The sequence below is a fragment of the Hemitrygon akajei genome, chromosome 29 (genome assembly GCF_048418815.1).
Source record: "Hemitrygon akajei chromosome 29, sHemAka1.3, whole genome shotgun sequence".
Classification (NCBI taxonomy): domain Eukaryota; kingdom Metazoa; phylum Chordata; class Chondrichthyes; order Myliobatiformes; family Dasyatidae; genus Hemitrygon; species Hemitrygon akajei.
In genome coordinates this window covers 17,809,602-18,097,959 of record NC_133152.1, presented here as the reverse complement: position 1 = coordinate 18,097,959, position 288,358 = coordinate 17,809,602, and the positions used below count along the sequence as shown (strand labels likewise).

The following is a 288,358-nucleotide window of genomic DNA, read 5'->3' as shown; positions in this document are numbered from 1 at the left end:
AAGACCAGGGACTTTGGTAGTTTGGCCAATGTTCATCCCTCATTTAATTGATCTGCCTGTATCAGAAAATCAACACATGCTGATTCTCTTAATGTTTATTTTCTAATGATTTGCAGTGAATGAACTAGAGCAGGGTGACTTTGATTTAAGCAGATTGCTCACAGACAAAATAAGTCAGTCACTAATGTCAATTAAACCACTTAAACAGCATTGTTGGAAATTGTATGATTTTGCAAAAGCAAATGATATAATTCTTACACAAATGCAATACACTTCAAGTGGTTAAAACCTGAAATCAGAACTGAATGTGCTGATTGGACAGGACCCACAGAAAAGTGATAGTGGCCTGGAGCTGCTGGCTGTGTCAAAGACCTATCGATTGTAACAACAGGACCTCAGTAAGATTTTAATCTCTTGTGGACCTGCAGGCTGCCAGATTGACGGCTCCTGGACGAATGATGGGTGGATAAATCTGTGCAATAGAATGGAATCCAGTCCCAAAGATTAAAGGGATCAAGAATCATTAGGGATCATAATAAATTACTTTGCAAGATCAGATTCTCCGATAAAGAGAACTATTCCCAGAATATATTTTTTGAACGTTGCAGATTTGGTCTCACAGACGAATCTTCTACAAGCCAAATGTCTAATTAATAAACTACAATATCTATTGTCAAATTCCTTTTGCTTTCTAAAAAAACGCTGATGAAATGATCTCTGTAAAATGGCTTTGTATATTTTTATCTTCCTTGGCCCCCTTTTACTGCAACATCCTTGCAAACCTACATACATCTCCAAAATTCTGACTGTACATAAAAGTTCAATTGACAAGATAAACTGCTGTACAAGTCTCTCTCAAGAAATACTTGTTCTGTCACTTGCTTATTGATCCAGCTTCTGCTCACGTCAGTTATACAGGGTCAGGGAGTAATTTTTGTAATCTGTGGAGAATTCAAACTCAAGTTTGTGGCCAAGATGTTTCCAGCCAGTCGAATGTGCTCTTCCTCAGTTACAAATCATGCTGTAAATTTCAAAAGGTTATTATGTTTAATTTATATATTTCTAAGCACTCCGGTATTGGTTTAACTTTGAGGTTATTGCTCAGCCTGTCTTCAATTTTCAACAGGAATAATTTTCTATTAACTTGACAGATATTACCCAATAAATTACTCTGAAGTCTCTATCTCTCCTTTAGTTGTCCATGGTTTCTGAAGTAAATTGTGTTATAAGCACTGTCCTAGAGTTATCAAGTAATCCCCAGAGTAGCTTTTAGTGTTCCATTAAGCATCGTAACTTTCCTCAGCCACCCAGCAATAGGGTGTTTGATCACTTGTTCAGTGTTACACAGCCAGACCAAAGTCGACAGCTGTGGGAGGTGACAGAGGACTAAGGAGAAATTAGAAGGACAGGGAATGGTGGGTAAATAAAGTAAATACGGGGGGAGAAATGGCAAGGGGAGAGACCCTGCAGCAAGGAAAGAGGTCATGACTTAAGGGTAGTTGGTTACTACACCACTGCCATTCAGGGCAGCGATGAAAGTTTTCTTCATTGCTGTGCCTGTAACATTTTTTTTTGATCAGACAGGGTTATTAGCCCTGAGCTGAGCTCCCGAAGCTGGGGGAAAGGTGAACCACTCTTCGCCTGGCCTCTACCCTTTGACCTGTTCGGCATGGGCGACAAGGCCCTGACTCCAGCCAGCATAACTCTCCGGGGTCATTGAGACACACAAGCCTCCAAAACCCTGCACAAGGCTGTGGTCCTCTTGGAGGATGATATGGCATTGCAGGGAGCAATTACACCACACGAGAGCTCGCAGCAGAAGCCGAGACTACAGGGGCTTGGGACAGCATGAGGGCTGGGTGGATTGGATAATGGCAAGTCATGGAAAGAACATAATAATGGTATTTGAGTAGGCTGGAATGGGTAGAATAGCACTCTTTCTTTCTCTCCTCTTGGATCACCAGCAGAGTGCTGAACTGCCATTTACTGGTTTCATTGGTAAGTCCAATCCTATTTAAGCTGTTGTTTTCCTCAAGCACTGAGAACCCTATCCTTAAAAATCAAAATACACCTTCAGAAGCTTCCCTTCTTAACATTGGATATACCCCAAACACAGTGAAGACCCTGTATCTTTTATCTGCGGATTCAAAAAGGCAGCAATCATTCCAGTCCCCAACAAGAGCAGAGCGATCCGGCTCAGTGTCCTTTTGCACTCATGTCTATTATGATGAAGTAGGTCGGTCATGGCCAGCATCCACTCCTGCCTAAGCAAGGACTTGGACCCACTGCAATTTGCCTGTCGCCACAGCAGGCCTTCAGCAGATGCAACCTCAATGACTCTCCACACGGCCTTGGATCACCTGGACAACAGTAATGTTTATTGATTACAGTTCAGCTTTCCACACAATCATGCCCTCAGTTCTAATCAACAAACTCCAAACCCTAGGCCACTGTGCCTCCCTCTGCATTAGATCATGAACATCTTCATCGGGAGACCACAGCCAGCGCAGATCGGATATAACATCACCTCCTCACTGACAATCAACACTGGTAAACCTCAAGGATGCGTGCTCAGACCACTGCTCTGCTCTCTCTACACCCACGACTGTGTGGCCAGGCCCAGCTCAAACTCCATCTACATACTTGCTGGCAACACAGCTGTTGGCGGAAATGCAGATAGAGATGAGGAGCACACAGGGCGTGAGATCAGCTGATTGCATGGCGTCACAACGACAACTTGCACGCAGCTTCAGTAAGACCAAGGATTGGATTGTGGGCTTCAAGAAGGGGATGTCAAGGCCACACACACACCAGTCCTCATCGAGGGATCAGCAGTGGAAAGGGCGAGCAGTTTCAAGTTCCTGGGTGTCAACATCGCTCTAGATCTATCCTGGGCCCAGTGTATCAATGCAATTACAAAGAAGGCATGACGGTGGCTATACTTCATTAGGAGTTTGAGGAGATTTGGTATGTCACCAAAGAGTCCTGCATGTTTCTACAGATGTAACGTGAAGAGCATTCTAACTGGTCACATCACCATCTGGTATGGAGGGGACCGCTGCACAGTATCAGAAAAAGCTGCAGAAAGGTATAAACTCAGCCCGCTCCATTATGGTCACTAGCCTCCCAGCATTGAGGACACCTTCAAAAGATGATGCCTCAAAAAGGCAGAATCCATCATCAAGGACCCCCATCACCCAGGACATGCTCTCCTCTCATTGCTACAATCAAGGAGTACACCAGCCTAAGGACACATACTCAACTTTTCAGAAACAGCTTCTTCCTCTCCACTGTCAGATTTTTCACTGGACACTGAATCCATGCACACTACCTATTTTTGCACTCTTTTTTCACTAATTATTTAATTTTATTTATATTTCCTATTGTAATTTATAGTTTATTTATCATACCTCTGATGCAAGACAACAGATTTCATGGTATATGTCAGTGATATTAAACCTGATTCTGAATCAGTCTGTAGTCAGTGGAAGCACTTATAAAGGGTTTAGTGGCACTGGGGTAAGTCTGAACTGTAGGCAGGAAATGCTGTAGAGATTGGGGTCAGCAGGATTTATGCTGAAGAGGTTATGTGGTTTGAGGCTCACCTTAACTCAAGGGTAAATAGGGGAATACTAATATTAGCAAAAGTTTATTGGCAGAGGGAAAAAAGCTGATCAACATTTTTGGTAAATTATGGGCATGCATCGGAATTTTTTTTACAGGCTTGTATATAGGCATCCGTTAGTCTCGAGAGACCATGGATTTGCGCCTTGGAAAGTTTCCAGGGCGCAGGCCTAGGCAGGGTTGTTGCCCATGCTGCAAGTCTCCCCTCTCCACGCCACCGATGTTGTCCAAGGGAAGGGCAAGGGCTGGTACAGCTTGGACCGGTGTCGTCGCAGAGCGATGTGTGGTTAAGTGCCTTGCTCAAGGACACAACACGCTGCCTTAGCTGAGGCTCAAACTAGTGACCTTCAGATCACTAGACCAACGCCTTAACCACACGGCCACGTGCAAACAGGCTTGTATATACAGTTCATACAAACCCACCATACTCCAGAACCACTCATGGTGTATTATACTGACATACTTCATGTCATGAGTTTTTTTGTATTGTGGCAACGTTGCAGTGCAAGACACACAAACTCCTATAAGTTGCAACAAGAAATATAATACATGAGTAGCACAAAAGAGTTCTAGCGGGGTAGTGTTCATGAGTTCCCGGACAGTTCAGAAATCTGACGGCGTAGGGGAAGAAACTGTTCTTCAAACTCCTCTGAAAGGTAAATCTGTAACATTACCTGTAGATACATTTTCTCTCTACAGAAAGAAAAATCCCCAATTTCTATCTGCTGTCTCCCCCTCAAACAAGGATCAAAGTTCAAAGTAAATTTATAATCATACTACATGTACATTACCGTATACTACCTTGAGATTCATTCTCGTGCAGGCCTTTACAGAACAAAAATACAATAGAAAGAGTGAGCAGTTTTAAGTTCCTGGGTGTCAAGATCACTGAGGATCTAACCTAGTCCCAACATATTGATGCAATTATAAAGAAGGCAAGACAGCAACTATACTTTATTTGGAGTTTGAATAGATTTGATACGTCAACAAATACACTCAAAAACTTCTATAGATGTACTGTGGAGAGCATTCTGACAGGCTGCATCACTGTCTGGTATGGGGGGGGGGGGTGTGGAGCTACTGCACAGGACTGAAAGAAGCTGCAGAAGGTTGTAAATTTAGTCAGCTCCATTTTGGGTACTAGCCTACAAAGTACCCAGGACGTCTTCAAAGAGTGGTGTCTCAGAAAGGCCGCGTCCATTATTAAGGACCTCCAGCACCCAGGACATGCCCTTTTCTCACTGTTACCATCAGGTAGGAGGTACAGAAGCCTGAAGGCACACACTCAGTGATTCAGGAACAGCTTCTTCCCCTCTGCCATCCGATTCCTAAATGGACATTGAACCCTTGAACACTAACTCACTTTTTTTTTAATATATAGTACTTCTGTTTTTTTTGCACGATTTTTAAAGGTATACAGAATAAGCTTTATTTATTTATTTAGTTGTTTGTTCATTCCTATATTATGTATTGCATATTATTGTACTGCAGCTGCTAAGTTAACAAATTTCACTCCACATGCTGGTGATAATAAACCTGATTCTGATTCTGAGAATTTCAACCCGAACTATCGACTATTACTTTCCTCCCACAGATGATAACTCAACCCACTAAGGTCCTCCAACAGGTTATTGCTCAAGGATCGGAACTTAGTGGTTGTGAATTGCGACTGTAGACACACAGGTATCTCTGAGCATTTGAATAATTTTTGTTTCCTTAAACATTATATGACCGACTGGACCTTTTTGTTGCTTCACTTGTTCTATTGTTTCAGTTCTACAGAATGTTGAAACCTGTTAGAGAAGTCACAATTGTTCTTGGTCTATACAAAATCAATGCTTTCTGCAGAGTTTGCTAATTGGGACGGCATCACTGTGAAGCTGTTGTCCTGCCTGCCACTCACACAAAGCCAAACGACGCAATTAATGTCAAATTCTTATGCTGCAATGGCTTTGTGTTCAGCAGCTCTGTGCCTGACAGCTTCTTTCTGAGTTTTCCCTCATATCTCGCTACGATATCTGTCAGCTCCAATCTACACTCTTTAGCTTGCAGAGTGTGCTACAGGCGCTGATAATGTGAATTCTAAAATGCAGCTCCACTAGTTATAGGTTCAGGAAAGTGTTATTACCCCTCAGTCCTCAGGCTCTTAAGCCAAAGGGGATAACTTCAGTCAATTTCACTTGCTCTGTCACTGAAATGATCCCCCCAGACCATGGACTCACTTCCAAGGACACTTCATCTCATTTTCTCAATATTTATTACTATTATTTCTTTCTTTTTGTACATGCACAGTTTGTCTTTTGCGCACTGGTGGGTACAGTCTTTCATTGATTTTATTATGATTATTATTCTATTATGGATTATTGAGTATGCCTGCAAGAAAATGTGTGGCGCATGGCCAAGCGGTTAAGGCGTTGGACTAGCGATCTGAAGGTCGTGAGTTCGAGCCCTAGCCGAGGCAGCGTGTTGTGGCCTTGAGCAAGGCACTTAAGCACACACTGCTCCAGTCCACCCAGCTGAAAATGGGTACCGGCAAAATGCTGGGGGTTAGCCTTGAGTTAGCCTGGCGTCCTATCTGGGGGGGTAGTCTCATACTCTCAGTTGCTTCACGCCACGGAAACTGGCGTAAGACCAGCTTGATGAGCCTATAAGGCTTGGGACAGACTTTAATTTTAACTTAACTGCAAGAAAATGGATCTCAGGTTTATATATGGTGATATGTATGTACTTTGATAATAAGTATACTTGGAACTTTGAACTTTAGAACCACCACCCACCAAGTTTACAATGGATTAAGGATTAATCTCCTAGACATAGTAGCAAGCAAACTGGGTAAAAATTATTGGATTTATGTATATCTTTAAATTGTGCATCCAGTTCCATTACTTTGAATTAACCGTAGCTCCAATGTTGCCTTTGTAGCACTAAAGCTGCCTGCACCTACAGATATTAAACCCTGAAACCAAGTTCAACTTTTAAATGCAAAAAAACTCTTAAATGCTCCTCAGACAGGATGAAGAGATCATTACTCCCCAATGCCATTCGGCTTTACAATTCAACCGCCAGGGGTAAGATATGTTAAAGTGCCGGGGTTAGGACTGAGCTTAAGTTACCATTCAATGTATTTTAGTAAACTATTTAAGAACTTTTTAAAAGCTATTTATTAATGCTTTTTGAGAGGGTGTTTTTAGATGCATATCATATTTATACTGAGTTAAGTATTGTATGTAATTAGTTTTGCTACAATAAGTGTATGGGACATTGGAAAAAATGTTGAATTTCCCCATGGGGATGAATAAAGTATCTATCTATCTATCTATCTAAATGCAGGATGAAATGTCACACCTTCCATAGAGAGTTGCTTCTTCAGTGTATGGTGAGAAATCAAGAGGCCAACAATCCCTCTAATATTCTTTTATAGTTGCGTGGACCAGCCATTACTCTGAGCAAGAAATGTTCACATGGCCTGAAAACTGCATAGTATCTTAAATGAATATTTAGAATGAAAATTGAAAACCACATTCTTTTGATTTTATTAATTAATCGAAGGGTATAATGAAATACAGTACAACAAAGAAAATCTTTCAGGTTTCTAGTTGCATCCAAAGGCTACATTCACGGGAGCATTTCAGTTTCTGTGCAGCCATGCACCCACACAGCTTGGAGGGAATAGTGTCAGTGACCTAATAGGAACGTCAAATATTAACAAACTGTCAACAATGTAAAACCCACTGAAAATGTTACGAGGTGTGAGATTTTACTGGTTACTTCTTTGCAACCTCTCGGTCCCTAAGCAATTGAGAATGCTATCACACGCTAAATCCTTGGGAGTCTATACAACTAGATTTGCCAATCTTAATTAGTCATCAATTGGACTTCTTAGAAACTGGGCCATTAAGCACCCTAATTTCATAAATAAAATCAGTCAAAAAAATTAAGGCAAAGTAGGTCACGCTAGAGATCGTTTCCAGGTGAAATTGCATCATACTTCCTCGCTCCGTATGTTTTTTCAAGTTAATGCCTGATATACTTATGGTGTTAAGTGCACACTTAAAGACATTCACAAAATGCGGTAGAACACAGCGGGCTAGGCAGCATCTATAGGGACATCGTCCCTAAAAGACATTGTTACTTCTACCCTTCCCAATATCAATTGGAACTTTTGGGTAAAGTCTCCAACTGCCATAGAATAGTCGCGGATTAACTATGAAAACACTTATCATTGTTATTTATTGACATTAAGAGGCCCAATCAGGTAGTTTGAAAACTTACTGCTAGTTACTCTTACGCTTTTCAAAGTTCAGTCAGTGTGTTACCGCTTACCGTGGTACTGGAGCATTTAGTTGCTGGGATATTAATCCCAGGTTACCTCAGTGGTAACACTGATAACCGTATTCCATTACTAGAGGTGCCTTTATGGCAATCACAGGCCAACCAGAGTGTGTATGGGATTATCGGATAGGAGACAAAACATGCCCATTGGTCAAGAGCCAACTCCCAGAATGTCTTCAGAGACATCCTACACAGACATCTCCGATCAGAAACATATTCACAGATTTTACAAGCCTGCCATGTAGAGATGCGTCCCTCAACTCCTTCCTCAAAGGATCCTTAAAAGCACCTATAGCAGATGGAGGGGGGGGGGGGGGGGTGGGGAGAACAACGGCAGCTCCAGATAGCAGAATCCAGCTGGGACACGGGGACACCTGGACTGGTGATGCCGCAGTTCTACAGGCTCCTTATATCATCTCTGCCCGTCGGTCTCACAGATGTCATCCTGGCATGTCTTCAGTAAGAAATGATTTGATCTCCAATTATTTCAGTGAAGATCTCAAATTTACAGGCATTGTTGGCATTCATTAGCGTTTTGCAACACACATTCAATTTTCCCATTGTAAACCCCTCACATTCCAGTTATTAAATGGAACATTACAGCACCAGACAGGACTTTGGGCCCACAATGTTATGCCAACCTTTGAACTTACTCCAAGATCAATATAACCCTTTCCTCCCACATCTGCCTCTGCCACTGCTCCCGGCAGTGTGTTATATGCACACACCACCCTGTGTAAAAATCCTATCTCTGACATACGCTTTCCTCCAATCACCTTAAAAGTATGTCCTCTTGAATTAGCCATTGCTTCCCTAGGGGTGGGGGGGGGGGGGGGTAAGCACTGGCTGTCCACTCTATCTATACCTCCTATCATCTTATATGCCTTTATCAAGTTACTGACCATCTTCTATCACTCCAAAGAGAAAAGCCCTTGCTTGTTCAACCTAACCTCATAAGACATGCTCTCTAATCCAGACAGCAGCCTGGTAAATCACCTCTCCATCCTCTCTAAAGCTTCCATATTCCTCCTATAATGTGGCAGCCAGAACCAGGAGAGGCCAGACAATTCACGAGCTCTCCACTCATCCCTCTGAACAACAGTTGACGCCTGACACGAGGAAGGAGGCAAAATGTGTTCGAAACAGTTCAGAGAAGGTTTTCTCGGATAGAATGGGTGGGAGAACAGGCATGAATTCCTTCGGTTTAAGACAGTGAGAGGCAGCCTGTTTGAAACCATTATATACTGTAAATGGATGTTAAAGAGGATGTTTCCTCTTGTGGAAGAAACTGGAACGAAGGTCACAGTTTATAACCAGGACATCACACACATAAAGTATAGATGGATTGAATTTTATTCTCGCTAAGGCTCAATGGAGAATGCTGGAAATGTTCAACTGGTCAGATAATATCTGAGGAGAGAATAAAAAAACTGTATTAATGATGTAAGTAGATGCCGTTACACCGGAGGTGGTCAGTTCTGACACAAACTGGAAAGGCTAATTATCTGAAATTGGGGAAGTGCCTAGTCAGAAGGTGAAGCATTGTTCCTTGAATTGACCTTGAGTTTTGCTGGAACTATGTAGAAGATAGAACACAAAGGTCAGAGCGGGAGTGGATCGGAGAATTAAAGTAATAGGACAACTAGAAGTTCACAGCCTTTTTATCTCATGGTGGATCTGGTCGGGTAGTGACAGAGCTGATGTATCCCCTGGCATATTATCTCTTGCCTGGGTTTGCATGTCCCATTAAGAGAATATGAGAAATTGGTCGAGGCCTGTCATCAATAGTGCAAAATCGTTTTAGCTCCTTTTCGCAGTTGAAAATCACTTCAATACTGGAGTGTCTAACTACTTTTACCCAGGACACTCAAATGGACGCAACTACTAAGCACAACGTTTCACGGTACCTCAAAAGGTCCAGTTTCCAGCCCCGCTTCCTTAATTATTCAATTTAAAATTGTAAAACATAAAGAGAAGAAACAGAATTTACAGAGCAACTTGCTGCAAGTAAGTCTGCCCATCCCTGCAGACCATTTCAGCTTGCTGTGATCGAGGTACTCTGCTACTGCCTTGCTGCCTCGTGTGGCTCAGGTCTGGGCACTGAAGTAGATGAAAACCCTCATTTGCAAGAAACACTCATCACAAAGTTGATGGTCTATTTCTTCCAGTTGCTATTAGAACAAATCAGAATCAAAATCACTGACATTAGTCATTCTGTGGCTGCAGCACAATGCAAGACTTAAGATTATTACATGTTACAATAAAAAAAACTTGAAGATCAATAGTGCGGGAATAGTGAAGTAGTGTTCATGAACTGTTCAGAAATCTGATAGTTGTGGGGAAGAAGTTTTTTCTCAAATGCTGAGTGTACATCTTTATGCACCTCTGCCCCCTCCTTGATGGTAGCAACAAGAAGAGGGCATGTCCTGCCTGGTGAGGGTGCCACATTCTTGAGGCACTGGCTTTTGAATCTGTCCTGGACGGTGGGGAGGCTTGGAGCTAGTTGAGTCTCTGCAGCCAGTGCATCCGAGCAGTGACGCAACTGGTCAGAATGCTCTCCATGCAACGTCTGTAGAAAGTTGCTACAGCGTCTGTGTTGACATACCAAATCCAGTCAAACTCCTAATGAAGTATAGCCGCTGGCATGCCTTCTTTGGGATTGGATCAAGCCTAGTGTCGAGTCCTGGCCTTTATGCAGCTGGTGGCAGGTTGCATGCTTTAGCTCCGTTGCTGTTTCACAGGTCCACAGGGTGTAAGTGCATCATATTAAGTTATTACTTTGTCTTTATCCCGTAAGAACCTTCCAACACTCCTGAAAAGTCCATTGTAGAACGGAACTGGGATTAAAGGCAAACAATTCAGTTCCATGCAGAAGACTGTCCCCTTCCATCAACAGCACGGTGGAGACAGCAGAGAAGATCAGCAGCCAAGAGAAAGAAGTTCCAAACACACTTTGCTTCTGTGTGCATGACTGCAATACAAATAGGGTGTGTTTAGGATGGAGACAGCTGTTGTACAAATGAGCACAAACACTTCCAGACAGGACAATTATCTGAGATTGGGACAAAAAAAAAATTGATGTGATGTTTGGCACATCCAGATGTTTGTGCTTCATTTGAAAGTAAAACCACATGACTCATTTTCTCTCTGCTGATAATCAAAATATTTGTTGGTTGTTTAATAAGGTTCTGTCGGGTAATTGGCATTCTTTAATGATGAAGAAATATGTGTTTACAAGTAGTTTAATTTAATATCTTTGCATTTCTCATCATAAACCATAATGAGAATAAAAGTTAATCTCTTTAAGCAGTTAGTTGTTGCATTAATGAACAACATCTCATTAAAGATATTAATTAAAGATATATATGTTTTACAGCAATAAGTGCAGCCTCTGTTTTATCCTGCAGGGGGCAGCAGAGTAGCCCAAGTAAACAGAGTCAATAATCACCTAGGACAATTGATGGATAACCCAGGTCAAGGAATGATCAGATCTGTATCATCAGCCACTGTACTAAGTGACTTCTACATTGCCAAAGGCCCTACTTTTGAAATTCAGTTGTTTCTGTTCCTAAGGCTATAGAGGACAGTAAGGATCCAATGGAACTATACATATATGTTTATTTTCTTGCAACTTAGTAGGAGCTCTAGACCCTCTCAAAGTCAACTCTCAAAGCAATTTTCAGTCCCATTCTCCCACTGACTTCCATCAAGTTATTCTCTCTTATCATCACCTTCTGGGACATGCCCTCTTCCCAGTACTACCATCGGGGAGGAGGTACAGGAGGCTCAAGGCCCACTCTCAATGTTTTATGAACAGCTTCATCCCATCTGCCATCAGATTTCTGACTGGTCCATGAACCCATGAAGACAGCCTTGCTATCCCTCTCTTGTATTATTTATTATTTACTGTAAAATACAGTAATTTTTATGCCTTGCACTGTACTGTTACCACAGCTGTGTGCATACATCTACTGATGCTTCTGGACACATCATCAGTGATATTCCTGGAATCATTGGATGTTTCAGGTCTTCCAACATCATACACCCTTCTCCAGGTGACCCAGCCGGGGCTGATCAGACCCCAGCCTGTGTCCAGATGGCTAGCTACATATGACTCCATGGCTCCCCTCTCTTGAGCCACAACCACCTTGAGGCTCTCTCTGCCGCATCGGTGGTACTGCGGATGGCTCTCCTCTTCCTCTCTCCCTCGATGCCCAAATTGCTGAAGGCTCTGGCTAAGGAACAGGCTGCAAATCCCCCACAACCAACTTCCTCTGGGAGACACCTCGCTCTCCATCCAGCCTGCTGGCAGATGCTGACCAGTCCTGCGTACTTCGATAGCTTCCTTTCAAAGGCCTCTTCCAAGCGATCTTCCCGTGGGACTGTCAGCTCCAGCATCACCACCTGCTTCGTAGACTCAGACACAAGGACAATGTCTGGTCGCACAAAACAATTTACCACAAAACAACTTCAGGACATATGTCAGCAATAATAAACCTGATTCTGAAGCCCCTCCTGTCAACTGCGGATGTTATGGATATTTTACAGTGGCCAGTTGACCGACCAGCCTACGAACCTTTGAGGCATGGGGGGATATCTGAGCTCCCAGGTGAAACCCATGTAAGCTTTACGCAAATAGCAGGATCAAACCAAATCTCTGAACTATGTGGCAGCAGATGTAGCTGCCCCATTACCATGCCAACCAGCACTCTGGCCATCATTTCCACTTTTCCAATACTGTATAGGAAGAAGCTTCACTGGCACCTTTCTGTGTGTAAGATAGTCACAACATATAGACATCTCAATATAGATGAAGAACTTTGGGTAGTATTCTAGATATATGATGGGAAAATAAAAGAGCAAAGAAATGGGTCTTTCTTTAAATCTGTGCAATAATTTGGTGACTTTATATACAACTGCCTATGAAAACTATTCACACCCCACCCACCCCCCCCCCCCGACTTGGAAGTTTTCATATTTTATTGTTTTACAACATTGAATCATAGTGGATTTAATTTGGCTTTTTTCACACTGATCAACAGAGAAGGTTCTTTCATGTCAAAGTGAAAACAAATATCTATAATTTGGTCTAAATTTATTACAACTATTAAACACAAAATAATTGATGGCATAATTACTCACCCTCTTGAATTCAGTATTTAGTAGATGTACCTTTGGCAGTATTTACAGACTTGAGTCTGTGTGGAGAGGTCTCGATCAGCTTGGCACATCTGGAGACTGTAATTTTACCCCCTTTCTTCTTTAAAAACTGCTCAAGCTCTGTCAGATTGCATAGGGATCGTGAATGAACAGCACTTTTCAAGTCCAGCCACAAATTTTCAATTGGATTGATGTCTGGACTCTGACTTGGCCACTCCAGGACATGAACTTTTTTGTTTTAAAGTTATTCCTGTTTAGTTTTGGCTTGATAAGTAGGTGGAAGGTCTTGCTGGAAAACCAATCTTCTCCCAGGACACAGTTCTCTTGCAGACTGCATCAGATTTTCCTCCAGGATTTCCCTGTATTTTGCTGCATCTATTTTACTCTCTACCTTCACAAGCTTTCCAGGGGCTGCTGCAGCGAAGCATCCCCACAGCATGATGCAGACACCTCTATGCTTCATGGTAGGGATGGTGTATTTTTGATGATGTGCTGTGTTTGGCCTACGCCAAACATTGCATTTAGTCTGATGGCCAAAAAGCTCAGTTTTAGTTTCATCAGACCATACAACCTTCTTCCAGCTGACTTCAGAATCTCCAGCATGTCTTCCAGCAAACTCTAGCCAAGATGTCATGTGAGTTTCTTTCTCTTTGCCACTCTCCCATAAAGCTGCGATTGGTGAAGGACTCGGGCAACAGTTGTTGTATGCACAGTCTCTCCCATCTTAGCCACTGAAGCTTGTAACTCCTCCAGAGTTGTCATAGGTCTCTTGGTGGCCTCACTTACTAGTCCCCTTTGTGCATGCTCACTCAGTTTTTGAGGACAGTCTGTTCTAGGCAGATTTACAGCTGTGCCATATTCTTTCCATTTCTTAATGATTGACTTAACTGTACTCCAAGGGATATTAAGTGACTTAGAAATTTTCTTGTATCCATCTCCTGACTTGTGCTTTTCAATAACCGTTTCACAGTATTGCTTGGAGTGTTCTTTTGCCTTCATGGTGTTGTTTTTGCCAGGATACTGACCCACCAGCAGTTGGACCTTCCAGATACAGGCATATTTTTACTAGAATCATTGGAAAGACCTTGACTGTACACAGGTGATCACCATTTAACTAATTACGTGACTTCTAAAACCGATTGACTGCATCAGTGATGATTTGGCATGTCCTATTGAAGGGGGTGAATATTTATGCAATCAATAATTTTGTGTTTTATATTTATAATTAATATAGATCACTTTGTAGAGATCTGTTTTCACTTTGACGTGAGTTTTTTTCTGTTGATCTGTGTCATTAAAGCAAACAAAATCCACTATGATTCATTGTTGCAAAACAATAAAACATTAAAAATTCCAAGAAGGGTGAATACCTTTTGTAGACACTGCAAATATCATGATTCTTGGCAGTACAGGTCAGTGTTCCTGACTCAAGAGAATCCCCCCATCATGGGTGGCCCAAACCTCCTGCCTTTGGCAACATACTTTCTGCCAGCACACGGAGATGTCCGTGGGGGAATGCTGCCGACTGGCACATTCTCGGCTGCAGGAGTACGTGCTGAGGGACGCACTCAAACTCGGTGCAGCCACCGCAGGGGCCCGGTGGGGAAGGACAACAGTCTAGGGTTCTTCTCCCGCGGGAGTTGAGGGGTAGGGGGGTGGGGTGTATACCCTTCAACAAGGGAATGTAAATATAGAATAACAGTGCCACGTGGGTGGCAAAAAGTGTGGAAATGTGAAGACTGTAACGGAAACATTTGTAAAGGATTGAGAGTCATTGAATGGTTTATTGCATATAATTTTATTTTTTTGAATAAAGTATATTTTGTTTAATAAAAAAAATACTGTGTCCATTGGTTGAACTGAAAGACTGGCGGAGGACAGCTCTCTTAGTCAGTAGAAGCAAGTTTTAATGACAATGGGTTACTGAACTGCCTAGATAAAAGCAATTTTACATACAGAAGAAAAATACATTTGTCCAACACCCTTCACAACTGCAGGAGATCTCAATGTACTTCACTTTAATGAATCACATCTGTTGTAAAGTATATGGCAGTAGATTTGTGCTCCCACAAACAGTGGACAAGGGAAGATAATGGGATGGCTGCCGAATCGCATGTATGAGATTGGTTGAAATTGAATCGAACTGTCTCTGACACAAGTCAAAGTGAACAGTGAAGTACGTTGAAACCCTGGTGATTGCTGGCACGTTCACTCAGTGGCCACTTTATTAGGTGCACATAATTGTGAGAAATTGGATTGTGTTGACTCTCCAGAGAGTTTAAAAGAGTGGAGCAGGGGCAGTCGGCACATTTTACACACCACATTTCCTGAGAATACATTGGATTGCACATAATTGAAACTTGACAAGATTCAATAAAAAGAAGATAGGTTTAAGCATAGTGGCCACTGCGGGAGTGGACCAGTGTTAGAGTGGGGAGTTGAGAATTTGGCTTATCAAGGCTTGGGTGAGGAGAAGCATAGATCTTAGGTAGACTTTTTTTTCGTTATTGCACATTTAGAGCAGTGGGGATGCCAAGGAGGATGGTGGAATACTCCTCTTGCAGAATATGGGAAGGCAGGGAGACCTCCAGCATCCCTGAAGACTACTCTTGTAAGAGGTGCATCCAGCTGCAACTTCTAACAGACCATGTTAAGGAGTTGGGGCTGGAATTGGATAAACTCCAAATCATTTGGGAGGCTGAGAGGTTCACAGACATGCCATATAGGGGGGTAGTTTGGGGGGGATGGTGGTGGGAGGATAACCTTGCAAAGAAAAGCCACAGTGGTCAGGTCTCTGGCATGGAGTCTGGCTCTGTGGCTCAGAAGAGAAGGAGGAAGAAGAGGTGAGCTGTAGTGATGGGGGATTTGTTGGTCAGGGAAACAGAAAAGAGGTCAGTGGATGTGAACGAGATTCCTGGTTGACATGTTGCCTCCTGGGTACCAGGGTCAGGAACATCCCAGATCGAGTCCACAGCATTTTTAAGTGGGAGGATGAATAGCTAGATGTCATGGTTCACATCAGTAGCAATGACGTGGGTAGGAAGGGGGATGAGGTAGGAAGGGAGGGGGGGGGAGTGAGTTCAGGGAGTTGGGTACTGCTAAAGGATAGGACCTCCAGGGTTGTGATCTCAGGATTGCTACCCATGCTACATGCCAGAAATAGGAAAATCATACAATTTAGCATGTGGCTAAGGAGATGATGCTGGAGGAAGGTCTTTAGATTTTTGGATCATCCAGGGAAGGTGGAGCTTGTACAGAAGGGATGGTTTGCACCTGAACAGGAGAAGCATTAATATCCTAGTAGGAAGCTTTTCTAATATTGCATAGAAGGGGCGGGGGGAGGGGTGTTAAACTAGAGTTGCAGGAGGATGGGAACCACAGGGCCAGAACAGATAGTGGAGTGGCTGTGGTGAATGATGTTGTTAAGCGGACAGTACATACAAAGACAGGAATCAAAAGATTAAATATGGTGGGATTTAACTACCTATTTTTCAATGCAAGGAGTATTGTAGGAAAAATGAATGAGCACTGATCAACATGGGGAATTAAGGCATTATGGCTATTAGTGAGACATGGTTGCAGGAGGGGCAGGACTAGCAGCTCAATGCTCCAGGGTTCCATTGTTTTAGACATGATAAAACGAGAAGGATGAAAGGGAGAGGGGTGAAATTACTCGTCAGGGAAAATGTCACGGCAGCGCTCAGTCAGGACAGACTGGAGGCTTTATGGGCAGAACTGAGGAAAAGGAAAGGTATGACCACCTTAATGGGTTTATACTATATACCACGTAACAATGTGCGGGATGCAGAGGAGCAAATTTATAGAGAGATCACAGGCTGTTGCAAGAAACACAAAGTTGTGGTAGTACGTGATTTTACTTTTTCACATATTGACCGGGACTCTCATACTGTAGAAGTACTGGATGGGGAAGAATCTGTCAAATGTGTTCAGGTCTGTTTCCTTAATCAGTCCATGGAAGGCCCAGATAGAGAAAGTGTGACGCTAGATCTATTAGGGAATGAGAAAAGGCGGGTGAGAGACGTTTGTGTAGGGGAACACTTTGCACCTACTGATCATAATGCCATTAGTTTCAATGTAATTAGGGAAAAGGATAGGTCTGCTCCTCGGGTTGAGATTCTAAATTGCAGAAAGGCCAATTTTGATGATGTCAGAAATGGTCAGGGACGGGTTGTTTACTGTGTTACGTACCCCGTAACTGGGTCACTTACCAGCAAAGATAGAGAGGTCCATTGAAGGTACTATTTTTAACAGTATTTATTGATAAAAATACACAAAAATAATATTAGTGCAAACATACAGATAATATACGTCATCAATACTAAATCTAAAAGCGCGGGTATAATAATAATCAATAAGAAATAGCTCTATCGTTGTCTAGGGGATAATGTATTGTCCGATGGAAATATAAAAGTCACTTTAGTTCATTCAGGCTGCAGCCTTTGGTTGGAGTCAAGAGAGAGAGATTTTGGGAACTTGCCCGTTTTTCCTCTTTTATGATGTCGATCTTTTAAAATGTCGTTGGTGTCCTTTTTCCTTTTAGCTAAGCCGTCTTCCGTGGTGAGTCCCGCCAATCCCAGGCAACGGGAAAGGATGCACGCGGGCCCCACCGGCTGTCGCTATTAAACACTGTCACGGGATTTCTAGCGTTTCTCCTGGTGCGTCTAAAGGGGTTGTTCCCCAGACCTTCTTTTATCCTTACTCACGGGGTCTCAGATGTCAATCAGATTGGAATGATGCCACCCCTCAACCAGCCCACTTTGTTCATTCCCTGAGGGCTTCAAATAAATAGTACAGTACTCAATACACAATTCCGTCTCCAAGAGACAATGGCCGTTTTCCATGGCTTTGTATCGCTGAGGGGCCAGGACATTCCAAACCCCTTGTGGATTCTGTGTGTCTCTCTCTCATTTCCTGGGTCCCAGACCCGCATTAATAGCGATCTTGCGATTCTCAAAAAGGAGGGGGCTACTTTGTACCCTTCGGCCCCTCAGAGTTGGGGCACAGTCGTAACAACTGGCAAAGGCATTCTTGGTAAGTGGGAGGCCTTCAAAAGTGGAATTTTGAGAGTTCAGAGAATAAAAGACAAGGATAACAGGTTTAGGGAATCTTGACCTTTATGTGATGTTGAGGCCCTGGTTAAGAAAGAGGAGGTGCATAGCAGGTATAGGCAGGTAGGAACAAATGGGGTAATTGAGTGTAAGAAATGCAGGAGAATGCTTAAGAAGGAAATCAGGAGAGCTAACAGAAGGCATGAGGTTGCTTTAGCAGACAAAGAAAATCCCAAGGGCTTCTTCTGAAAAACTAAGAGCAAAAGGATAGCAAGGGGCAAAATTGGTCATCCGGAAGATCAGAATGGTAATCTATGCATTGAACCAGAAGAGATGGGGGAAGGTCTTAAATGGATTATTTTTTTCCATCTGTATTCACTCAGCGGCAGACTCAGGGTCAATAAAGTGAGGCAATGTAACAGCATAGTCATGGACCCTATACAGATTACGGAGGAGGATGTGTTTGCTGTCCTGTGCCAGGTTCGGGCAGATAAATCCCCAGGGCCTGACCAGGTATTCCCAGTGGGAGGTTAGTGCAGAAATTGCAGGGGCCCTAGCAGAGACATTTAAAAGATCCTTAACCATGGGTGAGGTGCTGGAGGATTGGAAGATAGCTAGTGTTGTTCTGTTGTTTAAGAAAGGATTTAAGAATAAGCCACGAAATGATAGGCCAGCGAGTCTGGCATTAGTTATGGGAAAGTTATTGGAAGGTATTTAAAGGGTTTAGAAAGATAAGTATTTGGATAGACAGTAACTGATTAGGGATAGTCAAGATGACTTTGTGCATGGTAAGTCGTGTCGAACCAATCTTATAGTTTTTCAAGGAAGTTATGAGGAAAGTTGATGAAGGTATGGCAGTGGATGTTAGCTACAGCAAGGACTTTAGCAAGGCCTTTGACAGGGGTCCACATGGGAGGTTGGTCAGGAAGGTTCCATCACTTGGCGTTCAGGATGAGGTAGTAAGTTGGATTATATATTTGCTTTGCTGGGGAATTGAGAGAGTGGTGGCAGATGGTTGCCTCTCTGCCTAGAGGCCTGGTGTGCCACAGGATTGATGCTGGGCCCATTGTTGTTTGACATCTATATCGCTCATCTGGACGATAATGTGATAAACTGGATCAGAAAATTTCAAAGTTCGAAGTACATTTATTATCAAAGTATGCATACATTATACAACCTTGACATTCATCCCCTGACAGCCACGAAACAAAGAACCCATTAAAAAAAAGACCGTCGAACACCCAGTGTGCAGAGGGAAAACAACAAATCATGCAATCAATAACCACAAGCAAACAGCATTCAGAACTGCAGTCCACAAAGAGAGTCCGAGACCCATGGCTCAGCACAGAGTCGAGTTAATGTCATGGAGCAGTGAGCTGAAGCAGCCCATCCCTTAACTCGGGCCCTGGCAACCTGACCTTTTCAATCTGGCTCGACGTCTAAATCGATGTCCAAGCATCGGGTTCAATCGGCTTGATATGCTTTGGGGCCTGGATGCTGCCACTCGATTCAGCCCGGCACTTAAATCAATTAAACCTCTGGTTTTCCTCAGTCTCAGCAATGGGCCTACTGCCTTGCCTCGGTTCCACCACATTGAATCGCCTCAAAGTCCAAAGGGAAATTACAGACTATTACTTGCAATGATCATTTGCCAGGATAAACGTGATTAAGTACGTATTTAGTTGTTTTCCTTGTTTCGTTAGCCACCGGCCAGAAGCCGCTGAGATTCACCAGGGTCGTCTTAAACCGGATGACACCAAGACTGGGGGTGTAGCAGACGGAGAGGAAGACTGTCACAGCTTGCAATGGGACCGGGACCGGATGGAAAAATGGGCTGTAAAAGGCAGATGGAATTTAACGCAGACAAGCGGGAGGTGTTGCACTTCGGGAGGACCAACCAGAGAAGGTCTTACGCTGTGAGCCGTAGGCACTGAGGAGTGTATTAGAACAGAGGGATCTGGGAATACAGATCCATAATTTCTTTAAAGTGGCGTGACAGGTAGATAAGGTCGTAGAGAAAGCTCTTGGCACTAAGTCAATGTGTTGAGCACAGGAGTTGAAATTGTATAAGACATTAGTGAGGCCTACTATGGAGTATCAAGTACAGTTTTGGACACCTACCTATAGGAACGATGTCAACAAGATTGAGAGAGCGCAGGGAAAATTTACAGCAGAGATCACTCAGCTGTCCGGTCGGCCGGGATCCAGCAGAGACTTGCTGCCAGTGCAACGGCCAACTAATCAGAACAACGAGACAGACCAATACAAGCACGAGCACTCAGCGGAAACAACGCTCAATTGTGCACTGATGATATCACCTCAACTGGTGACGAAACACTTGCGGTCAAACCTCCAGGCTGGGCAAACGGTCTTACAACCAAGCGGCCAACCCAAGCTACCAATCTTTTCTTTATTTCAGTGGGAGCAGTATTATGAAACCGTGTGCAAGTGAGAGCAATAATTCGAGCGGCAGCGAGCAAGTAAGTTACTCGGCAACAGCTGGATATCTTGTTCATCAGTAGCTGTTTGGTCAGCTCTCTTAGTGACAGGATTACAATTAAGTACAGGATTTATTTTGTTTTCAGCACTCATTGGATGTAAACTGCAAATGTTTCTGAAATGCAGAATCTGTTCCAGTTCTACAGGATGCACATGTGTGTATACATGCCTGGACATACAGTGTGTGCTTGCATGTGTGTTATCATGTGTACACATGCTTGTATTCATGTATGTGTACATGTGTATGAATTTGCATGTTCGAGTCTAACAGCCTATATGCTTATGCAGGTATGAACACATGTATGTATCTGTGCACACATCTATTTGGATTTATCTAAGTGCAAGTGCAGGGTGGGTGTGCACGTGCACACCCATGTACACTTTGTCTGTCTAAATAATCTGTTTCCAGCTCCACTCTCCAGCAGCGTGCCAATATTTACCAGCTGCGCTCTCACATACCTCGGGGAATATTTACTGACAGTTCTTGAAACAACTGCTAGATATTTATGAAACTTGGAAGGGTAGGCAAAATTTGACTCCAGAGCTTCCCATGAAATCATAAATAAAGCAAAGGAAACCAGTCCCAAACAAGTAAGATTGGAGATCAATAGAAATGGCCGCCTCCGGGATACCCCATGGTTTCATCGAAGTCTGGCTCTGCTCCAGTTGCTTGGTCAGGAAAAGGTCACTTCGCTGGCAGGGGGTAGTGGGAGGTGGTTGCTGGGACGGAGAGTAGGGATAAGACTGACACTTGCCTTTAACCTTCCTTGTGATAGGGGACTCCGGAACTTTTCCGTAATTACCAGGTTTGGGATCTTCACCATTAGCCCATTCAGCAAAATTGTTGGTCCAAAACATCAGGATTAAGGTTTTGGGGGCGACCTACTGAGGCACAAATTTGGGGAGGCTGACATGCAGCTGTCATTGTGTCAGCTGGCGGGTGAATAATATCAGGAACTTCCTTCTTCATGGTTTGCTTGTCAGGTTCAAGCTGAAGGTTGATCCCTTCACGTTAGTGAAAAAATTGCGGAGGAATGGCAGGGATTTGGTGCCACTGGTTTGATGCGATGTTGCCATAGAATATATCAGAGTCGTGTTAGGATGCTGTCTATACACACACATGCATGCAATTCCATAAGCATTGTCTCCTTCCAGTTATTTCTGTTTTTCAAGTGAATGGAAGAAGCTTGTGAAGTCAAAGCACATGTTGCGCCTCTGAGAGCTCCATTTGTCATCTCTTCACTGTAGTTGAGATATAATTGTCCCTAAAGATGGCATAAATTAATTACACAGCAGCTAGAACAGAAGGAAGCAGCTAACTGACAATATGGTCAAAGTCAACAGGTGAGGAGAAGCAATTGCATCAAGCAGACAGCAACAGATTTAAGGTAACGCTAATCTTATAAAGTCAAGTACAGGAAAATATTACTCTTTGTTTCCTGATTTTCATTTGAGTCCAAGGCTGTTGGCATGGTATTTAAAGATAAATAATTCTTAATTTTTAATAACTTCCTGTAAAAGATATGTTTCTCAATGAGATTATCCCATGGGTTTGTGGACATCTTTACCGGCAGAATTAGCTGATTCTGGATGGGAATGGATCCGAGTGGGCTCATTCCTACACAGATCAGTTTGGAGCTATGCCACAACAGACACCACCTTATCCTGGGTCACCAAAGTAGGTAACAATGGGCATGTAGAGCAGTGGAAAAATTCCTTCAAGGATAAGGGCTCCTTGAGTTCCTTTTCATTTCTAGTAGCTTATCCGTATAAATTCAATCTCCTGTGTGCTGAGTGAGACTGAGGTCCTTTAACATCTGCCGGATGATTCTGAGGATGTTTCATGAATCTGTAGTGGCCAGTGCTATCATGTTTGCTGTTGTGTGCTGGGGCAGCAAGCTGAGGGTAGCAGACACCAACAGAATCAACAAACTCATTCGTAAGGCCAGTGATGTTGTGGGGGTGGAACTGGACTCTCTGACGGTGGTGTCTGAAAAGAGGATGCTGTCCAAGTTGCATGCCATCTTGGACAATGACTCCCATCCACTCCATAATGTGCTGGTTAGGCACAGGAGTACATTCAGCCAGAGACTCATTCCACCGAGATGTAACACTGAGCGACATAGGAAGTCATTCTTGCTTGTGGCCATCAAACTTTACAACTCCTCCCTCGGAGTGTCAGACACCCTGAGCCAATAGGCTGGTCCCGGACTTATTTCCACTTGGCATGATCAGCTTATTATTATTTAATTATTTATGGTTTTATATTGCTATATTTCTACACTATTCTTGGTTGGTGCGGCTGTAACAAAACCCAATTTCCCTCGAGATCAATAAAGTATGTCTGTCTGTCTGTAAAGATATTCTTAAGGTCCCTACCTCTGTGCCAGACATGAGATTTTAAACACAAGAGTACTTGCCATCACTTCGAATTATACCCTCCACTGTTACTTCTGTTATTCCTATATTTCTTACCCCTTTCTCCTAGCTGGATGGGGTACTCATTAGTTGAATTATTCTGAAATCTGTCTCTTGGTATCAGGAGGAACATGATTCCATAACTTCCACTCAGATCAGAGATTGTCTACTTAAAGAAGCCAGGACCACCAGAAGATTATAGCATCTGAATCTCAAAAATGGAGTCCACCAAGTCAACATAGACCATCAACTTCCCATCTACACTAATTCGGCATTAATCAGTTTTAAAAAAAAAACATTCCTGTCATATTCCCATTGCTCACCTACACATTAGCAACCGATTGACCTATCAAACCACACACATCTTCGAAGCATTGAAGAAACAGGCGCACCCAGCTGAAACCCACTGGGTCACATACAAATGCCACACAGATAGCGCCAGAGGTCAGGATGGAACTTGGGTCTCTGGCACAGCGAGACAACAGTTCTATCGGCCACACTACTTGTATGGAGACTAGGACGCCAGTCCTTCAGCTTGTTTCACAATCAGTGGATGCTAGCCACTTGGGTACTTTCCTGAAAATGACTTTTAATTGTAATAAAATCTGAATGAAATACCATACATCACACAGAGAATGAAAGCAAGGATGTGATTCCACCACTGCACAGACAGATACCAACACACTTTCACCGACATCCGTGAACAAGCATTGCCCAGGTAGGTAATCAAGTAAGTAAGTACACAAGCCAGAGATTATCATAGATTTACTTAAAGGGAGTCATTAAGACCATCATACCTACACACCGTTTTGGATGGGCTATCTGTTTACGTTTCTTATTTTCCCCTCAAAATCCCAGGAGCACTTGGGCCAATTGAAGGACCCAAAGAAAGATCAAGGTTGTCATATGGCTGCAACTCAGGGTCAAATCAAGCGAGCCACAGAAAGCTTATAGCTCCACGCTCTGAACAATATGGAAGGGCTAACTGACACCAGAAACTACAGACTGTGTGCCCCTATGAAATGTAAATCTCAGGGCCATACAGCTATTGAAGAGAGCAGGTATCAGCTTTAAGCAAGTTGTCAGAGCTGATGTATAAATAATAGTGAGATAAATATCAGTACTTATGAAAATGTACTTGTGTAAACATAAAATAATATTCATTATAAATATCATGCTTTAGACCTATTGCCTTAAAAAATGATTCATTACCCAGCCATTAAACTGACAAGCATACTTATTTTTTAAACCCTCATAAAAATCTATCCTCCAACAGTGACTGCTGATGTTGTCAGTTTTCACTTCAAAACAATACCCCTTGGTACTCTCTATCTGCTTATGCATTCCGCATGCATTACCAGTAAAACCTTCCTGTTGCAGAGGGTTTTTTAAATGTGATTGTCTGAGTCTTGTACTCAAGAGAAATCTGACAACTTCTCTCCTCCTCTCTGGGTCTCCGCACTATTCCATTACACACCTCCACCCGCCCCCAACTCCTTGCCAGAACTTGGGAGTGTGGTATTTATCCTGTTATGAATACTCACTACTCTTATGAGAGTTGTGATAAGATTATGCCTTATGATGCAGATACAAAGATTGGAAGCAATTAGCAAGCAACTCCTTTTCTGATACCTTAACAACATCTGTTGTGAACTAAGCAGAACCATGGATTATTTAAAGTGCATATTCAAATGCGATACATTTCTTGTCTTTTCTTCCAAGTGAAAAAAACATTTTCTTCCCATCTAATTGATGGAATATGGTCCAGCAGTGAAAATTCAGCCGAAACATTGGCGACAATTACAGGCCCTTTCAACAGAATAGTGACTAACGGAATAGACCAGCCAGTTCTCTGTCACTAATTGGAAAGTTAGCCTAATTTTGTGAAGACAATATCATTTTACAAGAGATTTCTGGCAGTGAACCAACTCATTTCTGTGGCAAAGTCTGCATAGCAAATGTTTTCTTTTTCAACTATCTGTGCTATTCTTTCGGGGCACATGCTGAGATAAACACATAGAATATAGCACAGCACAGGAACAGGCAATTCAGCTTACAATGCTTGTGCCAACCTTGATGACAATTTAAACTAATCCCACCTGCCTGCACGCCGTTCTTATCCTTCATCTCCTGCCTGTTCAATGTGTGTTTTATCTGTTTCCACCTTTGCAGTGTCCCAAGCACCTACCACTCTCTGCGTAAAAATACTTGCTCGCAAGTCTCCTTTAAACTTCGCCCCTCTCGTCTTAAATCTATGTCTTTAGTACCTGATATTTCCAGCTATGATCATTTGCTCTATCTGTGAATCACTTAAAGATCCTCAATTACGCATTTAGGAATTATTCCACCCATGGAAGTCTAGGAAAGCACCACACGTAATCATCAAGGAGAACACATGAGCATAATCTTAATTTCATGTAATGTTACATGAACATGAACTTTCCTTCAGGAACCTCTTAATTATATAGGTGTGAGAAACCTGGCTGATTTTAACAGCCATGGGCAAGTGAAACCAAGTGTACTGGGTGTATTGGGAGCTTCACTAGTGTACTGGGAGAAACTTGATAACTTGGCAGAGCAGTGAATGGAATTATGACCACAGTTCTCAGATCCACATATAAAATCAGAAACATTAAAGAAGTCCAATTCAAAGATTCAAAATACATTTACTATCAAAGAATGCATACAGTGTACAACCCTGAGATTTGTCTTCCCACAGACAGCCACGAAACGAAGCATTGTGGAATCTGTTCAAAGAAAACATCAAACACCCAACTTGCAAAAAAAAAGAGTAAATCATGCAAACTGCACAGAATATAAAGCATCAAACCACAGAGTCATTGAAAGAGTCTAGGAATGTTTAGTTCAGTTCAGTTCCAATTAGCGTCATGTTGTTCATTGCCTGCAGGGCCAATCCACCCCAATCAAAATTGTACAAAGTAGCAATTTAAAGAAAAGGAGTAACCAGAAAAACCAGAAACCAGATACACATCATAAAATGTTCAATCCATAAATTGCATTGATTAAACCTTGCCCAAGGTCCAAGACTCTGGCACCATTCTCCGGCAGCAAGAAACGAGAGGGAGAGAGAGGTTGGTATACGCAGGCACCTCCCTCATTTCCACTGATCCTCCCCGAGATACCTTAGCAATCTAAACTGGACTCTTTGACGGAGTCTTCTAACAGAAGATTACTAAATTATTGAGCTCATTAAATCCACACCAACCAGTCATCACAACCAGCCCATTTTTAATTCTTTTCATCGACTCCCCCTAGAACGTACCACTCACCCGAACAGTAACCATGACGGATTATCTGTCAAACCTTCCAATTAACCTAATGGCCAATTATGGAACTACTTGAAAAATATATGTTTCAAACCTTCCAATTAACCTAACGGCCAATTATGGAACTACTTGGCATCAAAGATTTATTTTCCAAGAGTACCAGCAAATGCAGGAAATTGGATGCAAGGACAAGAATGAGTCAGGTAATGTTTATAGATTTTTGCAGTGTTACTGTGGGGAAAACCACACAGGAGAGAAGAATGGAGGATCCGCTGGTGTTGGAATGGTGGAAATGAAGTGGACATTTATTCATAGAGTCAGAGTTGTACAGCACAAACACAGCCCTTCTCACTGTGTCCACGTTGAGCTTTTTCACCCTCCTATATTAATCCTTTTCGCCTGCATTTGGACAGTATTCTAGCTTGTATGTTGTTCCTTGAAAGCTTTTTCTCCCCCAAGATAAATCTTCCAGCTGAACATCCCCAAGACCTCACCAATACTCCTTTAAAAAAATACATAACGACAGTCGCAGATACAATGCTGCAAATACTGAGTGGGTCAAGCCCCATCCTGGGGAGAGAAAGAGAGTTATTGTTTTACTCAGCTCTGATGACCTGGAATATTAACACCATTTTTCTTCCCATGGATGCTGCCTATCCAGCAATTTCTGTTTGACTTACAGACTTCCTGCAACCGCAGGGTGTTGTCTCTTTACTTGTGTAACAGAAACCTGGGCTGGTTCACTCTCTGATTGTCATTCATTGCGTGTAGGAAATGGTTGGAACATATCTCGAGACAGAGAAAAAACATACGTTGTGAATACAGCACTACAGGGACTCATGAAGGCATGGCTGACATTTTCAGCAGCCAGTTTGTCCTTATTTAGACAAACAGTTGATGAAAAACAGCAAAGTTGTAGATGGAAGCCAATCCACTGGGTTTCAGGGAATGACCATCTGTCTACTGCGCTATAGAGCTATGAAAAGAACTCAGTGTTCAGTTGGGTAGCAGTCAAAAACCTTGTAGATAAATGAGACTCTCATTGGGTTCCGTAGGTTGATACACAGTACCTCTGTAACAAGCACAATCCATATTTTCCCAGATTTTATTCCAAGGAATCTCACCATGAATTCCCTAAGGGTGTCTGTGAGCCTGACCATCCATTCCAAGGTCACCAGCATCTCTGTTGTTTAAAAGCAAATTACTGCCAAGAGCAAGAGCAGCATCACAGTGATCTGGTCTCCAGAAGTAAACCTCTTTCCTGTCGCCATGGTAGCATAGCGGTTAGTGCAATGCTATTACAACTTGGGATGTCGGAGTTCGATCCCAGCGTCCCCTGTAAGGGGCTTGTACGTCTACACTGTGGAATGCGTGGGTTTTCTCTAGGAGTTCCTATAGTTAAAGGACGTACTCATTAGTAGGCTAATTGGTCATTGCAAATTGTCCCGTGATTAGGCTGTGGTTCAATTGGCGGTTGCTAGGCGCACAGCTCGAAAGGCTGGGAGGATCGATTCCTCGCTATATCTCAGAATGAAATAAATAAATCACTAGCATCAGGTGTAGGTTACTGAGATCAGAAGCACATCATCCTATCCAGACACCATCCTCCCTAAGCAATGAACTCAGACCTCTACACGCTCACCATATCTCCACATCCACACACAACTTACACATATTGAGCATAAAAACAAAAAATAGCTTATATTTATGTAGAAGGATTTCAAAGGACTTTGAATTATGGAGGAGGAAGAATAATGTTGGATGGGAAATATACTTTCAATCTCAGTACAGCTCCATCATCCATTTTTATGAACCTGCCTCTGTCACAGAGTGAGTTGCTAAAGTTCCATTGTGATTTCACAACCAGGAACGAGCATTCTTTTCTTTTGTATGTGGAGGCTGTCAGAGGTGTGACAGTGATTGCATTGAGGATATACTGGCATCTTTCCTAGTTCTGGGAGTTTATCATTGCACACAGTATAACACAATTCAATCTGGTCCAAGCTCAAGGGCAAGACAATAACAATCATTATTTGTTTAGGACATAGCTTTATGGGACAGGACTGAGAAAAATAAAATAATCAGTATGACACAATGACTCCAGCATACTGCAGCAGGACAGGGTTTGACTTGTGGGGACCCGATTAAATTATGAAAATGAATAAATAGTTGATAACCAGGATGAAATATGGATTTTTTTTGTTTTGTTCCTTCTCAAGATTACAGGAAAATCTGGTATTTATTACCTATCTTAGTTTGTGCTTTTTCTAGCTGTACCATTATTTTTAAAAAATATTATTGGTATTAATGAGTAACAAGCCAACATTTTGGTACACATGAATGGGATTTCTGTGTCCATTCTATACAAGTATATTCAATGGTCAAGTCACAAACAAGAGAAAATCTGTAGATTCTGGAAATCAGATTATATGCACAAAATGCTGGAGGAACTCAGCAGGCCAGGCAGCAACTATGGAAATGAGTAAACAATCGATGTTTTGGGGTGAGACCCTTCCTCAGGACTGGAAAAAAGAGATGAGAATTCAGAGGTCCTTTTTATTATTCAATGGTCTTTTTTTTTTTAAGAACATAGAATGTAGAACAGTACACACAGCAACGGGCCTTTCAGCCCACAATGTCTATGCTGATCATGACACCAATCCATAATAATCTGCCTGTACAGAGGTACAGGAGCCTGAAGGCACACACTCAGCAATTCAGCAATAGTTTCTTCCCCTCTGCCATCCAATTTCTGAATGGACATTGAACCTATGAACACTACCTCACTACTTTTTTGACACTACTTATTTAACATATATAATATTTACTGTAATTCAGTTTTTATCTATATTATCATGTATTGTATTGTACAGCTGCCGCAAAGTAAATAAATTTTACGACAGCAGTACAATGCAATACATGATAATATTTGTGCCGGTGATATTAAACCTGACTCTGATTCTGTAGATAGTGTGCATTCGTCCACTGTGTGCCTGTTCACGTTGCCGTCTAAACATTGCTATTGTAACTGCTTTCTCTGCCTTCCCTTTCAGTGCATTCCATATGACCATAAGATATAGGAGCAGAATTAGGCCACTTGGCACGTTGAGCCTGCTCCACCATTTCATCGTGGCTGATCCATTTTCCCTCTCAGCCCCGATCTCCTGCCTTCGCCCTGTATCCCTTCACGTGGTCAGGACAAGAATCTGGTATCCTCTGCCTTAAGTATACATATTCCAGGCATCTACCACTCACTTTCTGTGAATGTCTTGAAAATAAGCTGTAAACTTTCCTCCTCTCACCTCAAAACTAAGCCCTTGACCATTTGACATTTTCACCATGGGGAGAAGACAAACAATAATTTTGAGATTTAAGTAAGAGTAAACTTCCTAAAATTAGAATAAATTGGTATAAAGAGCAGCAGACAATATCTGAACCAACACAAAGATACATGAAATGATTAATGTATGAAAGGGTGTTTGAGTAGCAGTAATAAAGGCAACTGTGGTGTTGTTCAAAAGCAGTGATGGCAAGGTTTGTTGATGCCTGGGGTTCCCTCATTAGTGCTGATCTTTATGAAAACTCCTTCCTGTCGTATATTACATTGCTTGTTTTGTGACCCAAAGCTATTGGAACCCATCACCACACTCCACATGGGATCCTGAACAAACTTTGGTATTAATCTCTGTTATTCAGTGTCTCGTTCATGGGATGTTGATTGAGCTGGAAGCTTGTGCTATTCCCTCCTATTGTTACCTACTGAGAACATGTCACCTTTTTCCAATTACCAATAGAGCAAGTGAAATAATAAACTGAGTATTGCTTAATAATCTACAAAGGTGATTGGGAAGGAGGAACTGCAGAAGATTTGATGTACATTTTTTAAAAACGTGGCCGAGTTGGTCATTCTTTTTTTCTCCAGTCCTGCTGAAGGGTCTCGGCCGGAAATGTCAACTATGCCCTTTTCCATAGATGCTGCCCGGCCTGCTGAGTTCCTCTAGCATTTTGTATGAGTCGCTTGGATTTCCAGCAGATGTTCTCCTGTCTGTGTTGGCCATTCTGACAAGTTCGCAAATGTTTCTTCTCTTTGTGCTGAACTGAGGCTGTGGCCTGCTCCTGATTTGGCTGCAGTAATGCCTGGCTTCGTGTCTGTGGACTCACTTTCTTAAACTTCCATTCTGAATGCTATATACTTATTTTTACTGTTTGCATGATTTATTATTTTTTCTCTGCACATTGGGTGTTTTTTTAATGGGTTCTATTGGATTTCTTTGTTTTGTGGCTGTCTGCAAGGAAGGCATACGTACGTTGATTTATGTACTTTGAACTTTCATCTATCTCCATCTTTCAGGACAGCACAAAGGGTCAGCTGGTGGAGCTGCTGTTCCACAGCTCCATGGTCCAGGGTTCAATTCTGACCTCAGGTGCTACCTCTGTAGAACATGCACATTCTTTCTGTGAATGTGTGGGCTTCATCTGGGTGCTCCAATTTCCTCCCATGTCCAAAGGTATGCCAATTAGTAGATAAATTGTCCACTGTAAGTTGTCCCTAGAGTATAGGTGAGTGGTCGGATCTGAAGAGAGTTGATGGGAATTTGGGAAGAACAAAACAGGATTAGCATAAAATTAATGTATACGGGTTCTTGATGGTCAGCACAAATTCAGTGGGTTGAAGGGTCTGTTTTCATATGGTACGATTCCATGACTGTATGATCTGATTGTAACTTCAACAATACAGCCCTGCCTACCCTAATTGTTTAACAAGAATCTATCAAACTAGTCCTTAAAGATACTAATGGGTTCTGCTTCCTCTGCCCTTCGAAGCAGTGATTTCTAAACATTCATAACCTCAAGAGAAAAAAATTGTCTCATCTTTATCCGAAATGGATGGCACTTACTTTTAACCAGTGCTAGATTAGATTCTAACACAAAGCAAAACATTCCTCTCTACATTTTAGAACAACATTACAGAGAACACAAATTAACCAGATCCCAATGGAAGATATTTGGGCATAAGTATAAGCATAAACAATAGCCCAAATGAGAAGCACAAAAGGCACTCTCCTTTAAGATGGCCCAGTGGCATTGCTAGTAATAATTATTATAGTAATATATTATAAAGCACTTACCATTATAAAGCTCAAGCGTTTTTTTATAATGGGATAAAGTGCAAACATGAAAATAAAAGATAAAAAGCAGTTAATTAAAAGCAAGTTTAAATAAATAGGTATAGAACTCATTTTTAAAAGCGTTCACTGCATCTGCATCCCTTATAGTTTTAGGTTTTGAGTTCCACTGTGTAGGAGCCTAGTTCAAAAAAGCTGACTTGTTAATTATCTTTTGTGGGGGATTGTTTAAATTTAAGACACCAGCAGAAGACCTGAGAGGTCGAGTAGGATTGTGAAACAAATATGATTTTATCAAGTGCTCAGGTCCCAGACCACTAAGAACTTTAAAAACAGGCAAAAGAACTTTAAAATCAATTCTAAAAGATACAGGAAGCCAACGCAGAGTAGCTAGGAGGGGAGTGATATACTCCTTTATCCTGGTTTTAGTTAAAAGACTCGCAGCAGCATCTTGAATGAGTTGAAGTTTGTCAATAGATTGCTTTGGAGGGCCAGTAAAAAATGCATTGCAGTAATCTAGTCTATTTGATATAAAGGTGTGAATTGGTTTGTCAGTGACTTTACATGAAAAAAACGGATGTAGCTTTGCAATATTTCTTAAGTGTAGAAATGATGCTCTGGTCACTTCCTTTATGTGGGATTTAAAACTCAAATCTGAATCAAAGATAACACACAGACTTGTTAATTCTAATTTTACAAGGGGAGCCAAGTTCCCAAGTTTATCAAGAAGTTCATCTCATTTGGCTTTGGGAGCAACTAAAGGTATTTCAATTTCATCTTCATTTAGTTTTAGGAAATTATTGCTCATTCATTTGTTTATTGCAGCCATATCAAAAGTCAGAAGAAAGGGTGTTATCATCAGCAGGGTCAACCAAGATATACAATTGTGTGTCATATGCAGTGTTAGGATGCATTCTGGAGATACAGCAAATAATAATTTCAACCACAACCAGTCTTCAGATCTGAATAAAACTGTAGATTTAATTTAAGATGCAACTCAGAACAATTGTCTTCCTCAAGCTGCATTTTAGAGTAGATTGCAGACCAGGAAACATCGAATTGACCTGAGATGTCTGCATATGCATGAATGCAATCAACACCCCACTGACCTGAGATATCTGCACTGGCATGAATATGACTCCAAGACCACAGTAATAAACACATATTATGGGTGTGTTGGTGGGAAGATCCAGGTATTTAAAAAATTACATGTAACATAAAAGAAGCATTATGAAGGCACTGTAACCAGAGAAAATGCCCTAGTACCTTTGTGCTTTAACATATAAAAATGTACTGTAATGTTGGGTCAGAGAGCCTCTTTCTCTATCTCTTGAGTCATTCTAAAGGCTGTTAGCTTGCGTGTATACCGAACATATATATAATTTAAAATACGAGCACTTGGAAATATAGAATGTAGAATTCTACATTTCCAAGTGCTAGTATTTCAAATAGCATTTCCAGGCCATCTGAATGCAGAGTTAGAGTTACCTTTAAAAAAAAGCAGCCATTATTAATAATTCTATAAATTCCAAATAAGGATGGAACTCACAGGCAGACAGCTTTAAAAAAAACATGAAGCTCTCATTTTACACGGATTGTATGCACAGTAGAGTACTTGAGGAATTGGCTAATAAAGTTGCTTCCAGGCAGGCAATTTTGGAGATTTGTTGGAACCAAGTAAAGTGCCTGTGGACTGGAGAATTGCAAAGCCAATTAACAAAAAGTTGCATTTAAATAATCCTGAGGACCTCAGGCTTACAAGACTCTTAGGCCAAAGATCAGAGAACTCCATGAATCAGAGAATACTTAATCAGTATAGGCTTTGCAGAGGGAATTTATACCTGATAGATTTGCTGGACTGACTTGAGAATTTGTTGCCAGCAAATGTGGTAAAGCAAAGTAAACATGTTTTATTAAGATACCAGTAAAGCTTTAGACACAGTGCCAACTGGAAGGTGATGAGTAAGATCCAAAGGTACAGAATTGAAAGAACTGGCATTAAAAGATGGTGTATGCATCAGAGGGGCAGCAGAGTAGCATAGCAGATATTGTAATGTTATTACAGAACCAGTGATCTGGGTTCAATTCTTGGCACTGCCTGTACGACATTTGTATGTTCTCCCCATGACCATGTGGGTTTCCTCCAAGTGCTCCAGTTTCCTCCCAGTCCAAAAACACAAGGGTCAGTAAGTTAAATGGATGCATAGATATAACTGGGCAGCATAGGTTCTTTTTTGCAATTCTAAATTAATTTTTTTTTTAATTAACTCGGTATGAGGAAGCAAGTGACTATTATTTGTAGAATAGTATCAGAAATTAGCATTTATTTATATAAACACAAGAAATTCTGCAGATGTGTGAAATCCAGAGCAACACACACAATATGCTGGAGGAACTCAGCAGGTCCATGGAAATGCATAGATAGTCGACGTTTTAGGCCAAGGCCCTTCTTCAGGACTGAGAAGGAAGGGGGAAAATGTTGAATAAAAAGATGGCGGGAGGGGGAAGGAGGATAACTAGAAGGTGATAGGTGAAGACAGGTGGGTAGGAAAAGATAAAGAGAGAGGAAGGAATCTGATGGGAGAGTGGACCACAGGAGAAATGGAAGGAGGAGGGGACCCAAAGTGAAGTGATAGGCCGGTGAGACCGGGTGAGAGGCTGGAGTAGGGAAAAGTAGAAGAGGGGAGGGGAGGAATTTTTTTCCTGGAAGGAGAAATCAATACACATGCCGTCAGGTTGGAGGGTACCCAGACAGAATGTAAGGTGTTACTCCTCCATTCTGAGGTGGCCTCAACTTAGCACAAGAGGAGGCCATGGACTGACATGTCAGAAAGGGAATGGGAATGGGAATTAAAATGCTTATAAAATATTTGTTCATATAATTCACATCGAAGGACATGAGAAATAGAACCAGGGGAGGCATTTCAGCTCTCCATGCATTCAATTAGCAGATGACGTCAAAATTGGGGGTGTAGTGGGCATTGTGCAGCTGGATCTGGACCAGAGAGAAAATGGGCTGACAAACTGTGTATGATAATCAAAATGGCTTCTTTGTTTGTTAAAATTAAAAATGCTTCTTTGTTATGCTAACTGGTGAGAGGGTGTTTTCTCTCGAAGCTTGTTTGGGTTATGAATGCTATAATGGGTATTGTATTCATTTGTTAACCAACTAGGATAGATGTTATTCTCTCTTCTGGGTCTGTAAACTGTTGTTGGCGGGCTTTTGGGGAGTCAGCGTGAGGGGGTGAGAGAGAGAGAGGACGCAATACTGTAAGCTGGGCGATGGAACGGACCCCGAGTGGGGGTCCGAGGCCAGGATTTTCGGCGAGGAGAGGAGACGAAGACAGATGTGCCGGGGGTACTTGGTTGATCACTTCGGGTGGTCCTGAGCTACGAGTCGAGGAGTTCAGAGGGGAGCGAATGGTGGCCAGAAGACTTCAGTAATTGAGCTCCAACGGTTGTGCATGAAGTGGTTGGACTTTGATAAATTTGGCACCTTTTACTTTTCCTTTTATATTGTATCTCTATTAAGTACATAGTTCCAGTAAGATCGATAAAGTGAACTCATTTAATTGCATATGGTGTACTGCCTGTTATTTGGCGTGTTGGGGACATCACACAGCATCCACACCAGCTGATTACCCAGTATGACGGGGCCAAAGGCTGCTCCCCCTAGATGGAAGCGAGCTGAGCGAGCCTGAGGATTACCAGGGGGTTACAGGTGTTACTTTCCTGCATAACCCATCAATATCCAAATCTCTGTCGACCTCAGACTTAAACATGCTCAGCATGTAGGCCTCCACAGCCTCCTTGAGCAAAAATAAATTTCAAAGATTCACCCTCATCTGGGTGAAGAAAATTCTTCTCATTGCAACCCCAAATGGCCAATCTCTTATTTTGAGTCTGTGACCCTTGGATGTAGAGACCACAAGCTGTGAAAATACCATCTCCATATTTACCCTAGCAAACCCTGTAACTTCTTTTTTTAATTCATCCTTTAATTTTTGCCAACTGAAAATAAAGGCCCACTCTACTTACTCTTCACTTGACAAACTCACCATCCAAGGAATCAATTTAGCGAATCTCATTGCATTCTCTCTGTTGCAGGTATAGTTTTCCTTGAGTGGGGGAGAACAAACCTGTACACAATATTCCAGAGGTTATCTCACCAAGACACCATATGAATGGAGAAAAAAAATCTCAATTCTTGTACTTAAATTGTCTACCAACAAAGGTCAGCAGGAACTTTGACATTCACTCTGTTTCTATTTCCACAGATACTGCCTGACCTGCTGAGTATTTGCAGCATTTTCTATTTTTATGTCAACATAACTCTTGCATTCTCAATTATCTGCTGTAACTTCATACTAATTTATGGTGATTCTTACACAAGGAAAAATGGGGGAAACTACAGATAGTGGAGTGGGGTCAAATGTCCCTTACAATTGTAATCAGATCATTTTACAAAATAATCTGCATATGGGAACAACATGAGGTTTCTAAAGATACCAAACTGCCGAGAGTGGATTGTAAATAATGGACTAACCCTAAACAGATAATTATGCATGATAGCTGGTGGAATGTCTGAAAGTATTTGGTGCTTTTTAACAACACATACAAAATGCTGGAGGAACTCACCAGGTCAGGCAGCATCTATGGAGGGAAATAAACTGTCGATGATTCGGGCTCAGCCCCTTCATCAGAACTGGAATGGAAGGGGAGCAGAAGTCAGAATAGAGTAGGGGTGGGAGAGTAGGTATCCCTTGATGTACTCATACACCATTATTTTTGCAAAAGGACTTACTCTAGGATTTGCATTGAACTTTAAAAGCAGCAAGAGGTAGTTACAGTGCAAATTGGCTAAATCTTTTAAATTTCTTCATCAACTAATTAACGGTTACATTGTCTTGTCTATCAATAAACGCTAAACAGCAAAGGGGTTGCACAGGAATTAAAAATGTTAAGGCATTTGGAAGGATAAGTAAGTGCCAATCACTAATATTATAAAGATAAGTTCATCTACATAAGTTCCCATTACATCGATTCTTTATGGATAAATATTGGAAGGGGAGGGGGCAATGTCCTTGCTTTCTTCCAAAATGTTGCCCTCCATTCCCACCAACTGCATTGTGGATGATTTTTTTTGTTTTTGACTGGGACTACCAGAGATCAAAAAAAGATAAAAAATGAAAGATTGTTTGAAAAGGGGTTTTTTTAAACAGGAAGATGTGAAAGCAGTCAAGATTAATAAAGAAAATTAAGGGGAATTTTTACATCAGTAGAGAGGCTGAAATTACCAGTGGACAGATGGAAGACATCTCTGTTTGATGTTCTGTCACATGACCATAATTTTATTCAGGAGAAACTAATTGATCCTCCATAGATTTGTGCACAACGTGCGAGGATGTTTCCCGAGAGGCAAGGTAGAGCAAAATAGAACCTAGCTTCTTAAGTTTAGAGAAGTGGCCTCATTTACATATTTAAAATGCCCACCGGTCTTGATAATGTTGATGATGAGAGATTGGGTGGGAGAGTCAAGAACTAGTGAGCAGAACCTTAGAATAAATGTTGGTTTTTTTAGGAATGATGTTTGGAGGGTTAGAGAGCTGTTAAGCTTTGGGGTTTTCAACTCCAGAAGATCACCAGTGTTTAATTGATGAGAGCATTCAACATGGACACCAAGGGAATCAAGAGGTGCAGGAAAAGAGCAGGTTGGTTGAACAGAAGGCAAGAAGGAGCCATGTTCTGAAGGAATTGCAGATCAGGTTCAAGGCTTCCTGTGGTCTACCCCTGAAACTATTTCCTACAATTCTTCTGCTCTTTCATGAGCTGAGCTGGTTATAATGCAGGCAGATCAACGACAGCATAGAAGAACTGGGGCAGGAGTGAGGGAGGCAGGTAGAAGTGGGTAAGACAAAGGGTAGAGAGCTAGGGGAGGTAAGACAAGAGGGAATGCAGCATTAGTTTTTCAGCACCCATCCTCCCTAAAAAAACACAGGATTAAATTTTTGGAGCAAAAGTTCAGCAGTCATCAGATGTAACAGAAAATAAACAATATATTGCACAGATTGAATCAGATAATGTATCAGTATAACAACTGAATTTTCATACTGCATTGCCAAGAAGATGTATAAAGGAACATTACTGCTTTTGGCTCACCACCTCCGCTCATCTGTCTTCAGGGATGTGAAAAATACATTTGAGGGAAAATAGAATTGATTTCCATTTTCTCTATTTACAGATTACACTGCCTATTAACTACATTGCAGAATAAGATCTCTCAGGCGGCTTTTCATCATGGCTAACACCATTCAACAAGAAATTCTTTGCAACAGGCCCAAACTTGGAACATCAACGCAAGGCTTCAAGTGCGGCAAATTATTAAAAATAACCAGGATGAGAACAAAATGGATCAGCCACTGTGATTCAACTAAAACAATGATTTGGATAAGATGTACACTGTCCTGATGACAGTGGAAAATCTGTACTGCAGCCAGAACCACAGACAAACCAGACAATAACCTTCCTCGGTTCTAGTGGCAGAATCACATGCAAAAATCAAAGTCCCATTATCATACCTGACAAAACTTACCAGCAGATCAAAGCTGGTGAACAATGGTTCTCATTTGGGAGGGAAAATCTCTTAATCCTCAACCATGCATGAACATGAGCATCCTTCCAACGTACAATCCCACATAAATAAAAGCAGGAAATGCAAGAAATCTTCAGCAGGTGCGGCAATACTTCTGGAAAGAGAAACACTTATGAAAGCAAACACGAGGAAATCTGCAGATGCTGGAAATTCAAACAACAACACACAAAATGCAGGTGGAACACAGCAGGCCAGGCAGCATCTATAGGGAGAAGCACTGTTGACGTTTCAGGCCGAGACCCTTTGTCAGGACCTCGGCCCAAAACGTCGACAGTGCTTCTCCTTATAGATGCTGCCTGACCTGCTGTGTTCCACCAGCATTTTGTGTGTGTCACTTATGAAAGCACAGTGCAGCCTTCTAGACTCAATACTAAATTTAGCTGCTTCCAGTAATTTGCTTTTTCTGTTAGTAACAGAATTAGTCAGATCTGCTGAAGATTGTCATCTGTAATACTGATAGAGTCATAGAACACTACAGCATAGAAACAAGCCATTTGGCCCATCTGGTCTGTGCCAAACTACTATTCTGCCTAGTCCCATCTGATCTGACCTGCTGGGCATTTCCAGCAGCCTGGCATTTCACACTTTTTACATGTTCATTTATTTTTATTCTTTCTCTCTAAAATTCCCCTCATTAATCTAACTAGATACATGATTCCATCAACAGCTTATCAATGAGGCAACCCAGACCTTAGCCCCATATCATGGATGGTCCCATTTGCCTGATCCTTTTGTTGCCCCACCCTCTCTAAAACAGACAACATGAGTGAATCTGCAGATGCTGGAAATAAATAAAAAGCACAAAATGCTGGCAGAACTCAGCAGGCCAGACGGCATCTATGGGAGGAGGTCACTACCTCCTCCCATAGATGCTGTCTGGCCTGCTGAGTTCTGCCAGCATTTTGTGTTTTTTATTCTCTCTAAAACAGACATTATTTTCTTGCCCTCTTCTGTCGAGGAGTCTTCAACCTAAAACATTAATGTTTTCTTCCTCCACAGATGCTGTCTGATCTGCATTTTCAGCACATTCTGTTTTTATTCAGTTTTTAAAAAATATTTATACATTCAGACACGTTCAACACCTTTTGGACAAAGTGGTCATGATGATGAAGGAATTGCTTCAGTAAACAGTGTTTAACAGTCATCTCTTGGAGCGGTTTATGGAACTGTTACTGTCAGAGGTGGACAAACATTGAAGGCCATTGCTACTAAAGTGCTATGGAGAGAAACAGCCCCACCCAAGCTCTTCCGAATAAATCAGCCTCTCTTATTACTTCCTTTATGACTGATTCAGCAATTTTCAAAATTTGGCATTTTTTTACACCCCAATGACAAAGAGTTTTCATACTTTTCTCATGTTTATCATAATTATTCAAGAATTGATTACTTTTTCATTGATCACCATTTACTTACAGATGTTATCGATTGTAAATATGACTCTATTACCATTTCTGACCATGCACCTTTGAAGCTATCTATTAAGATAATGGATTCATCTATTAATGCTAAATCTTGGAGGTTCAACTCTATTTTATTGCGGGACTTAGACTTTGTTAATTTTATTAAACAACAAATTGATTTGTTTTTCTCAGCAAATTCTACAGCAGAGATCTCTAGTGGAATTTTATGGGACACTTTTAAAGCATTTATTCATGGACAGATTATTTCATACTCTGCTGGAATTAGGAAACAAACTAATTCTAAAATATTAACATTGGTTGATAAAGTCAAAGCAATTGATAAGATTTATTCAGTGACCCCCAGCAAAGAACTTTATAAAGAAAGAGTGGAACTTCAAATGGAGCATAGTTTGTTATTATCCTCTTTGATTGAAAATCAGTTAATTAAATCTAGAACCCAGTTTTATGTACATGGAGTTAAGTCTGGCAAATTATTGGCTAATCAATTGAAAACTGCTTCAGTTAAACGACAGATTACTAGGATTTGTAAACAAGATGGCACTCTGACGATCGACCATAAAGAGATAAATAAAGCCTTTCAAGATTTTTATAATTCCTTATATCAATCAGAATTTGTTGAGGATTCTTCTATAATAGGTGAATTTTTAAGGAAATTGAATATTCCAAAATTAACAGTAGAGGATAGTGTATTCCTAGATACACCTATTATGGAAACTGAAATAAAGAAGGCTATTTTTTCAATGAATTCCGGTAAAGCTTCTGGTCCAGATGGTTATACTGCAGAATTTTTAAAATCCTTTTCCTCTATACTTTCTCCTTGGCTTTGTAAAATTTTTAAAGATGCGTTAATTATAGGCAAATTGCCACAATCTTTTTATGAAGCCTCTATTTCTTTAATTCTTAAAAAAGATAAAGACACTATTGAATGTGCATCCTATCGGCCTATATCCTTGCTGAATACGGATTTTAAGATTTTTAGTAAAATTTTGGCTACTAGATTAGAAAATATATTACCTCGAATTATTTCTGAAGATCAGTCTGGATTTATTAAAAACCGCTATTCATCTTTTAACATTAGAAAATTAATTAATATTATTTATACTGCTTCACCCAAAATACCAGAATGTGTCATTTCCTTAGATGCTGAAAAAGCATTTGATAGAGTTGAATGGCCATATTTATTTAATACGTTGCAGCATTTTAATTTTAGTTCAAAATTTATATCATGGATTAAATTAATATACCGGTACTATAAACCCTTGGCTTCGGTCTTTACCAATAATCAAAGATCTCCTTTTTTTCAGTTATTCCGTGGTACAAGGCAAGGCTGTCCTTTAAGTCCTTTACTATTTGACATTGCTTTAGAACCTATGGCTATAGCCATTCGTGAATCACCTAATATTTTGGGTATTACTCGTGGGGAGGGGACGTATAAGTTATCATTATATGCTGATGATTTGTTACTATACATATCCGACCCTGAGAGATCTATTCCTGCTATTTCGTCCTTGCTTGCTCAGTTTAGTAACTTTTCGGGTTATAAATTGAATTTTAATAAGAGCGAATTATTTCCATTAAATATGCAAGTTCCAATTTATAAACATTTACCATTTAAAGTTGTTAGATTATTTTACTTATTTGGGTATTAAAATTACTAAAAAACATAAAGATTTATTTAAAGTTAATTTTTTACTTTTAATTGACCAAATTAAGCAACTTGCTACCAGGTGGCCTCCATTATCTTTGTCATTGGTTGGTCGAATTAATGCTATTAAGATGATGGTATTACCCAAATTCTTATATTTATTTCAAGCATTACCAATTTTTATTCCTAAATCTTTTTTTGATATTATTGACTCCAAAATATTTTCCTATCTGTGGCAGAATAAAAATCCTAGACTAGGCAAAAAATATTTACAGAAGCCTAAGAAGGAGGGCGGTTTGGCTTTGCCAAACTTGAGATTTTACTATTGGGCAGTTAATATACGATATTTAATATTTTGGACACAAGAATCGACTATAGCAGCTTGCCCACAATGGGTAAATTTGGAATGTAAATCTGTACAAGACTTTTCATTGTTTTCAATTTTAGGATTTTCACTTCCTTTTTCTTTATCTAGATTGAATAAACAAACAACTAATCCTATAGTCAAATATACATTGCGAATTTGGTTTCAATTTCGTAAATTTTTTGGTTTGAATAAGTTCATTTTATCAAGCCCTATAATATCTAACTTTTTTTTTCGGCCCTCTTTTATGGATCAAGCTTTTCTTTTATGGAAAATAAAAGGTATAACATGTTTTTGTGATTTGTTTTTGGATGATAGCTTTATGTCCTTTGAACAGCTATCTAATAAATATAATTTACCTAAAACTCATTTTTTTAGATATTTACAAGTCAGAAATTTTTTGTATAATGAATTACAGTCTTTTCCGAAACTATCTCCATCGGACATTACGGAAAGAATTTTAGCTCTGAATCCTTGTCAAAAGGGTTTAGTAGCTGTCATTTATAATATGATCATGAAAATACAGCCAGAAGTATCAGAAAAAATTAAGGAATGGGAAAAAGAACTTCATTGTCTTATATCTACTGAGCAGTGGGAGAAAATTTTACTATTAGTCAATTCATCTTCTATTTGTGCTAAACATGCCCTAATACAATTTAAGGTTGTACATAGAGCTCATATGCCTAAGGATAAACTTGCTCGATTTAATTCTTATGTTAATCCAACCTGTGACAGATGTCATTCTGATGTTGCTTCATTGACCCATATGTTTTGGTCTTGCCCTTGTTTGCAAAATTATTGGAAAGATATTTTCAGTATTATTTCAATAGTTCTGAATATCAATTTCCAACCACATCCTATTACTGCATTTTTCGGTTTACCAATGGTGGATAATAGTCGTTTATCCTCCTCATCTCGATGAATGATTGCATTTGTTACATTAATGGCTAGAAGATCTATTTTATTGAATTGGAAAGAAATTCATCCTCCAACTATATTTCAGTGGTTTTCTCAAACTATCTCTTGTTTGAGCTTAGAAAAAATTAGAAGTGTTGTTTTTGATCCTTCAGTTAAATTTGAAGAAACTTGGAGACCATTTATTCAACATTTTCATACGAGTTAAATTGTCTTTTCCTAAACCTCACTTTTATTATCCTTAATTATTTGGATGGAAGTTCGGAGTTATTGGCACTACTGTATATATCTGACATTATGCAATGGCCCATGTTGGTGAGTGTTTTTTTTTTCTTCTCTTTTTTTTGTTTCTTTTGTTCATAAATACTGTTTGGGAGGTTATATATATTGATTATTATATATTTGAATGCCTACTTAAACTAGTAACTATGTACTCTCAAACTCTTTGTATTCATGTTTCATTTATGTTTGCTCAAAAATTAATAAGATTTAAAAAGAAAAAGAGAGAAACAGCAGAAGAGAAGTCAACTGGCCTCACTGTCATTTCCATATTAAACAAGACAAACAGTGAATAGACATAACTGAAAACTGGCACTCCCCATTTCATCCAGCGAATGCAATTTGGCCAACTGCAGTTCTTCAGCTTACTCCATTTCAGTAGTAAAGTAACGAAAAGTGTCACTGGCACTGATAAATGCTGCACTTGTGTGCCGATGATCCCTTTATCAGAGTTTCTTTTCTGAAGAGATACCACAGTTTCACCAGAGACACAGCACAGAGTACAGCATCTATAGAAAGAAAGGAGACTTGGTAGTCAATAGCAAGGAGACAAAGGCCAGAGTCTATGAAGAAATTCTAGAAATTCACCATCTTCTGAGTGCAGAGATTTCTGAAAATCCCAGTCCTGAACAGTTAACTTTAATTTGGAGTGTTTGCAGCAGATGTCTTTTCTCAAGCCTGGGTTTTCTGAGCTTGAGGGTCAGCCAAAATCATTGTGGAGTGTCAGGGAAGCCAAGAGTTTCCTGGATCATCTCTCCAGGGCTGGTCACCCAGTGGTCAGTGAGAGTTCAGAAAAGCACAGAGGTGATCATTTGAAAATGGAAGAAGAAATAAGAAGAATCTAAATCTTCAAGATACATATCGATTTCAACTTATTACTTAACCATTAAGACTAGCAGAGGAGATGACACCTTGAAAGAGTGAAGTCCAGTACATTGTTCCACAGTGCACAGAACGGCATGAAACCCAAATGGTGCATTGCCTGCCAGGTGGCAAGGAAAAGACATCACTGAAGGTATGCAAATTATTTTTAAGAGTGCAAAAGGAGAAAGACAGTCAGAAAGGAAGGCAGTACAAACAGAAATTGGACGGCCAGTCTTTCAGGAGCTGGGAAGGAAAATAAAAAGCAGAATCACAAATATTTTGTCTCCAGATTACTCCCACTGCCACACTAAGGAGAGGAGAAATTAATAATTAAAATTAAGAAATTAAGGATCTGGAGGGTGAACTTTAGATCATTAGGATTTTTTCAAGTTGGACATATTGTACCTTAACAGGACTGAGATCAATATTCTAACAGAGAAGTTCACTAGTGCATTTGGGAAGAGCTAGAGCTAAGTCGACAGAGAGATGGAATATCAGCAGATAGTAAAAGAACAAAGGAACAAGGTGCACAAAGGAATTGAGTTGAATTGAATTGACTTTATTTCTTACATCTTTCACATACATGAGTAAAAATCTTTATATTACATCTCCATCTAAATGTGCCATGTGCAGTCATAGTAATTTATAATAAATAGAACAGTCAATGTAATATAGAGTACACTCAAATTAGCGTGAGTTCATCAGTCTGATGGCTTGCTGGAAGAAACTGTCCCAGAACCTATTGGTCCTGGCTTTTATGCTGCAGTACCACTTCCCGGATGGTAGCAGCTTGAATAGATTGCGGCTGGGATGACTCGGGTCCTCAATGATCCTACGGGCCCTTTTCACACACTTGTCCTTGTAAATGTCCTGAATTATGGGAAGTTCACAACTACAGATGCGCTGGGCTGTCCACACCACTCTCTGCAGAGTCCTGCGATTAAGGGAGGTACAGTTCCCATACCAGGCAGTAATGCAGCCAACACACACAAAATGCTGGTGGAACACAGCAGGCCAGGCAGCATCTATAAGGAGAAGCACTGTTGACGTTTCGGGCCGAGACCCTGTGATGCAGCCAGTCAGGATGCTCTCAATTGTGCCCCTGTAGAAAGTTCTTAGGATCTGAGGGCCCATACCAAACTTCTTCAACTGTTTGAGGTGAAAGAGGCACTGTTGTGTCTTTTTCACTACACAGGTGAAAAATAGGAGTGTAAATTAGAAATAGAGAAGGAAGTGGTGCATTGTTAGATGAAAGTAGGCAAAAAGAGACTTCGTGATATACAAAAATAAGTTGACACCAAATGTATGGAAACTCGCCTGTAGGGTTAATCAGAAGTACAAATAATCACATAGGATTATGATGGCTGCAAGAACTGAAACATGTCTTAATAAAGGGCAAAACTAGGTATTTGATATTCTGGGGAACAAGAAGTTTGGAAAAGATAAGGAAGGTATAAATGGAGGTCGGGTGACAATACTGATTGAGGAAGACAATATGGTGTCAGATAATGACACCAGATAGACAAGGTAATGTCAGAAACTGAACAGGTTTGTTGGTGTAAAAAGGGAGCTATCCTACTACTGGAGATACTCTATAGAGTATTAGCAAGAGAGATAGAGGTGAAAATCTGAAGGATAATTACAGGATGTTCAAGAGATGGCTTTCTGGAGATTGTACCTGGACCACTTTTAATGTTCCTTATCACTTGAATGACTCTCACCTGACCCTCAGCTGATGGCAGATCTCGTGGTTCATCCAGGGTTTCTGGTTGCGGAAGACTGAATAATTTTGTGGGGGCACACTCATCTACAACTAATAAACTGGCTGGGAGAACAAGAGTTCGACAAAACCATCACATCAGAGCACTTCCGAGAGTTTGTCATGATACACGCCCCTCCAACAATTGCCTTTCTGAGTCAGCAGTTCAGTCCATCATGTGAATCCAAAAAGCCTTTGGGTCTGATCACCATATCTGCTGTGCTGGGAGCAAGTCATGTCTTGGTTACACATAGAACACAACAATCTCTCATTTCTGTCCAATATAGCAATCTTGCCCTCAGGTCCTCAATTTTGTTCTCCAGCGACTGCACATTTGCCAACAAGATGCTGAGTAGAGGAAGTCTCATTCCTCTGTGTTTCAGCCTGCCTTGGAGTAACCCCTGCCCCCCCCCCCCCCCACTGTTCTGCTTCATTTCTGGCCATGGTGATGAATATTCATCTGCTTAAAGTTGGAGATGGTGCCTGGATAGAACTCATGGGACTGATAGCCTTCAAAGGGCAGAAGCTTCTGCTATTGGTCAGGTGCATCCCCACAAGGAAGGAAGACAAATAGATCAAGTCCGTATTTCCTAAAGGAGGTACAGAAGGTGATGAAAGAGAAAAAGACAGTGCACAATACATGAACAAGTGTGAAAATTATGTAACTGCAGGAGGCTGAAATAGGAAATGAAAATGAAAATAAGGTGAGTAAAAGAAAAGTCAACTACGATAAAAGGGAAGCCTATAGGCGTATGAATAGTAATTGAGCAATAAGAGATGAGAAGGGGCCAATTTGGGTGAAAGAAGGAGCTCTCTGTGTAGAGGCAGAGGATCCAGCTGGAATACTACAAAGATGCAGCAATTCAACTTGAAACGCTGTCAACCCCTCAACCACTGAGTTCCTCCAGCAGATTCTGGCATTCAGCATCCAGGATGCTGCTAAAATTCCAGTGAAAAGTATGGTCTTGGAGATAATGGAGAGGTGAAACTGGTAAGGAGGTACTGGGAAGTCTGGCTGTGCTTAAACAAGTCACCAGATCTGGGCAGGATACATGCCAGGTTTCTTTGTGTGGAGGAGGCGAAGTTCCAGCTTGGTTTACCATAATCAGAATCAGGTTTAATACCATCCACTTATGTTGTGAAAGTTGTCAACTTTACAGCAACAGTACAACGAAATACATAATAAATAAATAAATATGGAGAAAAAAGTTACATTAATTGTGTGTATATATATGTCTATTCAGTAGTTAAGTTAAAATAAGCAGTGCAAATAAACAGAAATAAAAAGTAGTGAGGTGGTGCTCATGGATTCAGTGTCCATTTAGGAATCGGATGGCAGAGGGGAAGGAGCTGTTCCTGAATTGCTGAGTGTGCGCCTTCAGGCTTCTGTATCTCCTTCCCGATAGTAACAATGTGAAGAGGGCATGCTTTCATACTTCCAGGGCGCCATGAGGTGATCTCGTTCCAGCGCAGCCAGATAGATACAATTAAGTATTCTCATCTCAGTCAGATGCAACTGAGAACCACAACTGTTTCCGAGGTCTAAACAATTAATGCGATTGAACAATCCATCCCTGCTTAAAACCAACACAAGGAATGCCAACCGTAGCCGTACTTCTCGTCGGACTCCTCAAAGGAAATGCAGCTGCCCTTCTGGGGCATAGTGTGTTTAAGAAATTGGGGTTGTTGACTCCCGATACTAGCTATCTTGCTGGCAAACGTACAGTCTCTAGTAAATAAAACCGAAAATCTCAGAGCTAGGGTGCCGTATCAGGGGGACATAAGACCACTTGTGTCCTTTGCTTCATAGAATCCTGGTTAACCCTTTCTATACTGGACGCAGCGATTCAGACTGACGGATTCACTATACACCATCAGGATAGGAGTGTCAACCCTCTCAAAAGCCGAGGTGATAGTGGTGGTGTACACCTCATGATCAACTCCTCTTGGTGCACAAAGGTATCAGTGATGTTCCAATTCTGCTCACCAGACCTGGAATATTTTGCAATTAAGTGCCGTCCATTTGACCTGCTGCGTGAGATTTCTGCGATCATTTTGGTAGCGGTACACATTCCACCTCAGGTCTAGGTCAAACAGGCTCTAGATGATCTGAGCAATGTGATTAACATGTACGAAACAGCACACCCCGACACCGTCACTATAATTTTGGGGGATTTTATCAGGCCAGATTGAAAAAGTCACTGAATAATTACCACCAACAAATCACTTGTGGGACCAGAGGAAACACACTGGACGACTGTCACACCACCATTAAGAGGGTTTACCATGCTATTCTATGCCTTCACTTTGGAAAGTATGATCGCCAGTCTGTACTACCACTCCCTGAACATAGGCAGGGACAGAAGACTGCAGATCAGTAGTGAGGCCCATATGGTCAAGGGAAGCACAGCAGCGTTTACAGGACTGCTTTGAATCGTGGACTGAACTGTGTTTAGAGATTCAACTTCATCTGGATGAGTATGCTGCAGTTGTTACTGACTTCATTAAAACCAGTGTGGATGAGTGTGGGCTTATGAAAACTTGCTGTATATTCCCAAACCAAATGCCATGGATCAACCAGGAGGTTTGTTGTCTGCTGAGGGCTCAATCTACGGCATTTAAGTCTGGCGACTCAGGTTTGTACAAGAAAACCAGGTATGACTTGCAGAGAGCTATTTCAAGAGCGAAGAAACAGTTCCAAGTGAGGTTGGAGGCAACATCGGATGCACAGTGTTTGCGCGATATTACTTCCTACAAAGTGAAACCCAACAGCATGAATGGCAGCAATCCTTTACAATCAGATGACTTCAATACCTTTCATGCCCACTTTGAAAGGGAGAATATAACTACAGCTGTGAAGATCCCTGCTGCACCCGGTGACCCTGTGATCTCTGTCTTGGAGGCCGATATCAGGCTGTCTTTCAGGAGGGTGAACCCTCATGAGGCAGCGGACCCTGATAGAGTACCTAGTGAGGTTCTAAAAACTTGTGCCAACAAACTGGCAGGAGTATTCAAGAGCATTTTCAACCTCTCTCTGCTCTGGTTTGGAAATTCCCACCTGCTTCAGAAAGACAACAATTATACCAGTGCCCAAGATGAGTAGGGTGAGCTGCCTTAACAACTATCATCTAGTAGCCCTCACATCTACGATGATGAAATGCTTTGAGAGGTTGAACATCACTAGAATCAACTCCTGCCTCAACAAGGATCTGGACCCACTGCAATTTGCCTATCACCACAATAGATCTACAGCAGACATGATCTCTTCACACAGCCTTAGATCACCTGGACAATACAAACACCTATATCAGGATGCTGTTTAATGACTATAACTCAGCATTTAACATCATCATTCCCACAGCCCTGATCGATAAACTACAGAACCAGGGCCTCTGTAGCTCCCTCAAAATTGGATCCTTGACTTCCTAACCAAAAGTCCACAATCTGTACAGATTGGTAATAATATCTCCTCTTTGCTGACAATCAAAATTGGCACACCTCAGGATGTGTGTGCTTAGCCCACTGCTCTACCCTTTCTATACCCATGACTGTGTGGCTTGGCATAGCTCAAGTGCCATCCATAAATTTGCAGATGATACAACCTTGGTTGGTAGAATCTCAGATGGTGTTGAGAGGGTGAGATATGCCAGTTAGTTGAGTGGTGCCATGGCAACAAATTTGGACTCAACATCAGCAAACCGAAGAGCTGGTTGTGGACTTCAGAACATGTAATTCAAGGGAACACAAACTAATCCTGATAGAGAGACTGAGCAATTTTATGTTCCTGGGTGTCAATAACTTTGATGGTCTAACCTGGTCCCAACATGTCGATGCAGCTATAAAGAAGGCAAGACAGCGGCTAAATTTCATTAGGAGTTTGAAAAGATTTGGTTTGTCACCTAAAACACTCAAGAGCTTCTATAGATGTACTGTGGAGAGTATTCTGACCAGCTGCATCACAGTCTGGTATGGTGGGGGGAGGAGGTACTGCACAGGACCAAAAGAAGCTGCAGAAAGTTGTAAAATTTGCCAACTCCATCTAGAGTACTAGACTCCGTAGTATCCAAGACATCTCCAAGGAGCAGTACCTCAGAAAGGTGATGTCCATTTTTGAGGACCCCATCACCCAGGATGTGCCCTCTTCCATCAGGAAGGAAGCAATTCAGGAACAGCTTCTTCCCCTCTGCCATCCAATTCCTAACTGGGCATTGAACCCATAAACACTACCTCACTTTTTAATATTATTTGTTTTACACTATTTTTAATATATATACACACACACATATACACATATATATATATATATACATACACACACGAATATACTTACTACATAATTAATTTACTTATTTATGTTTCTTTCTATATTACCGTGTCTCGTACTGTACTGCTGTTGCTAAGTTAAAAAATTTCACGACACATGCCGGTGATAATTCTGACTCTGATGCGCTGGGTGGTGGGGATCCTTAATGATGGACGTCACCTTCCGAAGACACGAATCCTTGATGTCCTGGACACTATGGAGGCTAGTACCCATGAAGGAGCTGATTGATTTTACAAGTTTCTGCAACTTACTTCGATCTTGTGCAGTAGCCCCCCCCCACCCCCATACCAGATGTGATGCAGCCAGTCAGAGTGCTCTGCACAGTATATTTGTAGAAGTTTAAGTGTTTTAGTTGACAAACTAAATATCCCCAAACTCCTAATGAAACATAGCTGTTGTCTTGCCTTCTTTATAGCTGCATCAATATGTTGTGTCTAGGTTAGGTCCTCAGAGATATTTACACCCAGGAACATGAAATTGCTCGCTCTCTCCACTTCTGATTCCTTTAGGAGGATTGGTTTGTGTCCGTCGAGTTACGCTTTCTGAAGTCCACAATCAGCTCTTTGGTTTTGCTGACGTTGAGCGCAATGCTGTTGCTGTGACACCACTCAACTAACCGGCATATCTCACTCCTGTACGCCCTGTCATCAACATCTTCCAATCCTCCCCAAATACAGGGAGAAGCAATTGAGAATTGTGAAGTGGCAATTTGTATATTCTTATTCAAAAATGGCTGTCTTAGACTATTGCAGGTTATTGTAATAGGTACCAGTATAGTTATTTATTATATTAAATCACTCACTAATGCATCACATTCATTGTAGAAATTGCACTTCTTGGCAGCATTTGTCTATAGTCAGAATATAAATTCAATGTAAAATACAGATTTGAGTCGAAGTGTAATTAAGAACCATAGCTCTGGAAACAACAAGATGTATACAGCATTCTAGTGAGTAATATTCCATAGAACATGAACAATGTGAATACTAAGTTTCACAGGTTTAGAATGCAAGAACCAAAACCTGTGGTATTTGCATTTATTGAATGAGTTAAGGAAAGCTCTGATGACTACAAGTTCCTGTCCAGGATGAAATATAAGGCCGCTGACGCTATGGAAATATTTTTTTTAAATGTAAACATAACTGTAACCACACTCAACTTTTTTTCCCCTGAAAGGCACAAATGAAGTGAAAATCATTTGTATAATTTTGTGGCCAGGAGGGAAAGGGTTGGACACTTGCAGCAGCTGCAAAAGGAATGGATCTAAAAGTAAAAATCCCAACGAGATCTTTAAAAACTCCAGTTCACAGCTTGAACTGAAATTGAATTATCAGATCCACAGACCAAAGTACCAGAGCCTGTTGACAAATTCATTACAAGGCAGGGAAACAAACAAGTAAATGCAAATTCCAGTAAAATGGATGAGAGGCTCATGGGCAAACTCACAGGGGGCTCAGCAATATAGCCTTGAATGGGATAAAGGAGTGCCCAGCAGTACAGGCTCCAGATCAGGCAAAATGCAGAAGATCATCTCTGAAAAAGCCCCACAGACAGATAAATGAAGACAGGGATGATGCAAGCAACCGACCTCAAGGCAAGGAAGTAGGATTGGCGCAGATAGACATCAGAACAAAAAGACTGTTAGCTGAAATAAAGCATTGCCAAGGTCTGGACTGCCACATGAGTTCACAGTGCCTGCATACTTATCAAACTCCAGATTACGTGACTCAACCTGTGAGAGGAAATGTACAGATCAAAAGGAGGAAATGACAAGGGAGATGTAAAAGGATCAAACAATAAGAAACCAAATCAGAACATCCATACGTGATAGATTGTCCAAACGTCCTCAGAAAATGTTGTTGAAACAACTGGATGCCTTCAGGGTTTTGAATCATTTCAATTTCTGAGTGAGAATAATGCCCCAGTCCCATGTAAGCTTCCAGCTGAGTTAAAGAGGACACTTGGAAAGGATCTTGGAGAGATTGACCCAAAGTGGACACAGTCTGAACTGTTTAATCTACCAACTGGGTCAACTCAATCATTGCGAGTGCTGCCTAATGGAAGGTTAAGTATTGGATCAGTCTTGGAGCTATGTGAAGCTATAGCTATAGCCCTGTATCTAGTGTAGCTATGGAAGGAATCACACCAGAATTGACAAAGACAAAAGTTTCACAAAACTTTCTGCCGAAAATGTCGCTGAGATATGATGGTAACTGAGGTATATTTTGATGAGATATCTTCACTATCAACAACCCTTAACATGCCAATTAACTCATTCTAGTTCCAACATCTACCTTCTGGCTTTATTGTAAATTGGGATGCGCTTCCACAGAAGGTGTTTGAAAGTTACACAGGATGAAAGGCACAGTAAGAACAGTAAAAGACAAGCAACTTATAGTGATGACAACGCCCATGAGGTAATCCCCATGAGACAATAGAAAACCTCAGAAAGACCACAGACCATAAAATATAGGAATTAGGCCATGTGTTCCATTGAGTCTGCTCCACAAAGGAACAATGCCAGTTGTTCAGAATGTCACACGCAGCAGGGAATTAAGCCAAGTGCAGAAAAAGACTACAGCCAATACTGAGATAACACAGGACTAGCAAAAACCAAGTAACTGTCTAGATTTAACCTTGACATGAATTCCTTTACCCTTTATACATCAGAATGTATGACAAACATGAGAAATTAAGAGACCTCAATGAAAGCCAAGCAGAGAAGGTTTATAAACAGGTAGCTGGATGGGTCACTGTCTGGGTAATCTAGGTTTTTATCTAGTTTAGGAACGGCTTGATGGAAGCATACAAAACCCTAAGAGGTCTTGACAGGTTAAGACTGTAAGACATAGGAGTAGTAGTAGGCTACTCAGCCCATCGAGTCTGTTTCACCAATCCAACATGACTGATTTATTTATTTATTTATTTTATTTAGCGATACCGTGCAGAATCGACCCTTCTGGCCCTTTCAACCACACCATCCCAGCAATCCTCAACAAACCTGATTAACCTTGACCTAATTACAGGACAATTTATAATGACCAATTAACCTACCTGGTATGTCTTTCGACTGGGAGGAAACCAGAGGACCGGAAGAAAACCCACACATTCTACGGAGAAGACGTACACTCATTTCAGAATGGCACCCGAACTAAACTCCAATCTCCGGAATGCCCAGAGCTATAAGTGTTGCATGAACCGTGGCTCCCTCTCAATCCCATTCTCCTGCCCTCTCCCCTGACAATTCAAGAACCTATCAACCTCCACTGTAAATATACAATGAGATGGCCCCCACAGCTGTCTGTAGCAATAAATTCCACAGATTCAATGCCCTCTAGCTAAAGAAATTCCTCCTTATCTCTGATCTAAATGGACATCCCTCTACTCTGAGGCTGTGCCCTCTGGTCCTAAACTTTCCTACAATAGCAAATACCCCTACAGATCCACTCTAGCTAGGCCTTTCAGTATTTGGTAGGTTTTAATGAGATCCCTCCTCATTTTTCTAAATCCCAGCAAGTGTAGGCCCAGAACCATCAAATGCTCCTCATACATTAACCTTTTCATCCCTGGAATCATTCTCATGAAGCTCCACTGAGCCATCTCCAACACCAGCACATCTTTTCTTAGATAAGATGCCCAAAACTACTCACAATACTCCATGTGATGTCTGACCAATGCCTTATAAAGCCTCAGCATTACATCCTTGATTTTACATTCTAGTCCTCTCGAAATGAATGGTAACATTGCATTTACCTTCCTTACCACTGACTCAACCTGCAAGTTAATCTTTAGGGAATACTGCACAAAGAATCCTAAATCCCCTTGCGCCTCTGAGTTTTGAATTTTTGCCACATTTAGAAACTAATCTACACCTTTATTCCTTCCACCAAAGAGCGCGACCATACATTTTCCTATACTATATTCCATCTGTCACTTCTTTGACCATTCTCTTAATCTGCCCAAGTCCTTCTGCAGACTCCCTGCTTCCTTAACACTACCAGCCCCTCCACCTATCATTGTATCTCCAATATACTTGGCCACAAAGCCATCAATCTGTCATCCAAATTATTAACATATAATGTGAAAAGCAGCAGCTCAAACCAACCCCTGCAGAACATCACTAGTCACTGGCAGTCAACCAAGAGACCCTTTATTCCCACCCTTTGATTCCTGTCAGTCAGACACACTTCTATCCATGTTAGTAGCTTTCCTGTAATGCTGTGGGCTCTTGTCTTGTTAAGCAGCCTCATGTGTGGCAGCGTGTCAAAGGCCTTCTGAAAATCTAAGTGAATAGCATCCACTAACTGTCCTTTATCTATCCTGATTGTTACTTCTTCAAAAAATTCCTCCAAATTTGTCAGGCAAGATTTTCTCTTCAGGAAACCATGCTGTTTTTGTCCTATTTTATCATGTGCCTCCAAGTTACCCTGAAACCTCATCCTTAATATGTAATGAACTCCAACATCTTCCCAACCACTGAAGTCAGATTAATTGGCCTATAATTTCCTTTATTTCTGCCTTCCTCCCTTCTTAGAGTGGAATGACATTTACAATTTTCCAATCTTCCATAATCTAGTGATTCTAGAAAGATCATTACTAATGCCTCCACAATCCCTTTAGCTATTTCTTTCAGCATCCTGGGGTGCAAGCCATTTGGTCCAGGTGACTTATCTACCCTCAAATTGTTTAGCTTCCCAAACTTCTTCTCCTCAGGTAAACAACTGCACTCACTTCTGCTCCCTGACACCTGAATTTCTGACATATTGCTAGAGTCTTCCACGGTGAAGACTGATACAAAATACTTATTAAGTTTGTCCACCATTTTTTGTCCCCCATTATTACCTCTCCAGCATCATTTTGCAATGGTCCAATACCTACTCTAGCTTTTTTACTCTTATACAGTATATCTTGAAAAAAACCTTTTTATATCCTCTTTTATATTATTGGCCAGCTTATCTTCATGTTTTATCATTTCTCTCCTTATGACTTATTAGATATTTTTGGTTGAATGGAGTGAGCATTTTTGCTCTTGTAAGTGAATCTAATACGAGGGGTCATTGTTTAAAAATAAACTGGTGCCCATTTAAGACAGAGATGAGGTGACGTTCTGGTCTCTTGGGGGGGAGTCATGTATCTTTGGAACTCTCTTCCTCAACAAGTGGTAGAAACAGAGTCCACAAATATTTTTAATGAGGGTCCAGATAGTTTGTTGATAAGCAAGGAGGTGGTAGACAGAAATTTGGAGGTACAGTTATAATTAGATCAATTATAACTTGGATAGGTTAGGTGACTGGGCAAATTCATGGCAAATGCAATTTAATGTGGATAAATGTGAGGTTATCCACTTTGGTTGCAAGAACAGGAAAACAGATTATTATCTGAATGGTGGCCAATTAGGAAAAGGGGAGATGCAACGAGACCTGGGTGTCATTGTACACCAGTCATTGAAGGTGGGCATGCAGGTACAGCAGGCGGTGAAAAAGGCAAATGGTATGTTGGCATTCATAGCAAAAGGATGTGAGTACAGGAGCAGGGAGGTTCTACTGCAGTTGTACAAGGCCTTGGTGAGACCACACCTAGAATATTGTGTGCAGTTTTGGTCCCCTAATCTAAGGAAAGACATTCTTGCCATAGAGGGAGTACAGAGAAGGTTCACTAGATTGATTCCTGGGATGGCAGGACTTTCATATGAAGGAAGACTGGATCGACTAGTCTTATACTCACTGGAATTTAGAAGATTGAGGGGGGATCTTATTGAAACATATAAAATTCTAAAGGGATTGGGCAGGCTAGATGCAGGAAGATTGTTTCCGATGTTGGGGAAGTCCAGAACGAGGGGTCACAGTTTAAGGATAAAGGGGAAGCCTTTTAGGACCAAGATAAGGAAAAACTTCTTCACACAGAGAGTGGTGAATCTGTGGAATTCTCTGCTACAGGAAACAGTTGAGGCCGGTTCATTGGCTATATTTAAGAGGAAGTTAGATATGGCCCTTGTGGCTAAAGGGATCAGGGAGTATGGAGAGAAAGCAGGTACAGGGTTCTGAGTTGGATGATCAGCCATGAACATACTGAATGGCGGTGCAGGCTTGAAGGGCCGAATGGCCTACTCCTGCACCTATTTTCTATGTTTCTATGTTAATTATGACCTTACTGATTATTGGAGCAACTTCAACATTCTAAAGAAAACATATCCCACTCCTATTTATGCATACATTTTTATGCCAAATACAAATGGCCACAATCCTATGAAATCAGTTTTAACAAACTTAAAGAACTGGTTACTTCTTAAAAAGCCTAACATTGAATGATAGGGAGTTACCATTTTACCATCAGATGTGCCTATTAAAGATCTGGACTCTCATCACCCACCTTTTTTTCCAAATTACCATTGTGTGCATCATCTACAAGCTGCCCTGTACCAACTGATCAAAAATGCTTGAGTACAACCTACTAAGTCCACACCCCCAGGACACAAATCAGTCAGGCACACAAGGATCACCAAATCTCTCTGCAAGACGCTACACAATCCTGCCCTGGACATAAAGAACCCCTAGTGCTGGTTCAGAATCCTGCAACTCACGACCTAGACATGCTGCTGAGAACACGTTCATCACAGGGACTGCTACCTTCAAGGGAGAATCAAAATCAGATTTATTTTCACTGACATAAATTGTGAAATCTGTTGTTTCACAGCAGGAATACAGTGCAATAAATAAATAGTAGAAAAGTGGAATAGTGATGTGATGTACATGGAGCATGCTTAAATCTGTTGGTAGAGGGGAAGAAGCCCTAAAACACTGAGTGTGTGTCTTCAGGCTTCTGTACCTCCTCCCTGATGGTAATAATGAGGAGAGGAATAATTCAGATGGTAAGGGCCCTTAATGATGGAGGCACTGCCTTTTAAAGATGTCCACGGTGGTGATGAGGGGCCTGCAGATGAGAGAGCCAGCCGAGTCTACAACCCTCAGCAGCCTCCTTCAATCCTGCTCATTGGAGCTTGCATATCAGGTGGTGATACAGCCGGTCAGAACGCACTCTACCATACATCTGCAGAAATTTGCTAGTCTTTGGTGACATACCAAATCTCTTCTAATATCTCATCTAATGGAGTGAAACAGCTATCATGCCTTCTTTGTGATGCATCAATGTGTTGGGTCTGGGATAGATCCCCAGCAATGTTGGCACCCAGGAATCTGAATCTTCTTCAGCACTGACCCCTCAGTGAGGATTAATGGGTGTTTTCAGAACATCCCTTTCCTGAAGTCCACAAACAATTCCTTGACCTTGCTGACATTGACTGCAAGGTTTTTGTTGCAAATCCACTCAACCAGCCAATCTATCTCAACCCTGTGCACCTTGTCGCCATCTGAAATTCTGCCATCACCAGTGATTTTGTAGTGTTTGTAGTGGTGTTTGAGCTGTGGCCAAGCCAAAACCTCATGAAGGTAGAGAGAGTAGAGCAGTAGGCTAAGCACGCATTCTTGAGGTGTGCGTGTGTTGATTATCAGTGAGGAGAAGGTTATTACCAATCCACACTAACTGTGGTCTCCCAAAAAGGAAGTCAAGGATCCAGTTGCAGAGAGAGTACAGGGGCCCTGGATTTGAAGTGCATTGATTAGTATTGAGAGGATGTTGGTGTTGAATGCCGAGTTGTAATTGATAAAAGGCAGGCTGATTACTGTTTCCCAGAGGCTCCAAAGCCATGCGTAGAACCAATGAGATAGTGTCCACTGTAGACCTGTTGTGGTGGTAGGCAAATTGCAGGCAGGCCCAGGTGCTTGTTCAGGCAGGAGTAAATTCTAACCATGACCAAACTCTCCAAGCACTTCATCACAGTAGCTCACCACCACCTTCTCAATAGCAAACAGAGATAGGTCATAAAACCTGACAATGTCACGTTAGTACATCACATAAATGTTTAAGTTTATATATAAGTAATGCAACTAATGCAGTCTCAGTAGAACAACCATTGAAAGGCGACCTCGCTCTACTATTCTGCAAATCCTCCTTTTATGTTTTATCCATTTTTATCTCCACAGTTGCTATTGGTTCTTCTTCCACCAACTTCTCATGCAGTGAATTCCGGACAACAATTAAAAGCAGAATACTTAAAAGGGAAAGAGAATACTTCTAGAGAAAGCCGGCATGGGAGTGCAGCGTTTAGCTTAATGTTATTACAGCACCAGTGACCTGGGTTCGATTCCCGCCACTGTCTGTAAGGAGTTGGTATGTACTCCCCATGACTGTGTGGGTTTCCTCACATATTCCAAGGACATAGGGCTTAGTAGGTTAATTAGTCATGTGGGTGTAATGGGGCAGCATGGGCTCGTTGGGCCAAAAGGGCCTGTTACCCTGCTGTATCGCTAAATAAATAAAAATGAGAAAGTGGACAAATCAGCTTTAAATTATTTACAATGAAGCTGGAAATAAGCAATACCAGAGGAGTTGTTCATTTTTAAGCTTGGTGCAAGACTTCGAAAGGTCCCTTACCACCCTCTTCATAATTCTGAGAAACTGGAGAGATATTTAATTATTCACTTTAAGGTGCGCCGCCGGCAGCAGTAGACAGAGGCTTGCAAACATTGGGGAAAGAGGACCTGCACAAGAAAATTAGTGGTAATGCTGCTATAATCCAAATAAAACCAAATGATATACAATGCACTATCTGGGGAATGGTCCAAGGATATGGAATATAAATTGGGTATTAAGTCTTTTTGATTCACTGTAACACATTTTTAATGAGGGCACGAAGTATATTAATACACATATATCATTAAGAAATAGAACATGTTGATATATTATCATAAGAATTTGTGCTTGGATGTGGAATTTTACAAACAGCAGGTAAAAAAAGGTAAATTGCAAATCTTCACCTGGAGGCTGTTTAATTATTTAGTTGGATATTTAATCAGAACAAAAGAGAAGTGGCTGAAACAAAAAGACAGATTGTCCACTGAAGGAGCAATTGTCTTCATAATTCAAGTGAAGATTGTTCTATGTGTACACACGGTTAGTGATTTGAAGCCAGTTGTAAATGCCTAAGGGAGTAGTGTGAAAGATGCTTTCCTATCTGAGAGGATAAGCATTCATGTGATGTGATCTTTCAATTTCCCAACTCCTTTATCATGCCAGTCTCCCCTCAAACTTTGTTCTTTCTCTGATAATGATCACTTAAGGGTATCTCATAATCAGACTTTCATATTTTTTCTTCTTCCTCTCCTGACCTCTTACTTTCTCTCTCCTCGCTTTCCTGAAGCAATGATATCCTCAGGTATTACTCTATAGCCACTTCTGTCCACTCATACAACTGACCATTCTTTATACATAAAGCTCAACATCAAGAACAGACCAATTCCAATCTCTTGTGCATTATTTATTTTACTTACAGCATCAGTGACAGCCTTACTGGAGTTCCCTTGCTACACCTCTCTATCTTCTTTTCTTCCTTTAAGACACTCTATGAAACATAACCTCTCCATTTTCCCTGATGTCTCCACTCATAACCCCAAGTGAAATACTGTTTGATTGCTCAAGTGTGAAGTGCTTTCTCATGGTATCGCTTTGTTAAGGTCCTTATGTAGAAAGTTGACATTGTACTTAACTGCAAAAGAAACTGCAGCCATGCTGTCCTCATCCTTGGCACAGTGTGGACACATCTACTCTTAACAGCAAAAATCAGTATGGACATTAGGGACACAGACCTCAGTCGACCTTCTCCATGTCCCAAGAGCTTTGAGAAGACCAGAGTAAGATGCTGAGATCTTATGTGTTGCTTGCTACACAATTGCATAAGGAAATGCAGTTATATTGAAAGTATTTGTGGAATAGAACATTGCCTTCTAACTATATCAGATGCACTTTTCAGGTATTCCTCTCCAAAATGAGCTTCCTTTTTCTCCTCAGAGTTTAATGAGCTCCTTGTATTTTTCTTCCGCTATTTTAGCATCGTATGCTGTGGGCCCCTGCCTTAGGGCAGACTATTCATAGCTTCATGTGGCTAAATCATATGCATTATAATGTAATTTGCCACAATTCAATCTCATGTGCATTTGTCAATTGCAAAAAAATAGTCTCATCAAGAGCACTGACCCAGGTAATGGATCACAGATACATCACGACTTGCCTGCATGTTGGCACAATTGAAAGGAATAGAATTGTGGCCTCAGTCTTGATAATAGTCCAGTTAATTCACAAGGTTCATCAGCTCCCGAGGGCCTCTGCATTTGCTACTGTTTCAAGTGCAATTCATTTAATTAAATGCAGATTCAAACTCATTGGGAAATCAATTTCTCATTTAGACCCAGTTAAACTCTTTTTTTTGCTCATTTTCTAAAAAATGTTTTCACAGCCTGAGAGGAAAAAAAATGGATAGGCATTGTGAACACTGATCCTAGCCTGTATTTTTACTTTGATTTATCTGCCTTGGCTTCAAAAGCGCGTTGACTCAGATGTTCTTGACGTGGGTAAGTCACGACCTTGACAGCCCACTATTGATCCCAACCACATCCCAGCTACTTATCTGAGTTCACTGGCTGAGTTTCCTGTTATGGATGAGAAACCCCACCACGGGCTCAGAAAATTCTCCAGCAATGCAGTGAGATTTAAATTGCCACACCTAGAAGGAGCAAAGGCGTTTCATGAGGGACAAACAGCCCACACTGGTGATGTCTATGATTATAGGAATCTAAGAAAATAGAGTAAAATAGTAGATATTTCCACACTTTCTGCTGACTTTTTTTCTGTACCCTATCAATATCTTGTAATCAGCGTCACTGAAACAGATACCTCGCATTGGAGGACCTGAGTTACATGGAAAGATTGAATAGGTTCGATCTTTATTCCTTGGAATGTAGAAGACTGAGGGAAGACTTAATGGAGGTGTACAGGATTATGAAGGTTACTGATAGGGTAAATGCAAGTGGGCTTTTCCACTGAGATTGGGTGGGACTACAACTAGACATCATGGGTTAAGGGTGCAAGGTGAAAAGTTTAACATGAGGGGAAACTTCTTCACTCAGAGGGTCCTGAGAGTGCGGAGCGAGCTGCCAGCACAAGTGGTGCATGCGAGCTTGATTTCAATATTTAAGAGGTTTGGGTAGGTGCATGGATGGTAGGGGTATGGAGGGCTATGGTCCTGGTGCAGGTTGATGGGAGGAAGCAGCTTAAATAATTTGGCACAGAGAAGATGAGCCGATTGGCCTCTTTCTGTGTTGCACTTTTCTAACTCCATAACGTAGCTTGCCATAAACCAATCACAGAGTAAAACAGGATGGAAGGAAACCTTTTGACTCAATTTCTCCATGCCTAACATATTGCCCAAGTCTCTCCACTCCCATCTACCTGACCAGGTGTCTCTTAAAAGTTATAATTGCACCTCTCTCAACCACTTCTGCTAGCAGTTCATTCCATATACTTGACACCTTCTATTTGAGTAAGTTGTCCCTCAGGTCTCTTTTAAATCCTTTCTCTCTCACTTTAAATCTTTGCCCTCTAGTTTTTGATTCCCCTTCCCTGGGGGTGGGGGGGGGGGGGAGCGGGGAACTATGCTTTCACCCTATATATGCCCCACATAATTTTATTTAGTTCTATATTTATCCATCACAAAAAAAGTCTCACCTGTTGCACATCTATTACAGCAAAACAGAGAAGGCATTGCAAAGGAATGTCATTGGCTGAGAAGCATTTTGGGTACATCCTTGAATTAACGATATGCATTATATGCATCCTTATACACTAAAGGAAAATCGAACCCACTGTGCCTACAAAAAGCTTTTTGACATAGACTGGATTATTTTTAGTTCTGAGTTGAACAGTTCTTCAACTGACACCATGATTGACAAACTGGATGCAAGCAGTTGATCATCTAATAGGTTTTCTTTTTCCCTCTCTCTGGTCTCCAGCCAACTTCACTTCCTCACAACTATTTTTTTTCCCTACTGTATTTCTTTAATTCTTTCATATTTATTGCTTCTGTGATGGGGAGGCATGGTAGTGTACTGGTTAGCACAATGCTCGACAGTACCAACGACCCGGGTTCAATTCCTGCCACTGTCTGTTCTCCCTATGACAGCATGGGTTTCCTCCAGGTGCTCTGGTTTCCTCCCACAGTCCAAAGATGCATTGGTTGGTAGGTTAATTGGTCATTGTAAATTGTCCCGTGATTAGGCTAGGGTTAAAATGGGGGTTGTTGGGTGGCAAGGCTTGAAGGGCTGGAAGGGCCTATTCCACTCTGTATCACAATAAATAATTAAAAAAAACAATATCTTGCCTTATTTTCTTTAAGCCCCTTTTACCTTTGATGTGTTGAAATCAAATCTTAATATATCGTTATCTCTTATTCTCCATTTCAGAACACAACGAGTATCTACAGCTTTTTAAATCCAAAACTGTGCTTCTAATGCTTGACTTTGAACAACCACAAGTCGCCTCCTGCAACATCCTAAAAGTCCTGGAGGAGTCAGACAACATCTATGGAATGGAATAAACATTTTGAGCCATCACCCCTCATCAAGACTGGAAAGGAAGGGGAAGAAGCCAGAATAAGGTGGGTGAGGTTTGGAAAGGTTTACAGGCTAGAAGGTGATAAGTGTGATCAAGTGAGGAGAAAAGTGGGTGGGTGGGTGGGGGAGGAAGCAAGAAACTAGGAGGGGACCAGTGGAAGAGGTAAAGGGATGAAGAATGAGGAACCTAAAAGAAGAGGACACCGGACTATGGAAAAAAGGGAAGGAGGAGGGAAACCAGAGGAGGTGATAGGCAGGTGAGGAGAAGAAAAGGAGTGAGAACATAAGCAGAATAGGGAATGGAAAAAGAGAAGGGTGGGGGAGAAATGACTGGAAGTTAGAGAAATCAATATTCATGCTATCGGGTTGGAGGCTACTCAGATGGAATATGATGTGTTGTTCCTTCAAGCTGAGTTTGTTCTAATTATGGCAGTAGAGGAGGCGATGGACAAGCATGTGCCCTGACCAGTAGACTTCAATACCGTCCTTGAGTCATAAGTCTTCTCAGTACAATAAAGCAGCATGACAGAATCACATTAGGAAATCTGTACTCTTTAATTACTTTACCTAGCACTCTCTAGCAAATTTCACATTTCATGAATTACTGCCTTGGATTGGAAAATTACAAATGCCACTCCACTATTTAATAAGAGTGAAACAGATAAACTAGGAAATTATAGGCCTGTTAGTCTAACATCTGTTGCAGAGAAGTAACTGGAATGTATCATTAGGGAATGAGTGAAGAAGCATGTTGATGAAGTTGAACTGATTTGAGATCCTGTGTGGATTTCTAAGGTTGTGTCCAAACTAGCTGATTTTTTTTTTGTTGGTGATGTAACCACTATAATAAATAAGAGGGGGTCTATGGTTGAGTCTTCGTGGTTTCCAGAGGACATTCAATATGATTCCCCATTAGAGACTGGTAACTAAAATTAAATCTTGTTGACCCGGTGTTCGGATCTGATAAGGAGGTACAAGTTGAGCAGCAGGTATAATGGGTCTGTACACTAGAAGATGCCAGCCAATGGTGTATTGGCATCCACACCGGACTTCAAGGCAAGCAGTCTCAGGTTCGAATCTGGCCAGCTCCCTGCACGCTCTCCATCTCTGCTGGGTTGAGCATTGAGCTAGCAACTCAGCCTTGTAAAAACCAGATAAATTCTGAAGAAACGTCAAGGTTGCCACCTGATGCGCCACAAGGCGTGGAGAGGAACGACAACAACTATACTAGATGGTAGTATTTGACTCCAGCGATCATGATGCTTAACACAAGCTAGGTGAAACAGAAGGCTGGAGATTGGGGCTGAAAGGAATAATGGATCAACCATGATGAAATGGCAGAGCAGACTCGATGGGCCAAATGGCCTAATTCTATATTTTATGATCTTCTCACATGGTTTTGTACATAGAAGAAATGTTAATTTAGCACCAAAGGAAAAACATCAGGCTCTTATCTAAATGGAAAGAAGCTAGAATTAAGGAGAGGTATAGATCGTGTCCACTCTCAGCTACACGGGTGCATGGCCATGCAGTAACTGAAAGGCTCCTGCGCACATAGCCTTTGTTGCTCTGCAGCTGAAATTTTCTTAATATTTAAATATTCACCAAGGTGTGCAGTTTTCAGGCCATGTAAACGTGTCCTGTTCAGAACAATGTTTGGTCTGCACAGCTGAAAAAAAGATTAGAGGAAGGTCTGGGCAAAGATATTTACACAAGTTAGTGGAATGGTACAATAATTAAACAGACTCGGATTAAGTAGAGTTTCAACTAAGTCATTAATGCTGAATAAAACAATTGAGCAGGCAGAAACCATCTCCTCTGTTGGAGTAGCCAAAACAAAAGGACACAAGTTTAAAACTAGAGCTAGGACATTGAAGAACTGATTAAGGATATCACGGGTCACAAAATAATAGCACATAATGTGCGTATTATACAGATTAGCTATGATTTGATTGAATGAATGGCAAAATTGGCTCCAAGGACATCCACTCTTTCCTTTGTTGCAATCCCAGCAATAATGTGCTCCACTACTAAATCTACCAGAGCTCAAATGGAACCTTCAAATATCCATGTGGACCATGGAATATGAACAGATAGGGAGAATTGAAGGAATGTATTCAGCAGTTTATTAACTTTATGAAAGCTTCTTCCCCAAGGCTCTGACATTAGAAATTATGACCATCAGGTCTGATACTGATTCATTCTAAATTTCAGCATTCAATGCCTTCCTAGAATATTCAAAGTCAAATCACATTCAAGCCAAAAGCTAATTTTGTCCTATAATCAGAAACACACACGGGATCATTATATGCATCAATTTATTCATTTTTCATTCAATAAGCATTAAAGGGAAGCAAATGGCATATCTGTAACCCAGTCGGTATGAAATGACTTAAATTCATGTCTGGGACTGGTTTGTTACGTTCGTCCGTAGAGTTGATTGAAAACTTGTTAGTGGGCTGATACTGCCAGTGCTTGGGTTGCTTTGAACATGTTATAACTTAAACTTGCCAATAATAACAGCATGGTAGTGTAGAGATTAGCACAACACTTTACAGTACCAACAACAGGGGCTTAATTCCTGCTGTTGCCTATAAGGAATTTGCACTTCTCCCTGTGACTGCGTGGGTTTCCTCCAGGTGCTCCGGTTTTCTCCCATAGCCCAAAAATGTACCAATTGGTAGGTTAATTGGTCATTGTAAATTATTCCATGATCAGGCTAGGGTTAAATTGAGTCGAAGGGTCAGAAAGGGCTACTTTGCGCTGAATCTCAATAAATAAATAAAAAACAGAGACCCTGAGCTGATACCCAAATAGGAGGAGAGAACTGAAACAAGGGGATGGAAAATTCAGTAGGTTTTAAGGTTTCTTATGCGTGTGTCTGTGTGTGCCTGTTTACCAGCACAAGAGAGGCTCACAGGTTCCTCCCAAAACACCACCACTGACAATGAAGCCAGTCAGAAGAATCAAAGTGTACTGGCTACAGAAGAGAGTTGGCAGTTTGAAGTAACACTTCAAAACACATACTGAGCATGGCTAATTGGCATTACTTATCTCAAATCTTCACAGGCAGGGACAATACATTTTCTGGAGCATTCCGAAATTTTCTGGGCACAGAGTCATTAAACAGACATCTAGTGCTCAGACAGTGGCAATTGAAAAGGTACCAGTGGGAGGCATTGCTATCAGAGATACACTGATAACAGAAGAAATAAACACAGGATAACTGGACATTGTGTGCAGCCTTGAATGCAGCAGCATCCTTCCTCAATCTACGTATCATGTCTCAGCTCTCCCCCTCCATTTTGTACTGGCTACCCTCCCTCTCCATTCTCAGTCTTGATGCAGGGTCTCGACCCAAAATGTCGACAGTATCCTTGTCCCTCACTGACGCTGTTCAACCCACCGAGCTCCCCCAGCCTGTTTGTTTTCTGTTCCAGTGTCACTGGTTAGATGGGAAACGTGACAAACTGGCTGCTTAAATTTGGGGGGGGGGGGGGGGGGGGGGAGGGGCATAAATAGTCTGAGATTTCATTTGAGCACGTGAGGCATTTACAGCATGAAATAATGAAATGCTCCTCACTGTTAGCAATAACTTGGAATCAAAATATTGCTTTGAAAATGCACAGGGCCAGAATGCCAACAGTTAAAAAGAGATCAGCTTGGATCCCTACCACATGCCTATTAATCTGATAGGCCAACGAAATACCAAAGATGTTTCACTCAAATCGTGCAGAAATTGAAGGATTATGTTAATCCAGAACCATTCAAAACAGCAGAAAGTTACAAGTTGCACACAAAGAAATCAAAAAGCAGCAGCAGCTACTAAAGGATTTATCCTGTTATTGCAATTTTGATGAATTCTTAAACCATACATTGCAGGACAGATTTGTAAATTGTATATTGTTTGTAGGTGAAGGGATTAAGTCCAAATTATTAAGCATGTGGAGTCTTATGGCTGACCCTGCTTGCAAAATTGCATACTCTAAAAATTGCTGCAAAAGTGTCAAGGGATTTCATCCATTACCTGACACAAACATGATAGTAATTTACAGTCAGAAGACAGCAGCTCTTGAAACAAAGCCAGCATCACATCACTGCGTAGACTCTTGGTTCAGATGCAAAGGGAGTTATGTACAGTAGACAGTTTTTTTTAAAGAGTGTTGACATATTAGATATGTGAGAAGGTGAAATGTGTGTTCTGGCATGCTAATTCAACCCCAAAGCAATTAACTACCAGTAAGTTAAGGATGTGACCAAGGAAATTTACACAACAGGGAATGAGTCCAATAGAAATGGAGTCTACTGTAGTCAATTTGGAGTAGTTAGAATTAGACTCTTATGCCTCAAGTGGAAATGTTATTTCAAAATAAAACCGCAGATCAATAACCAGCCAATAAAAATCAACATTGTTACAGCAGCAAATAGACCTGTTAGAGATAGCTGCAGGTAACTTGGCCACTTTCATTTAAGTTCCAAGATACAACCAAAAGTACCAAAGGAACTAGATCACAGAAGTCATGTACTACAGTGGGCGACAATTAGAAATGCTGTTGGTTGCAGATGACAGTACAAAATAACCGATATTATCAAAGAAAGATTTGCTAATACGACAAATCCAGTAGGCAAGTTTTGTTTGGTTCCCACTGTAAAATTATACTCAAAACCACATGTACAAATACGAAAAAAATCTTTAATTTGCTTATACTGGTAATACAGACTGCAAGTAGCCTGTAGACAATATAAGCAAATTAAAGATGTCAAACCAGTACAGGTTCTCCCCAGAGTATGAGAACCTACTTGTGTACTGTCCATACATACAAACCATCACTTGGAGACCATTGGGACAGATCTGCCGACTGCTGTTGGGCTGCAAGAATCTTCTGCTACGTGGGAGCATCATGGCCACTACATTTCTGACTTGCAAACTGTTAAGATTATGAACAGTTATGGACAGTGTTACAGCTGTGCCTGCGAGAATAAATTGAAAGGTATGATGGTGGTTAAATAAAAGGCTAAATCTAAAAGAAAACTTTGCCAGAAATAACAGTAGATTTGAGGAATAGGAGCTTTTAGTACTTGGCAAAGAAAAGTAAAGTAATTGATAAAGAAAGGTGGAGTATGAGAATAGACTAGAGAAACTTAAAAATTAAGAGCTTTTATACATAAATAAAAAGGAAAAGGCAAAAAAGGAACTATTACAAATAGACACAGGAGAATTTATAGTGAGGGATAAGAAAAATAACAGACTATATACTTTTACAGAAGACACACAAAACTTGCAATTTTCAGAGAACCAAGAGTCCAGCAAGACAGAGAACTGGAAGAAAATAAGCATGTCAGAAATAGGCTGGAGAAGTTAGTGAGCTGATAACTCCCAAGGACCCAATGATATAAATCCTTGGGTTTTGAAACAAAACAAACTGTGACCTTAAGGACAATGGATGATCTGGTTATCACTTTCCAAAATTTTATTGATTCTGGAATTGATCCTGTGGAATGGAAAGTAGCAAATGAAGTCCCACTCTTTAAGGAAGGAGAGAGAAACCTGTTAGCCTCATAAATCTGTTATGAAGGATATAATAACAGAACATCTTGAAAACAACAGTCAATTGACCAGAGGCAATATGGATTTGTGGAAGGAAAGTCACATTTGACTGATCTACTGGAGATCATTGAGGATGTGACTTGTAGAATTGATAAGGGGGGAAACCAGTGGATGTGGTGTATCTGGATTTTCAGAAGGTTTTCGTAATCATCCTGACACAAATCAAAAACTAGATATTGTATGGGAAACGAAGAGAGGTAATAAGTGGACTGCTTTCAGGTCAGCGGACTGTGTCCAATAGGAACGACAACATTAGTGGCTGGGCTTCAACTTTCCACAATTTATATCAACGTATAGATGAAGGATTCAAGGATCATATTTCCTAGTTGTCTGACAAAACTAAACTAGGTGAGATTGTGCATATGGAATTGTACTTGATTAATTATTGCCCATGTACTGAGGTACAGTGAAAACCTTGCATGCTATTTATCCCAATCCATTTATTTCACAGAGCATTAAGGCAGTACAAGGTAAACTATAACAGAATAAAGTGTAGCCATTACAGAGAAAGAGCAGTGAACTCAGACAATGAAGTGGAATCTACTTCATAATGAGGTAGATTGTGAGGTCAAGAGTCCATTTTATCAGATTACAAAGCATTCAACACTCCTATAACAGCATGGTATAAGCTGTCCTTGAACCAGTGTTATCTTCTCCACAATGGAGGAAGGAAGGACAAGAAGAAAAAAGAATGCCCGCAAGAAGTACAGGAAGACGCCATGTATTTTTGTCATGAGTTGTGTCCACGACTCAGCAATTTCTTGTGGTCACAGGTAGAGCAGGTGCACTACCCAGGTGTAATGCATTCAGAAAGGAGGCTTTATATATGCACTGAAAAAAATCTGGCAAATTTCTTTAACCTCATGAGGGAAGAGGGGGCATTGGTGAGCTTTCTGGGCCTGGAGAGACTATTGGTGATGTTCACTCCTGTGAATTTGGCTGAGAATATAAGTAAGAAACAATGGAATAGATTGAGCAAGTGGGCAAGAATATAGCAAATGCAACACGTAAAAATATGAGGTTGTTCAAGCAACAGAAGGAACATATTATTAAATAGCGAGAGATTGGGTTGTGTTGATATTCACAGGCACCTGGGTGTCCTTGTACTGAAATTATTTAAGACCGAGACACATGTACAGCAAGCAAATACGAGGTCAAATAGTATGTTAGCCTTTATTATGACAGGATTTGAATGTAGGAGTAAGGAAGTTATATTGCAATTGCATAGGCTGTTGATGAGAACCCCATCTGGGGCACGTATGATTTTGTTCTCCTTAACAAAGACATTGCCACCAATAGGGCGCAGCAAAGATGCTCTGATTCCTGAGCTGGTAGGATTGCAGATGAGCGATAGACAGACAGGGACTACATTCTCAACTCCAGAAAAAGAAATCTCATTGAAACAGACAAAATTCTTAAAGGCTTGATAGTCTAAATGCAGGGAAGTTATTTCCCCTTGTTGAGGAGTTGAAGGCAAGTGAGTATATAATCTGAATGAGCAAGCTGTTTAGGACTGAAATGAGGAGGATTTTTTCCCTTCAGAATGCTTTACCCCAGAGGACTGTGGTACAGGGCATTTGTATACAAAAAAAAAAGAGGCTGGGGAAGTTCTGGGCATTTGGGGAATCGAACAACATGGGGATAGAGCTGGAAAGTGGCACTGAGATAAAAGATCAGCCCAGACTTGATGAATGACACAGCAGACTTGAGGAAATGCACGGCCAACTCTTGCTATTATTGTTTTATGTTCTTAGTGTAAACATTCACCAGTGCCATTAATTGCTAAACTGTCAAGTAGAAAAAGAACGAGACAAGCTGAAGTGGAGTTATTAAAAATGACTCTAAGAGAATGTGCAACCCCATTAGTAGTGTTTCCCATGGCAGGTAAAACAATTAGATTACACAAACTGATCTTCAAATCAGGCAGTCAATGATGAACAATACCCATTACTCGTCTCTCAAGACTTCTGTCTAGAACTGACAGAAGTCTTGCTGTTCACACACTTAGATATACACAGATGCTCAATTAAACTGTAGAGTCAACATTACCTCACTATAAATATGAGGGACTTTGTGTGTTAAACAAAATTGCAAATCAGAATTAAGTTGTCATTAAATATGTTCCAGTCAGTAATTAACATGTCCCTGCTCATCATAAACCACTGCCTAGGTAAACAGGAGGAACTCCTCCCTGCCCTTTCTATTGGAGACAATCAAGATTTTCATACAATTATACCACCATAATATGAAAGTGAAATGGAATAAAAAGGAGTAATATGAAACTGGCCACCTCCGATTAAACGTGTTTTACAACTAATTAGTGATGAAAATTGAGCCACTGTGAAAGTGAAAATGCCAGGGAAAGAGGCAAATCTCAGATCCTTTTTGATGATGTTCAATATTATCAGATTTAGCAAGGGCACACACACACACACACCAGCTGCTGTAACAGAATGAAAAGTAGAGATGGAATGAAGATCCAGCAGAGAATATAAACTTATACAAACAGAGCTTAAGCAACAAATCCCTGCTAATAGATTTTGTCATTTCTGGGACATTTAAGATTGCATTATGGACGATGGCCAAGAGAAGTCAACAATGTTCATGCGTTATACTTAAAATACAAGCAAATAGAATTGTGTGCAGATGGGAAAAACAAGCATCATTTCAGTAATGAAATGGTTTACCCAGTTCTTTTCGAGAAACTCATAAATGCCTGCTAGTCATTATAGATCCAGAATTAGCAATTACAACCATGATCCCTACTCGAATGCAAAGATGGGTGATTCTGTTATCAAGATGACTATACAACTGTGTATTTGACTTCCAGAATCAAAACTGCTTATTTTTTTAATATAATCATACTAGATTAAAAAAAATTTACCACAGCAGACTCTGACAAGGCGACCTGACTTACAACTACTGGATCAACACACAAAGCACGGGAAGAACTCAGCTAATCAAGCTTTGAAGTCAACTGGTCAGGCAGCATCTATGGAGGGAAATGGACAATTGTTATTTTGGGTCTTCCATCATATAAACCTGACAGATTTTGGATCGGGCATTTGAAACTCTTGAATTTGCATATTGCCTTCGAGAACTTCAGGACTTTACAATCAATGAAGTGTATTTTGTTCAATCCAGAGAACTCATGCACTGAAAGTTCCTACAAATGGTAAAGGTATTCTAATGTATGGACAAGATGGATTGTAAGGAAGATTAGGAATGATGTGTGCGAAAAAAATAGACAAGAGTTGCAAAGCTAGCCAAGTTTGAAATGGGTCAAAATATAATGTTAAACCCTCATCATGGGGATAGAGAGCACAATGACAAATTCACACAATACTAAATGGAGGTTCCAATGATGCAAAATAGCAATTGAGCAATTTTTGAATTGCTTTGATTCTTTCACGAGATATGAAAAAGAATTTTCTTCTATTGAATAACCATCAATAGGAATGTGACAAGCTGTGATGACTGCTGAATACACTCTGATAGGACTAGGCCTAACTTGTTTGTAAAGGAAATGGTGCAAGCAATCAAGAATATACTGGATTCACAGATAGAGTGATTCAAATGTTTATCCAGATGGCAGAAAAAATATTTCCGTTTTCACAGAAGTCTTTCAAGGCTCCGTCATGGTATTTGCAACTGATAGAAGCAATCAAATGAAGCCAACTTTCATGTATCAGCATCGAGCTGAGAATCAATGGCTAGGAGATGCTCAAGGGATTACATTTAATCATACGCTGAATTTAGCCTTACTTTATATACATCTCAAAAGCTTTCCTTATGAGTATTAACTTGTAATAATCATTCTTCAATTTCTACTTGCCTCAAAAAATGCTTCTAAAAATTAGTGCCTCTTATGTTTCTTAATTCTTCCAAACTCTTGGGTAATGCTCGGTCTGCCATTCTGAAACATACTGGTAATGTGTTTGTAATATGAAGGTCAACATTTTTGTCAGGAAAAAAAAAGTAATGTGGAAGAGCTCTGAGTTGGGCAGTATCTGTAGAGGGAAACGGACAGTGTACATTTCAGGTCAAAACCATTTAAAGGGTCTCCAGCAGAAATGATGCCTGCCCAATTTCCTCCACAGGTGCTGCCTGACCCACTAAGTTCTCCAGTATTTTCGCTTTTGTTCCAGATTCCAGTACCTGCTCTCATGACCTCAACTATTCTCTCTGTTTCAGCTAGAAGAACAAATGGTGTGAAACAAAAGTTGATTCCAAGAAAGTGAGAGGCTGTTTAGCACCCACTGTCACGTTGGATCTTCACCCAGATCAATATAAATTCCACTTTTATATTCGCATCGTCCAATAACTTTGGTGCCGTGCCACAACCATCTTATTTTCTGCCTTAGGGAGGAAGCTGGGGAAGGAGAATAGTGCCCCTTCTAGGTGACATAATAATTCCTTTTACTTCAATTTCCAAAACGTATTACTAACCAATGAGCAACAATGGTTGGCCAACCCACCTCACATGACTGAAGCAAACCTGGAGCCAATCTGGGGTGGAAGGTTGATTGATGTTGCAGTTGAAGTTTAAACTCAACTCCCTTGAAGAGCTGAGACCACAGAGACTGCTGGAATTGAGAAAGATAATAAGGAATCTGGAGGAAGTTGGGAGAGCTCAGCAGGTCAGCAGTTCAGGCAGGTCTGTGGAGTGAAATGGACAATCAAATTTTTGGGTTGAGGCCCTTTATTGGGACTGAATGTAAAGATTCCATAACCTGTAGTTCCGTATCTCCAACCAGCACCATTGACTCCAGCTACTTTCTCCACAGATGTTGCGTGAACTGCCAAGTATCTCCAGCCTTTTGTTCTACTTAGATTTCCAGTAAGTACAGAGCTTTATCCCAGTTCCAGCATTATATTGTTTTGTTTTCTCTTCTCTTCTCAACCATTTCCCTCCATTAACATCTTCTCCAGTCAGATAAGCCGCGATTAACAAATATTCACCTTAACCTCCCTTAGTCAGCACACCAATTTACATCAGGTAACCTCCCATCTATCTCAGACATTCCTTACAAGTCTTTCCCCCACCCACCTCATTTCTACTAAACTTACATCTTTTCCTGGTTTTGTTGTAAAAGGAGTTCCACCCGAAACACGAATGCTACATCTCTCTGCACATTTGCTGCACAACCTGCTTGGCATTCCCCGCATTTTTAAAAAAATTTGTGTAAGTTACATTTGGGAATCCTGATCATCCAAACTCATCAGCTCAAAACAAATCTGCAAATACATGCTACAATCCCCATCTGAGCTTTCTTGGCTTTTGCTCAGATCTAAACAGCCAACATTATGTATGGACATGTAGATCATTGAATGAATAATGGAGATGGATGAATCAGTATAATGAAATAAAACACGTCCTAATGAAAGCTCCTGGACTGTTCATTTTAGAGTCAGAAGAGTAACAAAGTACTTCTGTCAAACAAGCTTGACATTCAAACTCTAACTTTGTGTTTTTAACTGGGCACCAGTTAAGACAGGAATCTCTTTCAAAGCTATATATATATATACACACACACACACACACACACATATAGTTTGTATGAATTACCTTATTAAAGATTAGTTTCATTGGCTTTATTTATCACATGTACATCAAAATATACAGTGAAATGCTTCATTTATATCAGATCAAAATCAGTGAGAATTGAACTGAGAGCAGCCCAGCAAATGTCAGCCTGTTTCCAGCGCCAGCATAGCATGGCCACAACTTACTAACCCTAATTGTACATTTTTGGAATGTGGAAGGAGATCGGAGCACCTGGAGGAAACCCACGTGGTCACGGGGAGAACTTGCTGACTCCTTACAGACAGCAGCAGGAATTGAACCCTGATTACAGATCACTGGCTCTGTAAAGTGTTTATGTTAACCTCTACGCTACAACCTCACCCATTATTTCCGGTGAAAATTTCAGCCAGGTATCATGAATATTTGTAATCTAAAATTCGCTCGTCCTTTGATGGACTCTTAAGCTGTGTAAATAGTGTAAATGCCAAGGCACTGAAGTACAAACAGTTTAGGATTTTGCCTAAAGAGCCAATTGACTAAAGACTGCATTTTATTCTTCTTAATGACTCTTATATTGCACATAGGCAGTTACTTTGAAAGGGAAATTAGGTTAGTTCTACAGCATACCTCCATCCCTTCTTATTGAAGTTAATGGTCAATGGTGAATGATCCCATGGTTTGGACAGCTCTGAAGATCAGTTCTATAGTCCCTGACCAGTAAATGATACAGTAGTAGACGTAAGTGAACATACACATCTTGAAAGGTTGTGTATCATAGACTGACACCTTTGTAGACATTTTCTTGTGTCATCCTAAACAACTTGGCTAAGTAATTTTTGTTAAGGATCACACAATTCATTGTTTTCTTTCCAACCCTCAGAGCTAGTTTATCGGTAGGCAACAGAACAAAGTAGTGACTCAACAAAGGGCACTGATGATTGGAACTCTCTACAAACACAGGGCGCCTTGCAAGTAATTTATTAAATCAATTCCATTGATAGAACGAACAAGCAGGTTCGGGCAAGGGGCTCCATTTCCCAGCAAAAACCCTTAATGCCTCAATTTCCCAAAAGATTTGAGCTCTGCTGTAGCTCAGTAAATCAGTTGATTGAAATATTGGATCACAATCAGATTTTTACAATTATTTTAAACAAAACTATTGTTCTGGGTAGAAGGGAGGTTTTGAAAAGCCTACCTTCTATCAGATAGATGTGAACATGAACAAGATTAGGCCATGCTCAGTCGGTTACTGCATGATGGTGTAATATTGCCCTTGAATATTTTCAGCATGCGATGACATCCTTTTTGGAGATCTCAAACCCTGAGTAAATACTACAAATACAGTCAATATTTACATATCATAGCAATATGTCAGTAGCAAAGAGCAGGAACAGATACAATGATAAAATAACTTCTGTGCTATACATTATTCTAAAATGAGACCACAAACTCCCAAATTGTGATATCAATTATCATGCAGCATTATAAATGTTGCCCTTCATGGAGATTACTGTTTTCAAGGACTGGTTATTTACAGCATAAATAAAAGCATTCTCTCCGATCTTGGTTCAAAGTCAATATTAAAGTGCTTGCCCACGTTGTCAAAATCTTGGAGGTTACAATAAACTTGGCACTCTTGCCATTCACACAATAAGAGAGATGAGATTTTCTATTTGGAGAAAAAATATGATAGGACCAACCTTTGCATTCTTGCTCATTTTGCATTCATAAAACATCTCTTTTTATTTTGGTCAGCTGAACAGCCATCTATTCATTTTGTACAGCTAAGTCAGATGCGTGCAAGCATTTGGCCATACGTTTTTTGAAAAGTAGGCTGGAACTTGCAATATCCTGCCCGATGCATTTATTGTCTCAACCACATTGACGTAGGGACCAGCTGAATAGAATCTAGATAAGCACCAAAGAACAGCATGAAAGAATGGGGTTCTTCATGTTAAGGGTAAGGATGGGGGTAAGGTTGGGAGATGGAGGTGCAGGTCTCTTCATTGGGGGAAGAGAGGATGGGTCCCGGTGTTAAGGAAGCTCATACGTAGAGGTGAGGCCCGGGTTAATGTTTATGTGGAGCTTGGGTTTATGCAGTGTGCGGGGGGCGGGGGTGTAGGTGTAAGAGTTTTTTGCATTCTTCAAAACCAACAGTGCAAAATACTGCAAAGGCCTGAAATTGGTTGTGTTCCCTAGGTGGTTAAAGACTTGGTCAGATATTGGGAAGGGGTTGCAACCTCAACAATAACTGGAGTACAAGAGTCACAATTGCTGCAGCACGGTATATAGTAATATTTTTTGTGATTTGGTAAGTGTGCAGTAAGATGGAATATTCCACATGTTTTATAAACTGGCTGTTTGCATCCATCCTTCAATCAGAGCAGGAAAATTGACAGCAGCTATCAAACTGCAGACCATATATTCAGAGGCTGTAAAGCAAAAATCGCTGAGTTATCAACCAACATAGAGCTTTATTTTCACAAACCCACTACTCCAAATCATCTTTCCATACGAGTGTAAAGTTGTTCCACCACTGCCACTTGTAAGTCAGTTATTTAGAATGCAAGAGTGATGCACACCGCTCCTTGCTGGAAAGAAGGCAGTTAAATGGTGACAAAGAGAAAATATATTTAACCACCAGTATTCCCACTCTGGACTGTAATCCAGTGACCCAGCTTGAAAGTGCATGCATATAAATACCAGCTCAAGTTCAGCTTCAATGCCCTCTATAGTCATTAGCCGACAGACATTCAATGCCCAAGCTCTCGCATGAAGGCAGGCAATTTAGGTGCAGTATTAAAGGGCTGCCAGCGCCCATGGGATCATTACCCAGTTTGGCTGCATCTTGAGAGCATGTGTAGGGGGGTGGGAAGAGGAAGGGTGGGTGGAGAAGTGTGGAACCAAGAGGAAATAACTTCAGCAGTCCATTTTCTTCAAAGCATGGACTTCCAGACAGAAAAAAGAAGAGAGGGAAGGAGAGAGAAAACTAACACATGGCACAAGATATTCTCCCCACTTCCTTTCGCTACTATGCCCAGTTCCTGGACCCTTAGAAAATAAAGGGCAAAAAGAGTAATGGATTTGAATCCTCCTTCAAAAGGGAGGTGCCAATGTGAAAGAGGTTACCCTAGAATGCCTAATGCTGAGCATATTAGGGAAGTACAACATCCCGATTATTGAGTGCTTAACTCTGTTAAAGAGATACTTCCCTTTAAAACCCTTAGCGTTCTGGGCAGCTAACCATGGCACAATCCTAATTTTCCAGTGGTCACGTTCTACAAATGTGCACAATGTAGCAACACTACAGAGTCAATGGAATCTGCCAGATCAGCAACATGTTCTCGCTGCTGTGCACGGTTGGCTTAAAGTCTCTGTTAAAGTTCTGATATCCCCTGCCTCCAGAGGCTATAGACACTGAACTGACTTTCTCCTTTTTGGCAACCTCTCGGGTTGAAGACCTGCTTCGAACCCACACGTCCGGGTCATCCACTATCTCGTAGATGGAACCATCCTCGATGCTGTGCTCTGGAAACTTTCCACTGGCCTGGACCTCATCGTCGTACGCAGACAGTAACTGACCGGGCAGGTGAGAGGTTGAGTGTAAGTTGTAACACAGCGAAATCCCCTGTTTCTTATCCTGATGCAGATCCTGAATGGATTCCTGGGAGGAAGAATTTTCTTTGCCATCTGTCTCTTGGCATTCATGCACATTCTCGGAGGATTCGCTTTTCAATAATTCCAAATCCAGAGAGCCGATGGTTGGGATTAGAAACTCCACAGGTCCACAGTGGGCGTTTAACGAGATCATACCCTTTCCTGTGAAATGATGAAAAGCATTGTAATTGATTGGGGGAAATGAACTAATATGCAATACAAAACAGCCTTAGTCTCAGTTCCTTCAATGTCCACATTCCATGAGTTCATGTTGTTTAGACATCAAGGCAAAAGGATAGCATATCATTTAAAATAACACTTTAACAGGGGGATAGATCATCTGCAGCAAATCTCCCTGCATCCTCTGTTGTAGTGCAAGTATGACACAGATTAGCTGGGAGATAAAGATGCTCTAGTTAGGCAATGTTAAAACCGATTTTAGCCATTTCTACTGCCCCAAGATGGACCCTAGGCTTCATTTAGCTCTCAAACCAGACACCATTCTTTGCTGGAACTAAAAGAACATTGCCATTCTCCCAGAAACTGTATCTGCAAAGTATTAAGTAATGTCATGTGTGATGTTGGATCTATCTTCTATCTAAATTCTATCTTCTCCATTTTGTAAAAAGGCCACTGGACTATAATGTTAACTCAGTTTCTTTCTCCAGATGTACCTCACCTGCTGAGACCAGCGACAGCACATTCCATTTGATCTCCTGTGCTGTTGTTCACAAGATTTACTCTCCTATTTTTTTGGTGTTGAGTCACCACATTGCTCCTTCTTTGTTCTATCTACCACTCCAACAAGGTTTGTCTTGCATGAAGTAGTACAAAATTATGAGGTCTATTGGAAAGAAGCTTTTACCTGTTACTTTTGGGATTCCCTCAAGTTTTGGTACAGGTAAAATAATTAAAATGCCTTGATTAGTTCCAACCCAGAGCATTCCTTGGCAAACCAACAAACACGACACCAAAACGTTCCTTTGGCCTAGACAAGAGAAACAGAAAGATGCACGATCAATGTAGACCAATTCAGTAGAAGGAAGATTTAGTAGTTCTCTCTTGTTTGTTCTCAATACTTAAATACATCTACTGAACATAATGTTCTCCCAATGGACTTGTTCAGTCCTTGATCCAATTACAGATTTTTCAAGAAGTAATGAAATTTTGTTATAGAACAGTAATCAGAAGACATTCTGACTCGAGAGCTTTGAAAGCATAGTCAGTTAAGTAAATCTGGTCCTGTTTTCCAAAATGATGTCTCATGACCTTTGGTAATTGATCTTTCTGAACTACTACAAACCATGGTTGTTTAGAATCATCAGAGACATATGATTAAGCAGTCAATGCAAAAATAGAATAAACTACAAGTTAATGAGAATGTTGCTTACCTTCGGATTGTATTGGGATTTGCATTCAGTGAGAGATTGTAATTGCTTTCTCATGACATGGTAGCCATTAAGCCCACTGAGTTTATGCTATCTGTATTAGTCCCATTCCCATCCTATTCCATCTACCACTATCTACGTTTTACAGTGGATGAGTAACCTACCAAGTAACATGTCATTAGGACATGAGAGGAAAGAGGAGGACCCCGGTGAAACCCACATACACAGGGAGAACATGCAAACTACAAAGACGACAGCAGAGAACAGAATCAAATACAGATGACTGGAGTCATCAAGTAGTTATGCCAGTGTACTACCCTATAACACTTCATCTGTCCTACTCATTCATTTTCTATTCCCTAACAACATTGGAGGCCATCATTCAACCCCGAATCTATGCTGATTCTCAAAGCAAATTGCATCAGTCCCTTCTGAACGATTCCTGTTCCGCTACATTTTTCCAAATCCATCACACTGCTCAGTGACTAGTGCGGTCACACTCCACATAGAGTACATCTGTAACTACAGTATGATGTGGCTTAGCAAGTGACAGGGAGAACAGTTTCCACCCAAAACTGTTTGAGCAATTCTTCTGCTTTGGATGAAACAACACAAATGCAGTTCCTAAACTCCTAAATTGCAAAGGGTTTTTTTAAAAAAAACTAGGAACATTAAATTATGTTTTAATGCAATAACTTTGACAATCTTTTACAATATTGTAAATATTTTTAGTTTTTGGTATGATTACAGCAAGCTAGACTGAATTAATTTTTCTTAATTTTTTTTATATTTCCTTATGACTTTAGGCTCATCAAGTCTTTGCTAACCCTCACAGCAATCTCAATCCCCCACAAATCATGTTCCCTCACATGCCTATTATACCTCATACAATACTTCCCTCAATTTATACCAATGTAGTTTTGTATATTTTGTCATGTGCATATAATACGTGTTAAGTTTACTTTGTCATCTACAGTGCCGCTACCACTGCAGAAAAAAACAATTTTCATGCCATTTACACCCCGGATATTTAGCTCCCTGACAAGAATTTGGGCAGCACAGTCACGCAGCGGTTAGCACAATGCTTTACAGCACCAGCAATCTTCAACCAATTCCCCTCACGATCTGTAAAGAGTTTGCATGTTCTCCCTGTGACCGCGTGGGTTTCCTCTGGATGCTCCAGTTTCCTCCCATATTCCAAAGACCTACGGTTAAGGTTAGTGACTTGCGGACATGCTGCGTTGGCACTGGAAGCATGGCAACACCTGTGGGCTGTCCCCAGAACAATCCTCGCATTGTGTGCTTTGCTGACACAAATAAAAACACATTTTGCTGTATGATTTGATGTACTGTACGTCTGACAAAGCTAACCTTTCTTCTTTTTCCCTCAGTAATCACCCAACTGATTCCCCTGCTACCCCATGACACTAGGGGTAACTAACAGTAGACAATTAACTTACCAACGTGGAACATGGAAGGAAACCAGAGCATTTGGGGAAACCTGTGCTGTCACAGGGAGAACATTTGTACACAATGTCCAAAAAAAAAAACGGCCAATGTACAACAACCAATCTCAGATAGCACAACGATAATCTTTTTACCTGGATTGAAGAGAGCATTGCGTGGAATAACATTGATTTCCTGCAAATGCTCCAGGGTTTCTGTGTGAAATAATCGAATTGAGGATCCTGCAGAAAAGGCCATCCACACTCCACCACCAGCTTTCATCATATGGGTCACTTTCACCTCTTCATTGGGATGTGCATCCAGGCACTGGCAAAACAGGAAGGTCAGCTTTCACTAAAAAGAAACTGTGTGTACAGAAATCGGTCATTTGTTGCAAGCACTAAACACACACTTATGGGAATGTTGGTGCACTGGACTCTGCTTCCAAAGTTTGAATCCTTCAGTAACAAAGGAGGAACTCAGAAACTGAGTTCCCATTACAGTATGGTGCACTCAGTGCACACAGCTGAGGAAAAGCATCCTTTACTTTAAAAGCAACTTGCAGAAAAACTAAAAACCAGAAAGAGGACTCTCCATTGCTATTCATTCCAATGTATCATCCGAATTTGTATCTACCTCAGATAGGACAGAATGCCACCCTTGGCTACTAATGCTCAACAGGAGCTAAAGTATCAGACGACGCTACACTCCCCTCTGCCACTGTTCAGTTCCACTGAAGTCAACAGAGGACACGCTATGCCCAGTTGATGTTCCACCAGGTTTTTTAAAAAAAGCAGCAGCAAGCAAATACAACTAAGATGCCTTTGTACTCCAGGCACAGTTTGGACAGTAGGCAGCAAGATCCCCAGCGAGATGTTCCTGTTGCCATCCAGCACTGATCACACAAAGTTTCACCTTAACCAGCTATTCTCAGGTGGAATTGTCTCATTCTGCAGGTTGGGCATTTATATAGCTGTTGCTTGGCTACTATTGTAACCACGGACCACCAAGCACGGACTGGACAAATTTATACTTCTGAGGCTGAGAGTGCTGGAGGGCCTTTCTGAGATGAAGGGGAAAGCTAGCTCTCCGTATAGATGGTTTTCAGTCACAGGCAGTGCGCCTGTGGGAAAAATATCGCTCCTGGCTGCAGCTCTTTCCGAATGGGTTTGCCGAGCCTACAGAGCTATGCCCTGACAGGGAAATTCAACTGGTAAGCTAAGGACAGTTCACTGCTTACCTTAGTTATGTTGCAGACAGACAGGGTTGTTATTTTAGTGTTGCAGCGTATTTTATTTCCTCTTTAAATCTGTATAAAGTTCAAAGGATGCCCAGTATCTTAGGTGAGGCAATAAAGAAAATCACTGTTACAGCATGTTGAGCAACATGTCTATATACTCAAATCACAGTTGAATTGTTATGGTTAAAATGTCCAGATTGCATCTTACTAAGCATTCAGAAGTGGTGTCGGAATCTCCTGGGTTAGATGCAACCCAATTACACGGTGTGAATCCCAATCAAAAAGAGGATGCTCCTGGGCACATTCTCCTTTTTCCAGCTGTATCACTCACATCTCTCCGGGAGTGAGATTGCTCAAATCACAGTTTTGCTGTGAAACTTCAGGGATTGGAATAAGACAAGCCAGGTGAATAGTATGCGACATACTCATAAAGAGGGGAGGGGAAATTAAAGGAATGTATACTCCTACTGGATCAGATTTAAATAGTGAAACTGAAAGCCATCAGCTCCATCTGAAGATAAATATTTCAACTGAGCACCTACAAGTTGAATGGGCTAATCACACACAACTGGAGATCAAAGTCCAAGTGCAGACAGAAGACAAGTGGGCAAACAGTGAGATATCCCATTAGCTTGCTCTACACGAACCAATTACCAGCACAATACAATGCAGAGGACAAAAATACCAATTCCCAAGTTCCTGGCAGAAAAAAATGGAAAACTTGTCCAATCAATAGAAAGGCAGTTCATTGCAGAATCTTCATTAATATGCTTCATGAGTGATTGAGTTAGCACAGCTTTGCAATGGCAAACTCAGAACCGATTAATATCCTCAAACATTATCTGCCAATTTAAATCAGGCTATCTTACTTTTATTCTAACACACAGTCTATTCAATCAAATGCACACCACAACCCAATTCTTTTTGTGAAACAAGCAGATTGACCATCGACTACAAAATAAAATAGCAAAGCATTCATTGACTTCAGAAGTAACATGGACATTACTGTAATTGGCAGCAATGCTTCATGGATAAAGCTTTTATAATTTAAAAGGAAATCAATGACAATAATTACTGAATGCCAAACAAACTCCATTTAACACAAGCATATTTGAGATACCCCAATAGATCAGAGACACTGGCACTGCTCGATGTATTTCCTGAAGGTTCTTCTTGCATGTCTACACAAATATAGAGCTTTCTCTACTTAATTGTGGTACCTCCAAGGATACAAGATTGCCCACAGCGTCCTTGGGTCTGAAATTGAGACAGCCATCATTCCCACATTCTATTGGTGACCCACAGCAGGAAATGACTACTAAAGGGATAGGATTAAGGTTGGCTGTGATGCACTTAACATTAGAATATTTTTCTTGCCTTTCATTTAGATTTGAAAAACGTACTCATATGAGTAACACAAAAGCAATCAGTTCTGTTGGAAGCCTCCTTAATAGGTACCAAACCCAGTTAGAATCAGTGTTCAAATGAGCAGCTCAGAATGAACACAGACACAAATAAGAATTTACAACACACATATTTAGGATTTATAGCCAAGACTGTCAGATCTTGCCAACTGAATGAAAAACTATTTTCTGAATTTTTAAAAAATTTATACAAAGATGACAGAAAAGCAGAGTCAGCCTTGCAAGCATAACTAATTTTTTTGGTTCACTGCTGACAGATGCTTCCACCGATACGGTACATTCAGTTCCCGGAGAATAAGAGGCACACTGAATGAACCAGCTGAGATCAAGAATATCCTTTCTCTCCCTTATCCCCAGCTTCACATACAGAGGCAAATTGCTCTCGGTGTTAACCAAACTTAAGTAATCCTAAACTAGATTATTTTAAGCCTAAACGAATGGAAAATCAGGTTAAAAATCAAATACAAATTTCAGAGTCAAAAATTAACTCTATAAATCAGCTAACTTGTGGCTTGAATGGAGAATGCAAGGTAATGCTGGCAACTGCATTCACCAAATATCTGTTGCAGATTAGCTGTTATCACCCAGTGATGGTACTCCAATCCTGGAAGAAGATTAAGAGTTCAAAGCCCATTCCAGAAACTTGCATGCAACCTGAAGTAACAACGGATTACATCATCCTCAAAAGAGGGATGAATTTTCACAGCGAGGCCCTCATCTCCTCACACAGGTGCATGAAAAGAGGCACGTCACTAACACACAATCAAAGCCATTTTCCCTCAGTTTCCTAGCCAGAATTTATCCTTCCACTGACCCCCGAAGACACCAGTCATTTATATTATAGCTATTTGTGGGAGTTGCAGCACATTCCATAGAACCATAGAACCACAGAACACTACGGCCCAGTACAGGCCCTTCAGCCCTCCATGTTGTGCCAACCCATATAATCCTTTTAAAAAAGTACTAAACCCACACTACCCTATAACCCTCCATTTTTCTTTCATCATTGTCTTTCTTTCATTTTTCTTACATTATATTTGTACATTCTGGGCAATTAACTAATTTAGAATGCCCCAAGGTTGTTAAAAGACAAATGCTGTCTTTCTATCTGCTTTCTACACAGAACTGCATGCAGCAAGGGACAATAACACTACTCTTCCTCTCCTTTATCCTCAGCTTCACATACAGAGGCAAATTGCTCTTGGTGTTACCCTGCCCGAACAGGAGAAGTGGTAACTTTCACTTGCATTGACTTATTGGGTAATTATTGCATGCAGTCTTTTCTGGGACAAACAGTTTGGCAGCAAGTAAAAAAGTGAGGTTGTCGGTGGCATAGCACACTTGACAGCAGTTTCCTGGGGGAGAGAGCACAGGGACGAATATAAACAATTCTTAGAGAGAGTTTCATAATGCCATGGGGAGAAATGCAGAAAGAGAAAAAAAAAATCCTGGACTTCTCTATATAAAACTGTATGAGCAGAGATCAGTTTATTGCACTATATGTTATTCAAATCCCAGTAGATGTAAATCAAAAATTTAAGAAAAGTCTTGCAGAATTTATTTCTCCTCAAAGGCAAAAGAATTGTGTATGGGAGGTCACTGAGGCATAAGAATGAATTCAAAGGGTAAAGTGGGGCATTGCTGGAAAATGAAGGAATTGAAGAAAAAGGCAAAAAGACGAAGGTTTAATGGATTTTTCTAATAAAGAAATTGCTGTTGTTGCGAAGTCCCAGGCACTGAAGAACTGTGTTGCATATCAAAGTCTTCCAAGTAAGACAACAGTGCCCCTTTAAGGTCGAATGAATAAGAGCATGCTTTGTGTTGAGAGGAGCTGCCTCGATACTCTGTTGCTAGAACAGAAAGCAACATCTGCTAGTTAATTCTATTGCTGCTTGTGGGAGCATCTAAATCCACTTTTGCTTCATGTGGCTTTCATAAAATATTCTCACAGAAATTAATCAAAGATCATTTTCTGCAGCACACTCTCCTGCCCACTTTGTAATGCAAATGGTCCAAGCTTCTCACAGCTAATATGAATTTTTAATGTATTTTTTGCAATGTCTTAAGAGATTACATCATTTTAAATTGTCCTATATCGTCAAGGAGATGAATTTACAGCTCCAGCTGTGCAAAGATTTTACTGGGTGTCAGGGAAGTCAGCTACTGAGCAGGCCAGCAAAAGGTTTTTGGTAGACACATATTTTTGTTTCAAGGTGGGAGAGACTGCAGGCGACTGATATTTAAGTAAGAGATTAATCAAATAAAATAATGTGCACAATCTGTTCTCTTTTTCCCACTTCTATTCTTTGTTCTCATACCAGTCTGTACTGAATTCTTCCCTTGTGTTCCAATTTGCCAACATCATCCTACAGGATCTGCCACCTCCTCACGACCTTCACTCATCATTTTCCAACACTCCTATTAAGCCCTTAAGACATTCTTCCTTTGTTATTGCCATTTTATCGATTAAATCTTCTTTCCCTTTCTCACCAGTCTTAAGGACATTATCTCAAGCATTTGCGTCAACCTCAACAGCATACTTTTCCTCGGAACGTGTTGATAAATCTCTAAACATCCTGGTTTGAGTTAGCATACATTAAAGCATCATCAGCATGCTGAATTTTGATGATTACACAGTCCTGATGAAGGGTCTCATCCCGAAACGTCAACCGTATTTCTCCCTATAGATGCTGCCTGGCCTGCTGCGTTCCATCAGCATTTTGTGTGTGTTGCTTGAAGTTTGATGATTGGTGGTTTTGAGACTAGAATGGAGAATGGAGATAGTTCATTGTAAATTGGCAACTCCAAACTACCACAGCAGAGGAAAGGCTTCTGTTTAAATCTGTTTCTCTTTAACTCTGTTTCTCTTTCCACAGATACTGCCTGACTCACTGAAATTCCTAAATTTTCTATTTTTATTTCAGATTTCCCGTGACTGCAGATTAAAAAAAAATTAAACTACAGCTCACAATTATTTAGATACTCAACAAGGGTCAACATCGTCCCCATGCTGAAGTCTTCAGTGTCTTGCCTCAGTGCCTACCGTCCCGTTGCACCCACATCCATCATCATGAAGTGTTTCGAGAGGCTCGTCATGAGGCACATCAAGACCCTGCTGCCCCCTCACTGGGCCCCCTGCAGTTCACGTACCGTCCCAACTGTTCAACAGATGACGCCATTGCCATTACCCTCCACCTGGCCCTAACCCACCTGGACAAAAAAGACACGTACGTTCGAATGCTGTTCATAGACTTCAGTTCAGTATTCAACACAATCATTCTTCAGAAACTGATTGGAAAGCTGAGCCTACTGGCTACCTCTGAAACTGGATACTAGACTTCCTGACTGGGAGATCTCAGTCAGTCCAGATTGGAGGCAGCTTCTCCAACACCATCACACTGAGCATGGGGGCCCCCCAGGGCTGCGTGCTCAGTCCACTGCTGTTCACTCTGCAGACCCACGACTGTGCTGCAACACACAGCTCGAACTATATCATCAAGTTCGCCAATGACACGACCGTGGTGGGTCTCATCAGCAAGAATGATGAGTCAGCTTACAGAGAGGAGGTGCAGCGGCTAACGGACTGATGCAGAGCCAACAACCTGTCTCTGAATGTGAACAAAACAAAGGAGATGGTTGTTGACTTCAGGAGGGCACGGAGCAACGACTCTCTGCTGAACATCGACGGTTCCTCAGTAGAGATTGTTAAGAGCACCAAATTCCTTGGTGATCACCTGGCGGAGAATCTCACCTGGTCCCTCAAAACCAGCTCCATAGCAAAGAAAGCCCAGCAGCATCTCTACTTTCTGCGAAGGCTGAAGAAAGTCCATCTCTCACCCCCATCCTCACCCCATTCTACAGAGGTTGTACTAAGAGCATCCTGAGCAGCTGCATCACTGCCTGTTTCAGAAATTGCACCATCTCGGATCGCAAGACCCTGCAGCGGATAGTAAGGTCAGCTGAGAAGATCATCAGCGTCTCTCTTCCCACAATTACAGACATTTACACCAAACGCCGCATCTGCAAAGCAAACAGCATTGTGAAAGACCCCAAACACCCCTCATACAAACTCTTCTACTTTCTGCCATCTGGGAAAAGGCACCGAAGCATTCGGGCTCTCACAACCAGACTATGTAACAGTTTCTTCTCCCAAGCCATCAGACTCCTCAATACCCAGAGCCTGGACTGACACCTTACTGCCCTATTGTCTTGTTTATTATTTATTGCAATGCCTGCACTGTTTTGTGCACTTTATGCAGTCCTGGGGAGGTCAGTAGTCTAGTGTAATTTTTTTTCTGTGTTGGTTTTACGTAGTTCAGTGTAGTTTTTGTACTGTTTTATGTAGCACCATGGTCCTGAAAAATGCTGTCTCATTTCTACTGTGTACTGTACCAGCTTTTATGGTCGAAATGACAATAAAAAGTGACTTGACTTGACTTTATAACTGTTCACTCTGATTATGAACTGCGACAATACAATTAATGCAGCAACATCCACTAATTGCAAGTTCTTCTTGTTTTTATTCTACTTGAGGCCAAAGGAGAACTGCTGTTGACCCATTTGTTAAACAGAGCATTGATTTAACCAATGATTCCTTACCTTTTAGGCTGCCCTGGAAAAGGGTGAACAAAAACAGTTCTACCTAATCATCATCATCCTCGTAACCTGCCGTGTCATATTGACCTGGGCTATCATGGTCTATGATCGTGATTGTTCTTGGCAAATTCTACTGAAGTGGTTTTTTGCACCTGCCTTCTTCTGTTCGGTGTCTTTACAAGACAGGTGGCCCCAGCCATTATCAACACTCTTCAGACACTGTCTGCCTGGAATCAACGGTCACATACCCAGGACTTGTGGTATGCACCAGCTGCTCATACGACCGTCCTCCACCTCCTCCCATGGCTTCACGCGACCTGATTGGGGGGGGCGGAGCTAGGCAGTTGCCACACCTTGCCCAAGGGCAACCGAAGGCTAGCGAGGGGAAGGGGTGTCTCACACTTCCTTTGATAGACACACATCTCCAACCCGCCACCCACTCCCTACCGTAACATTTGTAAAAAAAAAACATACAGATTTTAGGCCTGTTCCTTGTTAATACTACAAATCACAAACAACTCAAGCTAATTAATTAACATCTTATAGCAAGTTCCAAGATGTAGCCTTGTACAATGATGGCTAGATATCTTCACCCATAAATTATATATATTATTTGTGTTTACTACCAGACTGTACCTTTGCTAATGAAGGCCTGCACATGCCTGATGAAGTTCAAGGTATCAGGACTAACCAGATTTCCTCAGGTGACTGAGGAAAAAACAATAACATGGCCATAAAAATTAATTGTTATTGTGAATCGTGCACAGCACAATGCCAAGATACAGCAGAGCTCCAGTGACCAGGTTTGATACCGGCCTCAGAGTTGTCAAGCTCTTTCTGTGACCTTGTGGGTTTCCTCTAAGTTTCCTCCCACATCCCAAAGATGTACTGGTAGATTAAATGCCGACGGTAAATTGCCATTGTGCAGGTTAAAAGAACCAAGGGAGAGGTGACAAACATAAGTGAAGAAGAATAAATTGCAAGGGTAAAAAATTAAAGAGATTGAGACTAATTGTTTCCCCATGAGCCTAATGTGGTGAATGGCTGTATTATATGTACAAATTTAGCTTTTTCTTAAAGTTGGTCTTTAAAGAAACTTATTTTAGATCAAACATCTACAATAGAGAGAATGAATCTAAGTCTCACTAACTCGATCAAGAGCTTCCTTTGATGTTGTAGCTAAAAGCCTCAAGGGGAAGAAGCCTCACGGTCTGGCAGCAATAGCAGTGCTCATACCCGAGTAGTGAAGGAACTGACATCGATCAGAGTGACCCGATTCCCACAGCCAGCCCACATTGTGTCGTCCACAGCCAGGAGTGAAAGGACCGGAGCTGATCCAACCTTAACAGATCGGGGAGAATCCCATTTCCAGCTTCCTTCTGAAAAATGGAGATAAGGAAAATGAAGGAAGAATTAGAGCAGGATGTACTGGAACTCACACTGCAATTTCAACAACACAAACCATTAGACCTCAAAAACAAATATTCTCTAATCCAGTATCAAAGCCACCATTTCATCAACCTTCAGTGTGCCAACGATGTTCTAATGTTAATTGGTTCATGCAAAGATCTTCAGAGATTTAACAGCACATTTGCAAATGTAAGTAGGACTATTGTTTGAAATTAAGGAGACCAATATCCTCTATCAAGCTAGTGACTTAGATCCAGGTCTGGTAACTGAGATTCACGGAGAGAGCCAGTGATAATGTCTTTCATTTCCTATCTCTCTTAAAAACAGTGGTTATAAAGTGGACCCAATTCAGAGCTAACCCAAAATAAAGTTTACCTTCATTATAACTTAGAAAATCACAATGATACAGGAGAGAGAAACCTACAGCATATTAAAAAGGTAAACTTCATTGGCCTTGTAGACATCCAATTAAAACCCACCATCTCTTATATAGGTGAACTATTCAGGAATTGCCTTTAGAATAGAGTCACTCCCTGCAAGGATCTAAGAGTAGCCAAGTACATGTGCAATGAATCCATACATTTCCAATTCCATACGAATTCCAAATGCAGTTACAGAAGGTACAAAAAAAAACCTATCTTGGCACACCTGAACGAGTCAAGAGTAAAGGGGTCTCTGTTTGTACAGTTCCCGTCATAAAGCCCATCCCAACTCTCCATCCACAATTTTACTCAAACTTGATATCTATTAAAGTTCAACGTAAATGTTATCATCTAAGTACATACATGCCACCATATACAACCCTCAGATTCATTTTCTTGTGTCTACACTCAACAATTTTATAGAACAGCAATTATTACAAGATCAATGAAAGATCAACCAGAGTGCAAAAGACAACAAACTGTGCAAATGCAAATAAATAGCAATAAATAATGAAAACATGTGATAAAGAGTTCTTAAAAGTGACATCGCTGGTTTTGGGAACATTTCAATGATGGGGCAAGTGCAGTTATCCCTTTTTGTTCAAGAGCCTGATGGTTGAAGGGTAGCAACTGTTCATGAAGCTGCTGGTGCAAGTCCTGAGGCTCTTATACCTTCTGCCTGATGGCAGCAGTGGGAAGAGAGCATGACCTGGTTATTAAGTTATTAGAGACACAACAGTCAGGAGAATGCTTGGCCAAAAATCAAAAACAAATATCAGTAAAGCATTTCACAAGGTCCCTCATGGCATGCTGGTCCAAAAGATGAAGTCAAGTGGGATCCAAAGTGAGTTGGCAAGCAGGTTTGGTCACAGAAGACAGAGTGTTACTCTGACCAGGGACCTATGACCAGTGATGGTCCACACAGATCAGGGCTGGGACCTCCATTGTTTGTGATGAAGACAAATCATCTGCTTGAACATTTTGGTGGTCCAATTAGTAAGTCTGCAGAAAGCAAAAATCTGTGGAGTTGATGACAGTGAAGAAGATTGTCAAAGGATACAGTACGTGTACATCAACTGAAAATGGCAGATGGCGCGTAATCCAGACAAGTATGAAGTTTAACACATGCTGAAGAAACTCAGCAGGTCAGGCAATATCAATGGAGGGGAATAAGCAGTCGCCGTTTCAGGTCAAAATACTTCATCAGGAACTAACCGGACCTTGGCCTGAAAAGGTAACTGCTTAATCCCCTCCATTAAAGCTGCCTGACATATGGACTGTGCGTGTTTCTTGGAATTTCCAGCATCTGTAAGTTTCCTTTTGTCAAATTCAAAGTAACAGTTAAAAGTAAAATTTATTATCAGAGTACAAACATGTCAACACATACAACCCTGAGATTCTATTACTGCGGGCATGCTTAGCAAATCTATAGAACACTAACTGTAAACAGGATCAATGGACAACAAACTGTGCAAATACAAATATAAATAATTAGCAAAAAATAATAAGCAAGAGATAACTAGATAAAGAGTCCTTAAAATGAGACCATCAGTTGTGGGAACACCAGAAGTAGAATGTGTAGTTAACTCCTTTTGTTCAAGAGCCTGATGGTCGAGGGGTAGAAACTGTTACTGAACCTGATGGTGCAAGTCCTGAGGCTCTTATACCTTCCACCTGATGGCAGCAGTGAGAAAAGAGCATGTCCTGGGTGGTGAGGATCTTTGATGATCAATGCCGCTCTCCTATGGCAGTGTTTCATGTAGATGTGCTCGATGGTTGAGAAGGTGTTACCCATTATATACTGGGCAAATCCACTATCTTTTGTAGGATTATCCACTCAAAGGCATTGGTGTTCCCATACCAGGCTGTAAAATCACACTTTACACCACACATCTATAGAGGTTTGCCAAGGTTTTTTGATGACATGCCAAATCTCTGTAGACTCCTAAGGAAGTAATGGCGTTGTTGCGCTTTCTTGGCAATTATATTTATATGATGGGTTCAGGACAGGTCCTCTGAGAGAGTGACACCCAAGAATTTAAAGTTACTGACCTCTCAATCTCTGATTACTGGCTCATGGACCTCTGGTTTCACTCTCCAGAAATCTACAATCAGTCAAGTGTAAAATGTGGCATTTTGGGAGGTCCAATGCAAGAAACGTACAGTAAATGGCAGGAACCTTTGAAGCACTGGTGTGCAGAAGGATTTTAGGGTGCAAGGAGGCGCAGTAGCATAGCAATTAGGGCAACACTATTACAGTGCCAGTAATCTGGGTTCATTACCCACCACTGTTTGTAAGGAACACACACAAAATGCTGGTGGAACGCAACAGGCCAGGCAGCATCTATAGGAAGAAGCACTGTTGACGTATCAGGTCAAAACCCTTCGTCAGGAGTAACTGAAAGAAAAGATAGTAAGAGATTTGAAAGTAGGAGGGGGAGGGGGAAATGTGAAATGATAGGAGAAGACCGGAGAGGGTGGGGTGAAGCTAAGAGCTGGAAAGGTGATTGGCAAAAGGGATATGGAGCTGGAGAAGGGGAAGGATCGTGGTTTCCTCTTGTTTATTGCTTGTAAGGAGTTTGTATCTTCTCCCGATGACCACATGTTGCCTCCCACATTCTGAAGACGTGTTAGTAGGCTAATTGGTCATGTGGGAGGTGTGGGCTTGTGGGACCAGAAGGGTCTGTTACTATGCTGCATTTCTTGAAAGTGCATAACTCCTGAGAGTAGCAACACGTAGATAGGGTGACAAATGTGTACAAAATGCTTGCATTCATCAGTTGAGGTACTGAGTATCAAAGTAGGGAAATCATGTTGCAGCTGTCTAAAAGATTAGTCCAGCCATATTTAGAGTATCATGTGCAGTTCTGGTCACCAGACTACAAGGACTATGTGGAGAGGATGCAGCAGAGGTCCATCAGGATGAATAGTATTAGTTATAAGGAGTGGGTGAACAAACTCAGACTGCATTCTCAGGAGTTTTGGAGGCTGAGAGGTGATCCAACAGAATGTACTAAATTAAGAGAAGTACATTTCCCAAGGTTGTTATAGCTGGGAGTGGAAGTAGGGACAAGCTCCCACTACCTATTAAATGCTCCCAATGGCATGCGTCTCAGATAGCCTCTGACAACCAAGTCAAGCTCCTAGCCTTCATGTGTGGCTTAGATACTAAGCTTGACAGAACCATTTCTACTGACAGGAGAAGCAGCAAAGGTAGGTTACTGGTAACCTAATATCAGTCCACTTCAGGTATATGGGGCTCATCAGCCAAGGTTGGCAGTTCATCCAGGAGAAGGATAACTCTGATCTCAAACCTCCGCTTCCTTGCAGCTATACCAATTCATGGGGAAGGCTTCAGGACTTAACCCAGTGGGAAAAATCCTAAGGCAGTCCTATGTTGGGTTCAATGCTGACTGGCAACTCTTGCGATACTGCTGGTGCCAAACTCTGCCATTCCTTTGGGCTCATTGGATGCGTGGTGATGGGGAACTTGCTACATGTGCACAGCTTGCTCTCCATACTGTAATATCCAGGCGTGCGTATCTAGACAGCTAGAAGGCAACATCCATTATCGACCCTGACTGATGGAGGCCTCATGAGAGATATATGCAGCGTGTGCAGTCAAGAGTTCAAGACCCCTTCCCCACCCATCCCATGTTCATCATCGTCATGTGCCGTGTCATATGACATAGGTGATCATGGTCTTTCCATGACCATGATCGTCTTTGGCAAATTTTTCTACAGAAGTGGTTTGCCATTGGCTTCTTCTGGGCAGTGTCTTCACGAGATGGGTGACCCCAGCCATTATCAATACTCATCAGAGGTTGCTAGCCTGGCATCAGTGGTTGCATTACCAGGACTTGCAATATGCACCATCTGCTCATCCGACCGTCCACCACCTGCTCCCATGATATTACGTGACCCTGCTCCGGGGGGAGGGGGCGCTAAGACGCATCCCTACCCTGCCACCCAACATCCCAAGTTGGAAATGTCAAATACTGAAGCTGATAGGGTTAAGGTGAGAGAGGGCAAGTTTAAAGGAAACTTGCAAGGCAAGTTATTTTTAAAAACACAGGGGCAGGTGCCTGGAATTCAATAGTGGCAAATTTGATATCAACATTTAAGAGGCATTTAGAAAGACACATGAACAGGCAGAGGAAAGAGGGATGCAGACCACATGCAAGTAGATGGGACTAGCTAGACTGGCATCATAGTCAGTGCAAACTTGCTGGGCCAATGGACCTTTTCCTGTGCTGAACTGTTCGAGGACTGTAGTCAGGAAGCAATATTGTATTTGATCCTTACCAGCTGTCCTGGTGTACACTGCGACGGTCCCATCCTGCAGCCCAGCAAACAAAACATCCTGCAAATGCTTGAGACACACAACAGGCATCTCCGCGGGGCTTTTAAATGTAAACAAACACTGGCTTGCCATGTCAATACCACCGTATCCCACCACACTGGAAAGAAAAAAAAAAGATTGATTAATGACTGCTTCACCTGAGGATAAGTCAAAATTAGTCAAGTTACAGATGGGGAAAGAGAGGAAATTTTGCACCAAAAAAAGTTAATGTGCAACATGGTCTGACATAAATCTAAAGAAACTCAATTTTTCTTTGCTTTTCTCATAGGAATATATTGCACTTTGATAAATTCCCTTCATTCACAGGGGAGCACTTGAGTGATGAATTTATTCACAGTAAATAGCATTAAGATGCAGGTTTATTTGTACCTGGCCTTCATTGAAAAGCAATGCCAAACTTCGGGCAATTGTAATGTCTGACTTAGTACTCGATTTATTTTGAAATTTTCCTCATCCTTTCAGACCCTCACAAGAAAGCTTCGGCTCAGCCACTCTCTTCAAAGTACCTTATTGCAGTGCGCCAAACACCATGGGGGAGATGATTGCTTATGTTGAAATTGTTCTGGAGCTTTGATTGTAGCTACACTCAGTGACCACTTTATTTGATAGTCTTGAATGCCTGCTCTTAATGCAAATATCTAATCAGCCAATCATTTGGCAGAAAATCAATGCATAAAAGTATGCAGAAACGGTCAAAAGATTCAGTTGCTGTTCAGACCAAACTTCAGAATGGGGGAGAAATGTGATCTAAGTGACTTTGACTGTGGAATGATTGTCCGTACCAGATGCAGTGGTTTTAGCATCTCAGTAAGTGCTGATCTCCTGGGAGACGTGCAGCAGTCTCCAGAGACTACAATGGATGGTGCAGAAAACAAAAATTTTTAAAAATCATCTAGTGAGCAGCAGTTCTGTGGGCAAAAATGCCTTATTAATGAGAGAGGCTGGAAGAGAATGACCAGACTGGTTCAAGCTGACAGGAAGGCAGCAGTAACTCAAATAAACGTGCGTTTCAACCGTGGTGGCAGAATAGCATCTCTGACCATACAACATGTTGAACTTTGTAGTGGGTGGACCATATCAGCAGAAGACCACATCAGGTTCTAATCCTGTTCCTAATAAAGTGGCCACTGTGTATATGATCTTGTTCTTACTAAATATCCAACCCTAGTCCATTGTCCTCAGGTGTGTTCCAATCTCATGGTGGAGAATGAAGACCTTGCTCCCTCTCAGGATGTCAGCATCGACTCTCAGGTAATGCTGTTGTAATAATGGGCCCAACAGCTAGCTACGCCAGACCACAGCACTCATCCTGAGATGCTGCTGTCACTAACAAGGTCAAGTTTAGTGTCATCTGCACAAGTGCATGTATAGACAGGTAGAATGAAAATCTCACTTTCAGCAGCATCACAGGCACATACCACAAAACACCATCTGTTTGTTGAAAACAGACAAACCCAGTCGGTAGCCCATAAGTACTTCCTAAAGATGGTCTTTCTCTTGGCATCTTGCTGCTTCCAGGAGATGGAGACATGAAGGGGCAGTCGATTGCCCCTTGTGATTGTGATAGAGTCGTCAGTATAAGGGAGCTTTAACATTGCCAGGTCAGCAAATCCTGCACCTCATACTTGGACCACATCACAAACGAGCAGGTCCACAAGACCATCCAGCACCACACTGGCCCCCATGAAGACCTCACAACGGTGAAGGAAAGCAAGCTGAGATGGTACGGCCACGTAACAAGATCCAGTGGCCTTGCAAAGACCGTTCTGCAAGGAACTGTGGAGGGGAAAAGAAGGAGAGGCAGACAGAGGAAAAGATGGACGGACAACATTAAAGAACGGACAGGGAAAACACTTGCGGTGACCCAGGCTCTGCCTCAACCGCGACAGATGGAACAGACTGGTGCAAAGCTTGTCATGACGGAGCCCCAATGACTCCACCAGGAGTTAAGGGAGCATGGCAAGGCAAGGCAAATCCTGCAGGGTTTTTTCCTCTTTAACATTCTGCTGGAGTTCAGTACAAGCCATGGTCACAGAGATAGAGCAATGAAACCACACAGAATCCATTGTGTCTATCAAGCATCCAATTTTACACTAAAACAATCTTAACCCATTACTTTCTCCACACATGGGCTTAATGGTCTACTAAAGCTCCCTTGTATTGATTGCTTATCATACAAAATCAAATAATCTACATTGCCCCTTCACATTTCCAGATTCTAACACTCACCTACACACTGAAGACAACTTACACACACACACACACAACCTGCACATTTTTGGGATGTAAGATTCCATCAGCTCAATCAGAAGCAGCTCTCATTATCTACCTCTGTTCATACCAACTCATTACCATGGCCTCCATTACAAATCAAATACAGTTACTGTTCACGTGGAGGGAACAAGGTAATCGAAAGGTTTCTTGCACAGCCATGCCTCCGAGCACACAATTAAGCCCTTTGGACAGGTTGGAAGTTCTGTTTACTTATGTAACCTGAGACACAAGTCAAAGATCAACAAAGTCGAGATTCTCATCTGGATTTCTCAAACGAGAGATGAAATACTCAAGTGGAAAGGGGTGACTTTCTCATTTTCTTCAACCTGATACACTGATAAGTTCATGATGAGGTCTCAGGCACTTCCCTTCAAACATCAAGGCCATAAAGTTTGCGTGAGTGCATGCATTGACTTGTGTCACTCATTAGCAGCGTTGCTTACACTGCTGATGGTCAATAGTTTGACTACCTCTTTGGAACTGTGCTCTACTTGACAGAATTGATTGCTCAAAGTCACAGATCACTACACAATTTTGATTCTTGTTGATTAATGAGATAACAGACACCCTTGGCCTCAAACATTTGCCCTTTCTCTTAGGCTTGGACAGTCTGCAGGCTGATCCATGCTCCTGTTGAACACTGATATTCAACCTGACAGGCTGAAATTGCTTATGCAAACAGAGGCACAGTTCGTCAAGCTCACAGTGCCAGCAGCGGAAGCTGAAACCTATTTTACCAGGTCCCCTGCCAAAGAGGTGGAGGAAACAGATATGGTAGTGATGTTTAAGAGGCACATAGACAGCCACATGAACTGAAAGAGAATGGAGTGATCTATATTGCACCTGCAAACAGATGGGATTAGTTTTAGACTGATGTCATTGTTGTGCTGAGCTGAAGGGCTTCTTCCTGCACTATATAACCATATAACAATTACAGCACAGAAACAGGCCATCTCAGCCCTTCTAGTCCGTGCCGAACACTTACTCTCACCTAGTCCCACCGACCTGCACTCAGCCCATAACCCTCCATTCTCTTCCTGTCCATATACCTATCCAATTTTTTTTTAATGACAATATCGAACCTGACGCTACCACTTCTACTGGAAGCTCGTTCCACACAGCTACCACTCTCTGAGTAAAGAAGTGCCCCCTCATGTTACCCCTAAACTTTTGCCCCCTAACTCTCAACTCATGTTCTCTTGTTTGAATCTCCCCTACTCTCAATGGAAAAAGCCTATCCACGTCAACTCTATCTATCCCCCTCATAATTTTAAATACCTCTATCAAGTCCCCCCTCAACCTTCTATGCTCCAAAGAATAAAGACCTAAACTTGTTCAACCTTTCTCTGTGCTGAAACCTAGGTAACATTCTATCATTCTGCACTGTACCATTCTATGCTCTACAACAGAATGGGTTACTGTGAAGGATTGGTCTAAAGTGGAGTTGGAATATTCAGCAGAGGCTTGAACCTATTACAGTGCTGTCTGACTCTACAGCAGCAACAGCCAATTATCTTTGCATTATTGATTTTGCAGCTCTGCCAACCAAGGCACAGTATTTCCTTGTAAGGATGATTAATGTTTCCATTTGATTGGAATGAATGATCCCTCTTTGTATTTCTATAAATCCTCATCAGCACACCAGATGAGACAATATGCACTCAATTGTTTTGAAACTATGAAGAACACGGACTGACGGGCTACACGAGACAGGGAACCATCTTGAGGGAAAGCAAGCCGCTATTAAATCCTCACTGATTTGGTGCAACATAGATTACTGATAAATGTTCCTTCTGTTGCTCAAAAACGACGACATGATCAACGTTGTGCAGGCTCTTTATGGAGACCAGTTTAAGCATTTTCATAAGCAGGTGAAGTGAAAGATGAGAAAAGTCAGCCAGAATACCCATGGGGACCTTGGGAAATGGAAGGCCAGAGATCTATGAAATGGGTGTGGTCCATGTGAAACATTGATTCTAGCCTGAACTTCCCTTTTTTTCCCCCCTTCAAAATAGTGCTATATGACCCTATGCACCTCTGGGGCTAACTAGGCATTGGCGTATCTACTCATGCAAAGGCCAGAAACCTCCCATGCAGCTTCAAAGTAGTGCCTCAGTGTTGCAGTGATGGCCTAGACTTGTGTGCAGCTATAAGAGACTGCAGATGCCAGAATCTAAAGCAAAACACAAATTGCTGGAGGAATTCCATTCAGGCAGCATTTGGGGAAGGAATTGTGTACTCTGGTTTGTGGAATACAGTGGAGTTGCAACCTTCTAATGCAGGAGTGAGCATTATATCAACTAACCCACAACTGATGATCAATGTAATGAATGCCAACTCTGAACTGATTAACTAATCAAATGCTTTGGGAATATGACTGCTAGAATTGTCTATACTCCTGAAACACCATTTTGAGTTAACAAAAAATAAATTAAAATTTGAAGGGTCTCCTCTGTTCTGACTTGGTATTACAAGAAAGTTATCCAAGTGAAAGTTCAGCTTCCGTTTTTTATAGCATCCAGACCATGAAAATTTCACATTCCAATGGATTATTGCAAGTGACAGTGAAAGACAAAACCAATAAACTTGACAAATGGCTACAATAGACATTCATATAAATCACAATCATTCTCCGTTATCAGGTTTGCAAATTTCCTAAGCATTCAGAATATGAAATGAATTTAGAAAGTTGCTAAAATCCTGCATTTATTTTATGAGACGACATACTTAAAATGTCGCAAGTATCTTGACCTTCCTATCTACAGGGTTAAGCTCCTGCTGCAGCACCACTCTTTGAATGGCAACGAACGTTACTCCATTTTCACTCATACACTTTTAGCAAAGGCAAACATCAGTGGGATCCCAACCTAATTCCCTTCTCCATTCCAAACCTGGGATCTAAAATATTGCTACTGAGAGTACAAATTTGGCACAGATTAGCATCTTGGCTCAATGACATACCTGAATTTAAACAGCTTCAACAGCTGTGTGGAAGCTCAATACACAATTAGAAGTGTTAAGCAGAGCTTTAGGCAAGAGACTTTAAAATGGAGGTTATTGAACGTTACATTTTGTGTCATCCACGCTGACTTTTATTGGATGTTCCACTTGGTACTTCGATGCCAGAAAATGGAAAAAAAAAGTTCTGCAACTTTTACACCAGATGCCAGCAGAACAAGGAAGCTTATTTGTTTGCCCATTGAAAAGGAACCAGAAAGACAAGGCTTTCGTGTGTGCACGGACCCAGCAACTGGTGACACCAACTTAGTAATTCACCATACAAATACTGGCATCTTTGACCTTCAAACTATGCTTATAGCAAGGCGTTTAAGAATTTTATCCAGCAAACACGAGGAAATCTGCAGATGCTGGAAATTCAAACAACAACACACACAATATTTAGAATGATTTTAACAGTTGATGTCCCGTTGGCAATTAGCAATAAAGAGATCCAATAAATACCATTAAAGAGATGTGTGTGTTGTTGTAAGAATTTTATCCATTCTTCTTTTGTACTTTATGTTAACCAGGGAGAATGTTATTAGTAGTGAATAGAATTCACTCAAATTACTGCAAAATGGAGATAAAATACTTCCCAAACTACCCTCAAGTATTTAAGAAAATTTCACCAAATCAGCTTGTCATCTTTTCCCATTCCCATCATTTCTCAGAGTGAGACTGATAATTTAGTGCCTATATTTTTGAAAAAGAAACTTCCACACAGGGTTTGAGAAATGTAGCATGGATTAACAGCAAAATAAATATGATAATCAGTAACAGGATCAGATCTCAGTGAGTACACTTAACATTGCCAAGCTGTGACAGGGTAAACTAATCAGATCAGGGAAGTCCCAAAATGCCAAAGATTTGAAACTGCTTCATGCAAAATTAATGCCTCTGATGCAATTGCTCAGCCTGAAGTTTCAAAGGAAGGGATCAAACTATTTAAAACAAACCTTTGTTAAAAAAAGCCAAGAAATTTCACTCAAAAATCAGGCAACTTCAAGGCTGGAGAGCAAAGGCTTACAGTGTTTCTCTGTTGCTATAACAAGATATAGATATTTGAGGACTCAATTATATTTATTTTTCTGCACCTCCCAACAATCCACCAAATTAATCCTAGCCTAATCAGCTGACAATTTATAATAACCAATTAACCTACCAACCATAGGTTAGCCAGTCTTTGCATTGTGGGAGGAAACCAGAGCACCTGGAGGAAACTCATGTGGTTACTGGAAGGATGCACAAATTTCTTACAGGCAGCAATGGGAATGAACACGTCGCTGATACTGCTAAAGTGTTGTCCTAACCATTACGCTACAGTGCTGTCCCTACGAAATGATACAGTACTGCATCTGAGAAACAATAAGTGCTGTGGCATGCTCCTTGTTTATAATGCAAGCTGGACTGTATGGGACAGCAACAATGTGATTTTGTGCATGTCTCCACTTGATAATCATAGATTGCAATATTAGTTTGCAGAATGGAACTTCTGTTTAAGTCTAAGCCTGAATTACCTCAGCCACACTTGGTAATTTACAGGTTTCAACGTGGTTAACATTGCTACAGTGTAACCAGAAGATGCAAGCCTGAATAATCCTCCTAAGGCCTGAAGAAACAATCCCTTAGCTGTTCAACTTAAGTGCAAACCCTCACATCACCATAATGTAGGTGAGAATTCACTTCCCATTCCAAGACTTGAGCACAAAGTTCTAAGCTGACGTAATACAGCAGCAAGGAAGAGTATACACTGACAAAGGGGCACTCAAAATTTAAAATGGCAAAGATCAGGCAAACGCTAAATACCCCTGTGACTCACTGGTAGTGACGTAGATCCAACCTGAGCCTATGGGGCTGCCTTTCTATATTTTACACTTGTGCTCTCTCCCCCCCCGTGAATGCATGTGCTTCTTCCAGGTTCTATGGCCGCCTGCCACATCCCAAGAAGACGGGGGCTTGATAGGTTAATTAGCTGTCCTAAGTTGCCTCTAGTATGTGCTAGAATGAATGGGAAAAGTTGATAGCAATAGAAGAATGAAATAGGATCAGTGTAAGTGGTGTTTGATGCTTATTTAGTCTTAATCTTCAATGTGTTGATATTTACATTACATTGAAGACATGTTATCTTCAAAGTGATGGAAATATTCCCTTCCGAATGAAGATGCGAATTTATTTTTAAGTGCTAATTTTAATCTATCTGAAAATCAAGAGCAACACAAAAAGTCATCTTACTTTGAAAATAAAACGGCTGACAGGCACCCCTTCCAAACACAAGCAGATTTCAACTCAAAGCTAATTCACTTTGAACTGCTACAAGACTACCCAAGATCCATGTTACAACAGAACATGGCTGCTAGCTCCTTCTTCATTTGTGACAGTAGTGATTTATTACACAAGCTATACCCCACACCACCCTACCCCCCCAACAAGATGTGTTGTGAGATTGGAGGGTGTGGGATGGTTGGCAAGGGGTGTATGAAAAACAGTCCCATCTGTCCTCCTGCCTCTTGTTTATGACCCTATAGTGATGAGAGATGAACTGACAGCCACATAACAGCGGGCAACTCTGAAGACAATGTTATCAGAACACCAGCAAATATTCAAGAGACTCTGCAGAGGCTAAAATTCTTGAGCAGCCATTCAGCTCCTAGTGCCTGCTTTGTCATTCAGGAGAATTAGAGGTAAGCATCTCTTTCCTGCTAAACACATATCCTCTTAATCTAATATCTAAAACGTATCATTCTGTCTCAAATACAGTACTATGCAAAAGTCTTAGGCACCCTACACATATGCCTAAGGCTTTTGAACATGGACTTGTCAACATGGAGCTGAGAGCCAGTTTGTAAATCTGGTGGGAGCAAAGGATGTTGGGAGTGGCGAGAGTAGAGCACCACTGGACAGGTGGCAGAGAAGGAGTGCCAGGGACAGAGGGTGGCGCAGGTGCAGACACACCATGCAAGGTCAGTTGATTCGAAACAATTAGTTTATAGAATGCCTCACTGGTGCTTCCCTCTCCCTTTCCCCAACCATGATTCCCCTCTCCCTTCCAACTCTCAGTCCACAATAGAGACCCATATCAGAATCAGATTTATCATCACTCACATGTCATGAAATCTGCTTTTTTGTGGCAGCAGTACAGTGCAATACATAAAATTACTACAGTACTGTGCAAAAGTCTGAGGTACCCTAGCTATATACGAATATGTGCCTAAGACTTTTGCACAGAACCATACAGAGACTCAGTGTCTTCAGCACAATTGGCTAGAAATTACAAACAATCCCTACATAAATGAATTTCTTCATTACTGAATCCTTATTTTGAAACCATGCACACTGGCTTCACCTGAGAAACCAACTTCACGATCATCCTGTCAAGTCCCATCAGTTTTGTACATTTCAATGAAGTCACCTTCCATTTTCCTAAACCAAGGGACGCCAAGTCTGCTTAACTTCCTCCCGACAACAAACTGACCAACGTAAGGTGGGTGCTTACCTTCCATCCTGAAGTCCTATAATGATAACTGGACTGTCTGCAGACCTCACCAATGGACCGTCAATATTCTCTTCACTCCTGGCCTTTTGAGGGATATACTCCATGCACAAGACCCGGGAGCTGACCTGGAAAGACTTGACATGCCTGGGGGTGGATCTGTTTAATGAGAAGAGATCAACCTGCCCTTGGCCCTGTTCTCGCCCACTGCCAACCTGTGGAGGGCAACAAAGAATGGATAGAAATACAAGTTATCACTAAGCTGCCCAAAAAGCAACCATTCAGAAGCTTTGCAATTAAGTTTAGAAGTTCTCACACAGAAAGTTTAATTACTGCTTCTTACCTCCTTTAAAGTAACTTACCCAAAGGTATCCCTGTGCTAGACAGGTACTGGCAGTGGAAATCCCAAGTAAGGAAGATTGCACTGGAGTGTGAAGAGCTGTTTCAGGCTGGACGGAGAAAAAACAAGTTGAATGAGTGATTAATACTTGCACATCCTTTGACAACCACCTGTGGAATTCGTTCTGATAAAGCTCCTGAGACCGGAGTAATCCATGCTCTCCGACTGAACATTTCCTTCCATTAGTGTAGGAACAACAGTCGTGTGCACTTTTCAGCAGGAACACAGCGAGTCAAAATCAGCAACAGCTTCCAGAATACAAAAAGTCCTCAGAAACATCCATCCCAAATAGTGGAGGAATTCAGCAAGCCTGGCAGCATCTAAAGAGAATACGCTTCTTTGGAGCGTAGAAGGTTGAGGGGGGACTTGATAGAGGTAATTAAAATTATGAGGGGGATAGAGTTGACATGGATAGGCTTTTTCCATTGAGAGTAGGGGAGATTCAAACAACAGGACATGAGTTGAGAGTTAGGGGGCAAAAGTTTAAGGGTAACACAAGGGGGAATTTCTTTACTCAGAGACTGGTAGCTGTGTGGAACGAGCTTCCAGTAGAAGTGGTAGAGGCAGGTTCAGTATTGTCATTTAAAGTAAAATTGGATAGGTATATGGACAGGAAAGGAATGGAGGGTTATGGGCTGTGTGCGGGCCAGTGGTACTAGGTGAGAGTAAGCGTTCGGCAAGGACTAGAAGAGCCAAGATGGCCTGTTTCCGTGCTGTAATTGTTACATGGTTATAATAAACAGTCAACGTTTTGGGCTAACACCAATCATGAGGACTGGAAAGTAAGTGCGCTGTAGCCAGAATAAGAAGCTGAGGCATGGGGAAGGAATACAAGCAGATGGGTGATAGGTGAGACCAGGTGAGGGGGAAGGATGGGGGCTGGAAAGAAGAAAGAGGTAGGGTGGTGATAGATGGAAGAGTTAAAAAGGGCCAAAGCTGGAGCAATCTCATAGGAGAGGACGGAGGACATTGGAAGATGGGAAAAGAGGGGAACCAGAGGGTGGTGGTGAGCAAGTGAAGAGAAGGGGTGAGAGGGTAACCAGAATGGAGAATGGCAAAACAAAAGGAGAGAGAAAGTGGGGGTAATTACCTGCAGTTAGAGAAATCAACGTTTTTGCCATCGGGTTGGAGGCTGCCCAGGTGGAATGTGACATGTTGCCTCTCCAACCAGTGACTGGCCTCACTGTGGCAGTAGAAGAGGCTATAGCAAGACATTTCAGAATGGGAATGGAAAGTCAAACTCAAATAGGGAGCCACTAGGAGGTCCAGCCTTGTGACAGACAGAGTGAAGGTGCTCAAAAAAATGATCCCCAATCTGGGTTAGTTCTCACTGGCGAGTCTCGGTTCAATGGCATAATGAGGCCATTGTCTGCATTGCATGAGGTTTCCAGTATTTGCAGAATCTCATGTGCTTTATGTATTCACCCCAATTGGAATTTTACTTTCAAAATCTAGCTTTCAGGAAAAAATGGACTTGAATTTTGGAATAAAAGCAGTATCTTCATGTTAACATAAGTTTTTACTTCAATAGCTTTGTGAATTTTCATTTTACAAGAGCAAAGGAAATGAAAGGAGTAACCCTTCAGCCTGTCCCACCATTGAAAGCAAACATGACTGGCCTACTCCAGGCATCCACTCCTCCTGTGCCTGAGCCCATAACCTTCAATTCTCAATCTTCTAAAAACTAAAGTACCTCCACCTTAAAACTTCTAATTAGCTAGCCTCTACAACTCTCTCGAGTGAAGAATTCCAGAAAATCTCTTTCATTTGTGAGCAGAAATGTCTGCTTCCCCGGCTTTAAATTAGATTTACCTGCTATTATGGTAGTCAACAGTTCTGTACTTGAAAAGAAACTTGGCACCAAATACTAAAATCTAAACAACTTTCTTGTAGCCTGAGGGGGAGTGGTAGAGGATAGAGGAGCCGGTAATCTCCGACCATACCAAATACCATATACAGCACCATTAAAGAAGTGAGCTGGGATGAACCTTGCAGTTTAGGGGAAAACACAGAAGCCTTGAACTACATGATGCCCAAGATTACTTCTGTGAAGTCAATCCATAGCTGGTAGGCCAGAAGCTCAAGTTTCTTAATTTTTGTTGTTATTACTGCAAGCTTATCAACTAGAGATGCTTCCTTCACTGTAGTCCTACAAGTCAAACTCCAACTAGACTTAGTTTATGCCAGTCTCCCATGTTGGGGTGGTATCTGTCCTTCATGGTAGGGTCACCCAATGTCAGAACCATCCAAGGACTAGCCTCCAGAAATTTTTGGTACAGAGGAGAAGACCACAGAAAGGCTGGAGATCAGGTGTTCAAGAATCACTGCTTTGCTTGCAAAGCCTTCCACCATTCAGCAGAGTGGATGAACCAAGCCATAGTTAGAACTCCGTCTACTTTCAGTAACAGGTCCATCTTTTGACCCGAGAACCAGGTAGTACTCTTGGCCATTGAGCTCTATGGAGAACTTAATTGTACAAGGAGATTCTTGTGCAGCGAGCCTGGGAAACAGTTAGATGCCTACTTGACGGCATTAGTAGCTATCCATACACTTGCCCATTAAGATTTAAGCATTGGCAGGCATAGATATGGCTGTTAGTGGGTCTTTGGAAGATCACACGAATGGGAAATGGCATGCCTCTTTCCTCCTTCCAGTACTTCTCGGAGGTACATGATTGCCATCATGTAAAGGTGGAAAATTAGCACACACTACAGCTGGGAGTTCTCCAGGATGCAAGCAAAGATACTGGCCATTAAAACAAGCTCCAAGATCCAATATTCCAGATCTCTACCGTCAAGTACTTTGCAGATAAACCAAGAAGAGCCATGTGCAATTCAAACTCTAATCTTACAAGACATTAGACATGCATCTCACTTCAGAGTGACAGGGACTAATCATTCTTCAGAACATAGCACTCTCTTCTCCCAATTGAAGGTCACAGAACTAGACAATCATCCCAATAGAATACTGTTTGCTGCATTGTAAATATTGCATTAACATTTCAGAAGGTTAGCAGATAAGCCTAGCCAAGTCTTCAGAGGATGTATTTTTAGAAGAGCAAGGGTTGGTGCATTTTAATTGTGCAGGCAATTCAAAGTAATTCTTTGGGATTACAGTTCTCCTATCTGTTGATAACTATTGATGGGCAGCATTGTAGCGTAGTGGTTAGCACAATGGTGCACAGTACCGGCGACCCTGGATCAATTCCCTCCACTGCCTGTAAGGAGTTTGTAAGTTCTCTGTGTGACTATGTGGGCTTCCTTCGGGTGTTCTGGTTTCCTCTCACAGGCCAAAGATGTACTGATTGGTAGATTAATTGGTCATTGTAAATTGTCCTGTGATTAGGCTAGGATTAAATTCAACAGTGGCTAGGTGGCAGATGCCAGAGAGTAGTGGTGGATAACTGTTTGTCAGATTGGAGGCCGGTGACGAGTGGTGTGCCTCAGGGATCTGTATTGGGTCCAATGTTGTTTGTCATATACATTAATGATCTGGATGATGGGGTGGTAAATTGGATTAGTAAGTATGCAGATGATACTAAGGTAGGTGGCATTGTGGATAACGAAGTAGGTTTTCAAAGCTTGCAGAGAGATTTAGGCCAGTTAGAAGAGTGGGCTGAATGATGGCAGATGGAGTTTAATGCTAATAAGTGTGAGGTGCTACATATTGGTAGGAATAATCCAAATAGGACATACATCGTAAATGGTAGGGCATTGAAGAATGCAGTAGAACAGAGTGATCTAGGAATAATGGTGCATAGTTCCCCGAAGGTGGAATCTCATGTGGATAGGGTGGTGAAGAAAGCTTTTGGTATGCTGGCCTTTATAAATCAGAGCATTGAGTGTAGGAGTTGGGATGTAATGTTAAAATTGTACAAGGCATTGGTAAGGCCGAATTTGGAGTATTGTGTACAATTCTGGTCACCGAATTATAGGAAAGATATCAACAAAATAGAGAGAGTACAGAGAAGATTTACTAGAATGTTACCTGGGTTTCAGCACCTAAGTTACAGGGAAAGGCTGAACAAGTTAGGTCTTTATTCTTTGGAGTGTAGAAGGTTGAGGGGGGACTTGATAAGAGGTATTTAAAATAATGAGGGGGATAGTTTGAGTTGACGTGGATAGGCTTTTTCCATTGAGAGTAGGGGAGATTCAAACAAGAGGACATGAGTTGAGAGTTAGGGGGCAAAAGTTTAAGGGCAACTTGCGGGGGAATTTCTTTACTCAGAGACTGGTAGCTGAGTGGAATGAGCTTCCAGTAAAAGTGGTAGAGGCAGGTTCAGTATTGTCATTTAAAGTAAAATTGGATAGGTATATGGACAGGAAAGGAATGGAGGGTTATGGGCTGAGTGCAGGTCGGTGGGACTAGGTAAGAGTAAGTGTCGGCACAGACTAGAAGGGCCGAGATGGCCTGTTTCTGTGCTGTAATTGTTATATGGTTTTATGGTTAAATTGAAGGATTACTGAATGGTATGGCTTGAAGGGCTATGCTGTATCTCAATAATAAAAATGCTTTAAACAAATTATAATAAATCAAGTTTAAGAATAACAGACATTTTCCACAACTGGATTTATTCTGCTAGACTAAGGAAAATTAACATTTTTCTGTATGTTGGCGTCAATGGTAAGAACATTTATTGTCCCTCCTCGATTGCCACCAAGAAGTTTGCCACGAGCTGACTTGAAACTTTCCCACATCTTCTAGTAAATAATTCCATACAGACAGATGAACTCAACAGCATCTATGAAGGGAAATGGAAAGCTGACATTTTAGAGACATGAAGTCTCCAGATGCTGAAAATCCAAAGCAGCACACACAAAATGCTGGAGGAACTCAGCAAGTCAGGCAACATCTATGGAAGTGAATTAACAGTTGGCATTTCAGGCCAAAACCCTTCTTCAGGACATTTCAGGTCAAGATGCTTCATCTGAACTTATCAGATGAAGCTCCATTTCCTTCTATAGATGCTGCCTGATCTGCTGAGTTCCTTCAATGCTTTGTGCATTGCTTCGGATCCCACCATCTGCAATCCACATGTATCTACTTCCACACAGCCTACAACAATGGAGCTCTTCAGCCAATATAGTAGAATTTGCCTCAAGGACAAAAAGAATGAGCAAGTCAATAGACAATAGGTGCAGGAGTAGGCCATTCGGCCCTTCGAGCCAGCACCGCCATTCAATGTGATCATGGCTGATCATCCATAATCAGTACCCCGTTCCTGCCTTCTCCCCATATCCCTTGACTCTGCTATCTTTAAGAGCTCTATCTAACTCTTTCTTGAAAGTATCCAGAGAATTGGCCTCCACTGCCTTCTGAGGCAGAGCATTCCATAGATCCACAACTCTCTGGGTGAAAAAGTTTTTCCTCAACTCCGTTCTAAATGGCCTACCCCTTATTCTTAAATTGTGGCCTCTGGTTCTGGACTCCCCCAACATCGGGAACATGTTTCCTGCCTCTAACATGTCCAATCCCTTAAAAATCTTATATGTTTCAATCGGATCCCCTCTCATCCTTCTAAATTCCAGTGTATACAAGCCCAGTCGCTCCAATCATTCAACATATGACAGTCCTGCTATCCTGGGAATTAACCTTGTGAACCTACGCTGCACTCCCTCAATAGCAAGAATGCCCTTCCTCAAATTTGGAGACCAAAACTGAACACAATACTCCAGGTGTGGTCTCAACAGGGCCCTGCACAACTGCAGAAGGACCTCTTTGCTCCTATACTCAACTCCCCTTGTTATGAAGGCCAACATGCCATTAGCTTTCTTCACTGCCTGCTGTACCTGCATGCTTACTTTCAGTGTCTGATGTACAAGAACACCTAGATCTCACTGTACTTCCCATTTTCCTAACTTGACACCATTCAGGTAGTAATCTGCCTTCCTGTTCTTGCCACCAAAGTGGATAACCTCACATTTATCCACATTAAACTGCATTTGCCATGTGTCTGCCCACTTACCCAACCTGTCCAAGTCACCCTGCACCCTCCTAACATCCTCCTCATATTTCACACTGCCACCCAACTTTGTGTCATCTGTCACCTGATAAAGTATTGACATGCGGAAGATAGCCATCAACTAGATACTGAACAATTGTAACAAGGTAAGCTTTGCTAATTCAAGGTTGACAAAGAGTATTCGCTTCAGAGGAGCACAACAAAAGAAACATGAATTCCTCCAACAAAGCAAATCATATCCCTTTATCTGATTCTCGGTCTCCACCGCACACTATCCATTAAGAGAACCTCCTCACATGATTGAAAGGCAGAACCAAATTAAAATAACTGGCCTTGGAGTAATCATTGAAAATTGCTGAGCCCAATACCAGGAAGAGTTGGCTGGTATAGCACAGATCATATGACAACTCACAGCATGGCAATGTTGAGAAATACACCCAAATTTGATCACTTTGATGCAAAACAGTGTGAAGAATTGATTATCACCTTCAATGCACACTCCTCTCAAACAAAATTAAGGTATATTAAGGGAGAAGCAGAGTTTAGATTTTAACTCAATAAAGATTGAGCCAGTTTTGATAGAAAATCATTGATCTGAATTGATAACTCTTACTCTCCTTCTCTTCCAAGATGTCGCCTTGAACATTTCCAGCAATTCTGGTTTTAATTTCAGGTTTTCAGCATCCAGCTTATTTTTGTAGAGATTCATTTATTTAAACTGCAGTGAACACAATAGGTCTAACAGCCTCTTTCTGTGGCCTGTATTCCAACAGTTCAATGATTTTAGGTGCTACTTGGACTCAGTTCCACAGTGCAGGAACTGAAATTGACCAAGAAAAGAAAAACTAAAAATATTTCCTGTACCGTGAAGAAACAAAAAGGTTGAGAAACAAGATACTGTTATACAATGAAGGCAGTCATCAGTTTCCATCATATTTGATTAAAGTATTTAGAAAATAAATGCAGTGTAATAGTTAACAGATGGTTTGAATTTTCTCTGCACGAGGGACACAGGTAGAAGTCACTCATGCAAATTGATGTTATTTATGCTGCAAGATAATTAAAAGCCGTAATTATCCATTTCCATCAGTCACTACAGAAAGTCCAGACAGCTGCAGTTTGCTTCTGCGTGGGCTTTGTAATTAGAAAAATATCATAAGCCCATCAGCCGGTCCTCTTCCGGGAAAGATCGGTGCACCTTCAGTGCAGTCCTAGCCCTGCTCACAACCATCAGCTACAGGACAGGACTAACACACAACTTGACTTGCAAGCTGCTGGCTGTTTTGCTCAGTGCAGAATTGAGCTTCGCAATCAGAAAAGCCCAGTTATCAATGACTCAGTTACATTCCACAAGAAGCACTGGAATTCCAGTGCTTCATACTCCTAATTTTAACTCAAGTCACTTAACTGTTTATGGCATTCCTGTAAAAAGGTGGCATAGACAAATCAGAACAAATTGGTTAAATCAGTAACATTAGCAATATGACTGTACTGATAAGGAATTTAAATAGGTTCTTCCCCTGTAGCCTTTCCTGATGAAATTACCTACTGAAGGATACCCTCTACTCAGGCTACAAGCAAAGAGCCCACTGCTTTTTAAGAGATAGCATTTGGACTGTTTGTGATTATTAGTTATAATTACATCACCAATAAACCCATTTTTGTATAATCTTAAAAAGGACAAACTAATCTATAGAAAAGAATTGGAATGGCAATAATCATAGGAAAACCAAGTGTAAAACCATAGACTTCCACTTGACAGGATGCCAACAGTACAGAAATACATCTCTGATCTCCATCTATCTTATTTTTAAAACTATTAGCTGCTTGCTTTCAGCACCAAGATGTTGTTGGGCAGTAGGCGGCACTGTTGTGTCCATGTGCTCAGCTTTCTGCGTGTGGTTTCCCCATCCCTCATTGTTCATGACCAAGTGTGTCCAAGCCATCAAGTGCCTGGAGATAGTAATGGTCTGAATAAATGTACAACTCTCCATCCTGTTGAGGAACATCTTTAATTGGCGGTGCCTCGCGAAGGCAGCATCCACCATTAAGGACCTTCATCAATCGGACATACCATCTTCTCCATCAGGGAGGAGGTACAAATGCTGGAAGATGCATACCCAATCTCTTAGGAATAGCTTATTTCCCTTTGCCATCAGGAAGGAGTACAGGAGCCTGAAGATGCACACAATGTGTTAGGAACAGCTTCTTCCCCTTTGCTACCAGATTTCTGAACGGTCCATGAACCCTACCTCACTATTCCTTTCCTGCACTATTTAGAACATACTGCATTGCACCCAGTTCAGTCCCTTGGGGCCCATGATGATGTGCCAACAGTTTAAACTACTCTAAGATTAATTTAACCCTTCCCTCCCACATAGCCCTCCATTTTGCTTTCATCCATGTGCCTATCTAAGATTCCCTTTAAAGTCCCTCATGTAACTACCTCTACCACCACCCCGGCAGTGTATTCCAAACACCTAACACACTTTAATCAAAAAAACGTCTGACAATCTGTGGTGAACTAGATATACCTGTCTGACTGCTCCTGTGGCTCCTCCCACAGACCCTGCTGACTGCTCCTGTGGCTCCTCCCACAGACCCCTGTATAAAGGCGACTGTGGGCTGCTGCTCTCCCTCATTTTCCCCAGGATGTAGTGCTGTTTATTCTTCCAGTCAATAAAAGCCGATATCTCACTTCCTAAGTCTCAGCGTGAGTTATTGATGGCGCATCACAATCCCCCTGTAATTTCCTCCAATCACCATAAGACTATAGCCCCTTTTATAAGCCATTTCTGCCCTGGGAAAATGTCTCTGGCCGTCCACCCTATCTATGCCTATTATCATACATCCATTTATTGTTTTGTTGTAAATTATAGTATTTTTTAATGTCTTGCACTGTACTGCTGCCACAAAACAACACATTTCATGACATATGTCTGTGATAATAAACCTGATTCTGATTATGAATGCAGGGCTCACCAATGTGGACAATGAATCATGTTCAGCAATATATCCATCATTTTAGAAGCTAATGGAGAAGTAGAGTCTATGAAATCCACTGTCATTATCCCCAGCCACCCAACAAAACCTTTCTGGGAAGTAACTGGTAGGAAATTGTATCCGTAGAACAAACAAGAGAAAATCTGCAGAAGCTGGAAATCTAAGCAACACACACAAAATGCTGGAGGCCACACTCAGTTTGAAGGAACTACACTTTATATTCTGTCTGGGTAGCCTCAACCCTTTTCTCTCTTTTGCCTGCCCATCTCTAGTGCTGCTCCCCCCTTTTCTTTCTTCCAGGGCCTTCTGCCCTCTCCTATCAGATTCCCCCTTCTCCAGCCCTATACCTGTTCCACCAAATTTACAGATGGCTTTTGAGCTGTGCCCAGCTACACAGTCATGGGTGTGGAGGGAGTAGAGTGGTGGGCTAAGCGTACATCCCTGAGGTGTGCCAGTTTTGATTGCCAGCGAGGTGGAGATGTTGTTTCTGATCCACACAGATTGTGGTCTACAGTCAAGGATCCAGTTGCAGAAGGAAGTACAGAGGCCCAGGCTCTGGGATTTTTTGATCAGAACTGTAGGATTGATGGTGTTAAACACTGAGCTGTAATCAATAAAATGCTTCCTGACATAGATCTTTGGATTGTTCAGGTGATCCAAGGCCGCATGAAGAGCCAAAGAGAGTGGAGAAGCAAAGAGAATTCAGTATGTACATTCACTGAAGTTTAAATACAGTAGATCTCAATGAGGTGGTTGAGAAGTCATAAAAGGATGCTTTCTTTCATCAGCAGAAGCATAGAATACAAAATCAGGGAGGTTATGTCAGAATCAAATTCACTACCAATTAGAATACAGCCTGGGGACCGTCTGCTGTTCCCATCACTATAGGAAAGAGGTGAACATACTGAAGAGGATTTGGAGATTCATCAGTGTATTACCAGGAGAACTCAGCAATGAGGAATGGTCGGAAATTGTGTGGTTGTTTCTTTTTGGAATGGAGGCAAAAGGAGACAACTGAGTTGCATCCGATGTTAAGGATCTAGTTAGAAAAAATAGCAAGGAGCCTACTCCCTAGGCAAAGGAGTCAAAAACAAGTAGTCTAGATTTAAAGTAATTGGCAAATGGATTGGAGGGGCAATGAAGAAAATTTTCTTGAAGATGATTGTGCTCTGGAACTCACTGACTGAAAGGATTCCAGAAGCTCTGACCGTATTTAAACAATGCTTGGATGTGTATTTAAAGAGTTGTTATCTACACACAGTTACAGGCCCAATGCTAGAAGTTGAGACTCAGCTAGGTAACTTATTGTTTTGATCAATACAACTATGATGAGCCAAATTTTCTGATTATCATTTAAAATAAACACTTCAGCTTTGTCACCAGATCTTTTTACTTCCTACTCAAACACCAGAAGATTATCAACAATGCAGGTGTAATTCAATGCAGCAATTCCACTTGCATCATATAGTTACGAAACAGTAACATATCCTGCAGACTTTTCCCAAGCAACTAATCTCAGAGTATATTGGCTTACTCCACAGGTGTTGCATCAACAACTGAGCAATCAGTCCCGGCTCAGTGGGAACACTCCCGAGTTGAAAAGGCAAAGTTTGAATCCACATTCCAGGAAGTGAAGTACAACTCTAGGCTGATTCTTTAATACTGTACCGAGAGGGTGCTATGCCAGAAATGTTTTCAGTTGGGGAAAACATAAAGCTTAAGGCCCTATCAGTCTCCTTTGGTGATATTATTTGAAACAACAATGTGACTTTATTATTTTTCCCATCAACCAACAGCTGACATAGTCAATAATTTATTTACTGCTTTTATGTCCTTTAGTATCTCAGTAGAAGATCTTCAAGGTTGGAACATACCCATGCCGCAGTATGAAGTATGAGCTGAAGAGTGAAAAAAATGTTGTACTTGGTTTACAGAGAAAATAACACTCAAATCAAAAAAGCTCACAGAAACCCATTTGTTTAGTCACCTTAACCAGTGGACCGAAAGGCGCAAATTCTTAAATGACTCATACTGTTAAGGCAATGTACATAGATATGACAGCAACATCAATTATCCATGTGTAATTTGTTAATATTGGACAGCAGGAATAAGCAGAGAAGTCTAACTTTAAACAACATATTTTGGGACATATCGGAAAGTGCACAGAAAAAAATTCAACATATGGAGGATCATTCCTCAACCTCATCTTCAAATATTATACCTAATCACCTCATATACCTTAAATGCCCTGATAATTGAGAGAAAGGGGTCATAGAAGAGCTTGAATTCATTCCTAGGAGAAACAGGTGGATTTATCAATCCTTTAACTAGAGCTGAGGTCAGTTACCAAATAAACTAGATTCTTGCAAGCTCAAAACACCAATTTGCCCATCATGGCTACAAAACAGTAATAATTTTTTTAAAAAAAGACCTATCCCAAAAAATAAGGAAAGATAGAAAATGCTGGAGCTGGACTAGGATGGTGGAATCTTTGTGAAAAAGGAAGCTGATACTTTGGGTTTATACCCTACATCAGAAGATCAGGTAGAACATTAATCTAAAGTCTAAAGTGTCCATTCTCGCTAAGGTCCGCTTTGCTCATTGAGTGCATGGGGATTAGGTATTATCCGACCTGCAGACTGAAAACACTGCATCAGCCAAGCCAACACAACAAAAGAGACCAGATCTAAAACTGGGATCTTGGAATGTTTGGACAATGATGACTGGCCTCTATGATTACTTCCAAGACATTGGTGATGTCAGCAAGACAACTGTTATAAACTGTCAAGAGACTTCATGTGGACATAGCCACTCTCCAGGAGATGAATCTGGATGACTTGGGCACACTAAACAAGAAAGACTATGCCTTTTCCTGGCAAGGAAAAGGCCCTGACTAACCCGGAGAGCAAGGAGTAGGCTTTGCAGTGAGGAACACATTGTGGAAGATGGTGGAACCAGGCAGCAATGGATCTGAATGACAGTTTACTCTTTGCCTCAACACCACACTCTTGTCAGTGTGTACGCTCCCAAGTTAGGCTCCACATCTGAGGCAAAACACAAGTTTTATAAGAACTTTGCAGCCACCCTCAGGAATACCCCCAGTAAGGAACATCTTGTTCTTCAAAACCAGAGTGTGTGCAGATCATGACTCATGGCCGTCCTGCCTAGGTCACTTTGGCATGGGCAAGATGTACAAGAGCAAACAGCGATTGCTGGAGTTTTGCACCTATCATAACCTATGTATCATGAACTAATATTCCTAGACCAAGTTTCAATACAAGGTTTCCTCGAGATACTCTTACTCCCGACATTGGCTCCAGCTGGACTTGACCCTGGTCAGGTGCTCATTCCTTGGCAGTGTGCTTTTCACATGCATCCACCATAGCACAGATGGCAACACAAACCAGTGTGTTGCATGACTGCAGTTAAAGAAACTCCATCATGCTAGACAAGAAGGGAACCCTCACATTGATGTGAGGGAGATGCCTCACTGAGACCTGCTGTAGTAGTTTGCCAAGTCCTTCAAGAAAGAACTAATTGCCCAAAGGCCTGGAAACTCTGTCACAGAGAAATGGGAACTTCTGCAGAATACCATCTACAGCCCAGCCTTAGTTTTCCTTGGGAAGAGGACCTCCAAAACGAATGACTGGGTCAAAGCCAAATCCACCGAGTGGCCCCCATCATTGAAGCTAAAAGTGCTGCCCTAGCCAAGTTCACCAATCGAGAGGAACCTACAGATCCTCAAGGCTGCTAGAAGTAAAGTTCAGCAGACTGCCAGGTGCTGTGAATTAGACTTGCAACATTCTACATTAACAATGTCCAACAGAGTTGTGCACAGGAAAGTTGACTAAGATGAACACTCGCTGTAAAGATTGCACACCGCCATCGCACACCAACTCATCTGATGCCTCTCTGATGCAGGCAGCAGCGTGATCCACACAAAGTCCAGCTCCTTCAGATTCTCCACCAATTAACAGCTCACTGATCAAGCAGACCTGCAATACTTTAAGTCCTTAATATCCAGTGGGATCTCAGGATCATAAAAATTAAGTTTATGAAAGACACCACCACCTCTGGTTCACGCTACAGAAGTCACTGCGATAGAACACGCAGTCATCTTATGAAGTAATCTACATAATTCCACTGAAAAGATGAAGCTGGTTTCAATCGCTCTCTTGCCTGCTCCTGCTTCTAATAACATGTTCCAATGAGGGCAACAAAAAAGCAACTCCCTCTTCCTTAGTTTCATATTGGACCAATCGTTAAGTTTTAACAATGCTGTCTTCTTCCCCTTTAGGAAGGATTATTACATTAAAACACAAGGTAAATGAGAGCTATTGCTGTTGACGAATGCTTGAGCACAGGTCTAAGAGGTCTAACCATTCACCAGATGCTGGTTTCTTTACCAAAAGCTCAGTCTTGAGTAGATTAGACAGGAGTATTTGACAGAAAGGAAAGCTAACTGAAGGATGCTCCATGTTTAAATAATGGAGCAGAGAACCAGAAAAGGATTTTCCTATGAAATATATGGAGATAACCAAACCATGCCTCCTAGTTTAGCCAACTGTTAAACACCATGTATATTTCTGATAATTTAACACACAGAATCACTCTAAGCATTCTAAAATTATTAGTGCACAAGCTGTACAAAAATAAATAATAAAATTCATATTATGTAAATATACTTTACAAATACTTAAAATAAAAATAAGTTAAAATGAATTAAAGCAATTCTGCCTCTCCATTAAAACAGATGAAGACTCTGTTCCTGCACCATGTTTAATCTAGCAGAGGTTACTTTGGCAAATTCTCCAAAACAAATGCTGGGGAATTGCAATTTGTGCTACACTGCTAACCTTGTGAGGAGTTAAACTTGGGAACGTCATTATTAGCAACAGGCTACAACTTTGGAGTGTTATATTTGCATGAAAGCCCCAGGATGATTGTCAGTTGAGAAGGCAAAATTCTTTAGTTAGTGTCAGCGTTTCCCCATGATAGGTCTAGTCTCATCTCAATCTACCTGCTCTAGTCTTGCAAATGAGTGCAAATGATTCTTGGCACCAAAAAGCAGAAAAGTCTTCGAGTATCACTGTCTACAAGCCTTCTTTGTAGAAGAACTACTTGCACAGTGCTGGCAAAATACAGTGAGTACTGATTCATCCTGTTTGCTTTCTGCCACACCTTGATGCATGCAAAACAACTGCCTACAGAGCTCCAGGAATAGATTAAAAAGTACAGCCATTTCACCTTTCCAAGCTGCTAGTCCACCTCTTCTACCCATCCAAAAGCAAATAAAAAAAAAATTATGTTTAATAAGCCATCAGCCAAATGTTTCACTTAGTTTCATTCACTACATTCCCCTTCCAGCTTCCAATTAGTGATTAGCATTTAGATAACACTGGATTTCAGGCTGCTATTCTGAGACTGCTAAATTTTAATCTTACAAATCCAAAATATTGGAGTCAAAAAGGCTAAGAACAATTGCCCAAATAACACAGTGGGTGGCACAAGTGGTGTACATTACACAATTCATCTGTTTTCCACTCTCATCACCCTCACCCCAGCATTTAATGCAGGGTTACTCCCCACAAGTATCCACAAGATCATTTCTTTTAAAACCCCTCCAATTTCAATTGCTAAATGCATCATAATGAGAATTGTGATACAATGGCAAGCAAATTTTCTTCATCACCTGCCTGGGGGGAATTGCAAAATGCAAGTGCAGTATACCTCAATAAATGGCTTCACCACTTTTAAGCCACAGAGTACTTCAACATGAAAACAGGTCGTTCAGCTCAACTCTTCCACGACGACCAAGGTGACCACCTAAGCTAGTCCCATTTCTCTGTGTTTGGCCCATACCCCTCTAAACCTTTCCTATCCATGTACTTATTCAAAAGTCTTTCACAAGTCTTTCACTTAAGCTTTTTCTGGCCCCTATTCTAAGCCAACCCGTTCATTCCTTTCATGCACAATCTGAGACATTATGCTCTATGTGTGAAAACTAAACATTAGAAATTAGAGAGGAAAGTAGCTACGAAGGCCAATATGGATTCAAGAGTTTTGGAGAGAAAATAAACCATGTAATATTGCAAGGTGGCAATATTGGAAGAGGCGCTGGTTTCTTTGGTCACATTGCTTTGCCCTGGCTCTGAAAATCAAACTATGTATTTCACAGAAATTTTTCTGATGAGTAGTGCCTCACACTAAGTACAGACAAAGGCAAAGCCAGGTGCTCAAATGATGAAAGGCAACAGTGGAGATACTTGTGTATTGTACTGAATACCATCACACACATTGCCTGGAGTGACCAAGGACGGATGCCAGATTAAAATGCACTAGAAATTCTGGAAAGATGTCTTCACTACACTATCGGGTATTCTGAATCAGCACCTAGAACCTAACCCCTTAATTGCTCTGTTCGGTTTTTGGGGCGAGACAGATTTATGTCTGGGTCCGACCAAATGCCGAATACTATCCTTTGCCTCTCTCCTGGCGAGACGCTTGATCCTCCTTAGATGGAGAGATGTTGCCCCGCCCACTCATGCGCAATGGCTTAACGACATTATGGCCTGCTTGGACCTCGAAAAAATTCATTATTCAGTTCTCAATTCGGATTTAAAGTTCCATAAGATCTGGGGGCCTTTTATCGAGTACTTTCATAACCTTCCTCTTGACTAGGGTTTTTTTTTCTTTTCGGTCCCTTGCTTTCAGCTCCCTTTTTTTTTTCTGGTAGTAGGCATTATTATCCTCTGTTGCTAAGTGTATTCACGGTCTGGAAGTTTGACTGTCCGGACTTATATTCTCTATATTGTGTGGTGGTTGGTCTGGAATTGTTGTTTTTTTTTCTTGTGTTGTGGGGTTTGGGGAGGACACTAAGCTCACTTGTCTTTAATTTAAGTGCTTTTTTGTTAAATTCTCTTCCTCTGTAGCATATTGTTATTGTATGCTTAACCTTGCTCTGTATTAATGCTCCTCATTGGGATTTGGGGTTTTTAATTTTGTAAAATGTTTTGAAAAACTAATAAAAAAATTAAAAAAAAATGCACTTGGAACGGGCCAAAGTGGGCAGGAGTCATGTGCTTTGATTTAAGATAGCAGCACCTGAAAGGTCACAGACCACCACCAGCGGAAGCCACCTGTCATTTGAGGCACAAAGCAGACGGAATGAATAGCATCACGAAACTTTACAAACAAAAGCAAACTTCACTCATGCCATCCTTTGCCCAAGAGGATTGGTGATACAGACCTTGAAAAAGGATTAAGTAAAACAATGAAAATTAAATCCCAAAATCATGCATAGTTATGTAAAACTGTGTCTGTAGTGGGATCCATTTCAGAATCAGAATAAGGTTTATTATCACTGGTATGTGTCGTGAAATTTGTTAAATTAGCAGTAGCAGTTCAATGCAATGCATAACATAGAAGAAAGAAAAAAATAATAAATAAGGAGATCAATTACTGAATACAAATAATGAAAGATTACAAATTGTGCAAAAAACAGAAATAATATACAGTCGTCCTTCGGTATCCGCAGGTGGTTGGCTCCAGGACCCCCTGCGGATACCGAAATCCGCAGATGCTCAAGTCCCTTATATAAAATGGTGTAGTATTTGCATATAACCTACGCACACCCTCCTGTATACTTCAAATTATCTCTAGATTACTTATAATACCTAATACAATGTAAATGCTATGTAAATAATTGTTATACTGTATTGTTTAGGGAATAACGACAAGAAAAGTCTGTACATGTTCAGTACAGACGCAACCATTGTAGCTTTTCTGGGAACGCTGATGCTGCCTCGGCATCAGCCGATGCCGATTCTCCCATGATCTTTAAGTTCTTGAGGCTGTAGCGCTTTGCATATCTAGCCAGCCATCCCTTACTAGCCTTAAACTCCTTCCTCTCGCTCACAACACAAGTAGCGAACGAACGTGACGCGAGACGAACGATGGTCAAACAATGAGTGCTGGAGAAAGACCGAGGAATTGTGAAATGGCGGGAGGCTACAGCAGGGTATGCCTACACATCACTTCATTCACGTGGATTCAGCGTAGTCCTCGGCGGGTGGCAAATTCAAGTTTTGCTTTTTGGAACTTGCTGGAATTTTTTTTTGGGTATTTTCGATACATGGTTGGTTGAATCCGCAGATGTGGAACCCGCCAATACGGAGGGCCGACTGTATATTTTAAAAAGTGAGGTAGTGTTCAAGGGTTCAATGCCAATTTAGGAATCAGATCGCAGGGGGGCAGAAATTTACAACCCTCTGCAGCTTCTTCCGGTCCTGTGCAGTAGCCCCCCCCCCCCCCCACCACCACATTAGATAGGGATGCGGCCTGTCAGAATGCTCTTCACAGTACATCTGTAGTGACATCATATGAATTAATCCTCTCATGATTATAAATGATTTGGGATGTCCTTACCTTACGATGGCAAGAGAGGTAACTATTAGACCCATCGGGTCCAGACTGGTTCCATTAGCTCCTTAATGCCTTGTATAGCTGTAACTTACTCTCTGTCCATCAGTTCCCCAGGTTGAGTGGCATTGCAGCAACAGCTTCTCGCTGACCGTCAGCGAAACTCAAGAGCTGAGTGTCGCAGCTTTAAATTCCTGGGTATTCATCCTGGACCCAGCACACAGGTTCAGTCACAAGTGTGCCAGTTTCTTTACTTTCTTACGAGTCTTATCATCACTCACCGAAACATACTTCTCACATGTACTGCTGAAAATGTCCTGACTGTGTGTACTGCAAGAGCGCACAAGAAGCTGCAGAGAACAGTGGACTCTGCCAAATACATCATAGGTACATCGCTCCCCACCATTCATAGAAACCGCAAGAGGCACTGCCTCACAAGGCAACACTTACCAAGACCCCGCTATCCAGACCGAGCCCTCTTATCGCAGGCAGGAGATACAAAAGCCTTAAGTTCCACACCACCAGGTTCAAGACTAACTACTTTTCTTCAACTAATCTGTTCTTGAACCAACCAACCAGGAAAACACTAATTACTACAGTTTTGCAAGACAATGACCTCTGCACTAAAATTGACTCTTTTTTTGCTTAATTGTGACCTTCCTTGTAAAAATTGTGTAAAGTATGTTTTTTTTGTGAAAGCTGCTGATATGATGTTACGTGCTTGTGATCTGGCTGCAAGTATGTTTTTTCAATGCATGTGTGCATACGTGTAGGTGTGCATGTGACAATGAACTTGATATCTTTTCTGCCACTAATCTATACAAACAGATATTTTGCAGAAATCTATTAGCATCTCTTTGGAACATGGAAGGAAACCAAACCACCTGGTGGAAAGCCCCAGTGATTATGGAGAAGTCAGGATTAAACTTGGATTCCTGGGTATGTCAGGAGGCAGTACTAACTGCTGTACCATCATACTGCCCTTCTAGTGCAACATGTGCTGCTAGAAAACATGATCACTCTTCAGAAACAAAAAGACAAACACATATACCTAAACATTTTAAAGACCATGGGACTGCTTGAAGCCTTTTCCTACCTTACCTTCAGGTCCTGACACTTTGAGCCATACATGGGCATACGACAGGCAAGTAAAGGACACCAAAAAGGAGCCTTTGTCTTTCCGTCGTCCTCGATACAGAACCAGCCAGGCTGGTTCTCTGTTGCTGGGGATATGAGAAAGAGAAGGAAGATAAATTAATTGACAAGACAGTTAAAAGAAGACACTCAGCATATTTCAATCATAAAGTTTCACATATTAATTCTAATTCACCTGTAATTAGATTTGAGCAATTCAAAATAATACTTTTCAAAATCACCGAGCTTCCTTCACTATCTTACTCCTGAAGTGATTGAGATATATAACCACACAGTGACACAGCTTCTCATCCTGATACTTCGTTCACATGGCCATTCACTCTGCAAGACCTAACAGAACACCCATGGCCTCCTCTATTGCCGCGATGAGGCCACACTCAGGTTGGAGGAGTAACACTTTAAATTCCACTTGGGTAGCTTCCAACCTGATGGCATGAATGTCAATTTCGTGAATTTCCGGTAATTGCCCACCCTCTCCTCACCTTTAATATTCCCCATTCTTGTTTTCCTCTCTCACCTTATCTCCTTGTCTGCCCATCACCTCTCTCTGGTGCTCCTCCACCTTCCCTTTCTTCCATGGCCTTCTGTCCTTTCCTATTAGATTCCCCTTTCTCTAGCCCTTTATCTCTTTCATCAATTAACTTCCCCAGCTCTTTACTTAACCCCCCTCACCCCCGCCCAGTTTCACCTAGTACTCCTTCCTCCCCGCTCCCCATCTTCTTACTCTTTCTTCTCTCATTCCTTTCCAGCCCTGGAGAAAGGTCTCGACCCAAAACATTGGTTATTTACTCTTTTCTACAGATGCTGCCTGCAGGCTGAGTTCCTCCAGATTTTCATCTGTGTTACCCATGAGGAGATCTTAATCCAGCCACAACAAAATATTCCCAGCTGAGCAACAGGTCCTGCTGAGCCTTGCTGTGAACATTGCACTTCCTGACTCGCAGGAGACCAAACTCAGTGCCTTGCAGTTAGCATGTCTCAGAGTTAAACCAGGCAAAGATTTACTACAGCAGCTTTCAAGACATCTCAGTCTTTAACTCCTGATTAAAACACTGGTGTTAAATAATTTCCACTTATCCATAATGAGAATGTTCCAACAGTCTCAGAGAGCAGTTATGAGACCATTTTATGGCCTGTGTAGATCAGAAACCATTAAAATCCGTTTTGTGCAATGAATTGCTAGGTAATTAAGTGCCCTCAAAGTGAAAAGCAACCTACACCCCTCAAAAGAATAGCTAATTAATCTCAAAAACCAGCTGACAGATCAGATTTGGAGAGCAAGTTTTGTCAGATGTTGCAATTAGTTGGAGTCAGGATACAGACAGAGGCTGTCCAGCAGGAGGCGTTTGTCATTTCAGGTCAACTCGGTACATGCAATTGTTTGACAATGCTCCGTGAGAAGAGTGGGGAGAAGAACACGTCACCATGGCGAAGGGTAAGCTGTGGCTTCGTGCACTTGCATCTCATCTTCTCTCTGAGATGAAACATTTCTGCTTTGAAGAACTCCATTTACTCGTGTAATTATTAGCTCGAGGCCAAGGATAAAAGGCTGCCATCATCAAACAGTATGAACAGCTTGAAATTTTTATTTAAAAAGCTGAATGCCTATACTTCAATTTTCTTACTTTTTATATTAAAAATGGTCAATTACTCCATCCATTATTAGGATTTTGACAGGTCTACGAGCCTCGATTCAATTAATGCCGGGAATGATCCCACTGCCTGTGTTCAAACTAAATTATTCATTTGGTAAAAGCCTAGGGTCAGGGGTCTGGTAGGGGAAGGCCGATTCTTTAATGGAGCTCGTTCATGTTAAACTGACCTGCCCATGGTTCAGAGTGGGGACAAAGTCATAATGCAGAGGATGTTCTACGAAGCTGGCCAGTGCTATCATGTTTGCTGTTGTGTGCTGGGGCAGCAGGCTGAGGGTAGCAGACACCAACAGAATCAACAAACTCATTCGTAAGGCCAGTGGTGTTGTGGGGGTAGAACTGGACTCTCTGACAGTGGTGTCTGAAAAGAGGATGCTGTCCAAGTTGCATGCCATCTTGGACAATGACTCCCATCCACTCCATAATGTACTGGTTAGGCACAGGAGTACATTCAGCCAGAGACTCATTCCACCAAGATGTAACACTGAGCATCATAGGAAGTCATTCCTGCCTGTGGCCATCAAACTTTACAACTCCTCCCTCGGAGCGTCAGACACCCTGAGCCAATAGGCTGGTCCTGGACTTATTTCCACTTGGCATAATTAACTTATTATTATTATTTAATTATTTATGGTTTCATATTGCTATATTTCTACACTATTCTTGGTTGATGCAGCTGTAACGAAACCCAATTTCCCTCAGGATCAATAAAGTATGTCTGTCTGTCTGTCTGTCAAGCATATCTGTGGAGTCCAGCTATGTCATCTGCTATCTATAATTACTGATAGAGAAACAGTGAAGTTACAGAGGTTAAAATAACTCTGCTTTATCCACCCTGATATGAATACTCAAGCTCCCACCCACACACAAATCTGGTAAATTCTAGTGCTCATTGTCACTGGTACCCGAATTCGATCACCAGAGTACGAACAGGCAACATTAACTCTCATTAGCAAGTTAGGAGGTGCATGGGGAGGGGATATAAGTTTGCACATCACCAGACCATTACCTACTTAGTGCAATTTTAGCCATGTGCAGCTGATTCACCCAAGAGATTTTGCTGCGGGCGTTTGGCGTGTTAAATACCACCATAAAGCTAACTGGCCTCCCAGATCTGTAAGGAAAGATATGGAGAAAAAAAGACAATTAATCAGTTTAGTTTTACTCGAAAGAAGAAACCTTAACCAGTTTTCAAAAAGTCAAGTAAGGGAGTTTACTTGTTATTAAGCCATTTTTGTAATGCTCTCTCAAGGAGCAAGTGCTGAGAATTATAGATTAAAAGCTAAGCCCTTTTACAAACAGTTGAAAGGCACCTTCTGCAAGTGGATTTAGAAAATGTCATCTTCAAAAAATAATAGAGAAATTCTACTAATTTTGTTACCAATAAGATGCTTAGTGCCAAAAGCTGCTGAGATGTATTTTTACTTTTAAAATTTTAACCAGTCATGTTAAGAAAATACCACTTCACATCCTTAGAATATTTTAGTAAATGCAGACTGCTCTCTCATGGTTCACACCACATAGTCAGAGAGACCCAACTTGCAGAACTGGGTTCTTGGGTCATGCTGTTCACCAGAAGCCTCCAAACTGAAAATCAATCCAAGGATTAACTGCATTACAGAAAGAAAGACGTGCCAGTGAAGGAAAGCACAACAAATGAACCTTTGGGCAGGCGACAAAAAGGGAGAGAGACAGAAGAAAGGAAATTATAGGCCAGCTAGACTGACTTCCCAGTGGTTGGGAAGATGATGGAGTCAACTGTTAAAGATGAGGTCTCAGGGTACTTGGAAGCACATGATAAAACAGGCCATAGGCATGGTTTCCTCGGGAGAAAATCTTGCCGTACAGATCTCTGTTAGAATTCTTTGAAGAAATAACATGCAGGATAGATAAAGGAGAATCAGTTGATGCCGTGCACTTGGATTTTCAGAAGGCCTTTGACAAGGTGCCACACATGAGGCTGCTTAATAAGAGCCCATGGTATTACAGGAAAGATTCTGGCATGGATAAAGCAGTGGCTGATGAGCAGGGGGCAAAAAGTGGGCATAAAGGGAACCTTTTCTGATTAGCTGCTGGTGACTAGTGGTGTTCCACAGTGATCTGTGTTGGGACTGCATTGACATTATTTGTCAATGACTTGGAAAATGGAATTGATGACCTTGTTGCAAAGCTTGTGGGCGATATGAAGATAAGCAGAGGGGCAGGTAGTTTTGAGGAAGTGGGGGGGGCTACAGAAGGACTTAGGAGAATGGGAAAAGAAGTGGCAGATGAAATACAGTGTCAGGAAGTGTATGGTTATGCACTTTGGTAGAAGAAATAAAAAGCGTAGATTATTTTCTGAACAGAGAAAAAATTCAAAAATCTGAGACACGAGGGGACTTGGGAGTCCTTGAGCAGGATTCCCTAAAGGTTCTTTTGCAGGTTGAGTCTGTGGTGAGGAAGGCACATGCAATGTAGCATTCAATACAAGGGGACTAGAATACAAAAGCATGGATGTAATTCTAAGGCTTTATAAAGGACTGGAGAGACCTCACTTAGAGCATCATTAGCAGTTTTGGACCCCTCTTCTTAGAAAGGATGTGCTGATACTGGAGAGGGTTCAAAGGAGGTTCACAAAAGTGATTCCAGGATTGAATGGCTTGTCACAAGAAGAGGGTTCGAAGGCTTTGAGCCTGTATTCACTTGAATTCAGAAGAATGAGGGGTGACCTCATTGAGACTGATCGAATGGTGAAAGGACTTGATAGAGCGGATGATTCCTCTAGTGGCAGAGTCTAGGACCAGGGGACACAGCCTCAAAATAGATGAGGAGGAACTTATTTAACCAGAGAGTGGTGAATCTGCGGAATTCGTTGCCATGGGCAGCTGTGGAGGCCCAGTCTTTACGTATATTTAAGGCAGAGTTTCGTAGATTCTTGATTGGTCAGGACATGAAGGAATACAGGGAGAAGGTAGGAGATTTGAGCTGAGGGGAAAAATGGAGCAGCCATGATGAAATGGTGAAACAGACAGATGGGCAAAATAACCTAATTCTGCTCCTACATCTTATGGTCTTAAGGACAGCAGATTTGAGGAAATATTTCAAGTGCAGCAATTCATCAGACATTTGCTGGTCAGACTAATAAAACAGAAGGAAAATGAAACCAGTTTCACAAAACTGAGTCGCAAAATACAACAAAAACAAAACACAAAATACTGGAAACACTCAGCAGGTCAAGTAGCAACTGTGGAATGAGAAACAGAATTAAAGTTTCAGGTTAGTCCTTCATCTGGACTGGGGAAAGTAAACAAATGTGAACCTTCAGAGAGGAAAGAGGAGAGAGTGTTAGACAAAGGGAATATCACTGATAGAATCCCTCCCTTATAATCTTTGCGAATTAAACAGAATTGTTTTTTTTTCCAGTTGGAAGTAGGACATTCAATCTGAAGGGTTAAGCTCTTCTTTTCATTCCACTGGTGCTGCCTAACTTGCTGAGTAATTCCAGTATAAACACGTGGGTTTTCATTTCAGACACAGCGGCTTGAAGGTGTTCTTTTTAACTTCAACATGCTCTGCAACCCACGTATTGGAAAATGCCTCCAGTATAACCCAGTTCCTTCAAAAACATTTTAGCTCCCTATCTTTAGATTGCAGCTTAAAAATATCTGCAATTGTATTTAGGGAAACAATTCCCAGAATAACTCATTGGCACACAAATCTGCGGGCAAATCTGAAATGCTTAGATTAAAGTGAGGCTGTAGGACATCACTTCAGACTTAACTCTACTCCTCCCCACAAAATACTCCCACCTCCCACACCTCTTCCCCCTTACTTGTCTGGTTTCCCTGGTAACAGGAGACGGAGGTGGCACTTGTTTGCTGACTGGATCTCATCCTCCTTAATCCTGATTAGCCTCTGCAGGGCTCTGGTCCAGTCCTGAGCTACAGTAAGATTTAGGTTCTGAGAACAGAACAGATTGGAATAATTAAATGACTACAATAACAAAAATCATGATAAGATGTGAGATGAGTGTTAAAACATGTACAACACCACTAACAGATGGCCATAGAGCTATTGCTCTCAACAAATCTTTCTTCAGACCTTACATATACCCCTTTGGTTTTCTTCTTACGAAATCCCTTCTCTCTGTACTTGAATATTCTACCACTTCACCTCAAGTCTTTCTTTAACACATGAAGAATATCACTTTTTCTTGAAGAATGAAAAGATTCGTTTTAAATAAAAGGATTATCGGAAGATGTTTGCTGAAGTGTAACACTGCCTCAACCAGCTTGCTGTGTTTCAGCACTATGCAATTGAGAGTGCCTTGCACCCCACTACTGCTCGCCCAAACCTACCACTTTACTCAACGGGAGATTTTCAGTAACATGTGAGGGTGAAGAGCTGTAGTGGAAGTAATGCCTCTGCCTCAACCTCAACCAGATACTGATGCCACCCCTTCTTGTCTCCCACAGCTGGGCAGCTAAGAATGTGTGTGCCTAGGGAGTTCATACTCCAAGACGGCAGATACCTCACAGAATCACTGACTAGACTATTGAAACATGTTATAGACCACAACTTAAGAAGCAATGGAGGACCAATGGATAAGAGTCCTGCCAGCAGATTAGTTAGCATTCTGTGCATTTTGAAGGCCAACATGCCTTGCACGTTGCCTGGTTCACACTCTGCGGAAGGCATGTCTGAGTACCAGCTCTGATGAGTACTTGAAAGTGCTATATGTACACATGAGTGGGGCAGGAGCACTCTGAAGTGTGGAGCATGCACTTCTGTATCCTCAAAGGAGACAGCAGTTCTGATCTGTATAACTTCACTATGATTCCCTACAGCAATGATACACATTTATGTCCTGAAGAAGGGCCTCGGCCCGAAACGTCGACTATTTATTCAGCATGACCTGCTAAGATCCCCCAGCATTTTGCATGTGTTGTTAAGCATTTAAATATTGTCCTTTACATCACATGATGTTGTGAGGGGCTTTTACAGCTGTAAGGTATATTTGACATATTGCCTCTGCTGTAAGATTATAATTGAGTGCGCTAGTTTTGTGCACAGCACAAGCGCTAACAAGCAATCAGAACAAATTATCTGACCAGAGTTTAAGTGACATTGACTCACGATTAAATATCGTTCAACATTACAGGAGAACTTTGCTTGCTCTTCTTGAATATCGTCATGGAAGAACCCAGCTGTGGGTTAAGAGAGAGCCCTGGCTTAAAGGACTGGAACTTAGGAACCTAGAACCACTTTTATCATGCTCATATCAGCACCTTCCAGGGATCTCCACATGGGATTGCACTGGAGGTCAGATGAAGCCAGCTGAGCTTTCTGTCTGCCCCTGGACTCACCGTCAGTTTTGGGACATTCCGTGGTGAACCAAGTCAAGAGTTCAGCTGCATACTGCATCAGTTTTATACCAGCCACAATGGATGCATCCACATACATCCATCTGGTTGTATGGGGTCACCAGATGCAGAGGTACACAAGCACTTTCTTGGCCACGCCACCCGTGTGGTTAGAGCAGGACAGGCTACTGGTGACCTTCACTCCTAAGAACTTGGAGCTCCTAACCATTTAATGTCAGCAGGAAGTTGTTTATCAACACACCCACCCTGCCTTTTTGAAGGTCTTGCGTTTGGCTAACAGTGAGGGAAAAGTTGTTGTCACGACAACGTGCCACTAGGCTCTCTATATCTTTCCTATACTCTGACTCATCACTGTTTAAGGTTCTAGCCCACTACAATGGTGTCTTCTGCAAACTGGTGGATGGAGTTAGAGCAGACCTGTCATCGTGAGCACACAGGGAGTAGAGGGCTGAGGACACAGTCTTGTAATGCACCTGTGTTGAGGATAGCCATGGCAGAGATTTTGCTGCCTATGGTTACTATTTGTGGTTTGGTCATCTGGAAGTCAAGGGATCAAGCTGCAAAGAGAGAAGTTAAATGCCAGGTCTAAGAGTCTAGGATGAGAATGTCATTGACATAACTGGGCAACCATGCTGGTGAGATCTTGGGTCATTAGGAGCTACGCATCTACAAACCGGAGCTAATACACGGACTTTGACGGGCAGCAAGAACCAACCAAACATCTTCCAGTGAGGTGAGGTAGACCTCCAACACTGCAGCACTTCAAAGGTAACCTAGATTTTGAACACAAGTCTCTGGTGTGGTGTCCCAGTTCAATTACTTATTAGCCATTCGGATAATTTAATTTTTTTTTTGGAAATTAGGCAAAATGTTTATTGTTCATCCTTGAATGCCCTCAGGGAAGTGCTAATGAGTTGCCTCCTTGATCCACTGCAGAACTTCAGGTAAAATTGCTGTAGCGTTGAGTAGGGAGTTCAGGATTTAGAGCCTATGCTTAAGGACTAACAATGTATTTAAATGAATGGGATCATGTGTGAAAATGAAGCACACCTGCACCCAGAAGTGTCTCACTGTGCATTGATACAGGAGGGAATAAATATTCAAGAGTGGTAGATGCAGTGTTAACCAAGAAGATTGCACTGAGTGGTGACATTCTTCATCCATCATTGCACCTGGCTTTTAGAAGGCAGAAAGGCTTTGAAATGATAGGAGGCAAGTCGCTCTCCATGGGATACCCTGTCTCTGACTCATACCTGTAGCCGCTTGTGCGCTGACCCAGTTATGCTTCTAGTTATAGATGGTACCCCAACCAAGACACTGAAGTTGATGAATCGGCTGAGGTCTGGTTCAATGTTGTTAATTCGATTGCGTAGACTATACTCCCCATCTTGGCAAAGACGTCATTGCCGAAACTTTGGTTGCATTAACTCCGACTTCCACAGCCCCGGTACAGGTAAATCTCTCACTGTGCTGCTTCAAAGATCTTCAACACATTACCACAAGTCACTAGTCTTACCCTCAGGAAACCTCATCCAAAGAACCCAGAAGAGACCCCAAGACTAGGGTTTACTTTCTTAACGTAGTGGAACTGTGCAGGACACAAGACTTCTAATAATCTGGGTCAGTCCTTACTGATACATACTTGGCAAATCATCAGGTAACAGAAAGGACATCTGCCTATTTTCTATTCCAAATCAAAAAAGGACTTTTTTTTCTCAGGTTTATAAAGAAAAAGGAATGCGCCTTTCAGAAGCAGGGAGGAGTTAGTTTTTATGAAAGGTGGTCTTACCCGATAAGTGCCATTAAGTGTGCTGATAAGCTGCATTATCTGATTAACAATAACTAGATCCTGTTGTAGTTCCCGAAGTTCCTGGTATAGCCGAGGAGGACCCATGTAAATCTTAGCTGAGGAAGAAATGGTAAGTTAATGCAGGGCAGGAACCCAACGGCAAGAATTTGCAGATAATACCTAGTGGGTCAGATCCTGACTGCATCTATAGATATCTTATTTAAGCCCCAGGAAGCATAAACTCGCTCAGTCATGAATGAAGATAATGATCCTTACTGTTGTGTAGTTTCAAAGGCACATCTATATCCAGGATTCCATTCTTCATGCCCTAATCTAGACTGAGGATCTACAGGTAACAGGTAAAAGTTTGGGGGTTGGAAAAGACAGATCAAAACACTCAAATCCATTCATATTGTGTTCTTCATGTAGAGAGCTGATCAAGAAATGATACACACCTGACATTCTACAGGGTATGGTAATTAGTGGTATATTCACCAATAGAAGAGCCATAATCACCTAAATAGTGATGCATAGTTAATAATAGAAAGATGCCTCATAGAAAGGAATTGCTCTGATTTGCCCCTGTGCAAAAAGCTCTTTTTGGGGGTGGGGAAAGCAGCTCTACTATTTGTCCACTCCTCACACCCTTGGCTGCAGCCTTCCTGGTATTTCCATTTCCAAGTATTTCTCCAATATCCTTGTGAAAATTAATTTTAAATCTGTTACCCCCAAGGACAGGGACAATGTTAACCAAATCATAAAGACAACCCTGCTTTGTGTTCCTTGACCAATTGCGCGGTGCACTTCAGTTACTTGCTTAGGCTACTCCCAAAGTGACTTCACCAGCTAGTGAGGAGGACAAAGGCGAGGGCTGCAGGCACACAGGAATACAAGCTTCATGAGCTCTTCTCCAACTGGGACCTCATTCCACTGTGCAAAACATCCTTCATCACAGCAGGGTTTAAAACCAATCACCATGGGAGTACCTTCATCAGAAGGACTGCAGCAGACTCTACCATTTTCAAGGACAATCAGAGAATACTCTATCAATAACAGCTACACATCTTAAGAGATTTTTAAGAAATCTGTATCTCTTTCATCTCAAAGGTTAAAGATTCTTTTAAGAATTTTTGATAGACTCATTAACAATCTCCAGGTGATATAGATGCAGTAAGCCAGACTTACTTGATAGAGAGGTAGAGGAAGTCTTTTTACTTCCGGGATGCTGAAAGATTATTGTGTCCTTATCGTAGCCTTTCCCTTCTTGGCCGACCTCCACTACCTGAACCTGCAGCAGCGGGGCACTCCATTTCACAGTGTATTTTGGGCCAACCGGCACCAGGCTGCCAATGTCCGGCTGGCTCCTGGAAGAGAGCAACACAATGGCAATGAAGTGACTGACTAGAAAGAAAAACAGGCACAGAGGAGGAGGAGGAGCCTACCACACCCCAGTTCTCCCATCATTGATGCCCAGGAAGATTGCATGTTTTGAATTGAAATGAGTTGGTGTCCCTGTGTAGACACTGCCCCAGCCCTTTTGCTGGTAGAGGAAGCAGGCATAAGAAATGCAGTCAGAAGTACCGGGCAGCAACTAACTCAGAATCTCAAACTTAGGGCAAGTATTTGCCCACAGCATTAGTAAAGTCATCTCCAATTCTGGGTCTACACTCATTAGCTTTACTGCAGGGGCTCATACACTGACGGTCGTATAATTTCTTCAGATATCTCAGGTTGATCCCAGGGATCTTCATCCTACCATTATGATCAGAAGATCAAATCAATTGCCATCAGGATCTCTGCTATAATGCAGGGAGAGCAATAGTTTAATAACAGTTGTTTACTAGCTGCATACTTGGCGCGTGGCCAAGTGGTTAAGGCGTTCGTCTAATGATCTGAAGGTGGCTGAGGCTGCGTGTGTGTCCTTGAGCAAGGCACTTAACCGCACATTGCTTTGCGATGACACCAGTGCCAAGCTGTATGGGTCCTAATGCCCTTCCCTTGGACAACAGCGGTGGCATTCCCTTGGACAACATCGGTGGCATCGGTGGAGAGGGGAGACTTGCAGCTTGGGCAACTGCTGGTCTTCCATTAAAAAAAACACCCTGTCCAGGCTTGTGCCCTGGAAACATTCCAAGGAGCAAATCCACGATCTATCGAGACTAACAGAGGCCTACACACTACATTTGTAAATATTGGACTCCAATCAAGTTAACAATTGCACATTCATAACTGCTACTTTGTGATGCAGTAGAGCCGTCGTTCGCAAGTTGTAACGGTTGAGCTGATTGAGAGATAGGTTGATTAAGAAAGATCCTGAGAGATGGATATTTTTCAAGCACAGGAAGAATGGTCTAAAAGGAAACAGAACCACAAACTTGACAAACTGGAGTGGACTGTGACCACAGACTATATTGCAAGCACCACCATACTTACTTTATATTGATGTTGGCACAGACGAGCAGGTCATTTAGCAGAAACACCCGCCGCTCCTTGGACTTCAGGATCTGTCCCCTCTCTCCATAAACCGTTTCTGTCAGAGTCTCACAAAGGACCACCTGCCGCTGGCCAGAACTCAGCAACTGCACAGGAAAAGAAGAGGCATTAGAAACATACCAATGTGCATATTAGCTTTACATTCTGTGACACAAGGACTTACTCAAATTTAAGAAATGTGTGGAAATAATTTAGTTACATCCTAACAGAAAATACATCAATTTGAAATCTTGCCTGTCCGATGGATGTTATCTATTTAGGATTTATGGATAAAGACTTTTCATGATTTACTCAGTCATTTGTTGTGTATTTAATATTTTAGTAATATTTGATTATTTTTGTAAATATATTGCTTGATTAAGCATTCTTTGGTGCTTCCATAATTCATTAAGATTAAATGTATAATTACATGAATTGCACGTCATGACACTATCATGTGATACGTGTGCACCCCGTTTAAAGTAAAAGTTAAGTTAGAATCGCATTCCTGCCTTTATCTTTATTGCAATTAGTTCTTAAGTTTTGGAGTTACAAAACATAACAGCAGCAACAAAGAAGATTTAAATGACCCCGAGATGAGTACCTGTCTGTTGAAGCACAAAGAAAAGTTTGAGTTTAAAAAAGCAGTGCAGCACTTGTCGCAAAGGGGAGAAAGTCAAGTTTTAAAAAAGGCAGGGAAATGGAAGAACTCACAGGTTCATAAATAGTGACTACCGGGTGATAATAATCATTAAAAAAAAAAGCAAAAGTGGCTAGCCACATTGAAAGATAGATGCATTTGATTACACAAAAGATAACTGGATTTTGTATACTGAGTGGATTGTGCATTATTTTAAAGCAAATGGAATAGCTGAAGAGAAGTAAATGCCAATTTTGCTGAGTTCATTGGATTTAACAACATACAGTTCGCTTAGGAGTTTGACCGCTCCTACCAAATGAGCAGAAATTAGCTTTGCTGTTATCGTGAGAGTAATGCAGGAACATTTAGAATCAAAACCATTGTTAACTGCAGAACACCTTAGGTTTTATAAATAGAATGAAAAGGAAGGGGACTCAGTTTCAGTGTACTTGGCTGAATTGATGAGACTGAGTGCTGTCAGTTCAGAAATGGGCTTAACGATGCACTGAAAGATCATTTAGTTTGAGAACTCTTACAAAAAAAAATTTAAATAGCTCCTAACTGAAGCAGAACTTGCATTTAAAAGAGCAACTGAAATTGCTGTATCAAGGATAACAGCAGACAGAAATGCAACTGAGTTGCAATCAGGAATAAAAGTGAGCAAGAAAAAAATTGCAATGTCTAAACAGAAACCTGCCTAGCTGAATGAATTGTGATACCATTGTGACAGGGGCTCACATACACCAGACCAATGTAGATTTCAAGGTGAAACTTGAGGAAAATGCAACAAAGTAGGACACATACAAAGAGGATGTCAGGCAGCCAAAAATAAATGGACTGCACAAAGAAGAGAAAAAGTCAAGTTGCAGTTTCAGAAAGAGCACTAATCTGCATGAAAAATCTGATAATGAGAAGAGTAATGCAGGACTGGGTAGCCTTGAGATTTACAATGTCCCACAACATTAAGAAATAAGTAAGAAATCCTCCTCGGCAATTAACTCTTTAGGCCTGAATGGAACAATTTAAAATTTACTATGCTTTGGACATCTATATAGTAATTGTATTATATGTAATACTGTAAATGTGTTTATGTATATAATATATATGCACACACAGTATACTGTACATTTACATATATACATTATACAAGCTGAGATACATTCTTTATTGAGCTGGAGTTTATAGCTAAGCAGGGAGGAGTGTTGTGCATTTAATATTCCAGTAATTGTGGGTAATCTTGTAATCACATTGTTTGATTAAGAATTCTTTGTTTATATGATTCATTATGGCTTTATGTAAAAATACATGAATTGCATACGTCATTACACTACCATGTGATACGTGCGTACTTAAAGTTAAAAATGGAGTTAGACTTGTATTTCTGGCTCTGCCTTTTTATTGCAATTAGCTTTTGTTTTTGAGTTACAAAACATAACACTATTGACCATACCATATAACAATTACAGCACGGAAACAGGCCATCTCGGCCCTTCTAGTCCGTACCGAACACTTACTCTCACCTAGTCCCACTGGCCCGCACTCAGCCCATAACCCTCCATTCCTTTCCTGTCCATATACCTATCCAATTTTACTTTAAATGACAATACTGAACCTGCCTCTACCACTTTTACTGGAAGCTCATTCCACTCAGCTACCAGTCTCTGAGTAAAGAAATTCCCCCGCAAGTTACCCTTAAACTTTTGCCCCCTAACTCTCAACTCATGTCCTCTTGTTTGAATCTCCCCTACTCTCAATGGAAAAAGCCTATCCACATCAACTCTATCTATCCCCCTCATAATTTCAAATACCTCTATCAAGTCCTCCCTCAACCTTCTACGCTCCAAAGAATAAAGACCTAACTTGTTCAGCCTTTCCCTGTAACTTAGGTGCTGAAACCCAGGTAACATTCTGGTAAATCTCCTCTGTGATGCACCATCAATAACTCGGGGACGAGAGGCGAGATATAGGCTTTTATTGGCGAGAAGAAAGAACAAGCAGCAATTGACCACCACATTACATCCTGGAGACTGAGGCCAGGGCTCAGGCTCCAATTGCCTTTATACCGGGGTCCGTGGGAGGAGCCACGGGCAGTGGGAGGAGCCACAGGAGCAGTCAGCAAGGGGGGGGGGGGGGGGCGTGTCCAGACAGGCATATGTAGTTCACCACACTCTGTACTCTTTCTATTTTGTTGACGCCTTTCCTATAATTTGGTGACCAGAACTGTACACAATACTCCAAATTCGGCCTTACCAATGCCTTGTACAATTTTAACATTACCTCTGAACTCCTATACTCAATGCTCTGATTTATAAAGGCCAACATACCAAAAGCTTTCTTCACCACATGAGATTCCACCTTCAGGGAACTATGCACCATTATTCCTAGATCACTCTGTTCTACTGAACATACCATTCAGGATGTGAAGATTTTGGACTCAATGTAACAGCAGGGACTGGGAAATAAAATTCTTGCATGTCCTTGTGCCTGACAAATAACTAATGATTTGGACAATGGGCAATTCTGAGGCAGGGACAAAATTGGACCACAGGGAGAATGTTTCTGGTAGTTACCATCTATACTTAATGTGATAAATAGTTCCTTGGGCAATAAATTGGCAAAGTGCCCTTGGGGATATTGAACCCAAGTTTGTCACGCTGCTATAAAATGACTGCAAATGTTGCAATGACAACTGATTATAGGATCAAAAATTTTATTTTCCTACATTTCATGCTTAGCGATAGAAGGAGAGGAAACACCCAGTAGAATTCAACATTTGTAGAATCCAATTTAAATACAAAAGACTCAGCATTTTTCAGTAAGAGTGTGGGATTTGAGTAAAGAATGCTATCTTAGCAGGACGGGAGAAGACATGCACAATTTTATCACACTGCATGAAAATAATGTACAAACATTGCAAATTAACTCTGCCAAACACTAATCATGTTTAACATCTGCCAGACTCTTTTCTCCTGATTTTTTTTGACTTTTAATAAAGACTGTGCCATTTACATTAAAGTCATTAACTTTGCTCATCTTCCAAGTCTTTGCGTTAAGCTGCTTGCAAACAAATCTGATCCAGTGGGATCCGTCACTGTTTCTGAAGACCATGTGTCACATCACTGTGTGCTGCATGAAGGATGTCAATTTACTGCTTATTAAATAACCTAATGTCAATATTGCAGATTAGATGATTAAATTCCTTATTATACCATATTTCATGATTGGCTGCTCTGCAGGCACCAACACCTGGTGAAGTTCAATGTTTTCAGAACCCAATTTAAATATAAAAGCAGAGCAGAATTTTAAAAGGGCATCGCTGCTCAGAATTTGGTAAATCTCCATACACAAGTCAATTAAATAATTCACACCGCAGAATGTTTCTGTGAAAAATGATTGCAAGTCTGCAATAAATAATTTCTTTCATGCAGCAGTTGTGCTTTGCTGATATGGAGCCAGGCCACATTACGTAGGAAGATTTTACACTTGATTCCTAGTTACACAAAATCAACTTTTCCCTGACATGTTCGTAAGAGGACTGAGCTGTAATATTTTACCTATCTCTCAGCCTTCTTCCAAAAGACCTCTGACCACTTCTCACGCCATACTGTCCTTTCAGTGAGCTCTTTGATCAAAAGGCCTTAGTCAGAATACTTATTCACATTGAATATTCTTCATTCAACTAGCCCACTTCATGCATGGTATAAATGTTTGCAGCAACTCAAACAAATAGCATTTTATCACTTCCAAAATTTGCCAGGTTGTGCGTGCCGACTATTCCACCACAGAAAGCAGCACTGGTCAATCTACCAGCTGAGTAACAGGAAGTACAACATTCCCTACTGCCCACTCCCTGGGTGTTGAAACCAACTACCTACTATACCTACAATTAAATTGGCACATCTGGGCATCAAATGTGGGAACTTTCAGATCTGTGTGGCACATCATCTCATTCTACATATAGCAGTTATTATCTACAGAAGGATCAATTAGCTTTTTCTCCAATAATGAAGTTCAGAGAAAACCTACAATATTTTTGCTGTGTTTACTTCATCAGCTATTGAACCAAATGGAAAAATACAGAAATTGGACAGAAGTATTTTCTTGATATGCCAAATGCATTTTCACAGCTACTGTAGTGCCAGTAAGTCTCTGGATGTTGCCAATAGTAAATGCTTGACATATAACCTGATGTAAAGGGGTTAAGTCCACATAGTTCCACAGAGGAAGGAGATGAAAATTCACCTTCTCTTTGTACATTAACATCTTACACTGATCTTCTGTACAACCCTATTGCAGTTGTTAAATTATAAATAAAAAATATTGTAAAACTCTTACAAAGCAATCTCTAACAAGTGCAAGTTTTCATGATTGATCACAACAGCTTCTACAGGGTCAACCAACGGTGTTACGGTCCTCTTTAAACTTTTTTTTAAATGATCGCAAGACCGTGCTGGACATTAAGAACTGCCGGTCTGCTCCATCAGCAGTACGCTCATTGGCGGAAGAGAGTGAAGGTGCTGGACAGTGCGGATCGCACCGCTGCCTGCGTCAGAGAGATGTCAGAGGAGTGTGAAGCTGATGCAATCAGTCCACATGGCAGAACAGTTTTGAATATTAGACATATCAGGAAGGATGCGAAGGTGCAGGAGAGGGCGTAGAAAATCTTATAGAGACACGGATGACTGCAGATGTTGGAATCTGGAGCAACACAAAATGCTGAAGGAGTACACCAGCATCCGTGGAGGGAAATGGACAGCTGACAGTTTGGGTCATGGACCCGTTATCCAGAAAGGCTAATACTAAAACTTTCCATGGATGATAATAGACCAAAGAAAAACAACCCAGGTTCTTGACAACAGTTTTGATAATGAAGTACAGATGGATTAGATGGAAGTGAGCCATTCCCTTCGGTGGAGAGCCCAAGGACTTGGGGGTCACAGATTTAAAAGTGTGGATCCGGGATACAGTGAGAATCCCTCTTAATACACATAACAATTATGATGTGGAATTCATTCTTTATAAGGATGGTAGAGGGACAGTCAGACGGGAATTAGATAAGCAACTGAGGAGGATTAATGAGCTTAAAGGAAAGAATAAGGGAATGGAATTAATTAGACAGTGCTGTCAAAGGCCAGAGTAAATTCGACGGAAGGCCTTTTAAAGCCAGTTAGATGCAATTGCTGCTACACATTTATCTCCAAGATTGCTTCCATTTCATTACCTTGTTGAGGTTCCGGTCTCCCACGCTCTTTGCCAGCTGCTGAATTTCGGCCATCTGATCCACCACCCTCTTCTGCTCATTGAGTTTCTCAGCCAGGGTTTCCAGTTCCGTCAGAGCGAGCTGCAATGAGAGCCGGTCAGGGTGCCCCCTTGGTGTGTTCTTCAACATATCCTAGGCAGTCAGAACAGGAGAAGGAGAAAGAACAACGATAGAGGAGGCAGTCTGAATTCCAAACACCAAAGATGGGTTTATTTGAAATGGCTTTGAAACCTAAAGCATAACTTCGCAGGATAAAGTCAATGCAGAAGAAGGAGAAGATTAAGCTAATAAATATTCTGTTTTGGCCTTCCAAAAATAAAATACTGCAGATATTGTAAATTAAACTAATAAATGCTGGAAGCACCCAACCGATCAGGCAGCTTCTGTGAAGAGAGAAGCAGAGCGTGTTTCACCAATCTGAATGATCATTGTTTCTCTTTCACTGCTGAGTATTTCTAGCTTGATTGTTTCTATTCATTTAGACACTTCTGGGGAAACAGAAACTGAAGTTCCGGTCTGGCCTCTGTGGCGTCACCCACAAACCCACCCTACGCAAAGCACCTGTGATGTGTGATGAGCAAACCAGGCTGAGATGGGGTCCAGAGTTGAACCCCCTGTGAACTATGCTGCTAACGAGAGAGAGAGAGAAGAAGAGGGGGAAGGCATCCTGCTGCAGATGCTGATAATGAGAGAGAGAGAGAGGGATTTAGTATTATGGGTTCTTCACTAATTGTTTACTTTGCTCCAAGGACGCTTTCTTTGCCTGCTTGTGTGGATTCCTGCTGAGACAGCAAGGCGGGACCAGGTGATGGACAGCTGAAGGATGGCTGGTACGCCGTCAGGGGAGATAAAAAGCAAGTCTGCTGAGAAACAGGCAGACACACCATGGGACACTGAAAGAGCGTTGTGCACCCACAGGAAGGTGGAGGTTCGGAGGATCGATTCGAGGGAAATCGATCAGAGGCTCATAGTGTGTGTGTGTGTGTGTGTGTGTCCATCCTCGCCTGGGTGACAAGCCTGCCACTGAAGAACGGTCGCGCCTGGTATGGTCACAGTTGGTGACCACAACAGGACAAGAAGACAACGGAAGGTTTGCCTGCAACTGCATCACCTCTCGCTCTCTCCCTCTCCAATGGTACAACAGCAACTACCTCGACATTTACTAAACTGAACTGAACTCTGCACCATCATAAGACTATCTGTTTACCCCTAGACTTCGGTAGAGCTTGGTTTTGATTCCTATTTCCACACTTCTGTATATATCATTGCTAACCTGTTTTATATATATTTGCATTTTATAGTACTGTATTACTTAGTTTACTAATAAACACCATTAGTTAAAGTAATACCAGACTCCAACGTATTATTCCATTTCTGCTGGTTCGGTAACCCAGTCACGGGGTACATGACACACCAAAGAAAATAAAACCAATGTTGTATTTCATTATCCAACAGAAAGTTATCAATTGCTTATAGGTGTCACGTAAACCTGTCAGCAAACTCTTTGGTTCAATAGACCTGATTGCCGATTTAGTCTTTCTTTGTGGCTCACCCAACCGTTCTCTTCCAACTTCTACGCCAGTTTTGAATAAGTTCATCTCATTTCCCCGCCCCCCGCCGCCCCACACATTCACACGTTTGTGCTACACCACCCCTCACTTCTGCTGGACTTGCTAAGGTTCTGGCCAGCCATGCCTGTTGAATGGTGTATGGGCTGCATATTAACACACTTCAGAGTGGAACTTATAACTAATCCTTTTGAACGTTGAGCTAAACGTCATTTTCTCTCACCTGAAGCAACAGAATAAATTGTGGAAATCGTTGTATTGGCTTCACCATCAACCCATAGAGTGTTATCCGGTCAGAGGTGGAGGCTTGTTTCCTCTGCAAAAGATCAGAGAGCTGTTCAGTAATTTACCATCTCACCTCCAGTAACCTTAGTACCCGCTTCTTGTTCCACATGGGGAGCATAACCGTTACGTGACAAACCTGCACCCCCCAACTGGTGCATGAATAATCCCAGGAAAACTATCCCCCGGTTATCTTCAGCACATCTCCAAATGTTTCGGAGGTGGAAGAAATGGAGACACAAACAAAGCAGGAATAGCGAAACCTGAATGTAACGATATACAAGGCTCCTTTTATAAAGCAGAACCGGAGGATACCATGTAGAAATCTATAAACTATTCAATCTAAAGTACCTTTCCACTCACCCTCTTCCAAGTTTATCACCAATATAGGATCATTCCAATTATTAATTGATTCCTTGCAAAACCGAACAAGGAATTGCAAGAGAGGAATTGTACTCAGCCTCATTTTGATCGCAATCAGGAAGCACCAAGAAAACACCGGATGGTTCAAGGGTAAAAAGGCTGCAGATGAAATGGAATGGACCATATGATACACTGACAGAACAGATGTTGCATGTCATGTCTTTGTTGTTCCATTTCATCATTTCTATTAGTTACATAAGTTTAAACTGCCATCTCTCCCAAGGATGATTGTTCCGAGAATAGTTTTGCTGTTTCGGTTTGAGTGGGGAGAGAAACCTTTGCTCAGGAGAGTTGTATGTTTGTAGGACTAACAATCCCTGAGGAATGCATTCAGCACGAAAACCTACACATTTTTTGAAGAACAAGGGGACTGGATGATGAGATCAGTAAGCTGCAGGAACATCCAGGACTTTCACAGCAGACTTCAAAGGCTTCAGTGACTTATGTTCTTTCACGAGGGAAAAGATACAGAGAGATGCTGCATTGCCAAAGTAACGAGAACCTTATGTTGATAATCGCAAGTAAAAAGCCAGAAAAGAAAACTGCAAAATCCAATGCACAGACAATCTGTCAAACACTGAACAATGACAATGCTCTGTCACAAATGTGCCATGCGTTCAACGGTGTGGGCAATAATTCGCCCGACCCCAAGCTCTTATCTCAAATCTGTGACATGCTTCAGTAAATGCTCGTTGCACCAGCTCAGTCGAAAAATCAGGCAAACGCCTCAAGAAAGGGCGGTCCGTGACAGACACACACTCAAACTGCCACTACCTTTATGCATCCTTACCAAGATTACACGGAGCTGGACCGGGACACAATATCAGCTTCTGATCTCTTGCACATCTGTACATATTTTTTGTACATTAGTGACGACGGAACAGTCGAGGTAGAAGGGGCAAGCACTCACTGGGTGATTGTCACTCCAAAAACATCATCACCATCAGCGCAGCTCAGGATCAATTAACCCACGGCGCCACGGTGGCTAGCTTGGGGTGTTCCAGAGTCCAGAGTTCAATTCCAGCACTGGAGTCTCCGCACCTCCTCCCTGTAGAATGTGTGAGTTTTACCCCGGGGTGTCCCGGCTTCCTCCCACAGTCCAACAACGTACCTGGCAGGTTAACTGGCCTGTGCTTAGGTTAGGGTTAATCAAGGTTGTGAGGGTGCTGGGGTTCCATGGCCGAGAGGGACGGAAGGATCCGCCTGCACTGTAGAGCTAAATAAATAACAAAGTTTCGAGGGCGCTCCCACAAAATATCACAAGCGGGAACATCAAGGACTGTTACAAGTGGATTTTTTTTTAAACATAAGAAACAGGATTGGAATTGTCCCAGTTGCCCCTGCCTCCTCCTCGTACAGTCCCTCACCGCAGGGCGAGGTGTGGTTTACTCCCCTCCTAGTACACAGCTGGCTGATGTGGTGCTCAAGACTCTGCCTGCAGTGGGGCAGGTTGAGTAGGTTTGCTCTCCCAAACTCTGCTTGCTCCCCTCAGAAGGGAAGTCAAGCTGTTGAAAGACATCCCAATAAAGCAAATCATGGAGCCCAACCCAATTTCCCAGTCCACCTTCACTTCACAATTACACTGAATCTCAGGTAAGCCAAAATCCTTTCTTCAAAAATAATAGCCTCCGTACAAGAGCTTCTAATGAAATGAAAGAACACAACGGCAGAAAAACGGTTTACATTTTCCTTGCAAGATTAATATAGGACATAAAATGCTTAACAAGGTGTACCCAAATCATTTCAATGAGCTCTGTAACACATTGCTATTGCCTTTCCAAATCGCCAGGTTTAAAATGAAGACCAGAGACAAAAGGTTGGATTTGCTGCCCCCTCGTGGAATTGATTCTCAGCATTCTTCACTTTAAATACATTTTTAAAGTAATGCTGCAGACATTTTGCAACCTGAACGACGTTAACTCTCTTACAATTCATGGGGATCTCCAATCACTCCTCCCAATCAGAAGAAGCCAAAAGCTTTTAGAGGACAACCATCTGCTCCAGTATGGAACAACACTGAACAAGGTCACCAAGAAATACACAATCTCTGCTGAAATGTTTCATCTCAGCATTACCAGCATTTGGTAGGGGGCAGGGAATACTATAATTACTTTCAATATCCTTAACTTTAGTGCTATGGGGAAGAAAGGATAAATATTAAGTCATCTGCATTTCTAAACCATGTTCAATGTCACATTGGAACCTTTTGGAAGCTGAGGGAGATGAAAATGTTTTCTAAGAAACTTCACTTCAGATTCAGATTCAGTTTATTGTCATTTAGAAACCACAAATGCAATGCAGTTAAAAAATGAGACAACTTTTCGGAATGATATCACAAAAAAGCACATGACAAAACAGACCACACAAGAAAAACCACATAACATTGGTAATCCCCAATCCAGAGTCTGGAGAGGCTGCTGTGTATCAATATCGCGCTACTGTCTTAGCACGTTCCCCGGAAAGGAACTCCAAACACTTGTATATGTAAATAGCTTTCATAGAAATTACAGCACTGAAAAAGGTAATTCATCAAGCCGATTTCAAATGTGTGCGACATTCGTGAAGATTGGTCCACTCTTTCACTACCTCCCGAAATCCTTCCAACTTCTTGCCTTTCAGTGCCTTTGTTTTTTTTTTAAATTTTATATATTTTATTTGAAATATGTTTTCATTTTTTTTTCAGATTCTGCTCTCTTTTTAATGCTACAACTGAATCTGCCTCCACTCCTCCCGTCAGTGCAATCCTAACCATCGCTGTGTAAAGCAGGATTTTCCTCGCGTCACCTTTGGTCCTTTTTGCCAAGCACTTCCATTTTATGTCCCTTTGTTCTTGAATCCTCCACCAATGGGCAGTTTCTCTTTACCAACTCTGTCAACGCCCTTCTGTTTTAAATGCCTCTGGTAAATCCCCCCATAGTCATCTCGGTGTTGAGAAGGACCCCAGACTCTCCAGCTTATCCATGTAACTAATGTCCCTTGTCCCTGTAACCATTGGGTAAATCTCTACTGTGCCCTCTCCAAAGTCCATCCACCTGTTCTAAAGTGTGGCATACACAATATTTTTTATAAAGTTTTTTTATAAAGTTTTATAATGTTTATAATTATAACATTTTATAATTTTTTAAATAAAGTTTCTTCCCTTGCTCTTATAGAATATTAAATAAATCCTAGGATCCATACACTTTTAGTTAAACCACCTTAACTTGCTGCCCCACTAACAATTGACACTGCACCTGTACTCCAGACATCTGCTCTTTTCTCCTCTGAGCTGCACACTATGCAGCACATCTCGGGACAGTTATCATAAAGCTTTACAGTGCTAGATATTGGGGTTCAACTCCGGCTTATGTCTGTAAGGAGTCTATAAGTTCTTCTCGTGTGGAATTCCTCTGGGTGCTCTGGTTTCCTCCCACATTCCAAAGACGTAATTTGTGGGAATGCTATGTTGGTATCAGAAGCATAGAGACACTTGCGCGCTACCCCTAGCACATTCTCGGACCCTGTTGCCCGTTGACGCAAATAATGCTCTAATAATAACAATTTAAAAAGCTAATCCTTCTCACACTTCTTCAATTTTTCTCTCTATTACACCTTTTCATGTTACTGAAATGGATAAAACCGGAGGGGAAAAAGAATCAGCTAAAAGCACGATAAAACTAATTGATTATTAAAGACAAAAGTCATCAAACTATAAGCAAAATACTGCAGGTGCTGGAAAGATGAAATAAACACAGACGATACTTGAGGTGCTCAGCTCTTCAGGTAGACAAACAGAGTTAACAAGCAGCAAAGCCCATCAAGTTGAAATGTCCACTGTTTCTCTCACCACAGACGCTGCACAGCCTGTTGAGTTTTAGCAGTGTTGCCAGCTTTTAAATCATCATTAGCCAAGAGTTCAGACTCACCTTCAGGAATTCCAGAAAGGCAGGTTTAGTGAGGCAGGCCTTCTTAATGAGAGCCATAGCATTGGTGAAGTTGTTCACATAGTCACTATATACATCCAGCACCATAGACTTTGAGAACTGGAAGAGAAAAATACATGATTTCTGCTAAGCTGCAGTTGGGCAGACCCGCATCACTATAACCACTGCAGTCAATCTCTTCTTCAAATATTCATTCCCTTGCTGAATCCAATTCATTAGAAGAGCAAGTTAAAGCTCAATTATATAAGAAAAGTAAACACAATTAGAAAGAACCCTAACGCTCAATAATACCCTTCAATATTGTCAGTGAACTTCATGTACTCAAGTACCCCTGTAAGTTTGGATGGATTTATTTTACAATGGCTATCCCACCTCGCCTGTGAGAGGTGAGCAGAGGAATGAGAAGCACCATCATCATCGTCATGACCACTTACTGAGGCAACAAAGAGATCTCCAATCTTCTCTGTGGCATCCCACTCAGCTACCCGTGAAGACAAAGCAATCTGAAACATCGAATGGCATTGAAGAACTTCCCTTAGACGGTAAAACACCACCCGTAACTTCCTCAGGCTCATCAGCTTGGGCTCGGCTTCCAGCAACGGCTTCTTGTACTCCTGGGTGGGCAACAGAGAGGCACAAGGACTGCAAATGGAAATGGTTTATCATCACATGGACCGAGACACAGTGAAAAACTTTTGCTTGCATACTACCCATCTAATCCATGCACGATTACAGCAGGGTAGTAAAAGGGAAACACAATGCAGGATATAATGTTAAGAGTTACAGAGAAAGTCCAGTGTAGGTAGTCAAATAAAGTGCAAGGACCACAACTAGCAAGTTTGAGTATTAGCAGTGAAACCACTGGTTCCTTCAAACTATTCTGCCGCTCATCATCAATCCCTGTATCATTCTTCAGGACTATTTCCATGTACCCCATTTTCCTTAACACTGAAAAATCTATAACTTTAATATACTCCATGACTAAGCCTCCACAGATACCCAAAGTAATGAACTCCAAAACTTCACCACCCTCTGAGTAAAGGTACCTGTCCTCATCTGGGTCCTAAACGACCTATGCGTAACTCAATCAGGAGCAACACCTCAAGAGTCCCGCTTCCATTCTGCCGAGCCTTATATGAACTTCTTGCATTTCTGTGACATCAGCTCTCATTCCTCTGGAATCCAGCAATGGAACAGACTTAGACTACTTAATCTCTGCCTACGTATTAATTCCAAATCTAGTTAAGGTGCCAAAGTGCATTGCTTTGGGATGTTGAAGGAAGAAACCAGGTTGGTTGAGCAAGCCAGGGCTTTTTCTCTTTGGAGTGATGGAGGCTGAGAAGTGACTTGATAAAGCTGCATAAGATGATAAGAGGCATTGATAAGAGTGCACAGCCAACACCGTTTTCCCCCATTGGAGTAAAGTATAGGGGGGGGGGGGGGATGTCACAGGTAGTTTTTTTTTAAAAAGAGTGTTAAGTACATGGAACATACTGCCAGAAATGGCAATAGATGCAGATACTTTACGGACATTTAAAAGACTTTTCCATAGACACGTGGATGGATGGAAAATGCAGGGTTATGCAGGGGGAAGGATTACATAGATCTATTATACTGTTCTACGTTCTATAAACCAACATGATTACAGGGAGTATATGCAAACCCCACACAAACAGCATCAGACATCAGGACTGAACCTAGGGTGCCAGAGCTGTGAGGCAGTGGATCTTGTAACCACGTTGCCCTTTCCTGTTAACTAATTCTTAATCCAAAACTCCAATATTACAAGGAGTGCCTCCCTGCAAAGGTAAAGAAAGCATATTGAACTTCCTCAGCATCCATCACCCCATCAGGCAAAGAGTTATAAAATCTCAACACTTGGGGTGAAAATATTTTTCCTCAACTCCCTGCAAACTGGTTGTCGAACATCTTCGTAAATCCTTTTGCAGGAATCACAGTGTCATCCTCACAAATGAGTTGAGCAGTAGTAAAGTCTCCCAGCACATGCTTAGATGTACTCTGTTGCTTCTATGCTTCTTTTTCAGACCTTCAGGGTAGAGCATTCAGAACATGGTAACGGATCTCCAAACTCTTACCTGTAATATCCGTTTCAGAGATTCAACATAACTCCGTTCACTTTGCACGATTGAACTCAAAATATGTCTTCGAACAATCTGTTAGGCAAGAGAGGCACAATATTTAGCTCCAAAATCCAGCTTTGGAAAGATCTTCAGTGTCTCAGATTACAGACTTCATTTTATAGAATTCTTAACTGATCACGAGGAAATGTGACAAAGGAATGTGTGTTAAGTCGATGAAACTATAGGGTTAAGATTGAGCTCAAGCAGACAGAGCAGCCTTCAAATGCAACCTGCTCCAGTTCTGAGCATGCACACACTGGGGTGTGTGCACCTGCTGAATGCTTGTGTCAGAGACGTGGACAGCTCCACAGATCCAACTGTGGCTTCATCATTCTGGGCCATTAGAGCAAGAACCACTGATAAAGGGGCAAGCCATGGTGGGGAGGGTGGGACGGGACCTAACAAGTGGAAAGATAAACCGGATCAAGCTACACTTTGAACAATTCAAGGCCATCATCATTATCCAGCTACAGAAACGAGTCACTTGACAGCTGATGCAAGGTTAGAGAGTCACTGCATAACAAGCAAAAGAGCAGTATTTTCTCAGTTGTGCCCCCTCCTTCAGCAATGGGCAGCTGGGACAAATTGCAATCCATCCCTGCACTGCTCAGGCTGAGGTCCACTAATGACTATTTTGTCATCAAATTTGGAACCTCTTTTCTCTACACTGAGTCACTTACATGCGCTAGTAAATAAAAAGACAAACCACTATAAACAAATATACACTCTAAGGTCATCCAGTGAAAGGGTCAGAAGGCACTGACCTGCTGAGGACTCAGTCCTGGGGGCATAGGACTGAGCTCTGGTGGAGGGTGTTTCGAGTCCGACACCGGAACATCAAGATAGCCTGCATCATCCTCTTCATACTGATCTGAAAGAAGATAAAATGAAGTTTCAAAGTTAGTTTTTAAAGAGTAGAAGTAGCTATTGCCGTTAAATAGCTGAGGGATTGGCCAGGCAGTGGTTCCTTATTTTAGAGTCAAGGATCAAGTGGAATTTTTAAATTATGAGAGGTCTTGATAAGGGGCAAGTGAAGGCTCCAGCAGAGACATCAACAACCAGAGAACATAGGTTTAAGGTAATTGGTGAAGGTATTCGAGAATGAGATAGAGAGGAAGTGTAATGTGGAACTTGCTACCCAAAAGAGGCAGATACATAGACATAAAAGGAAAAGTTTTTACAGTTGGATAAACACTTGATAAACTTATAATCCATGAGAATACAGATCAAGAGCTGGTCATTGTGATTAATCTCAAACCACTGTGGTGGACTGAATGACCCTATTCTGCATTCTGTATATTTTTCATGTAAGAAATACAGTAAGTGATTACACTAGTAACTGACATAGAACATCAAAAACAATAAAATGTAACAAGAAAAAAAACAAAGTAAACATTGTTTGTTTGGTCACTAAGTACTCTTCCTCTTATTCCCTTCCAAACGCCTGCCAATATCACTTAGTCCTTGTTTGTTCTCCCCCCAGACGCTGATCAACCTGCTGTTTGCAGCATTGCAGATCTCCAGGAGTTGTAGTTTCTCATTCCCAATGGCCTTAGCTTATGAGGCATTTCCCCATTTAAGTCCCGAGCCTATTTTCCAGTTCACTCCATGAGGCAGAACAAAAGTAGCAGGGCTGCAGTAGATTTTGAGTCTCTGGATAAGCAAGAAGAGTTTATTGGATTAAAAATACAATGAATTGAACTTCCTGTTGCTGATTGTTACTCATCAACCCGTGCTCTGCCCTGATTCGGATCAGAAACTGACTGACATGTCGCAGCTGTAGAGCAGAAAGTCTGAACTTGTGCGTGAAGGAAAAGCTTGTGAGTGAGGAGAGAAGCTCATGTTTGTGGTTTTGGCCCTACTGAATCAGCAAAAGTGCAAAGGAAACTTTCAATCTGTCGGAGACCGCGGCTGCTTCACTTAAGCAAGCTGCTAAAATCTAAAGTTTACAACGAATTATCATTTTGAGATGAAAACTGCTGTTTCTAATCTAGTTCGCATAACACAATCCACAACTGCTGGGTACGATGCAATAGCAAATATTCTGAAAGATGATTACTTGTTTTTGGAAAAGGATGAGATTACATGGGGGAAACATCCATTGCTAAGAAGCCAGCTACACTCCACTGATTAACAGTTATTTGAACATTGAATGGTGCAGCCATAGATTCGTAAGGGAATAAACACACAGACTGAAGATTTAATTTTGGAAGATTTCATGCAACTTTAATATAGGCCAAATCACCAGCATCTGCCTTCAAGAACCACCCACCTGCTTCTTCTTTATTTAGATGTACTCCCATCACTGTCCTTAGGCACTTACCGTCCAATTAGTGTTGTCCAAATGATACTGGCTTTTAAAATCAGTCCACAACAGCCAACAGCTACAGCCCTTGAAGCAAGCCAAACAGTCTAATGCAAACATTTCATTCACTAGCATTCACCGTGAACAATCTCAAAAGACAAACTCCATCCCCGGCGTCAGGAAAGGCTCCATCATGAAGGCCATCACTGTGAAAACTCCAGCGCAAACAGTATGTTAGCTCTCACCCCCCTCTGGCATCTTGCCTGAACAGCCACTCAATAATCAGAAATGTCTGTGATTTCCCTTCTGTTCTCCCAGCAGGAGTGTATGTGCTGTCACACTGGCTAAAAGCCAGCTATACCAACACTATCCTGATGCTGGGTTTCAACCTAAAACTTTCAACAATGAACTTCTTTCTTCCTTTCTCAACCTACTGAGTTCCTTTGGTGGATAGTTTGCTGCTCCCTATTCCAGCATCTGCAGTCTCACGTATCAATACCAGTGTTGCTCTGAATCACGCCATTCCTCAACTTGCCCGGTCTACTGGTTATTAGTTTTGACATCTTTAAAACAAGGTGTGGAGTTGGCATGAAGGGTGGGGGGCAGAAGGAGGGGCTCAGAGGGAGCAACTAAAAGCAGCATAGAATCATTTTTTCCACACTATTAAACATACACTAGGGAAGACCAGGTGGCAGGGTGGAGATGCATCTTTGCCAAAGGAGATGTAAGGTGCTTCTTCCCTCCACTAGCCTGCGGGTCACCCTTGGGCAATGTGAAGTACCTGCTTAGCCCCCTGATCAGGGTCACATGAAGCCATGGGAGCAGGTGGTGTATGGTCCTATGAGCAGCTGGTGCATATCACAAGTCCTAGTTGTGGACCCACCGAAGCCAGGCAGACAATCTCCTGAAGAGTATTGATAATGGCTGGGATCATTCATCTTGTAAAGATTCTCCCCAGAAGCATGACAAATGGCAAATTACTTCTGTAGAAAAATTTGCCAAGAACAATCATAGTCATGGATAAGACCATGATCAATACGACACGATGATGGTGGTGATAAGTATTTCAGTAATAAATTTACTTTCAACTTTGAGCAAGCTGCTGAGCTTTTTTTTGCCACAGTTCTTGCTTTTTTTTTTCCAGTTTTCATAAAAACAGAGCTTAGAGCTGTACACCACATAACTGGGCCAACACCTTTTTGCTCATGTACACTAGTTCCATTTGCCTGCGATGAGTCCACATCATTCTGTGTCTTGCCTAATTAAGTGCTTACTTAAATGTCTCTTCATTATAGTGGTTGTTTCAAACGCGCTCCATATTTAGGACATATTTAAACAAGCACCTATTGCTGCATTTCATATATCAACAACTCTCTTTAAGGTGGATGGATAGGACTCAATTCTCTTGTAATGGTTCCTTCTTCCACCTTAAACCTCTGCCGCCTTATTTTGAAATATTCTGACTACCTACATTAGCTCTTGCCTATAATAAGTATATATACGTACATCTTTGAGGACACCCCTCAGCTTCTTTTGTCCAAAGCAAACAAACCAGCCTATCTGATGTCTCCCCACAACGAAAGTGCCTAACTCAGTGAATCTCCTTTGCAACCATATTGCTCCTGTAGTGTGGTGACCAGAACTACATACAAGGGCAGTCTAGACAGTGTTCTGTAAAGTTGCAACATAATGCCCCAACTTCTACATCCTATGAAAAACACACAAAATGGTGCAGAAACTCAGCAAGTCAGACAGCATCAACGGAAATGAGTAGATAGTTGACATTTCGGACCAAGACCCTTCTTCAGGACTGAGAAGGAAGGGAGAAGATGTCAGATTAAAAAGTGTGGGGAGGGGAAAGAGGCTTGCTGAAATCTGATAGGTGAAATCAGGTGGAGGGGAGACGTCAAGGGCTGGAGAAGAAGGAATTTGATTGGAGAGCAGAGTGGACCATAGGAGAAAGGGAAGGAGAAGGGGACCCAGATGAGAAGAGGTGAAAGGTCAGAGTGGGGAATAGAGGAAGTTGGAGATGGGGGAAAATTTGTTTACTAAGGAGAAATTGATATTCATGCCATATATCCCATGCCCTGGTCTATGAATGCGAGCTTACCTCATGCCACATGCCACCTTCATTTTCATCTGCCGTATTTGTGTTGTCACTCTCAGGGAACTTGAGAATTAGAATCTCAATATCCTTTTATCAATTCGCATTGCTTCGTGCTGAACTACAAACTGTCTATACACACTCAGTGGCCTCTGTACTTAAGTGGCCAATGAAGTATGTTTGTGGTCTTCTGCTGCTGTAACCTATCCACTTCAATGTGTGACGTGTTGTGGTTATTGAGTTACTGTTGCCTTCCTGTCAGCTTAAACCAGTCTGGCCATTCCGCTCTGACCTCTCTCATTAGCAATGCATTTCACCCGCAGAACTGCCTTTACAGGGATGTTTTTCTTTGTTTTTGCACCATTTTCTATAATCTCCAGAGACGGTTGTGCATGAAAATCCCAAGAGATCATCAGTTTCTGAGATACTCAAACCTCCCCATCTGGCACCAACAATCATTCCACAGTTAAAGGCACTCATATCACATTTCTTCCTCTTTTTCATAATGATAACTGAACCTCTTAAACATATCTGCTTACTCTTGTGCGTTGAGTTGCTGCCACCCTGACTAGATATTTGCATTAACAAGCTGGTGTATCGGTGTACCTAAGAAAGTGGTGACTGAGCATATTATCTGTTCAACTTGCCAAACTGCATCATTTTGCCACTACCCCTGCCTCTTATTATCAAGCTGATTTTGGATATGATTAGTCAGCTCAATTCAATATTTTGTTTTTGATTATTGTTAATAATCTTCCCTTTATTTCAATCATTCAGTACAGTGTCATATGACATGGGCGATCATGGTCTATCCATGATCGTGATTGTTCCTGGTCAATTTTTCTACAGAAATGATTTGCCATTCTTTTTCTGGGCAGTGTCTTTGCAAGACTGGTGTCCCCAGCCATTACCAATGCTCTTCAGCAATTGTCTGCCCGGCATCAGTAGTCGCATAACCAGGCCTTGTGATATACACCAGCTGCTCACACAACCATCCACCACCACTTCCCATAGCTTCACATGACCCCGGTCAGGGGGGTGCTACACCTTGCCCAAGGATGTCCTGCAGGTTAGGGGAGGGAAGGAATGCCTTACACCTCCTTTGGTGGAGACACCACCACCCCAAAATAAATATTTGTCACCAAATGCTACCCAGAGATTCATCTTAACCATATAACAATTACAGCACGGAAACAGGCCATCTCGGCCCTTCTAGTCCGTGCCGACTCTTACAATCACCTAGTCCCACTGGCCTGCACTCAGCCCATAACCCTCCATTCCTTTCCTGTCCATATACCTATCTAATTTTACTTTAAATGACAATACCGAACCTGCCTCTACCACTTCTACTGGAAGCTCATTCCACACAGCTTCCACTCTCTGAGTAAAGAAATTCCCCCTCCTGTTACCCTTAAACTTTTGCCCCCAACTCTCAAATCATGTCCTCTTATTTGAATCTCCCCTACTCTCAATGGAAAAAGCCTATCCACATCAACTCTATCTATCCCCCTCATAATTTTAAATACCTCTATCAAGTCCCCCCTCAACCTTCTACGCTCCAAAGGATAAAGACCTAACTTGTTCAACCTTTCCTTGTAACAATTTCACACTAGAAACAAAGAAATACAACAGAATCAATGAGAAGCTACACACAATGACAAGCAACCAATGTACAAAAGAAGACAAATTATTCAAGTACAAAAATAATTAATAATGACAGTTCAAAGCTTGGGCAGCACCTGGAAAGAAACAAAGTTAATAAATCAGTTTGAAGGACTGAAGTAGGTGAACTGGAAAAGAGATATATATGGTGAAATGATTGAATCATGCATCAAATAGAAACCAGCAAGCACACACTTGCTGGACCATTTTTTTTCTAATTTTAGTAGTCTTTACAGAAAGGGAAAGCCTATAAAATTCTAAGAGGACTGAACAGAACAGATGATGGGAGTATTTATGATGGCCTGGGAGTCCAGAACCAGTGACACAGCCTCAGGATAGGAAATGTGTATGTTGAAAACAGAGATGAGAAGTTTCTTCATCTGGATGGTGTAAGTCTATGAAATTCATTATAGCTGAAGGCAGTGGAAGTCAAATTGTTAAATACAAGGGGAGGTAGATGCACTTCTTAATCTAAAGAGATCATGGGACATGGGGAGACAGCAGGGACAGGGCAATGAAGTGGATGGTCACCCACAATTGCATTCCATGGTGAACCAGGCCTGAAGAGCTCAATGGCCATTGCTGGCTTCTGTTTTGTTTCCATGACAATGAGCAAAGGCCATTTTTCCAATTTAAAAGACTGCAGAAGTTTTATTAGGTGATGATCAGATCATGGACAACCACAGATACCAAGGAACCAGGAGACCAGGCACAACATCAACTCTGCAGCATAGCAGAGCTTTCAAAATGCAGTTGAAGAAGCTACAAACAGACAAGCTGTATTTTCACACCACATTCCTGGAAAGTAACTGTATTAGTCCACCAACGAGACAATGACGTGATTCAGACCAAATATTGACAATACCTTGAAACTCTCTCTTTTGAAGGAAGGATACTTTGCGCATGACTGCATTTTTTGTCTTCTCCAATCCATCTTTAGTCCCATTCCTTGCCGCCTTCATAAGCTGCTGCATCTAGTGTGAGGAACAATGCAATGATTAACATGTTCACATCAGAAATACACTGCTTACCCCAGAGATGTCAATAACTGCCAACGTCTATTAGGGCCATTTTTATTTCAAAAACAAAGCAAACTTCAGTTAAGATTGTTCCAACAAGCAGTTTCTCTGTTGCAAAGAAGACCAACAAGCCAACCTGATCTTTAAAATTTCTCTCCATTACTTTCTTCTCCACTTCAGTCATGCTGCTAACTGCTCTCTGCTTTCACCAAACCGTGACCACTGCTTCACATGCATCTCCTCTATCCTAAACTGCTGAAATCAACATACACTATCGTCTGCTCTTCCTCTGTGACCAATTAGACCCCACAATTCCCAGCACCAAACAACTTCTGCCTGACTTAGTCGAACTTTTTCATCGTGGATGCTCAGAAGCGTTGGGGAACGCAAGACAAAAATACATCTTTTAATTATGTTCAGGACCACAAAGCGGACTTCTGGATAAAGGTAGTAAAAGTAAGTAATGTCAGGCCTGAGAAACAGAGGATTGCGCATTTCAGGTATCCATTCATGGCTCACACACTTTTTCCATGTCATGGTTGAGAATCTATTGCAGAGTAAAGTTTTTTTTGAAATTAAATTGCAACAATGTGCCTAAACATCAACTTCTGAAAATATCTCTAACGCAGAAGTATCTCCTTTCCCAACCAGTTATTCCGTGGCCTACATTTACACTGAGACTCATGCACAGGAACAACAGGGTTGACACTGTCTCTGGTCACAACACCCAGATTTTGTTTCTTGAAGATTTGCCCTCTAACAGAGCACGTGCTGCTTGGTTTCTCTAACCCGAGGGAAGTAGAAAGACAGAGCGAGATACCTTGCAATCATACCGCTGCTTCAGCTCCTGCACGTCTCTGCCCCTGACTTTCATGGCCAGGAATTCTCTCTTAGTCCTGGCGTACTTCTCCTTCAGTCTACTGAGATCCGGGGAAAGCTGAGCAGCAACCGGGAGAGGAGGATGAGCACAGGAAAGAGAAAGAAAGAATGGGCAGCAGAAGAATAGAAGTGCATGAGAATTAGTGACGTAGCATGTGAAGACACTATGTGCTTTAACATTCAATGAAAAGTCCAGTATTGATACTGCAAAAGAACTGCAGGCAGAAATGTGATAAATGCCAGGGATCAAGTTAAAACTTGCTGAGGTTAAATCTAAGGCTGCTTTATCAATAATGAACCAAGCGACATCTGCATGTGAGACTTACTATCACTAAATATCAGGTAGTATTAAGTGCAAGGGTAGAAAACATGCACAGTTGAAGCAAAGTCATTGTCCCATGCAGAAGAGACAAATGGCCAAACACCTGTGAAAAACAGGTTATGGATCTAGAAAGGCAACTAATCAATTGAAAAATAAAAGTAAAATGAAACACACAAAATAAACCTGGAAGCATTCTACCATCTGTGTCAGATGATAGTACACATCTACAAAGCAGCTCAGGTGTGCTACCAATGACAGGTTCCCCTAAACCAGGGGGTCCCAACCTTCGTTATGCCACGGATCTCTACCAGTAGCCAAAGGGTCTGCCGACCCCAGATTGGGAACCCCTGCTCTAAACCCACTTATGCTAGCTTAGCAACAGCTCAATTGTTATGACACAACCAAGATCAGGATGAATAAACCCCACATCAGCAAGATTAAGCCATCCCCAAGGCTGTCAGTGGAGAATAAGCAAGTGGAGGTCATAGAGGGAAGCGGTAAAGATACCTCATTTAATATACTTAAGACAGAGTTAGGTAGATTTTTGCATAGTCCGAGAATAAAGCCCAGTAAGTGGAGATCAATCCACGGCCAAATAAGCCATGACCTTTTTGAATGGCGGAGCAGGCTCAAGGGGCCAGATGGCCTACTCCTGCTCCTGTTTCCAAATGTTATTATGCAAATCTAACGTTTGCTTGAGTGTATGATTTGGCTTGCCTCTTGGTACTGTATTGACAAGAGCCATCAGGATTAATTCCATCTTGGCATTAATGAACTATGGACTTCATAGTACACTTCGAACATGCTGCACAAAGCTGATTTTCAGTAGCTTAGTCAGGTTAAATAATAGTATTCATTTTACAGTCTCCTGTTTTAAAATGTGCGCCACTGTACTACGGAAAGCAACTGCTGTGCAATCCCAGTCCCCCCACACATTGTTGGTCTTTATTTTCAACAGAAGGAACAAGTAGCCCATCAAAATATTTCAAGGATTTGGTCCTTCCACTTCAACCATGTTAGCAATAACCCAACGCCACCCGTGAAACCAATTCATCTCTGAATGACCAGCATTTTAAAACTGTCAGTAATGCAGCACAAAGTACAATGGTCTATTGCATTTATAATAATGTACTATCATTACCTTAATGTTCATGAAAGATGATTGAAAATAAAAACATCATTATTTGCTAAATAGCTTGAATTGTCTAGAGAAAGCAGTGTGCTTGTACAGAGAATCAGAGTGGTCAGCTAGTAACAAACTCCTGGCGCCAGGTATTTCTAAGTCCTCCTCAGAACCTTAGCACTGATAACACAAATTTGCATAATATGATCTGAGGATAGGCAGACCAAAATTGTAATAGAAATTAATGATGATTGATTTCATTTTCAGTCTCTGGTGAAGAAATAATGTCCCCATGGTTGAAGTGGGGCTGTTATTACCCCACACTTTTTTTTTAATAACTAGCATTATTCATTTGTAACCATATTTAAATACATTGCAGATATTTTGTGGAAGAAACTATTTGAAATATCCAGTCAGGATTACTGCATGTTGACAGGCTAATCAGTTCAACCCATTCATGCCAGCAGCAACGTTCCTCTTAAATTTCCTCCTGTCATTCTTGACGTAACTCTATCAGCATGACTCTCTGCCCTATCCCCCTTTGCATGTTTATTTAGCTTCTCCTAAAATACATCAAGTTCTTACAAATTATTTCCTACTCCTCAACATTCTTGGCCTCTGGTCATTTCTATACTTTGATAAGTGGCTGAGTGTGGGTGGCATGCTTAAAATTGAAAAGAATCTGCTGCGACTCAAAGAAATATCTTTTCACTGATCATATTGCCTTATGAAACTCGCCCATACTATTCCACTCTTAGCTACTGAATAAATTCCTGTTAAGAGCATCCACCCATCAAAGTCCAGAATTTCTTCAATGTTATTAGTACTTTTCTTAAAAATGTCAGTAATTCACAACAAAAAAAACACTTGAAGATAAGAACTTGAGGGGACCACCTCACCCCCTCTAGACTGCCATGCCATTCAATAATATCATGGCTGATATGCACCAGGTACAACACGTCTTCTCTGCCAGTTCACCAGAGCCTTCAATGCCACCATATCTGAAAAGTATTATCTACCTCCATTAATGTAGCCACAGCTATCCAGGGAAGAGAATTCTACAGACTCACCATAGAGCATCTACCTATCAGCAGTATTAGAAATGACTCCCTTTCCTCATTAGCCCTCAACTGAAGCAATTAAGAGTCAAACACACTAGTCGATTAGAAACAATCACTAGACAAGACTAGCCCTGAAGAAGTCTCAGTCTGAAAGATCAACCACTTATTCATTTCCATAGATGCTGCCTGACCTGCTGAGTTCCTCCATCATTTTGTGTGTGTTGCTTTGGATTTCCAGCAGAAGCTCTTGTATTTATGATTAGACAAGACTAGATAGTGTTTCCTTTGCTATCGAGCATTAAGAACCAATGGATTTTTGCAAGTTATAATGTTATTTTTACTAATAACTGCAAGTTTCTTTCATTGAATTTAAAACGTACCATAGTTGGATTTGAACTATGGCCTAGACCTCTGGACCCAAATCCAATAATTAAACAACATGACTGTCCATGTCATTCAGTTACTAGTTGATAAAATTAGTGCTGCTGCAGGAAAAGTACCATTGCAGAGCAAACTATAAATAAGATCTAATCTGACAAATGGCCTAATTTTGCTCCAATATCATATGGTCTTATTGAGGAAAAGGCAGGAGAATGGGGTTGAGAGGGATAATAAATCAGCCATTGGATGGTAGAGTAGGCGACGGGCTGAATAGCTTAATTCTACTCCTATGTTTTATGGTCTTACCAGGAAGAAGACAGAATAAAACTCAGCTGAGCTGAAGGTGCACATTACAGAACAACTTCAACTAGTCTTTCCCGGCATTACTTCAAAAACAACAGCAACATGGAAATGGCTTATCTAGGCAAATCTATCTCAACACAAGAATGTCTATCATTAAATTACCAGGGCATTTTTCAAAAAGAATTCTTTCCAGATTTGGATAACTTCATCCATTTCACAAAAGCTTGCCTGTCTTTCACGTTATGCAACCAATATCCAAGCTTCCATAAGTGACGCAGTTCCAAGTCCAGGCCTTATCTCCCTGATTCACAGAAAACTAGCCCCGTCTGCAAAGCCAGACTTCAAACAAAACAGAAGTAAATCACTTGGCTCGTTGGCTCCATGTTCTCAGCCAGCAAACCCAACGGTCCCATTTTCTCTGCTCTCGTTCCTTGCAATTGATTACAACTGTAATTCATTTTCTTTCACATCTTCTAATTCCCATATGTGCCTTGATTCTTTTTCCCCAGTAGCTTACATTAAGTGGTAATTTACCACCACCAATTAGCCCACTGACATGACTTCTGACAAGCTCTCCCTATACAATTCAACTGATTAATGACATTATCAATCACCGTAATTTTCACCTTAGGCTGAAGGACCACTTTGTATTTTTGATGCTCTCCTCCAGGTTTAGTTTCTTCATCAGACTGCTCATCATAGCTCTCAAACTCACTGGAACTCCAACCTTCCTCCAGTGGATTTGGACTGATGCATCCCGTTTCTCGTTGTACATCTTCATAAATCAATTCGTCCATCGACACTGTGAGACGTAACATTTGGAGCACCATTGAATGATAACCAAAGCTGTGACATTATCAATAAGCTCTCGGTGGCATTTAAGTGAAAATAATTAACTACCAGAAGCTTATCAAGAACACCGGGGAATTTTAAACAGGTGTCAGCCAGTAACTATTTTTATAAATCAATAGCTACAGATAGAATGCAAATTTAATACCATTATAAAAAGTAAGTCTACATTGATGGTGTTCTTGATAAAATTGTACACATGATAGTTAGCATTACAAACCATTTAAAAATTGATGATCAAGCAAGACCAAAGTGCAAAATAGGCTTTTTGTGTCCCATTGAGAAAGTTCAGTATTGATGAGTATTTAAGATTCAGTGTTCAAAGTGACTAATAGCATGCACATTTGCAGGGACTGAAAATAATCCTTAGTCTGATGCACAAAATGTGCAGTGTTGAATAGCACCTATCTTCTGAAATCTTTCTCCATGGAGGACACATTAACATGGGAGGAAGCAAGAGAGGAGATTGCTGGAGTTTTGACAAGTTTCTTGTGTCCCCACTAGTATCAGGCGAAGTCCCAGACGACTGGAGAGCAGCAAATACTGTGTCTTTGTTCAAGAAAGGAAATAGGGATAGTCCTGTTAATTACAGGCCAGTAAAGGAATGGGGCAACTATTGGAGAGGATACTGAAGGATAGGGTTTATGCACATTTGGAAAGGCATGGCCTGCTTAGGGGCAGACAGTATGACTTGGTGCAGGGCAGGTCATGCCTTATAAACTTGATTGAGATTTTTTTGAGAAGGCAACAAAGGTTCAGAGAGCAAGGATGGAAGGCTGTCAATCTGGCTGGAGGTCTATGACTCTCAGTGCCCCACAAGGATTAGAGCTGGGATATTGGTTGTCTGTAATATATATCAATGATTTGGATGAAAATGTAGGTAGCTGGTTTATCAAATTTACAGATGACACCAAGACTGTGGAATAGTGTAAAGGACCATCAAAGTGCAATATAGATCTGTTCCAGATAAGGTGGTGTATAGATCAATTATAGATATGGGCAGAGAAGTGGCAGATGGAGTTTAATCTGGCAACTACAAGGTGCTGCACTTTGGGAGTTCAAAGGAAGGAGAAAATATACAATTAATGTTAGGTGCATTAATAGCATTGAGATACAGAGAGATCGTGGGGCCAAGGTCCGTAGTTCACTGAAAGTGGATGAGACATCACAGGGAATGTGAAGGGAATGATTTCCTTCATTTGGAGGGGTGCTGAGTATAAGGGCAAGGAAATCCAGCTGCAGCTGTAGACAATTTTAGTCAGATCGCACTTCAAGAGCACTGTGTGTAGTTCTGTTGCCCCTTGAGAGGAAGGATGTGCAGACAGTGGAGAGGGTGCCGAAGAGGTTTACCTAAAGGCTGCCTGGATTAGAGGGTATCAGCTACAAGGAAAGGTTGGATAAACTTGGGTTGTTTTTGTAGAGCATTGGAGGCTCAAGGGAGACCTGATAAGAGGTTTTCAAAATGATATGATGCACAGCCAGTCAGGATCTGTTCCCAGTGTAGACATTTCAAACACTAGAGAACACACTTTTAATATATTTATTTACTTAGATACGGGACAGAACAGGCCCTTCTAGCCCTTCAAGCTGCACTGCCCAGCAAACCCCGATTTAGTACGAGCCTAATCACTGGACAATTTACAATGACCAATTAACCTACCAACTATTAAGTCATTAGACTGTGGGAGGAAACCGGAGCACTGGGAGGAAACTGACCGGGAGAACATACAAACTCCGTACAAGCGGCATTGAGCGTCGAGATGGGGAAAGGTGAAGTTTAAAGGTGACGTAAAGGGCTTTTGTTTTTTTTTATTAACAAAAAAAAAAGAGGTAGGTGCCTGGAATAGGGTAGTGGTGGGATCAGGCAGTTCAGTGGCATTTTAGAAGACTATAGATGGATACTTGAATAAGAAGGGAATGGGTAGAGGGGATATGGCTGATAAACAGGAGAAAATTGAATATATTGTAAACTGGCATCCTGATTGGCATAACATCATGAGCCAAATGACCTGTGTAGTGCTCAGTTTTAAGTTCATTACAACATTCGGCACGCACCACAGTGGGCAAATTTCAACCCCCTGCTATTTACCACTTCACTATTGTGTTTCTGGGTTACTGGTGACATAGGACTTGAAGAAGTGAATCACAAAAGGTACAAGGAAATTATTAGATCAAAACTTAAAAATAAATAAATTGTAATATACGGTAAAAACGATGCCCAGCTTTTGCCGAGTTAATGTGTCAAAGTTGATACAAACAAGAGAAAATTTGCAGATGCTGGAAATCCAAACAACACACACAAAATGCTGGAGTAACTCAGCAAGTCAGGCAGCATCTATGGAAAAGGGTACACAGTCAACATTTTGGGCCAAGACCCTTCATCGGGACTGGAGAGAAAAGATGAGTAGTCAGAGTAAGAAGTTGAGGGGAGGGGAGGAATAAATACAAATAGTATGTGATAGGTGAAACTGGAGCGGGGGAGGGATGAAGTAAAGAGCTGGGAAGTTGATTGGTGAAAGAGATACAGGGCTGGAGAAGGGGGGATCTGATAGGAGAGGACAGAAGGCCATGGAAGAAAGGGAAGGGGGAAGAGCACCATAGGAAATTGATGGGCAAGCAAAGAGATAAGGTGAGAGAGGGAAAAGGGGATGGGGAATGGTGAAGGTGTGGGAGGGTAGACCATTACTGGAAATTCAAGAAATCAATGTTCATGCCAACAGGTTGGAGGCTACCCCAACAGAATATAAGGTGTTGCTCCTCCAGCCTGACTGTGGCCTCATTGTAGCAGTAGAGGAGGCCATAAACTAACATGACAGAATGGGAATGGGAAGTGGAATAAAAATGGGTGGCCACTGGGAGATCCCACTTTTTCTGGCGGACATAGGTGCTCAGCGAAGTGGTCTCCCAGTCTACGTCGGGTCTCACCAATATACAGGAGGCCACACTGGGAGCACCGTATACAGTAGACGACCCCAACAGACTCACAGGTGAAGTGTTGTCTCACCCGGAAGGACTGGTTGGGACCCTGAATGGTAGTGAGGGAGGTGGTGTAGGAGTTGGTGTAGCACTTGTTCCACTGATACACCAATGAACTAATGCATGTAATAGTCTACCAAAGGAACCAAACCAACATTGATGCAACACTCATGTGTTGTAGGACATAGGAATACGATCAGTTAAACTGTCAAGTGTCAATGGCATCCTTCTTGATGCAAATCTGGAGATTGAAGGCAAGGAAAACAAGTCTATACACAACATGGCAGAGCAAATTCCTACCCTTCTCCTGAGGAGATTGATCATCATGGGCAACATCGTCGTAGATTACATCAGCCTGCATATCCGGTGATATACAGGGAGTCACAACAGGCTGAGCTGAAAAGAGAGGCAGATAATTATTTTAAAGTAGGGAATGACATTGTTGCAATCAAGTTGAATAGTGATGAATCTGTTCCAATGACCCATGATATACATTTAACCATACATGCTACAAGAGCAGGTGAAACTAACAGGAAATTAAAATTTATCCAGGTAGCTAATCCCAGTCAAGCCTTCACTTAATTATCGGACATTTAGATTTTATTGGTATCAACTGAAGCTTTAGATTTATTTGATGTCTAATCCAAAAAAATTAGATTGGCATAAACTGGTGTTCGCAGAAACAGTTTTGTTTGGAGGAAAATATGATTATGGTGTACGTTTGTAATATTGACAGGCAATGCTAGCCAATACCTCCATCCTAGTGCTTCTGCTATACATGGGCTTCCCTCCACCTCTAGTACCAAATAGACTTTCCTTCTTTCACGTGTATTAGCTACCAGAAGATCTCAATGGCCTGAACCAATACAGAGACTGTCAAATAGAGATCAAAAACTCAAGCTGCAGAAGGGGGCCTATTACTGACTAAACACAAAGCCATATCTCAACCAGTCCCCATTCTCCACTCCCAGTTTGTTGTCCTATGATTCAGGTCCTCCTGCAAGAACTTGCCAAGTTTGAGATGCACTAATTTGAAACAAAAAACTTATGCTGTACTTCCCTTTTTTCTAAATTGCTGACTCTACATAAAGATGCCACAGTGAGACAAGGAGGTTCCACTTCATATGAATAGTATTAAACACCAACTCGATCCTACAATACAAAAAAGGCGTTTCCTAAGTGGATTTGAGTGAAATATCACAAGTCTACCGTCGGAAACCAAAAATCAACTTGGCATGATAGGAAAATGACAATCTAGTACAGGTAGATAGACGAGCTCGAAACATGTTTCAGAAAATCTTCTGCCTCTTCCCACAACTTGCATTGGCAGTGGCCTTGGGAGCAGGGTCATTCACAATTCTTGAAAAATAGAAAGACTGTAAAAAAAAATCTATGACCAAGTGATAGAAAAAGCACACTGAAAAGTGGACAATTAAAAGCTTCAAGTGAATACAATTTAAACAAAATGTGATATATTAAAACCAAACAAGAGAATGAGCACCCAATTTGTAAAATAGGGAGTGATAATAAAATAACTAAAGGTATTTGACCATAATTTCAGATAGAAAAAAATTTCGTAGCCCAGTGGTGGCACAAAATGAAACTTGCAAGGAATTTAGACAAGGGAAAATAATTCAAGTAACTAAAATACATTCAGGAGGAATTACCCAGAGTGATGCAATACAAGTATCTCACGCAAGTAGGCACAGAACAGGAAATAAAACTCAATGAACGAACACATACAGTTTCTACTACAGGCAGGGTGAAAATGGATCGGGACAGGGAATGTGACAGCTGCCATTTTAAATAAGACAATGAGCAATTCAGTAAAAATAAATGAGGAGATGTTTCACACACAACGAGGCTGCTCAGGCTACCCGCAGGGTGGAGGAGCAACACCTTGTATTCCTTCTGGGGTAGCCTCCAACCTGATGGCAAAAATATTGATTTCTCTTTCCAGTTTAAAAATAATCCCTCCCTCTTCTCTTACCTCTGACCTCTTTTCACTTGCCTTTAACTTCCCCTGGTGCCTTTCCTCCTTCCCTTTCTCCTAAGGTCCAATCTCCTCTCCTAGCAGATTCCTTCTTCTCTGGCTGTTTACTTTCCATCCCACCTGGCTTCACCTATCACCTTCTAGCTATCTCCCTTCCTCTTCCCTCACCTTTTTACTTTGGCACCTTCCTTTCCTGCCCTGAAGGAAGTCCCAGCCCGGGGGGGGGGGGGGGGGGGGGGGTGGTGTGTGTGTGTGTGTGTGTGTGTGTGTGTGTGTGTGTGTGTGTGTGTGTGTGTGTGTGTGTGTGTGTGTGCGTGTGTGTGTGTGCGCGCGCGCGCGTGTGCGCGCGCGCCCTCAACTGTTACCGGGGCACCGTCATGACAAGCTTTTTGCTTACTGTCACCTAGTCCCACTGGCCCGCACTCAGCCCATAACCCTCCATTCCTTTCCTGTCCATATACCTATCTAATTTTACTTTAAATGTCAATACCAAACCTGCCTCTACCACTTCTACTGGAAGCTCATTCCACACAGCTACCACTCTCTGAGTAAAGAAGTGCCCCCTCCTATTACCCTTAAACTTTTGCCCCCTAACTCTCAACTCATGTCCTCTTGTTTGAATCTCCCCTACTCTCAATGGAAAAAGCCTATCCACGTCAGCTCTATCTATCCCCCTCATAATTTTAAATACCTCTATCAAGTCCCCCCTCAACTTTCTATGCTCCAAAGAATAAAGACCTAACTTGTTCAACCTTTCCCTGTAACTTAGGTGCTGAAACTCAAGTAACATTCTAGTAAATCTTCTCTGTACTCTCTCTATTTTCTTGGTATCTTTCCTATAATTCGGTGACCAGAATTGTACACAATACTCCAAATTCGGCCTTACCAATGCCTTGTACAATTTTAACATTACATCCCAACTCCCATACTCAATGCTCTGATTTATAAAGGCCAGCAAACCAAAAGCTTTCTTCACCACCCTATCCACATGGGATTCCACCTTCAGAGAACTATGTACCATTATTCCTAGATCACTCTGTTCTACTGCATTCTTCAATGCCCTACCATTTACCATGTATGTCCTATTTGGATTATTCCTACCAAAATGTAGCACCTCACACTATCAGCATTAAACTCCATCTGCCATCATTCAGCCCACTCTTCTAACTGGCCTAAATCTCTCGGCAAGCTTTATATAAATATAAAATATAACAAAAACAAAAAAAGTTCTGTAAACACTCAGAAGGTTAGGAGGGCACATTTGTATTCCGATAAAGGGTCTCTGACCTGAAATATGAACTGTTTCTCATTCTACATACTGCCTGGCCTGTTGAGTGTTTTCAGCACTTGTGGTTTTTATATTAAAAACAAGTTGAATTTGCAGATGAGCATAGTGGTAAGTGGTTTAAAAAATGTGAAGGAAGTCAAGTTACCAGGACCTTGAAAGACAAAGAAGGGTTATCCTGTTATTACAGGCCTCATCGAAACCTTTGCCTGTATTCACACTAGATGGAATTCACACACCCACAGCTTCACGATTAGTTGGAAGGGTATGAAATGTACGAGGGTTAGTCAATTTGCCTGAAGGGATCCAACCATACTCGGAATAGGCCTAGGTTGACTCAACTGTAAAGCTAATCATAAAGAACTGTTTCCACACAGGCATGGGCATGATTTATTATTTTTCTAATTTGTGAGAACTCAAGTCAAATTTAATTGACATTTGCTATAACTGTTGGTTTTGTATGCCCACTATCAAATATAAACCAGAAAATGAAAGTCATTTCACCGATTCATATTATTCAGAAAGTCAGAGGCACACAAAGAAAGGCAAGTCGATATAAACAACAGTCTCATTGTTAACCATCCCAATTCCAGTCTTTAATCAAACATATTGTAAGATATTGCTCACTAAAAATAAATAAAGGATTGGAAGTTTGCTTATTGCAGAGAAAAGTATTGCTAGAGTACAATTCTGATCATCTACTAACAGGCTATGGAAATCCCAATGGTTCAGTACTTGGCTCAGTAAGTAATGTTCACTGCTCTTCCTTTCCACTCATTGGAAATTCAGTTCCAGGCTCTCTTTACTTTTATTCTGGTTATTATGATATTATGTGTTATCTTGCAATACTGAACTGGTATGTTGTGGTATTAAGAGAAATATAACATAAAATGACTTGTGAAATCTGCCAGATTATTGGATGTCATTTCTCTTAATACCCCAAATTACTGGGGGTCTTCTCTATTGCAAAAGATCATCTAGAAGTTTATTATGTCTGGATTTATACATTACAGGCTCTGCATTGTTCTAATGCAGGAAAACTTCAATCAAAACTTAATTTGAAAGGCTTTGAGTCTGATCTACATGTGCTGAGTTTCTCAGTACCGACAGCCAGAGATTTCATAAGCAAAAGCATTTGCCAAATATAAAAGCCATAGTCACATTTTATTAAACAAATAGAATTTCTGCATTTCTTGTTGGACTTGTGATCGATTTATAATCACTGTCATGTAGGTTTCAGCAAATTCCTCCAAAACTTATTTCCAAAATCTGTTTCAAACAAATACTGCATGGAGCTGCACAAGAAGTAGAATTAGGACTGGGAGGAGGCCACCTGGTTCGTCGAGCCTGCTCTGCACTTCAATCAGATCATGCCTCAGCTCCACCTTCCAGCTTTCCACATAACCCTTAATTGCTGCACAACACAAAAATCTATGTCTTAAATATACCTAATGAGAGAGTCTTTACTGCTTCCCTAGATAGGGAATTCCACAGATTCACTACTCTCCAGAAAAAAAGTAGTTCCTCCTCATTTCTATCCTAAACCTACCCTTCTGTATCTTGAGGCTATGGCACCTCATTATCATCTCCCCTGCCAGTGAAGACAATATTTCTGCCTCTATCTTATCTATCCCTTTCATAATTTTAAATGCCTTTGTAAGATCCCCTCTCATTCTTCTGACTTCCAGCAAGTACATCCCAGGCTTCTCAAACTCTCTTCATTGAGTTCAGAATCAAACCGGAATCTCTGCATACATCTTTTCTCAAGTAAGGAGAACAAAACTGCATGCAGTATTCCAGGTGCAGCCTCACCATTGACCTGCACTGTTGCAGCACAACCTCCTTACTCTTAAATTCAATCCCTCTAGCTATGAAGGCTAACATTCATTGCCTTCTTGATAAGCTTTTATACCCACAAACTGTTCTTTGTGATTTGTACACAAGCACAACCCAAGTCCCACTGCACATCAGCATGCTGTAATCATTCACCATTTAAACAATAACCTGATCATCTATTTTTCCTTCCAAAGATGATCTTGCATTTACCAATGCTGTCATCCATCTGCCAGATCCTTGCCCACTTTCATAACCTGTCTATATCCCTCTGCATATTCTCTGCATCCTTTGTGCAATTTGCTTTTCAATTCAATTTGTCAACAGCAAACTTAGATACTCTACACTGGACCTCCTCTTCCAAACTGCTAATACGTATTGTGAAAAGTTCTGAGTCCAGCATTGACCCCTTCAGATCTCCGCTCAGTTTTGACAGCCAACCAGAGAAACACCCAGTTATCCCAACTCTCTGCCTTCTAATGGTTAACTAATACTCTACCCATGCTGATATATTACCCCAGATCCATGTACCCTTATTTTATTAAGTATATTTTGGGTTAAGGAAGGACATCCTGGCTGTAGAGGAAGTGCAGCATAGATTCACAAGGTTAATTCCTGGGATGTCCGGACTGTCTTACGCAGAGAGGTTAGAGAGACTGGGCTTGTACACGCTGGAATTAAGGAGATTGAGAGGGGATCTGATTGCAACATATAAGATTATTAAGGGATTGGACAAGATAGAGTCAGGAAATATGTTCCAGATGCTGGGAGAGTCCAGTTCCAGAGGGCATGGTTTAAGAATAAGGGGTAGGTCATTTAGGACAGAGTTAAGGAAAAACTTCTTCTCCCAGAGAGTTGTGGGGGTGTGGAATGCACTGCCTCAGAAGGCAGAGGAGGCCAATTCTCTGGATGCTTTCAAGAAGGAGCTAGATAGGCATCTTATGGATAGAGGAATCAAGGGATATGGGGACAAGGCAGGAAACGGGTATTGATAGTAGATGATTAGCCATGATCTCAGAATGGCAGTGCAGGCTCGAAGGGCCGAATGGTCTACTTCTGCACCTATTGTCTATATTTATGTGACACCTTGTCCAATACCTTCTGCAGATCTAAGTATACAAACTCTTCTTGTTCCTTCTATTCACTGCATTCATCATATCTTCAAAGAGCTCCAGTAAGTCTATCAAACAGGATGAGTCCTTCCTGAATCCATGCTGCCACAAACAAGAGAAAATCAGCAAATGCTGGAAATCCGAGCAACACACACAAAATGCTGGAGGAACTCAGCAAGCCAGGCAGCATCAATAGAAAAGAATAAAGAGTCAATGTTTTGGGCCAAGACCCTTCATTTTGGTCCTGCTGAAGGGTCTCGGCCCAAAATGTCAACTGTACTTTTTTCCACAGATGCTGCCTGGCCTGCTGAGTTCCTCCAGCACTTTGTATGTGTTGCTCTGAACCCAAGCTGTGTCTGCCTGAGGAAACCACTCCTATCTAGATATCTTGCTATTTCTTACTTAATGATAGCTTCAAGCATTTTCCCCAACTACAGGCTTTGAACTAATTGGCCTACAGTTAACTGCCTGTTACCTGCATTATTTTTTTTTGAAAAAGGGGTGTGACATTTCCTATCTTCTAATCCCATGAGATCTGCCCAGAGTCCAGAAAATTTAGGTAAATCATCATAAATATATTTTCTTTTGGTACCCTGTGTAGGAGCCATGCATCTATTTTCTATCTGTATTGTATTCTGTGTTATACATTTACCATCGCAGCTAATCACATGGGTGGGGACGTGGTGAAAACAAAGGGTTTAGCCACGTATTCATGCCTTATTCTGGGCAGATTAGATCTGGGGACTGTCAGGTGTCATATCTTTTGCTAACTGCTTAATTACATTTGAATTCACTTGAATTGACTTTATTTTTTACGTCCTTCATATACACGAGGAGTACCTTTACATTGTATCTCCAACTAAATGTGTAATTTATAGTAACTTATTATAAATAGTACGTACAACAGGTCAGTCAATATAACATAGAAATACAATTGTATCAGCGTGAGTTAATCAGTCTGATAACCTGGTGGAAAAAGCTGTCCTGGAGCCTGTTGGTCCTGGCTTTTATGCCGTGGTACCGTTTCCCAGATGGTAGTAGCTGGAACGGATGGTTGGGGTGACTCAGGTCCCCAATGATCCTTCAGGCCCATTTTACACACTTGTCTTTGTAAATGTCCTGAATAGTGGGAAGTTCACATCTACAGATACGCTGGGCTGTCCACACCACTCTCTGCAGAGTCCTGCGATTGAGGGAGGTACATTTCCCATACCAGGCAGTGATGCAGCCAGTCAGGATGCTCTCGATTGTGCCCCTGTAGAAAATCTTGGCATTTGGGGGCCCATACCAAACCTCTTCAACTGTCTGAGGTGAAAGAGGCGCTGTTGTGCCTTTTTCTCCACACAGCTGGTGTGTATAGACCACGTGAGGGCCTCGGTGATGTGTATGCCGAGGAATTTAAAGTTGTTCACCCTCTCAACCCCAGATCCATTGATGTCAATAGGGGTTAGCCTGTCTCCATTCCTCCTGTAGTCCACAACCTGCTCCTTTGTTTTTTGACATTGAGGGAGAGGTTTTTTTCATTTGAGACCACTGTGTCAGGGTGATGAATTCTTCTCTGTAGGCTGTCTCATTATCTCATCACTTGAGATTAGGCCAATCAGAGTAGTGTCATCAGCAAATTTAATTAGCAGGTTGGAGCTGTGGTGGCGACACAGTATTGAGTATACAGAGAGTATAGGAGGGGGCTTAGGACACAGCCCTGAGGGGCACCTGTGTTGAGGGCCAAAGGCGTAGAGGTCAGTTAACCCTACTTAACTTTGCTTAAGTCCGCTTAAATATGTTTAATATTACTAGTTTTAATTTCATAAGTTTCTTCACTTCAACATTGTATGCTTTGCTAGTTGATAAAAAAAGGATCAATTACATTTCTTTGACTTTTTTGTACATTATTACTGAATTGATTGGAGGGCGCATCACACAAGGGTAACGACCCGTGGGGCCACAAGCAGCATTAGTTTGTTTAAGTTGCCACTACACCCTGGGATACATTCCATCAGGACAGGGGTCTATTTCTTCAGTGACTATAACAGCATTGATATCCTTTTATGAACTCTAGGTCAGCCAACAATATCAAAGAACACATAAAAGACCTTCAAATTTGCTAATGAGTCGTGATGCTTTAGTATTGCATGAAAGATCTCTATCATGTAACCCAAGAACCAACCTGTCCCTGTCAGAAAAATCTATTTGCACTATATGGCATGGATACAAAATATGGGATCACAATTATATGAAAATACAAAATTATACCCAAAAAATGTGAAATTTAAGAGACTACTAGACAGGTATATGGAGGAATTTAAGGTGGTGGGGATATATGGGAGGCAGTGTTTAAGGGTTGGCACAATATTGCGCGCTGAAGAGCCTGTACTGTGCTGTACTATTCTATGTTCTATGTACAAAACCACAGGTTGATGCTCATCTCATGCCTGGAAGAAATTGGCTAAAGGCAGCAATCTCTCAATTAATCTATGAGCAGTACTCTCACTTCACGAGGTTGCTGAGTGAGCATTTTGTGTGCAGTGCTGGGGCCAATGTCCACATAAATTAGATATAATCAACAGCCTTCCTTGTCATTCTACCTCCAAACTAATTGTCTTTTTCAGAATTTTCTTTACTTTCGTTATCAAAAAAATGCAATTACAGTGGGGGGGGGGGGGGGGGGTCAAGTACAAGAGCAACATGGGAATAGGAGGAACCCGAAAAACAGAGGGAGGACATGTGAACAGCCAATATCATTAGCAACACACAAAGAGTGGAACCCAAAGAAAGAACCACAAAAAGTGACACAGCAAATGCTTCAGCCCACAACTCCAGAAACCCATGCAAGATACTGATCTCAAGTGTTTCTGTATGGGGTGTTGTCACTGTGAACAAAGTCACTGGAGAGACACTGACGGTAGAGGATATTGAAGTGTTTTATTCAGCAAAGATGAGCAACAGGCATCATATTGAGGCACTCCTGGAAGAAGAGGCCTGCTCGACCCAGTATTACATGATGGTTTTATTGCTAAAGGTCAAAGGTAAAAAAACAGAACAATTCTGTAGTTACAATGTGTTTACAATGCTTCCTTTGAATTACATACAATTTTCAGGCGCCTCCTTCTTCGCACCCACACTCCAGACACCCAAAATGAATGTTAATTCCCACCGACTCTCAGCTGTATTCATGCATATGCAGGCATCTGAGGTGTAATTGGGCTGGGCTGCGTTTTAAATTCAAACTGCAACCCACATTCAAATCTGAAGATCGGTTCATGGTGAAATTAATATTTGCTATATACCCTAACTCTAGTATATGCCCTAACATTAAAATTAAACATTTAAAATTTAAAATTTGAATTTCAATATAAACAAGAAAACTAAACTAAGTATAAAGAAAGATCTGGGGGATAAAAAAAGGAAAGAGAGAGGGCAAGAGAATAGATCAATATAAATTACTCTATAATCCTATCATAACATTTTTATCAAAAGATAGGACAGTCTAGGGACTAAAAGGGAAGCTGCTTCAAGAAGTAGTGGGCATGTCAGTGACACTGGAAGAATCATTTATATGTGTCTTCATAAGGAAATCGAGGACTCCAAATGTAGCAATAACGGAGGTGACAGTAAATTGGATCAAAATGTATTTTTTTATAATTAAAAATTTGGCATTGCACAAGTTAGAAAAGTTTTCCCAAATTGGCACCATGCAAGTGAGAGAAAGTATCCAGATTGGGTGTGATGCGCCCTAGATTACAGGAGGTCTGGTCGCATCTTACAAAGGTTATTTGCAAAGGCTTGCTTAAAGCAGGAATGCAAGACTAGCCTAGTGTATCTGATGTTACGAACGTGCCACAACTCTGAAGGGCCGAAGGGTACAAAGTAGCCCCCTCCTTTTCGAGAATCGCAAGATCGCTATTAATTCGGGTCTGGGGACCCAGGAAATGAGAGAGAGACGTTTGGAATGTGTCCTGGCCTCCGCGATACAAAGCCACGGATAACAGCCATTGTCTCTTGGAGACGGAATTGTGTATTGAGTACTGTACTATTCATTGAAGCCCTCAGGGAATGAGCAGAGCGGGCTGGTTGAGGGATGGCATCATCCCAACCTGATTGACATCTGAGACCCCGTGAGTAAGGATAAAAGAGGGTCTGGGGAACAACCCCTTTAGACGCACCAGGAGAAACGCTAGAAATCCCGTGACAGCGTTTAATAGCGACAACCGGTGGGGGGCCCGCGTGCATCCTTTTCCATTTGCCTCGGAATTGGCGGACCTTACCACAGAAGACGGTTTAGCTAAAGAAGAAACCACCACCAACGGAACTCTGGAAGGATCGACATCATAAAAAGGAAACGCTGGCAAGTTCAAAAATCTGTCTCTTGACTCCAACCAAAAGCTGCAGCCTGAATGAACTAAAGTGACTTTTATATTTCCATCGGACAATACATTATCCCCTAGACAACGATAGAGCTTATTTCTTATTGATTATTATTATACCCGCACTTTTAGATCTAGTATTGATGACGTATAGTATCTGTATGTTTGCATTGATATTATTTTTGTGTATTTTTACCAATAAATACTGTTAAAATAGTACCATCAGACTTCAACAGACCTCTCTATCTTTGCTGGTAAGTGACCCAGTTACGGGGTACGTAACACTGAAGAGAGTTGAACAGACCCTGAAACACATTTCGACGTCAGTGAAACTTAAGAGTACCTCTCCAGCTATCATCCAGCTGCATGGATCAGCAATAGAGAGATGCAGTATTTGAAGCTTCAGCTCCCTGTTCATTCCAACAACTCAATAAAATCTACCTTATAACAGTTCTGCACTAACCATTCATCCTTTGACATGACAGTTCTGAAAGCACCAAATGATTCATCTGCTGCCATGTCTCTGTTAATCAGCCTCCTGACAATTACTCTCTGCAAAGAAATTGTTATATCCTGTGCAATACCTGACACATGCAGCAGCCAATGTCAGTCTGCTTAAAGACAGAAAGTTTGCTAATGAAGCTCAATCAAATGACCTCTCTTATAACACTGCTGTAGTCCACATAGGATCAGTCAACAGATACACTCCAAGGCGACCAGAAACTATAGCGCAGCTTTCAGCCAAGCTTAGCACCAACTTTTGGACTTCTGTCCTCTTCTAAGACCCAAGTAGGGAGAGTGATTATGTGAAGCCTTGCCACTTCTTAACATGGGAATCTAGCCCTAAACCAACACCACGTTAACTTTGTATCAATACAGGGCCTATTGAAATGAACAGAGATATCTACTGCTGGAAGAAACATAACAAAAAGTTTCTTCAATTGTTTTAAAGTGTGTGGATCTTTAATTTATAAAGATTATAATAATTTCAGCATTAGTTTTTGGTAGATCCTGAATGATTGCAAGTTTCAAATAAACAACTAAAACAGAATTAAAAAAACACAGACCTTGAAAGGAGTGGGCAGTAGCTCTGATCCAATATGTTTTTCAGCATTTTCTGTTTTTGTTTCAGGTTTCCATAATCTGCATTTTTTTTTAAATGTGCTTTTAACTTAAACAAGTTTGGCAGTAAGGATAGCTTATTGGAGAAAGGGTGGACGGAAAACAGGGTACAGGCCTCACCACAGACTACACCAATCTTGCTCTTTGTGGCCACCTCTTTGCATTAGGCATGCTGATGGCTGATCTATGCCTCACCATTGCTCGGGGAGTAGAGATGACAACTCTTGCTGCTGCTGCTGGAGAACCAGCTAACGATTGGCACTCTCCACTGTCTGATGAAAGACAGAAATTGCTACAAAAAGATCAGTTATGAATAATGTTACACTGGAGTTGAATCCCAAACCAGTGGTGTGTATTGAGGTACCCCGGGCAAATTGTGGGTGTGCTCATTGCTGGGAAGGTAGTCAAAGTTGCTGAGTAACCCCTTTCACATTGTTACAAATCAGATCCTTCACATGACAGAAGACTGTGAGCATCCTTCTGTGGAGCCTCTTGAGCATTTATACAGTTGGAGATGCTTGAGCAGCGTTACTGGAAAGTGGAGGCTACCACCATACATTTGAAACACAAAGCATTTATTAGAGATCTCTTTCCAAGCATCTAAAACACCATTATTCTCCCTCTTTTAAACTCCTATCTTGGCTATCTTCTACACTCTAGGATACACATTGAACCTACTGCCATTATTTGATATTCTTTCCATAAATTATCCACTTCTTATCTCTTTATCTGACCTTCCAATAGATTCTAAGTACTTTTGCTCCTTTGTTCAGAATTTGCCTAAAGTGGATAATAGTCTTTATCATATCTCTCCCAGCAAAAGGCTTGTTGACACAGCAAGGTGGTTAGTTGGCCACTGTAAATTTCTCCTAGTGTAGGTACAGTGGCAGAATCTGGGAAGGAGGATGGAAATGTATGCCAATACACCAGGATGAGAAGCAATGGGTGCTTGACTGTTGACATGGTCTTGTTGGGCCATGGCCTTCATTCAATTCAATGATCTTTATGTGGATACACAATCCCCCCACCCCAGTGACGAGTTCCCACTCTCTGCTCTGTCCGAGATTCTGCGATTCAGTATTCCTTTAGTGCACTACTACCGACAGAACTTAAACTGTGGCCTAACCGAGACTCATCATCAATTTTAAATCCTTGCTTTGCTTTTCTGGTCTAACCTCTAGCAGTGATCCATGACACAATGAAATTCTTTATCAAATTAAGAACTTGTTTCAGTACATATAACAGTTTATCCATTTCTACTCTCCTTTCTCCATTTAGCTTTTCAGCCCCATCAAATCTTCCAACCTCCTTAAACCATTCAAAACCTATCAGCATATGTTAATTTGTGTCAGGTCTCAACACCTCTAAGCTGACTGACCTAATTCTCCACCAAAACAGCATGACGAGATTAAAATTATTAGCCACATATACAAGTTCCTCCATGGCTATCCATCCCAATTTCTGATTTCCCTCAGCTCTACCACCCACTGAGATCTCTGCACTCTTCCAAGTTGGATCTGACGCTCAATCTTAATCTTTTATCAGTGGCTGTCCCTTTTGTCCTCCCCAACAATGAGCCTGTTCATTCCTCCATCTCTTTCTTCCTTGCACTCCTTGATGTTTTCAGTCATCAGCTTTGATGCGCATCAAAATTTGTTGGTTACTCCTTGGGCATATTTACTGTAATAAAGTGCCATATTCATGTATATTGTTGTCCAAGCATTCAAAAAGAATTTGCCAAGAGGCCTTTCTATTCACATTAAAGTAACGCACTTCTTACTCCATTTTATTTAACTTGCTGATCTGTACTAAAAAAGTGTGTCCTCCTGTGGCATTCTCCACATCAACAGTCCTAAATCTACCAACATTTGTGCCCACACCAAGGTGAAGCTGTACCAGGGCTGTATTCTTTCCACACTCTTGTACAGAACACTGGCGCAAGACAGAAAATGACCTTGCCAGGCTGCCGTCATTCCACATCATGAGCCTCCGGAAGATCCTCTGTATTTTCCGGCCAAGAAAGATCTCTAACCACACCCTATTCCTTCAGTGTCACCAAGAAGACATGGCTGCAATCATCATGAGGCAACGTTGGAGATGGATTGGGCACGTGATGAGAAGAGAACTCCGTTATCAAGACAGCATTTCATTAGACCCTGAGGGACAGAGGAAATATGGGAGACCAAAGATAACTTGGTGCCATACCATAGAAGAAGAAATGAGGACCCTGAACCACACCTGGGGCACAACAGAGAAGACAGACAGAGATGGAGGACATTCACTGCTGCTCTAAAAGCCAGCAGAGTAACAGGCAGTAACTGCCATCATTTGGCATTATATCTCCGACTCCCAACCCCCACCAGAAAAATACAAAGTCATCAACAGTGATTAGAACAGAAATCTCTGAGGTCATTAGAGGTCAATTCTTCTCCTATTTCCTGTTCTACAACCGTTTTCAGTCCCTTACAACTGTTTATAGCATTGTGTGATCCCTTATACAAGGCCTTCAGAAGTTTATTGTAACCCTGCCTCTCAGTCTGGATTGTCTTGTGTTTTAAACCAGGCTGCTACTAACATCACACACAAAATGCTGGTGGAACACAGCAGGCCAGGCAGCATCTATAGGAAGAAGCACAGTCGATGTTTCGGGCCGAGACCATTCGTCAGGAGTAACTGAAAGAAGAGATAGTAAGAGATTTGAGAGTCCTGACGAAGGGTCTTGGCCCAAAACATCAACTGTGCTTCTTCCTATAGATGCTGCCTGGCCTGCTGCATTCCACCCGCATTTTGTGTGTGTTGCTTGAATTTCCAGCATCTGCAGATTTCCTCGTGTTTGCTGCTACTAACATTATAGGCAGTAGGGTTCATCCCTAACCTAAATGGTGCTGCCCTGATTTAAGTCACAAGATATAAAGCAAGAAACAGCTTCCATACTTTTTGCAACTTCTGTTTCATTGGGATAAAGAGGAAAAATAAATTGGAAAGCTGTTTGGTGCCATGCCTCTTTCCTGCAAATAACCTTGATGTCTGCCAACTGCGGTAAGGCTGGAAACAGGCACGTGGCTCAGCTTCACCAGAAAGCAGAAGACGAGTGCTTTAAATTTTCACCATGTATTTTCACTGTTAGTAATCATCCTACAAGTGAACACCCCAGAGGGAAAGAGAAAGATCATTCTGAATCATCTGGAAGAACACTGTGAGTTTCAGAGTTACCATGCAATTCTGAAAATTAAAAGGAAAATCTCCCTTGCACCATCATAGATCACTGGACCCAAACAAAAACACAAATTCACTACTGTCATTGCCTCAAGTTTCTGATTAGCATGGGATGTGCGTGCTCCTTTGTCCAAAGAATGCTTCGTTTGTGTAAAGACTAATGTTACTTGTCTCAAATTGTTTGGGCTCTTCTTTGCAGATGCATTGAATGGGCATATACTCGTTCACTGTTTCATTCTAGTGTTCTCAAATGGGAAGTGGTTTCAAGCTTTTGTCCTAAAGAACCAATTTTAACTTCAAAGTTACTTATCAAAACTTGATGAGCAAAGCAAATTTGAGCACAGAGGATGCGCCAAGAGTTCTTTCGCCACAATTATTCATTTCCAATCCTTCTATTTCCTTTATTTTATATTTAGCAATTCAATTTCAAAACTAGTTTTCCCCAAGAGGTTAAAACAAAAGCAGTCACATCAAAGGCTCATTTATATGAAACCACAATGGAATCACCACATGCAATCCAGGGAAATATCCCACTTAATGGGGGAGAACAGCCTAAAAATAGCCAGCACAGTTAACCGTTGTATGGCAAACTGATAACCATTTTGGTCACAGGCCCTCTTCTGCCCAAGGCCTCGGATGCCACTAAGCAACCATTACCCTGTCTTTTGTGAACAGTATGAAGTGCCCCATCTAATTTCTGGACATTCTAGACGACCCAGAAATAATCGCTGTTGCATTTTCTCTATCCAAAGTGTTTCCTCCAATTGCGTGGTTCTGAAATTAGCTGTATTATGCTGGTAGAAGTGAACGAGTATATGCCCATTCAATGCATCGGTTAGAAACAGGTCAGAGATTATACTATGATGGCACAGTAATAAATTGAGGTTGCGTTGACTGTTATAGTTTGCAATCTAATTTTCAAAGCAGGGGGATTTATAGGGCATTATAGGAAAGGTTCCTGACTCATCCATTAGTACAGACAGACTGACTGAATCATGGAAAGTGATCCACAAGATACAAGAAAAAATCCTTTACTTCAGTTCAAAGCCAGTTAATTAAGTGGCCATGTCCCTGGTTACCTTGATATGCCCCTTGGTTAATATCTTGCTGATTTCAACATAACGTCAAGGGAAATATCCTGGATGCAATAAGTTTAAATTTCAGCAACAGCAAGACCCCAGTATTTAGACTTCCATCTGTTATAATCAGAGCATTGCAAAAAACAAAGCAAAAAGTTATTTCATTTATTTACTTTTAACTACTTCCCCTTTTGCGGTTAAAATTTTTAAAATAAATTTAGTAACTACTTTTCTTTTCAGTCCATGTTTGGGGCTTCCAGTCTCCTGATTCATTCAGATGAACAAGTTCCAAAGCTTGATTCCTACTCTGTTATGCATTAGCTGTCCACAGTCTGAGTAACAGTTGGACGCGGGAAATGGCCAAGTTTAGCATTGACATACTGCACGGTCAAAAATTCCACTGGTCGTACTTCCTGGGCTTTGGACACTGGGGAAGAACCAGCTGAGAAGGATAATAGTTACCAGAGTATCATATCTGCAGATTGGTCAGCACTACCACGAGGGTCAAACAGAAAATGACCTTTTTTTGGCAAGTTAAAGGAAACATGCCGCAAAGATCGCAATCAGTTACTGAATGGACCAACAGGAGGCAATGACTCCCAAAAAGACATGGTAATGATCCTCTAGGATAATTTTTGTAATAATATTGAAGAAATTTTGTGTAAATCATTGTTGATGGCTATAATGATTTGAGGGGGTTTGAGGAGAAAAAAATCATTTCACTGGAGTGGTGGTGATCTGGAATCCACTGCTTGGAAATAGCAACAGAGGGACTTTATTGCCTTTCATTCTCCTCCCCCCCTTTCTTCCATAGTTCACTACCGTCTCTTATTAGATGCTTTCTTCTTCAGCTCTTTATGTCTTCCACCTCTCTCCTCCCAGCTTCTTACTCCCAACACAAAGGTTTGGCAAGACTAATAAAGAGTTTACTGTTAACACAACTTGTTTAACATAACTGTTCCAACCACTCTGCATTTATCCCATTCTTAAAGGGAACCAGAATACAGACGCAGAACACCAGAGTTGCTGAAATACACACAGAAAATGGTCCTGCAGAAAACACTCAACAAATCGGAAATGATCAAGCTAAGTTGTTAACCCTGTGCCTCACTCCACAAATGTTGCCTGACCTATTGAGTATTTTCAGTATTTTCGAGTTTATTTACATAAAATCATTTTATAATCTTTCAAAATCATTTTTTGGATGCAGGTGCTGATGGCAATGCCAGAATTTATTGCTCATCCCCGAGTTCCCCTGACTACTGCTCTCTTTCAGCTGAAGGTACTTCCACAGAGCTGTTTGGCAGGGAGTTCCTTACTTTAAACCCAGCAATAATTTAAGAACAGTAATATACCGTATTTACAAGTCAGGATGGAATGTGACTTGGAAGGAAACCTTTGGTAATGATGCTCCCATGAACCTGGTGCCCTTGTCCTTGGTGGTAGTAGTCAAAGGTGTATGAGGTACTGTTGGAGTGGCCCAAATTGGAAACATTTTGAGGATGGTAGGCCTTACTTTCACAATGGGCCAGTAGTGGAAGGAATGAACACTTAGGATTGTGAACAGGGTGCTGATCAACTCACCTCGTTCACCCTTGAACTTTTTAAAGAGTTGTTACAGCCTCAATCACCCAGGCAATTCAAGAGCGTTAAATCATATTGATAGTGGAAAGGCTTTGGGTGGTCGGGATGAGTTATGTGCTACAGGATACCCAGCCTTTGACCTCCTCTGCAACCAATATACAGGTGTGGTGCTTCTGATCAACAATTATCTAAATATCAATAGTGAAGGTCTCATTGATTGACTACAAAGGGCAGGAAGGTAACATCATTTTAAGGGGAAGAACATGTGGAAGAATAGTAATATAGCAGGATCAAAGTTAGTGTATATTACTACATGAGGATACAGAAGAACTCAATATTAAATCAGAGGTGATGGTCCTTCACCCTTTAAAAATACTAACCCTGCAATCTTCTTAATACAAAGCCTAGCCATTTCTTAGAAGAGAGTTTTGAATGCAACCAGCATCTCACATGTTCTGGCCCAGTGGACTGTCACTATCTGGCACTGTTAAATCTGCTGTTTAAATAAACAATGCACATAGAATGCAAGTACACACTAGGGCATCTTACTGTTATACAAGAGAGTTTCACTCCCGGATTCATCTTTGATGTCAGCCTCATAACTGCTGGTAGATTCATTGCACGGGGCAGTGGAAAGACTCCTAGGGACAGAAGCCAAAAGGGACAATGCGTAAGACAATAATCAATCTTAGACTGTAGACAGTAATTAAATTATCACATGGGATGAATACAGTATTCTATTCATTATATATAACACAATCCTACATGTCCAGGGTGCAGGAGAATGGTCAAGCACAACCAACAAAACAGATTATCTGGTAATTATTACATGGCATCCAAATGCAAATTAGCATGACTGCACCGCTAACAGGGCTCATTCAATGTAGAACGTCCTGCTGTTAGGTGCTAGTACTTTACTCAAATGACACTGTTTGCATGAGAGTCTGGAGAACGGGTTCAGCACAGTGGGTCACTCCATGATTAGTAGCCATTTCTGTTCTCTCCCTAAAACAAAAACAGAAACAGCTGAAAGGACAAAGCAGGTCCAATGGAATCTGTGGGAAGAGGAAGAGTGAATATTTCATGTCAATATTATTCCAGTGTTTTCAGTTTTTAATTTAGATTTCCAGCATGAGCAGTTTTTTGTTGTTTTGATCACTTGCACCCAGTGAATCTACAAGCTCTCTTACAGATTACAAGCTGCTGATAAGGGGAAATTCAGCTAATTTTGGGAGCTCTAGTACCTTCATTTATGTTGTCCACTACTTCCTGTTAAGATCAGTCAATTTGATATAAGACCCAGACCCAGACAAGTGATCAGACCCAGATCTTCTGGTACCAGAATTTATAAGTATCTATTAAGCCAAAATTTTAACTTGTAAATCATAAAACTGTCATTAGACCTAATGGCATGAATACAGAACATAGAACACTATGACACAGTGCAGGCTCTCAGCCTTTTAGTCTGCTCTAAGATCAACCTAACTCTTCCTTCCTACATAACCCTTCATTTTTCTATCCATATGTCTATCTAGGAATTTCTTAAATGACCCTATTGCACCTGTGTCTACCACAACCCCTGGCAGGATGTTCCACACTCTATGTAAAGAATTTACCTCTGACATCCCCCTACACTTTTCTCCAATCACCTTAAAATTATGCCATCTGGTATTAGCCAATTCCACTTGGGAAAGAGTTCTCTGGCTATCCATTCTGTCTATGCCTCTTATCACCTCCAAGTCACCTCTCATCTTCCCCTGCTGCAAAGAGAAAATCCCTAGCTTCCTCAGCCTATCATCGTGAGACATGCTCTCTACCCAGGCAACAAACTGGTAAATCGTCCCTGCATCCTCTCTAAAGCAACGACATCCTTCCTATAATGAGGCAACCAGAGCTAAACACAATATTCCAGATGTGGTCTAACCAGGGATTTATAGAGCTGCAACATTATCACCAAGACCAAGGAGATGGTGGTGGACTTTAGGAGATCTAGGCCCCATATGGAGCCAGTGATCATTAGTGGAGAACGTGTGGAGCAGGTTAAGACCTACAAGTATCTGGGAGTACAGTTAGACGAGAAGCTTGACTGGACTGCCAACACAGATACCTTGTGCAGGAAGGCACAGAGTCGAATGTACTTCCTAAGAAGGTTGGCATCATTCAATGTCTGCAGTGAGATGCTGAAGATGTTCTATAGGTCAGTTGTGGAGAGCGCCCTCTTCTTTGTGGTGGCGTGTTGGGGAGGAAGCATTAAGAAGAGGGACGCCTCACGTCTTAATAAGCTGGTAAGGAAGGCGGGCTCTGTCGTGGGCAAAGTACTGGAGAGTTTAACATCGGTAGCTGAGCGAAGGGCGCTGAGTAGGCTACGGTCAGTTATGGATAACTCTGAACATCCTCTACATAGCACCATCCAGAGACAGAGAAGCAGTTTCAGTGACAGGTTACTATCGATGCAATGCTCCTCAGACAGGATGAAGAGGTCAATACTCCCCAATGCCATTAGGCTTTACAATTCTACCTCCAGGACTTAAGAACTTTTTTTAAAAGCTATTAATGCTTTTTGAGACGGTGATTTAGATGCATATCATATTTTTTTACTGAGTTAAGTATTGTATGTAATTAGTTTTGCTACAGCAAGTGTATGGGACATTGGAAAAAAGTTGAATTTCCCCATGGGGATGAATAAAGTATCTATCTATCTATCATTACCTCACAGCTCTAGAACTCAATCCCCTGACTAATGATGGTCAACATACCATACGCCTTCTTAATCACCCTATCAACTTGTGCGGCAACTTTGAGGGATCTATGGACGTGGACCCCAAGATCCCTCTATTCCTCTATGCTGCACAAAATACTGCCATTAAACATTTACTCTGCCTTCAAAATTGACCTTTCAAATTGAATCAGACTTTTCAGTGTTGAACTCCATTTCTCAGCCCAGCACTTCATTCTGTCAACGTCCTGTTGCAACCCACAACAACGATCCACACCATTTATAGCTCCAGCAACCCGAAAGTCACCTGCAAACTTACTAGCCCACAGACTGCACAGTATTACTGAGCTTTAAAGTAAGTGCAACTTGGTTGAACAATACTATGCGATCATTTACTGGTTTAAATTAGTCCCACTGGCTTGCTATTATGATTCATTTGCTTTGCGGAAAGAGGCTACATAATGAGTGACTGCATTTCAGAAATGTCAGTTCACAAAGTGCCTGGGATATTTCAAGAAAAAAGATATGATTAGGTTTTATAAGATTTTATGTGCGGTTGTCTTCTGAGACAGCAGAGTTTGGGCAGCTTTCAGTGCTTCTCACACACACACACCGTTGCCGTTCACCTGAAACTCATGAATAATCTTGACAATGGTGTGATAAAACCCAGGTTCTAAAATCTGTAATAAAAATAATAAATATTGTCAGTACTCAGTATGCTCAGCAGCACCTATGGAGAGATAAAAACACATTAGCCAAGAAATAACTCATCGTACATGAGAACTGGAGCTGTATCGGCTAGAACATCTAACACGTTTACTTCAACCATACCAGAACTGTTCATAACCTTCTGAATTCAAGAGATCGCCAAGGCTGTGGAAGGCTCCACTTAAAGCAACAAAGAGATGATTCACACAATGGAAAACAGTGTCCACCAAAAGCTTCTGGAAATAAATCTGCTACATAAATCTTAGATCAATATTTTATTTAATCAAATATTCAATGGCAAGATTTACTGGGGGGAAACATGTGGACGTGTGTTTGCAAAATAAAAAGGAAGCATGCTATCAGAATGGAAAGAGCCTATAGTATCTTGAGATGTCAAGACATCTGTGTGTATAAGTATAAAATATCCATAGGGATAATATGCAAGTACAACAAAATGTTAGGGAAGATAACTATATTTTTGTTTATTGCTCGGGAAACTAAGTACAAAAGTAGTAAAGTTATGCTTCAGTTGTACAGGCATTGTTGAGACCATATCTGGAGTATTGGTCTTGTTACGTAATAATGAATGTTAACTTTGACAAACATCTCCAGTTGTGTGGTGGAGTGTATATTGTCTGGCTGCATCACAGCCTAGTATGGAAACACCAATGCCCTTGAATGGAAAATCCTATAAAGAGTAATGGATACAGCTCAGTCCATCAGGGGTAAAGTCCTTTCAACCATTGAACACATCTACAAGAAATGCTGTTACAGGAAAGCAGCATCCATTTTCAGGGATCCCCACCACCCAGAGCATGCTCTCTTCCTGCTTCTGCCATCAGGAAGAAAGTACAGGAGCCTCAGGACTCACACCACCATGTTCGAGAACAGTTATTGCCCCTCAACCATCAGGCTCTTGAACCAAAGGGGATAACTTCACTCAACTTCATGCCCCATTATTAAAAGCTCCTCACAACCAATGGACTCACTTTCAGAAATTCTTCGTCTCATGTTCTTGATATTTATTGTTTACTTATTTATTATTATCATTCCTTCTTTTTGTATTTGCACAGTTTGTTGTCTTCTGCACTCTAGTTGAATGCCTTAGTTTAGCGATCTTTCATTGATTCTGTTATGGATATCATTCTATAGATTTATTGAGTATGCCCTTAGGAAAACAAACCTCAAGATTGAATATAGTGACATAAATGTACTTTGATAATAAATTTACTTTGAACATTATTGCTTTGGTAGCAGTACAGAAAAGATTTTCTAGACTGATACTGAAAATGGGTAGGTTACCTTACCAGGGAAAAAATAAGTTTGTAGCCAATGGTGCTTCAAAGAGCAAGAGGAGATTCGATTGGAGCACACAGGATCCCAAGGCATCTTGACCAAATGGCTGCACAGATATGTTGTCACGAGGGGATTGAGAACTAGGTAAAGATGAGGCAAAGTTTTCTCCCTCACACAAGGAGAATCTTTGGAAAATTCTTCTCAAAACAGTAGTGGAAATAGAGACTTCGAATACTTTTAAGGCAGAGCTGGATGAAAATCTTGATAAAGCAGGTGAAGGGTTACTCTGGATAGACTGGAAGGCTGTTGAAGTTACTATCTGCTCAGTCTTGATCAATGAATGCTAGGCTGCCTACTCATACCTCTGATTCCTATGTTCCCCATTCTGTACACAAAATATTTTTTTTCTTTTTAAAAAAAAAGAGTAAGATTACTGAACTAGGCAGTGGCCCAGGTTAATGAGCCTGCAATTTACATTCAAATCTACCAGCCACTTAACTCAACAGCTAACCTATTCTCATACAACTTTCTAATCCCAGTCACACAAAGAACTCCTGATCCCCCAGGGGCCCGTTCAATAGTACCTAAAACCTCAATAAAGTTTGCACTGAAAGGACCTCAACTGAAATTACCATTGGCACATTACTGGTACAACACATTTCCCACTTTTGTGGGGAACATCAGAATGTTTCAGCCAAAGTCTTCAGGGTACTAGACTTGATTTTAACATGTAAGAGGAAAACACACAACCAGTCAATAATATTTGCTGTAGCTCACAGATTCAATTAAATCTTTTGATAACAGGGCTTTAAAGTTAGAATAAAACAAATAAATGTCTCATCAGTCAAATATAACAAGTGCCTGACACTGAAAAATTGACAAGCTGAGAGAAAGCAGGTAAGGTGCAGGGTGAACTCACAGGCTGGGATATTCAGCGGGAAACCAGGAAAGATTTTTAGAATTTGTTCTCTTGAAAGCATGGTCCTGGCAGCGCAGCCTGCACCCAGTCATGTCTACTATGACAGAAGATAAATCGTACAACACTGCTAGAGGCCATTCTGCCCACTGTGCTTGTGCTAGCAATTCATTGCACTTGCATCCATTTCCTCTGGGTACGTGCTTGACCTGCTACTGAACCTGCAAACTCAATTCCTTCATGCAATATGTTGTAGATCACAATAACTTGCTGTTGCATCAAATTTCTGATTCATTTGCCTCTTCTGTTTATTGCCAAGCTCTCACCCATGGAAGCAGCTGCCTTAAAATCCTGTGCAGGAAACGGGCCTGGCAGCAGGTCACTAACGGCCACTTCATTCACGTGCCCCGCTCCTGTGAAGTACCATTGTGCCCAAGGCTCAGAACAGAATGTATGGCAAGCTTCTCTTTACTTAGAGCCATCATCACATTGGTTCTTAGCTTTCCACTCAAACTGTCCAGTTCCATGAAGAACAATTTCAGCTTGCTTTAATCTTTAATAGAACTGCAATCTATCATTCCGCCCCTGAATAATTACAGTCCAATTGGAGCATTAAGTTAGATATCCTTCTGCAAACATTGATTGATACTGTGTCATGCGGCTCCTAACAGCTAACAGTAAAGAATAGCATGGAAGCAATCAATATCAGCATTCCATTGAACTGGTTTCTAAGTTGTTGTCAGATAGCATCTGTGGAGAAAAAGACAGAATCAACACTGCAGATCGTCCATCCTTCAACAGAACTCTGTCCCTCCTCCTCAGAAGCAGCCTGACGTGCCGAAGATTGCCAGCATTTTCTGCATTTATTTCAGACTCGCAGATTTTGCTTAGTATTGATAAGGTTGGAACCTGGTGCTGTACTGCACCATCTGGGAAATGCAGAGGATACAGGGTATTATTTTCCCTCCTGTTTGTTGTCAAATGACTAGCCACCCCCCACAGCAAATAACAATATTTTAATCCAAAATAAGAACAGCTGTACTCAGCTATGCTTCAGTAGAGAAGCTTACAAATGCTCACCAGAAGGGCTAACAGGCAGAGAACAGGGCACTGTGTCAAGAGTGGTTAGTACCCAAACATGGAGATACACATCTTCAGGAAAGGATCAGAGAGAAGTGGGATTGTCCAAAATCCTGCACTCGGAAAGGTTAATTTTTCATTCTTTCAAGACCATTGAACTACAGTAGATTAAAAATGGGAAGTGCATTCACAATAATGAAAAGAGAGGAAAATATGAATGGTTTCATCTTTTAACTTTTAGCCTACTAAATTTGACCCCCCCCCCACACTAGTTTGAATGTACTCGTAATAAAGTATGTGATCAGCAGAACAACAGTATGCAGGATTTGTTCCACTCCACTGGAGAGCTTCTTCCTGCTAATAATAACCACTGAAAAAGATTTCGAAATAATACCAACACTTACCTGTTGTGGGCTTGATTCAGGAAGGATCATGCGCCTTTAAGATCCACTTCCTGCTCTCTTGCGTACACGACACATATTCTCATCTAGTCCACTAACCTCTTCCTGAGAGCGGATTTCTCTTTTTAAATCCCCTCCATGAATCAAGTGGAACGGATTGCCTTTATGCAAGGGAACTAAACTAAAAGGAATGGAGGTTCTTCTGTTTTCCCTGTTGCTGGGGCGGGGCTGAACTTGCAGTGAAATGAGACAAGCCTGGGACTCAAAAGGTGCATGCAGACTATTCACATTCTCTCAAAATATTAACTCTTAATTATCATATGTTTTCCTAATCAAATACGAGTATAAAATTTACCATAATTATCCCCCTCTTAAATAATATGGTGGAAGCCCTGGGCACAAGGAAGAGGGAGCAAAGGGAAAATGCTGGGTTTATGAGGGGAGACTAGATCATGCCGAGGAGCTGGGAGATCACAGGGGTTTGAAAGCGGGTTGTGGGGGGAGGGGGAAGAGGAGCAAAAAGATGGGTTGAATGAGTACCACAAACACTCCCCTCACCCAGACACCAAGCAAAAGGATCTTCCAATCAGGATCTGTGGGGGTTAAGACCATGTTGTCCTGGAAGTCCCCTAGGACAGACTTGTCTAAGTTTCCCTGCACTGGAGAATGGCAGGACTGAGTGTATCCCCAACATAAAAATCATGTCGATGTCACAGTTGGGTTGTTTTGGCTCTCAAATGAAGAACCCGGTCAAATATCTGGACTGATGCTATTTAATTTGGAAATGATCTCAAACCCAATTTGCTCCAGGCTGCATCAATTATCAGCCTCTTAAGGCTGACAAAACAAAACAGTATGTCATCTTATCATATTCCCTGACCAACATGGGAAGAGAATACCTATAAGCTTTGCACCATTTTCTGCCTGACAAGAACGTGTGCAGATGGTATGCGCAGTAGTTAGTTCCACAGGACAGAAGGGATGATAAAGAAATAACTTCAAGCAGATCTATCTGGATGAGCTGGGACCTCCCCACCACACCAAACCCCTCCCCCTTTAAAACTATGCACCTACAGAGCAAACAGTACCATGAAAACGTCGACAGTGCTTCTCCCTATAGATGCTGCCTGGCCTGCTGTGTTCTACCAGCACTTTGTGTGTGTTGTTGTTTGAATTTCCAGCATCTACAGATTTCCTCGTGTTTGCCCATGAAAACCTGGTGAGGCTCTGAGTGACCGACAGTCAAAGTTTGTTTCAGCATGACCTAGTTTCTTTCAGAGGCATTCCAAGCATACATTGAACTAGGACTGATGACCACACATTGCAGAAAATCTCATCTGCGCAAGCAGAATTCTCCGCAGGAAGTGCCCAGCCCAATTTCTAGACTCAATGCAGAAAATTAGTCAACCATAGTGTAAGAAAATCCATGTTTCCAGAATTGAAGCTGCTTTGAAAAAGGCAGTACCATGTAATCAAATATCTACAGAAACAATACAATAACACGAAAGGAAATTTCCTTTTCATCTGAAACCTGCAAGTATCTGAGAGCAATGTGATGCATCAAAGCTCTGATCTTTCTCACTATAGCAACAGATGCTCACACAGAATCATGGAACACTTCTACTTCCCTCAACTTTAATGGAAGTTTGTAATTATTTTCCCCAAAAACTAGCAATTGTACCAACATTAACTCAATTTTACCTCATTTATAAAAGGTGATGAATATTAAAATTTGCCACCAAGTCAACAATTAAACAAGGTCAAAGGTAAGCAGATGTTAAAATCCGAAATTAAAGTAACTACTGCAGGTAGCGACTGCGAAGATGTTTCAAGTTGATCGCCAGTACCAGAAGACAAAGAGCTCAGACAGAGGAAGCGAGCGTGGAAAGAATACAAGACAATCACAAATTTGCCTTGAAATTGGGACCACTTAAGAATCAACCAGATAGCTTTAGTCTGGAGTCACAAATACCCCAGATGAGTCAAGTACAGCAGGTCTTCCTTGTAGAATATTAGTGAACCGGAAATTCAGCAGTGTTCAAGCTATCATTCCGTACACCAATTATTTTTCTCTGGTACAGGCTTTCTTTTAATTATTTGAATACAAGTTATCCGGCAGCATCGGTAGGCCTCAATGTGTCTAGGATCCAGATCTCTGAATAGGAACCCAGGGACTGAGGGAAACAGAAAATCAGACTCAGATGCCCTGGGTCTGGTGATACAAAGTAGATGCTACCAGGAATGAACACCACCCTCATGGCCATGAATGAATAGAAGATCCCAATCCCAAACATTCGAACATGACTTCACTCCATTCACTCCACAATGTTAGCCCACACTGCTACATTATCAATAGGAGTTGTGATTAATATCTGATATTATTTGAATCAATGTTCAGAAAGAAGCAAGGCCTGAATAAAAGGCAGAGATTCCATACAAGACCAAATGCAAGTAGATGGGACCAATATTGTTAAGCACAATGGTTGCCATGGACACGATGAGCCAAAATGCCTGTTTTGGTGCTGTAGGACTATGATTGTTTCTCAAGCTCATATTGAAGCCTCATTGGAACAGTGGTAGAGACCAAAGTCAGAAAAGTTGCAGGAACCAACAGTCAGAGCTCAGCATCAGATGTGCAGGTACAACAGAGCTGCGAGATCACCCCGAGATTAGTTGCCTCACTTAGAGGGAGACAATGAGGAGACTCACTGACAGAAAACAGGTTGGTAGAAGTACTAGTGGAAGCTAAAGTACATGGATGGGAAAGGTTTATAGGGATATAGGCCAAATGACCAGCTCAGGTAGGAAACTTGGTTGGTATGAATTGGAGAACAGCCTGCTTACGTGCTCTATAATTGTATGGCACTAGGACTCTGAGTGAAAATCATTTAACCATCAATAAATTTGGTGATCATACAATCATTTTTGGCAGGATTTCAGATGGTAATGAAAGGCTGTACAGGAACAAGATATACCAGTTAGTTGAGTGGTGTCATAGCAACAACCTTGCAGTCAACGTCAGCAAGACCATGGAGCTGATAGTGGAACACTGGAAGGGTAAGATGAGGAGGGAACACACACCAGTCCTCACAGAGGGATCAGAAATGCAGAGAGTGAGCAATTTCAAATTCCTGAGTATCAATATCTCTAATGACCTAACCTAACATATTGATGCTACTACAAAGAAGGCAAGACGGCAGTTATATTCCATTAGAAGTTTGAGAAGATTTGGTTTGTCAACTAAAATACTCAAAGACTTCTATGAATGCACCGTGGAGAGCTTTCTGACTGGCTGCATCACTGTCTGGTATGGGTGGAGGGGTAGGGAGGCTACTGCACAAAATCAGAATAAGTTGCAGAAACTTGTAACTAGCCTCCGGAGTATCCAAGACACCCTCAAGGAGCGGTGCCTCAGGAAGGTGGCTTTCATCACTAGGGATCCCCATCACCCAGGACATGCCCTCTTCACAACGTTGGCATCTGGAAGCCTGAAGGCACCCACTTAGCTTCTTCCCCTCTGCCACCCGATTTCTAAATGGACACTGAACCCATGAACACTAACTCACTACTTATTTTATTTGTTTTTTTGCACTACTTACCTATACATGCATATACTGCACATATACACATGCACATATATAAATACACACACACATATTGAATGTTTCTCTTTTTTTATGTGTTTCATTGTACTGCTGCCTTAAAGTTAACAAATTTCATGACGTGTCAGTGATTTCAAATCTGATTCTGACCTTTAAAACTAAACAAAGTGAAACGTGAATCCCATTGTGTCTCCCAGATAGCACAAAAGTATTCACCCAGGCTCCACACCATGCATCAGAAGTGTACTTTACCCAACCCCACAGACCTCAGCTGGAATTTAACTTTACTGGTCCATGAAGCATGACAGAAAATTGCCTAGAAATAAACAGCAGTCGTGTTAATTGGGCAGGGTCTGGAAATTTAGTGGCTAAATAATCTTGGATTTCTTAGAAGATCTGTAAAGTACAAAATAAATTAAAGGCCTGTTTACATTGTGGATGAAAATGTCAAATATACGGTTAAGAGATCTGTGTCTGTTGCTAAAGTTTGGTGTCCTTGAGAATATCCTGTTTTTGTAATTAAGGTTCCCAGACTGCATAACTAAGATTATAGTTTTGGTCAAAATCCCTCATTTCAGATAGAAGACGGATGAAGCACAAATCAACTCTGTCTTGTTAATGGGGGGTTGGTTCTGCTCACTTGTCTGACACTACATACAAACACAAACGTTTCCATTTGTACTCAGAGTTCCACTTGTGAGCTCTCCACAATATCATGCTAAAATAAAAGATTTGCCACTTGAAGTCTGGTATCGAGGTTTATTTTTAAAATTATCTGACAAATTGGTGTAGCCGGCAGGATCCCTACAAAATGTTAGTGCATCTTTTGCATGATCCGCTTTGAGCCCCCAATTCCAGCCCACGATCGGTAGGAAAGATGGTTCGACAAGACCAAGTAGGAAAGACTGCAGTATCATGTGAAGTGAGGAGGTAAGAATGCAGATTGTAGTTGCATCCAAGATGTTCTCTGATTGGCGATAAGTTTAAAAAAAGGGGTGAACAGTATGAAACTTTGTTTGCGCTTTCAGCTGTCTTTTTCTCTTTGCAGGACCAGGTAAGTAGATTGAAGTAGTAATAGTAAAATTGATGAAGAATGCAGGGGAAGAGTTCACTGTAAAGATAAAGAAGAAAATGAGAAAGAAGTACCAGATGATTGAACGAGTGAAGGAATCCTTGGGAGAATCGCTGGTACCGCCAGGTTCCACTGTTGTTAAGGTATGGTTGGAAACCGAAGATAGCCAGTAAATGATTCCTTTTACCAGTGACTTATATGGTTGGACATAAGGATGGTGGTCCTATGGGGGACGTGTGGTCTTTTGATATTAAAACAATTGAATATTTTAAACAAGAAACTGTGGAGATGAAGAACCTACGTGGAATTATGTTTATATATTAACTTGTTTTAATTTATGCACTTTATTTGTGCATAATTCAGCTGTAGATTGTATCCTTACTTTCACAAGCTGTTGTGTGTTGTATGTGCTGCTGTGCTTTACACCCTGGTTTGGGGAGGCGTGGTCGGTGTTCATGTGCGTTATTAAACGACAATAAACTTGACGACTTGAACAAGTGATTGGAGATAGCTAAACAACATCAACCTCCAAAACAAAAAAGACTGAGACAGACCAAACAAAAGAAAGAGGAAGTGTCTCAAGGCTTGTATCTCTGCCTAAATAGTCTAAGACAGCATGAGCCTAGCACAGATTCGGATCTGGATGAAGCTTTAACATCAGCAGAATCTATACAACAGAATCAAAACACCCCAAGCCCCACCTTAAAATGCTGAGGAAACTAAAGCCAAGGAGCAGGAGGGGGCCAGTCTCAAGCCAGAGAATTATCCAGGAAAGATGAGCCCATTTTCAGGGTCGCTTCTGCACCAGTAGAGGGGACACAAAAAATGGGACATGGCTATAATTTGCACAGTGGAACAGGAAAAGGGGAGAAACAAAAAGAAGCAAAGTCAGAAAGCAGGACAAAGCGATTTTGAAGTCTCTAGAGGAATAGAGGGATATTGGGCACGAAACAAAAATGACAAAAATAACATTACCAAGGAGACCAGGTTAAAGGGACAGTGTGAAGCTGCCGTTGATAGGGAAGCCCATCAGCATAGTGATCTTGTATGTAAAAATTGGGAGAAAGCATAACTGATTTTATTTCCCGTTTCTGACACACATGGGAGTCTTCGGCTGGAACAGACTTGCAGGACAACTGTGCTCTAGCAGAACAGACGCTCTTAAACTGCCTAGCGATGCGTATTACCTATGACACCTTCTTCTAACACGTAAACCTCTAATGCATTTGCCTTGCACTGCCATATACACTGAAACGTCTTAGCTGAGTTACTATATTAAAAAAAAATCCTTTCCATATTTAATAGAGCAGAAATTCTTTCTTTAACCACACACACCTATTATGGTCCAGAGAGCATAGTGACATAAGTGTCATTGAATAAAGAACAGAAAGAATGATTTAAAATGAGAAACTCAAACACCTCACGACACTACAGTCATCAAACCGCTTTGCAACTCCTAAACTACTCGGACCTAAGCTTAACACTTTACAGGAGTTGAACCTCATACAGTGTATATCTCTGCCTAATACTAATGCTACTCTGCAGCTTTATTCAGCTCAAGCTGGATGTATAACCTTTACTGCTTTCCTTGTTAATACCAAGTTTGAACTGCTTGCTCCTCTCTGTTCTTGCCTGAGTATGCCGTACCCTCGATGCTTTCACAGGTACCTCCCTCCCTGTGAGCAATACACAAAAATCATGAAGGACTTGGACATTCCACTCCACCGCACAAAAAACATTTTGTTCAACTCCAATTTTACCAATTCCAAAACCGGGTCATGATCATGAGTGACGCTTTGTACAAGACCTAAGGGCTGTTAACAAGATAGATGTCCCTCTTTCTCCCATAGCACTCAATGCTAACTTTATCCTCTACTGTCTTCCTGCCGCATCTGAATGTTAATCTGTTATTGACCTCTGTTGGGCTTTTTTCTCCATTACATAAGAATAGTTAGTATCTGTTTGTTTCTACATACCGTGGAAGACAGCAGACTCGGACCAGGTTGCCGCAAAGGAATACTGAGAGCCCTCTGTTTACGCCGCAGCAGTCAGGTAAGATTTAAGTGCCCTCCAGCTGCGAGGGGAAAGTTGAATTTTACAATATGCCAATGCTCTGCTTATTGCCTCTCCCACTGGAGTCAGTTGTGAAAAAGGCAATGTTGCCTTGTTGATACACCTGGGACACAAGGTATTCCTGAATAAACTTCCACTTTGCCAGCCCACTGTACAGAATTCGATACACATGCATTCTCAAGGAACTCTGCAACTTACTAAAGAATGAATTGCACCTATTATTAATGCACCAGCTCCTCGTGCCCGAACTGAAATGCCTTCCTTTTTGGGAATGGTCAACTACAGCCTTTAATGCTTCTGCTCCATTCCAATTATTTGTTAATGAACACCAAGGGTTTGCTAGCGGCATTTCAACGCAACAACACAGGGGCCTCAGATGACCCATTGCACATTCATCTGTTCAATTACCACCAGTTACAAAAGGCATGACTGGTTGTCTAAGCAGTTATGGTAGAAAATACCAACCTTACAGTATTGGATCACCCTTGTACAGTTTACGCTCCCCATACAGTTTTACTTTTTTTTAAATTCCGCAGCCACACAGCATTTTACAGCAGTAAGATGAACAAGTTATGAGGTCATGTTGCTCTCCAAACCCAATCTTTCCTTCCAGCGTGCCCCTGCACTAAACCCCATTTCTCTTCTTCGATTAACTGAGACAGAGGATAAGACACCTTGGTGTGATTGTGTGGCAGTAGCAGAAGCCACCACATCCCCTCATCCTGACCTGCAGAGGACCACCCTCGACGACCCTGACCCAATTCTGACCACTGGCGGATCTTCCATCTGCCCATCCCATACACAGATGCTTTCTGGATCTGCTATTATTTCTTCTTTTGAGACACCAGAGGCTTATATGCACTTCTGTTTGGTACCTCAGCTGAATTGCCAGCTCTAACCCATGCTCGCACATCAGCAACAGGCAAGTCTGCTAGCATTTATACTAATTCTCGATATGCTTTTACAGTGACACATGATTTTGGCACTCCTTGGCAACGCAGAGGATTTATTACATCTTCAGGCAATCTCAATTAATTATTAATTTACTCCAAGCTACTCCACTCCCCCAGTTGGACGTGCAGTATGTCCTAAGGGATCCCTGCATATTCCCACTAAGCTGGCACGTGGGCAAGGTCATACAGGAAAAGGAGGGAATCAGTCATGCGTGCACACGACTGTGCTTTGCCCCAGGAATATTGGCAGCCACTCAGAGAACGTGTGGAAGCTGCATGATTTGTTTGCGGAACAACTGAGGTAAAACACCAGCAAAGTTCGATCGTTTACCAATACTCGAGGGACCCTTCAATAGCTTGCAAATTGGTTTTATGCAAATACTTGCACAAAACCGATACAAGTATATGCTGGTGATTGTGGTTATGCTTTCTACCTGGATCAAAGTGTTTGCTGGAAAGAAGGATGACACTGGCACTGTAGTAAAGTGGCTCAAAAGAAATACAATCCCAAGGTTTGGAATCCCCACTAATATCAATGCTGGCCGGGGAACTCATTTCACAGCTCAAATCACTGAGGTGCTTAGCCAGGCATACGTATTCAATTGGCAACTGTTTATTCTGTATCAACCCCAATCACCTGGATTGGTAGTCACATGAATGGGATTAAAAAAAACACACTTGCAAAAATTTGCCAAGAACCAGGATTAAAGTGGCCTGAGGTGTGACCCATTGACCCCTGCACAGGCTAGCCTTATCCGTACGGATGAAAATACCTTACAATGTGCCCAAGCTCTCTGTGGAGCTGCACGGGCAAACCATGCTAAGATTGTGCAGGCATTGCCCAGGCTAAGGGAAAGCAAAACTCACTCCTTCAGACCAGGACATGATATGCTTATTAAATCACTCGATAAAACATACTTTTTCTCCCAGATGGAAAGGTCCGTATCAAGTTCTACTGACCACAAGAATGGCGTCGAAGGTGGCAGGGAAACCCGAGTGGATTCACGGAACACGGGGCGCAAACTAGGATTGGCTCCTGCGACGCCAGCAGCGCCTGAGGAAGATGCAACGACCGAGAGGAAGAAAAAGCAGTCAAGAAGCACTGAAAGTGAATAACAGATAAACATTTCAAACTGATGAGGCGAAGCCACGGAAGCTGTATGGTAGTCGGCCTGCTACCATATATTTGAACACACCGACAGAACATAAACATGCCACTCTGACTCGCCAGCAAAGGAACTTTGAACATACAAAAGAACGATAAGCCCACCCGCATTTACAGAATCTGTGATGGCAATTTGCTAATTATACAGCCTACCGTGCCAATATAACCAAGTATTAAGTGACTATTCCTCACTCATTACAACGTCTACTGTGCTTAAGCCCACTGCCTCTGACAAAGGAGTCATCATTATGTATGTTGGTTGGGTTTCGATCTTATTTCTAGTAATAGTTTGGCTCAGACTTGTTTGAATTCTGTAAAGTATCTTGCTCTAAGTGATGGGGAAATGCCACCACCAATTTTACAAGGCAATGTTTTTATTGTTTCCAAGCACAGGCCCCAGGTAATAGCTCCAACACCACAACAGTGCCAAGGGAAGTGTATGTGAAGGCCCGTGTTGTCGCAGCTCCTGGCTGTTTATGCTCAGGACCAGGGTCCAAGGGAAACTGGTTAGGATTTTCCCCAAGTACTCCCCTGACACAGTGGCCCGATCAATCTGAAAATAAGAACAACAGGATGTATTGGACTCCAATACCCATATTATAGATCATGTAAACTTAGAATTAGAAAGTCTAGCTCATGAAACTATAGAAAGATTACCCGAAATGAATCGGGAAATGACAACCAGTTGCTTTGCAAAATAGGATGGCTCTGGATGAGGATGGTTCCACAGTCTCTGAGAATTCCAGGAGGCAGCGTGTGCAAACCTTTTCACAGGCAGGCTGCAAGCAAATATTTGCTCCACTTCACCAATTAGAGCAATGAGGAAGATTGAATCATCGGAGCGAGTGCAGAGGGTGAGCACCAGCTGCCTGTCTTTTGATTAGTTGCTCTGGGGGGGGGGGGGGGGGTAAAGAGCCTGCTGCTGCAGCCGGGTCCAGAGAGTATTGTCCCTGTTTTTTTCCACAATTTGGATCTGAACTTGGGCTTTAAGACTATTTTTCAGTCTTATAAATTGTATATTCTGTGTATTTTCTTTTCCTGATCTTTGCATTTTTTTCGTGAGGGAGGGGGATTTGGGAGGTTGTTGTGCCTGTTCCATTTTTGCTCGTTTTTCATGCAGGAGGAGGGATGTGGTGGGGGGGGGGTGGTCGATGTGCCTGATCCATTTTGCTCATTTTATTGTGCGGGAGGGGGGATTTGGGGGTCGGTGATTGTGCTGACTTTCTTTTCTTTTTCTGACTTGGTTTCAGGGCTACCCAGAGAATTGAAGAATTTCAGAGTTGTAAACTTTAGCAATAAATGAACCTTTGAACTATGTCTCAGCGAAAGAAGGTGGGGTTTGTGCACTAGTTGGAAAAGAATGTTGCACTTATACCAGATGCTCAAAAATATAACTCAACTACGAGGTGAAATGCAAGAGGCTAAATTCTCACATTTCTCTTGAGGGTTGGGATTTCTTTAGCTGGATTAAATCAGTACTTGGGGAAGGCTTGTTAGCCTGGTTACAACCTCTCTTTTAAGGACTTATTGCCCTGACCTGCTTGGCAGTAGTTATTTGCCGCATCTTGCAACTGTTTATTCATCTGATATATACCCTTTCCCCGTCAAAGACAAGAGACTGTTGCTTTACTTTATGCCAAGTCCTCGAACATGGAAAACGGTGAGGAAGAGGATAGTTATGAGCAAAAATGATTAAAAATGCAACTACTACCCCCAGGAAATAAGGCCCCTTTTGCAGACACCAATCTTTCCAGTTGACCTTATAATCAAAATGGAGGGAATTGTGGACGAAAATTTCAAATATAGGGCTAAGAGCTTGTGTCTACTGCTAAAGCTTGGTGTCTTTAAGAACATCCTGCTTTTGCAATTAAAGCTCCTCATCTACATAACTTATAGTTTTGGCCAAAATCCCTCACTAAAGCAATAACACAGATACACAAATGGTAGATGGATGAACCAAAAATCAACTGTCTTGTTAATGGGGGGGTTGGTTTCGCTCACTTGTCTGCCACTACATATAAACACAAACTTTTCCATTGTACCTCAGAGTTCCACTTGTGAGCTCTCCACGACATCATGCTAAAATAAAAGATTTGCCTTGTGAAGTCTGGTATCAGAGTCAGGTTTATTATCAGTGGCATGTGTTGTGAAGTTTTGTAACTTAGCAGCAGCAATACAATGCAATACATGATAATACAGAAAATAAAGTAAATCAATTATAGTAAATATATATATGTATATTAAATAGATTAAAAATAGTGCAACACAGAAATAATACTACAAATGTGAAATGGCGTTCATAGGTTCAACGTCCATTTAAAAATCAAATGGCAAAGGGGAAGAAGCTTTTCCTGAATCACTGAGTGTGTGTCTTCAGGATTCTGTACCTCCTTCCTGATGGTGACAATGAGAAGAGGGCATGCCCTGGGTGATGGGCGTTCTTAATAATGGAGGTCACCTTTCCGAAGACCTTGCCGAGTGAGCTCCAACGATTTGTGCACAGACTGCTTCATAAAATTGGCGCCTTTTTCTTTTATATTCTGTTTCTCTACTAACCACATAGTCAAAGTAACAGTTACAAATCTTAGTCATTTAACTGCATATTGTGCACTGTTTGTTATTTCTGGGTACTGATTTGAAACAGGGGACACATCGAGCTACATCCACCCAAACAAGATTTATTAAGTTTGGCCGGGCAGGGGGGTTCTCACCTCCTAGATTAAGCCGCTAGGCGAAGAGAGTGTTACACAAGATAACAGGCTGTCACTTAAAATCAAAGTACATAGAAACTTCTTCTTGCAGAATGTGGCAAATCTCTAACTCTCTATCCCACAGATCTGTGAAGTTTTTGAAGTGGAAGTACTTACATTTTTGAAAGATTTTGGAATTAAGGCCCAAGGTATTAGATCAGCCAGGATCATAATCAAAGGGTGGGTAGGCTTGTGGGGATGAGTGGCCTACACCCACTCCTAACTTCCTGTGTTCTTGTTAGACTGTAGCCACATAAAACTGCTACCGCATCTGCACACAGTAGCAGTCCAACAGTTCTTGTCCCATTCAACACTGGAACTCACCTTAAAGACTTAATGATGCAAAAGAAGACCTGGCTGATGACAGCTCAAGGAGGTCCTAGCAACAGAGAATGAGGATCTCCTGACCACCCCCTTTATCGTCTCCTGACCACTCCTTTATTTTCTTGCAAGAAAGCTGCACGCATTCATATTGAGCTTTTGTTACTGGATGTGTCTCGAGATTCCCTTATGTACTCAGTAGCTGGCAGCCCAGGATATTGGTGGTGTGCTACAGCCAGCCCTCTGTGTAACCACAGAAGAAACAAGCCTTTTAATGCTTCTCATCTGAAAAGCAAACCCAAGAAAGGCAAAAGCCAGCATCCAGGATCCTAGAGTCCCTCACAATACTGGGAAATTTAAAGAAATTCAACAGATTTGAAATAGAATGCTGGCTTTAACAACAGTAACTGTGGAAGTACTGAATGGGTGTAAAATTGTACTTAGTTTTGTTATGACCGCAGCCCCCTCCTTTGTGAGAATCGCAAGAGCACTAAAGGGAGGGTGAGTCAGTAGACCCAGGAAATGAGAGAGGGACGTGCAAGATGCCATGTCCCCGGCGATGTAAAATCCCGGGACATATCCATTGTTACTTGGAGACACCTTTGTGGATTGCGATCCTATGCTACGTGACAGCCTTCAGGGCAAAGTGGGCTGGGTGACGGGGAGAGATTGCATCATCCACCAACCTGATTGACATCTTCAACCCTGCAAGTCAGGATAAAAGAGGGGCTGTAGGAACAGCCCCCTCAGACGCACCAGAAGACACGCTAGCGATCCCGTAATAGCGGGTAGCCATTTGAAGGAAGCCACGTGTGTTCGGTTCCCTTGCCTGGGAGCCGGTGGCGGGTACCACAGAAACGATTTTCTTGAACTAACAACGGGGAACCAACTCCCCCGACTCAACGGATTGGCCTCATCAAAAGACCCGGGCAAGTTTCTTTTCTCACAAATCTCTCTCTCTCCAACAAGTGAAAACCCAGCAGTCCCCAAAAGCTGAAGCCTGCAGAAACTGAGTGACTTTTATATTTCCATCGGACAATATTTTATCCCCTAGACAACTGATAGAGCAATTTCTTATTGATGATTATTACTATACCCACGCTTTAGATTGAGTATTGACGACGTATATTATCTGAATGTTTGTATTTGTACCCCTTATTTTTGTACCCCTTTATAAATAAAGACTTTTAAAAATAGTACCCTCAGACTTCAACGGACCTCTCTATCTTTGCTGGTAAGTGACCCAGTTACGGGGTACGTAACAGTTTAGCAATGACCCCTTGAGAAAGAAATTTGCCAACGTGGTCCAGTCTTTGTGTGATTTCAGATTCCTGTATGGGCAACGCTCGTCTACTCTTTGAACAGCCTGAGTGGCAAACAGGGATAGACACAAAATGCTTTCTCTTTAACTTCCTAAAACGACCACTCACCAGAAACATCCCCAAACGCTTAGTTCAAAACTTCATCTCTAGCCTTGTTATTTGCTTCACTAGGACAATATCCCAATCCTCCTCCAGTGTTGGTGGCAGTGCCCCATGAATTGAATCAATTTTCTTCCACAAATTCAACTGTCTGATCTCACTTACCTTGTGGAAATTTGCACACAGCACAAGTAATAGACCTGAGATTCTGACTTTTGTTCTTTTACTTTTTAACTTCAGACCCAAGATGAAGGGATGATAGTATCCCATTCAAAACTAATCAGTAAGCTTCAAGACTTTTGCCCCAGTATCTCCTATTGTAAATTAGATGCTTGATTTCCTCATTCGCAGAGTCCACTCAGTTCAGATTGGCAACAGCACGTCTTCCACAATCTCCTTCAGCACAGGTGCACAGGGCTGTATACTTAGCCCCCAGCTCTACTCATTTTATACTTATGACTGTGAGGCTTAGCCCAGCTCCCATGCAATATTTGTTGGCTCAGGACACCACTGTCTCTAGCCAAATTAAAGGCGGTGACAAATCAGCATATAGGAAGGAAATGGAAAAGCCGGCTAAGTAACAATACAACAACCGCTCACTTAACATCAGCAAGGCCCAGAGGAAGTTGTTTTGTTTTGTTTGGCAGTATATACTATACGATTACTGCCGATGACGATAATCTGAACTTGATCACTTGCTCCTCTTTGACCACAACAGCTGCCTCTTCTTCCTCCTCTACAGTCCTGATACGATATCCTTAACCCTAGGAGCAAGCAGGCAACACAGCCTTTGGGCTCATGGGCCCGACTTTAGAGAGTGATAATGCTCGCTCTTACCAAACTGTCACTTCTAGATTCTTTTCCACTCCCTCGTCAATCACGACTACTGATCTTATCTGAACCAAAAGGATAACTAGGTTGGTATCCCTACTCCTAATTCTGACCTAATTTACCTTGCTGGATATTTAGGTGTGTCAATGCCCATGCAAACAGACAGCTTAGACAAGATATCAAGCTCAGTTCAGTAGTTCATTAGCATCTATGCCTTGGTTTCAGGAACCACTTGAATGATGAATCTGTATGTCAACAGTTTCAAGATAGAAAAGTAACGGAGATTGCGATGGAATTCACACTGCTTTTAGCATTGCCACTCATGCAATTCTCAAACCATGGATACTGGCTCATCTACCGGGCTTACGTTATGATGATGATGATAATACTATAGTTTCTCATCACAGCATATTTGCCACTTTTGTCTGTACGCACAAATGCTTACACACTAGTAATAAGAATACAGAATAGCTTTGAACCATCCATTAAGTAATCAAACCTCACTAGAAGAGATTGTAATTTGGCTAATTACTTACATTTGATGCACCAGTTATGATCCAACCAAATGTGAAACAGGACATAGCCAAATGATAGTGTTAAAAGTGCATTAAATTATAGCTTATAATATAACCATAATAATTGCCTGAAATTCAGAAGTGTTTTTGAATTCAAGAAGGAATCAAGGAGAAAAATAAGAATGAGAGTGGCCTAGTAATAACCATAAACAGAGATGGTGAAAATTTCTAAAGGTATGCCAAATGGCAAAAAAATAGCCAATATAAATGTTTGGCCAAATACAAAGAGACAGTAGCAGTTTTAGAAGGGACTAAGGATATGGCAGAAACATTAAACAAATACTCTCTACTCATTTTCACATTAGCAGAAAAAACGCTCAGGAAGCTTGGAGAACTTTAAGGAGCACCAAACATAGATGAAAGGAAACTAGTGTTCATATTGTAAGAAAGTGGCCATTGTTAAGTTTATGATACAACCATACCAGAAGAAATTTTCTGAGTAATATGGCTTCATAAATTGTTATTTCATCCCTGGACATAAAGTCCACCCTACCTTATAAGATCAGTGTTGGAGCCATTCACCTGTTTTCTACCTGCATTGTATTCTGTGTTGCGTGTTTATTGTGGTAGCTTATCACGTGGGTGGGGGGGGGGGGGCATGGTAAAATCAAAGGTTTTATTTACATATTACTGCTTCATTCTGGGCAGTTTAGAGCTGGGGACCACTGGGTGTCCTCTTTTACTGAGTGCTTAATTATATTGGAAATCATCTAACTCTACTTAACTTGGCTAAAGTCCATTTAAATACTGTACATTTAATATCACTAGTTTTAGTTTCATTAAGTCTCACTTCAAGATTGTGTGCTTTGCTAATAAAGGATCGAATAGACTTCAGTTTTTTTGAACATTAAGATGATGGATGAGAGGATGCGTCAAATGGGATAACTCCCTGTGCTTGGTCTCCAGAAGCGGCATTGTTTTGTTCGAGTCCCCGCTACAATCAGCAATCAGTGAAAAAGAGCAGTTATTCCTGATATCTGGATATTAATCAACATCACTAATCAAATTATCTGACTGTTACTACTTTCTAGTACTGATCTCATTCTTATAGAATTCAACAATCTTCAGAATAACTGAAGATTGCAAAGAGGAGAAACAACTTAACACACATTATTGGAAATTTTTGCAATTCCCTACTACAGATGACTGTAGGTGTTCAAACATTCAGTTCTAAACTGAGATCAACAGACATTTTGGATAGCCAGGAAACAGAGGTGTTAGATTGATACAATAAGATGAGTCATGATTACCAAATTGTAGAACAGGCTCAGAAAGCCAATGGCCTGCACCTACTCTATGCTCTTCAATATACTTGGCCCTTAATAAGCAATAATTCATGCTACTATACACCTTAATCAGTTGCAAGCAAGTGAGTAAGCATGGCCATTTCTGAAAAATAAAAAGAGCACTCAACTTGCAATTGGGTATCAATGAAAATGCTGAGAGATTTTCAATTTGGGCTCAACAGATGCAGCTACCCATCTTAAAGCAGATTACTGCAGGTCTCACAAGTTTCTTAAGAATAGAGAATGACCATAAGGCCATAAGATGGAGGAGCAGCAGTATGCATTTCGCTCATTGAGCCTGCTTCACTATTTGATCATGACTGGCTTGTTTTACCCTCCTCAACCCCATTTTCCTTCCTTTTCTCTGTAACCTTTGGCACCCTTACTAATCAAGAAGGCTATCAACCTCTGCTTTAAATATACCCAATGACTTGGCTTCCACAGCCATCCCTGGCAATGAATTCAGCAAATTCACCACCCACTGGCTAAAGAAATTTGTCTTCATCTCTGCTCTTAAGAGACGTCCTTCTATACTGAGGCTGTGCCCTCAGGTCCTAGGCTCTCCCACTACTTGAAACATCCTCTCCAGGTCCACTCTATCTGGGCCTTTCAATATTCCGTAGGTTTCAATGAAATCCAGCATTCCTCCCCCTTTCTTAAATTTCAGTGAGTATAGGACCAGAGCCATGAAACTGATCCTCGTACATCAACCCTTTCATCCTTGGGATCATTTTTCTTTAAATGCTGGAAATACTCAGCCAGTGAGGCAGACCCTGTAGAGAGAGAAATGGTTACCAAATCAGGTTGATGAGTGCTGATGAAAAGATCATTAGACTAAAAAATTAAATGTTTCTCTCTCTACATTGGCTTTCTAACCTGTGTAAGTCTCTCACTGGGGCTCATACACCAACTTGGCTCGTTAACTAACTCTGCTAACAGCCACATGACTCAGCAGTGAGAAGGCCACTTTTCATAAGCAATGTACATCTAGGATCAGTGTGATTTGGGGTTCAACCAAACAGGAACGTCGGGTTGTTCCGATTAAAGGAACTTTGCTTTGAGTGAATGCTGTGTAAATACAGCCCATACACAGCTTCTGGTAGTCCAGAAATGACAGATTGTACACCAGCATAAAATTATAAAGAAAATATATTTACCACATTTATAATTACAGAAAAAAGAAAACTAAAAGGGCCCATTATACTTAAAACAATCCAATGTGCACATAAACATTGGAGCTCATTTCTGGATTAGTCGGGGATGTATCACTTTATTCACATGCAGGACACACAGCCTGCATGAAAGCACCTGCCACAGCACAAATTTCCCTCAAAAACCACCTCAAACGAATTGGCTCTCTCTGGAGTACTGGCCCTTCCTCTTTGGAGTGCTCATCTCTACAAAGTACTTCTTGCAACAGGGACTCTCTTTCAAACAGAATTCTGCAGCATCTTCCCTTCTGCCCAGCTCTTCCAAATTTTCCACTGGGCAGGAAGCTACGATTGTCTGATACAATATTCTTAAATTGGACAACATGGCTCCTTATCTTTAGCCGAAGCCAAATCACTCTTACCAGCAGAGCACACTGCTTTTACAGAAAACTGCTAAAATAAAACATCTCACACCATAGAAGTCTTAACTAGGGCATTTCATCTGTAAAACTCATCTAGCATTTTCTGTCTGAAACTTTAGACAGAAAGTTAAGTGGTTCTAAACTTTAATTTCAAACAGTAGAGTAGCTTCACATCTAAATTGTCCTACGTCTGTGTACTAATGCTCAAGTTAACAGACTGGGAAAATCCCATTAACTGTCAAATGGAAATATTATTGTTTGATTAGTAATTTAATCCAGAGAATTTTTAATTGCTCCATTAAGTGCCTACCAACTATTTCCTGATTCAAAGGTTGATCCCTACATTTTAACAAATTCACAATTATCGTTTTGTCATTCGACTGGTACTTAGTAACACTTGGCAGGGAACAAGTTTCAACCAGCTCTGATGCAGTGCAGAGAGTTAATAATCCATGAGAGGTCAAAACCCATTCAACAAAAATCAAATGTTGCAACCTAAGAGAGAGCCAAACCCACCAAGGTAATAGATGAAAAATGATTGTGCTTAAGAGAGACATTCTAATCATGAAGTTTTGAACACTACAGGTAACCCATGCATTACGAACTCTTGCACAACAGAAATTCACTCATACAGAAATCACAAAATATTACCAAAAAATTTAAGATACAGAATAAAATTTATTCCCACCTAATGTATGTAAAAATGTAAATAATAACATTTTTAAAAATTTTTAACTCTCATTTCTTGGCATAGGCATAAAAATAGAAGAGTCTGGAAGTGCTCAGATCAGGTAGAAGCTTCAAACTGAAGCATTTTGATTTGTACAATTAACCAAAACTTCCTGCAATTTAATTTTTCACTGTTTCAGTTGTTTTAATATACAATGATAAAAAAATTCAGCCATGTTTTACTTAGTCATCAGACTTTTTTTTCTTACAAAAACAGTGTTCATGCTAAAAATCTTATAACTAATTATTTAGTTTGTAAGAGCAGTTACCATTTCCAAGTTGGAAAACTCATAACTTGCATATAGAAAAGGCTCTCAAGCAAGCTGGTGAACGATCAGGTCACCTGACTTGGAGAAGTTTGCTAAAGCAGGACAAATAAAGAAATTTCTTATATTGGGAAAGGGAATTTTTTTAATTTTTTTTTTTCCCTTCTAACTTGGGATGTAGGCTGAATGGCTGCATTCCATGCTGACCCTCAAAGCAATCCTATTAATCCCTTTTCTCCCGAGCAGGGTCACAGGAAAGCAGTAACCATCATCAAGGACCCCCACCATCAAGGCAATGTTCTCTTCTCGCTGTTGCCATCAGGACTGTGGTACAGGAGCCTCAGGGCGTGCACCACCAAGTTCAGGAACAGTTGTTGGTCCTCAACCATCAGGCTCGTGAAGCAGAGGGGATTAGTTCACTTACCCCATTACTGAACTGGTCCCGCAACTTAGGGACTCTACATCGCATTTTCTCGATATTTATAATTTATTATTTATTATTACTTCCTTCTTTTTGCTTTCTATTTGTATTTGCACAGTTTGCTGTTTTTTGTCACATTGGTTGTTTGTCCATCCTGTTGGATGCAGTCTTTCACTGAATCTATTGTGTTTCTTGTATTTATTGTGAATACCCACAAGAAAATGAAATTCATGGGTGCATTCAGTGGCACATACGCACTTTGATAATAAATTTACTTTGAACTTTGAATTAATTATTCTCTCCCCCATGGTCATCAACTCTCCCGATTTTTAAAATCTGATTAAGCAAACTAAATATTGGTTTAATGTCACATACTAAAGGTCCACAGCAAACTCTGAGAGTAGGTTTTCCTCAATGCCCTGAACTGATTATATATTTGCGCATTGTGAGGCATGAACCTACAATCTGATTCTCTGGCAAGGAATAATATAAACTGAGCCAAAATGACATTTATTTCAAATTCCCTCCAGAATGTCTAAATGAAAAATAATAACCCCAAACAAACAGATTCCTTTCTCCTCGAGAGAATGTGCTCTAAATCAGATTCTTTAAAGATCTTTTTCTTTGCTTCCAAAAAGGGCATCTGGAGGGCATCTGAGCAGTGATTTACAAGATAAATTACCTCAAATTAACTGATTGAAGCTCTCAAGATTGATCAACGTGTTTTCAGCTAAATTATTCCTGCAGATAAAGCATTCAACTTACATTAAGAGCAAGTCTGGTAAGATTTTTTTTTTAAAAACAAAAAGCTAAAAAATATATATTATTAAGGAAAGAATAAGATGCAAACAAACCATTTCAGAAATGTTAATACACATTGTTAGAAAATTAAGGGAGTGTTGAGAAGGAGAAAAAGTGATGAGAAGTTATGTGGGGAACAGCTAACTAATGAAAGATCGATGAACTTTCTGCACTCAATTTTCTACTGGTCCTCCTGATAATGTTCATTTCTCCATTACACACTGCTCAAGAAAGGCATTACCTAAGCTCTGGTACCTCACCTATTGGCCATTACCATTTTGCATTCAAAGTTCTAAGTATCAATGTTTGTATAAGTTATACAACCTTGGGATTGATCTCCTTACAGGGAGCTGAAAAACAAAAGACCCAAAAGAACATAGAAAAAAAGGACCAATAACCAACACGCAGAGAGAAAAATAACAGATCATGTAACCAATACAAGCAAGCAACAGTATTCAGAATGAACAGTAAAGCAAGCAACAGCATTCTTAATAGCACATGTGAATAAAGTAATTAACTTCAACTTAATAGCAGCAAAGATTAAAGGACAAACACATTCAATAAAATACTTGTTGTAAGTGAGAGGATTAGAGCAATGTCTTTTTCTGTCATTATATTTATTATGCAATTCTGAATCACATTAAGAACCGGTTAGCACTCTATTTACCAAAATGAGATGTAATCTTCAAATTATGCCTGCCTGCCTTTATTCTTAAAGTTCCCTGGATGAAGTGAAGACAATACTCCTGGTTTGTCCTCATACTTATTTTCCCGAAATGTTTATTTATTTCAAACAACATTTGATACTGCTTGCTGATAAGCCTCTTCAGAAATGGGAACCCTTTTCCCTGCTCCTTATGAAGAAATAATAATCTTGCCCCAATTTCACAACTTCAGGCAAGTTTAGATCTCACTTCATAGAAGTCAACAAATATCAAATGGAACATCTTCAAGCAAGTGTACCACACAAAATTCTATCTTCTCATCCTACATTCTTAAATATGATGTACAGATGACAACCACATTGCAGCTGTTCAGTTACAGAAATTCACCCTTACAGAACTCAATCACAACCCAAAAGTTTGGAATATGGAATAAAATCTGTTCTCAGAGAATATGTGAGAAAAATAATGTTATTAAACAAAGATTTTTTTTAAATCAATACTCATTTCTTGATGCATGTACAGACGATGTGACTTCACATAATAGAAATCTCAAAATGGACTGTTAACTTGTACAAAGAGAAAGTAGCTTTATTTTTCAAGCAATCACACTTAATATTCATAGATCTGCTTTAACTTAATTGTAAACCATCCTAGAACTTCATTGGCTGATGATTCTTGATTAATATTTCAAACAATTACACTATTGGAGGCTGGAAAATTTAGAAGAGTGAAACTCACCTAGGCACAGGGGCAGTGGTAGCAGAGTCTGAAAGAAAATTGAGAGAAGGTACTGACTATTATTAGTACAACTTTCATATATTTTTTCTTTATATTTGCTAATCAAGGTATTCATCTTGATCTGCAGAGCAAGCGTAACTTGGTGATCAACCCATAGATGTTAAACCTTTGCATATTGAGCTCATTCATTTTACATTCCATGCATTCAGTTACCGATTCATAGATTAGAACAAGAAACTGATATTCCTTGAATTGAAGGCAGCTAACTAAGGCAGACATCAGTTTAAATTTGGTTCCTACCTGGTGTGCACAACTCAGTTAACCATGAAGAAAGATATTCTGCAACTCAATTATTGTGAGAAGGAAATGGTTCCTTCTTGCTTTTCTTACCTGAGTTAATGGAATGCGCAACTGAATCTGTAGGAGACATGACAGAGTTCAGGTGAGACGTAGAGCCCACAGAGTCCTCTGCAGGAAATACGGAAGGCTGGCTTGTGTTTTGTACAAGTTGGGTTGACTTTGTTTCATCAGAGATCATCGTAGTATGTAGAACATCAGCAGACTGATTACCACCCAGTTTTTCTGGTGAGTTGAGCTGGGGCCTGTTTTCGATACTGTCATCATCTTCACACAGACTATCAAAGTCAAATTCTTCACCGTATTCTTCATCTGAAGATGACTCCAACTCGTCAGTCAAATGGCTACCTATCAGTACAGAAAGTAGAGCAAAGTCACATTGTTTATCCTAACAAAACTATAATGGTCAAGCCTGACCAAAACTGATAAGAGGCTTGCAACATTTCATCTGAAATCCAGGAAGGCATTTACGTATCAGCTTGTACTTTGAAAAGCAACATTGCAATTAGCTCTTTGAGTCAAGTCAAGTGAAGTTGATTGGCATCTAACTGCATACCTGTACATAACGTATATAGAAACAAGACAACATTTCTTCAAACCAAGGTATAAAGCACATTACACACAGAACACACAATAACTTATGAAGGCAAGGATAAAATCTACAGATGAATCACACATAAATAATGAACTAAAGTAGATTAATGTTATATATTGTAGGTCTGGAACAGATGAACTAGTGACACTTTGAATATGATGCAGCCAGAAGTTTGGAAGCCTTAACGGCCTGGGGGAAGAAACTGTTTTCCATCCTGACCGTTCTTGTTTTATGCATCGGAGTCTCCTGCCTGATGGTAGAAAGTCAAAGCGGATTCTGGATGGATGGGAGGGATCCTTAATGGGCCCTGTGTATGCAGTGTTCCTGATAAATGACCCTGATGGATGGTAGGATGATCTTCTCAGCTGTTCTCACAGTCCATTGTAGGGACTTCAGGTCCAATGCTTGACTGCTCCCATACCAGATGCAAATGGTCAGGACACTCTCGATGGTGCTCCTGTAAAACACAGTTAAGATGGGGGATGGGAGCCTTGCTTGCCTCAATCTTCTTTGGAAGTGGAGGCGCTGTTGTGCCTTCCTGCTCAGTGAGATGATGTTAAAAGAACCAAGTGAAGTCATTCGTGATGTGAACTCCCAGCAACTTAGTGTACTTAACTCTCTCTACAGAGAAGCCATGTATTCGCAGAGGGGAATGGTTTGTCTGCACCTTCCTGAAGTCCACAATGGTTTCTTTTGTCTCCTCCACATTCAGGCTTAGGTTCTTCTCCTCACACCAATCCACCAGCCGCTCCACTTCCTCTCTGTACCCTGCCTCGTCATCATTCCTGATAAGGCCAACCACTGCTGTGTCATCCACAAACTTGATGACATGGTTTGAGCTGAAACCTGCGACACAGTTGTGTCAGCAGTGTGAACTGCAGTGGGCTGAGCACACAGCCTTGAGGAGCGCCAGTGCTCAGAGTAATGGGACAAGAGATATTGCTGCCCATGTGGACTGACTGTGGCCTTACTGTTAAGAAGTCCAGTATTCAATTGCAGAGGGAGGTGTCAAGACCCAGGCCAGACAGTTTCCCCACCAGTTTCTGGGCTATGATGGTGTTGAATGCCCAAATGAAGTCTATAAACAGCAGTCTGGCATACAAGACCCCATTTTCCTGATGGGACAGGACAGAGAGGAGAGCAGAAGCTATTGCATCATCACTGTATTGACTTCAGTGATAAACGAACTGGAAAGAGTCCAATGCAGCCAGGAGAAAAGCTTTAATGTGCTCAATGTCCAGCTGTTCAAAGCATTTCATAATGGTTGATGTTAATGCCATTGTTAATCTCCAAGATGCATGTATCACTCTCTCCCTCTCTCCCCCACCCTCTCTCTCTCTCCCTTTTTCTCTAGAATCATACTTTTGAATGCAGTCACTGCCCCCTTGAGTATTTGCTACTTGGGTCACGGAAATTTGCTGTTACAGAATTTGCAAATCACCATCCAAAAGTTTGAGATACAGAATAAAATTTGGTCTCATGGGATTTATGCGGGTTAAAAGAAGTAAATTAATCAACATGAAATTTACTTTCTTCGCCCAAATCATATAACTCTATGCATGCTGAGATGGCGTGGCTTCTCGTTAAAGAAAAATCGCCATACACCTGGTTTCTAAGGATGCAACTCTCCCTCTCCTGTTATGGGGTGGTCACCTTTTCTTCAATTACTGAGTGCTCGTCATGTGGTAGTCAAGATCCTCTGCACCCTCTCCTTGCCCAAATTTTTCCTCACCTAACATCTGAAAGATGTGCAATTCCTCCATTCTTTCTTATAACCAGGAACTCCCACTTTTGGACACCTCATTCTTTTAAGCTTGATGATATTACTCACTTTACCCTCAGATACTCGTGAAGCAAAACATTGTACTGACATAGAAATAGCATGTCTGTCACGACACTAGTGATTCAGCATCTTGTCTTGTAGCAGTGTACAGCAGGGCATGAAATGCTTCCCCAACAAAATATAAAAGGCCTAAAAAAATTTAGGTAATTAAGTTCAGAACGATTACTGCGCAACTTAATCTGCATTCATTCCCTTGAATGATTGTAGATGTTTGGGTGAAATTAAATATAAAGTTAATCAGACGCTCTTCTTGCCTATAACCAGCAGTGTAGTGCAGCTGGAGGAGCAGTGGCTGCTTTACAAGCATCAACAGGAAGCTCATTAGCCCAAACCATATTCTAGGAGCCGATGATCATGGACTATCCAGCCTCACACTTGAAAAAAACTGGTATTTGGATAAAACTGCATCCTTATCACCTCAACCATCCAATCTCACTACATAGCTCCTTGTAATATTTTAATTGTCTCCCATCATCCTATCCTGTGCAAAGAAACAGTGCAGTAAAACTCGGTTATCCAGCACAGGCCAGAATTGACAGGTACTGGTTAATCAGGTGTTGACCCTAGTACTTCTGTTGGACCAACTTCATCATTCGGCCTGTCCCAATGTTGCTCAACCAGTATTCCTACCAAAATGTCAATTACTGGAGCAGGAGAGATCTTAAATATCGGGCAACAAAACTTTTACAGCACTTCCTTGGCTTAACAATATCTTCCAAGATCATGACAAGTAGAATACAAGGTCAAACATTTCTTGCTCTTCCGAAGATACCTGTAGACCATGTGAATACCCACCAATTCAACCGGAGAGACAGGGAACACATAGAGGGCATGAGCTAAAATATCATGTAATGCAAATACCAGAGCACATTCTGGAGGTGAAGTAGTAATTGCTGTTTGGAGTTCAAGGGCATTCTTCATTTCATCCTATGGACATACCTAGATTTGGGTTCTGTTCTTCTGTTTCAAGTTGACCTTCAGACACAGAGGGCTCATCAGTCGTGTTCTCCTCTCTCAAAGTTTCACCCAGAGCCATGCTGGACAGATGGTGTTCAATTTCCTCTCCCTTCCGATCTGAAAAGAAGGCCAACAGTTCATTTAAACCAAGTGAGCTAATGACTGCATTCCCATTCTCAAGGATATTCAAATCTAGATGCATTAATATTTGTAAACCTGACACTGCTAACAGGTGTTAAATTAATTTTACCCCCTCACACGTCAAACAGACAACCTTACAAGGGTTACAAGAGTCTTAAACCTTACACCTTAAACCTTACAAGAGTCCTGACGAAGGGTCTCGACCCAAAACGTTGACTGCTCCTTTCAACGTATGCTGCCCGACCTGCTGAGTTCATCTAGCTTGTTTGTACGTCTTGATTTGACCACAGCATCTGCAGTATACTTTGTGCTTACAGGGGTTTTCCCAAAAGAAAAGAGAGTGTTGGGTGCATGGGACGGTGGCAGTAGCAGGTACATTAGGGGCATTTAAGAAACTCTTAGATAGGCATACAAATGATAGAAAAATGATGGGCTAGGTAGGAAGGAAGCGTTAGAGTGATCTTAGACTAGGTTAAAAGGTCAGCACGCACAACATCTTGTAATGAAGGGACACACACAAAATGCTGGACGTTTTGGGCTGAAAACCTTCAGCAGAACTTATACTCTTTCCCATAGATGCTGCCTGGCCTGCTGAGTTCCTCCAGCATTTTGCGTGTGTTGCTCGGATTTCCAGCATCTTCAGATTTTCTCCTGTCTGTCATGGGACAAATGGTCTATTCTGTTCTATGCAAATAATTTTGTGTAAGTGTAACATAACTTCTTCCATTATCGGATACTACACATGCTAATGCCCTTCCCTTGGACAGCTTCGGTGGCATGGAGAGGGGAGACTTACAGCTTGGGCAACTACTGGTCTTCCATAAAAAAAAACCTTGCCCAGGCTCGCGCCCTGGAAACTTTCCAAGGCACAAATCCATGGTCTATCAAGACTAATGGAGGCCTACACCTACACTATACATAACTTTAAGTACTTAAAATACCCAGAAGATTTCTTAATACTTATGACACTTAATGACTGCTAGAATCTTTCTTTGTGGTAATTTCTAATCTCCTATTCAAAGCTGTTCACACGGAGATTGATTCGGGGTAAAACTGGAGAGGCAATGACTAAAACAAAAATCACCGTCCATTGGGCAGCCATAACAAGCCATGCTGAAGAACCCAAGAGCTGATGACAATCAATGGGGAAAGTGATTTTAAGGCAGAGGATGAGAAAGTTAACCCAAAAGAATTTTAAACAAATTGGATGGATGCATGGGAAATGCAGATCTAGTCTGGCTGCCTTTCAGGATGAAGAAAAGTAATGGGAAGTATTATTGCTCAACTCTCAAAATGATGAACCATTAGAATTTTAGCATTGGTGTTAATGATACAGAAGCAAAAGAAGATGGCAACACACACAAAATGCAGGAGGAACTCAGCAGGCTGGCCAGCATCAATGGAAAAAAGTTGACATTTCAGGCCAAGACATTTCTTCGGGGGGCAGAGAGGAAGATATAGAAGGTAGTAGGTGATAGGTGAAACCAGGAGAGGTGGACGGGTGAAATAACGAGCTGGGAAGTCAATTGGTGAAAGAGATAAAGGGCTAGAGAAGGGGGAAATCTGATAAGAGAGGACAGAAGGCCATGGAAGAAAGGGAAGGGGGAGGAGCACCAAAGGGAATGATGAGCTGGTAAGGAGATATGATGAAAGAGGGAAATGGGAATGGGGGATGAAAGGGGGGTGGCATTACTGGAAGTGTATGACATGTCAGTCCATGGCCTCTACTGCCACAATGAGGCCACACGCAGGTTGGAGGAGCAACATCTTACATTCTGTCTGGGTAGCTTCCAACTTTATGGCATGAACATTGATTTTCTGAACGTCCGGTAATGTCCCCCCACCTCTCCTTCACCATTGCTCATTCCCATTTCCCTCTCTCACCTCATCTGTCCATCACCTCACTCTAGTGCTCCTCTCCCTTCCCTTTCTTCCATGGCATTTTGTCTTCTCCCATCAGATACCTCTTCTTCAGCCCTTTATCTCATTCACCAATCGACTTCCCGACTCTTTACCTCACCCCCTCATCCCTCGCAGTTTCACCTACTACCTCATATTTATTCCTCACTTCCCCCCCACCTACTAACGCTGACTACTCGTCTTTTCTCTCCAATCCTGTGAAGGCTCTCGGCCCGAAACATTGACTATTTACTCTTTTCCATAGATGCTGCCTGGCCTAATGAGTTCCTCTAGCATTTTGTGTGTGTTGCTTGGATTTCCAGCATCTGCAGATCTTCTCGTTTGTGATTGGTCTTAAGTTACAGGTGGTCAAGTCAAACATAGGCTCACTACGGTGCAACAATCTTGGAGTCTGAAGTCACTGATGGAGTGGATAAGAATGAATTCAGATTTGGTGTTAAAATAGATGATATTCAGATTAGCAGCTTTGAAAGCAAACTAGGCTTCCTAAATATCAATCTTCTGAAATACATTTTGTTATATATTATGTATTTTTATATGTTATTTAGTTTATTATATATTTTACAATTTGTTCATTTATTTGTGGTAATATTACTTTATGTGTTGTGTGAAAGATACATGTACTATGTTGTGCATCTAGGTCCAGAGAAACGTCATTCATTTGACGGTATATATGTATATGACAAACTTGAACTTCCATTCATTGCAGTCTTTGTCCCCAAAGAGATCTTCTATTTTTGCAATTTATTTTACTCACAGACAAGTATTAGGAATGTCATTCAAACAAAGGCAACATGAATGTTATTAACAATTGATTGAACGACTCACATTGACCAAGTCATCAGAGTAATTCCTGCTCTTTAGATACCTGCATGCTCAAGAAGACAATGTCCATCAAAGATCCCTACCATCCCAGCCATGTCATCTTCTCATAGCTACTAATGGGTAGGAGGTACAGACACCTAAAATCCTACACTACCAGATTCAAGAACAGCAACTTCCCTTCAACCATTTAGTTAAACAACACACCATGACCACTTAGCACTAAAAATGTACTTCTTTTTGTTTCAATTATGTTCTTTCTTGTAAAAATTGTGCATAATTTGTATTTATCCTTTTACTTGCGAATGCTACTTATTTGCTATTGCGTGCCTGTGCTGCTGTTACAGGCAAGTTAAATTGCACCTGTGTATACATGTACTCATGCATATGACAATAAACTTGACTTTGACTGCTATGTTATCTCAGGTGGCTGATAATACCCAAAGGGAACATCTGATCAAAAATAAACCAAAGAAAATAAAAGTTATAATGATAACATACCAGAACTAACCACACTGACCAGATCACAAAGCAAAGCTTCCCATAGTTTATTACTAATAATAGCTTAGAGTCCAAGTCTTACGACAGATAATGTTAGCAACAGACCTTGCTGATCGATGAAGTGAAAAGTGCCCATAGTGGAAATATTGAGGGGGTGGCCTGATATGTGGAGTCATTTGGAGTGACATTTTACAGAACGTACAGGGGAGTGGGGCAAATGTAGCGCGGAGTAGGCCCTTCGAGCCATGCTGTCTAGCAATCCCCCGATCTAATCCTAGCCTAATCACAGGACAATTTACACTGACCAATTAACCAACCAACCAGTACATCTTTGGACTCTGGGAGGACCAGGGAGCACCCAGCGGATAACCACGCAGTCACGGGGAGAATGTACAAACATCTTACGAACAGCGGTGGGAATTGAACCTGGGTTGCTGATAATGTAAAGCATTGCACTAACCACTTCGCTACCAAGCTGCATTAGGCTTTCTACCACAATGCTGCCCTCACCCGTTCTGAGACTGGATGATGCAGAGCAGTAACATGCAGCACATTTCAATGACAAGCTAATTACACCAACATGACAAACCCATTGATGTAATAAACAGGACTAAACATTTAATAAAACAGGAAAATAATACAATAATTTAAAAATAATAATAATAATGATAATAAAATAATTAAAAAATTTGTTTTTAAATGCCCAGAACCTTCTCACTCTTGAAAGTTCTGTAATACGATATCAACAATATTTATTTGCTATTCCTCTCTCCGTGTTACTTTCATCTGTATATAATTTCATTTTTTTATTAAATGCTGGCTGGCACTGCATTACATAGATTAACTATTACACTAGCTTGCACAGAGTCCAATCTCCTTGATTACAACAAGGCATATTTCATTAAGGAATCAAATCCATAGATATTACAGCCAAATACAAAAGTGTGCAGCTTTAATTTTGAGCAGCTCTCATGTTATGGATTCATAATCTTCTGCTGAAATGCTTCTAGACAGAGTAATACAAAAGTTTGGGAAATACTTTCACCTGCTGGCATGTTGTGGAATTACAGACTGCTGATGCTTTAAAAAAAACAGCAACTGTAAGGTACACTTTACACTCTTCAGCATTTTTAATGCCGACTGGAGTATATTATTACTTTGCATGGGATCACTGAACTCGATTATGTAAGTGGGCAGAAACTTTGGGTGGAAAACATGCGGGAACCCTTCCCACTTCCTGAAACAGATGGCATAATCCTGAGAGCAGATTTACATTTTACTCATCCAAGCTGTACCTGAGGGCCGTCTGGGAGCCAATAGCAGAGAATCCGCCAACTGCATTTGGCTACACTCCAACAATGCAAGGCCACTGTTCAGTGATGAGCTTTGAGCAAAAACTGGTACCAACTGCTTTTGAACAAGGGCTTCCATTGTTAATGACAACAGCAAAACATCCGATCAACTTGCAAGAGGGTCGGGTCATAAGCTATTGACAAATCCTGAACCTGACAGTAGGAAACAGGATGTTGGCTCAAGTTCCAATGCTCCTGTTGTACGAAATAAAACACATTTCCGATTACAAGGTACAGAATTCCAGTGGCTGGGTTACATTTCACTCATTCAGGAACTTCCGCCTATAAACTCAGTGATTACTATCATGGACAACGGACCAATGATAAAAGGCTTGTGAAGTAGATTGAGAAGTGTGTGTGTGTGTGTGTGCGTGTGCGTGTGCGACCCATCGCAATAGAGAACTGCCAAAAACGTGAGCAAAGGAGCTCCCATCCAACTCAACGGAGCCCACTGAGCCTCTGTGATTTGGGAGGTTGGCGGCAGTGCAGTGTTTTCCTCCTCCAGTAATGACCCTAGCACAGCAGACTGGGTCATCAAGAGGACAGATTTATATGGCCCGTTATCGTGGGCAGTTATCTGAATTGTGTGGGCAAACATGCCAGTAGCTGCCTGCCACTGATTGACAGGATCTCCCTAGGGCCCAATTAAGCTGGCCTCTGCCTCAAACACAGAGAAAGGGAAGCCCCTTGAAGACTAATACCTCGCCTGGAATACCACACCCTCTACTTCGTCATTTCACCTTCACAGACGCAAAAACTTAATCCCCAGTACTCGCCATGAATGCAGTTCTCTGGTCAAATATTCCTTAACTCAGGTCAATAAACTTGTGGAGAACAGCAGAAGCCCCACTATTAATCAGAGATGTGCTGAGTTCCTTGAAGTAAACAAGAGACTACAGTCTTTAAAATAATTAAGATCTCATCCTTTACATGAAGTGTGTTTATTCGAGGCCAGCTTCATCAGCGTCTTTCATGTGGACCTCACACCATTGTCAGCCCTGTCACATAAATCTGTGACCTATATACAATTGGCAACAATTTAAAAAATCCATTGTTTTCTGCCTCCTCAACTTAACCATAAATAAAGCTGCACAAAGCCACTTTATTCTGGTTCAGATCAAGGAAAAAGCAAACAGCTTTCAAATTAAAGGTACAGATTTAAGCAAAGTATTTTGCCTTCTTGGTTTGCCTAGTCTCACTAGGGGCCAAGTCAGAAACTGGGCTCCAATATCTAGTATATTAACAATGTGCAGCTTGAGCCTGGAACTGATAGTAAATGCATATTATCATCACATAGCCACAGGAATGAGAAGAATGTAAACTATCTTCAGGCGATGCAGAAGTCTCATCATTGATCAAATACTTTTTGCACAGATACCAAGGCTCAAAGGTTCATTTATTATCACCGCATGTGAGCAGTATACAACTCTGAGATTCGTCTTCTCCTGATAGCCACGAAACAAAGGAAACTATGGAATTAAAAAACATCAAACCCACCCCCCAAACATAAAAAGAATGGCAACACAATCATCAATACCCAACACCCAAACCTCTCCCCCACACAAACAAAACGTGCCAAAAGTCAACAAGAACATTAACCCCCAAACGAAATAAAACTAACAAATCACACCACATGGCAAACCCCAAAACCCCTCCCCTCACACAAAAAACTGTCCAAAATGTGTCAAGCGGCAACAAGAACATTAAACCCCTCCCTCCACTCACACAAAAAGACTAATAACACAGCAACAAGAATGGGCAAAAACACAGAATATAAAAACCATAAGACTGAAAAAATCCACAGTCCATGGTCCAATACAGGAACACAGAACTTCAGTAACATCCTCCAACTGAACATCGAGAGAGAGATACCATTTGAACGCAGAGGCCTGTTGTCCACGGCAGTGCATTTTGCTGGAGAATAAATTAGTGAGTCAGGGAATACCTATGCAGGGACAGAAACAAAGTTAACACTCAATATCTTTTCATGAGAACTAAAAAGATGAGAAATTAAGTCTTTTAAATAGCAAAGAAAGGGGACTATCTGTGAGACCAAGATTAGCAGGTGACAATTGCTTTTGGTGGCTGCACAGGAGGGGAAAGTGAATGGTTGTGCATTTCTGCTGATCTGTCTGTAGATACATAATTGAAGGAAGGCAAGCATCTGAGAGCAGTTGAAAGAGGGGATATTTCAGATATACAAAAACTGAAGCAGAGGAGAACCCTGGAAATACTCAGTTAATCTGGAAGCATCTGTAGAGAGAGAAAAACTGAACTGATGTTACAGAACTGGTCAGGACTGACCAATAAGTCAAGGCCTTCTGGTCAAGATAGCACCAAGTTGCAATGCCCAATGTTAGTTGCTTCTTGGGAAAAAAAAATTCATAGGGATGGTTTTGAGGCCAGCTTTTGAAGCTAAATTTCAGGTTAGAGTTTAGGGACAGGGATGAGGGAGTGGTAATGGTCAGAGGCAGTAAATCAAGAGTCATTGTTCAGAGTCCAAGTCAAAGTGCTCCACGGTAGAAGATCAGTAATTTCAGAGGTCAGGTCAGCAGGTGCTGAAGAGACCAGCAATCCTCAGGTTGGAGAGTCTCAGGTCTGAGGTCCATACAGGCAGGAGTCACAAGGGATGGTGATACCCCAGGTCACCAGGATTGAAGGTCCATGCCAGACCAGTAGTTGAGGCCTGAAGGTAATACCCATAATGAGTGTGGCCTGTGGTTGAGGACTGAAGATCAAACCTATGATTGGTGACTCCTGGGGTCGATACCCAGAGATCAGCCTCTGTGTAAATTTTCCCCAGTGTGTAATTAAGTGATAGTATCTGGTAGTGGGGAGAGTACAAAAAAAAAGAAATTTGTGCAAGTAGATTCTTGATGATCAGTACAGAAGTGATGGGCTGAAGGGCCTGCACCTGTGCTGCATGATTTTATGATTGTCCCCAGGAGGTTTACACCATTGTTTACCCACTATATGAGTCTTTTCCCACTTTAATCTGTCTGACTCGTGCAACATGCTCCCCTTCTTCCACTCCACTTGATTACATCAAAGCTACTACCTGAAGATAAAAATCCTATATTCTCAAAGCTCCCTCAGTAAAGTGATAGTCACGTGAGCAAATGTAGCATCACAGAATGAATCATTAGGTTTTGGTGGGGTGGGGGGGAATGCAAAGTGGAACATTGGCCTGAACTTTGGGGAAAAAATACCCTGTCCTACTTTAAGATGGTCCTGCAGGCTTTTATGTGGCCACCAAATCAAGTTAGGTCTTCAATGGCCCAAATACTACACTGAGACTATGAATGGGACTAGAACCTTACAATGCAAGTTAGGAATTATGAAATGGTTAACAAAAAAGCTGAAAAACCCTACAGAGCTTGTTTATGTATTAAAATTAGTTGTAAACACAGTCAGCTCCATCATAGGCATTAGTCTCTGTAGTATCCAGGACCTCTTCATGGAGCTGTGCCTCAAAAAGGCAGTGTCCATCTTTAAGGACCCATATCACCCAGGACATGGTCTGCTCTCGTTGCTACCATCAGGAAAGTGTACAGAAACACAGACTCAGCAATTCAGAATCAGCTTCTTTCCCTCTGCCATCTGACTTCTGAATGGACACTGAACCCATGAACACAATCTCACTACTTTTTTAATTTCTCTATCATGTATTGCATTGTACTGCTACTGCAAACTTAACAAATTTCACAATATATGCCTCTGATATTAAACCTGAATTCCAACGGAATGATATTGGAGAACTGCGGCCTAAACATTAGTATGGATCTGGTTACTGCAAACACTGCCTTGTTCGTTCTCTAGGACACATGACATACACTGGCTGAACATTGAACAACAACTCCTTCAACTTCACTCACTTTCACAAGATCAAAGGTATTGCTGTGGGAACCTGCATTGGTCAAAGCTACATCTAGCTCTTTAGCCAAACCTCATTCAATCTGACCCAGGCCTCAAGTCTCAATTCCTTTCCTGGTAAATTAAATGCAATAGCTTTGTTTTCTCCACTCATACTGCAAACAAATGTCTTATTCTTGCTGCTAATTTCATTGTCATGCAGAGTATGCAAACAGGCCATTCGGCCCACTGAATCAGTACTATTGACCACCTATTTACACAAAGCATATACACACATCATTTTATTTTCCACGTGTCCAATTCCACCCCCCCCCACATCACCACTCGAGGGGCATTTTACATAGTGGCAATTCATCGTAGCTCTCCATCCCACTCCCATGGATGTCTGTCGGCAGCCTCCTGCACAGTGCCAACAGTGTAAAAGTGACGTAGTGCGGTTGGCACAACGCTTAACAGTAACAGTGACCCGGGTTCCATTCCTACCACTACATGCAAGGATTGTGTACGCTCTCCCTGTGACCGAATGGGGGCTCCGGTTTCCACCCACAGTCCAAAGATGTACCGGCTGGTGGGCTAATTGGTCATTGCAAATTGTCCTATGATTAAGCTAGGATTAAATTGGGAAGTGGTTCGGCTGCCCAGCTTGTAGGGCTGGAAGGGCCTATTCCACGCTGTATTTCAATAAATAAATAATCTGCCTGGGCATAACACAACCTTTGGGTCTTAATAATTAATTCTATTGTTTTGACTAACTTGCATCCTCTTTACCAGAACTGCTCAGTTCTGCTGTAATATTATCCACCTGCAATATTAACTTGATCTTTTTCTTTCCCAGCAGACACTGCGGGAACTCGAGCAATCCGGCCTTCTCCTTTTGGCTTTGGTCATCTACAAACTGTTTCGGTCAGCGTTTCATAGTTTTTTTTTATATTCCCTTTGTCTGTTTGCTAACAACCCTCAGGAACCTAGAAACCAGCTGGCTTCAGAAGCAGCTTATCACCCTGACAACCCTTGGCCCTGGTCACCTATTTCTACAAATTGTTTTTCCCCTCCTTCCCAACTCTGATGAAGGGTCACCAGTCTGAAATGTTAACAGCTTCCACAGAAGCTGCCTAACTTGCTGAGGATTTCCAGCATTTTCTGTTTATTACATATGGTAAAATAGGTAAAATTATTGAAGTGAAATTCTTCATCACTTTGCCTATTGCCGATGGCGGAACAAAGATCATGGAAGCAGCAATGTTTCATCAGGATGTTGCCCGGAATTCAAACCTGCAGTTATAAGGATATGGGTTCAAGGCTAGGTTTGTTTCCCTGGAACACAGAAGCTGAGGGATGATCTTATGATGGTTTATGAAATTATGAGACACTCAGAGTGGACAGTCAGTGACTTTTCCACCAAGGTGGCACTAGCTAATAGCAGAGGACATCCTTTTCAGATGAATGGAGGAAAGTTTAGGTGACATGTCTGAGGTAGTTTTTTTTAAATTTAACTACACAGAGAATGAACTGCCAGGAGTGGTGGTAGACGCTGATAAATATCTATAATGTAATTGACTTTTATATTGGCACACGAAGGAAGAAAAGATAGAAGGTTATGCACTATGAAGGAGTGAAGAGTATGATTGAGTGTGGAGTTGATTAAAATGTTGGCACAACTCTGCCAGATGAAGGACCCGTTACGTGCCATACTGTTCTATATACGGGATGGGTAGTCACTGTTGTAGGAGCCATGCATCTGTTTTCTATCTGCATTGTACTCTGTGTTGTGTTGAAGAATTGAGGATATTTAAAAAAAATTATTTTGAACCTATGTAACCTCTGGCTAAAAGAATAATTGGGACTGAATAAGAATTTTTGAACTGAAGTAACCTCTGTTTTCAGCAATTAGCTAAAAAAAACCCAGCTTATACTAGTATTCCTTTGGTATGCAGAGAGCGACATTGAGAGTTGATAACATTATACATTGTACCCTTGTTTGAGTAAGGGGAGGAGGACTCACCGATAAGGGCAGGAGTGAACATCCATCTGTAATGAAGTCAGGGCCTAAGCAAAGGGAATAACTGATGAGGACTGGCCAGCACATCCATCTGTAATTAAGCTTTGATCTAGCAGACTCTCTTATCTGTAACTAAGTTTCTCACCAACAGACTTGGTGGGTGTACCACTTCAAATGACATCTTGCAACAGTAATGTATGGGGATTACTATGTATAAATATACGGCTGTAACTGGAGAGAGTGAGTCCACTTGTCAGATGGTGGCAGTACTTACGTGCCTTCCCTTTGAAAACTGGGTCTCAAACTCCTGCAGGAGGATGCACAATAAACTGATGTAACTATAAGAAGCTAGTCTCCTGAGTTTTATTCAGATTCGACTTTAACAGTGTGTTTATTACAGTAGCTGGTCATGTGGGTGGGGGCGTGGTAAAACCAAAAGATTCAGCAATGTATTCGTGCTTTGTCCTGGGCAGTTTAGAGCCGGGGACCACTGGGTGTCATATCTTCTGTTGACCTTTTAACTTCGCTCAATTAGATTTGAAATCAGTAACTCTACTTCACTTAAATACGCTTAATATCGCCAGTTTCAGTTTTGTAATTTTCATCGCTTCAAGATTGTAATTTTTTTCTAGTTGCTAATAAAGTGTCTTTTAGCTAGCTGCAAAAAAAGTTTCTTCAACTTTTTGTAACATTATCAGATTGATCAGAGAGCGCATCATACAAGGTAACTACCTGTGTGGCTGACAGCAGTGGCATTGCTTTGATCAAGTGGCCACAACAACTGTAATTTTTCCCCTGGACAGGGAAATGCTGAACTAGAAGACACAGATTTAAGGTGGTAGTGGAGTAATTTAAAAAGAGATTTGGGAATAAAAGTTATTTATACAAAGGGTATAAGGCATCTAGCATGAGCTTTCAGAGACGGTAGTAGAGGTGGATACAACTGGAGACACGCTATTACAATGCCAGCGGCCCAGGTTCAATTCCAGTTGCTGTCTGTAAGGAGTTAGTACGTTCTCCCCATGATTGTGTGGGTTTCCTGGTGCTCAGGTTTCCTCACACATTAATAGATCACATGAGTGTAATTAGGCCGTGCAGGCTTGCTGGGCCGGAAGAGCTGGCTGCCATGCTGTACTTATATAAAAATAAATGAATCAACAAACTGCAACATTTAAAAGGCACTTGGACAGGTACTTAAATAGGAAAGGAGTAGAGAGGTACAGGCGTAAAGTGGACAAATAGGATTCGTACATAGGTATTACGGTCGTTACGGATGAGGTGAAGTGAAAGAGCACATTTCTGTGCTGAATGATACAATTGTGGTAAGGGGAAGAAATGCTCATTGCCAGCCTGTGAGAGAGTGCTGCCAGTCACCAACCAAAAATACTGTACATAATGTGGCATTAGCCGTAAACAGTATTCATGATGACCGCTGGAAAGTAGCAGCAAATCTACATCTATGAACGTGACCTTAGCATGTCCCAGTGATTCCAACATTTGGATAATGTTACCAAAAAAAAACTCCCTATCAGACTTTACCAGTAGCAAAAGAAAATAAAAACTCAGCCCATCACCCCACATCTCACTTCGATTCCAAACCTCTGCTGACATCTGCTTGTGGTTTAGACTTGGCAGAAGAATGCAGAGTGGGTACAGACTGTGGAGGGGTGGGGGGGGGGGGGGGGGGAGTGTTTTCCACTGCAATAACTCAGCCCGGGCTCTCTCCTTCTCAAGAACACAATTACTGAGCAGAGCAAATTCCTGTTCTACACCTTTCCAATATTTTCATGATGAATTTGGCAACAACAACATTTACTTCCTGAATGAAAGCTATTGCTACTGTGATTCAGGAAAATGCATGCGTCACAGAAATAATTAAAAAGGAAGAGTACAGTCCCTGACCAAGACCTTGTTTGTTCCAAACAAAGTTATCATGCAACAGCATTCTCTTTCCAAAAGCAGTTTACTCCACCGCTTCCTTCTTTTCCAACTCTTCGTTACAATGAAGGCAGCTGCAGACTTCCAGCATTTCTGAAAAATGCCCCACCTTCGCCCCCTAGAAATGATCAGCAGGCTATTTCAACAGGATCCAAGGGAATTTCAAAACAGAGTACGATTCACACACAGGTGCCTTCTAGCGAGGGTAGACAAAGATAATCGGGGAGCTTTTAACTGACTTATCTCTGCTAAGATTACCTATGTCAGACCTGCTGTTATTCCAAAGGCTTTTGGATCTGTGTGGCCAGATCACTGGCTTTTCCAGGTTACTGATGGCAAATGTTGACCTGTTATTAAGATTTTCCCTCTGCCGTCCATTAACAGTGCAATATACCCTCAACGGCCAGTTTATTAGGTACAGGTTTCCCCCGCTATCCGAAGGTAAAGCATTCCTATGAAACCGTTTGTAAGCCAAAATGTCATAAAGCGAAGAAGCAATTACCACTAATTTATATGGGAACAATTTTTGAGCGTTCCCAGACCCAAAAAATAACCTACCAAATCAAACCAAATAACACATAAAACCTAAAGTAACACTAACATATAGTAAAAGCAGGAATGATATGATAAATACACAGCCTACATAAAGTAGAAATATTGTATGTACGGTGTAGTTTCACATCATAATTGGGAAGTCAGCGAGCCAAAATCAATTTGGAGAAAAAAAAATCAGCACGTACACATACACGCATGCACGCACAACTGCCCACACAAGGCTTCACGGTGATTGTAGTCTTTCTCGGGGTAAACACACGTATAAAGCGGGTGGCTTTTTTTCGTAAAAGCAAAAATCCTCTTTGGTTAGCGAAAACAGGTACTAATGTAGGTTTTTCGTAACAGCGAGCTGTCGTAAAGCAAACGTTCGAAAAACGGGGGCCACCTGTACCTCCTGCACCTAATGAAGTGGCTACTGAATACATTTACATGGGCTTCTGCTGCTGTAGACTTTCTACTTCAAGGTTTGGTTGTAGATTCAGAGATGCTCTTCTGCACACCACTGTTGTAACACATGGTTATGGGAGTTACTGTCACCTTCTGCCAGCTCGAACCAGTCTGACCTCTCTCACTAACAGGGCATTTTCACCCATGGAAATGCCAATCACTGGCTGTTTTTTGTACTTCGTATTATCTTCTGTAAACTTTAGAGACTGTTGTGTGTGAAAATCGCAGGAGTTTTTGAGGTACTCAAACCACCCTGTCTGGCACCAACAATTATTCCACAGTCAGTGTTACTTCGATCACATTTCTTTCTCATACTGATATTTGGCCTGAACAACAACTCGACCTCTTAATCATGCTTGCATGCTGTCATGCATTGAATTGCTGCCACATGACTGGCTGATTGGATTATCTGCATCAATGAGCGGGGCACCTAATAAAGTGGCCACTGATCATACTAAGTGTCTGAATACTTCACCCTAACCTTCGTAAAATACTTTAAATTCCCTTACTTTTTCCAAACAAGATTAAAAAAAACCTACATTAAGAATAATTTCAGAATTTGAAATGCAGTTGGGCCATGTGTTCATCTAGAAAAGTAACAGGGCGATCTCCAATTTACAGACTGTGATTTTAGGGTTGATGGAATAACCTTATCTGCTATTTGCAGAAACTCATTCCAGCTATTGATTACCCTCACATAAAGAGATACTTGCAGTCATTTGTCCCAAATGTGTCCTTCACAAATCTGTATCTTATCAGCCTGTAGCCCTGAAAAGTTTAAATAAATATTTAGGGTTAATATTGACTTATTAAAATATGTATTTGAAATATCTTTTCAAACCTAAAGAATTTATAGTTCTCATTTTCTTATATTTATGAACGATAGAGAGAGGTCTTACAACTCATTGGGTCCATGCCAGCGTGACAGGAAGCAATCAGATTCTCCTTATTTTTATGCACACTATGAAAGGGAGAATAAAACTACTCCTGTGAGAATCCCTACAGCATCTGGTGACACTGTGATCTCTGCCTTGGAAGCTAACATCAGAACATCTTTCTAGAGGGTGAATCTTCGCAAGGCATCAGGCCGCGATGGTATACCTGGTAAGGCTCTGAAAACCTGTGCCCATCAACTGGTGGGAGTGTTCTAGGACATCTTCAATTTCTGCAATTGGAGCTTCCCACCTGTCCTCTGGGGGTGTACTTTATTCTGTTCAAAAGCCGCTTCCACCGTGCTGATTGGTTCACTTAAACTTTGCGATGCTCTTTTCCCATTGGTTGGCTTTGGGCGGAATGGAGCCCATCTCCGATTCCAGGCACCCTGGGGTATAAAAGGCGGAACGTGCAGTGTTATGAAACCCAGTTTCAACACCTGGGACGGTACGTGATGTACTGGGAATCTCTGTGTACGTACCCCAGTATCAATCCTTGGGAAGGTAAGTGGTTTACTGGAAATCTGTGACTTTGTTTCTGTGAGTGTCACGCAATGACCTACTCCAACCGTATAAAAGGAGCAGCACGGATTGCTCTGGAAAGTCGAGTATGGTTTCGATCATGGAAAGACACCAGTGAGTGGGGTCGCTGGTATAAACTCTCCAAGTAGCCCAAAGGGGTGAGTCGAGATCGATCCAGAGTATTGATAAATGACTCTCACTGTTGCTGCAGCTGGAGGCAGCTGCAGAGAAGAGGGGAGAGAGAAGGTTTGAAACAGAAGAAACCTAGTGGCAAAGAGATCACTATTTGGACTCTTTCCAAGTAGCCCGTAAGGGTGAGTTTGATTCCATTCGAATACAAAAGTGTGGTTGTTACACAGTTAATCCACAGGAGTGGGTAATCTGGTGAGAGAAAACCTTTGTGAATACTATGTGTGTGCTAACCCTTGTCTGGGTGTGGGTTCACTGAAGAAGGCAACCCTGTGGCAAATCACTGTTGAGTTACTTGGTATGTCATGGAACTGGATAATCCAAACGTGGATTTTCGGCACCCACTTTGGTGACCCCTGCAAAGTCTCGGGTGTGTGGTGACCAGTCCTGGAAAAGGGACGTCTCCTATCAGTTACCTGGTGAAATTCCCACTTTTTGGGTACTGTGTGTCTGCTGAATTGCCTTCAGAAAGGTACGGTGGCCGTTCTGGCGTTTCTCCGCAAGACTCGCTTCTTCGCTGTATTTTGAATCTCTGTCTTCAAGATTGTCCCTTCACTACACTTTGAATCTAAAAGTCTCTCCTATCAGTTCCCCCGTGAATCCCTGAAACTTTCTGAACTGACATTCTGAGACTGTGCTCCAGTAAGACTCTGTTAAGAATTGTTTCCAAGTTTAACTGTTTGGGAGCTATAGATGCATAGTGCTGTTAACTTCATTTTAATTTAGTCGTTTGTTTAATTTTCTATGTTTCTGTTTGAGTGTTAATAAACTTAGTTGTTTTGCAGTAATTCCCTGACTCCATTCCACATCTATTATTGCTGGTTCCACGTAACAAGAGGGTTCACCTCCTTTCTTTCCTGCCACCCACAGAGCCCAACTTCAGGCTGAACTCGCGACCAGTACGGAAGGATCACTGGGAGAGAGCATTGCAGACACAGATGCCCCCTTCCACCCCACGGTATCTGTTCATAGCCTGCTTACTGCTTGGGTTTTATAAATTGGGGAGTTTTAGCAGAGTATCTGTTCGTTTAAAGGGTAACTGAATGTATGGAGTAGTGGTTTTGGGTAACTTAGATGAACACTTGTTTAGCTACATGCCTGAATTTAGTGTTTCACTATTTGTTTGTTAAATAAACCCCTCACACACCCATTTTTAGATTTGTGACTTCTGTTTCACTTGCATCCTTGAACCTGCTCTCCCATGTTACACCACCTCCTTCAAAAGGGTGACAATCACACCAGTGCCCAGGAAGAACATGGTGAGCTATCTTAATATCGCCCAGTGACACTCACATCTCCTGTGATGAAGAGCTTTGAGAGGTTGGTCATAAGTAGAATCAGCTCCTGCTTAAACAAGGTCCTGGACCCACTGCAATTTGCCTATCACTAATAGGTCTACAGCAGATACAATCTCATTGGATCTCAATCCATGTTGGATCACCTGGACAATAGTAATACCTATGTCAGGCTGTTGTTTACTGACTACACCTCAGTGTTCAACACAATCATACCCTCAATTCTAATCAACAAGCTCTAAAACCTGGGCCTCTGTACCTCCTTCTGCAACTGGATGCTTGACATCCTCACCAGGAGAATATAGTCAGTGTGGATAGGAAATAACATCTCCTCCTCGCTGTCAATCAACATTGGCTCACCTCAAGGGTGTGTGCTCTACCCTCTCTACACTCATAAATGTATGAATGGGCACAGCTCAAACACCATCTATAACTTTGCCGACAACACAACTATTGTTGGCAAAATTTCAGATGGTGACAAGGAGCAGTACAGGCGTAAGATAGACCAGCTGGTTGAGTGGTACCACAGCAACAACGTTGCACTCAGTATCAATGAGACCAAGGAATTGACTGTGGACTTCAGGAAGGGGAAGTCAGGGGAACACACACCAGTCCTCATTGAGAGATGAGCAGTGGAAATGGTGAGCAGGTTCATGTTCTCAACATCTGAGGGTCTATCCAGAGAGAACAAATTTACAAAGAAGGCACGATGGCAACTATATTTCATTAGGAGTTTGAGGAGAATTGGCACGTCACAAAAGAATTACAGATTTCTACATTTGTACTGCAATAAGCATTCTAGCTGGTTGCATCAGCATCTGATATGGAGGGGCCATTGCAGAGGTGAAAGGTGGGTTAGTAAATATATGTGTTATTTACTAACACACCCAAGGATGTGCTGGGGGCAGCCCAGAAATGTTGCCACACATTCCAGTGCCAACATAGAATGGCCACATGTTCAACACAACATCACAAGACACAAGCATCCGCAACAAAAGAACAAAACTACAGAACAAGCCTCCTTCCCACCCTCTGAACCCTTCTCTCACACACACAAGTCTGCAAGCCCAGGACGGACCACCTCTGGATCTCCAGTTCTCAGCCTCAGACTCGCAAACACTGAGCCTCTGAACTCCAATCTCTTGTCCAGGCTTGTTCTCTGCCTCTGGACTCAGTGACTTCGGTCTTCAGCCTTTCAAGCTTACCACTGCCAGACTTGCTGAGCTCTGGACTTGACCAGCCCTCTTAATTCCTTTCAACCATGAATCCACACTGAGGTAATTTACAATAGCCAATTAACCCACTATCACACCTCTGGTGCATGGGAGGGGACTGAGCACACAGAGGGAACGCATGTAGAAAAAGACAGAAGGTGCATACTCTGCAGTGGCTTCTGATGCTCAGGATTAACTCATTGCTCTTCTCTCACAAACCCCCACCTCTGGAATGCAAGTGGTTTTGTTATGTCAGGTTGACTAGACAAGTGTGCAATACTCGAGCAGAAACCTGATTTGGGTGTGTTAGTTCAGCAGGACTAATTCAAACTCAGCTTGTTTGATCATGTCTTTAGGTGCCACATATATCAATCAGTGCCACTAAATCACCAATTAACTGGAGTTACCCTTGGCGAAGTATTACACAAAGCTCTTTGTGAGATATTGCAGTTTGCATCTAACATAGGCTTGCTACACTACTGAAAACACTTCTTCAGGAAAATTAGGTTTCTGTTAATATATACAACATGGGTCAAGGAAAATGGATGACATCTACTCAGCATGGGCACATTGTTCCAATGCTTTTTGACCATGGCCCGTCACTTGGCACCTCAACAAAGCTTCGTGTATAAACAGTCAAGCACACCCTACTCTGCATAATCATCCCATGTTACTCTGGAATCTCCAAGAATGACACTAAATCTTCCATAGTCTCCTGTAACTATTCACAGCAATTTCAGCAAAATCACAAGGCAATTAAATAGTGCAGTCTACTTTCTAATAATCAATGACTAGCTTTGTTAGATGTATATCAAAAACACACAGTGAAATAGGTCGTTTTCATCAAATCAAATGGGTGAGGGTTGTGCTAGGCAGCCAGCAAATGTCACCACTTTTCTGATGCCAACATAGCATGCTAATCGGGAGGAACGTGGCAGGAAACTGAAGCATCGAAGGAAACCTACGTGGTCACGGGGAGTACGTACAAACTCCTTACAGTCAGTGGCAGGAATTGAGCTCTGATTGGTGATCACTGGTGTAGTAATAGCATTACATTATCCGCTATGCCATCCCATAACATGTTGCTTTGAACAGCTTTCCATTTTAGTTACACCCCAACTTCACTATTTTAATAAAGGCCGCTTGAGCAGCTATCACTAATTGTTAAGAGTCCGTTTGCTCTCCAGAGAAAATGTCACATGGTTGGAAGGATCCCATGTACCAATATATGAGGACAGGCTGTTTTACTTGAGAGACAACATGATGAAACCTCCAGTTGATAATCCCAGCACAGAGAACCAGCCCTTGTACTGTAAGAGTCATCCATACAATTCTGCAGAAGGCATCTCCCTATATAGTCAAAGATATTGGTACACACGCCTAGCTCAACAAATATAACTACATGAAATTTGGTCCAATTATCTACATAATTTAGTAATCTAACTCAATGCACCACATTGACATCAGTACCAATGCTCCCAGTCTAAACCAAAAACTAATGAGGAGGGAGGGAGTTAAGTTAAATACAAAGGACACCTCCCAAAAAGTGTGGTACACCCATTGTATTATTTTTCATGGTGACTCAACGTTGTGTCATCGAGAGGTGGGACTCTTTAAAAGTTAACACTGGGCTCCCACGGTATAATTTGGAACCTAACTTAATGCTCTGATGTCCAAGTTTCTCAGTGAATTGAGAACATCAACTGTAAAAAGGAGACAAAAACTGGCAGCTTCGTAATCTTTTTTCCTTTACCTAAAAAAGCACTCCTTGTAGACCAACAATTATATCCTGGCTACTAAAAAAAAACACCTTCAAACTTCTTGCTGACGACTACCATCACAACTGCCCTCTCCTGGACTTCCCATTTGCCAATACACCACAACTCCAGAAGACCACTGCATTTGTTTACCATTGTCTACTGGAGGAGTAGTGAAGGTTTAAAAGAATATTGTCATAATAGCTCAGCATTGCTGGATGGGAATTAATCTACAGATAAGTGGAAAGTGTTCAAACTTGGTTACCTGTAATCAAATGCTAGTCAAGTGCTAGTCATTGCCTTGGACTACACTGACACTTCTCCATATGCACACCTCCAGAAGTGGGTCAAACATTGAGATTAATATAGGATTAAAGTAAAATGGATGGTTGATGGTCAGCATATTGGGTATTGGTCTTATTTTTCTTAATGCTTTTTTTTTCTTTAATTGGGTTCTTTCGGGTTTCTTGCTTTGTGGCTACCTGTGAGCAAACAAATCTCAAGGTTGTGTAATTTTATACATTCTTTGATAATAAATGTACTTTAAATCTTTGAATCTTGAACCTTTGAATAAAATCTTACTTGCAGCAGCATCACCAGCATATAGCATCAGACATGCAACGTACATAAAAAATCAAACATATACACAATTTTTAACAAGAAATATTACAATTAGAACAAAAAAAACCTTTCTCACCAAGTGGTCATAGTTATGCTAAACTATAGTGAGTTGGGATTTGCCGGTTGGTGCAAGAACTGAATGGTTGAAGATAAGCAGCTGTTCTTGAACCAGGTGGTGTAGAACTTCAGGCTTCTGTACCTCCTACCTAATGGTACCAACAAGGAGATGGTGTGGACTGAATGGATCTCTAATGAAAGGTGTTGCCTTTTTGAGTTAACTCCTCACATAGACAGTACTGATGGTGGGGAGGTATGTGCCCATAATGTATTGGACTGAGTTCATTACTCTATCCAGTACATTTGCGCATGCAAATATATTGCTACTTAGTTTTTCTGACAAACATCAACAGAAACACATGTAAATAGATCAGCGAGTATCGCAAATACTCACCCGTGCCCCAAATAAGGACACTAAAATTCATTAAGTTAAGAAACTAAAATAAAATTACACTGTAAACTTTTATTAGTTCAGATTGCAAATGCCTCAGGATGTCAGAAAGGTCTCGGGTAGTATTTTGGCTGTGTCAACATAAAGTGATTTCAAGAATGAGTACTTTTGGGAGGGACACCAATACGTCTTGTTCCCCATTTAGTACTCCTGCTTGGAAACTAAATGTCAGCTGGATGTCTTTGCCTGACTTGCTGTGTTGAATGACAACAGCCTGCCACTTACACTGCCAACTGGGTCACAATAGGAAGGAACTGACTGCTGTGAAGGCACACTAGAAAGGAAGAGAAAGTTGGGAGACAAAAACTTCAAATCAGTCATAGAATTACCACAAAAGGCAAAGATTGAATGATTTTAGGTACGGGCTGTTTGCCTTTTTTATTAATGGAAAAATTATACACAATGATATGTAAAACTTCCCATAAACTGAGAGGACCTTTCCGAGTCAGAGGTTTTCTTTCAGCTCTTTAAAACACAAATGCTTGAAATCCAACCAAGAAAATTTTGATATTTAGCTTAAACATTCTTCCATTGTCTTCACTACCACTAACTGCAAGTCAATGAGAGTTGTTTTTGTTCTCCATCGCTAAGAAAATGAATTACAAACAGATGGGCCTGCCCACTCCTTTTCAAGAAAATACTCCCTCTTCCAACTGATGACCTTCTTCATCAGCAATCAGCCAAGAGACAAAAGTTTCCAGGCCTTAATGCTCTCATTGAGTAAACAACCTCAGAGACAGCAGAGAAATCTGACAGAAGAGTAAGAAGATTTAATCTTACAGCTCTGCCTGGGTTCTCCTACAGCCTATTTGCATTATACTGCTATAGGCTCAAGTACTCACTCAGCTCCCAGGGATTTTTTTTGATTGCATGCTTTTCAATTTTCTCTTTTTCTAAAAGAAACTCTGATACCATACTGCCCCAATATCTCTGTTTTATATAATAGAGTGCATTTAGTGCCGAGGGCTATACAACAGAATGAGGCACTACAGCGACCGCAATAAAAAGGTTTCCATTAACGAGGATAACCAGGGAATAATATGGATCTGTAAACCTGTATGATATGCTTCACTCAATCCCAAGAGAACCAAGACCAAGTCAACCTACTTTATCAGCAAACCAGCTGAAACCAATTATCTCAGAGTGCAGGATCAAATGTGGGACTTTTTGAAGTTTAGGATTTAAACACTGCACGAGGCATTTACCAACCAAAGCAGGGTTCTGCTTCTTGATTGCAAGTTGAAGCAACTCTACAGATGTTAGCTGCTAATATGCAGCTGCAGGGGCAAATAAAAAGTATGATCATGGACTCTATTTCATAAAAGGTCTCTGGCCCACTCCAGAATATATTTAAAGCTTGACCCAACGCAACAATGAGGGCTTCATGGAGCCAAATGTCCTATGGTCTAACTATTGATAATTTTATACTGTGCTCTTCTAACTGATCTGAGGCATTGCAACAGTTAACAGCAGGGACTTCAAATAAGATTTCTTCCATTGTGAGAAGACTATTCAGACAATCAGGCCTATGCCAGCTCTCTGTGCATGCCCACAAGTCCCTCATTTCTTTCACACATGATCATCAACTCCTCCCCAATTCTCCTACTCTAGGGGTTAACATACCAACCGGTGTATCTTTGGGACTATAAAAGAAGCTAGAGTACTCAGGGGAAACCCATGTTGGGTTTTGTTGCCATGTGACATCAGAATTGAACCCCAGCTAACAGAAGCCTATTACAAGGTCTGTAGCGGTTACTTGAAAACAAACCATAACCATATAGAGACCAAGTACAGGTTTGACACAGTACGACGCCCTCCACAATAACGAAGTTCTAAGTTGAAGAAAGTACTTCAATCCTTTATTAAGGAACCAGCAAAGACAAACAATCTTGTAATGATAAAAAATACACACTAATGAAACTAAAAATAGCAATATAATGAAATAAGCAATCAAATGCATTCAAGACTATTTAAGCAATCTTAAATGTTCCAACTAACGTTAAGCATAATAGAGAAGTTAATGTTCTTATGCATTAGTGGTCAACAAAAAATACCATTCTGGCTACCTCATTGGCTTTAATTAGACTAAAACTAAAGAAAGCATGAATATGTAACTCTACTGTTCGCTTCTACCACATACCAACCCACATGACAAATTACCCATAAAAAACGTGCACCACAAATACAGTACAGACCAATAAAATAGACACATGGCTTACTACAAGGTCCACAGCATACTGTCCAGACTTGAGCTTCCCTCTACATTCCCTTGATAGGTTTGTTGATTCCATGTTAAAATTGGTGGCACACTGGGTCAAGTAGGCAGTAAGGGGTGACGGAAAGTAATTAATAGCAGAGGAAGAAGAAAAACAAACTGCATTTTTTAGCTGAATGAGTGTTAGCTCCACTTCCTGTCATCCCAGGGCAGGGGTGGATTCAGGCGCTGCAAAAAAAAACAATACATCTTCCAGCGTTGATGCCCTTTGATGGCCCAGTTTGAATCATGCGGATTCACGGGCAAGTTAATAGGAGACCAGTCTCCAACAAAATCCCTTGGTGGTATTCTCTCCAGAGTGAAGCAAGTTATATGAAGCAGGATGGAAGACTCACTTATAGTTCATATGTAACTTTTAACCTTGCATCCGATGGCACATTTTAAACTTACTGCACAGTGTAATACACTCTGATCATATTTTTAAAAGAAATGCTGCCTTACTACTTCGTATTATTTGGACAAATTCTTTATACTTCAATTAAAATTTATATCAAAATGCTTTGAACAGACATATAACAATCTCTACCCAAATGAAATACTTACCAAAATAACACACACAAAATGATGGAGAAATTTCAACAGGTCCTGATGAATGATCTTGGCCCAAAATGTCAACCGTTTACTCTTTTCCGTAAATGCCGAGTTCCTGGTCTGCTGAGTTCCTCCAGCATTTTGTGTGTGTTGTGCTTTGGATTTCCAGCATCCGCAGATATCCTTGTGTTTGTGATACCCTTCCCAAAATAACCTACTGAGCTACAAAACCCTGGATTTTTATTCTTGCTCAGTTAGATAGATAGATAGATAGATACTTTATTCATCCCCATGGGGAAATTCAACTTTTTTTTCCAATGTCCCATACACTTGTTGTAGCAAAACTAATTACATACAATACTTAACTCAGTAAAAAATATGATATGCATCTAAATCACTATCTCAAAAAGCATTAATAATAGCTTTTAAAAAGTTCTTAAGTCCTGGCGGTTGAATTGTAAAGCCTAATGGCATTGGGGAGTATTGACCTCTTCATCCTGTCTGAGGAGCATTGCATCGATAGTAACCTGTCGCTGAAACTGCTTCTCTGTCTCTGGATGGTGCTATGTAGAGGATGTTCAGAGTTATCCATAATTGACCGTAGCCTACTCAGCGCCCTTCGCTCAGCTACCGATGTTAAACTCTCCAGTACTTTGCCCACGACAGAGCCCGCCTTCCTTACCAGCTTGTTAAGACGTGAGGCATCCCTCTTCTTAATGCTGCCTCCCCAACACGCCACCACAAAGAAGAGGGCGCTCTCCACAACTGACCTATAGAACATCTTCAGCATCTCACTACAGACACTGAATGACGCCAACCTTCTTAGGAAGTACAGTCGACTCTGTGCCTTCCTGCACAAGGCATCTGTGTTGGCAGTCCAGTCTAGCTTCTCGTCTAACTGTACTCCCAGATACTTGTAGGTCTTAACCTGCTCCACACATTCTCCATTAATGATCACTGGCTCCATATGAGGCCTAGATCTCCTAAAGTCCACCACCATCTCCTTGGTCTTGGTGATATTGAGACGCAGGTAGTTTGAGTTGCACCATATCACAAAGTCCTGTATCAGTTTCCTATACTCCTCCTCCTGTCCATTCCTGACACACCCCACTATGGCCGTGTCATCAGCGAACTTCTGCACATGGCAGGACTCCGAGTTATATTGGAAGTCTGATGTGTACAGGGTGAACAGGACCGGAGAGAGTACGGTTCCCTGCGGCGCCCCTGTGCTGCTGACCACCGTGTCAGACCTACAGTCTCCCAACCGCACATACTGAGGTCTATCTGTCAAGTAGTCCACTATCCAATCCACCATGTGAGAGTCTACTCCCATCTCCGTTAGTTTGTGCCTTAAGATCTTGGGCTGGATGGTGTTAAAGGCACTAGAGAAGTCAAGGAATGTAATCCTCACAGCACAACTGACCCCCTCTAGGTGAGAGAGTGATTTGTGCAGCAAATACGTGATAGCATCCTCCACTCCCACCTTCTCCTTATACGCAAACTGAAGAGGATCCTGGGCGTGCCTGGTTTGTGGCCTCAGATTCTGTATTATCAGCCGCTCCATGGTCTTCATCACGTGCGACGTCAAGGCAACAGGTCTGAAGTCATTCAACTCCTTTGGTTGTGGTTTCTTCGGTACCGGGACAATACAGGATGTTTTCCACTGTCTGGGTACTCTTCTCTGCTCCAGGCTCATGTTGAAGATGCGCTGTAGTGGTTCTCCCAGTTCAGTCGCACAGGCCCTCAGTAATCGTGGGGAAACTCCATCCGGTCCAGCCGCCTTGCTGGTACAGATCTTCCTCAGTTGACCTTCCACCTGTGCAGCCGTAATCCTGGGCGTGGGCAAGGTCTCCTGTGAGTGGCTATTTTCCTGTGAGGGAAGTAAGCCTAGTGTGGATTTCTGCGGTGACGATGAGATTGAGCTGTCGAACCTGTTGAAGAAGTTGTTCAGCTGGTTCGCTTTCTCCACATCTCCACTTACATTCGCCCCCCGCTTTGCACCGCATCCGGTGATGATCTTCATCCCATCCCACACCTCCTTCATGCTTTTTTTCTGCAGCTTTTGTTCTAGCTTCCTCCTATACTGCTCCTTTGCCCCCCTTATCTGTACTCTGAGTTCCTTCTGAACTCTTTTAAGCTCCAACCGATCACCATCTTTAAAGGCTCTCTTCTTCTGGTTTAGGAGGCCTTTGATGTGACTAGTGATCCAGGGCTTATTATTGGGATAGCAGCGAACAGTTCTAACAGGGACAACTGCATCCACACAAAAGTTAATATAGTCCGTTGTGCATTCAGTGACCTCAACGCCCCCACAGAGCCCCCCTTGCAGTACATCCCAGTTAGTAGTACCGAAGCAAGGAAACAGGCTATTTGGCTCAGGTCATTCATACCAGCCAAGGTGACTACCTGAACTAGTCCCATGTGCTTGCCTTACTTCTTCATCTTTCTCATCCATGTACACATCTAAAAGTTTTAATTGGACCCACTTCTATCATTTACTCGCAGCTCATTCCATGTACCTGCCACCCTCTGTGTGGGGATCAATGGCCGCTCTGGTCATCTTTGAATCTTTCTCCTTGACCATAAACCCATGTACTTGAGGTTTAGACTTCCATACCTTTTCTTCACGACTTTATACATCTCCGTACAATAATCTCTCAGCCTCCTATGCTCCAGGTAAAACACAGCTAGCCTATCCAGAATCTCCTTATAACTCAGGTTGTCCGGTCCCAGCAACATCCTTGTGAATCTTCTCTGTGTTCTTTCTAGCCTAAGAACAGCTTTTCTATAGCTAGGAGAGCAGAATTTCATACAATACTCTAAGTGCACTCTCAGCATCTTCTACAGCTGAACGTGATGTTCCAGCTCTTGTACTGAGCATCTCAGTCAACAAAGGCAAGCACTGCATATGCCTTCCTGACTATTTTTACCAGTGTTCCCGTTTTCAGAGGACTATGTGTTTGTACCTCATGGATTCACTGTCCATTCAGACAACTGTTGGCAGAGGGGAAGAAACTGTTCATGAAACATTGAGTCTGTGTCTTCAGGCTTCCTGATGGTAGCAATGAGAAGCGGGCATATCCTGGATGATGGGGGTACTTAATGATGGATGCTACCTTTTTGAGGTATCAAGGTGTCTTTGATGCTAGGAAGGCTCAGTTGATCGAGATCCTGCTGAAATCCTAAACAGCTTTCTTCATTGTCCCTTGCACCACCAATTTTGGTATCATACAAACATGCAATTTACATTCTCGCCCAAATTAATAACAATTATTAATAATGTTGACTCAAATGAGAGGAGACTCAACATAGATCCTCGTGGCATACTAGGTGTCATTGGCTTCTGTTCTGAAAACATACTAAATTTCAGAATGAGGGCACTGCTTGTGCTCCTGTCCACAGCAAAAGTGTTGAGGTTGAAAGGGTTGGGAGCTTCAAGTTCCTCGGAGCGAGCATCACCAATAGCCTGTCCTGATTCAATCATGTTGATGGCATGGCCAAGAAAGGTCACTAATGCCTCTACTTCCTCAAGAGGCTAAAGGAATTTGGCATGTCCCATCAACTCTTATCAATTTTTATCGATGCATTCTGTCTGGATGCATAACAGGTTTGTATGACCCGCTACTGCAAGAAACTACAGAGAGAGTTGGTGACACAGCTGAGAACATCATAGGAATCAGCCTCCTTCTATGTACTTCCTGCTGCCTCAATAAAACAGCCAGGATAATCAAAGTCCCTATCCAACCCAGGCACTCCCTCCTCTCCCCTCTCATCAGGCAGAAGATACAAAAGCCCGAAAGCACATACCACCAGGCTCAAGGACAGCTTCTATTCCACTGAATGGACCTCTGGTACAATAAGATGGACCGCTGGCCTCAATCTACCTCATTATGATCTTGCACTTTATTGTTTACCTGCAATGCACTTTTCGGTAGCTTTTACACTTTATTCTGCATTGTGATTGTTTTACCTCTTCTTGCTCAACAGACTGTGTAATGATTTAGTCTGTATAAACAGTATGCAAGACAAGCTTTTCACTGTATATTGATAAATGTGGCAATAATAAATCAATACCCTTCACAACTGCCCTTTGGCTGCTGCAACCAGATACAAGAAGTTCACAACAGTGCTACTTCCTAAGCTGGAGCCAACTACTTCAAACCCATTTCCCCAGCACTTTCATGACCTTTTGTACTCCCCTTTGAAGTGCTTACCCAATTTCCTTGAACCAGAGTCTGGATTTGGTTTCCTTGGAGTGGAGTAAGCCAAGTGTGGAACCTCAGAGGTATGCAAAATGAGGAGGAGAACAGGATCGACAAAGAAATTTTGTACGGTATTGCCAGTGTAGATGATGGAGACAAGTAAACTTGCAGCATTTTTTAAAAAATTATCTGGTTGAGCACTTGAATCACCACGGCATGGCCCAATCGTTGATAAATGGGGTTGTATAGAGAGGTCCTTCAGGGCTGCCATGGATACGGTGGCTCAAGGAGCATGCTTCTGTGCTATATAACTCTGTGAAATGCTTTCAACAGCCATCAGCTTTCACCAGGTCGAAGGAAAATAAACTAATTGCTTCATATTCCGGTGTAATCCTAAATCCAAATTTCCTATATTCTTCAAACACCAGTCTTAACTCATAGCAATCTGAAACTAGAAGTGCACGCCATTATGAATAGCTTAATCACTACTGAGTCAATGGCGGGAAAAAAAACTCAGCATCTTGCTTTAAGAATAGCTGACATGTCATGAAGCGCACTGAGCTCAAAGGAGTATCATTGAACCAGATTCTGTGCTGTATTAACAAGCAAGGGCAGCTAAAGCCTCACCAGAGTTGGCCTCTGCACTCCAGAAAGTGAAACAAGTGCAAAATCTGCCACTTTACCTTTCACGCTCACTGACCAATGATTAGTACTGCAAAGCACTGTGCCCACAGGGCAGGGGTAGGACTCAACGCATTGCTCCCTGCGGTGGAAGAGATCGCTAATCCCGGGCCCACACATTCATTGTTTCTAGAAACTCACAATATTAGCAACCATCAGCATCTTCCTGATAATGGCGGGAAATAACTCAGCTTACATTGCTGTTTTCCCTTCATTCATACACCTAAGTCTTTTGCTTATGTGTAACTGTAGCAACCCTGCCTGTAAGAATGCATTACATGTAGTTTGGGGGGGGGGGGGGGTCCAAATATGCATGAACAGTTTTCAGTCGAATTGAACCACACCATGTCAAGATTCTAGCTAAATAAAGAATGCTAGTGTTCTCTAGCATACAAGCACTCTTTTTTGTATGAAACTACGTTGCATACAAGGCCCAATGAAACAGTTCCCATGATGTCATGCAGATTAATGTGTAGGCCTTCTGTTTACAGTAGACTTCACCTGCAAGGCCAGATGCAATATTAACTCCTCCCCCAACACCACTTACATTATAGCGAACATCTCTCCCCACCACAACCCACACCCCCATCTCTAATTTTCTATACTCACATATGGTTTCTCCAAAGTATCCAAAACTTTAATGCAACATGCTAGGCAACATGAGCTGTGTTCTCATGTGCTGTGAACATTTGTCGAGAGCCTGTCACTGGCCACTTTGCAACTCTTCAATAAATGGTATTGACTTTCCTATGACTTAATAACCTACAACTTAACTAAATAATTATTAATCACTATAAATTCAACTTCTGTCCCAAGAATATGAATATCTGAAAGAATGGGCTTTCACTTCTTCACATTATAAATATGTCCAATGTCAATTTGCAATGCCAAATATTTGACCTTAAAAATCCCCATCATTTTAATACTGCATTGCTCCATCTCCTTCCACTTGTTCTCCCTCTCCGTTTCTCTTTGATAATTCATGCACCTCAGTTTTTCCTCCTGTTTCTCAATTCTTTTAATCACACTGTTAAAGCGAACAGACCAAATGAACAATGCTCAAGATGTCCCTTTCCCCTCACCACAGCCTTTTCAGCAACACCCTAGGCAAAAAGAAAATCAAACTTCAGCATGCATGAATAAGATTATCAGCAAAGTTTGCCCAATATTTAAAGAGCATAAGAAATATGACATTTTATAGTAAAGGTCACCTTCAGGATCATTTGCCAAGCCTGTATGCTGGCTTTCAATGACTTATGCACAAGGACATCCAGCTAAATTGAAACATTAACATTATTCAGTCTTCTTCATTTAAAAACAATCTGTTTTTTGCTTAAGTCGGTAAAGGTACACAGTATTGCATTTGCCATGTTCTTACCACTCATCCAGCTTGCTGATATCCCAGCAAAACCTCTTTACAGCTTGCTCCAAACTTTAAACTCCACCTACATTTGTCTCAGCAGAAATTTTGGGAATATGACAGTTGGCCCATTTGCCCAAATTGTTGATATACAGTATGAATAGGAGACCAAATACTGATTCCTGCAGTATACCACAAGTCCACTGCCAAGCAGAGAAGGACCACAATTTTCCCACTCTTTGCTTTATGCCCCAGAAGCAATTTTCAACCCATATCAGTATATCACCTCAACTCCATGTGATCCAAACTTGACGGCCATCCTCCTGTGTGGGATCTTGTCAAAACTCTAAAAATTCAGAAGCACATTCACTGGTTCTCCTTTATCCACTCTAGTAACATCAAAGAGCTTCAGTAAGATTAGTCATAGACGATTTTCCTTCTACAAATCCATGTTGACTCAGGTCAACAATTGTGAGATATTCTTTGATTACATCTTTCTCTACAGACATGATTCTTCACCGTGCTTCTACGGCACAGGTTCCCTCTTTCTTTAGAGCAGGGGTTCCCAACCTGGGATTTCACAGACTCCTTTCTTAATGGTATTGGTCCACAGCACAAAAAGTAGTTGGGAATCCAACAGTTTAGAGAACTCAGTTGATGAAATCTACATCAGTGAACCGCACAGTTACGAAAAAATCTTCATTGTGACTTAGTTAACTGAATTAAAATTAAAGCAGCAATGAAGCACTACCATTGACTTTAACACTTCAAGTAAACCAGCCACAGTTCCTGTTCCGAAATTCATCCAGCAATACTTTAGAGAACAGCATAATGAGGTTCGGACCTCACGGGTCTACAATCGGGAGAAGGTAATGATTCCTGTTGGTGGATCCATCGCTGCTTTTAGGAGAGAAGGGCGAATCCAAATGGAAATCCATTTGTTTTTCTTGAAACTCAAGTTCAGGTTTATTATCATTCAATTGTACACATGTATACACCTAAACAAAAATGTTCCTGGAGGACTAAGGTGTGAGGCACAGTAAATAAATCACATCAATTCTAAAGGGATTCAAGCCATCTACTATTTGTGTTATAACCCTGGAATTCAAAACAACTATTTTTAAGATATTTAAGAGTGGTATATGTTTTTGTCTAATTACTTGCTTCAGGAATTATCAATATGCAGGTATATTATTGAATTTTCCAACATAACTGATGTCATTTAAATAATTCATAACAGTACCTTGAAAAATATTTAGCCCCCACAACTATTTTCTCACTTTGTCTCATTTTCTGAATTTAAAATATATTGAAGAAGGATTTTCTGAGCTGATCTACAAAATATTACACATCATATCAAATCAAAAGAAAAATTCTAAAACCTGTCAGCAATTTGCTAAAAATTAAAAACCAAAATTTGTGAGGCTGAAGAAGTATTCATCATTTATCCCCTTTGTAATTACTATGCTAGCTTTTCTCAGTTGAAATATATAGTGATCTTACCAACTCACTGAATTTGCTGATGTAGAAAATTGGGGGAATCACTTGTTTTCAATGAATTTATAAGAATAAAACCTCCCTCTCTCTATAAGAACAAATAGTGTGGTAGGTTTTCAACAGACCAAACCAAAATGAAGACACAAGAGCACTCAAGGCAAGTCAGGGATAATAGAGAAGCACAAATCTGGGGAAGGGTGGAAGACCATCTCAAAGACACTGAACATACCTTGGAGCTCAGTGTAGCCCATTGTGAAAAAGTGGGAAAAAAATTAAACTACAACCACACAGCCTAGGTCAGGCCAGCCCTCAGAACTTCATCGCTGGAGAAGAAAGGCACTTGTAAGAGAGCATGATATGGCACCAACAGTCACTCAGTGAGCTACAGAACTCAATGTCTGCAGCTGGAGATTAAGTTCATGGGTCCATAATCTCCAAAGCTTTGAACAAAAAAGGTATTTATGGAAGAATGGCAAGGAAGAAGTCCTGGTTAAAACAAAGCATATCCTTGCCCGTAAAGACTTTGCAAGCTGTCACTTAGAAGATGCTATAAAGATATGGAAGATCTTATGGTCAGATGAAACTAAAGTGGAACGTTTTAGCTATATAGCTGTTTTAGCTGTGTCACTATAGGAAGGATGTGGAAGCATTGGAAAGGGTACAGACGAGATTTACCAGGATGCTGCCTGGTTTAGAGAATGTGCATTATGATCAGAGATTAAGGGAGCTAGGACTTTACTCTCTGGAGAGAAGGAGGATGAGAGAAGGCATAATAGAGGTATACAACATATTAAGAGGAATAGATAGAGTGGATAGTCAGCATCTCTTCCCCAGGGCACCACTGCTCAATACAAGGGGGCATGGCTTTAAGGTAAGGGGTGGAAAGTTCAAGGGGCATATTAGAGGAAGGTTTTTTACTCAGAGAGTGGTTGGTGCATGGAATGCACTGCCTGAGTCAGTGGTGGAGCAGATACACTAATGAAATTTAAGAGACTACTAGACAGGTATGTGGAGGAATTTAGGTGGAGGGTTATATGGGAGGCAGGGTTTAAGGGTCGACACAGCATTGTGGGCCGAAGGGCCTGTACTGCACTGTATTGTTCTATGTTCTATGTAACATTAAGCATTATGTGCGGTGTAAATCTAATACTGTGCAACAGCCAGTTAACACCATCCTTATAGTAAAGTATGGTGTGGGGATGTTTTTCAGCAGCAGGGACTGGAAAGCTAGTCAGTGTCAATGGGAAGATAAATGCTGCTAAATACAGAGAGATTCTGGATTTTTTTTAAACTGCTAGTCTGTGCCAGAAAGCTTAAACTGGAGAGGAATTTCATCTTTCAGCAGGACAACAACTCAAAGTGCACTACCTGAGCAATCATGGAGTTGATGTCCTTGAGTGGCAGAAACTGTACTGTAGAAACCTGCAGAAATCCAATCAAACAATTTTCACAAGACCTCAAGATTGCTGTCCACTGCTGCTCCCAAACTAACTTGGCACAGCTTGAGCAATTTTGCAAGGAGGAATGGACAAATCCTTCTCCATTATGTAGTGCGAAGCTAATAGAGACTTATCCAAAATGACTACTGACTGTCTTAGCTGTGCGAGGTGGTTCAAATTAAACAAAGGGGGATGAGTACTTTCAAACTGCTGACACTTGTTTTGAATGTTTAGTTTTTGGGCTCTATCGTGAAAAAAAATGGAGCAAGTGATTCAAAAAAAAATCTCAGTTAAATTGATCAAAATATCCGGTTGTAATACTCATTTATGTGAACAAGGGTTTAGAGCTTGAACATCTGTACAAAAGATGTACTGTACATACATTTGAAATATGTAATTAAAAGTGCAACATAAATGCAAGCCTTCCTCTGTTGTAATGAAATCCTGCACCATATCCGTTACAGAGCATCCTCCAGCCTGCACTGGTTACAAGAGATTTGATAATGTCCCTTCAGGATAAGCCCACATTCCTGATGAATTGGGAATGATGTTACAATAAGAGCTGGAAAAAACATCAGAGTGGTTGGAATGTCTGTTCTTATAGAAAACACAGATTTTTCCTCTGACATTTCCAAGTATTAGTGAATCTGTAATCAACACTACGTTTGGAGGCCAAGAAGATGAAGGCAATGCCAATCTCCCAAAACACGAGGCCAAAACTTTCCTCTTCAAAAGATTAATGAAGTGTCACTTTTGTCTTAGTAGCACACACACTTACCCAATTCAAAAGGCCACTCTGGAGAAGTCAACACAAAACCTAGCCAAGCACCGTACTGCAGTTGTGAGGATTTATTGCAAATTCAGCTTAGATGTACCAAAGACATGAAAGGAGCTATAGAAATACAAGATTCACGGTCACGAGAAAGATGCACACTTAGTTATTCAAATATGATACCGCAGGGCAAAAATTCCACAGATAGCCGCAATAGGGGAAGGACAACGGGCTTTCTCATCACATTCAAGGTTTCATTCTCATTTCAACTGCATTTTCTTGCCAAGTCCTGCATGGGTTTGCACACACATGGAAAGAATTTGTTGAAACAACCTGCAGGAAGTTCAGATTGGTCTGAAGCAGCCAAGAAAAGGAGATAAGTGCTTCTGAACTTGTCAAAACGACAACTTAAATGTTAATTCAAACTCAAAGAATGACAAGATTCAACAGTGCCACACTTGAAGTTGGTGGAGGAAATGTGATTCTCTTTGTTGTTTCCCTTTTCTTTCTCCTCCACATTCATGATAACGATGACAGCACAATTACACTGGACTTCTTGATTCCCATATCACCTTCAAGCTCTTGTCAAGCAAAAGCTTAGGACCTGCACAGGAGTTGTGATAGAAGGTCACTGTCAAATTAACTGCACAAACTGGAGAATAGTAAAGGAAGAAAACATTTTATTTAATGATTGTTACCTGGTGCAGGTAACCAAGGGATTCCCAAGACTTGATATAGATTGAGTGGAAAGGGCATATGCTCACTGTAGGAAGACACAAGCTGGTTTTATAGGTATAGTGGACAGCGAGGTTTCCCAAAGTTACAGCAAGATGTACATTAACTGAGAAATTGAGCAAGGGAATGGCAGATGGAATTTAACTCAGAGAAGAGCAAGGTGATATACTTTGGAAAATTAAACCAGGAAAGGATTTACACAGTGGATGACAGGGCCCTGTAAATTACTATAGAAGAGGAAAACCTTGTTGTACATGAGCATTGTTTCCCTGGAATGGGAACACAGGTAGAGAGGATGATGAGAGGTTGAGTACAAGAATTTGGTCCTCCTGTTACAGTTCTATACAATCATGGTTAATGTATATAGAACTGTGTATATTTCTTGGTCACCACACTACAGGAAATGTGATTCAGCTAGAGAGGGTGTAGAAATGATTCACAAGGACATCATCCAGTTTGGAATGCTTGAGTTATAAAGGAGAGGTTTGATAGGCTAGGTCTAGGTTTGAGCAAAGAAAGGCAAACACTAGTAAGATGAAGATACATAAAATATCAGACAGCCAAAGATGTAGAAGGTTAATTATGTTTCCTATACTTGGCGTGTCTAATACTACAGGGCATTGATTTAAGGGGAGAGGATGGAAGTTTAAGGAGATCTGAGGGGTACATTTTTCCACAAAGAGCAGTTGGCATCCAGAATGAGCTGCCAGTGGACATGGTAGAGGCAGGAATGGTGACAACATTGCAGCAGCACTGTGTCATGTACTTAAATGAGAGGGCTTGAGAGGATACGCAATTAATGCAGGCAAGTGAAATTAGTACAGATGGATATGATGGTCAACCTGGATGAAAAAAGCTGAACAGCCTGTTTTTATGGCTAATAAGAGGGAGCTAGGTGAGGAGGAAAGATCAAAATGAATTCTTGCCCAAAAATCCTTTTGGAAAGATTTAAATGTGGAGGTAGATGACGGATTGATGTACCAACTTGCAGTTTATTAACATTGACGTTATGGGACATTTTTGGCCAGAAATGTCCCTTCTAATCAACTAATTTGTGTAGTGCAGTAGATTCTCACATTATGTGCTGCAAGACTCTGTAATCAATGTTACATTCACAATATGTTATGTGAAAATTGAGCTTTTTGCTTTATCTTTCAACTGCTCTCATTAACCTGCCTTTCAGATCAGAGAAGGAAGCAAGATGATGGTATTCAGTTCAGTAAAAAAGGGCTCTTGTTGCCAGGGTTCACCACAGGCATTGTACTGGCAGTTCTATGAGCTATAAAAATTGCATGTCCAGTAATGAGAGAAACTAAATGATGCCAAGTTCAGAAGAAACTAGCACAAGAATGAAAATGTGCTTATTATACATGGCTTGGATAAACCAGGCCCAAAAGAAAATCACTTGGGAATTCCAACAACAATTTCATGTCAACGGTAAGCTTTCATAGAACATAGAAATTTACAGCACATTACAGGCCCTTCGGCCCATAATGTTGTGCCGACCATGTAATCTACTCTAGAGACTGCCTAGAATTTCCCTAGCGTATAGCCCTCTATTTTTCTAAGCTCCATGTACCTATCTAAGAGGCTCTTAAAAGACCCTATTGTACCCGCTTCCACCACTGCTGCCGGCAGCCCATTCCACGCACCCACCACTTTGTGTGTGAAAAACTTAACCCTGACATTCCCTCGGTACACATTTCCAAGCACCTTAAAACCATGCCCCCTTCAAATCTGATATCTAACTTAAAAGATCTTCTGTTAAAATAGGAATGCTCTGTCTGTGTATGCACTACTATTCAGTTGATTGGTGGAGGGGAGAGGGGTGGAGATGAGGGTTGGGGGGGGGGGGGGGGTGGCTGGGTTAAACAGTCAAAATGTAATCGACAACTGGTTGTATTGAATGTAATTTGTTGGTGTTGCCAAAAAACTTAGTGATAAAAAAAAGCTATGCCCCCTTGTGTTAGCCATTTCAGGCCTGGGAAAAAGCCTCTGGCTATCCACACGATCAATGCCCCTCATCATCTTATATACCTCTATCAGTTCACCTCTCATCCTCCGTCGCTCCAAGGAGAAAAGGCCAAGTTCACTCAACCAATTCTCATAAGGTCAGCCCTCCAGTCCAGGCAACATCCTTCTAAATCTCTTTGGCACTCTCTCTATAGTATCCATGTGCCTCCTGTAGTGAGATGACCAGAACTGAATACAGTCATATTTCTATAGCCTAAGTGAGATGTCAAATGTACTTTTTTAAATAAAGAGAATGGTAGCTGCTTGGAATGCACTGTCAGGGGTGGCGATAAAGGCAAAAACAATAACGACATACAATTAATTATTTGATAGCCACATTGATGGTAAAAAAAAATTGGAGGGATATGGGCTGTATATCACGAGGTAATGTTACAGCGATATAGACCCTGGTCAGACCCCACTTGGAGTACTGTGCTCAGTTCTTGTCACCTCACGACAGGAAGGATATGGAAACTTTAGAAAGGGTGCAGAGGAGATTTACAAGGATGTTGCCTGTATTGGGGAGCATGCCTTACGGGAATAGGTTGAGTGAACTTGGCTTTTTCTCCTTGGAGCGACAGAGGATGAGGGGTGACCTGATAGACAGAGGTATATAAGATGATGAGAGGTATTGATCATGTGGATAGTCAGAGGCTTTTTCCTAGGGCTGAAATGGCTAACTCAAGAGGTCACAGTTTTAAGGTGCTTGGAAGTAGGTACAGAGGAGATGTCAGGGGTAATTTTTTTTCTTCTTTGTTTTTTTGTACACAGAGAGTGGCGAGTGCGTGGAATGGGCTGCCAGCGACAGTGGTGGAGGCAGATACAATAGGGTCTTTTAAGAGACTCTTGGATAGGTACATGGAGCTTAGAAAAATAGAGGGCTATGGGTAACCCTAGGTAATTTCTAAATTAAGTACATGTTCGGCACAGCATTGTGGGCCGAAGGGTCTATATTGTGCTGTAGGTTTTCTATGTATAGAAGGAAAAGGTTAGACCAGAGGTTCTCAACCTTTAGTTATGCCTTGGGCCAATATCATTAAGCAAGGGATCAGTGGACTCCAGGTTGGGAACCCCTGGGTTAGATTAATCTAAGCTCAGCACCAAATCGTAGACCAAAGTGCTACCCTGCTCTGTCCCTAAATGTCATGTTATACAGTACCATAACCTTCAATAGCAGCTCAGTGGAGGTGAAAGCACAGCTCATCAATCAATATCCTACCTTCCAGATGGAAAGGAGAGGAATCAGAGGAAGCCATTTCACGAAACAGCCTTCTGTCACATCAGCAAGAAGATTCCTGGCCCTTCCTGTTACAGGAAACATCGTTTTAATAGGTCCGTTGGGATTATAATTTATTATGTTTACATAAAATGTAGTTTGCACAAAGATCTGTAAAATCAATGCATGAAACATTCTAACAGTAGCACAGACAAGTCGAATAAAAGCAACACTAATATCTACCACACTTAAAGAAAGTAGTATGTGACAATTATGGCTAAATTGATGTCACAGAAGAAATTTTCCTTGCCTTTATTGAAAGGCACTGGCTTATGATAAAATATGGTTCCACAGGCCACAAAAATGCTCATTCAAGACCAGACATTTCAGTTGATATTCCTAATACATTAAAGCATTTACCCATTAATAAAACATGAAACAGCTAACAGCAATGATCTGCAGTGCACGGCCAAGGACGATCGCTGCATGCTGCTAAATCAGTGCCTCCTGTGAATCCAAGCCACTGAAGTAACCTTTCTTGTCGTCTTTCTGCTCCCTAACCCCAAGACATAGATCAACTGGTAGGCGGAGCCAAAGATGGAGCCAGAAGATGACCTCCCCCAGCTCATCAGCAAAACTGTTAAACTCTTCATATTCTAGTGTCTCTATTTTCCTTTTCAAGGTGGCCGGGGTCCTAATGGGATCTTTGCCATACAGCTGCATTCAAAACCGTTCCTGTTCTTGGAGCTCGCCAAGCAGCATGTCCAGGTTTGGCCTGAAGTCGGGCAACTTCTAGGCCTTACACGGCCCCGTGGACACAATTTCTCCCCGGTGTCGTGAACTGAAGCGCAGCGGGAGCAGCAACATCGAAGGCAGCGAGACTGGTTGTCGGAGGGTTCTGCACTCCGTAATCCATCGATGTCTCTCTCGGTGGTGAGGAAGAGTTTGTAGCTGATGCTAGAATTGGGGAACTCGAAATAAAAAGCAACGCTTCGGACTGTAACATCGAAATAGCGACTATCACCTTGGAAGGACATCTTTTAGGGAGACACAGACTGAGGGATGTTGAAAATGTTGGAGTGACAGTGTGTCTTTGATTTACTGTAGACCATGGTCTCTCATTGGGGGCTTTGCTGTTGCTTGCATGGTAGGTGGGGGGAATGCTGATGCTTTATGCTAAAATAAGTGGGGAAGGGGAGGGGAGAGTTCGATGCTGCTTGGGCATGGAAGGGGTTAAGGGGTTTTGGGGTTCTTGCATGTTTTTTCTGTCATTCATTCATCGGTGTTCACTTCTGTTTTGAGGATGTCTGCGGAGAGTGGGAATTTCAGGTATACATTCTCTGAACATGAATGGAAACATTGGATTATCAACTGTAATACTCATAATACAAAAAATGATAAACTTAGCACAGAGTATTAAATTCAGCTCAAACCAAAAAGGCAAGTCTGGGACTTTGTTGCCAATGCCATTAGATCAATGACAGTCAACTAAAAAAAATCATAGTTGTCTGTGTCAAGTGCTCCCTTAGTTTCACACATCCCCATCTTTATTGCCTCATCTTCAAATTAATTTACTCAATAAAAATAATACCTTCTTTCTTTTGTCCTTTTTTCAGAAGGTACATCTACAGATAATCTTTCAACAGTATTTAAGTGCTATTGGTTAATCCCACCAGAAATTAATTTTAGCCGATCAATAATTTGTTACTTCATCTGACCAAAGGAGTGAAAGAACAACTGTAACCTTAAGCAATTCACCTAAACCAGTCACACCATTCAATACGATGCAAGATCAATATTCAACAGACTGAAAGCATTTGGTCTATTTTTTGAAAAGGGGGCACAATTAACTGGAGCATCTACATAAACAGCAGAGGCCAGGCGCTCAGCAGCAAGGAAATTGCTTCCTGAGACCCAAAGCCACACCAAGCACAGCCAGGAGTGTGATACAATGCTCGTCACGTGCCCAGACGTGTTTGGTTCCAACAGCTCTCAAGAAGATCAATACCATCTAGGAAAGACTGGTTTGATTGATCAATACCTCGTCCACAACCATATTCCTTCCCTCTGCCGCCAGGGTGTACCGTCTGCACTGTGTGTGCTGTCTGTAAAATACGCGACAGGCTCCTCCTAAAACCCCACACTCTGCTATCAAGAAGGACAAAGGCTGCAAATAAATGCGAGCACCACCACTACCTGCAGGTTCCTCAATCCTGACACAGAAATTTATTGCCATATTGGGTCTAAATCCTCTTTAACAACACCAGGTGAATACCTTAAGCAGGACTGTGATAACTCCTGGATTATTATCACAATATCAAGCCCAATCAGGGATGGACAATAAATACTGGCCTGCCATCTCTAACCCAGTTGCAAAAATATTCTTTTAAAAACACATTTCAAGTTAACACATCAGTTTTCTCCATTTAGCTATCTAGACGCCTACCATAGCCGGTGACATTGATTAGAAGATTGCACTGGTAAACAGTGGTGAGACCGAGACTTCAAGTTCAGTTGACTGATTCTCTCGGGTTATTTTCAATTTCATTCAAAACTGGACACCAGTCAGCTTTCTGTGACAACACCTCCCCAACATCTGGCTTCGAAATGTGTGAACCACCTTTGGCATCTGAGTCAAGCGCCGACTCCTAACGGGATCCAACTGCTGCTCACCAGCAGTCACCACGCCACCGATCACCAGTCCCCATCTGGCACTTGCTGTTAGTTCAGGCCAGGGGACCAAAGCTAAATGCAATGGACTCCCTCACAACTGCATTCTCAAATAAAAATACACAACACAAGACAAAGTATTTTGCCTGGAAGTGTTCCTGAGTCTGCCTTACCCTTTATCCATTAAAAATTTCCCTTAAATAATATATTATGCCTTTCAATACTCCTAACAGGATGTACAAGAATTGCTCGTTAGACGACTTTGTAAGAGATACAAATAAGCAGAGCACCTGAACATTTGGACCCAATAGCTAAACAGCCTCCCTCTGGACAGAGCATGGCATGTTGTTTGTTAATCCTCAGTAGTTCTTGGAAGCTTTTTCAGTATCAATGGATCTGTCAAATAAAAGTTTGCCCTGCCCTCACTAACCAGCAGTTATAAATACAATGTCTTTACTCTTTGCTGCTTATTGCAGAGTCTAGCTGCATTAACCTTTCTTTTGAAATTGGAGGAGTTGACTCTGAGAGGTGTGGAGATGCAGGCTGCTGAGGAGAGCACACCAGTTCCCACAGAACGGAGTTATTTGCAATTAAAACAAATTCTTCCTTTGAAGTTGGTGATTGGTTAGAAAAGCAGAGGAGAACAATGCAAGATGTTTAAGACAATGTAGTTATAATTTTCACTCAAAATACTCCCAGGCTGAAGATTTTAAATTTCTCTGCAAGTTTATTAGAACGAGCTTATTTAGAAATCAATTTGTGCTCCAAGGCATCAATGATATATTCACAGCATGCAAATGACATTATCTTAGCTCTGCAGTACTAGTAAAGCAGCATACTGGTTCCTTCCAATTGACCTCGTATCAGTGTTAGCTTTACCCTCATCACTGCAGCTGTACTTTTCCTTATGAGCTCTCCCGACAGCTTGAGGTTCAGTGTAGGGCCACTTGTGCATTCTTCCCCATAATTTCTATCAACATGAGCCTCCGGTTCAGCTGAAGCCTTTATCCTCACATTCGTATTTTGAGACTTTACATTTCCAAGATTGTATTTCCACTTCCAATTCTCCAGTAAGCTGGTTCATTTTCCAAACTTGCACGCAGTCCTGGTCAACTCTTATCTTATCAGCCGATATCGGTTACTGGTTCAACAAGAATTCAGGTTGCATCTATTCCGTATGTAATCACCTCAGTGACATCCGTGCTAAACTCTGAATTTGCCTCCCAGACCTCACCACTTCCCTTAACACCAAAGTCACCTGTACTTGAGTGGGTAAGGTCTTGCTTACAGCTCCCGTGAAATTCTTGGTAATACTGTACTAATGAAAACTTTTGATATTCTTCAAGCTGCAATGGGCATGGAGGTACTCAAAGAACTGGTAAGAAGATCATCATGACTCCAGCATGTCAAGAGAAGCTCAAGATATGTATAGCATTTTTCTTCAAGCCAGCTCAACTAGGCAGTACCAAGAATTTGCCTGAACAGCAAGACTAGAACCAAAGTCCTCTAAAACTGACTAAATTATGGATTACTCACACTAGCAATGTCATACACAGCACACTGAATTAATTTCTTCCGAGTCTCTACCATACCCAACCTTTTGCTGGAAACATTGATTCAACTTCCAGTTTAAAATGGTGCCTCTGAAGGATAGTGACAGCTTACTGGTAGTTCGAAAGGCAAGAACTTAAGACAAAAAGTATTATTAACAACACCTTTTCTGAAGTATTTGAGGGATGTGCCATGGGAGTGCAATGCAAAATCAACGCAGTTTGAGTTGGAGTGAATGATTCGGAGAGGAGTTGTCAAGGCAGAGGAGTTTTGATGCATGCGAAGTTGGATCACTAAGCACCCAGCTGATTTGGGGATGTCTTGAACGGCTTCTGGCTAGGCAGCATGGTCTAGGCATGGAGCGTTTCACTGCGGTGGGGCCCGGGACCTAACGTTAGGCACAATCCACTGTTTGGACAATTTAAGTGTCAGTCCAGATAGACTGGAAAGGCAGCTTGTCGGGACCAGAGGCGAGGGGCGGGCTGATTCTGCTCGCTATTCAGTGATATTCACTCCTCTCTCCGAAGTGCTGAGGTTGTGAGACTGCTCCGGCTACTGTGCTTCATATCTGCAAGCTTCACTGATGAACAGAGACCGAGGCTTGGGCCTACTCTGGCCTGCTACGGGGATTTGGAACCAAGGACTCAATATGGTTCGGAATGTTGTTGCTCGTTTTTATTGTTTGTATGATTTGAGGTATTTTTTTTGTTTTCTCTGCACATTAGGTGTCAGTCTTTATTTTTTTAAATGGGTTCTTTCAGGTTTCTTGCTTTGTGCCTGCCTGTAAGCAGACCAATCTCAAGGTTGCATAATTTATACATTCTTTGATAATAAATGTATTTTGAATCTTGAATCACTCCTATCCTGGCACGCACTCATCCCACAAATCTTTTGGAGGAAATATAAGTTGCATCACACCCATTTGGCTTATATGTGACATTCATACTGAACTATTTCTGACCAAACCACTATGGGTGGAACAGAACTTCAAGGTCTTCTATTGTTTCATAAAACAGAAGACATCAAAGGAAGCATATTCCTATATGCGGAGGAACAAACAAATACAAGCTGTCATTGACATGATTCATATTACAATTGGACTGAAATAGTTGTGAATGACAACATTGTAGGTCAGAATATAAATTAGCAATTATAGCAAAACTGTGATTTTACTCGTTCAAATGAAGGGTGTCGACCCAAATTGCTACCTGTCAATTCCCCACCCCACACAGATCCTGCCTGTCCCACTGAGTTCCCCCAGCATCACGCGATTTCCTCCAGATTCCTGCATCAGCAATCTCCTGGATCAACACTATCTGAAAGAGTCTTCTGGCATCTATACATGCAACATGATACTCATATGCCTCAATATGGTGCACTGCTGGAAATAGTTGCCATGCAATCAAGACAGAATTAATTACTTAAGTGTTTAGGTGCTATTTTCACTATAAAACCCATTGGAGATCTTCAACATGTTGACCAATGCCTAAATGATCTTTAGATGGCATACTAAACTGCAATTGCAACTGAATAATCTCTCTGACTCTGAAGAACAAAATTTAATTATCAATTGTTGCTCAATGCATACCTTATTGGATATTCCAAGGTTTTTAAACATTATTTGCCAGTTTCAATTTTTTTCTAAATTGCCTACGAAGTGGAATAACAGGCTAATTATGAATCCAAGCATTTTACTCCTTGGTTCTTTGGTGGAATTCTAAGATAATTATCCCATCATTCAAAATAAAATCAGAAAATGCTGCAAATATACAACAGGTCAGGTGGCATCTGTGGGAGGGGGAAGCAGAGTTAAAGTTTCAGGTCAGGAACCTGATGGGTCGTCAAGCTGAAATATTAACTCTATTGCTCTTCACACAGATGTGGCCTCACTTACTAATTATTTCCAGGATTTTTATTTTAAGTTTTCCAGCATTTGCACTTAAATTTCATCGACCCTATTCGTTGCTTGACAGCAAACACCATTCCCAGTAAAAGCTGATGCCTGATTACAAATTACATCAGAAAAACAAATTGAGATCCATGACACAGACCCCTCTCATTTAATTTGTATGGGTTCTTCAAGCTCAGGGACTGACACTGCTTCTTTGCCACTGGTCGATTAAACCAGGCCTTCATTGGCATGAGTTTGGAATTAGCTTTCATGAAACAACGTTAATGAGAACCTGGCAACTTGTTGCACACAGTAGGTGGAGAGCTCCATTGCAAAACCATTGTAGCAGTGCCCAAGGAACGATCGTGCTCTTGAATCAAGTAGTGTTTAATGAACTGTCCATTGAAACAATGAGGTAGGCAAGCCATTGAGCAAGATAGCATGCAGGGGAATGTGGGTGCAAGCTACGACTCTGCCAACTGCATGTGAAACAAATAACAGCTTGTCTGAGAACCACATTCATGATTCGCTTAATAAAAATGTATGCAATTGGTGAGCAAATGGGAGCCTGAAACATTGCCTTTGCTAAAGCAGTAGCGAACTAAGCCATCTCCAGTAATGTTGTACCTGTGAGGGAAGGTGGCCAGCAAGTTCAGTTGCAGAATGCAGCTTAAATGAATGACCTGAAAATGCACTAATCATTAAAAAAAACATGTTAATGTTCAGTTTTGGATGGGGGAGTGCACAGAAATTTAAAATCTGACTCTTTTTAGAGGCATATTTGAAACAGATTATTTACTCGCTATTTAATTAGACATACTTGAGAGCTTAATACTTCCCTTCCTAACCCCTTCCCAACTCCTGGAGAGGCTCTGATCTGCAGTGGACACAGCATTATTTTACACAGCTCCCATGCAGCCTTACACTGTTCCACCCTTCTAAAGGCCTCAGGTATTAGGAGATCCTTAATAGAGCTGACGATGTATCCTGTGTGAACTAGCAAGTTGGGCTGGCGCTTGGCAAGGGCAACCCAAAAGCAAGGGGTACAAAAGTGTGTCAGCCTAACAGCCCCACAAAAATAGGTCTGAATAAGTTTTGTAACGATCCTCCCTATTAATTCTAGACTCCTTAAATTCTCTTTTATATTCTCCATAATGACCGACTTCTTTCCAAGGAAGACCTATAACATGTCGGTGCCTGACTTGAAATTTTACCTCTAGACTTTCTAAGCAGCGTTCAATTTATTCCATTTTTTGTTTTAAATGAGAATCCATCTGAAGCTCATCATGTACTGGATCTATCAATACACTAAAGAGCTTAGCAAGTCTTACTGGAGACATGCGAGATGCTGAAATCTTGGGCCACACACGGAGAGCTGGAGGAACTCAGTGGGTCAGGCAGCATCTTTCAAGGGAAATGGTCAGTTGATGTTTCAGATTGAGACCCTTCATCTGGACTGTCCCAGGAAATACAACTAATTACATCATTCCTATCCTTGTCTCGGATACAGGTCAGAACATGGGAATTTCCTTATGTATCTGGTGCACTTTCTTAATGGTCCACTGTCCCATTCAGAAAGGGTGGCACTCTCATTAAACAGGTGGGGAAGTCAGTTGCTGTTTGCTCTCCAAGAAAGTGTTCCATATCACAATATTCCACTAAAACAAAGCTGTATCAACTGCATTGAGCAACATGACCTGAAAAATTGTGTTTAAATAGTTGCATTTAGTCACAAATTCTTTGAGAGTGAATGCTATTCCACACACATTTTTGGGCAGTGACCTGTGAATAGTGCAAGGCTGAACTTGTGTAACCCAAATGTGGGAGGACATCTGTTTCAGAGTCAACAGTTAACAATGAATTAAATTCACTCCTCAGCACACCAGTCTCAACTCTGGCTACAGCAAAGACAAAAATAAATTAATATAACCTGCTATTAAACAGTAGGGGCATTTAATTATATTAATAAAATCTTGACTACGGTCAGAGAACCAGATCAGGGAAACTTACAGTAATTTAATCAGGACAAGACTTCCACAGTAAATGGTAGGGCCCAAAAGAGTGCTGTAGAACATAGACACCGAGTGATAAGAGATACATAATTTCCTGTAAGAGGCAATGTGGTAGGCAGTGTGGTGAAGAGCGTATTTGGCGTGCTTGACTTCATCAGTCAAAGGACAGAGTTAAAACACAGGACACTGGCAAGACCATGCTTTGAGTATTGCATGCAGTTCTGATAGTCTAGCAACAGGAAGGATATTCTTAAACTAGAAAGGGTGGAAGGAAGATTCATAAGCTTGTTTCCAGAACTGGAGAGCTTGAGCTTAAAAAAAAGAATAGACAGCTGAGGCTTATTTCCCCGAAAGGGGTATATGAAATCATGAGGGGCATAGACAAGGTGATTGGTCTCAGTCTTCCCCCACAGAGTAGGGGTGTCAAAAACTAGAGGGGATACATTTAAGAAAAAATGGGAAAAGTTTCAAGCGGCAACCTTTTCTGCACAACAGTTGGTCAGTATATGGAAAGAGTTACCAGAGGAAGTGGTGGAGGCTAATTACAATGTTTAAAAGACACTTAGTCAGGAAGGGTTTAAACAGATATGTGTCTAACAATGGTAAATAGGACTTGCTTATTAGGTTGGCATGGACAAGTTGAGCCAGATTAATTCCAAAACACAAGACTTTGTTCATTAAAAACTGTAAGTGTAAGTATCTGTTTTAGCACTCAATTGCAAGATCCCAGATCAAAGCAAGTTTTTGCCCCCAGTTGGAGCAGCAGTAGAGACAATGGACTGCCTCAGTGCCCTGGATGAGAAGTCAGGTTGTGACATGTTAAACATCCTTTATTAATATTGTGCACAAGTTGCCTTTCTTCCTCATATCCGAGTTTTTAATTGTATTAATACATTATTATGGGACAAAAGACAGACGGACACGTACTTTATTGATCCCGGAGAAATTGGGTTTCATTACAGCCACACCAACCAAGAATAGTGAAGAAATATAGCAATATAAAACCATAAATAATTAAATAATAAGTTATTTAAACCCCATCCTATTCTTTAATATTCATAGCATGACTTCCTGTCACTGACACTGGGGAGCTTTAAACCAACTATAGCTTAGGTAGTGCTGTTTCGACATGACCTTCCTGGCCTGTGAACAGCAGAATATTCCAGGGGTCCTCAGAAATACTGTCATCAGGATCATGACCAAGACAGATTAACAAATCCAACAATGATAACTACAGAGGGTCTCCCTGTTCTGACAGAGAAAAGCATGCCGGGGTTCTTCTCAGTCACCTCCTCCCAGTGGCCAAAGAAATGCCCTCCATAATACACTGAATATTTTTTCATCCAAAAGGACATTATCTTTGCCAGTCAGCAGTTCCAGGGGAAATACAACAGAAAGTACCCACCAGATACATGGGTTTTGTCAAAACCTTAAACACCATCAATTTGGAGAGATGGCAACACATTCTTCAAGTGACTGTCCACGGAAAGTGTCCCCATCTTATATTTGTTTCATTAATTCATGCAGACAATGGTCCTAATAGGTCCACAAAATAACCAATTTCAACCTCACTGTGGATCGGTATCAGGCAGGTTACACCATTTATCCACCACATTTTAGTGTTTCTCAATAACAACATCACATCTAATGGAATTTGTGGAGTGGAACCAATAATGGGACATTACTCAACCAATGTCACTGCCACTCAGAAAATAAGATCACCCCAACCATAGGCACACAACTGAACTTTGCAAGTATTCACAGGTTGAGCTCCAAGTGAACATCAATTCATTCAGAGAAGCAAATGAAGGATCGGCCCTATATTTGACATCCAATAAAAGTTCTCTATTAACCTGAATGCCCTTTACAACGCTTCTCTCTGGGAATAAAAGGTCCAGGATGAGACTCTATAAAATATGGACTACGGCCCATTTGTCAGGATCCAACTGTCAGCAAACACAAATGAAATTTACAATTGTTTTTGTGCATCAGAATATTTTTTGACTTATTTAAGGGTAAATGTGTTTGAACTCAAGAACTCAAAGCCAACATAAGTCTTGCCTTCCTGAATGTTTCTGATGCATAAATTATAGCAGGCACATCAATTACTGGAAAGGTACCACCAATACAGACTCTGCAATGCATTGAGAGAATACATGAACCAACATCAGCTTCTTTGCCCATGCCAACATCTCCAACATGAAGGGTCAAACATCCCCAGTCAATTCCAATGGGGATTTTGCACTTTTCTGCCCCATTTGAATAAGTCACTCCTCACACACCGAACACCAGACTACTAAAACTGACATCTCATTCCAAGCTTCTGCACAGTAAGATTACCAGGCAGAAAGGATGTTCTCAAAGCCTCTTTGGGAAAATAATGCAACATTCCCTAATCAATTCTCATGATCACTGGCTTACACATACTCAGAAAGTACATTTGGAATGGCACTGACTAGGTTAGGTAAAAGAGTTATAGAGAAGTCCAGTATAAAAAGCAGTGAGGTAAGTGGTATAGGCAAGTGTTGTGAGGTAATGTTACAGCTATACGAGACCTTGGTCAGACCCCACTTGGAGTACTGTGTTCAGTTCTGGTCACCTCACTACAGAAAGGATGTGGATACTATAGAGAGAGTGCAGAGGAAATTTACAAGGATGTTGCCTGGATCGGACAGTGTACCTTATGAGAATAGATTGAGTGAACTTAAGTCTTTTCTCCTTGGAGCGATAGAAGATGAGAGGTTACTTGATAGAGGTATATAAGATGATGATGGGCATTGATTGTGTGGATAGCCACAGGCTTTTTCCCCAGGGCTGAAATTGCTAACACAGGGGGGACATAGTTTTAAGGTGCTTGGAAATATGTACCGAGGGGATGTCAGGGGTAAATTTTTCACACAGAGAGTGGTGAGTGCGTGGAATGCACTGCCAGCGGCGGTGGTGGAAGCCAAGACAATAGGGTCTTTTAAGAGCCTCTTAGACAGGTGCACGGAGCTTAGAAAAACAGAGGGCTATGCAGTAGGCAGTCTCTAGAGTAGGTGACATGGTCGGCCCAACATTGTGGGCCAAAGGGCCTGTAATGTGCTGTAAATTTCAATGTCCTTAAATAGTTGGACTGCACCACTCCCAATTCTTCATGCTTTACCTGTAGCAGAATCTGAGGGTTTCATATTGATGTCATCAGTCACCCAAGAAAACACCAAACTGGAAGCAAGGTAGTCTTTGAAAAAAAAAGAAACTGCCCAAGAAAGTTTTTCTTCATCAGAGTGATCAAATGCTGCACAAAATAATGTAGTGACCAAGGAACCTAGGATTCTGATAGGAGAGAACAATTGCAAAGAGTAACCAACATTAGAAAAGTTGGCATCAAATACAGACTGATCAATTGCCCAGGCAGTGTCATAGAACATTGAATAGGACATATCCTTCAACCCATCTATTCCAAAATCAATTTAAACCTTCCCTCCCACATAACCCTCTATTTTTCTTTCATCCATGTGCCTCTCTAAATGTCACTAATGTCTCCGGCTCTACCACCATCCCTGGCAGTATGTTTCATGTACTTAGCACGTTGTGCAAAAATCCTGCCTTTGACATCCCTGCTATACTCACCTTAAAATTATGCACTCTTGTATTAGCCACTGCTGCCCTTGGGGAAAAAAGGTGCTGTCTGCTTCTCATCATCGTATAAACCTCTACCAAATCTCATCTCATCCTCCTTCACTCCAAAAAGAAAATCCCTTGCTCATTCAACCTGTCCTCATGTGACATGCTCTTGAAACCAGGCATTGTCCTGACAAATGTCTGCACCTTCTCTAAAGCTTCTGCATCCGAGGAGGCCAGAACCGAGCACAATAATGTAACGAGATCAATATTCTGATTTTTCTAATAATTATTTATACAGAAGATAGAAATGACTTGCAAAACCAGCCAGCATTTATTGTCTATCCATACATAATAACACTGGGATGTACTGAGTAACAGGCGAAGGGGTGAAAGATGCCATTATATTGGTGGGTCTGGAACCAGATAGGCCAGCCCCAGCAAGAACAGCAGCGTTCCTTCAAGACATCAGATCACCAACCAGATTTTTACAACATGGCAGTAATTCCTTGCCCACCTTCATTTTCAAGGATAATTCAGTAACCCTTAGTTAAATTCCGCAAATCCACAGAAGGCCTTAAACTCATCTTCAGTTCGACAGGCCATGTCTCCAAGTACAAGTCCAGTAACCCAACCACGTTAAGTCTGGTTAAGTTGCAGCATGGAGAGAAAACTGACGTGACTTGCAGCAAAAAGCATCAGCAGAATATCTGGCAAGGTCCCAAGAGAAGTTAAAGAAATGATAACGAGACCTATCCAACGTTGTCGCAATTGCTTCCAAGTCTCTCGGACCCGCCATCACTTCACCGTTGCTTTCTCCGACCCCACGTCAAACACGAGAGTCGCTAATACTTCCAGCAAAATAAAGCGAACTCCAATGATTCCGTCAACTATCCCCACCCACTTTATCAGAAAACGCAGAGATGCACATCCAAAGGATCACCTATTTTGTAGCTGTTCGGTCACAATTCTCCAGAGCCATTTTTATTTTGCTTGTGCAGTTCGGAATGTAAACGTTATTTGCTCGTTTAATCCCAGTGTCTTTTCATTCTTCCCCCTCCACCCTGTTCTGACAAAACCGGGATCGCCTTTGTCAGTTCCAGTCAAGCCCGAACCAATACACTGGATGGCACAGATAATGTTGAAAAATTACGTCTAAAGCCTACATTACCGGCGCAGAAACAGACTTTTCCACTTACCAATCTACGCCTTTGTTGTCATGTACAAAGAGCGAAACGCTGCACGGCTTCTGAAAGAATGATATTAAATCGCAGGAGTGGGAGCTTAAAACCTCGCTGCTCATAGTCTCCGCATCAGAGCATTTTACATCCCATATCTTGTCGACACAGCCTGCCGTGACAAAAAAAAAATCCTTCAAAATAAACTGCTGGCAACTTCGAAAGCAATTTCCCACCAGAATCAGGGGGCTGTGTTCTAGGTCCCTTTTACCCTCCTTCTTTCAGATCAATGGAAAGGGCTCGGATCCCTCACAGCGTTGGGCACCCGTACAACCAATAGGATCTCTGCGAGTTAGTTTTCTCCACAATCCTCCAGGGCGCTTTGCTGGTTCCAGCAATGAATATTTATCAATTGCTCAACTCCACTCAGTTGAGGCAACGAACAGCGTGGGGCCGGACTGTTTCTTCTGTGTGGATTTCCTAATCACGCCACTGAAATCTCATTCAAATGTCCTAGTTTCCCAGGAAAAAACACACACACACATCAAGAAAACTGGGCGGGAGGTTAAAGTTTAATTATTGCAAATGCGCAGATCTCATTAGAGTCTGGTATCCAGGATACAGCAAGCAAGCGGCTATGCAGTGACAGCAGTTTGACCTCGATGTGGGGGAAGCCTTTAGCCGGCCTTGTTCAAACACCAACGCATGTTCCACACCCCCCTCCCAAAAAACAATATGTATTTGGGAAAAGTCAATTCGAATTTCACTCATTCGTGGTCTAATATTCCTCAGATGACTGGATGGATTTTCTGATCAGAGTTCCGGTGTAATTTAATTCAGAGGCTGGCAACAAAGGAGTGAGTCCCCATTTTGCGATTCTTCTATTCAATTATTTAAACTAAATTATTCTTAAGTAAGTTAGTCAAAGGATGAATATCGTTGTATGTCTATTGCTGAATAAACACTTTGTAAAATGCTAACTTGTGAGTCTCTGGGAGTTCAGCACACCCAACTTCCATGTGCATTTTCAGTTTAGTGATTGAAATTAGAAACCCTGCCTTTTCCCATTTCCAATCCAGAGAGGAATGAGTCTAATAATGGCCCTCCTAAATGCCCCAGGTTTCGGACCATTGTAATGTTCTGCTTCATAAGCATTTAATAGAGGGTTAGGCTGTCGACAATTTAAGGTTTGTTCACTTGTGCTCAACCTCCTCCCAGCAGTCAATGGATATTATTCAAGTGTCCCACCACAGTTAATCACTCAATCAACAGTGAGTCATGAGGTGGAGGATGGTTTGCTTCCTGTTGCCTCATGGCTAAGTTAAATTATTCTTTAGATTAACCTTGCTAGTTATCATTAGTTCAGAATCAGGCTTAATATCACCAGCATATGTCATGAAATTTGTTGTTTTTATGCCATCAGTACAATGCAATACATCTTCTTCTTCGGCTGTCCATCGATTTTTGATGATGACTGAGGCCTGGGCAGAGCTGTATGGAAGACTTGCAGTTGCCCATGCTGCAAGTCTCCCCTCTCCACGCCACTGATGTTGTCCAAGGGAAGGGCATACGACCCATACAACTTGGCGCCGGTGTCGTCGCAGAGCAATGTGTGGTTAAGTGCCTTGCTCAAGGACACAACACACTGCCTCAGCTGAGGCTCGAACTAGCGCCTTCAGGTCACTAGACCGACGGCTTATCCACTTGGCCACGCTCCACATAGATGCAATACATAACAAGTATAGAAATAAATGGATTACAGTGAGTATATAAAATAATTAAATAAAAAATTGTAGTGCAAAAACAGAAATGAATAAAAAAATTGAGTTCATGTTCATGGGTTCAATGTCCATTTAGGAATTGGATGGCAGAGGGGAAGAAGCTGTTCCTGAATCACTGAGTGTGTGCCTTCAGGCTTTCGTACCTTCTCCCTGATGGTAACAGTGAGAAAAGGAGGCATGCCCTGGGTTGGGGAAGGGGGGAGATCCTTAATAATGGACGCCACCTTTCTGAGGCACCACTCCTTGAAGATGTCTTGGATACTACAGAGGCTAATACCCATGATAGAGCTGTCTAATTTTAGTAAAAGACTATTTCTCAGATACTATAAATGTATGGGGATGATGGTGGAGCAGCAATGGCTGGTGTTTTTGAGAGTAATTTGAAAGACAGAGGATTAGTTCATCCCAAAGAAGAAGTGTTCTAAAGGGATAATGAGGCAATGGCAGCTGATGGAAAGTCAAAGGCATCATAAAGGCAAAACCGAGGGCATACATTACTGCAAAAACTAGTGAGAAGCTGTTAAAAACCAACAGATGGCATCTAAAAAAAGCAATAAGGAGAGAAAAGATGACAAGGTAAGCTAGCCAATAAAATAAAAGAGAACACCTAATTTTTTTTTATTTCGATATATACAAAGTAAAAGACAGACAGGAGTCGAAAATAGTCTGTTCCTTTATTCCTTCTATCAAAGTGCATGACCATTCACTTCCCTATACTGTATTCCATCTTCCACTTCTTTGCCCATTCTCCCAATCTGTCCAGCATCTTCTTCAGACTCCCTGCTTCCTCAAACCTACTTGTCTCTCCACCTATCTTCATATCATTGTCAAACATGGCCACAAAGCTATTAATTCCATTCTCCAAATCATTGACATATAACATAGAAAGAAGCAGACACGACAATTAAAAATAATAAAAGTAATAAGTATATACTGCAAGTAAATCAATTACAGGATACATATCTTGGATAGATTAAAAAACATTACAAAAACAGAAATAGTGTATATTTTAAAAAATGAGGTAGTGTCCAAGGGTTCAATGTCCATTTAGGAAATGGATGGCAGACGGGAAGAAGCTGTTCCTGAACCGCTGAGTGTGTGCCTTCAGGCTTCTGTACCTCCTACCTGATGGAAACAGTGAGAAAAGGGCATGCCCTGGGTGCTGGAGGTCCTTAATAATGGACGCTGCCTTTCTGAGACACCGCTCCCTGAAGATGTCCTGGGTACTTTGAAGGCTAGTACCCCAGATGGAGCTGACTAGACAGTAATACAGTCTGTCAGAATGCTCTCCAAGATACATCTATAGAAATTTTTGAGTTTATTTGTTGACATGCCAAATCTCTTCAAACTCCTAATGACGTATAGTCTCTGTCTTGCCTTCTTTATAACTGTATCGATGTGTTGGGACCAGTTTTGGTCCTCGGAGATCTTGGCACCCAGGAACTTCAAACGGCTCACTCTGTCCACTTCTGATCCCTCTATGAGGATTAGTATGTGCTCCTACATCTTACCCTTCCTGAAGCCCACAATCAGCTCTTTCATCTTGCTGACGTTGAGTGCCAAGTTGTTGCTGTGGCACCACTCCACTAGTTGGCATATCTCACTCCTGTACGCCCTCTTGTCACCACCTGAGATTCCACCAACGATTGTATCATCAGCAAATTTATAGATGGTATTTGAGCTATGCCTGGCCACACAGTCATGTGTATATAGGGAGTAGAGCAGTGGGCTAAGCACACACTCCTGAGGTGCACCAGTGTTTATCATCAGCGAGGAGAATATGTTATCACCAATCCACACAGATTGTGGTCTTCTATGTAGGAGAGTGGTTCAGTTCTGCCTTTAATCTTTCCAAGTACCCACATTTGATCACCTCAGCAGATATGCTTGTCCAGAAGCAAAACATTGAACCTGCTTGTTTGAGGAGCCCCTCTGGTAGACCTCAGCCGTTGGTCCTGCATACTCTTTCTGAGATTGGGCTTGAGGAAATCAAATTGTGAGCACAAAGGACGACCCAGGAACAGCATGGCTGGTGAGATATTGGCTGTGGAATGTGTTGCATTACGTATGCAAGGAAAAAGTTGGTGAAATTCTGGTTCAGTGTCAGTGTACTGTGTTCTGCTGACATTGCTTGCAGTGCATTCATTAGACTCTGGACAAACCTTTCCACCAAGCCATTTGTAACTGGGTCGCACGGAGCAGATGTAATTCATAAGGCACAGGGTAAGAATAGGATGATTTGGCAGATGAATGCATGGCTAAAGAATTGGTGCAGGGGGCAGGGTTTCAGATTCCATTCATTTTTAGGAATGACTGAAAATGTTCCTCCTCAAACCGTGGTCCATTGTTACTGACTAGGTGTTCCAGAATACCAGTCCTTGCAAAGAGGTTTTTCAATGCATCAACAGTGTGTGAGACTGTAGTGGAAGCTATTGGGAACACTTTCGGCCACTTTGTAGCTGCATTCATGACTACCAAGAAATTTGTGCCCATGAACGGTCTGGCAAAATAAACATGAATCAGCTGCTGGGGCAATGCAGGACATTCCCAGGGATGGAGAAGCACTGCTCTCGGCATCTTTGGACATGTTGTCGCCCCATACAGTGCACGCTGCTCGATCTGCTGACCTATCCCATTCTTGTCGCCAATTTTATGTACTTGTAACTTCACAAAATAATCTAATTCAAAGGAAGACATGAGAGTCCAGGAATGAAGGTCCAATTTCGTGTTTACCCTAAGTGAGGCAAACATGTATTATGTGGTAGCATGATGACATAAGCAATTTACATATTTATACATATAACCCATAGTGAATTATTTAAATGAACAAGGATACTTAATCAACCTATATATATGTCACTCAAATATTATTGAAATATAACATTACCTTCGCCAGAAGAGATCATAATGATCCAGAAATCTGAACTCTGTCCCCTGCACCAATTCCTCAGCCATGCACTCCTCTGCCAATTCATCCAATTCTTTCCCTCACTGGTGCATGGCACAGGCAGTAATCCAGAAATTACTAACATAGAGAAACTAATTTTCAGCCTTCTACCTAACTCCCTATATTTTTTCTTCAAGACCTCCTCCCTTTATCTACCTATGTCATTTGTACTATGTACCATGACTTCCAGCTGTTTACTCTGCCCCGTTAGAATGCTGTGGACCCAATCCAGCACATCCCTGAACCTGGCACCTTGGAGGCAACATGCCTTCTCCTGTCTGTTCCTCTAACTATGGAATCCACTATCACTACTCCTCTCCTCTGCTCTTCCCTTGCCTTCTGAGCACAGAGTCAAGACAGTGCGAGAGATCCAGTCACTGCAATTTCTCCCTGGCAGGCCATAACCCCCCGCCCAACAGTATCCAAAGCAGTTACTTATTATTGAGGGGAATGGTCACAAGGGTACTCTGCACTGCTACCTACTCCCTTTCACCATCTTAACAACCTGTCTCCTGCAATTTATGGGTGACTATCTCCTTGTAGCTTCTATCTATCACACCCTCATTCTCCCGTATGAGCTGAAGTTCATGCAGCTGCAGCTCCAGTTTCTTAACGCAGTCTCTAATGAATTGCAGCTTGATGTACCTCAGGCAGATGTAGTTATCAGGGAAACTGGAGGTCTCCTAGAGTTCCCACATCTCACGCAAAGAACATACCATGAACTCTGAACCCATTCTCAGTGCACCAGCTATGTACTAATAGACAGGGGAAGAGAAAAAAGAACTTACCGTAGATTCCAGATTATAAGCCGCTACTTTTTTCCCACATTTTGAACAGCTTTGAACTCTGCGGCCTTTAATCCAAAGCGGCTAATACATGGTTTTTTTTCATGCCGCCTCGTAAACATTTTGCCTCGTAACAGTAGACCAATAAAATTGATGAGTAGTTCACAGAGGTCCAATGAAATTGTACGATAAATCAAGCGCACTTTCACAATTAAATTATTGTAAATCAGTCATTTGTACTCACCCTCATCAACATGGAAAACACTCGAAGAAAAGCATTGTGCTGCCTTTATGGCAGTTACTTAGTTTATAATATTTTCGCTTAGTAATTCATTTGTTAGTTAAAGTTAGAAGTGTTTTAACTATATTTGTTTTCTGTACTACATCCCGGGATGCTATGATGTCACACCCGGTTTCGCCGCGTCTTGTGGGATACCGGTTTGCGATATACGGGAAGGTGGGGGCATTACGCGAGCACATCAGACCCGAGCGCATCAGACCCGAGCGCATCAGACCCAAGCACATCAGACCCGATTAGACCCGATCGCGTTACGCGAGCTCATCAGACCCGAGCGAAAACGCTGCTTTTAAGTTAAAGGCGATCAATAACTTTTCCTGGTAGGCTGCAGTATATATATTTTTACCAGTCGCTAGGAGATATTGGAATGTTGTTCGTGCTGTTCAGTAAAAAAGTATATGCAACGTAATTTGTGTTACCGATACGTATGTATATTTAAAAGTAGCCGTATTACAGGCACGGTTCGAAAAAAAGCATTTGCAATATATATTTGTTTGTTACCATATGGATTTAATTAAAAGTTAAAAAATCCTCACGTGTAATATCTTTCTGTGTAAATATCTCATATTACAACGTGGGACACCTGCGGCCGAAAATCCGGTGCGGCCTAAAATCCGGTGCGGCCTTTACAATTAAAAAATTGATTTTATTTCTAAAATTAGAGCCAGCGGCTTTTAATCAGGTGCGCTCTGTAGTCCGGAATCTACGGTACTAGAAATTTACTTAGAACCTCAGCCTGCAATTGTTCAAGTTTGTCCTCACCAAAGCCTCCCATTCTAAAACTGGCCCACTTTCACAATGGCCGCTCATCAACAATGGTCACTCCTTATTAACCTCCTTTCTTTTTATTGGTTCATATTAAAACTCACTCCAGATAAGGCTATGAGAGACACCCAGGGCTGTGTACTAAGCCCCCTCCTTTACTCTCTGTACCCATGTGTGCCACCCACAGCTCCAATCTGCTAATTAAATTTACTGATGACACTACACTGATTGGCTAATCTCAAATAATAATGAGGCAGCCTACAGCGAAGAAGTCATCACCCTGCCACACTGCTGTCAAGAAAACAACTTCTCCTTCAATGTCACAAAAAAAGGAGCTGGTTATGGACTATAGGAGGAATGGAGACAGGCTAGCCCCTATCGACATCAATGGATCTGGGGTTGAGAGGGTGAACAGCTTTAAGTTCCTCGGTATAAGCATCGCCGAGGATCCCACGTGGTTTGTATATACAGGCTGGGTGGTGAAAAAAGCACAACAGTGCCTCTTTCACTTCAGATGGTTGAAGAAATTTGGTGTGGGCCCCCAAATCCTAAGAACTTTCCAAAGGGGCACAATTGAGAGCATTCTGACTGGCTGCATCTTTGCCTGGTATGGGGATTGTACTTCCCCCAATCGCAGGACTCTGCAGAGAGTGATGCAGACAGCCCAGCACATCTGTAGATGTGAACTTCCCATTATTCAGGACATTTACAGACGGGTGTGTAAAAAGGGCCCAAAGGATCATTGGGGACCCGAGTCACACCAACCACAAACTGTTCCAGTTGCAACCATCTGGGAAACGGTACCACAGCATAAAAGCCAGGACCAACAGGCTCCGAGACAGCTTCTTCCACCAGGCCATTAGACTGATTAATTCATACTGATACAATTGTATTTCGATGTTATATTGACTATCCTGTTGTACATAATATTTATTATAAATTACTATAAATTGCACATGGCGCATTTAGACGGAGACGTAACGTAAAGATTTTTACTCCTCATGTATATGAAGGTTGTAAGTAATAAAGTCAATTCAATTCATTTCAATTCACTGCCCCTTAAAGTGGACATAAAGATTGCCTTTGCACATGAACAGAAATGGGAGTCTTCTTCCTCGTGTTTTGGACAGTATTTAATGCTCAGCCAACAATGTGAGAACTACTTTTCTGTTCACCATCGAATTTTCATTTGCAAGAACAACCCATGCACAAGTTGTTTTTTTCCTGCATTACAACAGTGATAAGAATTCAGAAACATTGAATTGCCTTGGATTGTTCTGACATTATGAAAGTGCTATGCTTTTATCAAACTATATGACAGAGTGACATGCTATGGTTGCACAGCACTCGTTACCCAGGTTTGATCCTGATCAAGTGTGCAGACTTTGTGTACCTTCCCTCTGTGACTACGCCCTGCTCCAGCTTCCTCCTACGTCCCAAAGATGTGTGATAATTCGTGACTGGAGAATTGGGGGCAGTGGTGCTGAAGGGCATCTGAGGAAGAATAGATTAAGGAGAAATAAATGAGGAGGGGACTGATGGTATTGCTCTGAAAGCCAGCATAAATTTGATGGGCCAAAAGGCCTTCATTTGTGTCATGAGACAATACAAAACATGTAATATAAAAAGATAATGCAAGATAGGGTGATTGTGAGAGATCATGTAAAGAGAGCATCTGTCTTGCTCTTGGTTCCCCTTCTTCTTCTTTTCCCATTACGCCGCTGGTGTTTAGGGCAGCAGTGGTGGTCCTCCATCTCTGGCCCCATTCACGGTTTCTTTTGTGTCAGTAGCTTCCTCTCAGTTTATTGACAGTCATGAAAAATCACATGTGCACACAGATATAGAAGGATTCTTCATTCCTGTTTCCATAACAGCTCTGTTTGACCAGTCAGGGTTGTTAGCCCTGAGCTGAACCCACAAACCTGGAGGATCAGTCGACCACTCTTAATCCGGCCTCTCTTTGACCTGTTTGGCATGGATGACCCTACCAAGAGCCAAAGCATAAAGACCTGACTCCAGCCAACATAGCTCTCCAGGTCACTGAGGCATGCAAGACTCCAAACCATGACAAGGTTGTGCTCCTCTTGGAGGTTTGATTCCCATTAAATTGCAATAACTGCCTGACTCATGCACGAGGAATGTTATTTAAGTCAAAATAACAGAGAATAATTCATTGTAAATTGGGATGGAAAGTTGTATAAAATTCATAAAATAAATCTCTAAACTAATAAAATATAAGATAAGCACAAATAAGCACAAGAACCATCCCTTACATTGTTCTATTAAAAGTAGCAGTGAAAATTCAAAATTCAAAGTAAACTTATTATCATATTACATATATGTCACCAAATACATCACCAAGATTTTTCTTGTGGGCGTACTCAGTAAATCCAAGAACCATAATAGGGTCAATGAAAGATCGCACCCAAGGGGACGGACAAACAACAAATGTGCAAAAGATAAGAAACTATGCAAAAACAAATAAAACAAAAGCATAAATAATAATAATAATAAATAAACAATAAATATCGAGAACACGAGATGATGAGTCCTTGAAAGTGAGTCCACAGTTTGTGGGAATAGATCAGTGATGGGGCAAGTGAGGTTGAGTGAAGTTATCTCCACTGGTTCAAGAGCCTGATATTTGAGGGGTAATAACTGTTCCTGAGCCTGAAGGTGAGAGTCCTGAGGCTCCTGTACCTACTTCCGGATAGCAGCAGTGAGAAGAGCAGCAGTGACCTGGGTGGTGGGGGTACCTGATGACAATGGTCTGTATAGACATGCTCAATGGTGAGAAGAGTTTTACTCATGATGGACTGGGCTGTATCCATGACTTGTTGTAGGATTTTCAGTTCAAGGTCATTGGTGTTTCCATACCAGGCTGTGAAGCGACCAGTACTAATACTCTCCACCACACATCTATAGAAGTTTGTCAGAGTTTTCGATGTCATGCTACATCTTTGAAAACTTCAAAGGATGAAGAGGCACTGCCATGCTTTCTTCATAATTGCACTCATGTGCTGGGTCCAAGACAAGGCCTCTGAAATGATAACACAGAGAAATTTAAAGTTGATGACCCTCGCCTCCTCTGATCACCTGATGAGGACTGGCTCATGGACCTCCATTTTCCACCTCCTCCTGAAGTTGATAATCATCTCCTTGGTCTTGTTGACATTGAGAGGAAGGTTGTTGTAGTGGCACCACTCAGCCAGACTTTCAGTCTCCCTCCTATACGTGGATTCATCATCACCTTTGATTTGGTCAATTACAGTGTTTTCATCAGCAAACTTAAATATCGCATTAGAGCTGTGCTTAGCCACACAGTCATAAATGCAAAGCAGCTAAGCATACAGCCTTGTGCTGATGGAGATCATGGAGGAGATGTTGTTGCCAATCTGAACTGACTGGAGTCTGTGTTATGTTATTTCTGTGAGTTAACAGTAAAGAATCATATTCTGGAAGAATTAGGGAACTTTTATTTACAGTAATAAACAAACACGTCTTAACCCAGCCATGTGCTGGAACGTTCTGGCAACCCCGCGCATGCTCAGTGCTCTGTCCAATCATGTACTGGCACATCATTACATGTGATATCACCACATCTTCTTTTCCTTAAAAAGAAAAACAATTAACAACGTTAATCAAAGCAAGTATATAATTCAACAAGTCTCTATCAGTCTCTCTGTGGGTTTACGAACACGAGTAGACCTCCTAAGTGGTACACACAGATCTTGTGTTTCCTTGTTATTATTTACATGTTTTGTCTCGTCTGCATCCATTAACTGAATTTCTGAAGTAGGCTCTATCTTGAGGTCTTTGCGATTTCTTCTTACCACTGCTCCCTCCTCTGTTTGGACCATGTATGATCTGGGTTGTACTCCTTCAAGTACTGTAGCTTTCTGTGTTCACTGTATTCTTACTTCATCTCCCTGATGCAGTTCAGGTAATGGACGAGAACGTCTATCAAAGTATATTTTTCTGCTTTGCTTTGTGTTCATCTTTCCATCTTTTCACTTGTTCAGCATCCTCTGTTCTCAGAAGGCTCTCATCCATTGGCAGATTAGATCTCAAACGGCGTCCCATCAAGAGCTGAGCAGGCAAAAATCCACATTCAACTGGAGTACTTTGGTAGGCTAACAAGGCTTTATAAAAATCACTTCCACCATGTTTTGCTTTGTGCTTCAGTTTCTTGACAATTCCTATCAATTTCTCAACTAATCCATTAGACTGAGGGAAAAATGGACTAGATGATGTATGAACAAAGCTCCATTCATGAGCAAAATGTTTCATGCATTCACTACTGAACTGTGGACCATTGTCTGTGAAAACTTCATCAGGTACATGATGTCTTGAAAAAACTGATTAAATGCATGTAATTACATTTTCTGCAGTCATTCTGCCCAGCCAATGCACTTCAGGATACAATGAGTAGAAATCTGTTATTAATAGATAGTCTTTGTTGTTAGTTATAAAAAGATCAACACCTACCTTCTAATAAGGTCTATGAGGATTCAGATGTGAATGCAGTGGCTCCTTAGGGTTGCTAGGTTGGTATTTAAGGCATATTTGACAAGAAGACACCAATTCTGTGATCTCTTGATTCATCCTCGGCCAAAACATCACTTCCAATGCCCTTCTCTTAGATTTTTCAATGCCTAGGTGCCCTTCATGAATTTTATCAAGCATTTCTTTACAGAAGCTTTTAGGTATAACAATCCTACTACCTTTGTACAATATCCCATCCACAACAGACAGTTCTGATCTGTGGTTCCAATAATCTTGTACTACTGAGGTACAGTCGTGCCTATTATCTGGCCATCCATCCAACACCACTTGTATTACCTGATTGAGAATTTTGTCCTTCTCTGTCTCAAGATGCAGCAGTTCCAACTTTTTGGGAGCAACAGGTACAGTTTCTATGACCATATCAATGAATACCTGAACATCAATAACGTTCCTGTGACTGTCTTTTGTTGTTGGATCCACAGCTCTGGAAAGTGTGTCAGCCATGTGCATGAATTTTCCAGGTGTGTATGACACATTTAACCCATATCTTTGCAAGTTGATGATTATTCACTGAATGCACAAAGGACAGTTGCTTTAAGGTTTGTTAAACAATGCAATCAACGGCTTATGATCGGTTTCAACATCAATAGATTGCCCTGACGCAAACTGATGAAATCTCTCACAAGCAAACATAATGCTGAACAATTATTTTTCAATTTGGGCATACCTTGTTTCTGGATCAGATAATGAACGAGATGCCTATGCCACTGGTAGCCATTCCTGATCATGTTTTTGGAGTAATACTGCCCCTAAGCCTGCTTGAGATGCATCACATGAGATTTTGATGGGTCTCTCAGCATCATAAAATTTCAACACAGGTTCTTTTGTGAGTACTTTCTTGAGATTTTGCCTTGCCTTCTCCTGTTCATGGTTCCCGCTCCATTCATTTCTCTTTTCCATTAGCTGCTTCAATGTAGCAAGCTGTTCTGAGAGATTGGGTATAAATTTTCCCATATAGTTAATCATTCCCATAAACTTCTGAACATCCTTTTTACACTGTGGTCTTGGCATGTTCTCAATAGCAGAAACCTTCAATGGATCAGGACGTACACCCTCTTTGCTGATGATATCACACACAAATGTAAGTTCAGTCACTCCTCGCTGATATTTTTCTTTATTCAGTTTCAGGTTAGCCTTGCGTGTTGTCTCAAAGACCTGCTTGAGCCTGGCGTCATGCTCTTGTTTAGTCGATCTCCAAATAATAATATCATCCATGGATGTATCTATGCCCTCAATGTGGTCATATAACAGGATTGAGAGCATCCTGAGCAACTGCATCACTGCCTGGTTCGGAAATTGCACCATCTTGGATCGCAAGACCCTGCAGCGGATAGTGAGGTCAGCTGAGAAGATCATCGGGGTCGCTCTTCCTGCCATCACGGACATTTACACTATACGCTGCATCCGCAGAGGAAATAGCATTATGAAGGACCCCATGCACCCCTCATACAATCTCTTCTCCCTCCTGCCATCTGGGAAAAGGCTCCAAAGCATTCAGGCTCTCATGACCAGACTATGTAACAGTTTCTTCCCCGAAGCTATCAGACTCCTCAATACCCAAAGCCTGGACTGACACCTTGCCCTACTGTCCTGTTTATTATTTATTGTAATGCCTGCACTGTTTTTTTGTGCACTTTATGCAGTCCAGTGTAAATCTGTAGTCTAGTGTAGCTTTCTCTGTGTTTTTTTTTAATTACGTAGTTCAGTTTAGTTTTTTTTGTACTGTGTCATGTAACACCATGGTCCTGAAAAACGTTGTCTCTTTTTTACTATGCACTGTACCAGCAGTTATGGTCGAAATGACAGTAAAAGTTGACTTGACTTGACTTGAATGGTTTTATGGTACACTTCAGGAGCTGATGCAATTCCAAAAGGAAGTTTAAGAAACAATATCTGGCAAAAGGAGTGTTAAAGGTACACAATTTTGAACTCGGTTTATCTAATTTGAGTTACCAGAATCCGGGGGATGCATCTAATTTACTAAAATACTTTGCATTAGCATACTGTGACATAATTTCTTCATGAGTGGGCAATTTGAAATGCTCTCTTTTAACGGCCCAATTCAAGTCTCTTGGATCTAAACAAATCCTCAGTTTTCCATTTTTCTTATCAACAATGACAAGCGAATTGACCCATTCAGTTGGTTCATCAATTTTTTTTTATGACTCCTAGCCTTTCCATTCTGTCTAGCTCTGTTTTCAGATGATGACATAATGCAAAAGGTACTTTTCTGCATGGATGTATTACGGGTTGCACTGTAATGTCAATTTTAATTGAGTGTTCTCCTGGAAGACAACCAAGCCTTTTAAACAAGTCTTCATACTCTTTCATCAAGTCACTGTATTCTGACTCTGTGTCGCTATCCAAAACTAAAATTCTTTTCACCAAATTAAGTCTTTCACAGGCAGATAAACCCAGAATTGACTGTACATTTTTTGGCATGACCACAAATGGAAGCATATGCACAATATTTTTCTGTGATACCTTTGCCACACAAGTTCCTTTAACTGGAATGTCTACACCTGAATACCCAGGTGTTTTATATTTTTCAGATGTAACTTCGGTCTTGGCCTTAAAGCATTAAACTCAGATTCTGCAAGAACATTTACTTCCACTCCAGTATCAAGTTTAAACAGAATATTGTTTTGATTCACTTGCAACGGAATAGTCCAGTCATTCTTACTTTGTTTTTTTTCACAAGGCACATCTTTTTTTTTAAATTTTTAATTGAATTTTCAAATAGGTTACAGAAAGAAAAAAAATTATCAACCCTTCCCCCCTCCCCTTAACCCCTACCCCCTAACATATCCCTATAGAAAGAAAAAGAGAAGAAAAAAGAAAAAAAGAAAGAAAGAATGCCTGGATATCGGAAGATCCCCACATGCTCCATGGAGTTCATAATAGCTTTAATATGTATATTTATTTCTTTCCCCAGATAACCAATAATTTTATCTTCGGAGCATCTGTATTTTTAATCCTATCTTTTGTAAATAAGGGCAGCAAATTTTCAGAAATATTTCATATTTATCTCTTAAATTATAAGTAATTTTTTCAAGTGGAATGCAGCTAAAAATTTCATTCTTCCAACGATCTATACTTAAGTATGAATCCGATTTCCAAGTAACTGCAATAGCCTTTTTGGCTACTGCCAATGCAACTTTTATGAATTCTTTCTGATATTTATTCAATTTGGATTTCGATTTTATCCCTTCAATATCGCCTAGTAAAAATAATATTGGATTATGTGGAAGTTGTATTCCAATAATTTGTTCCAGTAAAACTCTTAAATTTGTCCAAAAAGGTTGAATTTTAAAACAAGACCAAGTAGAGTGTAAAAAAGTACTAATTTCTTGATTACATTGAAAACATTGATCAGATAAATTTGAATTTAATCTATTTATTTTTTGTGGTGTAATATATATTTGATGTAAAATGTTATATTGTACTAATCTTAGTCGAACATTTATTGTATTTGTCATACTGTCAAGACATAATCTTGACCAACTTGTTTCATCAATTTTAATATTCAAGTCAGTTTCCCATTTTTGTCTTGACTTATGAATTCCTTGTTTAATTGCCTGTTTTTGAATCAAATTATACATACCAGAAATAATTTTTAAAATTTTTCCTTTATGAATTAAAGTTTCTATTTCACTAGGTTTCGGCAATAACATTGTTTGACCCAGTTTATCTCTTAAATAAGCCCTTAATTGGAAATAACAGAAAAGAGTGTTATTTGATATTTTATATTTATTCTTTAATTGGTCAAATGACATTAATATACCTCCTTCAAAACAGTCTCCTATATATCTAATCCCTTTGTGAAACCAGTTATATAAAAGTTGATTATCCACTGTAAAAGGAATAAGTTTATTTTGAATTAAAGGTCTCTTTGCTAATAAAGATTTCTTTATCTCATCATCAACATTTATCTTATTCCATAAATCAATCAAATGTTTTAGTATAGGAGATTCTTTCTTTTCCCGTATCCATTTAGATTCCCATTTATATATAAAATCTTCTGGTATTTTTTCTCCTATTTTATCTAATTCTATTCTTATCCATGCCGGTTTATCTTCATCAAAAAAAGATGCAATAAATCTAAGTTGATTTACTTTGTAATAATTCTTAAAATTTGGTAATAGTAACCCTCCTAGGTCAAATTTCCATGTCAATTTTTCCAATGATATTCTTGACATCTTACCTTTCCAAAGGAATTTCCTCACACATTTATTTAACTCTTGAAAGAACTTCTGCGGTAATTGTATTGGTAGTGTTTGGAATAAATATTGTAATCTAGGGAATATATTCATTTTTACAGCATTGACTCTACCTATTAATGTTATTGGTAACATCATCCATTTATCAAGATCCTCTTGAATTTTTTTCAATAATGGCAAATAATTTAGTTTATATAAATTCTTTATATCATTATCAACTCTTATACATAAATACTTTATACCATTTATCGGCCATCTAAATTGAGTTATTAATCAACATTGACTATAATCTCCTTTAGTAAGGGGTAGAATTTCACTTTTATCCCAATTTATTTTGTACCCTGATATTTTCCCATAATCTTCCAATCTAGAAGATAATTTATGCAATGAATGCAATGGGGTAGTTAGATAAATCAAAACATCATCAGCAAATAAGTTAATCTTATATTCCTCCTGATTAACTCTGAAACCCATAATATCTGAGTCAGTTCTAACTAATTCAGCTAATGGTTCTATCGCCAACACAAATAAAGCAGGTGATAATGGACAACCTAGTTGACCTTGTTAACTGAAATGATGTTGAAATTTGGCCATTTGTCACCACTTTAGCTTTGGGGTTAGTATTTAAGGTTTTAATCCATTTTATAAAAGAGACTCCTAATCCATATTTTTCCAATACCTTAAATAAAAAATCCCATTCCAATCTATCAAATGCTTTTTCTGCATCCAAAGCAACTGCCACACTCATTTCTTCCCTCTTTTGTGCCAAATGAATTATGCTAAGTAACCGAGTTACATTATCTGCCGATTGTCTATTTTTTATAAATCCTGTTTGGTCCATGTGTATTAATTTTGGTAAGAATTTAGATATTCTATTAGATAAAATCTTTGCTATTATTTTATAGTCCGTATTCAACAAAGAAATAGGTCTAGATGATGTTGGCTTTAAAAGATCTCTGTCTTTTTTTGGCAATACTATTAAAATAGCCATTGAAAAAGATTCTGGAAGTTTATGCATTCTTTCTGCTTGGTGTATTAGCTCCATAAAAGGAGGAATTAATAAATCTTTAAACATTGTAAAATTCAGGCGGAAAACCATCTTCTTGTTATCAGAGATTTATTACTCTGAAGTGATCCTAGAGCTTCTTCAACCTATTTTAATGTAAAAGGCACATCTAATCCCTTCTGTTCTTCCAAATTCAATTTTGGGAGAGTTATTTGTGATAAAAATCTTTCTATCTCAACAATATCATTTTGTGATTCTGATTGATACAGTTCAGAATAAAAAAATTTAAAAGTTTCATTGATTTCTAAAGGTTTATAAGTAATTTTATTTACACTTGTTCTAATTGCATTTATTGTTTTGGAAGCCTGGTCTGTTTTTAACTGCCAAGCAAGAATCTTGTGTGATCTTTCACCTAGTTCATAATATCTCTGTTTAGTTCTCATAATTGCTTTTTCTGTTCGGTATGTCTGAAGTGTATTATATTGTAGCTTCTTATTAACAAGTTGTCTTTGTTTTTCTTCTGTCATATATCTTTGAGATTCTTTTTTTAATTTTGTAATCTCTTTTTCCAATTGATTTATTTCTACCATATATTCCTTCTTAATTTTAGAAGTATAACTTATTATCTGGCCTCTCAAATGTGCCTTCATCGCTTCCCATAATATAAATTTATCATCAACTGAGTGTGAGTTTGTATCTAAAAAAAACTGAATCTGTTTTTTCATAAAATCACAAAAATCTTGATGTTTTAATAATATTGAATTAAATCTCCACCTGTAAATCGATTCCTCCTTATCCATCATTATCATTGTCATTATCCAGGGGGAATGATCTGACAATATTCTTGCTTTATATTCTATATTTTTCCCTGTCTTGAATATTTGCTGATAGTAGGAAAAAAATCTATCCTTGAATAAATTTTATGTCTATTTGAATAAAATGAATAATCTCTTTCTCTTGGGTTAATTCTTCTCCATATATCAATCAAATTTAAATCTTTCATCAATGATAAAGTTAATTTTGCTACTTTTGGTTTTGTAACAACCTTTGTTGATCTATCTAAAACTGGGTCTAGACAAAAGTTAAAGTCTCCACCTATTAATATTTTATTGTGTGCGTCAGCCAAATTCAAAAAAGCCTCTTGTATAAATTTTACATCGTTTTCATTTGGTGCATAAATATTCATAAGAGTCCATAGTTCTGAAAAGATTTGACAATGTATAATTAAATATCTTCCTGCAGAATCAATTAATACATTTTGTATTTTAATTTGTAAAGTTTTGTTGACCAAAATTGCAACTCCCCTCGCTTTTGAATTAAATGAAGCTGCTATAACATTTCTGACCCAATCTCTCTTTAATTTCTGATATTGTATCTCTGTTAAATGTGTTTCTTGTATAAAAGCTATATCTATTTTCATTTTCTTAATGTATGTTAAAATTCTTTTTCTTTTCACCGGTCCATTAAGCCCATTAACATTAAAACTTTAAAAATTCAGTAAATTAGTCATTATTTTTAATAGGGTTACTCCAGTCTATAATAATACATAATATTTCAACTCTCATAGTGCCTTGGGGAATTATTTTAAAATTCTCCATGTTGCTATGTGTCTCCCCTCTGATCATCCAGGCAAAGAAAGAAATATAAAAGAAAAGTAGATTATAAAGAAAAAAATAACCAAAAAAACCCCTGCTAATGTTGTGAATGAAAGTAAAACACAACATTACCCCCCTCCGATGTGCAGGTCATGGCAAATGCCATGATTACACACGTGAATCCCGTAGCAATCGATCCGAAGTTCCCCCAGCTCCCCCGTAACATGAAAAAAGTATATATAAGAGAAGAAAAAATAATATCACTACTCTCGATTAATATTTCTCAAATTTTTACCTTTCTCCCCCTGTATCATATAATTAAAAGTATATTTAAATATTCTTCTGTCCTTAATGTCCATCAACTCACTTCACTGTCCCCGTCTTCATCTTTAAGCTGTTTCACTTTTAAATCTTTACTGTGTCTAGTGAATATTTGGGAGTTCTTGTGCAAACTCCTCTGCATCCCAATGATCAGTAAAAAATCTTCTTTTTCCGTCATCCAAAAAAATTATCAGTGTTGCCGGGTGGCGCAATATAAATTTATAACCCTTTTCCCATAAAACTTTTTTCACTGGATTAAATTCCTTCTTTCTGTTCAAAAGCTCATAACTTATATCGGGATAGAAAAGAACTGCTTTCCCTTCTATCATCAATGACTCATTTCTCTTTCTGGCACATTGGGCAGCCGCCTTCAGGATCTTTTCTTTATCTTGATATCTTCAGCATTTTATCAAGATTGGTCGTGGGTTTTGATCAGGTTGAGGTTTTGATCTTAAGGCTCTGTGGACCCTTTCGATTTCAATCAACTGGGTTCCCTCTTCCATTTCCAAATTTTCAGGGATCCATTTTTGAAAAAATTTTATTGGATCCTCTTGGATCCTCCCTTCTTTAAGACCAACAATTTTAATATTATTTCGTCTACTAAAATTTTCAAGCACGTCTATTTTTTCCAACAGTCGTTTTCTTTCTGATGTCCAGGCAAGAATATTATCTTCCATTTTATTCACTCTATCAATAGTGTCTCCCGTTATTTCTTCCAGCTTTTTAACTTTCTTGTCCATTTTCTCCTGTTTTTTCACCATTTTATCAAACATAGTATTCATATTTTTAATATCTTCTTTTATTATTTTTAATGTTTTTAATTCTTTTAATTCATGCATTCTTTGTGCCAAAGCTTCTCTTATGTCTCCAGAATATCTTCCACCTGCAACCTCTTCCTGTTGTTCTTCTTTTACCTCCTCATCTTCATCTGTATGTTCCAGAGAATCCGAATCCACCTCGGGTTCATTTTCATTTCTACTTCCAATCGCAGCTGGGATTTGTAGTTCAAATTGCTCATGTTTGCGCATGCCCTTTCCTTCATGCACGCGCAGTTCCTGTTGTTCCTTCTTGGAGACTGTTGATGTTGCCACCGATTCCTGTTCTGTATCGGCGGAGGTAAGATGCACTTGAGTCCAAGGCTTCTTCATGGTGGCCGGCCCAGCTTGTACTGTCTTCAAATTAGTAGTTTTCTTCTGTGTCTGTTTAGGTGGCATATCTAAGGAAAATCCTGAGTAGTTTAGACGTAGTTTTTAGAAAATATTTACTAACTTTTCTTCACTTAAACATTAATTTATTAGTTTTTTACGGGAGAGCTGGATTTCCACGTCTCGATCCTACGTCATCACGTGACGTCCCCCCACAAGGCACATCTATATAAAATTCCTCATGTTCATCTTTAAACACAGCATTTACTTGTTTCATTTAATTTTCCTCCTTTCTACTTTTACAACAGTGTGAAAAATGACTAATCAGTTTAAGGTAGTGCTCAGGGCGCATACGTCAAAAGATAAACTAGCACATATTTTTTCTAATATAAATCCCAACTGTGATAGATGTAACGCTGAGGTGGCTACGTTAACTCATATGTTTTGGTCTTGTATAAAGTTAAATAATTTTTGGAGAGATGTTTTTAGAAAGTTATCAAAAGTCATAGGTTTGGACCTACAACCTAATTCACTTATGGCAATCTTTGGGATCACTCTGAAGGAAACATTCCTGCTTCCGCTCAATGTATGATAGCATTTTCAACTTTATTGGCTAGGAGAGCTATTTTGTTGTATTGGAAGGATTCCAATCCACCTACTGTTTTTTTTTGCTCTCCTCCATTATGTCATGTTTAAGCTTGGAGAAAATTAGAAGTCGGACGTTTGATGCATTTTTAAAATTTGAGCAAACCTGGCGACCTTTCATTCAATATTTTCATATGATTTAAAATTTCTTCTTTTTTACTTTTTTAGGTTGTTTTTTTCGTCTCCATGAAGTTTCAGATTTGACCAGAAGGATTTTGCCCCTTTTTTTTGTAATTATATCCTCAAATGGACTGCCCAGTCTTCTTTTTTTTTTGTTTTAGGTTAGTTTAGTGGGTTTTTTTCCTTCTCATAATAAAAATTTTGAGTCTTTTTTTATGAATTGTTAAGAGGAGTTGTGGTTCCTTTTACATATTAGCTCAATATTATACTATACATGATTTTTACAGCGTATATTCCTTTCTTTGTTTGTATTCTTATTGAAATATGTATTTGATATAACTTCTCCTCTGATTTGTATTTATCCTTATTTTTTTAAAATCAATAAAAAAAGATTGAAAATGAAAAATGATTAATCTTACCACAGCCATTGCAAATTTTGCAATATGCGGGATACTGATTTGGACAATGTTCCCGCACACAGCGATCATATGACTTTTTTCTTTCCCGTGCTGTCTTGTTCTTTGTCGTTTTTGTCGACGTATTTTCTTGATGTATTCACACTTTTTTACAGCATTTATATTGCTGTTTTTGACAAAAAGCTCTTCAGCCTGCAACATCACAGTCTCAGAAGCTTTGCAAAGCGCCAAAGCTTTTTCAAAATTTAAACCTTGCTCTCTCAACAGCCTTTCTCTCAGAGCATTATCTCGAATGCCACAAACAAATCTACCTTTAATGAAAGGGTCCATGAGCAATCCAAACTCAAATGCTCTACTATGCTTTCTTAACTCAGTAACATACTGATCAATTGTTTCAGCAGCACTCTGCGCACGTGAAGAATTTATATTGCTCATATGTTAAATTACACTTAGGTATACAAAATACTTCAAATCTGTCCATTATCAACTTTAAATTGAAATTATCTCCATCTTCAAAGACAAAATTATTATATACCTCTACTGCGTCATTTCCGATTACATGGAGCAAAAGCGCAGCTTTGGTTTTTTCCGATTTTTCTTCATAATCGATCGCCGATAAGTACAGTTCAAACTGTTGCTTGAATATCCTCCAATTCTCAGCTACATTGCCAGTCAGCTGAAATTTTGATGGGGATTGTAAAACTTCCATTTTACCGTTTACGGTTCAAACTTTTTTTCGACTATCTTTGATTCTCAATTCTCTCGTATTATTCTTCCAGAACTACTTCTGACACCATGTTATGTTACTTCTGTTTAAACGTACCATCGGTTAACAGTAAAGAATCATATTCTGGAAGAATTAGAGAACTTTTATTTACAGTAATAAACAAACATGTCTTAACCCAGCCAGCTGCTGGAGCGTTCTGGCAATCCTGCACATGCTCAGTGCTCTGTCCAATCATGTACTGGCACATCATTGCACGTGATATCACCACAGTCTGCAAGTGAGGAAATCGAGGATCTAATTGCACAAGGATGTATTGAGGCCAAGGTCTTGAAGCGTATTGATTAGTTTTGAGGGATGATAGTATTGAATGCCAAGCTGCAGTTGATAAAAGATCATCCTGATGTCTGCAGCTTTGCTGTCCAGACATTCCAGAGCTGAGTGAAGAGACGATTAAATAGCATCTGCAGTGCGCCTGTTGTGCCAGAAGACAAATTAGAGTGGATCCAAGTCGCTTCTCAGGCAGAAATTGATTGATAATTAATTATCAAAGTAAGTGTCTGTCATCATATACTACACTGAGATTCATTTCCTTGCAGGTATTTACAGGAAAATAAAGAAATACAATGTAATTTATTAAAAACTATAAATAGCAAAGACTGAAAGAAATTACATGCTGAAGGTTACAGTTCTGAAGATTATATCTAGGTAGTTTGAGAGCTACCCACAACACTGTATATCACCAGTGCTATCTTGAAATTTTCTGTAGCTTTCTGTAATAAAATGCAGAAAGCTACAGAAATTACTTCATGTACAGTATTCCTCAAAACCGGTTTTATTTTAAAAAGAACCTACTGCTTTCCTGGCGTATATAACAAATAAACTGTTCTCGGGCTTCCAGCCAGGTACAGGCATCGGTTTTAACCAATGTTTTGATGACGAACTCTGCCATCTTCTTCAGGGATGATGTCTGGGCATGCCTTAGCCCAGTGGGATTTATACCCTACCATCTGTACCTCCTGATTGGTTAGTTCTCATCCAATCAGGTTTCTGCTGTTCTACCTTGTTTACAATTGAATTCCAGTTCTTACTTAGAGTGAGACTGTCTTTGTTATTGACTTCAACGGCACAAAACTGTTGTGTTATGCCAGGGGCTTTTGGGACCACCTGGTGAAGGAAGCCATTGAAATAAAAGAGGAAAAGAATTTTAACGAAGATGAAGGTTTCACTCTAAGTAGAAACTGGAGTTCGATTGCAAACCAGGTGGGACAGTGGAAACCTGACTGGATAAAGACTAACAATCAGAAAGGACAGAAAATTGGGGCATAACTACCATCGGACTAGACATGCCTAGACTAATCCCTGATGAAGTTTGGTAGAGTTTGTCATCGAAGTGTCGGTTAAAATCAATACCTCTACCTGGCTGGATGCCCGAGAAGAGGTTATTCTTCTGTTTTATTTTCTTTGATTTCTTTCCCTTATTTAGAATTATCCAATAAATTGAAACCAAAGTTTGTTGTATTTTATTGATTATGCTGTAAAACAGTTCAGAGACTTTGAGGTGATTTATATGCAAACATTTTGAAAAATACACTTTGTGGATTTTTAAAATTATCCGCCCATTTTACCTGGTTACTTTTGTGCTTCTCTTTTCTGTAATTCGTGTTCTTTTTAAAAAATAATGTTGTAAGTACAACATAATTACCACCCGAAAAGTTCTTCAATTAAATGGAATCATGGTTGGAATAGATTAGTCATAACTACCACCTCTAGCTTTGGTCTCTTTATTCTTCAGGTGTCCCTTTGATACAAGAATGACACACATCCACTCTAATTTGTTGAGCACTGAGGTAAATGAAGAGCCCAATCTAGGACCTTCAGACATTGCACAGGAAGGACAAGTGATGCTTGAAGAAACAAGTGAGTAGGTAGATAGAAGGTGGAGTCTTTCTTCCAACTTGTTGACCTTCTGTGTGATGCTAACAAAGTTCCATAATTTGGTAAAGACATTACAGATTTTTTAAGGAGCCTTTGAAAATCATCCTTGAAGATCTTCTTTGCCCTCCTGGTAATCTCAGTCTGTGATGAAGTAAGAGTATCATGTCTGTTTTAATTGACTGGTGTCTGGCATGCGCACAATATGACCTTCCCATTGGAGCTGGCTGGTGTAAATAGAGTCTCAATATTGGGAGTGCTGGTCTGGGATGGACATTGATATTGCTTTACTTGTTCTTTCAGTAGAGGAGCTTCCCATCGCTTTGCAATGCCTGATGTAAATAGTCCATGTCGCTACGGTATAGAGGGGTGGGATCATTGCTCCTTATGAGAGTTATGCCATGTTTGAGTTGTTGGTCCTCACACATTCTTTTCCTCAGGAGCACAAAAACCGTGCAGGTGCATTGCAGGCACTGATGAACTTCTGCTGAAAATCAGTTCCCAAAATATGGCAAATAATTATGATTTCCAGGATCTTGCCTTGGAACTTAATAGGTGGTGGTGGGCAGGGTAGGTTGAGGTTCTGCAGTAGGGACGTACAGGTTTCAGTCCTTCAGAAAGGTCTTGTGTATAACCCATTCTGGAGCTGACTTCAGGGAATAAGTTATCCTCAGCTTTGATAAGTATTGTCAGAGGAGTTCATCTGTTGACCATGGTTCATTCCATGAAATGTGGTAATGTTGACTATGAATAGTTGAGCATCACCACAAATGCCACTATTTCAATCATTAGGTTAAAGATTATAATGATCGTCAGGCTATCAATATTTTCTCTTCCCACCATCCAGGAGCCAAGACAAAACCACCAGTTGAAATAGAAATTCACTTGCACTTCTTACAATTTAGCATGTGGCGCATTCAGTGCTCATGATGTGGTTTCCTTTGCAAAATGCCTCCAATTAATTCCCTGCTCTACACCCATGGGACCTCCCTACCTTTAACCTCTTCTCTTGCTCCAGTGAAGCTCTTGGAGCAGCACTTAATCTTTCAAGCAGGCAAGTTGAAGCCCTCAGAACCTAATGTTGAATTTAACAATTAAAAGCAACAACTCCCCTTTCTTTTCTCGTCAACTTCAGCCTGAAGTTGAAAGATAGGAGGTTATCCGTTCCTATTTGTTTCTTTTCTTTTACCTGTCTCCAACTGTTTTTAAAAAAATTGTTACCTTATCAATTTTGATCAGAACCCAATCACAGACATTCCCTCTATTACCTCTACCCTCACCTTTATCTGCAACTTAACACATTTGTTCAATCACATCTCCAGTTCCAGTAAAGGCCCTTTGAACTGACTCTGTCTTTCTTCTCTTCAGTGCTGACCGAGCTGTTGATTGCTTCCAGAATCTTCTATAGCAGGGGTTCCCAACCTGGGGGTCCACGGCATAAAAAAGGCTGGGAACCCCTGCTCTGCAGTCATTTTTGTTTTTGTGCTTCCAGCATCTCCAGTTATCCTCCGCAGCTAATGATTGTCCGGCTGTATTGAATTCCTGTTCAGTCAGCTGACTGGGAATTTAAAACAGGTTTAAGAACCATATGAGTGAAAATATAATGCTAAAACAACAATAAAAATATGAGTAAAACCAGAAATATTCAACAAGCCTAACAATATCTGTGGAGAGTGAAGCAAAGTAAATGCTGCCGTAAGTAGACATTTTATCAGAACTTTGCAGGGAAAGTTAATTATTCTTGAGAGCTCTGTTATCCACCTTAATGGCACGGATTAAATACAGTTTTACTATACAATGTAAGCACTCTTTTGAGAAATACTTTAACAAATGGATATTAGATAAAATTAATACTCTTGATCAGAACTGGGTTCTGTTGAAAGGTCTACCCTGACAAATTCAGACTTTGGCGATTTCTACCACTTTCTGTTTTAAATGTAGTTTCCTGCTGTTCAGGTTTTCACTTTGTATTCCATCTTGTTATATGCCTCAGTCACATTGTTTAGAACCCAAGCCAGTGTAATAATCCCTCTGCAAAGAATGTAAACATTCCACAAGCACAGAGCTCATTCATCATATTTTTATGGGTACAAGATATAAGAACTCTGACATTCAGGGCAGCAATGAAGGTCTTCCATTTCTGGCAGTGTTCGGGATCCTTCATCATGTCAGTGGCTGCCACAGGATATAAACTGAAAGAAAACTACATTATTTTGTTTTGCAGCCAACAAAAAAATGTAAACTGAGTCTGTCATCTTCACTAAAGCTAGCAGGCCAAAATGTGCTTACAACACAGAAAACACAAAATTTCTTGGTTTATTACAGACCACGTGTTGGCACGTGGCCTAGTGGATAAGGCATTGATCTAGTGATCTGAAGGTCACTGGTTCGAGCCTCAGCTAAGGTAACATGTTGTGTCCTTGAGTAAGGTACTTAATAACACATTGCTCTGCGATGACATCGGTGCCAAGTTGGTTGGGTCCTAGTGCCCTTCCCTTGGACAACATTGGTGGCGTAGACTTACAACGTGGGCAACTGCCAGTCTCCCATACAACCCTGCCCAGGCCTGCGCCCTGGAAGCTATAATAAGCCTTACAATTCCATTTTGCAATTGCTTAAAAAACAGCAATTAGAGAGAGCAAAAAAAGAAACAAATTGAAAATAAAGATGTATCGTTGAAGGAATAACAGCCACACTACAGCCTGAAGTTAACAGTAATGAGAAAGAAACAGTTTTAACAGAAATTACCGGTAGTAATGAGGTTGGATTTTAAACAGAGGGAGAGGACAGGTCAATTAAGAGCCAGTCATTTTGTATTTCTTGCTGAAATAAAATAGCAGGTGAAAATCAATACCGAAGCCAGAGCAACGAAAAATATGTCAGATACTGGTTCTGCAGCTTAGATCAGAAAATATAAATAGAGAGGTGCAGAGATCATAGTAGTGTTGGTAAAATTGATTACAGGTGCTTAAGAAATCAAGTGATGGATCTTCTTATTGTTTAGCATCTTCAGGACCACAAATAAATTCCCTTACAAATAATGTTCATTATACAATGAAAATATAAAAATTGCTCCAAGAATATCCTCCATTGTGGTAACCAGAGCAAAAAGTCTCAAGCATTTGTTTTTTATGCGTTTGACATTTTTTGGTCAAAATTCTGCATCAGGACTGGACCAGATCCCAAAGCAGGGAATATCGGCAAGTCCTTTCCTCCCTCAGACGCTGCTCGACCAGCTGATTTCTTCCAGAAAGCTGTTTCGTACATTAGAATAAATTGTGTGCAAATTGTACAAAATTTGTTATTCTGTCTTGCTCAAAAGGGCTGCTTTACTCTCATACTAATTTATGTTCCCTAACAACTCAGTGTGAAGACATTCTTAAGATCTGTAACAGAGTATTATACCTTGTTGGCTTATGGCCTGCAGTAATTGGCTACAAAAGCTGAAAGAACTGTTCACATATTGTGCATAGTTTGCAGGCCTTAATGAAGTAACTCAATGGGAGGAAGTGGACCCTGCTCTCAAGTGCCAAGACACTTGTAAGGCAGCTGGTGTAACTGGTATTGACAATGAATTCCTAAACGCTATCTAGCAAGGGAGAACAATCTGCAATAATCTTGGGAAATAATACTTCAAATCATCCTCTTCAGATGCTC

The 288,358-nt window shown here is 41.1% G+C and overlaps 1 protein-coding gene across 3 annotated transcripts; it reads right to left on the bottom strand.

Moving 5' to 3' along the window:
- Positions 1–64,539: 64,539 nt before the first annotated feature.
- On the bottom strand, positions 64,540–261,940 carry arhgef10lb (Rho guanine nucleotide exchange factor (GEF) 10-like b). 3 transcript variants are annotated; one of them, XM_073031768.1, is made up of 29 exons: positions 261,454–261,929; positions 248,531–248,616; positions 211,203–211,337; positions 207,859–208,173; positions 207,469–207,496; positions 179,659–179,750; positions 161,822–161,917; positions 158,323–158,498; positions 154,448–154,564; positions 153,474–153,582; positions 147,302–147,408; positions 146,493–146,570; positions 144,831–145,010; positions 144,379–144,495; positions 139,992–140,084; positions 138,162–138,332; positions 132,262–132,407; positions 131,014–131,192; positions 129,829–129,944; positions 126,488–126,615; positions 123,690–123,790; positions 120,971–121,092; positions 102,446–102,532; positions 102,087–102,298; positions 93,262–93,416; positions 88,361–88,503; positions 80,020–80,191; positions 77,896–78,018; positions 64,540–77,192 (listed from the first exon to the last, which is right to left on the bottom strand). In XM_073031768.1, the coding sequence occupies exons 2-29, from the start codon at positions 248,565–248,567 to the stop codon at positions 76,678–76,680; spliced, it is 4,050 nt and encodes a 1,349-aa protein (XP_072887869.1). In that variant the 5' UTR covers positions 248,568–248,616; positions 261,454–261,929; the 3' UTR covers positions 64,540–76,677. The 3 variants fall into 3 exon arrangements, 2 of the variants coding, with proteins under 2 accessions (XP_072887869.1, XP_072887870.1); XM_073031769.1 differs by lacking the exon at positions 154,448–154,564 and having other exon boundaries at positions 261,454–261,926; XR_012096662.1 differs by lacking the exons at positions 64,540–77,192; positions 77,896–78,018 and having other exon boundaries at positions 80,087–80,191; positions 88,275–88,503; positions 261,454–261,940.
- Between the last annotated feature and the right edge of the window lie 26,418 nt (positions 261,941–288,358).

What these genes read in the sequence shown, in the direction of transcription:
- arhgef10lb (XM_073031768.1), bottom strand. Translation starts at nt 248,567, where the DNA reads ATGGCTTCCTCTGATTCCTCTCCTTTCCATCTGGAAG. An exon ending in TTCCTCTACCTCTCTATCAA is followed by an intron (nt 129,945 to 131,013) that starts GTAAGTCTGGCT and finishes TTTCTTCCTCAG; the next exon opens with CTAAGATTTACATGGGTCCT. An exon ending in CATGGCTAAAATTGCACTAA is followed by an intron (nt 121,093 to 123,689) that starts GTAGGTAATGGT and finishes TCATATCCCCAG; the next exon opens with CAACAGAGAACCAGCCTGGC.